Source organism: Oncorhynchus clarkii, chromosome 19 (assembly GCF_045791955.1).
Source record: "Oncorhynchus clarkii lewisi isolate Uvic-CL-2024 chromosome 19, UVic_Ocla_1.0, whole genome shotgun sequence".
Taxonomy (NCBI): Eukaryota; Metazoa; Chordata; class Actinopteri; order Salmoniformes; family Salmonidae; genus Oncorhynchus; species Oncorhynchus clarkii.
In genome coordinates, this window is record NC_092165.1 from 53,358,365 (window position 1) to 53,616,440 (window position 258,076).

General features: G+C 41.9%; 6 protein-coding genes across 12 annotated transcripts in view; 2 read left to right on the forward strand and 4 right to left on the reverse strand.

The window, feature by feature from the left end:
• LOC139374329 (collectin-11-like) overlaps window positions 1-3,939 on the reverse strand; it is a 5,232-nt gene extending 1,293 nt beyond the window's left edge. Inside the window, exons 1-7 of one of the 3 annotated variants that reach the window (XM_071115362.1) lie at window positions 3,767-3,939; window positions 3,134-3,288; window positions 1,746-1,817; window positions 920-991; window positions 770-823; window positions 579-674; window positions 1-354 (exon numbers count right to left, since the gene is read on the reverse strand). The exon at window positions 1-354 is cut by the window's left edge and continues 1,293 nt beyond it. In XM_071115362.1, coding sequence (XP_070971463.1) covers window positions 1-354; window positions 579-674; window positions 770-823; window positions 920-991; window positions 1,746-1,817; window positions 3,134-3,263 — 778 coding nt within the window. In that variant the 5' untranslated portion in view covers window positions 3,264-3,288; window positions 3,767-3,939. Of the gene's footprint in view, window positions 373-578; window positions 675-769; window positions 824-919; window positions 992-1,745; window positions 1,818-3,133; window positions 3,289-3,766 lie in introns of all 3 variants that reach the window. The other 2 variants (XM_071115361.1, XM_071115363.1) reach the window with 2 other exon arrangements.
• Window positions 3,940-11,564: 7,625 nt separating this feature from the next.
• Window positions 11,565-118,102, forward strand: LOC139375370 (unconventional myosin-VI-like). 3 transcript variants are annotated; one of them, XM_071117091.1, is made up of 33 exons: window positions 11,617-11,725; window positions 32,624-32,771; window positions 44,760-44,829; window positions 45,794-45,867; window positions 46,195-46,324; window positions 46,487-46,592; window positions 53,391-53,446; window positions 53,536-53,633; window positions 55,433-55,597; window positions 57,101-57,181; window positions 62,580-62,760; window positions 65,965-66,109; window positions 74,641-74,798; window positions 75,060-75,151; window positions 76,252-76,324; window positions 80,157-80,284; window positions 81,254-81,349; window positions 81,634-81,804; window positions 85,942-85,980; window positions 86,085-86,178; window positions 86,335-86,465; window positions 86,578-86,655; window positions 86,752-86,881; window positions 88,065-88,155; window positions 88,489-88,639; window positions 93,691-93,899; window positions 94,166-94,244; window positions 100,786-100,946; window positions 101,217-101,261; window positions 107,552-107,652; window positions 110,193-110,324; window positions 115,027-115,245; window positions 115,521-115,931. In XM_071117091.1, the coding sequence occupies exons 2-33, from the start codon at window positions 32,655-32,657 to the stop codon at window positions 115,718-115,720; spliced, it is 3,801 nt and encodes a 1,266-aa protein (XP_070973192.1). In that variant the 5' UTR covers window positions 11,617-11,725; window positions 32,624-32,654; the 3' UTR covers window positions 115,721-115,931. The 3 variants fall into 3 exon arrangements, with proteins under 3 accessions (XP_070973193.1, XP_070973194.1, XP_070973192.1); XM_071117092.1 differs by lacking the exon at window positions 101,217-101,261 and having other exon boundaries at window positions 11,565-11,725; window positions 115,521-116,261; XM_071117093.1 differs by lacking the exon at window positions 101,217-101,261 and having other exon boundaries at window positions 11,583-11,725; window positions 32,629-32,771; window positions 115,521-118,102.
• A 236-nt stretch (window positions 118,103-118,338) lies between these two features.
• LOC139374523 (interphotoreceptor matrix proteoglycan 1-like) lies at window positions 118,339-149,522 on the reverse strand. Its single transcript, XM_071115521.1, has 19 exons — window positions 148,954-149,522; window positions 145,800-146,021; window positions 141,496-141,662; window positions 141,337-141,371; window positions 140,481-140,521; window positions 140,347-140,396; window positions 140,071-140,229; window positions 138,872-138,945; window positions 138,421-138,623; window positions 136,881-138,344; window positions 136,211-136,755; window positions 135,779-135,865; window positions 124,800-125,019; window positions 124,096-124,306; window positions 123,613-123,798; window positions 123,308-123,497; window positions 120,570-120,653; window positions 119,590-119,658; window positions 118,339-119,479 (listed from the first exon to the last, which is right to left on the reverse strand). Exons 1-19 carry the CDS (start codon window positions 149,018-149,020, stop codon window positions 119,378-119,380), a joined length of 4,176 nt encoding a protein of 1,391 aa, XP_070971622.1. The 5' UTR covers window positions 149,021-149,522; the 3' UTR covers window positions 118,339-119,377.
• Window positions 149,523-177,563: 28,041 nt separating this feature from the next.
• LOC139374330 (5-hydroxytryptamine receptor 1D-like) lies at window positions 177,564-178,858 on the reverse strand. Its single transcript, XM_071115364.1, has one exon. The coding sequence runs from the start codon at window positions 178,856-178,858 to the stop codon at window positions 177,704-177,706; it is 1,155 nt and encodes a 384-aa protein (XP_070971465.1). The 3' UTR covers window positions 177,564-177,703.
• A 29,323-nt stretch (window positions 178,859-208,181) lies between these two features.
• LOC139374331 (5'-nucleotidase-like) lies at window positions 208,182-225,538 on the forward strand. Of its 2 annotated transcripts, none has more exons than XM_071115366.1 (9): window positions 208,182-208,504; window positions 208,829-209,051; window positions 209,191-209,379; window positions 210,614-210,811; window positions 211,401-211,555; window positions 211,714-211,822; window positions 212,064-212,213; window positions 212,484-212,684; window positions 225,387-225,538. In XM_071115366.1, exons 1-9 carry the CDS (start codon window positions 208,220-208,222, stop codon window positions 225,398-225,400), a joined length of 1,524 nt encoding a protein of 507 aa, XP_070971467.1. In that variant the 5' UTR covers window positions 208,182-208,219; the 3' UTR covers window positions 225,401-225,538. The 2 variants fall into 2 exon arrangements, with proteins under 2 accessions (XP_070971467.1, XP_070971466.1); XM_071115365.1 differs by lacking the exon at window positions 225,387-225,538 and adding an exon at window positions 218,543-218,946.
• Window positions 225,539-235,455: 9,917 nt separating this feature from the next.
• LOC139375372 (heterogeneous nuclear ribonucleoprotein Q-like) lies at window positions 235,456-243,640 on the reverse strand. Of its 2 annotated transcripts, XM_071117094.1 has the most exons (12): window positions 243,510-243,640; window positions 241,877-242,036; window positions 241,022-241,140; window positions 240,492-240,599; window positions 240,252-240,365; window positions 239,833-240,009; window positions 239,596-239,731; window positions 238,594-238,799; window positions 238,235-238,384; window positions 238,013-238,134; window positions 237,488-237,825; window positions 235,456-236,776 (listed from the first exon to the last, which is right to left on the reverse strand). In XM_071117094.1, the coding sequence occupies exons 2-12, from the start codon at window positions 242,022-242,024 to the stop codon at window positions 236,751-236,753; spliced, it is 1,644 nt and encodes a 547-aa protein (XP_070973195.1). In that variant the 5' UTR covers window positions 242,025-242,036; window positions 243,510-243,640; the 3' UTR covers window positions 235,456-236,750. The 2 variants fall into 2 exon arrangements, with proteins under 2 accessions (XP_070973195.1, XP_070973196.1); XM_071117095.1 differs by lacking the exon at window positions 241,877-242,036 and having other exon boundaries at window positions 235,465-236,776; window positions 243,510-243,610.
• Between the last annotated feature and the right edge of the window lie 14,436 nt (window positions 243,641-258,076).

Sequence of the window (258,076 nt, forward strand, 5' to 3'; positions counted from 1 at the left end):
TGGTGGGATGGCAGGCCACATCTGTCCAGTCCCCCGCCGCCATCATCTCAGCACAGTCCTCGTCCCTGTAGGCATTGTTGGGTTCTCCTTCCCTCCACTTGCTGAAGGTGCTCATGGGGGAGCGATCCACGTAGGTGAAATGGCCCTCACGGTCTATGTCATTGATTCCAATGTACACCCGGCTCAGGCCCGCCTCAGTGATGTACCCAGCGATGGCCGCGTTGGCCCCCTCGTCCTTGGGCATGGCCAAGTGTCCACCCCTTCCCTGACAATAGACCTCTGCATCGGTGTAGCGTTTCTCCTCCTTGACCAGTAGATAGACCTTACTGTCAGTCTCTTTGATGCCGGCGACAGCTGCAGGGGAGGGCAGTGCTGAAAAATGAGCACTTGTATTTCTATAATCACACTGACATATATACCCAGCATTCATATTGTGGAATGGAAGCAAACAAAGCGAAATGGGCATAGATAAGAGTGATACTGAAAGGAAACTGATGTCTTTACCTCTGCGTTACTCTTTGGAAATTCCTAATTCAACATTCATATTTTACTATAAACCAGACATCCTAAAAGCGTACCAGTTTTGATGAACTTCATCTCATTGGATAACTGGGCCACTAGGATGTCCATCTCACCAATCATCTTCCTCAGGGGTGTGCATTCACATGGAGCACCTGATGAGACAAAAGGAATGCATATTTTCCATACTCTTGGTGGACTTATTGTTAACTAGACCTGTAATGTTTCCCCAAACAAATACATGTAGTACCTGGATCACCATTCAGGCCCATTGGCCCAGGATCCCCCATATCTCCTTTTAAACCTGAGTGTGGAAACATTGTCAAAGTACATGGGAAATATGGTAATGCATCCCAAAACACTGTTGTAAATGCATGTTCTTCTGTTTTTTTATTCCTACCTTTGATTCCACAGGGGCCCATTTTCCCATAACGTCCTATAATACCCTTATGTCCTTTAACTCCAGTATGTCCTGCAGGGAAACATGTGTTACTGTAACTAGGTTTTTGTGACTGATTTCAGAATCAAATGAATAACTGGGTTAAATAACAAAGCCTCCATGTGAGAATTTAATCTGTCTTCAAGTCAGATTGAAGACAGATTAAGTTGATTCATCATCAACAGCTACAGTCAGCACCTGTCAGTGATTCAGGGGATTCTGGGTAACATTTCTCACACAACCTCTGACCTAAAGTAAACATTTTGTTGCTCTGGACTGCCAAGCAGCGAAGTAATCAGATCACAACATCCTGTAGGATAAATTCTTGTCAGTGCATACTGTGATCTTTACCCTAGTTTATAGACAATAACTGTCCAATTAAATAAACTCTAGAATCATGTTCTTAAGGGAAATGGGATTATTTTAAACCATTCTGAACTAAATCTGTATGGTTTCGTCTCTTGTAAAATACATTTGTCCACAAATGTAATGAGGCACCACAATGAGAAGCCAAAGGGTTATCCAAATACCTTTTTCAAAGATCAATCAGAAGGGGTGTTTAAACAGATTTTCATGACAACCAAATTCTCAAACTGCCCTCAGCATTCTCTGAAACTGAAAAAAATGACCACTCATATATTTAAAATCAATATATTTCCCAAGTTTCCCAAGCCTCCATAGATGAGTCATCAACATGTTGTGATATTGTGAGGGATGAAGCATAGCACCTGTACAGAGAGAATACTGCACATTGTATTTGTTTCTATTTTCAATGATGGATGCTTACCCATCTCCCCTAGTGGACCCAATCTTCCTGGTCTCCCAGGTGCCCCTTTCTCTCCCTTTTCTCCTGGCTCTCCTGTCAAATGGAGAGAAAGCTTCACGGATTAAAAAAAGCTTAATGAATCAACAACCTCACAACTCTGGAATAAGTGTATAGAGTACCACAGTCTGAGTCCTAATACCCATAAAACCAAGCGGTCAAACAGGGAAATGGTTCTAATCGTTTTTCCACCATTCATTTTTCCCACAGGGGATTTAAGAAACATTTAAATTAGGGCTGTGTTTCGTGCATGCTTACCCTGGTGTGATGTTTTGATAACCGTGTAAATCTCTCTAGGACAAGGTGACTTATCAATATATTCTCCTATACTTACACCCCAAAAATTAAATGCTAATTAGCTGCTAATGTGGCTATCATAAAGAACTATAAATGCCATGTCGAATCGAGGCAAAGGTAAGAATCTCTGGATTGACTATCTAATGTTAGCTAAACATAATAATTAATAAATTGGCTACATTTCTATAAATGGACAATTCTGTGAACTATCTTGTGCAAGTTTGAAATTGACACAATACCTGTTAGCAAAGGTGTCAGCTAGAGATGATGTGCCGGGATTTGTAGTTTTGATGCATACTTTGATGCTAAAAAGTATTTTTGAATCAGTGTAAATAGAGCTGAATATATTGATAAAAGTCACCTTGTTTGAGAGAGATTTACACGGATATCAAAACATCACACCGGGGTAAGCCTACACAAAACACAGCCCTTATTTTAAGCTTTTCAACAAAAAAAACTACACTGTATGGGGAAATGTAACTTTGGAAAAACAATTGGAACCATTTCCCTGTTTGACCTCTAGGTTTTATGGGTATTATGACACCTCTACTGTGGGGCTCTACTGTGTCTACAAAACATTAGGAACTGGATCCCTTATTGATGTCACCTGTTAAATCCACTCCAATCAGTGTAGATGAAGGAGAGGAGACAGGTTAAAGAAGGATTTTTAAGCGTTGAGACAATTAAGACATGGATTGTGCATGTGTGCCATTCAGAGGGTGAATGGGCAAGACCACATTTTTTATTAAGTGCCTTTGAATGGGGTATGGTAGTAGGTGACAGGGGCACTGGTTTGAATGTGTCAAGAACTGCAATGCTGCTGGGGTTTTCACGCCTAACAATTTCCTGGGTGTATCAAGAATGGTCTACCAACTAAAACATCCAGCCAAGTTGAAACAACTGTGGAAAGCATCGAAGTCAGCATTCCTGTGAAACGCTTTCGACGTCTTGTAGAGTCCATGCCGAACGAATTGAGGCTGTTCTGAGGGCAAAAGGGGGGTGCAACTCAATATAAGGAAGGTGTTCTTAATGTTTTGTACACTCAGTGTATATGCCTTTGAGTCCTGGGACGAGGATCTGGACGGAGCAGGGTTCGTCTGACATGTGCTGTCCATGAGTTGACTCCATCAGGGTCAGCCCCAGCAGAGTGATAAGAACACAAGGCATCAGCTCCTCTGCTCTCATCCTGCAACATGGACGGGTTGATGGACTGAAAGACATTTAATTAGATATTCACTGACTGGCAAACACACACACAAAGAGACACCAGGAGAGCCGAGGTAAGACTGATTGGCAGACAATTGAGAAAATACAATGTTCGCACCGTGGTACAATTATTGCACATATGAGCAATGATTCTTCAGGCCTATTTGATCGTTTGCTTTCATACAGTACATCACAACAACTGATTTTAGACCTCAAATCAACTATCACATCACTCAGTACAAAACAATGTGATTGACAACTTTTCCTGACCTATGACCAAATGTTCTCCAAGGCTTAAATTCCCTTACAGTGCCTTGGGACATTCTAGATGAAACAAGAAAGTGTTGTGACAGATCGCATACATACAAACAACATTCCCCCCACCCCACAAATTGTTTTTTTTACCAAGCTTGCTTTGTCATGGCATACACAGCAAATAATGTGGGTTTGGAGTCACATCAATAATTCTACATTGAACCTACCTTTTGTGTTGTTTTCCAGATTCCAAAGCAGCAAGTAGCTTTAGTTTGAAGATTTTCCCAAATTGTCCCCGTGAGTTTTAAGAGGCTTGCACACTGGTGGTCTTTTCAAAGGATTTCATTTTTCCTCCTCAGGACCATAGAATGTGTGTGAAAGGCCTTCCATAAACAGTTTCACAGATAAAGCCAGGGGCAGCTGGGGTCTCAGAGATAATTGGATGGGAAAGTGTGGGGGTCACTGACATCATCCACATCTGGGGTGTATTCATTAGTACGATTCCGTTGCAAAATGTTTGGTCTGTAGCAAAACGTTTTGCAACGGAAATTGTTTACGTACTCTTGGAACCAAACGGAAGCAGGCAGAGCAAACGCAACAAACGGGGAGCGACCAATATGAATTTGTCCACTAGAAAATATTGTCTTCATTTCAAAACGCGGCTTCTGAAGCATAGAATCAACGTCGAACGTTTGAGTTCATTTTACATGGCCCGGTGCTCCTGATGAGAGGAGTTGGTCGTTATCGACCATGTTATTGGTTCATAAATGGACTCTCTACCCACGGACCGGTGGTCACAGGTGTTCGTGCGAATCATTTTGGTCATAATCAGCATTGCAGATATGTTCTGGGATGAAAAAAGGCTAGTCAAGTTAGCGAGCAAGTTAATCCAATAAAAAAAATGTATTGGTTATTGTTTGTGTGTGAAAGTACGTAGTGTGGTGGCTGTAATGGATTTGGATATCCTCAATTTAAGATATGTTTTAATGTCCAACAGTTTCTGTAGTGCTGACTGACACCACTTTGTGCAAATAGACCGTTGACAATAGGAAATGTCAATTCCCTGCATATTGAGTCTGATGACAAGATGCCATGGTATGTGTTTCTTGCTTTCTCGTTAACAATCTCATGTCAATATGTTTATTTATTTATTTTTTTATTTTTTTTTGGGGGGGGGGTGTCATCGACAGTGGTGATTACTTCTTGGTTAGCCAGGTACTCTCTCCAGGAGTGGTTGTCCAAAGCAGAATCTTCCAACATGGATTTGCCTCTGCTGTAGTTTCTCAGAATAATGCCTAATGATGAAATATTCCCTTATTTAAAACATAATTATCGGTTTCAAACACTTGCCAATCTCAAATCTGTAATGTATTATAGGAATGACTGTGTGCTACATCTTCAAATGGAGAAATAGCCCAAGGGAGAAAAAAAATATCTCCTAGAAAATGCAGGTTAATTGCTACTTCACTGCCATTTCAGAAAAGCCTACTGTAGAGAAAATCTTATCCTTGACATAATGTTTATTGTTTTGACGTAGGTGTGCCTATGTGTAACAGTATAACTTTAAACGGTCCCCTCGCCCATACCCGGGCGCGAACCAGGGACCCTCTGCACACATCAACAACAGTCACCATCGAAGCATCGTTACCCATCGCTCCACAAAAGCCACAGCCCTTGCAGAGCAAGGGGAACTACTACTTCAAGGTCTCAGAGCAAGTGACGTCACCGATTGAAACGCTATTTAGCGCGCACCGCTAACTAAACTAGCCGTTTCACATCCGTTACATATGCCTTCCCAGGTCCACCAATGGCTGTGCCCCTGCCCAGTCATTTGAAATCCATAGATTAGGGCCTAGTACATGTATTTCAATTGACTGATTTCCTTGTATGAACTGTAACTCAGTAAAATCATTGCATTGTAAATATAGTTTGATTTAGCCACATCAGTGTCTGGTGAAGTTGGGAAGGATGGTAAGCATTTTGTCCTACAGTTGACTTATGTTTTAGATGATTGCAATGAATCTGAAAGGGAAAATTATATAGTTCCAGTTCCATTTCCAGCATAATTATATATATATATTGTTTGTTTGTTTAATATCTAAATAAATCAAGTAGTTCACTTGGCCTTTACTAGTCCTGTATAAACAGACCAATATAGCCTTCTGTAGCGCATCCCCCAAAAAACTATAGCGGCGCAATACATCTGTTTATTGCAGAAATTGTGCATAGTATACGTTGTATTGTAATGCTGGTGCAGTAAAATAATCTAGTCAAGTTTAATGAATTACAGTGTCAACTAATCCAAGTGTAAGCTGTGAAACAATGTAAATAGAGAAGACTACAATGTGGTCAGCGGCAGATCAAAATAGCAGCACAAAGTCTCTGGGTGTAAAGAGGAGTTGGCCATGGTGTTGTCATTCAAGGTCCTTTATTTACCCTGTTCATAATGAGCACAGGAAGGTTGCATTTTGGCTTCTGCTCAGATGGATGAAGCCAAGGGGGAACACATGCAGCACACAGACTCCACGGCTACAGACCTACCACAGATCTGATTTGCAGTGGTGTAGTGCTATTTTTATTTCTTTTTTAGATGAGGGGGTGCAAACTGTATGTAAATTATATCATAATTTCCTCAAAGTTTGTGCCGACAGATGTAGCCTGTCATTGCAGGGCTCTCCAAACCTGTTCCTGTAGGGTGTAACTCCAACCCCAGTTGTAACTAACCCCATTAATTTTATCAACAAGCTAATTATTAGAATCATGTGTGCTAGATTAGGGTTGCAATGATGGTAGCAGGATTGTAGATCTCCTGGAGCAGGTTTCCAGATCCCTGTAATATAAAATGAATCTTCCAATTGCAACGCCTGCCTATGCCCACACATATTTTTTTTAATATACTCAAACACCAAGTTAGGCATACAGTGGGGCAAAAAAGTATTTAGTCAGCCACCAATTGTGCAAGTTCTCCCACTTAAAAATATGAGAGGCCTGTAATTTTCATCATAGGTACACTTCAACTATGACAGACAAAATGAGAAAAAAAAATCCAGAAAATCACATTGTAGGATTTTTTATGAATTTATTTGGAAATTATGGTGGAAAATAAGTATTTGGTCACCTACAAACAAGCAAGATTTCTGGCTCTCACAGACCTGTAACTTCTTCTTTAAGAGGCTCCTCTGTCCTCCACTCGTTTCCTGTATTAATGGCACCTGTTTGAACTTGTTATCAGTATAAAAGACACCTGTCCACAACCTCAAACAGTCACACTCCAAACTCCACTATGGCCAAGACCAAAGAGCTGTCAAAGGACACCAGAAAAAAAATTGTAGACCTGCACCAGGCTAGGAAGCCTGAATCTGCAATAGTTAAGCAGCTTGGTTTGAAGAAATCAACTGTGGGAGCAATTATTAGGAAATGGAAGACATACAAGACCACTGATAATCTCCCTCGATCTGGGGCCTCACGCAAGATCTCACCCCGTGGGGTCAAAATGATCCCAGAACAACACGGGGGACCTAGTGAATGACCTGCAGAGAGCTGGGACCAAAGTAAGAAAGCCTACCATCAGTAACACACTACGCCGCCAGGGACAGAAATCCTGCAGTGCCAGACGTGTCCCCCTGCTTAAGCCAGTACATGTCCAGGGCTGTCTGAAGTTTGCTAGAGAGCATTTGGATGATCCAGAAGAAGATTGGGAGAATGTCATATGGTCAGATGAAACCAAAATATAACTTTTTGGTAAAAACTCAACTCGTCGTGTTTGGAGGACAAAGAACGCTGAGTTGCATCCAAAGAACACCATACCTACTGTGAAGCATGGCGGTGGAAACATCATGCTTTGGGGCTGTTTTTCTGCAAAGGGACCAGGACGACTGATAAAGGTAAATAACTGGTAAAGGAAATAATGAATGGGGCCATGTATCGTGAGATTTTGAGTGAAAACCTCTTTCCATCAGCAAGGGCATTGAAGATGAAACGTGGCTGGGTCTTTCAGCATGACAATGATCCCAAACACACCACCCGGGCAACGGAGTGGCTTCGTAAGAAGCATTTCAAGGTCCTGGAGTGGCCTAGCCAGTCTCCAGATCTCAACCCCATAGAAAATCTTTGGAGGGAGTTGAAAGTCCGTGTTGCCCAGCAACAACCCCATAACATCACTGTTCTAGAGGAGATCTGCATGGAGGAATGGGCCAAAATACCAGCAACAGTGTGTGAAAACCTTGTGAAGACTTACAGAAAACATTTGACCTCTGTCATTGCCAACAAAGGGTATATAACAAAGTATTGAGATAGACTTTTGTTATTGACCAAATACTTATTTTCCACCATAATTTGCAAATAAATTCATAAAAAATCCTACAATGTGATTTTCTGGTTTTCTCTTCTCATTTTGTCTGTCATAGTTGAAGTGTACCTATGATGAAAATTACAGGCCTCTCTCATCTTTTTAAGTGGGAGAACTTGCACAATTGGTGACTGACTAAATACTTGTTTGCCCCACGGTACCTATAGGCCATCATCAAAGTCAATCATGAAGTATAATTATTAACATTTTACCTGTGAAACTGCATCAGTATGCCAATCATTTGATTGGGAATATCCTATGCATTTTATTGGGAATAGCCTATGCATTTGATTGGGAATAGCCTATGCATTTCAGTGGGAATAGCCTATGCATTGCGATCATCTTGAATTACTGTTTAGTGAGCGAAGTAGAGCAGATGGTGTTAACAAACTATTAGCCTTTTTTGTATTTTGTTTAAATCAAAGCATATATCCTGCCTAGTGTGTGTGTGTGTGATCTGTTCACACGTCTTTGTGCTTGTCTCCCATCTCCCCTCATTTATCCCCTGTGTATTTACACCTTTGTTCTCTGTCTGTTGTCAGTTCGTTTTGATCGTCAAGCATACCAACGGTTTTCCCTTTGCGCTTGTCTGTTTTCTAGTTCCTGTTTTGACCTCTGCCTGCCCTCAGACTGCCTGCCGTTCTGTACCTTTTGGACTCTGATCTGGATTACTGACCTCTGCCTGCCCTTGACCTGTTGTTTTGCCGGCCCCTGTTCTAGTAATACACGTTTGTTACTTCGACACTGTCTGCATCTGGGTCTTACAACAGGCCTACATGCCCTCTGTCCAGCCTCTCTAAAATCCCTGAGTGGTTGCCTTCCTCTCCATCAACTGAGTTAGGAAGGACACTTGTATCTTTGTAGTGACTGGGTGTATTGATACACCATGCTCAAAGGGATATTCAATATCTACTTTTTTATTTAAAAAAAATATATATATATTAAACCCATCTGCCAATATGTGCCCTTTTTTGCAAGTCATTGGAAAACCTCCCTGGTCTTCATTGTTGAGTCTGTGCTTGAAATTCACTGCTTGACTGGGGGATCTTACAGCTAATTTTATATGTGGGGTACAGAGCTGAGGTAGTAATTTAAAAAAATCATGTTAAACACTATTATTGCACACAGAGTGAGTCCATGCAACTTATCTGACTTGTTAAGCACATTTTTACTACTGAACCTTTTTATGCTTGCCATAACAAAGGGGTTGAATACTTACTGACTCAAGACATTTCAGATTTTCATTTTTTATTAATTTGTGAACATTCCACTTTGACATTATAGGGTATTGAGTGTAAATCAGTGATACAAAATCAACATGTTATCAATTTTTTATTCTGGCTGTAACACAACAAAATGTGGAAAATGTCAAGGGGTGTGAATACTTACTGAAGGCACTGTAGCACCTTTAGTTCCTGTGTCTCACTGGATTTCAGTTTATTTTTTTATTTCACCTTTTATTTAACCAGGTAGGCCAGTTGAGAACAAGTTCTCATTTACAACTGTGACCTGGCCAAGATAAAGCAAAGCAGTGCGACAAAAACTACAGAGTTACACATAAACAATCGTACAGTCAATAACACAAAAGAAAAGAAAAATGGAAAAATCTATGTCCAATGTGTGCAAATGTAGGGAGGTAGGCAATACATAGGCCATAGAGGCTTAAGTAATTATTACAATTCAGCATTAATACTGGAGTGATAGATGTGCAGATGATGAATGTGCAAGTAGAGATACTGGGGTGCAAGAGGGTAAGTAATAATATGGGGATGAGGTAGTCGGGTGTGCTATTTACAGATGGCTGTACCTGTACACAGCCAAATCTGTTCTTGTATATATGCCAACCTTTTAAAATGTATTTTAAAAGATTTTTATTGATTTTTTGGGGGGCTGCACTTGTGACTGTTTATTGGTTGATAGGATGGTGATATGATTCTTCCATTATTGTCGCATCACAGTAAAATCACTTAAAAGAAGAATTTCAGTGCAGATGGAGCTTGTTCTAGAAATGGCTCCGGTTGATTCTTACTGTCCTGTTCAAAAATATGTCGTTGACATATGAGTCTGAATTATAACATGTTTTGTACCTTTTTCGAACGTCTCTTCAGAGGGAACCTTTTTAGCTTTAATTCTTCTAGCACTTGAATTATTTGTGAGGGACACTTTGTTGGATTGCCAATCTGTTGAGCAAGAAGCCTAGCATCTGGAGTGAATTAATAATGAATGTTAACTTCAGATGAAATGTCCTAAAAACACTTAAAGATCAGTGAGCATTATTAAAGTGAAAAATAAAGTGAATGTTTAAGGACCAAGTTTTGTTTAGTGGTCCTTTTATGAAGCAGATGGGCAACAACCCGTTTCCTATGCAAAAAAACGACTTTTGGTACGTTGAGTTCAAACCACTTTAGGAGGGATATTAATTTAACTGCAGTTTCATCATGTGCTCTGTCTAGTCCCTTGGTCACGCCCATCTCTGGCTGGGGGATTCCCCAGTCTAGCCTGGCTTGCATGACAGTCTGTGGGCTCAACCGAGCCAATGGGAGCTCAGCCTCAGATGTACTGCTCTATTAATCTGATTAAATTGTTCCTCTGGCACAGCCTCCATGTAACAGCTCAGCTCTCCAGTTATGTCACAGTCCCTCCCTGAAAGACGATGCTTCCTTTTCCTTCTATTCTCAGCCTCATTTTGACCTTTTATTTCACCTTTATTTAACCAGGTAGGCCAGTTGAGAACAGGTTCTCATTTACAACTGCGACCTGGCCAAGATAAAGCAAAGCAGCGCGACAACAACACAGAATTATACATGGGATAAACAAACGTACAGTCAATAATACAACAGAAGATTTGTGTGCAAATGAAGTAAGGAGTTAAGGCCACTCTTCCTTGGGTCGTTGTCAATAAGATGTTCTCACTGACCTCAATCAATTGGACAGAGGTTCATTCCTCCAATGGTTTACCCTTGTGGTCAATTACCCAGAAAATGTGACTTGCAGAAAATATAGGCCTAAACAACTGTTTGGCCAGCATTGTGCTGTATTAGGTGTGCAGTTGTCTTTTATGTGTGAACTGGACACTGAGGACAGGACTATAGCATGAGCAAAGAAAGTAAACATGTAAATGTTGCATGTCATGTTTACACGCGTTCTACCTATGGGAAATGTGATACAATGGGTATCAGATGTCCAAATTAGATTTACAAACCCAGTGTTGACTTTCAATGGGGGATAGGATGTCTTCATAAAGTTTTAAATGACTAGCCTCAAATATTTATGGGTCTGAAGTTCGCATGTTTCAATAAAGGTGTGTAACCATTGATGTTGTATGCCAATTTGCTGCAGTCTCATCTGCCCTCAGTGCTTTAGTTCCATCCTCATCTGGTGAAAAGGGGAAGCATAAAATCATTTAAAAGCAATCCTATATAAACATTAAACAATGATATGCATTACTTTTATTGTTATCAAGTGTAAATAAATATTCAATATAGATAATCATAAATCTGCATTCGTATTCAAATACTATCAAGTCATGTTACAACTAATATAACTTACCTTTTTAATGCTACAGGTATGATGAGCAGAATGACGATGGTTGTTACTGTACATGGCTGCACCTGCACTTGGAAAGTTCGTTCCCAGTGACGTCATCTCTGCCTCCCAGCTGGTCTGAAGTCTGCTCCGCTCTGGGGAGGCTGCCTGCTGCTGTGCTTAAGTGCTGGACGGAGTACCAAGAGAAAAAGCTCGGATATTGTCTCAAGGATATTCTGTATGCGGGAAATTGAACCCGTTTTCGTTGAGCCACATCAAGAACACAGACGTAACATTTGAGAGATACATTGTTGTAAGTCCCTCACTTTTTAGATATCTTGCAAACCATTTAGCTAACTAGTATGCTGCACTTGTTAGCTCGTGGCTAGCTGGGAGGAGGGCTAGCTATATGTTATGATGGAGCGAACACAGTTAGCTAACAGTGAGAGATCGCTAGCTACAGCAACTATTAGTCGAACTAGTGATACAATATGCATTCATTTGTATTTTGCTTTGCATAGGCTAAAACAAATTACAGTTGGTCTAGTGACATGTCGGTAACGTTTGTTCATGATGTCACCGCGACAACTTTCATTCTATTGTCGGCCGAGATCACACTTTGTCGGTGCTCCAAATTCCATACAGTAGGATAATTTATGGAAAATGTCTTTCAGCGCTCTCCAATCCTGTTCCTGGAGACGTAGGTTTTCGCTCCAACCTTAATCTAGCGCACCCGATTATAATAATTAGCTGGATGATAAATTGAAACAGGTTAGTTACGACTGGGGTTGGAGCGAAAACATCCAGGAGGGTTGCTCTCCAGGAACAGGGATGGAGATCCCTGGTCTATTTACTGACAGAAATAAGCAACGTTTGGTATGGTGTGTGTACTGGCTATCCCTAGGCAAACAGATTTTTAAGAGAAATAGGTGGGCAGAATTAATTAATGAATTAGAAAGGGTGTGTTTTGCCCTACTGTCGGGGCAAAACTCCCCCTTCTATGGGGCAAAGTGCATTTTATTTAGAAATGTGAGTAATTGACTCCTAAAAGCTAAAGTGTAGGTATCTTATTTTAAATAAATTAAATATCGGAACCAAATGACACTGCACATCTCACTGAATATTCTCGCTATGATGAGGTTTTGATGTATGACCCTTTTTTGCCCCACTGGAGGGGGGATGTTTTCCCCAAACATACTCACATGAAATTGTACTACTTTATTAAAAGCAGATTACAATTTTTTTCCTCTAAGTGGATATTTTTATTTTATTTTAACACAAATAAACCCATTTAAAAGTGGATTTAGTAAATGTTAACCCTGCAAGCCAGGCAACTAAAAGTAACTTTCTAAGCAATGTTTTGGGTCGATGCCAGCTAACTGGCTAGCCAGTTCAAATAATGGCGAGTATAGCTGACAATGTCATAATTTTAGATACTTTTTATTCATTATTACAGGAAAATAAACCCACAACTAATCAAATGTTATTGGTCACATACACATTTAGCAGATGTTATTGTGGGTGTAGCAAAATGGTTATGCTCCTAGCTCCAGCAGTGCAGTAGTATTTAACAATTCACAACAATACACATATCTAAAAGTAAAGGAATGTAATTAAGAAATATAAATATTAAGACAAGCAATGTACAATATAATACTGCTTTACTCATCTCATATGTATAAACTATGTAAACATTATTAAAGTGGCCAGTGATTCCATGTCTATACAGTGCCTTTGGAAAGTATTCAGACCCCTTGACTTTTTCCACATTTTGTTACTTTACAACCTTACTTTAAAATTGATTAAATAGTTCCCCCCCTCTTCAATCTTCTCACACTACCCCATAATGACAAAGCGAAACAGGTTTTTAGATTTTTTTTTGCAAATGGATTAAAAATAAAGAACATAACTTATTTACATAAGTATTCAGACCCTTTGCTATGAGACTCGAAATTGAGCTCAGGTGCATCTCGTTTCCATTGATCATCCTTTAGATGTTTCTACAACTTGATTGGAGTCCACCTGTGGTAAATTCAATTGATTGGACATCATTTGGAAAGGCACACAGCCATCTATATAAGATCCCACAGTTGACAGTGCATGTCAGAGCATAAACATTCAAAAAAGGCCATCATCTCTGCGCACTCCACCAATCAGGCCTTTATGATAGTGGCTAGACGGAAGCCTCTCCTCACTGAAAGGCAAAGGACAGCCTGCTTGGAGTTTGCCAAAAGGCATCTAAAGACTCTCAGACCATGAGAAACAAGATTCTCTGTTCTGGTGAAACCAAGATTGAATTATTTGGCCTGAATGCCAAGCATCACGTCTGGAGGAAACCTGGTACCATCCCTATGTTGAAGCAAGTCTCAATGTCCTTGAGTGGCCCAGCCAGTGCCCGGACTTGAACCCGATCGAACATCTCTGGAGAGACCTGAAAATGGCTGTGTAGCAACTCTTCCCATTCAACCTGAAAGAGCTTGAGAGGAGAATGGGAGAAACTTCCCAAATACACGTGTGCCAATCTTGTAATGTCATACCCAAGAAGACTCTGGACTGTAACCGCTGCCAAAGGTGTTTCAACAAAGTACTGAATAAAGGGTCTGAATACTTATTTAAATGTCATTTTTCAGTTGTATTTTTTGTATTGATAAGGAAAGAAAACAGTTTAATACATTTTATATTAAAGCTGTAACAAAATGTGGAAAAAGTCAAGGGGTCAGAATACTTTCCGAAGGCACTGTATATAGGGCAGCAGCCTCTAAGTTGCAGGGATGAGTAACCAGGTGGGAGCCGGCTAGTGATGGCCATTTAACAGTCTGATGGCCTTGAGATAGAAGATGATTTTCAGTCTCTCTGTCCCAGCTTTGATGCACCTGTACTGACCTCGCCTTCTGGATGATAGTGGGGTGGTTGATGTCCTTGATCTATTTTGCCTTCCTGGGACATTGGGTGCCGTAGGTGTCCTGTAGGGCAGGCATTGTGCCCCTGGTGATGCGTTTGGCAGACCGCACCACCCTCTGGAGAGTCCTGCGGTTGTGGGAGGTGCAGTTGCCGTACCAGGCGGTGATACTTCCCGACAGGATGCTCTCAATTATGCATCTGTAAAAGTTTGAGGGTCTTTAGGGGCCAAGCCACATTTCTTCAGCCTCCTGAGGTTGAAGAGGCGCTGTTGTGCCGCCTTCACCACACTTTCTGTGTGGGTGGACCATTTCGTATGGTCAGTGATGTGTACGCCAAGGAACTTGAAGGTTTCCACCTTCTCCACTGCGCTCACGTTGATGTGGACAAGGGTGTGCTCCCTCTGCTGTTTCCTGAAGTCTACGATCAGATCTTTCATTTTGTTGACGTTAAGGGAGATGTTATTTTCCTGGCACCATTCACCACCTTCCTGTAGGCTGTCTCGTCATTTTTGGTAATCAGGCCTACTACTGTTGTGTCATCTGCAAACTTGATGATTGATTTGGAGGTGTACGTGGCCACACAATCATGGTGAAAAGGGAGTACATGAGGGGTCTGAGGATCAAAGGAGAGGTGATGTTTCCTACCTTCACCACCTGGGGGTGGCCCATCAGGAAGTCCAAGACCCAGTTGCATAGGTCAGGGTTCAGACCCAGGGTCCCGTGCTTAATGTTGAGCGTGGAGGGTACTATGGTGTTGAAGGTTGAGCTGTAGTCAATGAATGCAGTGAGCTGGCATCATTTGTTGGGGCGGTGAGAAAATTTGTGGGTCTAGGGTGTCCGGTAAGGTTCAGGTAATTTGATCCTTAACTAGCCTCTCAAGGCACTTCATGATCCCATAAGTGAGTGCTACGGGGTGAAAGTCATTTAGTTCCGTTACCTTTGCTTTCTTGGGTACAGGAACAATGGTGGACATATTGAAGCATGTGGGGACCGCAGACTGGGATAGGGAGAGATTGAATATGTCCATAAACACTCCAGCCAGCTGGTCTGCACATGCGCTGAGCCGGCAGCCTTGCCAGGGTTAATACGTTGAAATGTCTTACGTTGGCCACGGAGAACAAGAGCCCACAGTCCTTGGGATTGGGCTGCGTCGGGGGCACTGTTTTTCTCAAAGTGGGCAAAGGAGGTGTTTAACTTGTCTGGGAGCAAGAAGTCGTTGTTTGCGACATGTCTGGTTTTTCCTTTGTAGTCCGTGATTGTCTGTAGACCCTGCCACATACGTCTTGTCTGAGCCGATGAATTGCGACTCCACTTTGTCTCTGTACAGACGTTTTTGCCATTTTTGATTGCCTTACGGAGGGAATAACTACACTGTTTGTATTCAACCATATCCCCAGTCACTTTGTCATTGTTAAATGTGGTGTGCGCCACAGTTTTCTGTGAATGCTGCAATCTATCCATGGTTTCTGGTTTGGGTAGGTTTTAATTAGAGGTCGACCGATTATGATTTTTCCACACCGATACCGATTATTGGAGGACCAAATAAAGCCGATACCGATTAATCCGCCGTTTAAAAAAAAATATATATATATTTTTTTAATGTATTTGTAATAATGACAATTACAACAATACTGAATAAACACTTATTTTAACTTTTTAACATCAATTAAATCAATTTAGCCTCAAGTAAATATACATGTTACATTTGGTTTAAATAATGCAAAAACAAAGTGTTGGAGAAGAAAGTAAAAGTGCAATATGTGTTATGTAAGAAAGCTAACGTTTCAGTTCCTTGCTCAGAACATGAGAACATATGAAAGCTGGTGGTTCCTTTTAACATGAGTCTTCAATATTCCCAGGTAAGAAGTTTTAGGTTGTAGTTATTATAGGAATTATAGGACTATTTCCCTCTACACCATTTGTATTTAATTAACCGTTGACTATTGGATGTTCTTATAGTCACTTTAGTATTGCCAGTGTAACAGTATAGCTTCCGTCCCTCTCCTCACTCCTCCCTGGGCTCGAACCAGCAACACAATGACAGCCACCACATCGAAGCAGTGTTACCCAAGCAAAGCAAGGGAAACAACCACGCCAAGGCTCAGATCGAGTAGCGCGCGCTAACTAGCCAGCCATTTCACTTCGGTTACACCAGCCTCATCTCGGGAGTTGATAGGCTTGAAGTCATAAACAGCGCAATGCTTGACGCACAATGAAGAGCTGCTGGCAAAACGCACGAGAGTGCTGTTTGAATGAATGTTTACAAGCCTGCTTCTGCCTACCACCGCTCAGTCAGATACTTCGATACTTGTATGCTCAGTCAGATTATATGCAACGCAGGACACACTAGATAATGTCTAGTAATATCATTAACCATGTGTAGTTAACTAGTGATTATGATTGATTGTTTTTTTATAAGATCCGTTTAATGCTAGCTAGCAACTTACGCAAATGCAGTAAGCCAAGGTAACAGGCAGTCTCCTTGTGGAGTGCAACGAGAGAGAGGCAGGTCGTTATTGTGTTGGACTAGTTAACTGTAAGGTTGCAAGATTGGATCTCCCGAGCTGACAAGGTGAAAATCTGTCGTTCTGCCCCTGAACGAGGCAGTTAACCCACCGTTTCTAGGCCGTCATTGAAAATAAGAATGTGTTCTTAACTGACCAGTTCGACAATAAACTGATTTGTTCCATAAAGTCCATCATTTATCATATAGCCACTTGTTGTTAGCGTGTTCAGCCCAGTAATCCATCTTCATGAGGCGCGAGCACTACGTCCAGACAAAAACTCAAAGTTCCATTACAGGTCATGGAAACAAGTCAAACGATATATGGAATCAATCTTTAGGATGTTTTTAACATAAATCATCAAGGTTCCAACCGGAGAATTCCATTGTCTGTAGAAAAGCACTGGAACGAGAGCTAACTCTGTCGGGACTGCGCGTCACGAGCCTGAGACACTATGCCAGACCCATGCCAGACCCATGACTCATTCAGCTCCCATTCCCCCCTCCTTTATAGCAGAAACCTGGAAGCCATAGGAAGTGCAACTTGACCCCATAGACACTGTGTATTCGGTAGGCCAAGCTTTGAAAAACTACAAACCTCAGATTTCCCACTTCCTGGTTGGATTTTTCTCAGGTTTTCACCTGCCACATACATGAGTTATGTTATACTCACAGACCTCATTCAAACAGTTTTATAAACTTCAGTGTTTTCTATCCAATACTAATAATAATATGCATATATTAGCATCTGGGACTGAGTAAGAGGCATTTCACTCTGGGCACGCTATTCATCCAAAAGTGAAAATGCTGACCCCTATCCCAAACAGGATATCCCAGGTCGCGTGATCAAAACAATCTTGAAGCATGGATTCCAATTGGTCAAACCAGCGTTGAATAGACCTTAGCACGGGTACTTCCTGTTTGAGTTTAGGAAGGGAGGAGCAAAATGGGGTCGTGGTCTGATTTGCCAAAGGCGGGGCGTGGGAGGGCTTTGTTGGCGTCTCGAAAGGGGACGTAGCAGTGATCCAGTGTTTTTTCAGAGCGATTACTACAGTCAATGTGTTGATAGAACTTCAATAGCGTTTTCCTCAAATTTGCTCTGTTAAAATCCTCAGCTGCAATAAATGTGGCCTCATGATATGTGGTTTCCAGTTTGCATCATTATTTACAAGGTAATGATGGTGAGTTTACAGAAAATAACTAATGTTATGAGTGTGTCGGAATAAAAGTAGGTAATTCTATCTGAACATTTTTGAACTCCTGCACCGTCTCATCACAGATGGATTTGGTCTTGTTGCTGTAGCAGCCCAGTAACCACGGCAGATATGGATTTTTTGGGGGGCCTCTAACAATTTATTTGGGTGGGGGGGGGGGGGGGGTCAAGGAGGCTGATGGACGATATTCAATATCATTGAATTAGAACATTTTGACATTTCCCCAGAAACCCATGAATGCATTAATGCACACATTTTAAAATCAAACAATAAATTTGGGTAAAAACTAAGTAATCTAACTACATAACATAATGGTAATACTTTTATTTGAGTGGTAAATCTCTTGAGAAACTGGGTACATTTTAAGATGGCATAGTCGTCTGTGGTGCTACAGATTTGGGACCTATTTTAAAAATCCAATACAATTTTATTGGTCACATACACATGGTTATTGCGAGTGTAGGGCAATGCTTGTGCTTCTAGTTCCGACATTGCAGAAATACTTAACATTTAATCAAAAAATTCCACAAGAACTACCCAATACACACATCGAAGTAAAGTAATGGAATAAGAATATATACATATGAAAATACTATGTAAAATGTTTTTATCAATATTTGCATAGAAGCATCACTCCCAGCATGTCATGACTGTGTGGAAGGACATCAAATAGGCACTGCTGTTAGTTTGAGAATATAAAATTATCATCGTCATGATTTCTGATCACGGATGCTTCTGAAACTATATTTTTCGTCCTTTTCCGTGATCGAGTGTATATATACTGGACAAAAATATAAAATGCAATAATTTGTTAGATATTACTGTTTGAGTTCATATAAGGAAATCCGTCAACTTAATTGCATTAAGCCCTAATCTATGGATTTTACATTACTGGGCAGGGCTGCATCTACTGGGGAGCCAGGCCCAGCCAATCCAGAAATATTTTTTTCCCACTAAAGGGTTATATTGCAGACCGAAATACTCCTCAGCACCACCCACCTCAGACGATCCTGCAGGTGAAGAAGCCGGATGTGGAGGTCCTGGGCTGGCGTGGTTACACGTGGTCTGCAGTTGTGAGGCCGTTTGGACGTACTGCCAAATTCTCTTAAATGATATTTGAGGCAGCTTATGGTAGAGAAATAAACGTTACATTCTCTGGCGACAGCCCTGTAGTCAGTATGCCATTTGCATGCTCCCTCAACTTGAGACATCTGTGCCATTGTGTAGTGTGACCAAGCTGCACATTTTAAAGTGCCCTTTTATTGTCCCCAGCATAAGGTGCACCTTTGTAATGTTAATGATTTTTAACCGCTTCTTCATATGCCACACCCGAGGTGGATGGATTATCTTGTCAAAGGAGAAATGCTTACTAATAGGATGTGCACAAACTTTGAGAAAAATACGACTTTTGTGCTATAGAATATTTGTATTTATTTTTTGACCTCATGAAACATGGGACACTTCATGTTGCGTTTTTTTAATATTTTTGTCCAGTGTATATTTTTCAGCTGCCAGGACACATCTAAACAATTCAGCTGCCAGGAAGACTCGATTGGCTTATTCAACTATCTGTCAAGAACTGGGTGCTTTGTAACTCGCTGTAACTTGCTTACTGCTATGATTGGATAGAGTGAGGCCGTAACTCTGTTCCTTTTCAGTTCTCCTCACATCACTCATATCACTTTCTGAAGCTACTATGAGAACTAGCTCAAAGGCAATGCACATTTATAGCTTAGTAGAAAATGTCATATCTGACAAGGAGAGTAAGTGCAGAGCAATATTTGCCCGACTTTATAGCGGCTCGGGTTATTGGTCATTCTCTAGTTGCGACAGTCGCAGAGACGTTAAGTTATTTCATGTCTGTGCAACAAGGAAACTGACAGTTGCAGAGACTGTCTAAAGACATTTCAACGGAGTAAAAATGAAATGTTTTGACTAGCGATACTTGTCGTATTCTAATTGTCTACAGACATGTCGTTAGACCAAGTATAAAGCGACCTAACGTCTCTCACAATGCTATAGCTTGCTTTCTAACTACAGACGCTAGCTGTATAGCTAATGCCTGCCATTTGTATAGCTAGGTTATTATTGGGCTGTTTAGTGATAGTTCAGGGCTAAAGGTAACGTTATCTAGCTCGAGCCTGCCTGCTGTTATTTGGTAAATATAGCTAGTATTGGATTGATAAATGCTCAAAAATTTGACTAAATATCCATCTGTATAATGTCAACGTGATTAAAGCTGTCAGGCAAGAATTATGCATGTGTACACATTAAATGTATTAGACATAATAAAGTTAGCTAGTTTCAGCCAATAGCTGTTGAACAAAGCTAGGAAGTAGGTTGAACTAAATGTGCATGCCATGATGCTTCACTTACCATAAAATAAGCATCACAAAAAGATTGAAGTGGCATAATTCTGGCTTGTTATCAACAACAGTCTGTGTCTAGAACCATCAAAATATTTACACTTGGAGACCTATGTCCTCATGCACCAGGCCAGCATTTACCAAACTCGGTTCTGGGGACCGCAAGGGGGTGCAGGTTTTGGTTTTTGCCCTAGCACTACACCTCTGACTCAAATAATGACCTCATCAAGCTTTGTTGTGAATCAGCTGTGTAGTGCTAGGGCCAAAACCAAAACGTCCACCCCTTGTGGTCCCCAAGACCGAGTTTGGGAAACGCTGCGCTAGGCTAATTCATTATGTGCTTAATGAATGCTCTCTGTTCTGTACAATAACAGATTTTGCTAGTATGCCCCGCAAAGAAAAAAAACGAGTTCTCTGACGAGCCGTGTATGGGTTCCTTTAGGTTGTAATGCTTGCTTGGCCACTGACACACCCGGCACCACTGTACTCCTCCCTACATCCGGTCAGACTGCAGCAGAGCAGATATCCCAATGTATTTTCCATATCCTCTCTTCTATAGAGGGAACAGGAAGCTAGAAGCAGGCAGGAGGTATGTGTGTTCCAGGAAACACACCTTAACCTTTGAACCCTGGTCTCCTCCATGATCTCTCCTCAGACTGTTTTTTTTATTTTCAAGGGCTGACTGCTGACCACACGTTATTACACTTCAACAGTCTTCACAAATATCTCACTTCCGTTGGGGCTTAGGAGCCATAAGAGGATTACATGTTCGAGTCGAAGCTAACCACATGGGACCTGTATTAAGTGGCTGGTTTGTTGTGCTGATTAATTTGATAAGCAGTGTCTGTTACTTTGGTGTAACAGACACTATCAATATGGCATAAGCAAAGAACACAAAATTATGCACTGATTATATAGATGTTATAATGTTATAGCGTAGCATCTCTGAATTTAAACATTGTGCCCATTTTTTTAAGTAATAATAATTATGATTCATACAAAATGCTCCTCTACTGTACTGTTTGATGTTGAAGTCTGCTTGTGGCTAAAAAATGTGACCAATAACATTTGATTTCAGTTTTGTCAATCTTTAAAGAGCACAAAGTATGTAGCTTATTTCAGGTGTGGCATATCATACCTCACTAGGGAAGGGGGCACTATTTTCACTTCCGGACAAAAAGCGTTCCCAAAGTAAACTGCATGCTACTCAGGCCCAGAAGCTAGGATATGCATATAATTGGTTGATTTGGATAGAAAACACTCTAAAGTTTCCAAACTGTTAAAATAATGTCTGAGTATAACAAAACTGATTTGGCAGGTGAAAACCTGAGAGAAATCCATCCAGGAAGTGGGATTTTTTTATGTTTTTAGTTTTCTATTGAATGCCATTACAGTATCCTTTCACTTAGGACTCAAATTACACTTCCTATGGCTTCCATTAGATGTCAACAGTCTTTAGAAATTGTTTCAGGCATGTATTCTGAAAAATTAGGGAGTAAGACCACTCTGAATGAGTGGACCCTACAGTGTCCCAGAGCTTTTTCATGACTGAGAGCACACCTTTCTCGTTTACCTTTTATATTGACAACGTTATTGTCCGCTTGAAATATTATCGACTATTTAGGCTAAAAACAACCTGAGGATTGATTTATAAACATCTTTTGAAATGTTTCTATGAACTTTACGGATACTATTTGGATTTTTCGTCTGCCTGTTGTGACTGCGTTTGAGCCTGTGGATTACTGAACAAAACTGAGGTTTTTGGATATAAACAGGGACTTTATCGAACAAAACAAACATTTACTGGGTAAATGGGAGTCTTGTGAGTGCAACCATATGAAGATCATCAAAGGTAAGGGATCATCAAAGGTAAGTGATTCATTTTATCTCTATTTCTGACTTGTGTAACTCCTCTACTTGGCTGGTAATTGTTTGTTATGATTTGTCTACTGGGCGCTGTTCTCAGATAATCGCGTGGTATGCTTTCGCCGTAAAGCCTTTTTTAAATCTGACACCGTAGTTGGATTAACAAGAAGTTCGTCTTTGAACCGATGTATAACACTTGTATGTTTTTTATGAATTTTTATTATGAGTATTTCTGTTTTTGAATTTGGAGCTCTGCATTTTCACTGGATGTTGGCCAGGTGGATGCTAGCGTCATTTTGGGGAATATTCAGAGGTGGAAACTTTCTGTGGGAATTAACGGAAATATATGCAAATTAATATAATTTAAATGTAGATGTTTTTTTGCATTGGATATTTTACCATATCATATAGAGACAGAAACATAAAGCTTTTACATTATCATAAGTAGACATAATTGCAAATTATTAAATCCTTTCAATGGAAATAATTAAAGTTCAATTTGTAACTAAATAGTTTTTTGAAAATGAGTTGACTCTTCACTTGAAGAATGATTTCACTGAACAACAAAAGGGAATATTGAATGATCCCCAATGAGCCATCGCATCTTCCAAAAACGTTTTCAACATACATCTGTAAAATGATGGTCTAGAAAATAAAGCTTTGGTTGTCTTCCTCTCAGGCTTCCATGTCTTCTCCCTGGACCTCTTCAATGTCCACCTCTTGAACATCAGACTCTGAGGCCTCATCTTCACTGTCACTTCCCAACCCTGTTGAGGATGTCTCGTTGTTAAAAAAAACAAATACAATTCCATGTACAGGTAAATAGTTAAGCAGTTAAACAACTCATTTTGTAAAATACATGTTTTAAAATTAAACATGTATGGAAACAGGCGAATTAACACTCCTCAGTTAGGCTCAAGCAAGCTAAAACCCACATCGTAGCAAAAACTAACTAGCATAAATTGTTAGCAAGTTAGAAATGATTTAAACACACTTTGCTGTAGGCTACTATTTACTAGTTAACAAAAACTATGTATGTCATATAAAATATATTCACCCCACCCAGTATTGTAATCAAAACTTACCAGAAAGCATGTAGTCCTTGGCTCAGACTGTATAGTAGTGTGGGCTCAATAGCATCTCATTAGTGTGCAATATCTTGAGAATCAGCTGTAAATGTGATGGAAGAATGCACTGTGCATGCAGAGGGTTGCAATTCCATTGAATTGGGGATAGTTTAACCAAAATATGCCATAAGACCTAGAATTGCTTTATGTATCTCACAAAAAAGGTTAACTGCTATAAGCTAGCTTTTTTGACGAATTTTAAGCAAAATTCTCCAAATTCCAGTACTTAACTTCCCATGGAAAATGTACAGAACAATTCCGGAGTTTACTGGAAAGTTTCCAACCCGTTGCACAGGTGCACCTTGTGCTTGGGACAGTAAAAGGCCACTCTAAAATGTGCAGTTTTGTCACACAACACAATGCCACAGATGTCTCATGTTTTGACGGAGCGTGCAATTGGCATGCTGACTGCAGGTTTCCCCATTGTCGTGCCATTCATCTGCCGCCATCACCTCATGTTTCAGCATGATAACGCACGGCCCCATGTCGCAAGGATCTGTACACATATTGAAGAGCCATTGAGGTGGAGTGGGACAACATTCCACAGGCCACAATCAACAACCCGATGAGCTCTATGCGAAGGAGATGCGCTGCATGAGGCAAATGGTGGTCACACAGCATTATGACAATATCTTTAATTAAATCATTCAAAACCTTTTATTGATGCAATTGCAGACAGAAGTTGACAATCAGGAACATAGCACCCATGTTCTGCAAAATAGAAAAGGTCTCAAGTTGCTTTTATTAAACCTGAAATCCAACCTGTGACTGCCTACGTCATTACCTTTTACTCATGAGACCAACACCATGCCTACACATCTATATAAACCAGGCTTTTAGTGTTATCTAAAAGCTTAGCAGTAATTGTCCAAGTTGATTTATAGTGGAATGTCTGACTAGTCTTATCTCCTACACTCCCCTGCAGAGTTTTGTCTCAGTCACACTTTTCTCAGAGTGGTCTCTTTTTATAAGAGGCAGAGAGAGAGAACTAGAAAACAACTGTGTAACATTATTAAAACCTCATAATGTTGTTGTAACATTGTTAATCTATAGTCTAGGACCCTACAAATGTAAGGAGGAAGGGGTCTTATAACCCCTCCCCTTCTATTACTACAACATCAATTATTCTAATGCATCAATCATTTGGTACAGCCCCAATCATGACCCCTAGGGGAACTCCTGACATAAGTAATTGGTTTGAAATCCTCTTTGGCCGTTCGCTGACAGCAGCAACAGCAGCGAATGGCTTTTTCCTAACTTAAAATATCCATGTGAGAGAAGTTGATGAGTAAACGAGCCGGTTATCTCAGCACTTTGATTGCACCTCAATCCCACAAACTAATTGGATAGCAGAGCCATGGGTCAGTTCTGTATGTATACCCTATGCCATAGGATTAGGCCTACCACTTAAAGGCTTGCAAAGTGTACAGTAAAGCTATCAGCACTATCACATGTGTTGGTTGTGCTTGTTGATGTTTTGCATGGAGTATGAATGTGGAGGGCCTTAGCATGTTCATTTTTGCACAAACATTTTATTGGCCTATTTTTTTTACCTTGTCAGCTCGGGGATTTGATCTGGCAACCTTTCAGTTACTAGTCCAACGCTCTAATCTCTAGGCTACCTGCCGCCCCGGTATACAGTGCAGTCAGAAAGTGTTAATAACCCTTCCATTTTTCCACGTTTGTTATGTTACAGCCTTATTTGAAAACATTTATAAAATGTATTTTTTCCCCCTCATCAATGACAAAACAAAAACAGGTTTTTAGAAATACCTTATTTAGATAAGTATTCAGACCCTTAGCTATGAGACTGGAAATTGAGCTAATGAGCTAATGATCAATGTTTCCATTGATCATCCTTGATGTTTCTACAACTTGATTGAATATACCACAGGTGGACTCCAATCAATTGGACATGATTTGGAAAGGCACATTCTCATCATGTGAAATCCATAGAATAGGGCCTAATGAATTTATTACAATTTACTGATGTCCTTATATGAAGTGTAACTCAGTAAAATCTTAGAATTTCTTGCATGTTGCGTTTTTATATTTTTATTTGGCATATTACGCCACATCTGACAGCCCGCTTGGAGTTTGCCAAAAGGTACCTAAAGGACTGACCATGAGGAACAAGATTCTCTGGTCTGATCAATGCAAAATTGAACTCTTTCCCCTGACTGCCAAGCATCAAGCTTGTAGCGTCATACCCAAGAAGACTCGAGGTTATAATCGCTGCCAAAATGAGCTTCAGCAAAGTACTTAGTAAAGGGTCTGAATACTTACATAAATGTGACATTTCAGAAATTGCAAAAAAAAACTGAAACAGTTTTTGCTTTGTCATTATAGGGTATTGTGTGTAGATTGATGAGGAAAAATAATAATAATACATTTTAGAATAAGGCTGTAAAATAAAATGTGGAAAAAGTCAAAATGGTCTGAATACTTTCCGAATGCCCTTCATGGTTCTATTATGTAAGAACAATGGTGCAACTTTAATACAAATAGCGCATTTGTTATAAAATAACATTTTCTCCCGCTTTGGATAGCGGTCCCTGTCCACATCAGTGCACTGTTGAATTTTGTCGCCTTTTTCTTGTTGCTATGTGCGTAATGGCAAAGTTAACCAGCATTTTGGTGTTGATAACAATGCGGTGGAGCCGAGGAGCCGAAAACACAGCCCTTGCCTAAGAAAAGTGAGGAGCGAGGAAACCCCAACTTAAATAGGTCTGTAATCAACAGCCTAACTTAAATGTGCCTCACTTTATAAATCATCCATGTATATCTACAGAAATAAGACCTGCTTCGGTTGCATGTTTGCGTGTTTGTTTAAAAGCCTACTGATAGCATGTGCTCCAAAGCCTCATGTTGGATAAAGCATTTTCACAAATGCGTCTATTTTTAATCTTTGCTATGCTGTAATAAAGGCTTTACACACACTATTACTTATAATTTATTTAGTGTTTACATTATTACAAATGGTCAGAAAAATATTGTAATCTAACAGTACCTGCATCACACAATACGTACTCACAATATGTACGCAGCAATTATCAATGGAAATCAAATTTATCAACCCATGGAGGTCTGGATTTGGAGTCACACTCAAAATTAAAGTGGAAAACCACACTACAGGCTGATCCAACTTTGATGTAATGTCCTTAAAACAAGTCAAAATGAGGCTCAGCAGTGTGTGTGGCCTCCACGTGCCTGTATGACCTCCCTACAACGCCTGGGCATGCTCCTGATGAGGTGGTGGATGGTCTCCTGAGGGATCTCCTCCCAGACCTGGACTAAAGCATCCACCAATTCCTGGACAGTCTGTGGTGCAACGTGGCATTGGTGGATGGAGCGAGACATGATGTCCCAGATGTGCTCAATTGGATTCAGGTCTGGGGAAGCACATGGAGGGCTGTGCGGCCCCCCAAAGAAATGCCACCCCACACCATGACTGACCCACCGCCAAACTGGTCATGCTGGAGGATGTTGCAGGCAACAGAACGTTCTCCACGGCGTCTCCAGACTCTGTCACGTCTGTCACAATGTGCTCAGTGTGAACCTGCTTTCATCTGTGAAGAGCACAAGGCGCCAGTGGCGAATATGCCAATCTTGGTATTCTCTGGTATTCTCTGGCAAATGCCAAACGTCCTGCACGGTGTTGGGCTGTAAGCACAACCCCCACCTGTGGACGTCGGGCCCTCATACCACCCTCATGGAGTCTGTTTCTGACCGTTTGAGCAGAAACATGCACATTTGTGGCCTGCTCGAGGTCATTTTGCAGGGCTCTGGCAGTGCTCCTCCTGCTCCTCCTTGCATAAAGGCGGAGGTAGCGGTCCTGCTGCTGGGTTGTTGCCCTCCTCCTCAACGTCTCCTGATGTACTGGCCTGTCTCCTGGTAGCGCCTCCATGCTCTGTACACTACGCTGACAGACACAGCAAACCTTCTTGCCACAGCTCGCATTGATGTGTCACCCTGGATGAGCTGCACTACCTGAGCCACTTGTGTGGGTTGTAGACTCCGTCTCATGCTACCACTAGAGTGAAAGCACCGCCAGCATTCAAAAGTGACCAAAACATCAGCCAGGAAGGAACTGAGAAGTGGTCTGTGGTCACCACCTGCAGAACCACTCCTTTATTGGGGGTGTCTTGCTAATTGCCTATAATTTCCACCTGTTGTCTATTCCATTTGCACAACAGCATGTGAAATGTATTGTCAATCAGTGTTGCTTCCTAAGTGGACAGTTTGATTTCAAGTGTGATTGACTTGGAGTTACATTGTGTTAAAAATAAAGTGTTCCCTTTATTTTTTTGAGCAGAAATCATCTGTGGGAGCAATCATTAGGAAATGGAAGACATACAAGACCACTGATAATCTCCCTCGATCTGGGTCTCCACGCAAGATCTCACCCCGTGGGGTCAAAATGATCACAAGAACGGTGAGCAAAAATCCCAGAACCACACGAGGGGACCTAGTGAATGACCTGCTGAGAGCTGGGACCAAAGTAACAAAGCCTACCATCAGTAACACACTACGCCGCCAGGGACTCAAATCCTGCAGTGCCAGACGTGTCCCCCTGTTTAAGCCAGTACATGTCCAGGCCCGTCTGAAGTTTGCTAGAGAGCATTTGGATGATCCAGAAGAAGATTGGGAGAATGTCATATGGTCAGATGAAACCAAAATATAACTTTTTGGTAAAAACTCAACTCGTCGTGTTTGGAGGACAAAGAATGCTGAGTTGCATCCAAAGAACACCATACCTACTGTGAAGCATGGGGGCGGAAACATCATGCTTTGGGGCTGTTTTTCTGCAAAGGGACCAGGACGACTGATCCGTGTAAAGGAAAGAATGAATGGGGCCATGTATCGTGAGATTTTGAGTGAAAACCTCTTTCCATCAGCAAGGGCATTGAAGATGAAACGTGGCTGGGTCTTTCAGCATGACAATGATCCCAAACACACCGCCCGGGCAACGAAGGAGTGGCTTCGTAAGAAGCATTTCAAGGTCCTGGAGTGGCCTAGCCAGTCTCCAGATCTCAACCCCATAGAAAATCTGTGGAGGGAGATTTTCTATGGAAGTCCGTGTTGCCCAGCAACAGCCCCAAAACATCACTGCTCTAGAGGAGATCTGCATGGAGGAATGGGCCAAAATACCAGCAACAGTGTGTGAAAACCTTGTGAAGACTTAGAGAAAACGGTTGACCTCTGTCATTGCCAACAAAGGGTATATAACAAAGTATTGAGATAGACTTTTGTTATTGACCAAATACATATTTTCCAACATAATTTGCAAATAAATTTGTTAAAAATCCTACAATGTGATTTTCAGGATTTTTTTTCTTCTCATTTTTTCTGTCATAGTTGAAGTGTACCTATGATGAAAATTACAGGCCTCTCTCATCTTTTTAAGTGGGAGAACTTGCACAATAAGTATCTGACAAAATATTTTTTTGCCCCACTGTGTGTGTATATATATATATATGTGTAGAACAAAAGTCGTTGGTTCTTTCGATTTAATTGATTGGTTAAAACTTTTAAACGTTTTTTTTTCCATATATAGACTCACCCTGTGTCTTTTAAGAAAATCAAATATATTGTCTGATGCTGTTTGATGAAATAAGACACAAATTACTCAAGAGGGAGCAAGAGATCATGATAACCAGAAGTGTCAAACCTGACCCAACCATCCTCCTGCTAGCTTTCGCAGATTCTGCCATTACTCTCCTGAAGTTGCCGGTAATAGGCTACATGAGGAGTGGGCAACCTTTCTCATGTGGAATGCTAACTTATCTTCCCATTTCTACCGATCTGCGTGCCAGTTATGGTTTTCATATGCACATTTTCATGGAACAGTTTAATTTTTAATAACGTCTTCGTATCTCAATCATTGACATGTGGTTAATCAAAATTCTATCCGAATCTAAATTAAAATGATACTTTTAAGGTTTAACTTCTATTGCCATTGCCGACTATGTAAAAATAATCTACATAAAGCCAACAAATATCCTATCACATTGTTGCAGACAGGCCATGTGTAGCCAAACTTGAAACATTGTATCAACTTGGGTCCGGCCCAAAGCTAGCACTAGTGAACTTGCATTGTATAAAATATTCTTGGTCCTCAAAGTTTCCAGCACCAGTGAGTTTGGGACAGACACAGCTGTAGGCTATTTTGCGCAAGGGATGAGAGCTCATCAGGTAGGCCTATTTTATGATGCTTCCACTGGATCAGAGCGTTACATTTTTCCCTTATATGCTGAGTGGTTATTGAAAGGGAGAGAGCTGGAAAGATTTTTCAAATACATTGAGGAAAGTTTGTCCTCCTCAATGGATGTTTGCGGTTTTGTTTGCTTGCGGTTTGAGGTGAAGAAAACAACATTATTTTGAGAAGCTCCACAGGTCATTCATTAGTGGTTAAGCCAATCAGAAATACTATCAGATCCCCAAATGGGCACATTTATATGCCTACATTTGCACGCAGGCCAGGTATCCTATAGGCCTACTTCTATGCGTAATCAGGTGTGCCTCCTAACTCATAATTGACAGTAGCGCTCCAAACAAAAGAAAATGACTACACTTACAAAACTCGTAAATGGAATGAAATTAACCAAAACTTGTTTCTCAGAAGTGTAGCATAGGTTGTGTGCTCTGCAAACAACGTGTCCACTCTGACAATGACAGCGGTAAAATACTGGAATAATAATATATTGAATGATGGATTAACAGAAATTACCAAAAAACATTGTAGATTAGAAATGTATAGGAATTCAAGCTAAATGTAGGCTAGTTCTGATGATACATGTAATGGCGAATTGATAGACTAATAATCAAGGCAAACAATTCACACAATGAAGTTATGAAACAATGAATGCGCACAAATTGGCGGGAGAGAGCGCATTCCGGAGGGAGACGTGCATTTTAGCCACACTCCATTTCTTGGACTGTGCCATCCACATGGCCTCCGCAATGGATTAGACAGGGTCCTCAATTGATTAATTCACTGAGCGTGAATCAGACAGGTGTCTCGTGTGCCTTAAAATAAACAAATATACATAGTACCAGTCAAAAGTTTGGACACCTACTCATTCAAGGGCTTTTCTTTATTTGTACTATTTTCTACATTGTAGAATAATAGTGAAGACATCTAAACTATGAAATCACACATATGGAATCATGTAGTAGACAAAAAAGGGTTAAACGAATCAAAATATATTTTATATTTGAGGTTCTTCAAAGTAGCCACCCTTTGCCTTGACAGCTTTGCACACTCCTGGCATTCTCTCAACCATCTTCATGATGTAGTCACTTGGAATGTATTTCAATTAACAGGTGTGCCTTGTTAAAAGTTAATTTGTGGCATTTCTTTTACTTAATGTGTTTTGAGCCAATCAGTTGTGTTGTGAGAAGGTAGGGGTGGTATACAGAAGATAGCCCGATTTAGTAAAACACCAAGTCCATATTATGGCAAGAACAGCTCAAATAAGCAACGAGAAACGACAGTCCATCATTACTTTAAGACATGAAGGTCAGTCAATCCGGAAAATGTCAAGATCTTTGAAAGTTTCTTCAAGTGCAGTCTCAAAAACCATCATGATGAAACTGGCTCTCATGAGGAGCGTCACAGGAAAGGAAGACCCAGCGTTACCTCTGCTGCAGAGAATAAGTTAATTAGAGTTACCAGCCTCAGAAATTGCAGCCCAAATAAATGCTTCAGAGTTCAAGTAACAGACACATCTCATCAACTGTTCAGAGGAGACTACATGAATCAGGCCTTTATGGTCGAATTGCTGCAAGGAAACCACTACTAAAGGACACCAATAAGAAGAAGAGACTTGCTTGGGTCAAGAACCACGAGCAATGGATATTAGATTGGAGGAAATCTGTCTGACGATTCCATCCACTGTGTCTTTGTAAGACGCAGAGCAGGTAAATGGATGATCTCCGCATGGGTGGTTCCCACCATGAAGCATGGAGGCGGAGGTGTGATCGCGTGGGGGTGTTTTGCTGGTGATATTGTCAAGAATTTATTTAGAATTCAAAGCACACTTAACCAGCATGGCTACAACAGCATTCTGCAGCGATACGCAATCCCATGTGGGGTGTGCTTAGTGGGACTATCATTTGTTTTTCAACAGGACAATGACCCAACACACCTCCAGGCTGTGTAAGGGCTATTTCACAAAGAAGGAGAGTGATGGAGTGCTGCATCAGATGACCTGGCCTCCACAATCACCCGACCTCAACCCAATTGAGACGGTGTGGGATGTGTTGGACCGCAGAGTGAAGGAAAAGCAGCCAACAAGTGCTCCGCATATGTGGAACTCCTTCAAGATTATTGAAAAATCATTCCAGGTGAAGCTGGTTGAGAGAATGGCAACAGTGTGCAAAGCTTTTATCAAGGCAAAGGGTGGCTACTTTGAAGAACCACTTTTTTTGGTTACTACATGATTTCATGTGTTATTTCATAGTTTTGATGTCTTCACTATTATTCTACAATGAAGAAAATAGTAAAAGTAAAGAAAAAGCCTTGAATGAATAGGAGTCCAAACTTTTGACTGGTACTTGTTATATCGAAGGCTATGTGTTGTATAACATAATTTTGGATTTTTTTGGTCTTAGGTACATAACATTTATTTTAATGTTAGGGCTCATAAAATGTATTTTATTGTAAGGCTAATTTTGCATCAGTATTTAATTTCAAAACTCTAATCAAATCTAGACATTTATATGCTTTAGAATGAGACTTCCATTTTTTGCAGGAAATACCGGATTAACAAGGAGAGAAGAAATGTAGTGTTGGGATGGAACATATTTAAAACACCAGGAAAATATTCAACCCTAGTCCTGTCCTCTCCCATTGGCAAATCCTCATTTTGGAGAGATGTGTAGGTCCTGTCCTTTCCCAATGGAAAATCCCAATTTACAGGATCAGTCATTCATGAAGGGAATAACAAGATAATGGAAAGCAATGCACACACTAGGGTTGCACATACTCACATGGTTGGATGAATTTTGTCATTCATACAATTGTGTTTATAGGCTTCTTGTTTATCTGGAGGAAGTATGGAACATAGCATATTTATTCGATCAGGGATGTACAGAAGGTAGACCTGTCTATAGATGAATAACTTTGTAATACTTTATTAAACTTGTCCTAACCCACAATGGAAAACTCAGTATTTTGTTGTTGGCATACATGTTATAAGGCTTCTATTTCCTGACTCTTCTCTTCATGTAGTGCAGAGCCCACCAGGTAGCTGTGGTTAGCCATGGAGGATGGTAAGCCAGTGTGGGCGCCCCACCCCACCGATGGGTTCCAGCTGGGCATGATTGTGGATATCGGAGCTGACACCCTCGCCATCGAACCACTCAACCAGAAGGGCAAGGTCAGTCAGATTCGGCACAGTTTAGAACACGTGTCAATCCCATTCCATGGACGGCAGAGTGCCTGCTTTTTTCCCCCTCTCTCCTCCCTTGTATTTGATTGATCATTAAAGGTCATTAATTAGTTAGGAACTCGTCTAGGTCATAGTTGGACTCCAATTTAAAGGAAATATCAAAAAGCGACACTCGACTCTGCCCTCCATAGAATGAGTGTCTGTTTTATGTTTTGTATTATAACTTACTCATCACACAACCTTCATGTTGCTCTCTCTCCCCACACACGTTCCAGAGCTATCATTGGGTCAGTAGCTGAATAACATAATATATATTGTAATGCTAACCTCTGAACATTTGGTGCCAGTGTGGGTTAGATTATTGGCTGGCACACTGCAGCCATGAAGGTTCCCCTTTCAGAAAGACTTGAATCAAGACAAAAGATTTAAGTGCCTTTGAACGGGGTATGGTAGTAGGTGACAGGCGCACCAGTTTGAGTGTGTCAAGAGCTGCAACACTGCTGGGTTTTTCATGCTCAACAGTTTCCTGTGTGTTTCAAGAATGGTCAACCACCCACAGGACATCCAGACGACTTGACACAACTGTGGGAAGCATTTCGCGGACAGTGTTTAATTTAAATCAGGACTGGGCTAATCCTACTTAAATTAATTCAGATAAAAAAAAATGGCTTTCTGAGACATTGCTTAACTTCAGATTAATTAGTTCTAGGCTAGAGAGTCCCAGACTAAGGTAAATAGGGACTAACCAGTTAATCTTTTTGAAGCCTGATTAGATTAATGATGTGCACTTGGTGCTGACCTGAGGATGTTTAAAAAAAAAAACAGGAATGGGATGCTAATGCATAAGCATTGTGTGGAATTGGAGCAAGTCACCTAAACCAAACAATGGACAGAGGTAAAAGAAAACATTCAAAGAATTTCAGTGACTTTGAAAAAAGCCTGTTGAAGCAAGTTCTCAAACCACCCAACTATGGAGAACAAACCGCATGATTCATCAACCCCCCCCCAAAAAATCTATAATAATCCCTGGACTACCATTTGTAATTAATTTCAACTCAAATGAAAAAGTAAACAACAGGACACTAGAACAACTGCAGGTGAGATACTCTATTTTTTTGTTGGCCCACTTTTCAAATCAAATCACATTTTATTAGTCACATGCGCCGAATACGACCGGTGTAGACCTTACAGTGAAATGCTTACTTACCAACAATGCAGTTTAAAATAATACAGATAAGAATAAGAAATAAAAGTAACAAGTAGTTTTAAAGAGCCGCAGTAAAATAACAATATCGAGACTATATACAGGGGGGTATCGGTACAGATTCAATGTGGAGACAATATGCAGGGGGGTATCGATACAGATTCAATGTGGAGACTATATACAGGGGGGTATCGGTACAGATTCAATGTGGAGACTATATACAGGGGGGTATCGGTACAGATTCAATGTGGAGACTATATACAGGGGGGTATCGGTACAGATTCAATGTGGAGACAATATGCAGGGGGGTATCGATACAGATTCAATGTGGAGACTATATACAGGGGGGTATCGGTACAGATTCAATGTGGAGACTATATACAGGGGGGTATCGGTACAGATTCAATGTGGAGACTATATACAGGGGGGTATCGGTACAGATTCAATGTGGAGACTATACAGGGAGGGTATCGATACAGATTCAATGTGGAGACTATATACAGGGGGGGTATCGATACAGATTCAATGTGGAGACAATATACAGGGAGGGTATCGATACAGATTCAATGTGGAGACTATATACAGGGGGGTATCGGTACAGATTCAATGTGGAGACTATATACAGGGGGGTATCGGTACAGATTCAATGTGGAGACTATATACAGGGAGGGTATCGATACAGATTCAATGTGGAGACTATATACAGGGGGGTATCGGTACAGATTCAATGTGGAGACTATATACAGGGGGGGTATCGATACAGATTCAATGTGGAGACTATATACAGGGGGGTATCGGTACAGATTCAATGTGGAGACTATATACAGGGAGGGTATCGATACAGATTCAATGTGGAGACTATATACAGGGGGGTATCGGTACAGATTCAATGTGGAGACAATATACAGCGGGGTATCGGTACAGATTCAATGTGGAGACTATATACAGGGGGGTATCGGTACAGATTCAATGTGGAGACTATATACAGGGAGGGTATCGATACAGATTCAATGTGGAGACTATATACAGGGGGGTATCGGTACAGATTCAATGTGGAGACTATATACAGGGGGGTATCGGTACAGATTCAATGTGGAGACTATACAGGGAGGGTATCGATACAGATTCAATGTGGAGACTATATACAGGGGGGTATCGGTACAGATTCAATGTGGAGACTATATACAGGGGGGGTATCGATACAGATTCAATGTGGAGACAATATACAGGGGGGGTATCGATACAGATTCAATGTGGAGACAATATACAGGGAGGGTATCGGTACAGATTCAATGTGGAGACTATATACAGGGGGGTATCGGTACAGATTCAATGTGGAGACTATATACAGGGAGGGTATCGATACAGATTCAATGTGGAGACTATATACAGGGGGGTATCGGTACAGATTCAATGTGGAGACTATATACAGGGGGGGTATCGATACAGATTCAATGTGGAGACAATATACAGGGAGGGTATCGATACAGATTCAATGTGGAGACTATATACAGGGGGGGTATCGATACAGATTCAATGTGGAGACTATATACAGGGGGGGTATCGATACAGATTCAATGTGGAGACTATATACAGGGGGGTATCGGTACAGATTCAATGTGGAGACAATATGCAGGGGGGTATCGATACAGATTCAATGTGGAGACTATATACAGGGGGGTATCGGTACAGATTCAATGTGGAGACTATATACAGGGGGGGTATCGATACAGATTCAATGTGGAGACTATATACAGGGGGGGTATCGATACAGATTCAATGTGGAGACTATATACAGGGGGGTATCGGTACAGATTCAATGTGGAGACAATATGCAGGGGGGTATCGATACAGATTCAATGTGGAGACTATATACAGGGGGGTATCGGTACAGATTCAATGTGGAGACTATATACAGGGGGGTATCGGTACAGATTCAATGTGGAGACTATATACAGGGGGGTATCGGTACAGATTCAATGTGGAGACTATATACAGGGAGGGTATCGATACAGATTCAATGTGGAGACTATATACAGGGGGGTATCGGTACAGATTCAATGTGGAGACTATATACAGGGGGGGTATCGATACAGATTCAATGTGGAGACAATATACAGGGAGGGTATCGATACAGATTCAATGTGGAGACTATATACAGGGGGGTATCGGTACAGATTCAATGTGGAGACTATATACAGGGGGGGTATCGATACAGATTCAATGTGGAGACTATATACAGGGGGGGTATCGATACAGATTCAATGTGGAGACTATATACAGGGGGGTATCGGTACAGATTCAATGTGGAGACAATATGCAGGGGGGTATCGATACAGATTCAATGTGGAGACTATATACAGGGGGGTATCGGTACAGATTCAATGTGGAGACTATATACAGGGGGGTATCGGTACAGATTCAATGTGGAGACTATATACAGGGAGGGTATCGATACAGATTCAATGTGGAGACTATATACAGGGGGGTATCGGTACAGATTCAATGTGGAGACAATATACAGGGAGGGTATCGATACAGATTCAATGTGGAGACTATATACAGGGGGGTATCGGTACAGATTCAATGTGGAGACAATATACAGGAAGGGTATCGATACAGATTCAATGTGGAGACTATATACAAGGGGGTATCGGTACAGATTCAATGTGGAGACAATATACAGGGGGGTATCGGTACAGATTCAATGTGGAGACAATATACAGGGGGGTATCGGTACAGATTCAATGTTGAGACAATATGCAGGGGGGTATCGATACAGATTCAATGTGGAGACTATATCCAGGGGGGTATCGGTACAGATTCAATGTGGAGACTATATACAGGGGGGTATCGGTACAGATTCAATGTGGAGACTATATACAGGGGGGTATCGGTACAGATTCAATGTGGAGACTATATACAGGGAGGGTATCGATACAGATTCAATGTGGAGACTATATACAGGGGGGTATCGGTACAGATTCAATGTGGAGACTATATACAGGGGGGGTATCGATACAGATTCAATGTGGAGACAATATACAGGGAGGGTATCGATACAGATTCAATGTGGAGACTATATACAGGGGGGTATCGGTACAGATTCAATGTGGAGACAATATACAGGAAGGGTATCGATACAGATTCAATGTGGAGACTATATACAAGGGGGTATCGGTACAGATTCAATGTGGAGACAATATACAGGGGGGTATCGGTACAGATTCAATGTGGAGACAATATACAGGGGGGTATCGGTACAGATTCAATGTTGAGACAATATACACTGGGTATCGGTACAGATTCAATGTGGAGACAATATACAGGGGGGTATCGGTACAGATTCAATGTGGAGACAATATACAGGGGGGTATCGGTACAGATTCAATGTGGAGACAATATACAGGGGGGTATCGGTACAGATTAAATGTGGAGACTATATACAGGGGGGTATCGGTACAGATTCAATGTGGAGTCTATATACAGGGGGGTATCGGTACAGATTCATTGTGCGGCGGCACCGCTTAGTTGAGGTAATATGTACATGTAGGTGTAGGAGTTATTAAAGTGACTATGCATAGATGATAACAACAGAGATTGGCAGTGGTGTAAAGGGGTGGGGGGGGATGCAAATAGTCTGGGTAGCCATTTGATTAGATGTTCAGGAGTCTTATGGCTTGGGGTAGAAACTGTTTAGTAGCCTCTTGGACCTAGACTTGGCTCTCCGGTACCGCTTCCTGTGTGGTAGCAGAGAGAACAGTCGATGACTAGGGTGGCTGGATTCTGACAATTTTTAGGACCTTCCTTTGACACCGCCTGGTGTAGAGGTCCTGGATGGCAGGAAGCTTGGCCCCAGTGATGTACTGGGCCGTTCGCACTACCCTCTGTAGTGTCTTGCGGTCGGAGGCCGAGCAGTTGTCATACCAGGCAGTGATGCAACCAGTCAGGATGCTCTTGATGGTGCAGCTGTAGAACTTTTTGAGGATCTGAGGACCCATGTCAAATCTTCAGTCCCCTGAGGGGGAATAGGTTTTTGTCGTGCCCTCTTCACGACTGTCTTGGTGTGCTTGGACAATGTTAGTTTGTTGGTGATGTGGACACCAAGGAACTTGAAGCTCTCAACCTGCTCCACTACAGCCCCGTCGATGAGAATGGGGGTGTGCTCGGTCCTCTTTTACAAATCAGTCACTTTGAAATGTTAGTTTTCTTGTGTAACACAACACAGTGGGGCCTAAATGTATTCGTGTGACAGAAATATAACACAAACAATATCATACGTAATTACTAGTATTATTCCTATATTGTCTTTTTAATTTCTTGTGGAAAAACATACAAATTTACTTAAAGAAGACAAATGCTGTTGCTCGTAGGGAGTGTTTCAAGACTGGTGGCTGTCCCACAGTAAGACCAGAGACAGATGAGCTGGGGTACTTGTTGACCGGGATCATTGATAGCCAGCAACCCCTGGAAGGTATCCCCGATGATGTTCAGATGGGGGACACATTCATTCAACATGTGCCATCTCAGGACTGCAGGGAATATGTAATGTTGTCAGTCATCTCTTGCATTCCCATAATAAAAAGTATCTTATGAACTCAACTCTTGAAGAAATAATGTTCTCTAATGCAGCCATGTAATCATTTTCTAGAGATAGATCACCATAGCTTTGTCTTAAACAGCCAACTTTCCGGGACATAGACATGTCTTATATGGGCAGAAAGCTTAAATTCTTGTTATTCTAACTGCAGTGTCCAATTAACAGTAGCTATTACAGTGACACAATAGCATGCTATTATTTGAGGAGAGTGCACAACAACAACACACTTCTGGTTTTATACGTTCACCTCTGAAGGTAAATAATGTACTTACATTCAGTGATCTTGCTCTGATTTGTCATCCTGAGGGTCCCAGAGATAAAATGTAGTACAGGTTTGTTTGATAAACATTTATTTTATGTGCAAAGGTAGGAACTGTTTGAACCAGTTTGAACCCCTGCTGTCTCTGGCTCCACACTCACCCCTCCGGCCATCTAGATGTGTGAAAGTTAATATATAAGCTAATGATTACATTCCTGGGAGTGTGTAAATGTACATTTTTTATTACCAAAGCATTTTTGTATGGTCTCTATTTTTGGACTTGAACATGTATCAATTGCCCAATTTGGCACATTTAGGCCAATTCCTGGCAGACTTCATACAAAATATTGTGCAGTAATGTAATTCTTTACTGGATCAGTCTGAAACTAATCTAAATTACACCTACAGTATAGTCCTCTCTGAATGTATGGCCTTTCTCTTGCATTTCAAAGATGGAACAATAAAAATAAACATGTTTTTTTGTTCTTATTATCTTTTACCAGATCTAATGTGTTATTCATCTACATTAATTTCACATTTCCACAAACTTAACTTCCACAAGCTTGATCTATCTTTGTTGTGAGAAGTGCAGCATAGCAAAAGCATCTCTGCAGGTTTGTCCATTGCTGTCATTGTCTGCCTCAACCATGGGAACATCTGGGTCATCCTCTTCAATGCGAGGATCTGGTCATCCATGCTGTTTGAGGTAATTGTCAAGCACTGCTGTTGCAATTATGACAATACAGCAGCATCTTGGTTGAAAGAGCAATGTGTTTCTGAGACTCTGGAAATGACTCTACTATAAATTTTTTGCAGATAGGAGCATGGTTGTACTGTTTTTGCTCATGTCCTATTGCATAAAGATGGGGGGGTAAACATGAAGTTGGTCTGTGCATACCCCTAGTCACCAAGTATGATTCCGCTATTGTCCTCCTTCAAGCTGAGCATTCAAAGAGGAGTTTTGGAAATCCTAAAGTCACGAGTTGCACTCGTCCAACGTGCAATAGTGTTGGAGAACTACAAATGTATTTTATCCTAAACAATTCTGTAGTTTGCTCATGTCTATAACTGCCCTTCTGTCTGGCCTTGGTGGTGCTTTTTGATCTTCATTGAAATAGTCCAGGTAATCCATTCTCCTCCATTGCCAAGGTCAACCTGACGGCCAACATCCATTAATCTGAAGTTAAGCCTGCCTCTGGCCAGGTTTAATTTAAGCCTTCACTTAGATCTAGATTAACTCTAATTGTCCTTCTGGAAATCAGACTTTTTAAATCTAGACTAGGGCAAGTCTGAGACTATTTTAAACCATGTCTGAGAAATGCAATTTCAGATAATCCAGTTTAAAATTTGAATTTCGTCAAGGATCCTGCTTAATCTGTGTCCGCAAAACAGCCCCTCAGTGTATATCTCCATGTTTTCTCTAAATAAGCTTTGTTTGTTTCTTTACTGATTTCAATGAACTGTTGTCTATTGTCCTTGTCTGCCATTGAACTATGATAAAGTCATTGTTGGGTGATTTTAATATACATGTTGACAAAGAGACTGACACCAAAGCCCATGAATGTATGAATCTTTTGAGCTCTTTGGACTTTATCCAACATGTTACTAAGCCCACCCATAACTGGCCATACTGGACCTGGTTATTACCATGGGGCTTTAGACATTCTCTATTGTTGATGTTGCTTTATCTGATCACCGCTCTGTATTTTTTTTTTTACAACCATGTTGCCCATAGCACAGGGTAGAACTGAAAGCATTAACACTATCTTACCTCTGAAGTTGCTACAGATTTTGAGTGCATCAACTAGAGGTCGACCGATTTATGATTTTGGAGGACCAAAAAAAGCCGATACCGATTAATCGGGACGATTTAAAAAATACATATATGTATTTGTAATAATGACAATTACAACACTCTGCGTGCAATGAACGCAAGAGAAGTGACACATTTTCACCTGGTTAATTTTGCCTGCTAACCTGGATTTCTTTTAGCTAAATATGCAGGTTTAAAAATATATACTTCTGTGTATTGATTTTAGGAAAGGCATTGATGTTTATGGTTAGGTACACGTTGGAGCAACGACAGTCCTTTTTCGCGAATGCGCACCGCATCGATTATATGCAACGCAGGACACGCTAGATAACTCATAACACATGGTTGATGATATTACTAGTTTAACTAGTGATTATGTTTGATTGTTTTTTATAAGATACATTTAATGCTAGCCAGCAACTTACCTTGGCTTCTTACTGCATTCGCGTTACAGGCAGGCTACTCGTGAGGCAGGTGGTTAGAGCGTTGGACTAGTTAACTGTAAGGTTGCAAGATTGAATCCCCGAGCTGACAAGGTAAAAATCTGTCCCCTGAACAAGGCAGTTAACCCACTGTACCTAGGCCGTCATTGAAAATAAGAATGTGTTCTTAACTTCTTATGGTATAGGGGACGGTTGCGTCCCACTTGGGCAAAAAACAGGGAAAATGCTACTTCTCTGATAGAGTTCAGTGTGTCAAATCGGAGGGCCTGTTGTCCGGACCTCTGGCAGTCTTTATGGTGGTGCCACAGGGTTCAATTCTCGGGCCGGCTCTCTTCTCTGTATACATCAAGGATGTCGCTCTTGCTGTTGGTGATTCTCTGATCCACCTTTACACAGACGACACCATTCTGTATACTTCTGGCCCTTCTTTGGACACTGTGTTAACTAACCTCCAGACGAGCTTCAACTGCTCTCAGCCTCCAACTGCTCTTACATGCAAGTATGTCACGCCCTGGCCATAGAGAGGCTTTTATTCTCTATTTTGGTTAGGCCAGGGTGTGACTAGGGTGGGCATTCTAGTTTCTTTATTTCTATGTTTTCTATTTTTTTTTTTTTGAGTGTGGTTCCCAATCAGAGGCAGCTGTTTATCGTTGTCTCTGATTGGGGATCACATATAAGTTGTCATTCTCCTTTTGGTGTTTGTGGGATCTTGTTTTTTGTTAGCTCTGTGAAGCCTGCAGAACGTGACGTTCGTTATTCTTTTTAAAGAATCATGAACACTTACCACGCTGCACCTTGGTCTCCTTCCAAAGATAAACGTTACAAAGTAAAACTAAATGCATGCGCTTCAACCGATCGCTGCCCGCACCAGCCCGCCTGTCCAGCATCACTACTCCACTACTTGTGGACAAACTCCACTACTCCACTACTTGTGGACAAATACCTAGGCCGCCTTTCCTTCCAGTTCTCTGCTGCCAATGACTGGAACGAACTGCAAAAATCACTGAAGCTGGAGACTCATATCTCCCTCACTAGCTTTAAGCACCAGCTGTCAGAGCAGCTCACAGATCACTGCACCTGTACATAGCCCATCTGTAAATAGCCCATCCAACTACCTCATCCCCATACTGCATTTATTTATTTATCTTGCTCCTTTGCACCCCAGTATCTCTACTTGCACATTCATCTTCTGCACATCTACCATTCCAGTGTTTAATTCCAATATTGTAATTACTTCACCACCATGGCCTATTTATTGACTTACCTCCCTTATCTCACCTCATTTGCACACACTGTGTATAGACTTTTTCTTCTGTATTATTGACTGTATGTTTGTTTATTCCATGTGTAACTCTGTATGTGTCAAACTGCTTTGCTTTATCTTGGCCAGGTCGCAGTTGTAAATGAGAACTTGTTCTCAACTAGCCTACCTGGTTAAATAAAGGTGAAATAAAATAAATATTGGTCAACTACCAAACATACAGAATGATGCAGCATGGGTACTGACCAAGACCAGACAGAGCACGCATTACATTGGTTTTAAGGTCTCTGCATTGACTTGACTGCCTGTGAGTTTTTAACTTAATTTCAAGATACTTCTATTGGTTTTTAAATCAATCACTGATTGTGCACCCCAATATATGTCAGACATGCTTTTAAGTTGTGGACCCAGTAGGTCCCTCAGGTCCTCTGGCACAGGCCTTTTAACTATATCGCCCAGCCCTAACCTGAATTACAGAGATGTATAAACCGATAATATGTCAAACGTAAGCAATATGAGAGCATGTAAAACAGCCCTGCGTTGTACCAGTGTCACTAACATAGGCAATCAATAAGTCATGTGAGCAGCAGCAGCAGGTGTGGTGATTGTGTTACTGGGAGGGAAAGATCATTAGAGGAAAAGGAGCCACCTGTTGCACTACACCTTAGGTCACTCCCCAGTGCATTGCTTTCACTGAATGAGCCTGATATTCACAACAACAAAAGCCTGTATGGTGTATAGCAAGCTAACAGCAGAGTAGTTAGTTAACTCTTAGTGCCCTCCCTGGTTACAGTTATCCTTAACCTGTTACAGGCTAAGCCCTGTCTGTGGGAGGGGGGGTTCTACTAAGCTATATGGAATTTTTTTAAGGTCATACCAAGACCCCTTGAAATGTGTGTGTATGTGTATATATATCTCTATAGATATATATACTATCTATTTAATAAATGTTGATTTGGCCTTACTGCTATTAGCCCATCCAAACGCATTGAATAACAGATTCACTACATGGAACAACAGGTTAAAAAATAATCTAAAGGAAGTTTGTTCTGAACTGTATGGCTTGTATCTGAGAGATATCAGGAATGTATTCATTTTGTACATGTTAAATACATTTTTGACACTAAACAGTCTCCATAATATGTATACTTCCATAAAAAATGTTCAGCTGGTACTAGGGGACCTTCAGACGAGTCTTTTGAGGCCTGTGGGCGTCCTAGAGAAAAATAACTGATATGTTCGTGAGAGTCTCACCTTTCCACAGAGGAATTAGTGTGTAGCCCAAACTGTTTGGATGCTACAGACAGAAGTTGGCAGATCGGCTGTACCGACTTCAGATGAGCCCCAGAGATGTTTGTGGGGGTCGTAGAGCAAATCGTGTTTGTGAGAGTCTCACCCTTCCATAAAGGGGTTATAATACCTTGTAGGCCAAACCGTTTGAACGCTACAGACAATTTTGTGAGAATACTGCTTTTGGGGATGTCTCATTGTCTGACAAACACCGCTCTATTTCTGTCACCTTCCACCACAGATATCTCCAGTTTAACTGACAGATTTGTAAGGAATGTTTTTTTTCCCGTTTTTTTTCCCAGCTATATATATATATTTTTTTTACCAGAAACCGCTATGAGCTGGTTAACAGCAAAACAGGCCCTGGACCAGTCACTAAGGGATACAGGGGCTCATTGAGTGTAAAGCCACAGCTCATTAAAGCCACAGCTCTGCCCAGCATAATTCTCTGTCAGAGCAGTATCCTGGCTATGTCTTGTTAGCGGGAAGTTTTGTACCCATTTTTGTTTGGGCTGGCAGCTAGGTGCTGTGGCTCAAAAAGCTAAAGCTTATTTTCACGTACATGCTGTTTGTGCCAGTGGGACACACACACACACACTCGTAGCACTACATAAAATGTACTGGGCAGGAGGGTGTGTTTAGGCCTGTCACGATGTGTGTAGGGTGTTGTAAATAATGTTCTGTTCTCACAGTAACAGTACAGAGCCGTATCTAAACTCATAGCACTGGCCAGACACACACACACAGCTCATATCCTGTTTCCCTCCCACCAAATTATTTATCAGCCTGCCATGTCCCTCCCATTGTTTCTCTCACAAGCAACTTGTTCCTTTCAATGTTTTGCCATTACCTCAGACTGTATAGTAGCCTACTGCGAGAATATCAGAGACTTAATTGATGAACTTGACAACAAACACTCAAACGTTGATTTTTGTTACTATGTTAATGCATTGCTAATGACCAGGTTGAAGTAGAACATTTTCAGTAGGCCCTTATGAGACATGAAATGGACTGGCTATTCAAATACACGACAATTGGTGCAAGACTTCTCATGAGAATGTTTAGATGTTAATGTTAGTATAACAGAAGTGCTTTTGATGTTGCAGACCTTTCTGGCTCCTATGAACCAAGTGTTCCCTGCTGAGGAAGACGTCAACAAACATATGGAGGACAACTGTAAGTTCATAGTCACAATTTACACGGAACCCAAACCGGCTGCACGCGTGCGCCATTGTGCTCCATCGTGCTCCATCGTGCATACATTTATTTTGTCCCCCCAAACCAAACGTGATCACGACACGCAGGTGAAAATATCAAAACAAACTCTGAACCAATTACATTAATTGGGGGACAGGTCGAAAAGCATTAAACATTTATGGTAATTTAGCTAGCTAGCTTTCACTTGCTAGCTAATTTGTCCTATTTAGCTAGTTTGCTGTTGCTAGCTTATTTGTCCTGGGATATAAACTTTGAGTTGTTATTTTACCTGAAATGCACAAGGTCCTGTACGCCGCCAATTAATCCACACAAAACGGTCAACCGAATCATTTCTAGTCATCTTTCCTTCTCCTAGGCGTTTTCTTCTCTTGACTTTATATTGCGATTGGCAAGTTTCATAAATTAGGTGCATTATCGCCACTGACCCCGTTCATTTTTCAGTCACCCACATGGGTATAACCAATGAGGAGATGGCACGTGGGTACCTGCTTCTATAAACAATGAGAAGATGGGAGAAGCAGGACTTGCAACGCAATCTGTGTCACAAATAGAAGTGACTTCTATTTTAGCCCTTGGCAACGCAGACGCTCGTTGGCGCACGTGAGCAGTGTGGGTGCAATAATTGAATAATATATATTTCAAAATGTATTTTGTACTCAGCCTGTTAGCCTAGTGGTTAAGGCCATTGGGTCGGTAACTCAAAGGTTGCTGGTTCAAATCCCTGAGCCGACTAGGTGAAAAATGTATCAAGGGCACATTGCTCCTGTAATTGCTCCTGTAAGTTGCTTTGGATAAGCGCGTCAGCTAAATTACTAAAATGTAAACAACTTTCCTTTATCCTCAAGTTGATATGGACTTAAGGTTTGTGTATGTAACTTTTTAAAGGATGCTTCCTCACGAGAGACTTTTGTTTTTCTTTCAGGTTCTCTTATGTACCTGAATGAAGGCACGCTCTTAAACAACGTCCGAGTGCGGTATAGTAAAGACAAGATCTATGTAAGACATTCCAAATCAATGGTACATTAATCCTAGGCCTTGAAGATGAACCTCTCTCTTCCTGTAAAAGAGACATCTGGTGGTCATAGGCCTAGTTTCTCATCAAGTTGTGAAAATGTCGGTGGTTCTCAACTAGAGGAACTAAGACCCCTGGGATACTTGGCCTATCCACAAGGGGTACTTGAGAAGACTCATGAGACCATAGATTGGTAAAATTCATGAGGGTGTACTGCAGGAAAAGCAACATGTACTTGGTGGTACAGTAACTGAAAAAGGTGAAGAACCACTGCTCTATCTAATGTGATTATTTTTTTTGTAACAACACAGACATACGTCGCCAACATCTTGATTGCTGTGAACCCTTACTATGACATCCCCAAACTGTACGTTCCAGAGACCATCAAGTCTTATCGTGGCCGTTCCCTGGGCACTCTACCACCTCACGTCTACGCAATCGGTGAGCGCACATATCTATTATTACAACAATGGCTGCTATACTGCCTGGTTTCTGGACATAAATATAGTCTGTTTAAAGCAATGGCTATATTTGAGTTACATTTCAATTAAGGCTAGGTGTTGTCAAAGCATCATATCCGTTACATGATTGATGATTTTTCAGCGGACAAGGCCTACCGGGACATGAGAGTCCTGAAGATGAGCCAGTCTATCGTAGTGTCTGGAGAATCTGGGGCCGGGAAGACAGAAAACACTAAGTTTGTCCTCAGGTTTGGGCTAAAGGACCACTATGATTGTGTTAGTTATTACAGAAAACCATACTAATCTTAAAGGTAGACTCAACAAGATTACATTGCATGCACAAAGTAAACACTGGGGAAATTTCCACAACAACTTAGAACGCTTAAGCTCAAGGCTAAACTTCCGCCAATGTTTTGGTCATGTATAGGGCTGTGACGGTCATGAAACTTTGTCAGCTGGTAACTGTCATGCAAATGACTGCCGGGCTCACGGTAATTGACCGCTAATTAACATAAACATGTTAAGCATCTCCAGGCCTCCACTCATACAAGCAGCAGATGCGTGCCTTTGGAACATCTACATTTAAAAATAGACTAATAAATCAATTTAACACACACTTTCACAATATATCCAATATCTAGTTCATTTAGCAGACAAGATATGCTTATAAATCCATTAACTTGTTCATCAGCTGACAATATATCCTTAAATCTATTATGTAGTTCATTTAGCAGACAAGATATGCTTATAAATCCTGTGTCATTTATTTTATATTATGATTTTGTAGTAAGAAGAATATAACTTACTTACTGACTTTATTGTCCCCATGGGGAAATTTTGTTGCAGTGTCATGTACACATTTAAAGTGGCGTTTAACCAGTTGCGGCGAGCAAACCCGGATCCGGGATCCTATTTATAGACCTAAGCTCATTACCATAACGCAACGTTAACTATTCATGAAAATCGCAAATGAAATGAAATAAATATGCTAGCTCTCAAGCTTAGCCTTTTGTTAACAACACTGTCATCTCAGATTTTCAAAATATGCTTTTCAACCATAGCAAAACAGGCATTTGTGTAAGAGTATTGATACCTAGCGTAGCATTTAGCGTAGCATTCAGCATGCAACATTTTCACAAAAACAAGAAAAGCCTTCAAATAAAATAATTTACCTTTGAAGAACTTCAGATGTTTTCAATGAGGACACTCTCAGTTAGATAGCAAATGTTCAGTTTTTCCAAAAAGATTCTTTGTGTATTAGAAATCGCTCCGTTTTGTAAATCACGTTTGGCTACCAAAAAAACCTGTATCCAGGAGTGTATTTATCCCTGCAAGCTCATTAGCATAACGCAACGTTAACTATTCATGAAAATCGCAAATGAAATGAAATAAATATGCTAGCTCTCAAGCTTAGCCTTTTGTTAACAACACTGTCATCTCAGATTTTCAAAATATGCTTCTCAACCATAGGAAAACAATCATTTGTGTAACAGTAGCTAGCGTAGCATTTAGCATTAGCGTTAGCAATTAGCAGGCAACATTTTCACAAAAACCAGAAAAGCATTCAAATAAAATAATTTACCTTTGAAGAACTTCAGATGTTTTCAATGAGGAGACTATGTTAGATTGCAAATGTTCAGTTTTTCCTGAAAGATTATTTGTTTAGGAGAAATCGCTCCGTTTGGTGCGTCACGTTTGGCTACCAAAAAAAAACGAAAATCCAGTCATCAATTTGCCAAACTTTTTTCCAAATTAACTCCATAATATCGACTGAAACATGGCAAACGTTGTTTAGAACCAATCCTCAAGGTGTTTTTCACATATCTCTTCGATGATATCTCCTTCGTGGAAGTGTGCTTTCTGTTCTGAATCCCAGGAGAAAATGACCGCAACTGGAGATTACGCACCAATTTAGACAAAGGACACCGGGCGTACCCCTGGAAAATGTAGTCTCTTATGGCCAATCTTCCAATGATATGCCTACAAATACGTCACAATGCTGCAGACATCTTGAAGAAACGACAGAAAGCGCAGGCTCGTTCCTGCTGCATTCACAGCATATAAGCAGACATTTGAAAACAGAGCTTCAGAGATTCTGCTCATTTCCTGTTTGAAGTTTCATCTTGGTTTCGCCTGTAGAATGAGTTCTGTGGCACTCACAGATAATATCTTTGCAGTTTTGGAAACGTTAGACTGTCAATTATATGCATAGTCGAGCATCTTTTCGTGACAAAATATTGCGCTTAAAACGGGCACGTTTTTTTATCCAATAATGAAATAGCGCCCCTATAGACTCAACAGGTTAAATACAAAACAAGATTGACAATACAACTTTCGTAACAGTTACGTACCAAAAAATAATAATAAGAAGAAATAAAATATTTAAAAAAAGAAAAGACTAGCCTGCTGGCCTTACAGGGTCAATGGGAACATTCGCCCGAGCTATTTAGGAGGGATATCACGCCTGGCAGAAACTATTGTCTCGTTCTGTTTTTCCTGCTGAGGGGTGCCCTATACCTGCGCCCAGAGGGGAGTAATTGAAAGTCCAGGTACAGCGGATGGCTTGGGTCTAAAATTATTTTGTGAGCCTTACGGAGGGCCCTGACCTTAAAGATCTCATCCAGGCCTGTCTGTTTGACTCCAAGTACCTTGCTTGCTGTGGTAATAATCCTTCTCAGCATGTTTTTCTGGCTGACAGTGGCATTGCCAAACCAACAAACAATACAAAAAGTTACAAATAATTGATCTTAGCTGAATGAAATAGAATGGATATTTTTCCTATTCCCCAGCGAGTGAAGTGGCTATTTGAAATAGGTCCTATATGCTAGATTGGGTTATTTGGAAACGTTAGTTGTGAATTATACAAACCTTGGGCTGCATGAATCAACTATATTTATGATTTGAAAAAGTTGCAAAAAAGCTTGTGCTTTGTTCCTGGCCTCAGGCTTAATACGCTGTTCTCTCAAATTTCTCAATTTAATCTTATATTAGTAAAGGCATGAAATTTGATTTAGAATGTCCCATTATCAAATTGGCAGAAACAGTGGCAGGGGGAAAAATACATGTCGTCCATATGCACTTGAATAGTGAATGGAGGCTGCGCCTTCCCGGTTCCTTTTTCAATCATGCCGTGTATGCTACTCTGGTTTTACAGTGGAGCAATGTGCTTAATTTTAGTAGCTAAGAAATGCATATAGTAGCAGTAGAAAGCTCCTCTTTTTAGTGGCAACCATCAAAATTCTACTTTCACAAGTGATTGCATATAGAAATGTCTGGGGTTATAAGAACCCTTATTTCACTCTACGCATCAACCATTGTTTGAGGAGCAGCCAGCCTCTCACTGTGCGACAGGTGATATTCTGCCCAAACTCTGCATGCCATGGGCTCTCCAAACCTGTTCCTGAAGCTACCCAGTGCTTAATTTGGGAAACCAAGTAAAATCTATTTGGGAACATCGATAGTAACATGTTTTCACAACAAAACAAATGTCATTAAACTGTTGACAGTCCCTCACTGCACGCTGGAGAAAGGAATGAAGGAGATGGAAATACGCACAGTGGTGAGACATTCTGTAGCTAAATGTAATGTCAGGCTATTAATTATGGAAATTCCTTATTACTAGACTATCCAAAATCAAATACAAATTCACTGTAATTGTAGGCTAACTAGCCTACTCTGTAAGCCGCCCTGAACAATCAATGTACCAACAGCATCGCATAGGCCTATGTTCTCCCAGACTAATGGATAGAAAGTTTCGAGCTTAGCATACGGTAACCAGTCCTTCCAGTATGCATAATATTACAGTCCATACTCAAATGCGATTACTTGAGTTTGTTTTGTGCTACAATACATTCGGAAAGTATTCAGATCCCTCGTCTTTTTCCACATTTTGTTACGTTACAGCCTTATTCTAAAATATATTCAATTATATTTTTTTCCATCATCAATCTACACACAATACCCAATAATGACAAAGGAAAAAACGTTTTTTAGAAATGTTTGCAAATAAAAAACAGAAGACCCTTAGACTCAAAATTAAACTCAAAATTAGACTCAAAATTAAGCTCAAGTGCATCCTGTTTCCATTGATCATCCTTGAGATGTTTCGACAACTTGATTGGAGTCCACCTGTGGTAAATTCAATTGATTGGAGATGTTTTGAAAAGGGGCATACCTGTCTATATAAAGTCCCACAGTTGACAGTACATGTCAGAGCAAAAACAAAGCCACGAGGTTGAAGGAATTGTCCGTGGAGCTCCGAGACAGTATTGTGTCGAGGCACATATCTGGGGAAGGGTACCAAAGCTTTTCTGCAGCATTGAAGATCCCCAAGAACCCAGTGGCCTCCATCATCCTAGAGCTGGCCACCCGGCCAAACTGAGCAATCGGGGGAGAAGGGCCTTGGACAGGGAGGTGACCAAGAACACACAATGGTCACTGTCAGAGCTCCAGAGTTCCTCTATGGACCATCGCTGCAGCTGTCTACCATTCAGGCCTTTATGGTCATATGCCTCAGTAAAAGGCACATGACAGTCCGGTTGGAGTTTTCCAAAAGGCACCTAAAGGATTCTCAGACCATGAGAAACAAGATTATGTGGTCTGATGAAACCAAGATTGAACTATTTGGCCTTAATGCCAAGTGTCACGCCTGAAGGACACTTCACCATCACTACGGTGAAGCATGGTGGTGGCAGCATCATGCCGTGTGGATGTTTTTCAGAGTCAGGGACTGGGAGGCTAGTCAGGATCGAGGGAAAGATGAACAGAGCAAAGTACAGCGATGTCCTTGATGAAAACCTGACCCAGAGCTCTCAGGACCTCCGACTAGGGAGAAGATTCACCTTCCAACAGGACAATGACCCTAAGCACACAGCCAATACAAGACAGGAGTGGCTTCGGGGCAATTATCTGAATGTCCTTGAGTGGCCCAGCTGGTGCCCGGACTTGAACCCGATCAAACATCTCTGAAGAGACCTGAAAATAGCCGTGCAGCGATGCTCTCCAACCAACCTGACAGAGCTGGAGAGGATCTGCAGAGAAGACTGAGAGATAAAACCCAAATACAGGTGTGCCAAGAAGACTCCATGTTGTAATCGCTGCCAAAGGTGTTTCAACAAAGTACTGAGTAAAGGGTCCAAATACTTTTGTATTTTGAATACATTTGCAAACATTTCTAAAAACTTTTGTAATTTGTGTGTAGATTAATGGGGGGGGAGACTATCAATTTTTTGGGAATAAGGCAACAAAATGTGGTAAAAGTCAATGTCTGATTTTTTTTGTTTGTTTATCTCTTATTTTACCAAGTAAGTTGACTGAGAACACGTTCTCATTTGCAGCAACGACCTGGGGAATAGTTACAGGGGAGAGGAGGGGGATGAACGAGCCAATTGTAAACTGGGGATTATTAGGTGACCGTGATGGTTTGAGGGCCAGATTGGGAATTTAGCCAGGACACTGGGGTTAACTCTTACGGTAAGTGCCATGGGATCTTTAATGACCTCAGAGAGTCAGGACACCCGTTTAACGTCCCATCCGAAAGACCGCACCCTACACAGGGCAGTGTCCCCAATCACTGCCCTGGGGCATTGGGATATTTTTTTAGACCAGAGGAAAGTGTGCCTCCTAATGACCCTCCAACACCACTTCCAGCAGCATCTGGTATCTCATCCAGGAACTGACCAGAACCAACCCTGCTTAGCTTCAGAAGCAAGCCAGCAGTGGTGTGCAGGGTGGTATGCTGCTGGCAATACTTGTATAGGCCCTGTATAGGCTCGACCAAATGTACTGAAGACATCTTAAATATGTTTTTCTACATTGCGTAATATGTGGTAGTCTATTAGGCTATGTATTGTATAAAGGCACAATCATTATTTTAATTCAGGCTTTTCTTTCGGGCTTGGGCTATAGGCGTATGCATAAGCTCTAATATGGGTCTGGGTGTTCTACATGCGGCAACTTAAATGTTTTGAATTAATAATCACCTTTGAGAAAGCTGTCTATTTTGTTGTTTGGAATTGAAATAAGATCCACAACAACCATTTTTTCCACTGTTCTAATTCTCAGAGTAAATCACTCAACGGACATTATGAAAGCTTAACCAAGTTTAATTTTTCCCAGAGGGTCAGTACAGCTGCATTCAGACAAGCACTGATATTTAACCGTTCCTCATAGGCTGAGTCCCCTCCTACCCGTCTGTACAAACATTGTTCTTTACTGCTAGGCAGGACACTAGTATACTTTTTATTTTTCCCATAAGGTGACCTGACCTCAACCCCCCTCCATCTTAATCCATGGCTTCCCTGCACTCAACACATTCCAAGCTTAGTTCCACACACTATATACCTTTCTCCTATAACCGTTAACTTCTGGTGTAGACCCTCTAAACCTCAGCACTCCATCAGTGACATGAATAAGTATATTTCATATTCTCCGAACCCAACACCCCTCAGTTTCAACCTGTTTCACTTTTTCCTTCAAGTTGATCCATCACAGGTCAAACAATATAGCAGTGAATTTCAAAAGATTATAACTGTTTTGATAATTGTTTGATGTGATTTTCAATTATATTTGCATTGATGTCAGAGTGATTTAGAGACAATGGCGCACTGAATACCGACCTGGTGGTTGTTAGCGAGTTGGGTAATACCAACGTATCAGAGCCATTCATGTAGCCTACAGCGCACATAGGAGTAGATTACCGGGACTCAACGGTCAGGTGAAATTTGACTGCAGTCATGAATCGTGACATCCGGTGTGGGGGTAATATGGTCACCGTAACAGCCCTAGTCCTGTAGCTACCACTTTGAAACTGCATGAAGAACACATACACATAATACATTGTGTAACTGTGTGAGTGAAGCGTTACAGTTCTTTGCCATGTCATCTAGTTGATTCTACCTTTAACCAAACTTAGCATGTTGTGTATAATGACATTGGTTGTCAATGAGTAAGCCATGTTTTCTGTAGTATACCTCATGTCCAAACATTAACTTCATATACTGTAGCATTGTTGTTAATCTTCATATCTTCTGACATTCATCCCATAGATATTTAACAACGTCATACGGCACTGGGCAAGATATTGATGAGAGAATTGTTGAAGGTAGGATTTAACATATAACTTCCTAATCATACTTTCTCTTCTAAAGTTGAAGAGATCCCAAATACTTATTTTGTGCTTGTGAATTTCAGCAAACCCCCTGCTAGAGGCATTTGGAAACGCCAAGACAGTCCGGAATAACAACAGCAGTCGTTTTGGAAAATTTGTGGAAATCCACTTCAATGAAAAGGTTAGCCATCATTTTCTGTGGAAAAACATTTTTTCGTCATAAGGAATTTCAGTATTTTCAATGTACAGTGCCTTGCGAAAGTATTCGGCCCCCTTGAACTTTGCGACCTTTTGCCACATTTCAGGCTTCAAACATAAAGATATAAAACTGTATTTTTTTGTGAAGAATCAACAACAAGTGGGACACAATCATGAAGTGGAACGACATTTATTGGATATTTCAAACTTTTTTAACAATTCAAAAACTGAAAAATTGGGCGTGCAAAATTATTCAGCCCCTTTACTTTCAGTGCAGCAAACTCTCTCCAGAAGTTCAGTGAGGATCTCTGAATGATCCAATGTTGACCTAAATGACTAATGATGATAAATACAATCCACCTGTGTGTAATCAAGTCTCTGTATAAATGCACCTGCACTGTGATAGTCTCAGAGGTCCGTTAAAAGCGCAGAGAGCATCATGAAGAACAAGGAACACACCAGGCAGGTCCGAGATACTGTTGTGAAGAAGTTTAAAGCCGGATTTGGATACAAAAAGATTTCCCAAGATTTAAACATCCCAAGGAGCACTGTGCACGCGATAATATTGAAATGGAAGGAGTATCAGACCACTGCAAATCTACCAAGACCTGGCCGTTCCTCTAAACTTTCAGCTCATACAAGGAGAAGACTGATCAGAGATGCAGCCAAGAGGCCCATGATCACTCTGGATGAACTGCAGAGATCTACAGCTGAGGTGGGAGACTCTGTCCATAGGACAACAATCAGTCGTATATTGCACAAATCTGGCCTTTATGGAAGAGTGGCAAGAAGAAAGCCATTTCTTAAAGATATCCATAAAAAGTGTTGTTTAAAGTTTGCCACAAGCCACCTGGGAGACACACCAAACATGTGGAAGAAGGTGCTCTGGTCAGATGAAACCAAAATTGAACTTTTTGGCAACAATGCAAAACGTTATGTTTGGCGTAAAAGCAACACAGCTCATCACCATGAACACACCATCCCCACTGTCAAACATGGTGGTGGCAGCATCATGGTTTGGGCCTGCTTTTCTTCAGCAGGGACAGGGAAGATGGTTAAAATTGATGGGAAGATGGATGGAGCCAAATACAGGACCATTCTGGAAGAAAACCTGATGGAGTCTGCAAAAGACCTGAGACTGGGACGGAGATTTGTCTTCCAACAAGACAATGATCCAAAACATAAAGCAAAATCTACAATGGAATGGTTCAAAAATAAACATATCCAGGTGTTAGAATGGCCTAGTCAAAGTCCAGACCAGAATCCAATCGAGAATCTGTGGAAAGAACTGAAAACTGCTGTTCACAAATGCTCTCCATCCAACCTCACTGAGCTCGAGCTGTTTTGCAAGGAGGAATGGGAAAAAATTTCAGTCTCTCGATGTGCAAAACTGATAGAGACATACCCCAAGCGACTTACAGCTGTAATCGCAGCGAAAGGTGGCGCTACAAAGTATTAACTTAAGGGGGCTGAATAATTTTGCACGCCCAATTTTTCAGTTTTTGATTTGTTAAAAAAGTTTGAAATATCCAATAAATGTCGTTCCACTTCATGATTGTGTCCCACTTGTTGTTGATTCTTCACAAAAAAATACAGTTTTATATGTTTATGTTTGAAGCCTGAAATGTTGCAAAAGGTCGCAAAGTTCAAGGAGGCCGAATACTTTCGCAAGGCACTGTATGTAATGCATTGCAGTGTGTTGGCCAATTTAATTGTTGCTTCATCGGCCTACATTTTGTGTGTGTGTGTGTGTGTGTGTGTGTGTGTGTGTGTGTGTAACAGAATAATGTGGTAGGTGGCTTCGTGTCCCACTACCTGCTGGAAAAGTCAAGGATCTGCATGCAGAGTAAAGAGGAGAGGAACTACCACATCTTCTACAGGCTGTGTGCCGGAGCCTCTGAAGACATCAGACAGAAGCTGCACCTTGACTCCCCTGACAGCTTCAGGGTCAGACACACACACACACACACCACACACACACACACAGAGAGAGAACACGACCGGTGTATCACTGAAGAGTGTAACCAGAGAGTGTCAAGTCTTTGCATACCAAGTTGAGAGAATGGATGGATGAGTCCTTTTGAAAGAATGCTGCAAATAGACCTGTTCCACATGCCTCACTGAGTTCTTTGAGAGAGGGAGGTCATCTGTTCCTCTCCCTGCCTAATGGTCGCCTGTTCCTCTCCCTGCCTAATGAAGCGACACAAATCCCGCTGCCAAATTCTTCCACCGTGAAGCAAATTGTGTCAATGGAAAAACTCCATTGAATCGTCAATCGAAAATGGTGGACATTTTCCAGTGTTTTTTTTTCTTTTTTAGTTGTACATTTTCCACTAAAAAGTATGAGTTGGCACACACCCAGAGACAATTATTTAGTGTAGAGGTGCTGACTAATGGCAAATTAACTGTATGCTATAAAAATAACTAGTTGCACACTATATTACAAGCTCACAGTAATTTATTGGGTAAACCACCAAAGTTTTGGCATCACTGTGTCTTCATTTTTCCTCTTGACATAATCTTACTGCCAAATAGTGTAAAAGTAGTCCTAGACAACAGAGGCTTTCCACCATGTTCTCAACTGCCCCAAATACAGGCCTATGTCTGGTTAGTAGTGTTACGCTATTCTCTACATGACCACGAGATGTCATGTGTGCTATATCCAACAAACTAAAGTCTGTTACTTGTTTGAAAGTGGAGAGAGTCTGCACCTACTTAGTATTTGTTAGGCATTTCTCTGTTCCAGCTGAGCCCCCAGTGAAACTAAGCGTATGTTTGTGAATATGGGATTTGTGATGTAATAGAACTGTGATTGGTGTTCTAGAACTAACACACTAAAGGTGTTAGGGGATTACCTCAATTATTTGGTTAATTTCACCTGCGCTCTAAACAACGCTATAACAATGCTTCAACAACTATAGTTGTTGTTTTGGGTATTTTTCACAGTACGATTATATCAAGTCTCCACGGAGACAGTCACATCAACAGAGGCAATTCATTCCAAAGCTATTAAAACCAAGCCAACCGTGAAGCCACTTTTACATAATAGATAGTTCATTGAACATGACAAAAAGCAATGCCACTGTTTTTGAATTTATTGTTACTCTACAAAATTAATTAATTACTAAATTAAACAAATAATTTATTAGCATCAATACTGGAGTTGAGAGAGCAGAGATACTGGCTGAGGATAGGTATACACGACCAGACTTGCTATGAAAAAGCACTATTATCCCTAATGCTACCTCATTCACTTGGCACATAAGCCACTTTTACTCTCTTGTTCCAAGTCGTCGTCAGTCTCATTCAAGTCATATGTTCTGCCGACGTCTATATCTCTCAATTTTATAAACATATCCCACATAGTTTGGCTTATATGGTTTGTCTATCTACACTTATGTTATTTATTGAATGCTAATTGTTTGTGTGTGTTCTCCTTTGTCTTCGTAGTATTTGAATCGAGGATGCACAAGATACTTTGCCAGCAAGGACACAGACAAACAGATCATGCAGAATCGCAAGAGTCCTGAGGTACTGTACCTTTCAGCCTATTCTGTTTTACCTCTCTGACCAGTCAGGGCCTTCACAGCTGGTAGTGCTTGATTTATTCCAAATCATCTTGGCCACAAATGGCTTTGAATTGAATGTGAATATGAACTTTAAGGACTGAGTAGTCATTTATTTAGTCGTATAAATATATAGACTTTTTGGGCCAGGTTTTCATGCAAAACTGTATCAAGGTTTGTCTTCAGAAATCAACATCTTGCGTTCCAAACGTTATTGTACTGTACGTTCACTGAACATTGATATGAGAGAAAGCTCTTAAGTAAATTATTGCACGTATGGAAATTGGGCAAAAAAAATCCAAATCAAATGAGAATTTGTTGTTTCAGAATTAGTTGAGGTCTGTGTTTTTTGATTACATTATGTCAGATGTGAAAATAATTCTAATTTTGCCCATGCAGGAAATGTGATTAATTGTGTTGTTAACTCTCATAAGAATAACGCACCATTTTTGTCCCTCGGGTGTGTTACCAATACATTAATTTCACTGTGTAAAGTAGGAACATGTATCATTGTTTGCTTATTAAACATTTATTGTGCACAAAAAAGGAAAAGAAATAGAAACATTGGCACAGGTGAAAGTCTGGCCAATCTCTTGTAGGCTATGTGTGAATGTTATATGTTATATTCCTATGTAGACCTGTTTGAGTTGGTCTATGTTTTTACCATTTTGACAATTAACCAAGTGTACCTTTTCACAGCTTCTACTCAGTGTGTTGAGAGAGCAATGATCTCATGACACTTGGCGTGTTACTAATCAAGGTTGTTGTGCGTCTCTTTGCCCTGCCTCGGGTCAATGTAATGCAGGATAATAAGGTGATGACGCTTTCTGTAGGAGACGCTCCGTGTATTATTCACGATGTGAACCCTGAGGAGAGACTCAGCTTCACATGCATGGGATTGTAGTGCAAGCAGGACCTTATGCAGAGCATGTTTCTTTATCAATGTGCATGGATGGGGTTTTGCCATTTTTTTCTTTGTTGTCTAGTTTCTATCTGGCTCAGAATGTCACAGTGTGGTGTATTGTCAGTCTAAATAGATATTGTTACAGATACATACTTATGACTGGTCAGTGGAAATGTTTTAATATTTAAGCCAATTTCCTGCGATTCTACACATTTCTCCATGGAGCTGAGAGAAATTGTTTCAGTTTTATAGCTAATGTCGTGCCATTCTAAGTGTTCTTTGCTCAAACATTATAACAAAATCAATACTATATATACATTTATTTTTTTACATGTTCAATTCTCCCCGACTGTCTCGCTTTTATTTTGGTGATTGCTAGTTCTGAAAGATTATATTATTTAAAAAATATATATATATATATATATATAGTTCCATTGTCTTTTCTACATAGTTTATCTGGTTTTAGTCTTGGTTTACACTGAAAGTGTTTTTCCATCCCAGATATATATTTTTGGTGACTATTTGGGATTTCAATAGTAGAAAAATCCCTGCTGTAGTAGTATTGAACAACGTAACACTGTGACATTCGCTTTGGTGTGCCTCTGTTTCTGCTTCCTCCAGCCCTCCTTCAAACCAGAAATCACAAATCCACTGTACTTTTCTATACCTCTGCTTATATCTGTCAGTGGTGGATTTCTCATTTCTGATACTGGGATAGTGAGAGCGAGCATTTGATATGTCCGTGTGAAACAGGTAACGCAGAGATGCGGTCTTAAGGGCAGATATTCAGAAGGCGGCCGAAAGTTCTGGTGCAAAGGTGTCCATATTTATTCACAGTGTTCAATAGTGCTAGCGGCAATGAATATTTACAAAACAGGTAGACAATAGACTTACTTCTCAAAACAAAATAACAAACTCCATGCGGCAGGTGGCCTAGTGGTTAGAGCGTTGGACTAGTAACCGAAAGGTTGCAAGATCGAATCCCCGAGCTGACAAGGTAAAGCTGACAAGGTAAAAATCTGTCGTTCTGCCCCTGAACAAGTCCGTCATTGTAAATAAGAATTTGTTCTTAACTGACTTACCTAGTTAAATAAAGGTTAAATAAATATATAATAAAAGCTTAAAACAGGCTTACCCTGTAGCTTCCATAGCTCTTACAAGTTGTGGGTGTACCTGGCTCAAGGAGCCTAACCACTTGAATTCTAAAACATAACTTAATTACTCTCCAAAACAAGCCCAAGGTACACTTCCTGGAACATACCAATATGTAGGGCAATAGAACACCAACACCTGGCTAATACAAATGTACCTGGCATCCTCGTAATTACCTCTTTACAAACATTCTGTCTAAAACAAACGTGACCACTTCCATGTACACACACGCGCATCTACAGTGTGCGTAGACCCAACCCAAATGACACAGACGGGACACACGGCACTCCGACACAACGTGGGAAGTATGAACAAAGGAAAACATTAACAGAATGAATTAAACAGAGTTTCTAGCTCGTGGGTGTTAACGATGATTCTCTGCACAGAAACAGCGCTTCACTCGGCTATAGACCGGTAAATTACCGCATTGATGTGTGCAACAGATTATATGAAACTACTTTTTCCATACAAGCATTTTCCTTCCGAACTGGGCATAAACTACACTGAGGGACAAAACATTAGGAACACCTGTAAGTTTCCATGACAGACTGAACAGTGAAGGCTATGATCCAAGTGAAGGCTATGATCCAAGTGAAGGCTATGATCCAAGTGAAGGCTATGATCCAAGTGAAGGCTATGAACCAAGTGAAGGCTATGAACCAAGTGAAGGCTATGAACCAAGTGAAGGCTATGAACCAAGTGAAGGCTATGAACCAAGTGAAGGCTATGAACCAAGTGAAGGCTATGATCCAAGTGAAGGCTATGATCCAAGTGAAGGCTATGATCCAAGTGAAGGCTATGATCCAAGTGAAGGCTATGATCCAAGTGAAGGCTATGATCCAAGTGAAGGCTATGAACCAAGTGAAGGCTATGAACCAAGTGAAGGCTATGAACCAAGTGAAGGCTATGATCCAAGTGAAGGCTATGATCCAAGTGCAGGCTATGATCCAAGTGAAGGCTATGATCCAAGTGAAGGCTATGAACCAAGTGAAGGCTATGAACCAAGTGAAGGCTATGATCCAAGTGAAGGCTATGATCCAAGTGAAGGCTATGAACCAAGTGAAGGCTATGAACCAAGTGAAGGCTATGATCCAAGTGAAGGCTATGATCCAAGTGAAGGCTAGGAACCAAGTGAAGTCTATGATCCCTTTTTGATGTCTCTTATTAAATCCACTTCAATCAGTGTAGATGAAAGGGAGGCGACAGGTTAAAGGATTTTTAAGCCTTCAGACAATCTAGACATGGATTGTGTTTGTGTGCCATTCAGAGGTTGAATGGGCAAGACAAAACATTTAAGTGCCTTTTAACGGGTTATGGTAGTAGGTGACAAGACGCACCGGTTTAAGTGTGTCAATAACTGCAACGCTGCTGGGTTTTTCACGCTGAACCATTTCTCGTATTAAGAATGTTCCACCACCCAAAGGACATCCAGCTAACTTGAAACAAAGCATTGGAGTTGACATGGTTCAGCATCCCTGTGGAACGCTTTTGTCACCTTGTAGAGTCCATACCTGGTGAATTGAAGCTGTTCTGAGAGCAAAAGGGGATGTAACTCAATATTAGCATGGTGTTCCTAATGTTTTGTACATTCAGTGTATATTTAAGTGTTAATGCCCGAGAAACCGGTGTTTGGAGGATATATTGGCATAAGTGTTGTTATGCCTGAGACGTTCTTATCACTTGCTTGCTAGCTAGCCAACTACAGCTAACTTACAGCCAAGTCAAAAAGTGCAGCCAGAATAAAAGTAGCTGCATTTGTTTAAGCTGTTTTCTAGTGATGTTTTTTTGGATTCATCCATAACAATGAGCTAATGAGGCTCGATTTCACCTGGCATAGATATTGTGCTTTACTTGTCAGGACATTGTTGCTCAGAGGAGAGGAGCCAACAACACAGCTAACACAATCACTTCAAACTGAAGCTGGAAAGACTGCAAACTAGCTGCACTTCGTTTCATCTTTTTTCAATTGACATTTCTTTGTATAGATCCATAAAAATTATGCCAGATGATTAATGATTTCGACCGGCTGAGAAACGCTGCCTGCCTGTCTGTCTGTGTGTGTCTCGTCCAGACTCCCCACACGTTCATTACTATGAGACAGCTGGAGATCGAATTTGGATATTGAAACAATGTTGCAAATGCCGGAGAGACAGACAGCAAGGTTTATACAAATCTCTGGTGTTGAAAACTAAATGTTAGTCTAAAAGAAATGTGAGAATGTGTAGATGCTTTTTATAGTGGAGATGTTCATACCGTGCCTGGCTGTGCTTATTGCACGATCAGATGGAACAGAGTAAATAGGCATTTTTAACGTCATAGATTTAGCCGGTGGTAACTTGTGGAATAGACACCGGCTGGAATGCGGTTTTAACCAATCAGCATTCAAGATTAGACCCACCCATTCTTTAAACTGTAGCTTACTGCTAACAAAGGACTGTATACTGCTAACAAAGAACTGTAAATGTAGCTTACTGCTAACAAAGAACTGTAAACTAGCTTAATGCTAACAAAGGACTGTATACTGCTAACAAAGAACTGTAACTGTAGCTTACTGCTAACAAAGAACTGTAAACTAGCTTAATGCTAACAAAGGACTGTAAACTGTAGCTTACTGCTCACAAATAACTGTAAACTGTAGCTTACTGCTAACAAAGAACTGTAAACTAGCTTAATGCTAACAAAGGACTGTAGACTGTAGCTTACTGCTAACAAAGGACTGTAAACTGTAGCTTAATGCTAACAAAGGACTGTAAACTGTAGCTTACTGCTAACAAAGGACTGTAAACTGTAGCTTACTGCTAACAAAGGACTGTAAACTGTAGCTTACTGCTAACAAAGGACTGTAAACTGTAGCTTAATGCTAACAAAGGAGCTAAATAATATTAATAGTCATGTGCAGAATAATGCTTCTAGAAAGAAAAGGCAAAATGCATAAGAGAAATAGAATGAGCTATTTTAATGTAATGACAGATTACACAATGTGCGCGTTCGTGAAGAGTGGGCATAAATCCACTTCGTCCCAGGAAGTGAAGCCTACTGTATCACTGCAGACTTGTTCATACAGTAGGATAGTTTGCTGTGTGTGTGATGGCTCTCACACGACTAATGACAGCCTACAAGGGACCAGGAGTTTTCCCATAGTCAGGCCACATGATGCTGGAAAGACTCCTGACCTAAACTAGTACAGGGCCTGTATTCACAAATAGTGCTGATCTAGGATCAGGTCCCTAGCACACCTACTCTAAGACTCTTTGTGAATACGGGCCCAGGTGCAGTATCCTGACTCTCCAGTCTCACCTTCTTCCAGCATGTGAAGCTGGGTGCCCTGAAGGACCTTCTGCTGGACGACCAGGGAGACTTCAACAGGATGTGCGGGGCCATGAAGAAGATTGGCCTGGACGACACGGAGAAGCTGGACCTGTTCAGGGTGGTGGCCGGTGTGCTGCACCTGGGCAACGTCGACTTTGAGGAGACTGGGAGCACATCGGGTAAATCAAGTTACCTACACAACCTCTCTCTTAAGGAGTTTTCACACATAGCTCAGAGGTATAGTTTGATTCAGTTTGGTTATTTATTACATCATCTTTTTTTTTTTTTAAATGGTTCGGTTGGTTTCACATTGCCAAATGTCAAATAAACTAAAACACCTAAACAAAATCATGTGTCCATGCTAGTAATTTGTTTATTGGCCAAAAATACATCTATGAAAAAGTTAAATCCATCTATGACTGTCAAGAAGAATCACTTGTGTGTCCCGAACATCGTATTACTTTTGCTTTGGTCTTCCAACAACATGCGATGTGAATAGGTTATATTCAGCAGCCTATATCCCTGCTCATAAATGTGCTGCTATACTCAGAATGTTTCAGCCATATCAAGATATGATGCTGCGTGCATTTCATCAAACAACCAATAATAGTGCATGACTCTGTTTTTTTCCCTTGTGTTTTTTTACGAAACTCATTCTCACCTGCAACGAACCCCGGTACGAGTTGAATGAAACTGAGACCACCCTTTTGAGCAAACCATGGTGCGTTGTTTACTGCGCTCCCGAGCGTGGATAGTGTGTTCACACCAGCCCAAACAAACTGAAATAAGGGGGGAATTTAGTAAACCGCTCCAAACCAGTTTGGTGTGAAAGCCCCATTAGTGTAGCTCTCTCGTCTCCTCTAGTCTCGTCTCCTCTAGTCTCCTCTCCTTCCTCTAGTCTTGTCTCCTCTCGTCTCGTCTCGTCTATTAGAATGTCCCCGTAGATATACATACAGGCGCAGAGTTCTCCCACGCCACCTTGCACGACCTCTCCTCTACACGACTCTCTTCTCGTCTCTTCTCCTCTACACTACTCTTGTCTCCTCTCCTCTTCCCTCCTTTCCTCTCCTCTTCCCTCCTTTCCTCTCCTCTAGTCTCTCCTCTCATCTAGTCTCTCCTCTCATCTAGTCTCTCCTCTCATCTAGTCTCTCCTCTCATCTAGTCTCTCCTCTCCTCTTGTCTCTCCTCTAGTCTCTCCTCTCCTCTAGTTTCTAGACTGGTCTCCTCTAGTCTCGTCTCCTCTAGTCTCTACTACTCTAGTCTCAACTGTTCTCGTCTACACTACTCTAGTCTCCTCTCTTCTTGTCTACACTACTCTAGTCTCTTCTACTCTAGACTCCTCTCATCTCTCCTCTGGTCTCTTCTCTCCTCTAGTCACGTCTAATCTAGTCTATTCTACTCTCTTCTATTCTAATCTCCTCTCCTTTCGTCTACACTACTCTCGTCCCTTCTCGTCTACTCTCCTCTTATCTCGTCGACACTACTCTCCTCTTGTCTCCTACTCTCCTTTCATCTCATCTCATCGCCACTACTCTCCTCTCGTCTACTCTCCTCTCCTCTACTGTTGACCCACCCTATTCCGTACAAATTTGCGCAACCGCGGCATTCAAATGAGGCTGCAATGAAAACTAATGGGACTGTAGTGACTAAGTTTCTATTCAAGCGTTGATTGACATGGTAATGGCTCGAATAGTATTGGAGAATTGTTGAAAAAACGGACCCCTCTGACGCTGTACGTTACATTGTGACGTGTCATGACGTAACGTACAGCACGCATAATGCAACTAATTCTGTGTCATACAGCCTCTCCACCAGGTGTAGCGCTTCTCTCGCAGATTAACAACAAAACAAGACAGGGACAGGAACAGGGTAAGGCGGGGTTACCTAGTGAATTGTACAACTGAATGGATTCATTTTTTGCATCATCACTGCAAGCCATCATGACTCTTAAGAGCCGCGACAGCCGCTGTTTACTTCTGAAGATAACTTTAGCGCCGCCCAAAATCCCGATTCAAGTTCGACACAAACCTTCAAATAGATATGTAATGACACATTATATAAACTCTTTATAGTGTTATAAATTAGACATTTTAGAGGTGATACGTTGGACAGATCGGGTGAAAAAAGCTGTTTCCCCACACGGCTAATCTCCCCTTTTCATTATCACGCAGTAGGTTTTGCTACCCAACCCGCCATTTTTAAAAACCTGACCGAGCTCATTGCCTTCTTCAATCATGCAGAGATGGGCAGCATGAAGGTCTCCTCATTGATTTTGCTGGAAAGGGGAGAAATTGTGCTTTACAATGGTATTCATATTACAGTTGACCTGGAAGTATTTTTGGGGCGCTAAAATAAGGTCAATTGTACATTACAGCGCGATGTACAAAAGTGCGTTAGCTAGCTATAGTCTCCTCTCCTCTAGTTTCCTCTCCTCTAGTCCCCCCTCCTTTTCTTTCCTCCCCTCTACTCTAGTCTCCCTGACTCTAGTCTCCTCTCGCCTCGTCTCCAATAGTCTCCTCGACTCTCCTCTAGTTTCCTCGTCTCTCGTACCCTCTCCTCTAGTCTCCTCTACACTAGTCTCCTCACCTCTTCTTTCTTCTCCTCTAGTCTCTTCTCCTCTTCTCTCCTGTAGTCTCCTCTATTCTCCTGTAGTCTCCTCGGCTCTACTCTAGTCCCCTCTACTCTAGTCGCCTCTAGTGTCCTCTTCTTTCCTCTCGTCTACACTACTCTCCTATTGTCTCCTCTCCTCTACTCCCCACCCCTTGCTGACACATTCTTCTCTGTCGGGTCTCACTGTCCCACTTTGGAAGTAGACCCATTGAAAAGAACATGCTCAACTGAAACCACTCTCCTATAATGTAACTGACCCAGAAGTGCTGAAATGCATCTGACAGATAGGAAAAGTCATGATTCAAGCTGAAGATGGATGATGTAATAGAGTACTGCCTGGAGAGCAGATATTACCTGGAACATCGCACGGTGCTCTCGCTCCTCTGAAATGGATACATCTGCCCATTTCCCTCCATCACACCCTCTTCCTGTCTTTGCAGGACATTATCTAGGCCGACCTCACTGCCTGCAATGAAGCCATTACGTCTGCAGAATGTGTGGCGTGTGTTCACCGTGAGATGCTGTATTCAAGCAATAGGCAGCAGAAAGAAAGAAGTAGAATCCATCCAAAATCCAATTGAAGTGGCATGATGGAAGTTGCCCGGTTCTTTGTGTGCGCGCCAATCATGTGTGTGTGTGTGTGTGTGTGTGTGTGTGTGTGTGTGTGTGTGTGTGTGTGTGTGTGTGTGTGTGTGTGTGTGTGTGTGTGTGTGTGTGTGTGTGTGTGTGTGTGTGTGGTGCGTTTGCGTGTCTACTTGTGTGTGTGTTTCCAGGCGGCTGCATCCTGATGAACCAGTCCAGTCCGACACTAGCCTACTGTGCTGACCTGCTGGGTTTGGACCAGGAAGACCTGAGAGTCAGCCTCACCACCAGGGTCATGCTCACAACAGCAGGGGGCACCAAAGGAACAGTTATCAAGTAAGAATACCTCTAAATTAGATGAGTATATTTTATTGGTTTCTCGCAGTCATAGACTGAATTGTACACCAATTTACAATCATAGACTATAAAATAGTAAAATCCTAATTGATTGTAAATCTACTACTGCTGCACTTAACATCCTGCCCTTATCTACTAGTTTAGGCCAGGGTCAACGTTGTGGTGTGGTGAAGAAGATTAGCGCTGAATTCCAATTTCATACCCTTCTCCCCCACGGGTACACTTTTCACTCCCCTCAAGGGTTTCAAAGTGTCGAGGGCATGGGCCAGAGGGAGTTTCAACTGTTTCAGAATTCAGTGCAGGGCTCTGGTATGTGGAGCTGAGAAAAGATGAAAGATTACACTTTTTGTTGGCCAGCCATGAAAATACCGTATTCCCAGACAGTGACTGTGTGGCGTAATGCTCTGTCTTGATGCTACGTATGTTGACGTCTCCCCATTACGATGGACCCAGTCAGTAGACAGGCTAAAGATGGGCTAATCGTATAGGCTACATCTATACTGTTTACAGTAATAGTCCTGTTGGCTCTTAAACCCATTTGGGCCATGCTTAGCCGCCCTTATTTATATAGATGGATTGCGTAAGAGGGGAAGGCTTAACTAAGACTGGTACATTGTGGATCTAGTCTTGAGTATGCCATAAAGCTGTTTATGTGACGTAACCCATACACACAATTCAACTCTCCATTCAAGTTCATGTGGAAGGAGCACTCAATCATTTCAATATCCTTACTCAATATTAATTTCTGGCCATTCACAAATTACTATTTGTTTGTATTTGTATACACTCAGGGCTCAACGAACAAATTGAAAATCTAAGCCCTGGCGGTAGCGTTATAGGTAAGGGGGGGGTTTAAAATATTTTTTCTAATTTCACAACCAGAATGATGGGCGCAGTAACTGACGCGAAAGGCTGTCTTTTGATGAATAAACAAGTTGAAGGTGTGTTGGGGCTTGACCCCTCACTGGCCAATTAGAACGTGCTCCATGGCTAAATACAATACATTCAGAAAGTATTCAGACCCCATGGCTTTTTCCACATTGTGTTACTTTAAAGCCTTATTCTAAAACGTATTAAGTAAAACATTATCCTCATCAATCTACACACAATAAGCCATAATGACAAAGCGAAAACAGGTTAAGAGAAATGTTTGCAAATTCATTAAACATAAACAAAAAAAATACCGTATTTACGTATCTAAGTATTACGACCCTTTGCTATGAGACTCAAAATTGAGCTCAGGTGCATCCTGTTTCCTTTGCTCAGCCTTGAGATGTTTCTACAACTTGATTGGAGTCCACCTGTGGTCAATTCAATTGATTTGGACATGATTTGGAAAGGCACACACCTGTCTGTATAAGGTCCCACAGTTGACAGTGCATGTCAGAGCAAAAACCAAGCCATGAGGTCGAAGGAATTGTCCATAGAGCTCTGAGGCAGGATTGTGTCGACGGTCCAAGAACACAGTGGCTTCCATCATTCTTAAATGGAAGAAGTTTGTAACCACCAAGACCCTTCATAGAGCTGGCCATCCGTCCAATCTGAGCAATCAGGGGAGATGAGCCTTGGTATGCGAGGGGACCAAGAACCCGATGGTCACTCTGACAGAGAGCTCCAGAGTTCATCTGTGGAAATGGGAGAACTTTCCAGAAGGACAATTTTATTTTGTATTTATTTTATTTAACCTTTATTTAGCTAGGCAAATCAGTTAACCTCTAGCGACGAGCAATCCCGTATCCGGGAGCGTTATCATAGCCTCAAGTGCATTACCATAACGCAACGTTTCCTATTCATGAAAATCGCAAATGAAATTAAATAAATATATTCAAACACAAGCTTAGCCTTTTGTTAACAACACTGTCATCTCAGATTTTCAAAATATGTGTTACAGCCAATGCTAGGCAAGCATTTGTGTAAGTTTAGCATGGCATAATGCTATGCTAGGCTGTGCTGGCAGCAGGCAACATTTTCACAAAAATAAGAAAAGCAACCAAATTAAATAATTTACCTTTGAAGAACTTCAGATGCTTTCACTCAGGAGACTCCCAAGTTAGATAGCAAATGTTCCTTTTTTCCAAAAATAATATTTTTGTAGGCGAAAAACGTCACTTTTGTTCATCCTGCTTGGCTGAGAAATCGACAGAAAAATACTTAAACTACAATGCATTAGCATAACGCAACTTTTTCTATTCATGAAAATCGCAAATGAAATTAAATAAATATATTGAAACACAAGCTTAGCCTTTTGTTAACAACACTGTCATCTCAGATTTTCAAAATATGCTTTTCAACCAAAGCTACACAAGCAACATTTTCACAAAAACAAGAAAAGCATTCAAATAAAATCATTTACCTTTGAAAAATTTCAGATGATTTCAATGACGAGACTCTCAGTTAGATAGTAAATGTTCATTTTTTCCAAAAATATTATTTGTGTTGGCGAAATAGCTCCGTTTTGTTCATCACGTTTGGCTAAGAAAAAGACCGGAAAATGCAGTCACTACAACGCCAAACTTTTTTCCAAATTAGCTCCATAATATCGACAGAAACATGGCAAACGTTGTTTAGAATCAATCCTCAAGGTGTTTTTCACATATCTATTCGATAATATATCAGTCATGACAGTTGGTTTCTCATCAGAAGCGAACGGAAAAATACTGCAGCTGGAGATTACGCAATAATTCCATTGGAGGACACCAAGCGACCACCTGGTAGATGTAGTCTCTTATGGTCAATCTTCCAATGATATGCCTACAAATACGTCACAATGCTGTCGACACCTTGGGGAAGCGACAGAAAGCCTAAGCTCATTCGTGGCCCATTCACAGCCATATAAGGAGTCATTGGCATGAGTTGGTTTCAAAAAATGCGGCACTTCCTGATTGGATTTTTATCTGGGTTTCTCCTGTAACATCAGTTCTGTGGCACTCACAGACAATATCTTTGCAGTTTTGGAAACGTCAGAGTGTTTTCTTTCCAAAGCTGTCAATTATATGCATAGTCGAGCATCTTTTCGTGACAAAATATCTTGTTTAAAACGGGAACGTTTTTCATCCAAAAATTAAAATAGCGCCCCCTATATCCAAGAAGTTAAGAACAAATTCTTATTTACAATGACGGCCTACGAAATGGCAAAGGCCTCCTGCGGGGACGGGGGCTGTGATTTAAAAATAAAACAATTTAATAAAAATAGGACAAAACACACATCACGACGAGAAACAGCACAGCACAACACTACAAAGAGACCTAAGACAACGACATAGCATGGCAGCAACACATGAAAACACAGCATGGGAGCAACACAACATGACAACAACATGGTAGCAAGACATGGTGGCAGCACAAAACATGGTACAAACATTATTGGGTACAGACAACAGCACAAGGGGCAAGAAGGTAGAGACAACAATACATCATGCAAAGCAGTCACAACTGTCAGTGAGTGTCCATGACTGAGTCTTTGAATGAAGAGATTGAGATAAAACTGTCCAGTTTGAGTGATTGTTGCAGTTCGTTCCAGTCGATAGCTGCAGCAAACTGAAAAGACGAGCGACCCAGGGATGTGTGTGCTTTGGGGACCTTTAACCGAATGTGACTGGCAGAATGGATGTTGAATGTGGAGGATGAGGGCTACAGTAGATATCTCAGATAGGGGAGAGTGAAGCCTAAGAGGGTTTTTATAAGTAAGCATCGGCCAGTGGGTCTTGCGACGGGTTTACGGGGATGACCAGTTTACCGAGGAGTATAGAGTGCAGTGCTGTGTCCTATAAGGAGCATTGGTGGCAAATCTGATGTCCGAATGGTAAAGAACATCTAGCCACTCGAGAGCAACTTTACCTGCCGATCTATAAATTACATCTCCGTAATCTAGCATTGGTAGGATGGTCATCTGAATCCGCGTTAGTTTTGCAGCTGGGGTGAAAGAGGAGCAATTACGATAGAGGAAACCAAGTCTAGATGTAACTTTAGCCTGCAGCTTTGATATGTGCTGAGAGAAGGACAGTCTACCATCTAGCCATACTCCCAAGTACTTTTTTGAGGTGACAACCTCAAGCTTTAAACCCTCAGAGGTAGTAATCACACCTGTGGGAAGAGGGGCATTCTTCTTACCAAACCACATGACCTTTGTTTTGGAGGTGTTCAGAACAAGGTTAAGGATAGAGAAAGCTTGTTGGACACTAAGAAAGCTTTGTTGTAGAGCATTTAACACAAAATCCGGAGAGGGGCCAGCTGAGTATAAGACTGTATCATCTGCATATAAATGGATGGGAGAGCTTCCTACTCCCTGAGCTATGTTGTTGATGTAAATTGAGAAGAGCATGGGGCCTAGGTTTGAGCCTTTGGGTACTCCCTTGGTGACAGGCAGTGGCTGAGACAGCAGATGTTCTGACTTTATACACTGCACTCTTTGAGAGAGGTAGTTAGCAAACCAGGCCAAAGACCCCTCAGAGATACCAATACTCCTTAACCGGCCCACAAGAATGGAATGGTCTACCGTATCAAAAGCTTTGACCAAGTCAACAAAAATAGCAGCACGACATTGCTTATAATCAAAGGCAATGATGACATTGAGGACTGTTAAGGTTGCAGTGACACATCATAACCTGAGCAGAAACCAGATAGAATACTATAGACATGAAGAAAGCCAGTCAGTTGATTATTGACAAGTTTTTCCAACACTTTTTATAAACAGTGTAAAAATAGAAATAGGCCTAGAACAGTTAGGATCAGCTTGATCTCCCCCTTTAAATAAAGGACACACATGGCTGCCTTCCAAGCAATGGGAACCTCCCCAGAAAGGAGAGACAGGCTTGGTGATGATAGGGGCAGCAGCCTTAAATAAGAAAGGGTCTAAACCATCTGACCCAGATGTTTTTTGGGTGGGTCAAGTTTAAGGAGCTCCTTTAGCACCTCGGACACAGTAACTGCCTGCAGGGAGAAACTTTGTAGCGGGGCAGGGGAAAAAGAGGGAGGAGCATCGCGGCTAGTCGCATTAGAAGGGCTGGGAGATGAAGACATTTTGGATGGGCAAGGAGGCATGGCTGAGTCAAATAGGAATCCTGACTTAATGAAGTTGTGATTTAAAAAGCTCAGCCATGTATTTATTGTCAGAAACAACCACATCAACATTAAGGGACATGGGCAGCTGTGAGGAGGAGGGTTTATTCTCCAGGTCTTTAACCGTTTTCCAGAACTTCTTGGAGTTAGACCCACAGAGAGAGAACTGCTCCTTAAAGTAACTAACTTTGGCCTTCTGGATATAGCCTGAGTGCACTTATTTATAATTTGCCTGAACGAGAGCCAATCAGTCTAAGTATGCGTGTGCCGAGCCTTTCGCCAAATGCAATTCTTGAGGCTGAGTAACTCTGCAAGATCACGGTCGACCCAGGGGCTGAACCTGTTTTTAATTCTAATTTTCTTTATGGGGGTGTGTCACTGAAAATATCAAAAAAGAAGGTCCAAGCGTCTTCAACAGAGGGGATCAAGCTGATTCTATACCATTTTACAGAGGCCAGTTCATGAAGGAATGCTTGCTCATTAAAGTTTTTTAGCAAGCGTCTACTGTATGACAAATCAGGACAGGTCGTTTCACTGAACAGCCATTATGAACACAGGCTGTAAAACAGTGATCACTAATTTCATTACAGAAAACACCAGACTGATACCTATCAGGATCATTTGTGAGGATAACATTGAGGAGAGTAGCATTTTCTTGGTGTGTGGAGTCATACCTTGTGGGATTGGAAATAATCTGATAAAGATTTAGGGAGTCTCATTGCTTTAGGACTTGGTCCTAAACCATTTCTGCAGCACTCCACCAATCAGGCCTTTATGGTAGAGTGGCGAAACCACTCCTCAGTAAAAGGCACACGACAGCCCACTTGGAGTTTGCTAAAAGGCACATAAAGACTCTCAGACCATGAGAAACAAGATTATCTGGTCTGATGAAACCAAGATTAAACTCTTTGGCCTGAATGCCAAGCGTCACATCTTGAGGAAACCTGGCACCATCCCTACTGTGAAGCATGGTGGTGGCAGCATCATGCTGTGAGGATGTTTTTCAGCGGCAGGTACTGGGAAACTAGTAAGGATCGAGGGAAAGATGAACGGATCAGAGTACAGAGAGATCCTTGATGAAAGCCTGCTCCAGAGGGCTCAGGACTTCAGATTGGGGCGAAGGTTCACCTTCCGACAGGGCAACAACCCTAAGCACACAACCAAGAGAACGCAGGAGTGGCTTTGGGAAACAAGTCTCTCAATGTCCTTGAGTGGCCCAGCCAAAGGCTGGACTTGAACCGGATCTAACATGTCTGGAGAGAACTGAAAATAGCTTTGCAGTGATGCTCCCCCATCCAAAGTGACTGAGCTTGAGAGGATCTGCATAGAAGAATGGGAGAAACTCCCCAAATACAGGTGTGCCAGGCTTTTAGCGTCATGCCCAATAAGACTCGATGCTGTAATCGCTGCAAAAAAGGTGATCCAACAAAGTACTGAGTAAAAGGTCTGAAGACTTACGTAAATGTGATATTTCCGGGGGGGTTTTAACATAAATTTGCAGCATAAAAAAACTACTTTTGCTTTGCCATTATGGGGTATTGTGTGTAGATTGATGAGGGGAAAATTATTTATTCAAGTTTAGAGTAAGGCTGTAACATAACGAAATGTGGAAAAGGTCAAGAGGTCTGAACTTTCCGACTGCACTGTACAGTCTGGTTACTTCAAGTTGTGTATTTACTGTATTTTATGTATTGCGTTGTCATCGTCTCAAATTCGAATGTTAGTTCGTTACAGCCTATTTTGTTAAATAGCCTACAGAAACAAAATAAAATATGTAGGCCTATCCCATATTTGCTAAATATGCTGAATATGTTATAATTACTTTTGAACAGTAATTGCATGGCTTCAATATGGAAATATAGTGTTAAAATGGCATGCACACTGATATATAGGCCTACTGTAAAATGTGTTATGTCTGAGCTATGGACAGGCCAAACATTTTCAATAAGCAACATTTCATTCACTATTGATAAGACCTAAAACGACAGTGAATAATTCTAATAAAACAAAAAAACTTGTTTTAAATAGGCTGTCTAAATACAGTTACAGGCACCATAATTACTCCTTGTACGCATATAATATTAGGCGTAGACTATGTAGGATTTTACACACATTCAAACTTTTTTTATAGGAGCTGGAAAAAGAGCCAATATATAGAGACGGGGAACGTCTACTCATCGTTACTGCTTCCAGATAGACAGGTAAATTGACGAAGCTGGCGTAAGGGCTGGAAAAATGACAGTTTTTACACAATGAAATTGCAAACTAACGTGCATTTGACATTTGTGCCTCCTTAACGCCAGCCGAGAATAGAGTCTACAGTGTTCCTAGACAGATATTTCAAAGCAGAGGTCCTAGGAGGAAGCAGCCCAGTGGTGCTGTATTGATACCATCCAAGAGTAACAGGCCTGGATTAATATTTCAACAGGCCCAGATGCAGCCTGGCCCCAGTCTTTTCTCACCATGAATAATGCAGCTGTATCTGAGGGGGGAGGGGAGGGAGCCTGGTGCCTTGAAAGCAGGTGGATTTTAAATGTTTTATTTCAACTTCATTTAACTAGGCAAGTCAGTTAAGAACAAATTCTTTACAATGACGCCCTACTGGGAAACAGTGGGTTTACTGCCTTGTTCAGGGGCAGAACAACAGATTTTTACCTTGTCAGCTCTGGGATTCGATCCTTTCGTTTACTGGCCCAACGCTTTAACCACTAGGCTACCTGCCACCCCGGAAAGGGGGCTGGGCCATGTCATTTGGGCCCCAGACACTTCGCTTTTTCCTGGGGAGGTTGAGAATCGGGGGGAGGGGGGGTGTGAGTGGAGTGGCTGGTGTCTTTGGATCTGAAATGGAGTGGCTAAGGTCTATTTGGAGAACCATTTTAAGGAGGCTGATCGTGAATATATTATAGATGAGAATATGTTGAGGACTGGGGTGGGAAGTAAGCAGAAATGGTATCTGGGCCTGACTTCAACAGGTCAAAGGTTTGCTCTGAACCTGCTGCTAAAGCTCGAAGCCTGTTCAGGAGAGAAAAAACAGCAGGATACATTTTGAATAGTTCTCCAGTCCACCTTGTTAGATACCAGCCACGAGACTGGGTGCAGGATGGGGAGCACTACACCATAGCTGAACTTGTTCAGTTCAGAAGAACAATTCAACCACTTTGAATAATTGAAGCCAAGTGGTGTTGTAGAGTGCTATGGTAATGAGAGTGAGCCAAGGTTCAGGGAGTACTGTCACTTCTAATAGTGTCTCTTTTGACCTCCAGACCTCCTTGTCTTAGAAAATAACACACTTATACCATCCTGTAAATACTAATTCAGAAACAACTCCAACTTTCTTTGCACATTAACCTGGTGTGAGAAATGGCTGCATTGATTAAAACTGTGTATTTCTACTAAGAAGTAGCCTTGTCACAGTTTTGGCTTCTCAGTGCCCCGCTGTCTTTTCCCCCCAGGGTGCCTCTGAAGGTGGAACAGGCAAACAATGCCCGGGACGCCCTGGCCAAGGCCGTGTACAGCTGCCTCTTCGATCACGTGGTCAGGAGGGTCAACCAGTGCTTCCCCTTCAACACCTCCTCCAACTTCATTGGGGTGCTGGACATCGCTGGCTTTGGTAAGTATGTCGTTCTAGAGCAGTGAGTTTCTCTGTTTTTTCCCTCTGTCTGTCTTTTCTGTCTATCTAGCCATCTGACCATTCATTTATCTGGTAGGCTTTTGTTTCCTGCATGGCCTCACATAAACTATTATCTTTCTAAAAACTTTACTACCTGACTTAATTGGATATATACAGTACCAGTAACTGCCTGAAGAAGAGCATTCTTCATTCCAACACTGGACGTGGCAGATCATTTACACTTTCATGTTCCCCCCCCAGAGTATTTTGAGCACAACAGCTTTGAGCAGTTCTGCATCAACTACTGCAATGAGAAGCTGCAGCAGTTCTTCAATGAGCGCATACTTAAAGAGGTGAGTGATTGATGGAGACTTGTGGGGGGCGCGGAGGTGGGTTGCTAGGGTTCTTTAAGCTCTGGACTCCCACTGAAGACCCAGGAGGATGTCGGTCGACAAGCTAAAGATGCGTGACACACACAACACACAGACACACACAGCCTGTGTGATCTCTCCACAGACACACACAGCCTGTGCGATCTCTCCACAGACACACACAGCCTGTGCGATCTCTCCACAGACACACACAGCCTGTGCGATCTCTCCACAGACACACACAGCCTGTGTGATCTCTCCACAGACACACACAGCCTGTGCGATCTCTCCACAGACACACACAGCCTGTGCGATCTCTCCACAGACACACACAGCCTGTGCGATCTCTCCACAGACACACACAGCCTGTGCAATCTCTCCACAGACACACACAGCCTGTGTGATATCTCCACAGACACACACAGCCTGTGCGATCTCTCCACAGACACACAGCCTGTGCGATCTCTCCACAGACACACAGCCTGTGCGGTCTCTCCACAGACACACACAGCCTGTGCGGTCTCTCCACAGACACACACAGCCTGTGCGATCTCTCCACAGACACACACAGCCTGTGCGATCTCTCCACAGACACACACAGCCTGTGCGGCCTCTCCATAGAAGAGTTACTACACGTTACATTCATTATAATGGTAATGTTTCTGTCTGTGGAGATGAGTGTTTCTCTTTTCTACTGGGGACTCCTGTTTTATTCATTGATTTGCAAAGGTCTCCAATTAACAATTGATAATTTTAAGGAATTTTCACAACGTTTGAACTAGATAAACAGAGATTTGTGTCCGTTGGCCTGAAATAATCCAGATATATAAAGAAATAAAAAGCAATTTTCAGTACTTGATTCAGTAAGTCATGAGTGTTGCTAGATCTACACTAAATCTAATTTTATTTGTCACATGCGCCGAATACAACCGGTGTAGAACTTACAGTGAAATGTTTACTTACAAGCCCTTAACCAACAATACACTCTCCCTATTAGGAGGATGAAAAAAGATCTGAGCCAGCATCAGTGGTTAGGAGAAACATCTTCCTACTTAAGTGTTGGCTTGCCACTCTTTCTGCAGGAGCAAGAGCTGTATCAGAAGGAGGGACTGGGAGTCAGTGAAGTTCATTATGTCGACAACCAGGACTGTATAGGTGGGTGCCACTGCCAAACCATTTTCACCTTACTCCATAGAGAAATGTTTTTGTTTCCAAGCAGACGTCACGTTTGAGTGATGCGCACTCATTCTTGCGTCAAAAAACCCTGTAGCAGAATAGCAATATGCAGATGTCGGGATGGGACCTTGACAAACTTAAGTGAGTGATGACCATGAAACGCAAGACGGATGACTATAGCTATGATCAGCAGGTATATTATTCTTCTGGTTTTATATAGCTCTATTTGGGATATTTTACCTTGCCTTGCTGGCTTGGTATTTGTATTTATTATTATTGATCCCTATTATCTGTTGCCACGGTAGCAGCTACTCTTCCTGCGGTCCAGCAGAATTACGACCGTTATATATTTCACAAGATTTAATTTTGGATCACATTTCAGAACAGATTTTCATGACATTTCATGACAGATTTAATTTCAGACTACATTTCACAACACATTGAGGTAGTTTGCTAGGTATTCCATCCTCCGAAGACATCTGCAATGTTGTAGACGATAAACATCTGATTACGTGTTTGTTAACTAGAACTGCATTTGAAGTTGTTGTATTGACTCCGTAAACACGCCCCTTTCTGGGTCAGAACTGCGCTCACGACTTCTCATGACACAGCTGGCAGGAAAATGGGTCTATGTATTATTACACAGATCTTGTTGTGCATTTCTTCTGCAGTAAACTGTGAAGCCCATTGAGATGTCTATGCTATATTTCATTCTATGTTGGAGCTCTTACATAACCCCAAAATATTTATAATATTGCACTTACAGTATATCTACATAGATTCCAGGATTTTTCCCAGAACCTGGTTCTCACACAATCTATCTAAACTCATCAGGGTGGGAAGTCTAACTCCCCAAGAGCAGCTTCTAAATTATTTGGCTGTTTTAATATATGAGACAGTACACTGACAGCACGTCTCTAGGTGATGCATACTGTACATGTACTGTAAGCTTCAGGGTCAAACATAATGTAAGGACTGGCTTTAGAAGGAAAGAGATGGGATCTGTTTCTGGACTGGCTATAGAACGAAAGAGATGGGATCTGTTTCTGGACTGGTTATAGAAGGAAAGAGATGGGATCTGTTTCTGGACTGGCTTTAGAAGGAAAGAGATGGGATCTGTTTCTGGACTGGCTATAGAACGAAAGAGATGGGATCTGTTTCTGGACTGGCTATAGAACGAAAGAGATGGGATCTGTTTCTGGACTGGTTATAGAAGGAAAGAGATGGGATCTGTTTCTGGACTGGCTATAGAGGGAAAGATATATGGGATCTGTTTCTGGACATGTTATAGAAGGAAATATATATGGGATCTGTTTCTGGACTGGTTATAGAAGGAAAGAGATATGATCTGTTTCTGGACTGGCTATAGAAGGAAGGATATATGGGATCTGTTTCTGGACTGGCTATAGAAGGAAAGAGATGGGATCTGGGTCTGGCTAGGGGTGGCCTCTAAGAACCAAACAGAAGGAGAGGCAAGGAGAATTGTGAGTGTGCACGTTGTAGAGATTGGAGTGGAAATCTTCAGCAGCAGGAGGAAATATAGAAATATGATTGACTTGAATCCCTGTATGTTTAACATGCTGGCCAAACCGCCCGCGCATGTTGATTTTTTTGTACCCCCACACCAGACACGATAAGGACACGTATGTTGAAATATTAGAACAAACTCGGAACCAAATATATTAATTTGGGGACAGGTCGAAAGCATTAAACATTTATGGCAATTTAGCTAGCTAGCTTGCTGTTGCTAGATAATTTGTCCTGGGATGTAAACATTGGGTTGTTATTTTACCTGAAATGCCCAGGGTCCTCTACTCCGACAATTAATCCACAGATAAAACGGTAAACCAACTCGTCATCTCTCCTCCTTCAGGCTTCTTTTTCTTCTTTGGACTTTATATGGCGGTTGGCAACAAACTTTACGGTGCATTACTACAACCAACTGGAGTGTGGACGTCAGTTCATCTTTCACGTGGGTAATATGCTCCTAAAAACCAATGCGGAGATGGGAGAGGCCGGACTTGCAGAGCGTTGAGCGTCACAAATAGAAGCAAGTTCTGTTTTAGCGCCTGGCCACGCAGACGCTCGCGAGCAGTGTGGGGGCAATGGCTGAATAACATGTATGTCTACATTTATTTTGCAACGCACGCGGCGTGTCCAGTCTGGTCAGCATGTAATGTTGAAGGCTCATACAAGACATGATGAGATACAGAGAGACTGCCAGAGGTGCAGGCTGACAGAGAAGTAGCCCTCCACAGAGCACTCGCACTTTCCAGAAACTGAGATTGGCTAAAACAGTTTGTGATCTCATTCCCTAATGCTGTGGGCTTAAAAATATAACTTATCCGGTGCTAGTGACTTGAGAGCACCACAACATGTGGCTCCTCATTAAACCAGGAAGAATCCATAGCTGAGGACTCTGAATGGAACCGGTCCGTGTAATGAGTGACTGTCAGTGTTCTTTGAACCCCCTGAATTGGGGAGAGAGACTGAGAGACTCAGCCAAGCTGCCTGTGTTTTCACAACCCCACCTCCAGTGAATGGGATAAAACATCCCATTTGGTGGCAAGGTGAACCATTTTAGATTTGTATATCAAACAGAGTTATGATTATTCAGCTGCCAGGTTAACTGGCAGCCATGAATAACGTTTATATGACTTGCAAATGACCTGCTTGGATGTCCATTTAAATATATCATCAATCTCCCTGCAATTTATGCACAGGTGCCTAATAATGCAAATGTATTGGTGTGCCTCTGTCAGATCCTATTCCAAACATCATGAACTGAATTAATAATTCACTGGGACGTATTATGATGAACATCTGGATAAACAAGGCATTGTGCCTCCAATTTCAACACCCGACGCCTCAGGCCACACCGCACAGTGAAACCAGACATCTCAGACCACACCGCACAGTGAAACCAGACATCTCAGACCACACCGCACAGTGAAACCAGACATCTCAGACCACATCGCACAGTGAAACCAGACATCTCAGGCCACACCGCACAGTGAAACCAGACATCTCAGGCCACACCGCACAGTGAAACCAGACATCTCAGACCACACCGCACAGTGAAACCAGACATCTCAGACCACATCGCACAGTGAAACCAGACATCTCAGACCACATCGCACAGTGAAACCAGACATCTCAGACCACACCGCACAGTGAAACCAGACATCTCAGACCACACCGCACAGTCACCGCACAGTGAAACCAGACATCTCAGACCACACCGCACAGTGAAACCAGACATCTCAGGCCACACCGCACAGTGAAACCAGACATCTCAGGCCACACCGCACAGTGAAACCAGACATCTCAGGCCACACCGCACAGTGAAACCAGACATCTCAGGCCACACTGCACAGAGAAACCAGACGGCTCAGGCCACACCACACAGTCGAACCAGACGGCTAAGGCCACACCGCACAGTGAAACCAGACATCTCAGACCACACCGCACAGTGAAACCAGATGGCTCAGACCACACCACACAATGAAAGACAGACACAAAAGTTGTCCATGTTCCTGGGGAAAGGGAACATTGATTCACCGACCGCTCCTCTCTGGAATAGGATAGAATATAACTTTATTGTCCACACCGTGTGGACATTTTGCATATGGCTTCACACAGGGACATTGACAAACTTTTAAAAACGCTGATGGCATTACAACATTAGGAGCGCAGGACTTTTTACATTTAATTTCCCTCTTTAGGATCAATAAAGAACTTTATTTTTTGGACTTGAACTGAACATGCTGCTGACTGCATCCGTAATAATGCGTCTTATTTATTCCCATAGACCTGGTGGAAGCCAAGCTGGTGGGCATCCTGGACATTCTGGATGAAGAGAACCGCCTACCACTGCCCAGCGACCAGCACTTTGCAGAGGCCATCCACAGCAAGCACAAAGACCACTTCAGACTGACGGTGAGAGCTTTGGGTAGAAGTTGCCTGCAGGCACGTATCTGGGATCAGTTTACCCATCCTGGATCCTAACTTGAATCGTTTATATTGAAAAATGCTAAACTGACCTTGGTTCAGCTTTTAGTCAACTGATACTGCCTTGTCTAACCAGATCTTCATGCCTAGGGGTCAGAATGGTATTATAATAGACGTTCTGCTACTTTTTCTACGTGAAACACGAGAACTATTGTGAACCAGCAGGCCCATTCCCTTAGGGAACTTTTGTTCCTTTTTCTATACATTTTTAACAGGTGTAAAAATCCTGTTTGAAATGCTGCATTGGTATCAATTCAGACCAAAGGATTAGACTGGGTCGGCTGCAGATGTTTTTAGGTGATATTAATCATCCCTTTCATATTGAAAATAATATTCTCTCAGTTGTTTATGGTTGTATAATATTAATCATAATGCCATACCATCAGAGCTAGGTGAGTATCCTTTTATAAATAGTATCCACGCACAATGTAAAATCATACTGTTAGCGCTGGTCATGCAAATTGATGAGGGTCTTATAGACATGTACACACACACCTACACCCACATACACACACACCTACACACACATTCACACCAACACGTACACATGCACACACACACACGTACACATGCACACACACACACGTACACACAACGCACGTACACACACAAACCCACCAACACACATACACACACATACATACACACACACCAACACACATACACGCCAAGACTAACCCACATACACACTTACACACATTCACACACACACCAACACAAATTCACACACACACACACTGACTCGCACACACCGATGTGCACACCGACGCCCGCACACACTGACGCGCACACACACACCGACATAGAGACACACACCGACACAGCAACACATATATACACACACCAACACATTATGTAAAGAGGGTATAATATATTATGTTGCTGCTGTCTCTTCAGGTTCCTAGGAAGTCCAAGCTGGCTGTCCACAGGAATGTCAGAGATGATGAAGGATTCATCGTCAGACACTTTGCCGGAGCAGTGTGCTACGAGACGGTAACCGCCACGCACGTCGATGGTTACATGTGGATTTGCTCTTGGATGACTGGTTCATAACACTACGTCAACCTGTACTCCGTTATATCTCAAACGTGGTGTAACCATTAAAAGAAAAGAAAGAAAAACAAGTTTTATAAATGTTTTCATTACAATATACAGCTGCTGCTGGTAATAGTCTTCTCAGCTTGTTAGCAGTAGCGCACATGGCAAAGTCTGTTAATGAAATGTTTTGTGTATGCGTGGGTATTTGTGTGTGTGTGTGTGTGTGTGTGTGTATGCAGACCCAGTTTGTAGAGAAGAATAATGATGCTCTCCATATGTCCTTGGAGAGCCTGGTGTGTGAGTCCAAGGATAAGTTTGTGAGGGAGCTTTTTGAGAACTCCAACAACAGCAAGGACTCCAAACAAAAGGCTGGCAAACTCAGCTTTATCAGTGTGGGCAACAAATTCAAGGTGAGGAAAGAGACTGTAGCAGCATTTGGTTCTGAGATGTCACTTTGATTTTAAAATTAATTCTTCTAGTTCAAGTTAATTTGTGTAAGTGTTTTTTCGGGTCGTCCAAGTCCAAACAGTGAAAATACATTTTCAGGATGGAAAAACTTTCAGTGTATTTTTTAAGAATATAATATTTGAGAACTAAAATCACCAAAATAAAAGACAGTGAGGGAGAATTGAAAATTAATAAAAACAATGAATTTATCAGTATAGGTTTTATGTTTGAGCAAAAGAACACCGCATTAGCCAGAATAATTGAATCGCAGGAAATGTGCTTTAAAACTGCAACATTTTCTCTCAGCAGCATGGCAAAAGTTGTAGAACTGCAGGAAATGTGCTTTTAAACTGCAAGCATTTCTCTCAGCTCCAAGGAGAAATTGTAGATTTGCAGGAAATTTGCCAAGATGGGGGGCCTCTAAAGTTGTTTCAAATTCTGACGGGCCCTTCCGGGCCCCAAGTCCCTTTTTGATCCAGAATAAGACCCTGGTGTTTAGTTTGTAGTCTAATCATTTTCCCTATTGCTTATTTCAGATGTTTTCTGACACAATGTTAGAGAAAACTGTGTACAATTTCCTACTTTGACCTTTGAACTTCTAACCCCTTTCCTCTCCCTGCCGTTCTCCTTGCCACTCTTCTTCCATCCCTCCTTTCCTGTAGGCCTCTTCCAGTCTCCCACCTCTTTTCCTGAGAAATCCTTCCTTTGTGGAAAAAGTTGGATAAAGTCAGCTAGAGAAAGGGTATGAAAAAGTCAGAAAGCAACACAGGGCTAGAAGTAAGTCACGAAGAAGCATAGCATCAGCCAGGGACAGATGGTAACTTGTCTCAAATCAAATTTTATTTGTCACATACACACGGTTAGCAGATGTTAATGCGAGTGTAGAGAAATGCTTGTGCTTCTAGTTCCGACAATGCAGTAATAACCAACGAGTAATCTAACCTAACAATTTCACAACAACTACCTTATACACAACTACCTTATACAAGTGTAAAGGAATGAAGAATATCTACATAAAGATATACAGTGGGGCAAAACAGTATTTAGTCAGCCACCAATTGTGCAAGTTCTCCTACTTAAAAAGATGAGAGAGGCCTGTAATTTTAATCATAGGTACACTTCAACTATGACAGACAAAATGAGAAAAGAAAATCCAGAAAATCACATTGTAGGATTTTTAATTAATGTATTTGCAAATTATGGCCGTACCGGCTTGGTGACAAGCCGAATTTCTTCAGCCTCCTGACCAAGCTGTCTGTGTGGGTGGACCAATTCAGTTTGTCCGTGATGTGTACGCCGAGGAACTTAAAACTTACTACCCTCTCCACTACTGTCCCATCGATGTGGATAGGGGGGTGCTCCCTCTGCTGTTTCCTGAAGTCTACGATCATCTCCTTTGTTTTGTTGACGTTGAGTGTGAGGTTATTTTCCTGGCACCACACCCAGAGGGCCCTCACCTCCTCCCTGTAGGTCTCTCCTTGTTGTTGGTAATCAAGCCTACCACTGTAGTGTCGTCTGCAAACTTGATGATTGAGTTGGAGGCGTGTATGGCCACGCAGTCGTGGGTGAACAGGGAGTACAGGAGAGGGCTCAGAACGCACCCTTGTGGGGCCCCAGTGTTGAGGATCAGCGGTGTGAAAATGTTGTTGCCTACCCTCACCACCTGGGGGCGTCCCGTCAGGAAGTCCAGTACCCAGTTGCACAGGGCGGGGTCAAGACCCAGGGTCTCGAGCTTGATGACGAGTTTGGAGGGTACTATGGTGTTAAATGCTGAGCTGTAGTCGATGAACAGCATTCTCACATAGGTATTCCTCTTGTCCAGATGTGTTAGGGCAGTGTGCAGTGTGGTTGCGATTGCGTCGTCTGGACCAATTTTGGCAGTAAGCAAATTGGAGTGGGTCTAGGGTGTCAGGTAGGGTGGAGGTGATATGGTCCTTGGCTAGTCTCGCAAAGCACTTCATGATGACGGGAAGTGAGTGCTACGGGGCAGTAGTCGTTTAGCTCAGTTACCTTAGCTTCCTTGGGAACAGGAACAATGGTGGCCCTCTTGAAGCATGTGGGAACAGCAGACTGGGATAAGGATTCATTGAATATGTCCGTAAACACACCAGCCAGCTGGTCTGCGCATGCTCTGACGACGCGGCTGGGCATCCCCGTCTGGGCCTGCAGCCTTGCGAGGGTTAACATGTTTAAATCTTTTACTCACGTCGACTGCAGTGAAGGAGAGCCCGCAGGTTTTGGTAGCAGGCCATGTCAGTGGCACTGTATTGTCCTCAAAGCGAGCATAGAAGTTGTTTTGTCTGTCTGGGAGCAAGACATCCTGGTCTGCGACGGGGCTGGTTTTCTTTTTGTAATCCGTGATTGACTGTAGACCCTGCCACATACTCTACTTTGTCTCTATACTGACGCTTAGCTTGTTTGATTGCCTTGCGGAGGGAATAGCTACACTGTTTCAGTCATGTTTCTGGTAACCTTGCGCTGGTTAAAAGCAGTGGTTCGCGCTTTCAGTTTCGCGTGAATGCTGCCATTAGTCCACGGTTTCAGGTTTGGGAATGTTTTAATAGTTGCTGTGGGTACGACATCCCCGATGCAGTTGCTAATAAACTCGTTCACCGAATCAGCATATTCGTCAATGTTGGTGTTGGACGCAATGCGGAACATAACCCAATCCACGTGATCGAAGCAATCTTGAAGCGTGGAATCAGATTGGTCGGACCAGCATTGAACAGACCTGAGTGCGGGAGCTTCCTGTTTTAGTCTGTCTATAGGCAGGGAGCAACAAAATGGAGTCGTGGTCAGCTTTTCCGAAAGGAAGGCGGGGGGGGGGGGGGGCCTTATATGCGTCGCGGAAGTTAGAATAACAATGATCCAGGGTTTTACCAGCCCTGGTAGCACAATCGATATGCTGATAGAATCTAGGGACTCTTGTTTTCAGATTAGCCTTGTTAAAATCTCCAGCTACATTGAATGCAGCCTCAGGATATGTGGTTTCCAGTTTACGTAGAGTCAAATAAAGTTTGTTCATGGCCATCGATGTGTCTGCTTGGGGGGGAATATATGCGGCTGTGATTTTTATCGAAGAGAATTCTCTTGGTAGATAATGCGTTCCGATCCATTGTCCCGGGTGGTGAGCAAAACACAGGATCCGCTTCGGGAAAGTCGTATTCCTGGTCGTAATGATGGTGAGTTGACGTTGCTCTTATATCCAGTAGTTCCTCCCGACTGTATGTAATAAAACCTAAGATTACCTGGGGTACCTATGTTAGAAATAACACGTAAACAAAACAAAATACTGCATAGTTTCCTAGGAACGCGAAGCGAGGCGGCCATCTCTGTCATTGTTGATTGTTTCGATAACCCAATACTGCATCAGTAGATGCGCACACACAGCACCCATTGCTGTTTTCCTATCATACTCCTCCACCACCTGTCTTCCTGTATGGTCTGTTTGTGTGTGGGGATTCTTGAGTTGACGCTTTTATTAATAATTCATCACATAAGACATGAAAAAATTACCTGAGTGTACCATTGTAGAGAAAAAAGCAAGACGGATCTATTCAGTTTGATTACAAACAGATATGCTTTTATTAATAAAACATCAAATAACATTAGAAAAGTTAGGCAATGTGAGGCAATCTATTCCAATGCAATGCTGTGAGGAAGGTAACATAGGTAAGTTATATTTTTTTATTTGAATATGTTTTAAAATATTAATCTCTACTATCACCAGTGAAATATTGCCAAGTTGGGTCTTACATACAGTCATTATCTTGTGTTGCATAAAAGTATCTACATAGCACAGTTTCAGTAAATGTTTTATATCATTTGTGAAAACATTCAATTTAGTTGAAGTGGCTTCTGCAGAATCCTCCTGAGTCATGCATGGATCTTTTTTGTCTTTCTGTGTGCTGTTATCCCTCACCTGTCTTACTTTCTATTGGGTATGTCAGCATTATAACTAATGTTCTTTTCAGTTTTAAATGTGCAACGTCAAATATATTACCAATTTGTTTGTAAGTGCTCCTAAGGACCTTGTTGTGCAGTGTGGTGGGACTCAGACTAAGTATTAAACAAGCTTATTTTTCTGCCTGCCTTCACAGACCCAGTTGAATGTACTTCTGGAGAAGCTTCGAGGCACTGTGAGTATCTGTGTCGCCATATCTGATGTCCTCTCTCTCACACTGGTAGTCATCAACTGAACTCAGATTGCATCTGATAGATATGTTTTACCTGTCTTTCAAAGGGTTCCAGCTTCATTCGCTGTGTGAAACCCAACTTGAAGATGGTGAGCCACCAGTTTGAAGGAGCCCAGATTCTGTCTCAGCTGCAGTGTTCAGGTATTGGCTAGAAGAGGAAGATCATACTCGCAGAACTATTATTAACATATTCACGGGGAAAAAAAGTTTAAAATGCAGTTGTTCATTATCCGTTATAAAGATTACTACGGATACACACACGTACACAAACACCATTCTCTCCCCTTTCCTCACCAGGCATGGTGTCAGTGCTGGACTTGATGCAGGGAGGCTTCCCCTCCCGAGCTCCCTTCCATGAGCTCTACAACATGTACAAACAGTACATGCCTGACAAGCTCACACGACTGGACCCCAGGCTCTTCTGCAAGGTGGGTGGCTCCCCCAAGATCAGCATTCCATTTCATATAAACCTTGTATTATTCAGATGTTTATACTTTTAGAAGACTTTGACTTGGGGTTTTTGTTCTTGTTCCTCTGCAGGCTTTGTTCAAAGCGCTGGGGCTGAATGAGAATGACTACAAGTTTGGTTTGACCAGAGTGTTCTTCCGCCCTGGGAAGGTAAGCACTGCTTTCAGCTCTCTTTTTAATGTGCATGAATGTCATACGGGCCAAATGACCTAGAGTAATTCTCTTGATGTCCTGCTTCGTGATCAGTTTGCGGAGTTTGACCAGATCATGAAGTCGGACCCAGACCACCTGGCAGAGCTGGTGAAGAAGGTCAACCAGTGGCTGGTCGTCAGCCGTTGGAAGAAGGTCCAGTGGTGCTCCCTTTCTGTCATCAAATGTACGTCAACACCCCTGACTCATACTCGCACTGAGCTGGACAATGTACTGTCGAACAATAGCACTCCTCCTAGTTAACAATAATAATGGATTTAGTTGTTAGGGACCGATACAATGAAAAGATTGACACGTTGCACCCTCATGCTTTAGGTTGAGCTAATTTGCAGCGTTATGTGTTAGGTTGCGCTAATTTGTAGCATCATGCTTTAGGTTGAGCTAATTTGCAGCGTCATGTTTTAGGTTGAGCTAATTTGCAGCGTCAGTCCCTACATGGGCTTTAAAATGGTGGAAAAGACCGAACTAACTTCTCAAACAAAACAGCCAATATAATGAAAAGAGTTCAAATGATTTCTGCTGAGTCAGGATTTGTTAAACTTTTCATAACTTTACATAATTTTGCCTCTACTTCTTCACAGGGCAAGAGGTTGAGAAATAGTTTTCCCCCCTCCATTTAGTCGAACTCTGATTACCACACTCCGGCAGCTGTATTCCACTACCATAGTTCTTATGTTTCACATTTCTATTGCTCGAGGCAATCTTTCACACTAAAAGCAGTTCCTTGGACCATTACCCTCCGTGCCAAGTTATATTGATTTTCTCTCCCATTTAACAAAGTGCAGCATCGGCAGTGCTTATTAGGGTAAAGTATCAAATCAATGATATCACGTTGTAAGTAATAACTGTAGACTGCCTCGGTCCATCAGTTACCTGCTTTTTTCACCGTCAGGATATCCCGTATCTGAGGATATATGCATTGTGATGGCTGGCTGCTCTTCCATTTTATTTCCCCTCCCCCAAAACAATCTAACTTAATATCCCTATTAAGAGTTGTGTGTGGCTTTATCTCTGTGTGAATTGGCCCAATATCAAGTCAAATCAAAATGTATTGGTCACATACACATGGTTAGCAGATGTTAATGTGAGTGTAGCAAAATGCTTGTGCTTCTAGTTCCGACAATGCAGTAATAACTAACAAGTAATCTAACATTCACAACTACCATATACACCCAAATGTAAAGGGATGAATGAATATGTACATATAAATATATGGATGAGTGATGGCCATGCGGCATAGGCAAGATGCAGTAGATGGTATAGAACAGTATATACATATGAGATGAGTAATGTAGGATATGTTGACAATACTACGTTGACTAGATATGACAATTTATCCCCCCCCCCAGTGAAGGAGAAGATGAAGTATCGTGCCTCTGCCCTTATTAAGATTCAGAAGACCGTCCGCATGTGGCTCTGTAAGAAGAAACATAAGCCACGGTGGGTGTACACACACACACACACACACACACACACACACACACACACACACACACACATTATCTTTGTTTAAAAGTGCTTCACACTCTGTGCCTTTTGATGGCTTCTCCACATTCTGCAGTTAGAAGTTCAAATCAATCTGGAGAGCTCAGCCGTGACTCGTCACCGTATTGCATTTGGAAAATATATATTGCTTTGGTGAATGCATCCATCCGGGTGATGGCTTTTTGAATTGTTTTGTTATCATGGTATTCTGACTGTATGTACGTGTGTATGTGCACGTGCGAGCGTGCTCACACTAACGTGTGTGCGCGTGGGCTCATACGGCCACAGCGTCGACGGCATGGTGAAGGTGCGTAACCTGAAGATGCGTATGGAACGCTTCAACGAGGTGGTGGGTGCTCTGAAGGAGGGCAAGCAGGAGATGGCCCAGCAGGTCCAGGAGCTGGGGGCCTCCATCGACACCTTCATGGCCAATATCAAGGTGAGGAGGGCTCTCCTAGGCACAGATCTTTGATCAGCTTCCCCTGCCCCATTCCTAATCAAATCATTTCTGACTAACAATTAAACACATTACTGTGATTTAGTTTACAATTAAAATGGTCAAAAATAATAAAAAATAGCTTGTTAGCAAAATTCTAGGACTGTCTGGGAGTTGTCTGAGTGGGGATAACTGAAAACTAGCTGTTATTGGCAGAGAGGCTTTTCTTCTTGGTTTGTAACTAATTTACTGCCTGGTAAGACCAAAACAGGCTGAAATGTCAGACCGTCTTTTCAAACAACTCTTATACTGAAAGGGCATTAGCATAATTTTCACAATTTCACAGTATTATTTCAACCTCAGTGTGTGTAAATACATATAAAGCACAGGAAAATCATGTTTTTGGACTGTACTAGGACTTTAGCCATTAGTGGGGGAAATATAAAATGGACCCAGCGTCTATGGCAGAACAATTTTTTCTTGAGTGGATTGTCAGGGAGCCGGAACATAATTACTAATAATTTGTATACTGCAAATTGACCACAAGAAGCCCAAAGAGATATTTGCCTAACACATAATTTCAAACCTTGCTTAATTTGTATACACATATCACTCTATTATGCGTGGGAATACTTTGCAACAGATTTCCAAAATTAAAATAACTTGGAGCTGGTTTGCTTGTGTTTTTACAAACTTTTATGTCGAACAATAAAAATTGAAATTGCTCAGAAAACTTGGGGGTCAAATAATTCATCCTACACCAAGGAGGCCAGGGTGACTCCGGGTGCATTCATAAATTCGCTCTCGGAATAACTGATGAATTTACGAACGCTCAACACCCCGTTGAATATGACCGGTGTCAGTAAACCTTGGCAAAAAAAAACATAATTAAATTGTTGCCAGCAGCACAGTTACAGTCACCAACGCTCTGGATAACATGAGAACAGCCTAACCAGCTCTGCTAGGGTAAGAAAAATATCCAGAGTGAGTTCTCTCATTTATGTCTGGAAGTAGCTATCAAGCTATCTAACTTTAGCCAGTTCGCTTGGGTGCTTGATTGCCGTTGTTAGGTCAGAACGCTCGGATCAACCCTACTCTTTGGCCAGATCGTCCAGTGTGGCTCTGAACACTCCGAGAGCGAAACGCTCTGAATTTACGAACGGACAATCTGACAACGCTCTGAATTTACGAGAGTGAATTTACGAACACACCCTAATATGTCTTAACTTTCTAATCTAATCCCACTGATTTTATCACATCTCTCTCTAATCTCATTTCATCTCCCTGTCATCTTGTCAGGGAGCCATTTCCTGGGGTTGTTTTGATCCGTAATCCTTTAATATGGCTAAATATGGCAATGGTTCTCCCCTCTATTCTTCTGCTATAAACATCAGTCGGTATATGGTAAGGGATTTGTATTTATTATGGATCCCCATTAGCAGCTACTCTTCCTGGGGTCCGACAAAACTAAGGCAGTTATACAATTTTAAAAACATTACAATGCATTCATAACCGATTTCACATCACTCTAAGTGTGTGCCCTCAGGCCCCTACTCCACTAACACATATCTCCAGCACAAAATCCATGTGTACGTGTGTGTGTGTGTGTGTGTAGTGCTTATGTTATCGTGTGTGTGTGTGTTTTGTGTTGCTTTACAGTCCCTGCTGTTTCATTTCTCATTTGAGTTGCCAAACTTTACATCATTTTGGGTGTATTTCTTCAGGGAAAGAGGTTGAGAAATACTGTGTTTTTCCTGTCCATTTAATCGAACACTCCCCTCTCTCCCTCTGCTAGAAACATCAGTCTCCACTCGGGAGACTAGATGACTGGCATCCGAGCAGAACATTTTCCACATGAGCAAATGTTTCTAGTCTCCTCTTTTTGTCTCCCTCGCTCCCTAGTTCAGTCACCTCTGTGCATCTGCCCGACCCTGCGCTCCTCTGTTAGCCCATTGGCATCTGCTCTGTGTTCACCAGCTAATGATGCTATTCCTAGCCCTTTATGACGCACCTTGTGTAGCATCGCTAAGGGCCTAGCGTAGCATCGCTAAGGGCCTAGCGTAGCATCGCTAGCTGAATTATACAATAGTCATAAACAATAGCTGTCAGTCAGCTTGTCATTTCCCCCTGTGGTGTCTGTCTGAACCACGTCAGGGAAATCAATCCACCCTATACCCCCCACTGATAGACAGGGTGTGACACCGAGGTGACCAGGGTAGCAGGTGGCGGTGGGGCTCTGAGTCGATGTCTCTCTGGTTAGCTTATTGAATAGATCTGGAGGGTATCACAACCCTAAACAGACAAGGGGATTTCTGCCAGGCCCACTGCGGAGGGCTGCCCCTCTCACTTCCTGGAATCGGACAGTTTTAATTACACCACTTGTATAGGAAACAAGGATTAAATGAGAAAAAGTTTAATTAAATGAGATTCTGGGATATTGGGAATTGGATGTTACTTTTGGCATATTCCCCATACACTGAAAAGACTATCTCAAATGCCTGTGTTAGTCGGTGCGCTCAGCAGTGTTAATGGGGACGGTAGTAGCACATATTGGGAATCATAACCAATGATTAACAGCCTTATTCTAAAATGTATTATATAGTTTTTTTCCCCTCATCAATCTACACGCAATACCTGATAATGACAAGGCAAAAACAGTTTTTTAGACATGTAAAAAAAAAAAACATATCACATTTACATAAGTATTCAGACCCTTTACTCAGTACTTTGTTAAAAACTTCTTATGGCTGGGGGACATTATTGAGTAGCTTGGATGAATAAGGTGCCCAGAGTAAACTGCCTGCTCCTCAGTCCCAGTTGCAAATATATGCTTATTATTTGGATATTTGGATAGAAAACACTCTGAAGTTTCTAAAACTGTTTGAAACATGTCTGTGAGTATAACAGAACTCATATGGCAGGCAAAAACCTGAGAAAAAATCCAACCAGGAAGTGGGAAAGCTGAGGTTGGTCGATTTTCAACTCAGCCCCTATTGAAGTTACAGTGGGATATTGGTCATGTTGCCCTTCCTAAGGCTTCCACTAGATTTCAACCGTCTTTAGAAATGTGTTTGATGTTTCTACTATGAAGGGGGGCTGAATGAGAGGGGAATGAGTCAGGTCTGGCAGCAGTCACGCGCTGGTCACGCGCATTTCACATGAGAGGTATCTCCCGTTCCTTTGCTTTTCTGAAGACAAAGGAATTCTCCGGATGGAATATTATTGAAGATTTATGTTAAAAACATCCTAAAGATTGATTCCATACATCGTTTGACAAGTTTCTATGGACTGTAACGGAACCTTTTGACATTTCGTCTGCAACTAGTGAACGCGCTTTGAGTTTTGATTTGTTTACCAAACGCGCTAACAAAAGTAGCTATTTGGACATAAATGATGGACATTATCAAACAAATCAAACATTTATTGTGGAACTGGGATTCCTGGGAGTGCATTCTGATTAAGTTATTTCTGACTTCTGTTGACTCCAACATGGCGTATATTTGTATTTGTTCTCTGAGCGCCGTTCTCAGATTATTGCATGGTTTGCTTTTTCCGTAAAGCTTTTTTGAAATCTGACACAGCGGTTGCATTAAGGAGAAGTGTATCTAAAGTTCCATGCATAACACTTGTATTTTCATCAACACTTATAATGAGTATTTCTGTAAATTGATGTGGCTCTCTGCAAAATCACCGGATGTTTTTGGAACTACTGAACATAATGCGCCAATGTATACTGAGATTTTTTGATATAAATATGAACTTTAGCAAACAAAACATTCATGTATTGTGTAACATGAAGTCCTATGAGTGTCATCTGATGAAGATCATCAAAGGTTAGTGATTAATATTATCTCTATTTCTGATTTTTGTGACTCCTCTCTTTGGCTGGAAAAATGGCTGTGTTTTTCTGTGGCTTGGCTCTGACCTAACATAATCGTTTGTGGTGTTTTCACTGTAAAGCCTATTTGAAATCGGACACTGTGGTGGGATTAACAACAAGATTACCTTTAAAATGGTATAAGATACTTGTATGTTTGAGGAATGTTAATTATGAGATTTCTGTTGTTTTGAATTTGGCGCCCTGCACTTTCACTGGCTGTTGTCGCATCGATCCCGTTAACGGGATTTCAGGCCTAAGAAGTTTTAAAGCACATTTGGCAGTGATTACAGCCTTACAGTCTTCTTGGGTATGACGCTATAAGCTTGGCACGTGTGTTTGGGGAGTTTCTCCCATTTATTCTCTGCAGATTCTCTCAAGATTTGTCCGGTTGGATGGGGAGCATCACTGCATAGCTATTTTCAGGACTCTCCAGAAATGTTAGATCGGGTACAAGTCCGGGCTCTGGCTGGGCCACTCAAGGACATTCAGAGACTTGTCCCAAAGCCACTCCAGCGTTGTCTTGGCTGTTTGCTTAGGGGACCTTTAATGCTGCGGAAATGTTTTGGTACCCTTCCCCAGATCTGTGCCTTGACACAATTCTGCCCCGGACCTCTACGGACAATTCCTTCGACCTCGTGGCCTGGTTTTTGCTCAGATATGCACTGTCAACTGTGGGACCTTATATAGACAAGTGTGTGCCTTTTTCAAATCATGTCCAATCAATTGAATTTACCATGGGTGGACTCCAGTCAAGTTGTAGAAACATCTCAATGATGATCAATGGAAACATGATGCACCTGAGCTCAATTTTGAGTGTCATAGCAAAGGGTCTGAATACTTATGTAAATAAAGTACTTCTGTTTTATTTTTAATACATTTGCAAACATTTCGAGGAAACCTGTTTTCACTTTGTCATTGAGGGGTATGGTGTGTAGATTGATGAGGAATTTTTTTTATTTAATCCATTTGAGAATAAGGCTGTAACGTAACAAAATGTGGAATAAGTAAACTGGTCTGAATACTTTCAAAATGCACTGTATATGTTTATAATACTGACCATGACATACTGTATGACAGACAGGTCCAAATAATTCTGGTTTTAGCCTATTGTTTTTGGGGGGAATAGGCCTAGGACACCACTCCTATGACCTTTGACCTATGCCCCCTCCTTTAGGCCACAGTGATGACCAGGAAGGAGATTGACCAGGAGTACCAGGGGCTGGTGAAGAGCTTGGAGCAGCTGCTCTCCTCCATGCAGAAGAAGAAGCAGGAGGAAGACGAGATGGAGAGGCTGCGGCGCATCGAAGAGGAGATGGAAAGAGAGAGGAAGAGGAGGGAGGAGGACGACCAGCAACGGCAGCAGGAGGAGAACGACAGAAAGAAGTAAGGGGAGGCCGGAACATAAAAGCAGCCCTTCATATTTTGGTTGGTGCCATTGGCATGATGACCTCTCAATTTTAAAGAAACCCCCAACAGGATATGTCCAGAGTTGATGCTCAGAGACTGAGCTTATACGTGGTTCATGGTTTGATCATGTTATTGAGAACATTGATCAGGCAGAGGCATGTCCATCTGTGATCTAAAGTAACATGGCGCTTTGCCATATACGAGCATTAACCACCTCTGTCGTCCCTGCCCCCTCTCATTAGGAAATCAGAGATGGAGCATAAGAGGAAGCAGGAGGAGGAGGAGAGGAAGAGGAGGGAGGAAGAAAAGAAGATTATGCAGGTTTGTGACCCCAATGAAGTGACCTTTTTGTGGAAAAGGAGAGCTTTGTTACCCTTCTCCTCCTACAAGACACTCCAACACTGCCCACTTCATCACATATTGACCCTTTTGCCTGATAGTAGCCTGTAGTCTCTTGCTATGGAGCAGCCTGTCGTCTCTTACTATGGAGCAGCCTGTCGTCTCTTACTATGGAGCAGCCTGTCGTCTCTTACTATGGAGCAGCCTGTCGTCTCTTACTATGGAGCAGCCTGTCGTCTCTTACTATGGAGCAGCCTGTCGTCTCTTACTATGGAGCAGCCTGTCGTCTCTTACTATGGAGCAGCATGTAGTCTCTTGCTATGGAGCAGCCTGTCGTCCCTTACTATGGAGCAGCCTATCGTCTCTTACTATGGAGCAGCCTTTAGTCTCTTACTATGGAGCAGCATGTAGTCTCTTACTATGGAGCAGCATGTAGTCTCTTACTATGGAGCAGCATGTAGTCTCTTGCTATGGAGCAGCATGTAGTCTCTTGCTATGGAGTAGTCTCTTAATATGGAGTAGTCTATGGAGTAGTCTCTTGCTATGGAGTAGTCAATTACTATGGAGCAGCCTGTAGTCTCTTACTATGGAGCAGCCTGTCGTCTCTTACTATGGAGCAGCCTGCAGTCTCTTACTATGGAGCAGCCTGTAGTCTCTTACTATGGAGCAGCATGTAGTCTCTTGCTATGGAGTAGTCTCTTACTATGGAACAGCCTGTCGTCTATTGCTATGGAGCAGCCTGTAGTCTCTTGCTATGGAGTCGTCTCTTACTATGGAGCAGCCTGTAGTCTCTTGCTATGGAGTAGTCTCTTACTATGGAACAGCCTGTAGTCTCTTACTATGGAGCTATGGAGTAGTCTCTTGCTATGGAGTAGTCTCTTGCTATGTAGTAGTCTCTTGCTATGGAGTAGTCTCTTACTATGGAACAGCCTGTAGTCTCTTGCTATGGAGTAGTCTCTTGCTATGGACTAGTCTCTTGCTATGGAGTAGTCTCTTGCTATGGAGTAGTCTCTTACTATGGAACAGCCTGTAGTCTCTTACTATGGAGTAGTCTCTTATCATAGAGCAGCCTGTAGTCTCTTACTATGGAGTAGTCTCTTATCATGGAGCAAGCAGCTGTAGTCTCTTACTATGGAGCAGTCTCTTACCATGGAGCAGCCTGTAGTCTCTTACTATGGAGTAGTCTCTTATCATGGAGCAAGCAGCCTGTAGTCTCTTACCATGGAGCAGCCTGTAGTCTCTTACTATGGAGCAGTCTCTTACTATGGAGCAGCAATGGATTGATTTCTTCCCAGTCGTGTTTGTTGTACTGATATCTCTACAAATGTAATCTGTATATATGTAAGTATATTATTTTCTTCCAACCTAATGCATCCCATTTAGCAGACGCTTTTATCCAAAGCGACTTAGTCATGAGAATCGAACCCACAACCCTGGCTTTGCAAGCACCATGATTTACCAACTGAGCTACACTACTGTTCCTGCTGAGTGAAAGTCATTTGCTCCCCGGTCTCACAGGGAGACCGCCAGGGTCTTGGTATTCGTCAGATTCCCCAGTGGGTCATCGCTGGCTGATGATGGATCACTCCTGCTGACTTTCTCCTTCCCAGACCTACCCTGCTCCCTCTAGACTGAGTCCTCTGCTTTCCTTCTTCCCTGTATTCCCCCTCCTGTCCTCTCCTGTCCTGTATTCCCCCTCCTGTCCTCTTCTACCCTGTATTCCCCCTCATGTCCTCTCCTGCCCTGTATTCCCCCTACTATCCTCTCCTACCCTGTATTCCCCCTCCTGTCCTCTCCTGCCCTGTATTCCCCCTCCTGTCCTCTCCTGCCCTGTATTCCCCCTCCTGTCCTCTCCTGCCCTGTATTCCCCCTCCTGTCCTCTCCTACCCTGTATTCCCCCTCCTGTCCTCTCCTGCCCTGTATTCCCCCTCCTGTCCTCTCCTGCCCTGTATTCCCCCTCCTGTCCTCTCCTACCCTGTATTCCCCCTCCTATCCTCTCCTACCCTGTATTCCCCCTCCTATCCTCTCCTACTCTGTATTCCCCCCTTATCCTCTCCTACCCTGTATTCCCCCTCCTGTCCTCTCCTACCCTGTATTCCCCCTCCTGTCCTCTCCTACCCTGTATTCCCCTTTTCTTCTGTCTTCTATTGCCATATGCTGTTCCCTCTTTCTCTCCTCCTCTACCCTCTATTCCCAGCCTCGGGACCCCTTTTCCCCCTCCTTTTTTCCCTTTTCCTCTCATTCTTCTTCTGTTCTCAACTCTCCATCTCCATCAATCCTCTTCCTTCCTCATTTATCACATTTTTCCACAAGTACATACAGTAGCCGGCCACCCCTGGGCCGGGGGTTCGGTATTTTTTGCAGAATGGGGTGTATTTTGTTGGCCTCTGGTACATTCTAATGGCTTGACTCCATCTGAAATACACAGTGAAATGATTGAATACTTTATCAAGTTTACCTCATAGATTGGAAACAATAGTTGTGATATTGTGTAGAAAGACATTACTTTAATATTTATATTACTGAATATGTTTGAATTCAGTGTACTTTTAGATGTTTTGGATCTTGTCTAGGCCTATTGTTAGGTTATATTACTTGTTAGATATTACGGTTAAATGTTAAAAATGTTTAATGTTCTCTTACTTAGAAAAATTGTCCTGATCAAATCAAATCAAATGTATTTGTCACATACACATGGTTAGCAGATGTTAATGCGAGTGTAGAGAAATGCTTGTGCTTCTAGTTCTGACCATTGAGATTAAAATCTTTACAGTTTTACTGTAAGATATGTATTGCCACCGATGTTTGTTCTCTAAATGATGTGTTTTATTAATACCCTTTTAAGGATCGTACCCCCCTTTTATCCAATTTTTGCAAAAAATTACATACCCAAATCTAACTGCCTGTAGCTCAGGACCTGAAGCAAGGATATGCATATTCTTGACACCATTTGAAAGGAAACACTTTGAAGTTTGTGGGAATGTGAAATTGATGTAGGAGAATTTAACACATTAGATCTGGTAAAAGATGATACAAAGAAAAAAACATGCATTTATTTTTTTGAACTATCTTTGAAACGCAACAGAAATGCCATCATGTATTTTTCCAGCCCAGGCACAATTTAGATTTTGGCACCTAGATGGCAGCAGAGTATGTACAAAGTTTTAGATGGATTCAATGAACCATTGCATTTCTGTACAAAATGTTGTATCAAACAATAGCATGGTATTCTTTCATTGTAATAGCTACTGTAAATTGGACAGTGCAGTTAGATTAACAAGAATTTAGACATCTGATATGGGCAGAAAGCTTATGTCCTGGGAATTGTTTTTGTTGCTTACAACCGTCCCGTGGGGGGGGGAACACCAATCCCGTGTTAAAACATTGTGTTTCCCTCTCAACCACTCAATTTGATTTTCTAAGTTAACAACAATTCTTTACCACATCAGGAGACCACTTTTGACATCTGGGGAAAAAATGTATTTTTGGTGGACACAAAGGAACAGAGGATGGCTGGGCAATGGGCCGAAGGGGGGCTAGGACCCCCATCCGGAAGTTAGAGAATGCGTTTTTCAAAAACCTGAAACAACTTTTCCAGAGCCATAATCATTATGCTGTATTTTCCTTTTTTTAAATAAACTAAATGTGCTTCTATGCATCTCTGTAAAATCTGGGTAAAAGATTGAAAGGAATGTGAGTGTTATTAACTGCTTTTCTAAAGTCTACCAACCTTGCCAGCAGGCATACCAACTACAGTGGGGCAAAAAAAGTATTTAGTCAGCCACCAATTGTGCAAGTTCTCCAACTTAAAAAGATGAGAGAGGCCTGTAATTTTCGTCATAGGTACACTTCAACTATGACAGACAGAATTTTTAAAAATCCTGAAAATCACATTGTAGGATTTTTAATGAATTTATTTGCAAATTATGGTGGAAAATAAGTATTTGGTCAACAAATTCTTGTTTACAATGACAGCCAAACCCGGACGATGCTTGGCCAATTGTGCGCCGCCCTATGGGACTCACAATCACGGCCAGTTGGGATACAGCCTGGATTCGAACCAGGGTGTCTAGTGACGCCTCTAGCATTGAGATGCAGTGCCTTAGACCGCTGGAGCCCCTCAACCCACCAGCCCCCCCTTTTTCACTGCCCTCCTATTCTTTCCCTTTTTACCCCCCTTTGCGTCTTCCTCTACCCTCCTATTATCGCCTTGGTGATTCTCTCCTGGAGGTCACCACCACTACACGGTCTCTAATCTACCAGCGGTAAAGGCCCAGGCCTGATAAAAGCTCCCAGCTCAACCTACCTCAAAGGTTTCCTCTGCAACTTCTCTAGAACAGCAAAAATCTGTTTCTCCCTCTCCAGCTTTCTTTGCTGCCTACCTAGACAGCCCTCCGATAAACACCCCTCCAATTAATAGCGCGCCTTTAAACAGCCCTCCGATAAACAGCCCTCCGATAAACAGCCCTCCGATAAACAGCCCTCCAATAAACAGCCCTCCGATAAACAGCCCTTCGATAAACAGCCCTCCAATAAACAGCCCTCCGATTAATAGCGCGCCTTTAAACAGCCCTCCGATAAACAGCCCTCCGATTAATAGCGCGCCTTTAAACAGCCCTCCGATAAACAGCCCTCCGATAAACAGCCCTCCGATAAACAGCCCTCCATTAAACAGCCCTCCATTAAACAGCCCTCCGATAAACAGCCCTCCAATAAACAGCCCTCCGATAAACAGCCCTCCGATAAACAGCCCTCCGATAAACAGCCCTCCGATTAATAGCGCGCCATTAAACAGCCCGCTGATAAACAGCCCTCCAACTTCTTCATAATGTCTTAAGAGTTCCCACTCACCTTTAGTCTCTGATTTAAGTTGTTTTTGCGGTTGTCTGCTGGGTGCCCCTCAGTCTGCTGGGTGCCTTTGTCTGCTGGGTGCCTTTGTCTGCTGGGTGCCCCTCTGTCTGCTGGGTGCCCCTCTGTCTGCTGGGTGCCCCTCTGTCTGCTGGGTGCCCCTCTGTCTGCTGGGTACCCTTCTGTCTGCTAGGTGCCCTTCTGTCTGCTGGGTGCCCTTCTGTCTGCTGGGTGCCCTTCTGTCTGCTGGGTGCCCTTCTGTCTGCTGGGTGCCCTTCTGTCTGCTGGGTGCCCTTCTGTCTGCTGGGTGCCCCTCTGTCTGCTGGGTGCCCCTCTGTCTGATGGGTGCCCCTCTGTCTGCTGGGTGCTCTCCTGTCTGCTGGGTGCCCTCCTGTCTGCTGGGTACCCCTCTGTCTGCTGGGTGCCTTTGTCCGCTGGGTGCCCCTCTGTCTGCCTTTGTCTGCTGGGTGCCCTTCTGTCTGCTGGGTGCCCCTCTGTCTGCTGGGTGCCCCTCTGTCTGCTGGGTGCCCCTCTGTCTGCTGGGTGCCCCTCTGTCTGCTGGGTGCCCTTCTGTCTGCTGGGTGCCCCTCTGTCTGCCTTTGTCTGCTGGGTGCCCTTCTGTCTGCTGGGTGCCCCTCTGTCTGCTGGGTGCCCCTCTGTCTGCTGGGTGCCCCTCTGTCTGCTGGGTGCCCCTCTGTCTGCTGGGTGCCCTTCTGTCTGCTGGGTGCCCTTCTGTCTGCTGGGTGCCCTTCTGTCTGCTGGGTGCCCTTCTGTCTGCTGGGTGCCCTTCTGTCTGCTGGGTGCCCCTCTGTCTGCTGGGTACCCCTCTGTCTGCTGGGTGCCCTTCTGTCTGCTAGGTGCCCTTCTGTCTGCTGGGTGCCCCTCTGTCTGCTGGGTGCCTTTGTCTGCTGGGTGCCCCTCTGTCTGCTGGGTGCCCCTCTGTCTGCTGGGTGCCCCTCTGTCTGCTGGGTGCCCCTCTGTCTGCTGGGTGCCCCTCTGTCTGCTGGGTGCCCTTCTGTCTGTTGGGTGCCCTTCTGTCTGTTGGGTGCCCTTCTGTCTGCTGGGTGCCCTTCTGTCTGCTGGGTGCCCTTCTGTCTGCTGGGTTTCCCTCTGTCTGCTCGGTGCCCTTCTGGGTGCATTTCTGCGTCGTCTAGATGTGAAATCACAGGGAGAGACTTATAGCAGCTGCTACAACCAGGATAATATATCTAATCAGGCCTTACCACACAGCAGGCCATGTTATTGCCTAAGTTGTCCTCCTGTCACTCAGGGCTAATCGAGGCTCCATCGCTCCCCAGGACAGAGACTAATGGGGTAGATGTGGCCCGGCACAGCCCCTCAGCCCCTGGCCCTGCTCTAATGTTTGGCTACAGAGGTCTCTGGATTTCTCCCCTGAAATGTGTGAGAAGAACAACATCCGAGTTGTTTATTGGCTGTGTTTGAAGATTAAAAGTGGCGTGTTCGGGTAAATCACTATGAAAATGTGAATCTATGGCATTTAATAAATACTTCCTAACTTTTTAAATTTCAACTTTTTGAAAGTCGAGGCCTAGTGATAATGATAGTCTATTCTTTGCTCTAGTGATGCTTCACATCAATAGCGGCTCATGATGATGCGATGGGGATGTTGAGAATTATGATGCAGTGACGATGATGAACGTGTGTTTGTGTTCAGGCGGAGATGGACATCCAGATAGCGCTGGAGCGGGAGGAGGACGTCCAGCGATCGGCCTTGTTGGAGCAGGAGAGGAGAGACAGAGAGCTGGCCATGAGGATCGCCCAGAGCGAAGCCGAACTCATCAACGACGAGGCCCAGATGGACCCCAGTCTGCGCAGGTACACATGCAGATATACACACTTATCTGTCCATCTATATGTTAGTATGATTATATTGTCACGTGTCAATACTCAAGCCCTAGATTAGGTTTTCACAGGGCCCAACCAAGGTTGTTGTTTAACCCAGAAATGTTTTAATAGGAGCTGAAAGGATTCAACACGTCAAATAAAAATAGCTGTTGTATTTCTTAGGTCCATAAGGAGACTACACCTGTCCACTGCAGGCATGTGTAACCTCTTTTCTCCTCCTCTTGTTCTCCCCTTTCCCAGCAATGGGTCTTTCTCAGGTCTCTATCCAAACACAGTGAGAGCCATGTAAGACATTAGCCAATAGCTTATCCTCCTTCTTCCAGTAACCTAACACAACCCATTAGTCCTTCATCTCAACCTCATCTAATCTTTCATCAACCTAGATCCAGGATTATACCAGCCCATGCAAAGCCATCATAAACAATACGCTAATTATCTAATTCTTCACATTGGATAGAACCAAATAACACTGCGTTCCAGTCATGATTCAATCCGCCATTGTGTTCCCCGCCCAGGGCATGAATCAACAGGGGATAAGCACGTCTGATAATTAGCCTGTGGAAACATATGACCATGACCACTGCGTGCCAAATCTTAACAGGAATGTATAATAGGGCTGATGGTTTTTCTGTTGCCCCAGTCTAATCATACAGTATCCTCTGTTTGCAGTGCTGATGGACATCAACATCTTCAGGCATTCACAATGTATATTCTATGGCTTTTGTCATACATTGTATTTGTTCTTATTGACATGGAAATCCATTTTATTTTCCATTCCTATTGTATCACACCATGCTCATTCCCCTCTGTAAACTAATCAACTACACAGTTGAGATGTACTGTAGAACTAACTCCTAACCACCGTTGGTGACAGGACTTAATAACTAGTTAGTTAGTACTCAGTCTTAACACTCTTGTAGTGATATCAGTAGCACCTACCGTCATAGAGATGATAGGTTTAGTCATGGTTAGTTACAGTTGGAACAGAGGAGTATTGTATTTGTGTTTCCTGAACACCTGGCCTGTTCACCCATCAAGTGACTTCTTCACAACTGGTCACTGAGAGATACAGTTAAGCATATTCCACCGCTCACAGGTGTCAACACTCCACAAGTGTCACAACAGTGTGAGACTGTCACAACACGCGCTGACATCACGTATCAGATGGCTGCACAGACAGCTCTTAGTGGAAGCCTCCCTGGTCTCCGTGACTAATGGGGAATACTATTATACTACGGATACAGGTAACTGCCAAAATAAGTGAAACACCAACATAGTGTATTTTAATAGGGCGAACAGCTTCAATGTGCCTTGTTATACAAGTGTCTAGAACTCTTTTGGAGGGATGCGACACCAAGATGTATTGTGTGCTTTGTTGATGTTGGTGGAAAACGCTGTCTCAGGCGCCAGTCCAGAATCTTCCATAAGTGTCAAATCTGGTGTTTGAGACACACACACACACACACACACACACGCTTTAAACCCCTAGGCTCCTTTAAAGACCCCTCTTTCAAAGTCACTGAGATCTCTTCTTCTAGCCATGGTAGCCAAAATAATGGGCAACTGGGCATTTTTATACAACACCCTAAGCATGATGGGATGTTCATTGCTTAATTAACTCAGGAACCACACGTCTGTTGAAGCACCTGCTTGCAATAGGTCGTTATCAATAAAACGTCACCATTTTGCATGGAATAATAAAAAAAATATATCTGACTATGCTCTTTAAAAGAGGTGATGAAAATAAAACCAAATATTTATAAGATTAAACTCCTATGAAAATCATTGTTTTGTTCGTTATAAAATAGTTAAAAATCCTAGTGAGCAATAGGAAATGAAGACATTTTTGCCAAGGGTGTTATCTTGTTAAATGTATTGAATCTTGAAATCAGATTGTGTGTGTCTATTTTAGGATAAAATCAGATTTTGTGTCCGCTGTGGTTTGACAACAGCTATAGCACTATGAAAACAACTAACTTCCTTAAAGGCATGACATCCATCAGAGTTGCTCGTCTCATCTTCAGTAGTCATTCTTTTGTAAGCCCTTGTTACAGTAGCTCTTAATCCCTCCAACGTTGGCCAACACCCCTCAGAGTCTCTATCTCACCATCAATCCCTGTTACACCAGGAGCACTTTGGGGGGGTGACATGTCAATTATCCAGCACTCAGCCCCACGAGCTGCCACCACCACACACTCCACTGTCTCTCCCTGTCATCTTTCTGTCGCTCTATTATCTGCCCAGGCTGGCCCTCCTCCCAGGAGGTTAGCTTATTGTCAGCTATTGGATTAGCACCAGAACACCCAAGGATCCCTCTACAGCAGCCCAAAGCCTTGGCCCATAGACGCCCTTACAGACCCTTACAGACCTGGAGGGCCACCCGTAAATAGGGGCCAAGTCCTGCCTGCCGGGTTATTGAATTAGAGGTCTCAGCAGAGCGCTGCAGGAGGGTAGGGAAAGGCTGCAGACGGTTTAAGTAAGCCCAGGAACATACTGATTCAGGGTGGGTGGGTGGGTGGGTGGTAGGGCTGACTCCAATTTGTCGACTGGTCAATTGTTTGGTCGATAGACTGTTGGTCGACTAATTCAAAGGTTTTTCTTTATTTTACCATTTTCTACATTGTCAATTAATAGTGAAGACATCAAAACTATGAAGTAACACATATGGAAAAGTGTTAAACAAATCAAAATATATTTTATATTTGAGATTCTTCAAATAGCCACCCTTTGCCTTGATGACAGCTTTGCACATTCTTGGAATTCTCTCAACCAGCTTCATGAGGTAGTCACCTGGAATTCATTTCAATTAACAGGTGTGCCGCCTTAAAATTGTATTTTTGGAATGTCTTTCCTTAATGCGTTTGAGCTAATCAGTTGTGTTGTGACAAGGTAAGGGTGGCATACTGATCATAGGCCTATTTGGTAAAAGACCAAGTCCATATTATGACAAGAGCAGCTCAAATAGGCAAAGAGAAATGACGGTCCATCATTACTTTAAGACATGAAGGTCAGTCAATCCAGAAAATGTAAAGAACTTTGAAAGTTTATTCAAGTGCAGTCGCAAAAACCATTAAGTGCTATATTGAAACTGCCTCTCATGAGGACTGTCACAGGAATGGAAGACACAGAGTTACCTCTGCTGCAGAGGATGAGTTCATTAGTTACCAGCCTCAAATTGCAGCCCAAATAAATGCTTTACAGAGTTCAAGTAACAGACACATCTCAACATCAGCTGTTCAGAGGAGACTGTGTGAATCAGGCCTTCATGGACGAATTTCTGCAAAGATACCTCCTCTAAAGGACACCAATAAGAAGAAGAGACTTGCTTGGGCCAAGAAACACAAGCAATGGACATTAGACTGGTGGAAATTTGTCCTTTTGTCTGGAGTCCAAATTGGAGATTTTTGGTTCCAACCGCCATGTCTTAGTGAGACGCGCTGTGGGTGAACGGATGATCTCCGCATGTGTATTTCCCACCGTAAAGCATGGAGGAGGAGGTGTTATGGTGTGGGGGTGCTTTGATGGTGACACCGTCAGTGATTTATTTAGAATTCAAGGCACACTTATCCAGCATGGCTACCACAGCATTCTGCAGTGATATGCCATCCCATCTGGTTTGGGCTTATTGGGACTATCATTGGTTTTTCAACAGGATAATGACCCAACACACCTCCAGGCTGTGTAAGGGTTATTTTACCAAGAAAGGAGAGTGATGGAGTGCTGCATCAGATGACCTGGCCTCCACAATCCCCCGACCTCAACCAAATTGAGGTGGTTTGGGATGGGCCGGACCGCGGAGTGAAGGAAAAGCAGCCAACAGGTGCTTAGCATATGTGGGAACTCCTTCTAGACTTTTGGAAAAGCATTCCTGGTGAAGCTGGTTGAGAGAATGGCAAGAGTGTGCAAAGCTGTCAAGAACAAAGAGTGCCTATTTGAAGAATCTCAAATATAAAACATATTTTGATTTAACACCTATTTGGTTACTTTTTGATCCCAATTGTGTTTATTCATAGTTTTGATGTCTTCACTATTACTCCACAATGTAGACAATAGTACAAAAAATGTAGAAAACCCTTGAATGAGTAGGTGTCTCCAAACTTTTGACTGGTACTATGTATAAAACAAATATATCATTTTTTTGGACACACGAGACACCTGTCTTATTCGCACCCATCTCTGTGAACTAATCCGTTGTGGAGGCCGAGACTAATCCGTTGTGGAGGCCGAGACTAATCCGTTGTGGAGGCCGAGACTAATCCGTTGTGGAGGCCGAGACTAATCCGTTGTGGAGGCCGAGACTAATCCGTTGTGGAGGCCGAGACTAATCCGTTGTGGAGGCCGGGACTAATCCGTTGTGGAGGCCGGGACTAATCCGTTGTGGAGGCCGGGACTAATCCGTTGTGGAGGCCGGGACTAATCCGTTGTGGAGGCCAGGACTAATCCGTTGTGGAGGCCCGAGACTAATCCGTTGTGGAGGCCCGAGACTAATCCGTTGTGGAGGCCCGAGACTAATCCGTTGTGGAGGCCCGAGACTAATCCGTTGTGGAGGCCCGAGACTAATCCGTTGTGGAGGCCCGACACTAATCCGTTGTGGAGGCCAGGACTAATCCGTTGTGGAGGCCCGAGTATAATCCGTTGTGGAGGCCCGACACTAATCCGTTGTGGAGGCCAGGACTAATCCGTTGTGGAGGCCCGACACTAATCCGTTGTGGAGGCCCGACACTAATCCGTTGTGGAGGCCAGGACTAATCCGTTGTGGAGGCCAGGACTAATCCGTTGTGGAGGCCCGACACTAATCCGTTGTGGAGGCCAGGACTAATCCGTTGTGGAGGCCCGACACTAATCCGTTGTGGAGGCCCGACACTAATCCGTTGTGGAGGCCCGACACTAATCCGTTGTGGAGGCCCGACACTAATCCGTTGTGGAGGCCCGACACTAATCCGTTGTGGAGGCCCGACACTAATCCGTTGTGGAGGCCCGACACTAATCCGTTGTGGAGGCCCGACACTAATCCGTTGTGGAGGCCCGACACTAATCCGTTGTGGAGGCCGACACTAATCCGTTGTGGAGGCCACGGGAATGGCACATTCAAAGAAGCGGAGTGTGGCTGAGATGTACAATTTTCATCTCTCCAGAATGCGCGCGCTCACGCAAATTTGTGCACATTAATTTTTTCATAACTTCATTGTGTGAATAGTTAGTGTCTTATCAATTCTCCATTACGTATATCACCAGTAGTACATTTACCATTAATTCCTATAATTTCTGTTCTACAATGTTCTACAATGTTTGTTTGTTTACGGTTATTTCTGTTAAGGCATTCAATGTATTATTATTCCAGTCTTTTACTGTTCTCACTGTCGATGTGGACACATTGTGTGTAGAGTGCACAACCTATGCTACACTTTTGAGAAACATTTTGGTTTATTATTTTGTTTTGAGCACTCCTGTCAATTTTGAGTAAGGACACGCACCTGACTACGCATAGAATTAGGCCTACAGGGTACCTGGCCCACTTGCAAATGTAGGCATATAAATCTTTCCAGCTCTCTGATCCAGTGGAAATGTCATAAAATAGGCCTACCTAATTACTTTTTATCCCTTGCGCAAATAGCCTACAGCTGTCTTTGTCCCGAGCTCACTGGCCCAGAATATTTTATAATGTTGCAAGTTTGCTAGCTCTGGCTTCTGGAGGGACCCAAGTTAATGGATACAATGTTTCAAGTTTGTTGCAATGTAGCCAATGTGATTTATAGAATATTTATTTTTATCAGGATATTTTTTCCCTGCAGGCTACAATGTTTTTATTTGTTGACTTTATAGGCTATTTTTACGTAGTTGGAAATGGCAATAGAAGTTACTTTTTAGGTTTGTATAATTTTAATTTAGATTTTGATAGAATTTTGATAAACCACATGACAATGATTTTGAGATACGAAGACGTTATTATAAATTAAACTGTTCCACAAAAATGTGCATATGAAAACCCTAACTGGCATGCGGATCGGTAGAAATGGGAAGATAAATTGGAATTCCTCATGAAAGGTTGCCGATTCCTCGTGTAGCGTATTACCAGCAACTTCAGGAGAGAAACAGTAGAACCTGCGAAAGCCAGTAGGAGCGGGAGGATGGTCAGGTTATCTTGATTTCTGGCTCCCTCTTGAGTTATTTGTCTTATTTTGTCAAACAATGAGCTCAGTGCATTTATAGTTGATTTTAGTAAAACACATATGGAAAGATACATATTTTAACATTTTCACCAGACTTTCTCTTTTTTTTAGTAGGGGACAGCCCTAGTTTCCTGGGTGGGGACTAGGGAGTAGGTTAATGGGTGAAATGGGCATATACATGCAGTCCGGCTACCCTCAGACAGATTTCCCCCTTTTTTCCCCAACTTAGCACTTGATAACTTCTCTGATTGTTACCAGTAGTTTAGTGTCTGAACATGACCACAGCACTATGGTGCGCCAATCCGAGCTGGGATTCCCAGACGTCCCACTCCTTGGACCTGTCAGATGTTCAATTACAATTAAATTGAGTTCCTCTCTTCTCTCCCTTGCTTGCCGAGACTGCAGGGGTTCCCAGGTGCAGGCACTCAAAGCCGGTGGCGTGAAGAAGTACGACCTGAGCAAGTGGAAATACGCCGAGCTGCGGGACGTCATCAACACCTCGTGCGGTAAGACTTTCCCCCCAACCCCTCTCACCACTACCAGCCCTGAAGGGCTACTAACAGCATGGGGCCCCATCCATTCACTATGCTACTCTGAAAAAGCCCTGGGAGAAACAGGCAAGGTGTTGAGCTCTCGGGAGATTCTTGATCCTGCTCTGTGCACCTCCATTAATCACGCCATCATTAATTCAGCCCCGTTGTTAATAATTGAACATCTGGCCGTGTTTTCAGTAATGTAACCTCTCCAAAAGTGTGGTATGTTGCTTTTTCTTTTCGCCCCGCTCTTGAGTTTCCTGACTTGGTGTGATTTCTCCTATAGTTTTCAGGGACAGCCAAAGGGTAATTTCGAGGAGATTGCAGCCGGGCGAAACTGTCGACCAGGGCCGACGGGAGAGTGTACGCACAGCTGCTACGTTAATAAGGATGCAGTCCGGTGGCAGATGATTACCATTATGGTGGATTACAGTGTTTTGCTCTCTTTAGCAGCTTCAGTAGTAAAACATGGAGGAGAGTCCTACCGTCTGTCTGAATCCACATGTAAACAGATGAATAGGCCAGCTGGCAGTTAGGGAGCGCTCCGGACCAACAGTTCTGCTAATAGCCCGATTAATTTAGTTCACAGCCCTGAAGTTCCCTATATGAGTGGATGGGAAACTGGCTAATTGTCTAATGCATTAATTGTGATGGAAATTAAATCTGGAGGGTTGTAACGATTTTGTTACGTTCTCCACGGCCCTTTTGAGTTATTTACACCCATCCTGTTGCAGCTTTCTCTCACCAATTTGAACGTTTGTCGTTTCCTGACCGGTGCAGATTAAAACTTGAGTATTACCTTGAATATTATTTACATGTGTACCTAGTGATGGGCACCGATATGGAAAATCTGTGTCGATATCATTTGCATTTTCCCATATCGATATATCTGTTTTATAAAAAACATTGCAACGACTGTATGTGAGTGTAGACTTACCTGTTCACTGTCCATTGGGCCAGTTGTGAATGTTCAAACTATATCGATATAACCAACATTTTATTGGTAAAGGAGGTAAAGAAAATACTCCACATTTGATTCACAGAAATTATACTGAACAAAAATATAATCGCTTCATGCAACAATTTCAAAGACTTATAGTTCATATAAGGAAATTAGTCCATTTAAATAAATACATTAGGCCCAATCTATTCATTTCACATGACTGGGAATGCAGATATGCTTATGTTGGTCACAGATACCGTAAAAAAAAAAATAGGGCCGTGGATCAGAAAACCAGTCAGTATCTGGTGTGACCACCATTTGCCTCATGTAGCGAGACACATCTCCTTCACATAGAGTTGATCACGCTGTTGATTGTGTCCTGTGGAATGTTGTCCCACTCCTCTTCAATGTATATGTGAAGTTCCTGGATAATGGCAGGAACTGGAACACGCTGTCATATGGGTCGATCCAGAGCATCCCAAACAGGCTTAATGCGGGACATGTCTGTTGAGTATGCAGGCCAACTGGGACCTTGCGACATGGGGCTGTGCATTATCATGCTGAAACATGAGGTGATGGCGGCAGATGAAGGGCATGGCGGCAGATGAAGAGCATCACAATGGGCATCAGGATCTTGTTACGGTATCTCTGTGCATTCAAATTGCCATCGATAAAATGCAACACCGTACACACTGTCGACACCGTACACACTGTCTGCCATCTGCCCGGTACAGTTGAAACCGAGATTAATCCTTGAAGAGCACACTTCTCCAGCATGCCAGTGAAGGTGAGCATTTGCCCACTGACGCCAAACTACAGTCAGGTCAAGACCCTGGTGAGGTGACGAGCATGCAGATGAGCTTCCGTGAGACAGTTTCTGACAGTTTTGTGCATAAATTCTTCGGTTGTGCCAACCAACAGTTTCATCAGCTGTCCGGGTAGCTGGTCTCAGACGATCCCACAGGTGAAGAAGCCGGATGTGGCTGTCCTGGGCTGGCATGGTTATACATGGTCTGAGGTTGAGGCCTGTTGGAGGTATTGCCAAATTCTCTAAAATGATGTTCGAGGTGGCTTATGGTAGAGAAATTAACATTTGATTCTTGAGAAACAGCTCTGGTGGATATTCCTGCGGTCAGCATGCCAATTATACATTCTCCAACTTGAGACCTCTGTGACATTGTATAGACACAGGTGCACCTGTGTAATAATGATCATGTTGTTTAATCAGCTTCTTGATATGCCAAACCTGTCAGGTGGATGGATTAGCTTGGTAAAGGAGAAATGCTCACTAACAGGGATGTAAACAAATGTGTGCACAACATTTTGGAGAAATAATATTTTGGGCATATGGAAAATGTATGGGATCTTTTATTTCTGCTCATGAAACATGGGACCAACACTTTACATGTTGCGTCTATATTTTTTTTCAGTATATATTTTATTGGTAAAAGTGGTCTAGAAAATAGTCCATATTTGTTTTACGGAAATTACATTAATGGAGGCATAAAAGAGAAGGGCCTACTCCTATAACCTTAAGCATGTTTAATTTACTGTTGTCATCCCTGTGTAGATATTGAGCTGCTGGCGGCATGCAGGGAGGAGTTCCATCGCCGTCTCAAGGTCTATCACGCCTGGAAATCCAAGAACAAGAAACGTGACACAGCTGCTGAGCAGAGGGCCCCCAAATCTATCACTGACTACGGTGAGTGAGATTCCCTGTTCTGGGATGCTACTACTGTAGACTGCGCTCCTCAACCCAGGATTGTGTTCAGACATCAACACGTTCTGGCTTAACCCCGCTATCACAATTTGTGTCCATTAAGGACTCCAGTTTTCTACAGTAGCATCCTTTTTGATCAGTTTCTTTCATCTGTTTTTTATTTCTTTCTGCACGATATTCCCGAAACTTCGCTACTTTTTCAATACTAGAACATATGTAAAACAATACTTTTGTTAAATGTGTTTCACAGATCAAGTTTGTCTATCAGAGCAGCCAATGTCCCCCTTATAGGTCAAAAGCACCGTGCCTGCTCCACTTAGCCTGGACTGGGAGTCTAGGCCGCATCATGTTAGCTCCTCACTCATGCTCCACTTAGCCTGCGCTGGGAGTCTGCATCATGTTAGCTCCTCACTCATGCTCCACTTAGCCTGCGCTGGGAGTCTGCATCATGTTAGCTCCTCCCTCATGCTCCACTTAGCCTGCGCTGGGTGTCTGCATCATGTTAGCTCCTCCCTCATGCTCCACTTAGCCTGCGCTAGGAGTCTGCATCATGTTAGCTCCTCCCTCATGCTCCACTTAGCCTGCGCTGGGAGTCTGCATCATGTTAGCTACTCCCTCATGCTCCACTTAGCCTGCGCTGGGAGTCTGCATCATGTTAGCTCCTCACTCATGCTCCACTTAGCCTGCGCTGGGTGTCTGCGTCATGTTAGCTCCTCACTCATGCTCCACGTAGCCTGCGCTAGGAGTCTGCATCATGTTAGCTCCTCACTCATGCTCCCCTTAGCCTACGCTGGGTGTCTGCATCATGTTAGCTCTTCACTCATGCTCCACGTAGCCTGCGCTAGGAGTCTGCATCATGTTAGCTCCTCCCTCATGCTCCACTTAGCCTGCGCTAGGAGTCTGCATCATGTTAGCTCCTCCCTCATGCTCCACTTAGCCTGCGCTAGGAGTCTACATCATGTTAGCTCCTCCCTCATGCTCCACTTAGCCTGCGCTAGGAGTCTGCATCATGTTAGCTCCTCACTCATGCTCCACTTAGCCTGCGCTAGGAGTCTGCATCATGTTAGCTCCTCCCTCATGCTCCACTTAGCCTGCGCTAGGAGTCTGCATCATGTTAGCTCCTCCCTCATGCTGCACAGAAGTTAACACACTTGAATAATGCAACACAGCATGTAGAACTGTTGAAACTATTGGCAAAACAATGTCCTTACCAGCTAGAACACGTTACAATGCAAGAAGATACCGTTAGCTTCCGGCTTTGTAGGATAACTTCCCTTACTAGAACATCAGTACTTTGTTTGTGATGATATGCAAACCATAACGCAAAATATGCTGATTTCAAAGCTGATTGCCACCAAAACTTTATTTATTCACTTCATCAGTCTCTTTCTTCCAAAGATTATCTATTGAACCAACTGTGTGTGTGAATAGGGCTCTGACGGGCCGGCCCTCTCAATGACGTTCTTACTGGTTAAAGAGACAGGGCACACTTTTCTAAAAGAAGATATTTCTATGCAAATGTTGATCAGTACAACACAAGTCCCAAATGGAAGGGAAACAGATTGTCATCTGAAGCCCCATGAAATCAGCCAAAACAAGCTCAGTAACTCAATGCATGCACAGGCTACTATTGAATATGCATTCACCTGTATTGTGAATAGGCCTTGATTTACCCAATTTATCAATAGAGATCTACCATTCAAATAAATGATTACTGTTATGTAGTTTGGTAAAAAACAAAGTAAAGTGTATGATTTACATAGCCATGTATGCATTAATTAATCAACAGTCTCTAAAACATTTTGATATAACCTTTTTCAAATGAAATGATATTGAATCGAAAAGATGCCCAGCAATTGTAGGGGGAGAAGAGTTATCTGTCTGGATCAAGTGTCATTCTATCACTTTGGTTAATATGCCTTCTTTTTTTTTGCTGTGGTATCAGTATGGTATCGAGTATTGTGATATTTAAACATAATCATATCAAAGTCAAAATTCTGGTATCATGACAACACTACTTGACTTTTAAAATGGGAAATAGTCATTTGCGTTCCTGTCATATTAACATGGAATAGAAGCAAGAAAAAGCACATTTTATAAATAGCCCACATGTTCTTTTCAGACATTCACTTAGTATTCTAAAAAGCCCGGCTCCAAAACCTACTGTAGCTCCCGTCCAATAAGACTCAGCTGCCACAACGCCTCATCGGGTTTAGTGGTGCACTACCATGACCACTCGCTCCAACCAGCCAAGCATGATGTATTCACCTCAGACCCGGAAACCAGCCAGGCATGATGCGTTCACCTCGGACCCGGAAACCAGCCAGGCATGATGGGTTCACCTCGAACCCGGAAACCAGCCAGGCTTGAAGGGTTCACCTCGGACCCGGAAACCAGCCAGGCATGAAGTATTCACCTCGGACCCGGAAACCAGCCAGGCATGAAGTATTCACCTCGAACCCGGAAACCAGCCAGGCATGATGTGTTCACCTCGGACCCGGAAACCAGCCAGGCATGTTGTGTTCACCTCGGACCCGGAAACCAGCCAGGCATGTTGTGTTCACCTCGGACCCGGAAAACAGCCAGGCATGATGCATTCAACACCCTCCAAACTCATCATTAAGCTTGAGACCCTGGGTATCGACCCCAGGTCTCGACCCCGCCCTGTGCAACTGGGTTCTGGACTTCCTGATTGGCCGCCCCCAGGTGCTGAAGGTAGGAAACAACATCTCCACTCCGCTAATACTCAACACTGGGGCCCCCTCCTGTACTCCCTGTTCACCCACGACTGCATGGCCATGCACGCCTCCAACTGAATCATCAAGTTTGCATACGACACTACAGTGGTAGGTTTGATTACCAACAACGACGAGACGGCCTACAGGGAGGATGTGAGGGCCCTCGGAGTGTGGTGTCAGGAAAATAACCTCACACTCAATGTTAGCAAAACAAAAGAGATGATCGTGGACTTCAGGAAATAGCAGAGGGAGCAGCCCCCTATCTATCTACATTGACAGGACAATAGTGGAAAGGGTGGAGAGTTTTAAGTTCCTCGTCCACCCACACAGACAACGTGGTGAAGAAGGCGCAGCAGCACCTCTTCAACCTCAGGAGGCAGAAAAAATGTGGCTTGTCACCGAAAATCCTCACTAACTTTTACAGGTACACAATTGAGAGCATCCTGTCGGGCTGTATCACCACCTGGTACGGCAACTGCACCGCCCACAACCGCAGGGCTTTCCAGAGGGTGGTGCGGTCTGCACAACGCATCACCGGGGCAAACTACATGCCCTCCAAGACACCGACAGCACCCAATGTCACAGGAAGGCAAAAAAGATCATCAACGACAATAACCACCCGAGCCACTGCTTGTTCACCCCGCTTCCATCCAGATGGCGAGGTCAGTATAGGTGCATCAGAGCTGGGACAGAGAGAGAAGATGTTTTTCAATCTCAAGGCCATCAGATTGTTAAACAGCCACCACTAGCACAGAGAGGCGGCTGCCTACCTACAGACTTGATATCATTGGCCACTTTAATAAATGGAACACTAGTCACTTTAATGATGTCACTTTAATAATGTTTACATATCCTGCATTACTCATCTCATATGTATATACTGTATACTTCACTATCTGTTCTTTACTGTCTATTACATCTTAACTGCTCTGTCACTGCTCATCCATATATTTTATACTTATATATTCTCCTCCCATTCCTTTACTAGATTGTGTGTATTAGGTTTTGTTGTGGAATTTTTTAGATATTAGGTTTTGTTGTGGAATTTGCTAGATATTAGGTTTTGTTGTGGCATTTTTAGATATTACCTGTTATATACTGCTGCACTGTCAGATCTAGAAGCGTAAGCATTTCGCTGCAATCGCAATAACATCTGCTAACCATGAGTATGTGACCAATACATTTTTATTTTATTTGAAAACAGCCAAGCATGATGCATTCATCTCGGGCTCGGAAACCAGCTAAGCATGATGCATTCACCTCGTACCCCAAAAAACACTTTTAAAGTGAATGTATTCTTTACGCACATGAAAGCTACAGTCTCCTTTGTTTGCCCTTCATTTCTTTTTCATCCCAGGAACAGACAGATTTAGTTGCTTTCCCTGTATTTGCATATGTCTCTATTGATGTGAAAGCTTTCTCGAAGGTCCCATTTACTTTGCCTTTGGTTTGGCTTCAGGAAGCAAGTTCTTGAAAGTCTGCCTTGTAAGCAGCTTACCTGGCTTCCCCCCATGGCATGCGTTTGTGTATTTTATCTCATCTTTGATGTCTCATATTTTCAGTTTCATGTTTTTGCTTACTTCCACCACCCAAAGATTCACCCCTTCAACTCAGTCATGGTCTTAACTTCAGAGAGGAAATTGCTTCAAACATTAATGGACTCTTCTCTGTATAAAATTTTACATTTTAGTCATTCAGCAGACGCTCTTATCCAGAGCGACTTACAGTAGTGAGTGCATACATTTTCATACTCTTTTTCCATACTCGTCCCCCGTGGGAATCAAACCCACAACCCTGGCGTTGCAAGTGCCATGCTCTACCAACTGAGTCACACGGGACCAACACAGGATTGCTCCTCTTGCGAAACAAAAACACACGTAATTCCAAATGTAATCACATAATATCATATCTGGCAGTATAATGACGTCAAACCCGCCACATTACAGCCCAACAGAATCCGGCCCCAGCCGTGGCCACCCAGCAGCAGGAGATGGCCATGAACCGCCAGCAGCGATACTTCCGCATTCCCTTCATCCGGCCCGCTGACCAGTACAAGGACCCCCAGAACAAGAAGAAGGGCTGGTGGTATTCCCACTTTGACGGGCCCTGGATCGCCAGGCAGTTGGAACTGCACCCAGACAAGCAGACCATCCTGCTGGTGGCAGGTGGGTCCCTCCAGCTGGATCAGCTTTGATATCTTCTGGATATGTACATTGATGTGTTTGAAACTCTAAGCGCAGTATGTATTAGTGCATGTTTTAGTTATTACATTTAGTTGGTCAGTAATTATGAGTGTGTCAAGTAGATGGTTTTGTGCGTGTGTCCTGAAAATATCCCTATTCAATCATATATATTCTCTGTGTATGCATTCTCCCTACCCTATTAAATCCTGTTTTGACTGTCAGTGTCTCTCTATCTCTCTCCCTCCCTCCATCCTCAGGGAAAGACGACATGGAGATGTGTGAGCTAAGCCTGGAAGAGACTGGGCTGACCCGGAAGAGAGGGGCTGAGATCCTGCCTCGGCAGTTTGAGGAGATCTGGGAACGCTGCGACGGGATCACATACCTGCGAAACGCCATCGAAAGCAAGCAGGCCAGGCCCACGTATGCCACAGCCATGCTACAGAACCTCCTCCAGTGAACCAGAGGGACCACCCATGTCCATAGGCTCAGTAGGAAGGCAATAAATAAAGGGAAAAGAGCAGAAGCACCCTCTATCATAGCAGCCTTTCAGGCTAATGCAGGGTCTCCCAAACAAAGGGGTACATGTTTTGGTTTTTGCCCAAGCACTACACAGCTGATTCGAATAATCAACTGTGTAATGTTAGGGCTAAAACCAAAGCGTGCACAGATAGCCCAGCGTTTCCCAAACTCGGTCAACGCTTAGTTATCTCACTGAGAGCATTTCAAAGTTTTACTTAGTTCTTTGTTGTGTTTTTTAAAAGTAGATTTCTGTCATTTTTGTGGGTTTTGTTTATTTTGCTGTGTGAAAATAAAGACCAATATACATCCCGTCTTCATGCAATGGCTACGTTTAAATGAAATCTTTACTTCGAGGCCTTAAAACTATTTGATATTATTGAGACACGTTTCAAAGCTGCACTTGTTTCATTGCTAAATGAAAACGAAGCACTGTTAAAACTGTAATATTTGATTGAATAAATGTTACAAGTATTTGGCTTTATGGGCTCTGGGAATAACTGATTGTGTCGACATGTTATGTTGTATAATTAGGATTTCGGGTTTACCTTTTCAGCATAAAGCAGGTTATAAGTAGTGTTATCGTCCAAATAGAACAGATTATTTGTTGCTGCAGTGATGCTGGGACATGTTACATTTAGTTACTACACTTTCTTTGTATTTTTTATACTGTATCTACAATAACATCTTAATTTTAGCTAATACTGAATTATGCATGTCATTGTTAACCCACAACTCTCATAGATTAAGTGGAGCACAAACCACTTTGGGGTGCTGTGAAAATATACACTTTCCGAATATCTTCTATTTTATTTATTTTTTTGTCACAGTTGGAGAAACAGGAAAAAGTATCTGCACACATCCAGTCAGATGCAAATGTAATTTAATTATAGCTGAGCTTTCCCGGCAGCCAACCTTCATCAGAACATATCTCCACAAACAATAGTGGGACAGAGAAGGCCACACAGTGGTAGAGTCTACCTATTATCTATGAATATGTCATGGGGAAAGAAACCTCAAGCACTATAGGCCATGGTGACACAATATATTCTCATCTAAGAACTTCTCATTGAGGCCCAGTGTAGTCAAAAACATTATTTGCCTGTGTTTTATACATATTTCGAAGATACAATATGAGGTTGGAATAATACTGTGAAAATTCTGATAATGTGTAAGAGATGTTTGAAAAGACCGTCTGAAATTTTAGCCTGTTTTGATGGGATGTACATGTGGCCTTCAATGGTGAATTAGTTAATAGACCAGTAAGAAAGAGTTCCAAACCTCTCTGCCAGCAAATTGTCAGTTTTCTCCTTCCTACTTAGACCACTTCCAGACAGTCCTAGCTAAATTCTTGCTTAAAAATTGCTCTTTGCTAAGAAGCTATTTTTTTGTTCCTTTTTGACCATTTTAATTGAAAACAATTACAATAAGGTACTAATTGTTACCCAGAAATGATTTTAATAGTGAGACAAAAACCGCTGCTTTCAATCATTGGATTTGTAGGCATTTGTAAATGTATTTTCATAGAGGGAACTCCCACGCGCTTTCTGTTCACCACTAATATAAAATGCAATTGTCAAACTATTTTAATAGATGGGTTGGTTTAGCAACAAAACTGATACATGCACAGCCAATGGGGCGAAACAGACGGTGTTGGCTTAAATTGTTGACAACATGTAAGCTATATTTCATCTCCAATGTTTATTGAAAACATAAATGTGCACAATGACCACTCTCTCAAATACATTGTTAGTTGTTGTTTAGCTAGCTAGCGAATTCTAGCCATGTTATTATTGACATAAAATCAATCAAAACACCTCAAAACAAGACATGGTCTCAAGAACGAGATGAAACGAGCCACTTACAATTTCACACATGGCAGTTTGTCATTCTTGCTAGCAATCTGGCCGTCCAGAATCACAATAAACACTGCTGACGACTGCCCCATGGAAACGCGCGTACATCTTTTTCCTGATGATGTCAGCTAGCTGCTAACCCATCTATAACCATGTTGAAAGTTTGTAACGTTTGTAAGTGTGATTGTGTTATTTTGTCCTTTAGGTTTGATATCTAGATTATTTGACTCCATTTGCTGGTATTTGACTTATAAGTCCGTCATCTCATTGTGGACCAGCAGTTATAATTTATTAACAATTTAATAATGAGAGTGATATCCTTGTTTATTTTCTGTATAGTGAAATAATGTTGACATTACACGTTCCTCAGTGTAATCTTTGTAGCTATTTTTCCATTTCAGATTTAACTTCTATTGTATGCTGATTGTTGCACTGCAATATAGGAAATACATGTAGTGTACCTTTTATCATTGTGTATTCTGTAATTAATAGCAAGACTACTTCTATTTGTACTTCCTAAATGGCTGATGACTGTTTGTTTGATCCAAGTGAAGAGCAGTAAAGAGCCAAAGACTTTGAATGGATATTCTAATAATCATCATAAAATAACAATCCTTTGACAATGTTGATGGAAAATTCATTGAAATACATTTTGATTGTGAGCAATTTAATGAAATAACCAATTGACCCCCACAAATTAAGATATTGTAGGAAAATACTTTATTTTTCAATATTAAATGTAAAAGGGTGGGGGGGAAAGCCACCAAGTGTGTTTTTGATCTTGTACTCAAAACACACGTGATTGGTGGAAATGTGTCGTACAGCAGTATACTGTAGTACTGACTTTCTCCACACCGATGTATAGCTACATTTTGCATCTACACAACACTATGCTAAAATAATACACAGGAGTATTGCTTTAAACAACATGAATGAAGTTAAAAGCGTTAACATTTACATTCATTTTATTTTTTGGGACACTGAACAAAGGTTAGAATAACATTAAAGCAATATCTTATCTAAGGTCATAATACCACCATGTGTATCAATTTGTAAATAAATACCTCAATGTGAGGAAAGAAAAACACCCTTTGTCAAGGATATACAGTATCTGAAAAACATTCCTAGCCTTCAATATACACTGAATATACAAAACATTACGAACATCTGCTCTCTCCATGACCTAGACTGACCAGGTGAATCCAGGTGAACACTATGATTCCAAATGGATGGCAATTGTTAAATCCACTTCAATCAGTGTAGATGAAGGGGAGGAGACGGGTTAAATAAGGATTTTCAAGCCTTGAGACAAATTGTGAATGTGTGTGTGCCATTCAGAGGGTGAATGGGCAAGACAAAATATTTAAGTGCCTTTGAACAGGGTATGGTAGTAGGTTTCAGGCGAGCCAGTTTGTGTCAAGAACTTCAACGCTGCTGGGTTTTTCATGTTCATTAGTTTCCTGTGTGTATCAAGAATGGTCCACAACCTAAAGGACATTCAGTCAACTTGAGACAACTGTGGGAAGCATTGGAGTCAACATGGGCCAGCATCCCTATGGATTGCCTTCGACACCTTGAAGAGTCCATGCCCCGACGAATTGAGGCTGTTCTGATGGCAAAAAGGGGTGGGTGCAACTCAATGTTAGGAAAATACTCTGTGTATAAATAGATGGGTACACCTTAACACAACCTTCTAGTCCAGCATGTAATATCCACACGCCGTCTGCAATATGCATCCAATCCTAGGTACACTTCTCCATGTATGCAGTAATTCCAGTAACATCCAATCCTAGGTACACTTCTCCATGTAATGTATGCAGTAATTCCAGTAATTGATGAGTCCACTGCCATGACGTGAATTTCCAAGAGACAAGATATATTTTGAGTATACCGCTCAAGTTCAAAGCAACCAAGAATCTTGGTGCCAAGAAATTAGCCATCAAAGAACAGTTACCTCAAAGCATTCGTTTTCTGATGCCCTTGACAGGCAACAGGTTCGGTACTCATTTGGTGGTCGCCACGTCTGAAAAGTGGAAAAAAGGGTATATCAAATGTTATTTTATGTCAGAAATTGCACGTAACATTTGTAATCATATTGACACATGAAATATACCCTAAACAGTAGTAAGTTATATAAATATAACGCAATTAAAATAGTTAAACAGTACATACTTACCGGTATGTCATTATTGACACCCACTTTAAAAAAGATTCATAAGTGCTAAATGTTGTGAAATTATCCCTTAATGACTTTCAAGCTGCTGATTATAGCGTCCAGATTAATTACATATTATTTAACTATATTACAAACAATACATGTTATGAATGTTTATAGGTTATCTTGCACACACTCATTTGAATAATTTAATTTTAGCATGCAGTGATATTGCAATTATCATTTTTATTCCTATTAATAAGTAATTATGCTCATGTTAGATTGACAATGTCACTGCCAGTGATTTACTTTGACATTTTCTAAATCATTTTCTAAATCATAATCATGCTCAACAGCATTAGAAACTATGGTTTGGTTAAGTAGTAAATCAGAATCAACCTTATCAACTGATGTCTTACCTTCTAATGCTTTGAAATGCTTTTCCTAGAAAGTATTTAATACAATATATAAGCATATTGGACAACTGAGGTCTACGCAGGGTTGGGTAGTAACTGATTACATGGAATGTGATTACAAAAAAACAGTCGATGAAATCAGTTGTGTTACCAGAAAAAAATATTGTAATCAGATTAGATCATTTTGAAAAATGATATGATTGCTTCTTGGATTACATTTTACGTTAATGGTTACAATTTTGGACAAGGTAGCAAGTAACTGCAATGGATTACATTTAGAATTTAACCTACCCAACCCTGCGTCTACCCTTAGACAATATGACACATTCAAACTGAGCCCAAGATCAGAATTTTCGCCCCTACCTCGTTGTGTGGTATACAGTGATGGAAATCTACCATTTCAGAGACTAGCTTGTCGGGTCTGGTTGTGTAGAGCTGTCTGGGGATCTGGGGAAAAGTATCAGATAAACACAGCTTTACACTGTTCATGGGTCACAAGGAACACACTAGAAGTGTATTAAAGGGGTATGCAGGCATGCGTTTGGCACTAAATATAATTTCAAGGGAAAAAATCATTGAGGGTGAAGGTTGGGTAATATTAGTGCTCCAGAGAAGATCATGAGTTTGACTGGACATCTACAAGGTTCTATTACTCATTCACCAGCATGATTTGACATGGAGTATCCTGTTGACAGTCATCTACTGTAATAGTCTTCAAATGTCTGACCTCAAATTAACCAAGGATCTTTTGAGGTATATTGATCACGACTCACCACAATGAATCTCTACAGAAAATCACTTTAATACAATACACTGCTCAAAAAAATAAAGGGAACACTAAAATAACACATCCTAGATCTGAATGAATGAAATATTCTTATTAAATACTTTTTTCTTTACATAGTTGAATGTGCTGACAACAAAATCACACACAACTTATCAATGGAAATCAAATTTATCAACCCATGGAGGTCTGGATTTGGAGTCGCACTCAAAATTAAAGTGGAAAACCACACTACAGGCTGATCCAACTTTGATGTAATGTCCTTAAAACAAGTCAAAATGAGGCTCAGTAGTGTGTGTGGCCTCCACGTGCCTGTTTGACCTCCCTTCAATGCCTGGGCATGCTCCTGATGAGGTGGCGGATGGTCTCCTGAGGGATCTCCTCCCAGACCTGGACTAAAGCATCTGCCAACTCCTGGACAGTCTGTGGTGCAACGTGGCGTTGGTGGATGGAGCGAGACATGATGTCCCAGATGTGCTCATTTGGATTCAGGTCTGGGGAACGGGCGGGCCAGTCCATAGCATCAATGCCTTCCTCTTGCAGGAACTGCTGACACACTCCAGCCACATGAGGTCTAGCATGGTCTTGCATTAGGAGGAACCCAGGGCCAACCGCATCAGCATATGGTCTCACAAGGGGTCTGAGGATCTCATCTCGGTACCTAATGGCAGTCAGGCTACCTCTGGCGAGCCCCCCAAAGAAATGCCACCCCACACCATGATTGACCCACCGCCAAACCGGTTATGCTGGAGGATGTTGCAGGCAGCAGAACGTTCTCCACGGTGTCTCCAGACTCTGTCACATGTGCTCAGTGTGAACCTGCTTTCATCTGTGAAGAGCACAGGGCACCAGTGGCGAATTTGCCAATCTTGGTGTTCTCTGGCAAATGCCAAACGTCCTGCACGGTGTTGGGCTGTAAGCAAAACCCCCACCTGTGGACGTCGGGCCCTCATACCACCCTCATGGAGTCTGTTTCTGACCATTTGAGCAGACACATGCACAGTTGTGGCCTGCTGGAGGTCATTTTGCAGGGCTCTGGCAGTGCTCCTCCTGCTCCTCCTTGCACAAAGGCGGAGGTAGCGGTCCTGCTGCTGGGTTGTTGCCCTCCTACGGCCTCCTCTCCTGATGTACTGGCCTGTCTCCTGGTAGCGCCTCCATGCTCTGGACACTACACTGACAGACACAGCAAACCTTCTTGCCACAGCTCGCATTGATGTGCCTTCCTGGATGAGCTGCACTACCTGAGCCACTTGTGTGGGTTGTAGACGCCGTCTCATGCTACCACTAGAGTGAAAGCACCGCCAGCATTCAAAAGTGACCAAAACATCAGCCAGGAAGCATAGGAACTGAGAACTTGTCTGTGGTCGCCACCTGCAGAACCACTCCTTTATTGGGGGTGTCTTGCTAATTGCCTATAATTTCCACCTGTTGTCTTTTCCATTTGCACAACAGCATTTGAAATCTATTGTCAATCAATGTTGCTTCCTAAGTGGACAGTTTGATTTCACAGAAGTGTGATTGACTTGGAGTTACATTGTGTTGTTTAAGTGTTCCCTTTATTTTTTTGAGCAGTGTATATATTATCTGGTCAATTATGTGCAGGGGAATTTAAATGCATACACATAGATTTTAGGAATTGATAAACAGTCAGACATTTTAATCTCTACATTATCATTGAGGGTTCATCCAATTGCATGGATACTGAATAATGATGATACTATAGAATGGGTTTAGGGTATGAAAGTATACCTCACTGTACTATGGAGTAGAAACGCGTTCCTTCAGAATTTGCTGAAGGAACTAACCAACGAAAATAATGAGCGCAGAAGAGCTGATCATTTGAAGTAAAAGCAAGGAGAGCTTCTTTGGCGATTCAAAAATAAAGATTTAATGAAGAAAAGTACTGTGATTTACCTGTGGTGCATTTTCAAAAAAGAACAGAACAGATAATATTAGAAATACTCAGAACGCACCATGTTTCAGTCGACTGGTCTTCCTCAGGCAATGCATTGTCCTCTCTGAGTGTTTTAAGCCTTTGTTATGTGATCTGTTCTGGAAGTTTTTATGATGTACCACAGAACCTATGTGAGTACATTACTTCATTAAAGCTTTACTTTTAATCACAAAGAAGCTGTAATTGTTCTTGTTTAGTCAGCCCTGTTCTTACTATAGCCAGGATAGAAGGTTGTTTCTTGTGAATCGAAATGATTATTTGTCATAAGCGGAATTAGTAAACATTAGGTGATGTTTGCATACGGTTTGGATTAGTGGTATTAGTTTGTTTAGAATATGGGGCCAATTGAGCTATACAGATTACCTCAATACTTAGATGTATATTTTCAATAGCGCGAAAAGCTTCTTGCTCTGATGTTTGAGAAGAACCAGCACCACTACTTGAGGGTGCTGGTGTACTTATGCTGGATACTTGAGTCAAGATGCCATCGTCATTTTCAAAAACAGGGTTCACTCTCAATGTGTTCTCAAAGGCATAGGGAGCAATTGTATGCCTATAACACAAAGGAGATAACAAGATCTTAACAACCAAGCTATAAAACAACAACTAGCTATTGTAGCAAAACTCTAAAACAATTAAAAAGGTTATAAAAAAAAAGGCCTGCTTACACCAAAGTCACAGTCTTTCGGTTTCCGAAACATTTCTTGTTTATGAATACCAAGATGCCTATGATGGCACAAACCAAGGTGAGGCTTCCCACCAGGCAGGCTATGAAAATGGCTGGATCTACAGGCAGTGACACCAGCTCATTGCAGCGCACTCCGTGATAGTGCCAGTATTTCCCTACAGGACATCTAAAATGTTTGAGAGAAAACAGGATTAGTGTCAACCCCATTGGCTACAGTTCCTTCTACTACAGTAAAAAAAAAAAAAAAATTTAAAAGTATATCTCAATATGTCAAAAATGCCTTTCAGATTCAACAAAGCCCTAGGGCACGTGCTGGAGCATTGTTGAATCCGAAGAGCTCTTGAAGAATTTAATAGATCTTTTTTTGTGCAAGACAACATCAAGAAGAGCTATGTTGCTAGTGTTTCAGTTGGTGGAAAGTGAGGACCGTAGCTTTCTGTTTGGCCGGTTAGCTCGTGGCTACCTGCAGGTGGCTCCATGACCCTGGATGATGTCACAAAGGCCCCCGTTGAAGCAGTATTCTTCCTCCAAGTTACAAATGCTCTGGCAGGGCAGACCGTCCGTAGTGCTGTAGCCAGGGTCACACAAACACTCAGCCTCCTGGGTCCAACTGTTTACCACACATTGGGAGAACTCATTGCAGGCCAAGAACTTGCAGGGATCTGCTTGGTCAGCTGAAATGATTAAGAGGATAATTCATTAGCATTAATGAAATGCTGTTCACCTCTCTCTCTCCCCGATTTGTTCCTTCATTGTCCTCGCATGCATAGGACAAATGGTACTATGTTATCCGAGATCGTTGGGTTGTCCATACCCCACATTGAAGTTGAAATGAAACGGTTAGGGTTTAGGGTAGGGACGTCCCAAGGATCCCGGATAGCACTGACCAAGGAGAAACGTTGATTGATGTGAATAAAGGTGTCTGTTTTAAATAAGGTGCAGGTAATGAGGTTTTTGCCAGGGAAGTGCTTGTGAGACTAGAGAGTAATGATTTTTGACATCATCTGCAGAGGACAACGCAGTTATGCTGCTGTGGCATAACTTTGGCCTTTCCAGATTGAGCATTCTAGAAGTATAATTAATCCTCCGGGCCCCCATCATTTAGATAGGAGCTGTTTCTGTCTATGACAGTGAGAACATTCTGAGGCCAATATAGAGATTGCTTACCAGGTTCTATGTCCAGGTAGCGACTGTCAATCTCAATGTCTAGTCGTTTGGATGCAGCGTTGCAGAAGTCTTCTAGCACACAGTGAACAGCCTGTGTCAGGTTATGTGGCACATCTTTTTCTACTTTCATCTTGCTGTTCACCACAACACTACCATTCCTGAAGTTGAGGATTTCCAATTGCTTAAATCCTGTCAAATTAGATTGCAGATATGGGAGAAGCTGGAAAAGAGGGGAGATTAACTAAATTAATGGGTATATTGCACACATTTGATGCTTCAGCACTTCCCTTTCATTCACATGTGGGATTCCACTCTCACGGTAATTTGACTAGTAATTCTGTTGACATTCAAAACTATCTGATTTGATTCGCTTTTAGCTTTAAGGAGGAAATGGTATTGGTTGGCATGGTAGTCCTCAAGACATCATTATGGCAAACACCATTTAAATTAGAAAACTATGTAATGGCCATTGTTATGGTAATTTGGGACAGAGTACGCCAATTTGGCATACAGTATTTTACATGAAAGTCATCATACAGTATTTTACATGAAAGTCATCTTAAAAGCATCACCAATGCCATCCCCATGAAGGACTAGTGAATTAATATGGGTATAAGAATTCAAATTAAGAGGTTTGAATTCAAATTAATGTTTTGTGAAAAAGTTCCCATATTTCTCTCTCTTCTCACTATGAGTTTGGAGTCATTTAAACAGAAGTGCAAATTTTTTTACTGCTTAAATGTATGCATACATAATCTCATTCATCACAATAAAACCGTGCAAATTACAGGCTTGAAATTATCAACATTACTAAATGTAGCACAAAACCATGCATTAGTTAGTATCCCTTCTGTAAGAAGTTAGTTAGTTTCAAGTTAAAAGAGAAAAGGTTAAAATGTAAGAAACCGATAAGGCCAGGCCATTGAGACCTGTACGACGACAAATCTGTCAACAAAAATCTGTCCATGAAACAAATACAAAAACCAACAATACAACCGTTTTCAAATCCACCAGAACAATCTTCAAATCTGTCAAATTCTTTATTCTAGCCATATCTATGGCATCTCTCCATTTACCGAGACCATTGAAAGTTTCTGATTGGCAATTATAAAAATGACCTTGACTGCCAGCAAGAATAATAGACTGAGCATCACTATTATAGCTGCTCGCTCGTCTTCAATAGTAAGGTACCTGCATTTAGACAAGCGAGAACTACAGGAAAACCAAATACTGTGAGAAGGAAACATGATGGTGCTTTAACGCAGCTGTTCAATGCCTGTATACCAAGAGTTAAGAGGCATTATAGAGCTGTATCTGATTGGGTTACTTCACTTATCACCAGGGCCAGGTCACTATGGCTGAGTCTACACAGGCAGCCCAATTCTGATCTTTTTTATCTCAATAATTTGTCTTTTGACTCTGAAAAAGATCTGATGTGAAAAGATATGATGTGATTGGTCAAAAGACCAATTAGTGTGAAAAAAATATCAGAATTGGGCTGCCTGTCTAAACACAGCCTATGGGCCTCATACAACCTCATTCACCTCGCAGAGCACCATGCTCCATACTGTAGTAAGGCCCCCAGCAAACGTGCTGCTAGCAGGGGTATTGCTTAGGTACATCCATGTGCCTCAGCATTTCAAATCCAACAAGTTCGCAATCCTCACTGTGCTGTAGTCTTAACGCCCTGCTTTGCACAAACTAGGTGCGTATAGCAATAACCTTTCAATGTTCATTTGAGTAAATAACAGAATACTTTTTACAGTACATTATGTCATCAAAATACAGTTTTTCTTAATATTGAGTTCATTAAATTGTGTACACAAACCTCCAGGATGCATGACAAACTCGCTTAAACTTGTCTAGATGTTACACGTGTATCTACTGGTTCTTTTTTGGATGTCCTGGTGAAACCACCCTACCGTATTCTCAATTATTGAAAATGTTTTGCAGTTAACATTTTCTAATCAAACAAATGGGTAGTATTTTTTTATGAAGTTACTTAAACCTCCATTTCCAATGTTATTGGTTGCTACACAAACCAGTAGAGACAGGAGTAAAATAAGTAGTATGACAACTGGGGCTCTAGGATACATCACAAATGGGGTACGACGTTTAACAGAAATTGATTTTTCGTTTAAATGGGCCTGAACTGGAACTACCTAATGAAATTAGTCAGAACTTGCCATAACTGGCATTTACATTGACTGACCAAGTGTTGCTTTCTATTGAAATAATTCAAACATTTGTTGGCCTTTGTCTTGCTAGCCCATTTAAAGGACAGTTAAGCTATTATGAAAACATGCAGTAGTAACTATACTTACAAAAACTATTGTGAATACTTACCAATTCAAACTTCTGACCACATTCGTTTTTGGCAGAAAACATTATTTTGCAGAATAATTGGACACACTGGTTAATGTTGGTTTGGGCAACCACTTAAGATTGGAGATGGAGTATGGATGTTTTTATTAGATATGTAGCTGATTAAAATTACAAGACGTCTGGTTAACTTTATTGGATGCAGCTGTGTAACTCTACCTTTTTATCAAATTATAAAATAACTTAAAAGTGAATTAACTGACTTGCCTAGTTAAATTGAATTAAATATTCAAAAAGTAATGCAGCAGAAGTTCACGATTTTCTAATAGATAAATCCAGGAATTGTCATGCATTTTGTCCTGCACCGCAACATTGCAATGCATTAAATGCATAGTAGAAAGTGATTCTGACACAAGTTTGTTCTATAGTATTCCAAACTTTTGTGCTGTGAATTTCGCTACACCCGCAATAACATCTGCTAATCATGTGTATATGACCAATACAATTTGATTTGGTTTGATTTGAATTAGTATGAGCTGACAGGCTTATGTTTTTATGTATTTTATCTCACAATTTCAAGTAAATCTTACATAACCAACATGTTCCATTTCAAGACTGCACCAGTCGATTTCTGCCCTCCAGTACTCTCGCTTCCGTTCTACTCTGCAGTGTCTGGATCCCTGTTAGTAAGAGCAGGCAATCCAATTTGTATTGATATCCATCCCATGTTAAAGCCTGGGGACGTTACATAACACAAAGTTAAGGCACTTCTGTGGAATTCAAGAACATTTCCCACTACCAAACTCAAGCTAAGCCTTAAAACCAGATATAGACGTCGGATGTAGGGCAAGTTGGACGAGATTCATAACATTAGCTGCAATTGCAATTGGTATGAATGCAGATCTCTAAAATAAAGCAGTGTTTATCTTTGTTGGGCTTAAGTGATTATGGTTTGTTCTTGAGGAGGCAGGGCTGTCCAAAATAGCAATGGTAATGCTGAACGTAAACAATGTGATGACGTACCAATTCCTTACGACCTATTTGTATTGGGAGGAAAGCTTGTTCTCTCTTGTGCTCTTGAACCAATTGTATCACCCATGCTATTAGCTGTAATCCTGCCTATATCCTGTAAAGACGTACCTGAAATCTCATACTGTACATGTACAGTTGAAGTCGGAAGTTTACATACACTTAGGTTGGAGTCATTAAAACTCGTTTTTCAACCACTCCACAAATGACTTGTTAACAAACTATAGTTTTGGCAGGTCGGTTAGGACATCTACTTTGTGCATGACACAAGTCATTTTTCCAACAATTGTTTACAGACAGACTATTTAACTTATAATTCACTGTATCACAATTCCAGTGGGTCAGACGTTTACATACACTAAGTTGACTGTGCCTTTAAACAGCTTGGAAAATTCCAGAAAATTATGGCTTTAGAAGCTTCTGATAGGCTATTTTATATAATTTGAGTCAATTGGAGGTGTACTTGTGGATGCATTTCAAGGCCTACCTTCAAACTCAGTGCCTCTATGCTTGACAACATGGGAAAATCAAAAGAAACCAGCCTCAGAACAAGTCTGGTTAATCCTTGGGAGCAATTTCCAAATGCCTGAAGGTACCATGTTCATCTGTATAAACAATAGTACGCAAGTATAAACCACCATGGGACCACGCAGCCGTCAAACCGCTCAGGAAGGAGACACTTTCTGTCTCCAAGAGATGAATGTACTTTGGTGTGAAAAGACCTTGTGAAGATGCTGGAGGAAACAGGTACTAAAGTATCTATATCCACAGTAAAACGAGTCCTATATCGATATAACCTGAAAGGCAGCTCAGCAAGGAAGAAGACACTGCTCCAAAACCGCCATAAAAAAGCCAGACTACGGTTTGCAACTGCACATGGGGACAAAGATCGTACTTTTTGTAGAAATGTCTCTGGTTTGATTAAACAAAAATAGAACTGTTTGGCCAAAATGACCATCGTTATGTTTGGAGGAAAAAGGGGGATGCTTGCAAGCCGAAGAACACCATCCCAGCTGTGAAGCACAGGGGGTGGCAGCATCATGTTGTGGGGGTGCTTGGCTGCAGGAGGGACTGGTGCACTTCACAAAATAGATGTTATCATGAGGCAGGAAAATTATGTGGATATATTGAAGCAACATTTCAAGACATCAGTCAGGAAGTTAAAGCTTGGTCGCAAATGGGTCTTCCAAATGGACAATGACCCCAAGCATACTTCCAAAGTTGTGGCAAAATGGCTTAAGGGCAACAAAGTCAAGGTATTGGAGTGTCCATCACAAAGCCCTGACCTTAATCCTATAGAAAATGTGTGGGCAGAACTGAAAAAGCGTATGCGAGCAAGGAGGCCAACAAACCTGACTCAGTTACACCAGCTCTGTCAGGAGGAATGGGCCAAAATTCACCCAACTTATTGTGGAAAGCTTGTGGAAGTCTACCCGAAACGTTTGACCCAATTTAAATAATTTAAAGGCAATGCTACCAAATACTAATTGAGTGTATGTAAACTTCTGACCCACTTGGAATGTGATGAAAGAAATAGAAGCTGATCTAAATCATTTTCTCTACTATTATTCCGACATGTCACATTCTTAAAGTAAAGTGGTGATCCTGACTGACCTAAGACAAATAATTTTTACTAGGAATAAATGTCAGAAATAGTTAAAAACTGAGTTTCATGTATTTGGCTAAGGTGTATGTAAACTTCTGACTTCAACTGTATATTCGTGCACACAAAAACACAATTGACTTATGTTGAACTAGGCTGATTGAGACCACTAAAAAGTACTCTTGTAAAATGTGTGTGGTGCCTGTGCTAACCAGCATTACCTAAAGGCTCTTACTCAGTGATAAACCCCCTGAAGGTAACATTGTCTATAGTAGTCTATTGGGTTCTATGATTCAGACCAACCCGGGGCTGTCCACACACAATTAGCAATGAGGGAGTTTAGCGAGTCTCACCCCACAACTGTACAAAAAACTGAGACTTTCCTGCTTTAGCAATATCAACAACTTATTCAGTTTATCCACTTCTACAGTCCTACTCACACACGCGGACACATAAGTAGCCAACATATGAAAATAATATTTTAATGTGGCTTGTGTTTTTTTAATAACTACCCAAAATTACCAAACATTCCTTTACCACAATGCCTCTTTCAAATGTATGTAGCAAGCTAAAGCAAGCATGCACACTAGTCAGAATTTAATACAAACATTGTGATGCATATTGAGAACAAAAGGCTACAGAGCACAAGATCAAAATGATTCCAAGCACATTTCTAAGCTGATCCACAATAGTTGGATGTTCCTAAAAAAAAAAACAATGGATGTAAATAATTGTCTCACTGTGGTTTTTAAAGACTTAAACCTGGATATTGATAACAACATCTTATCTCTCATCTTCTTGTGTAAGTGATAAGAGAGCACACACTGCTGCCCATATGGACATAATGCCACCCATATGGACATAATGCCACCCATATGGACATACTACTACCCATATGGACATACTGCTACCCATACGGACATACTGCTACCCGTATGGACATAATGCCACCCATATGGACATACTGCTACCCGTATGGACATACTGCTACCCGTATGGACATAATGCCACCCATATGGACATACTGCTACCCGTATGGACATACTGCTACCCGTATGGACATAATGCCACCCATATGGACATACTGCTGCCCGTATGGACATACTGCTACCCATATGGACATACTGCTACCCATATGGACATACTGCTACCCGTATGGACATAATGCCACCCATATGGACATACTTCTACCCGTATGGACATAATGCCACCCGTATGGACATACTGCTGCCCGTATGGACATACTGCTACCCGTATGGACATACTGCTGCCCGTATGGACATACTGCTGACCATATGGACATACTGCTGCCCGTATGGACATACTGCTACCCATATGGACATACTGCTACCCATATGGACATACTGCTACCCGTATGGACATACTGCTGCCCGTATGGACATACTGCTGCCCGTATGGACATACTGCTACCCGTATGGACATACTGCTGCCCGTATGGACATACTGCTGACCATATGGACATACTGCTGACCATATGGACATACTGCTACCCATATGGACATACTGCTGCCCGTATGGACATACTGCTACCCGTATGGACATACTGCTACCCGTATGGACATACTGCTGACCATATGGACATACTGCTGACCATATGGACATACTGCTACCCATATGGACATACTGCTACCCATATGGACATACTGCTACCCGTATGGACATACTGCTACCCGTATGGACATACTGCTACCCATATGGACATACTGCTACCCATATGGACATACTGCTGCCCGTATGGACATACTGCTACCCATATGGACATACTGCTACTCATATGGACATACTGCTACCCATAGGGACATACTGCTGCCCATATGGACATACTGCTACCCATATGGGCATACTGCTACCCATATGGACATACTGCTACCCATATGGACATACTGCTACCCATATGGACATACTGCTACCCATATGGACATACTGCTGCCCGTATGGACATACTGCTACCCATATGGACATACTGCTACCCATATGGACATACTGCTGCCCATATGGACATACTGCTACCCATATGGACATATAGGGCAATCGGAAAGTATTCAGACCTCTTGACTTTTTCCACGTTTTGTTATGTTACAGCCTTATTCTAAAATGTATAAAATAATGTTTTTTTCCTCATCAGTCTACACACAATACTCCATAATGACAAAGCCAAAACAGGTTTTTAGAAATGTTTGCAAATGTTTTACAAATAAAGGACAGAAATAGCTTATTTACATAAGTATTCAGACCCTTTGCTATGAGACTCGAAATTGTGATCAGGTCCTGTTTCCATTGATCATCCTTGAGATGTTTCTACAATGGATTGGAATCCACCTGTGGTAAATTAAATTGATTGGACATGATTTGGAAAGACGCACACCTGTCTATATAAGGTCGAACAGTTGACATTGCATGTCAGAACAAAAAACAATCCATGAGGTCGAAGGAATTGTCCGTAGAGCTCCGAGACAGGATTATGTAAAGGCACAGATCTAGGGAAGTGTACTAAAAACGTCTGCAGTGGGCCTCCCAGGTGGCACAGTGGCACCACCAGAGACTCTGGGTTCGCGCCCAGGCTCTGTCGTAAATGGCCGCGACCGGAAGGTCCGTGGGGCAACGCACAATTGGCATAGCGTCGTCTGGGTTAGGGAGGGCTTGGCCGGTAGGGATGTTCTTGTCTCATCACGCACCAGCGACTCCTGTGGCGGGCCGGGTGCAGTGCGCGCCAGCCAAGGTTGCCAGGTGCACGGTGTTTCCTCCGACACATTGGTGCGGCTGGCTTCCGGGTTGGATGCGCGCTGTGTTAAGAAGCAGTGCTTCTTGGTTGGGTTGTGTATTGGAGGACGCATGACTTTCAACCTTCGTCTCTCCCGAGCCCGTACGGTGAGATGAGACAAGATAGTAGCTACTAACAATTGGATACCACGAAATTGGGGAGAAGAAGGGGGTAAAAATTCAACAACAACAAAAATGTCTGCAGCTTTGAAGGTTCCCAAGAACACAGTGGCCTCCATCATTCTTAAATTGAATAAGTTTGGAACCACCAACACTCTTCCTAGAACTCTAGAGCTCTGTCAGAGTGACCATCGGGTTCTTGGTCACCTCCCTGACCAAGGCCCTTCTCCCCCAGTTTGGCAGGTTAACCTTCTCCCCAGTCGGAGGCCCTGTGTGCTCTAGAAACGGGTGGCCAAACTGAGCAATTGGGGGAGAAGGGCCTTGGTCAGGGAGGTGACCAAGAACCCGATGGTCACTCTGACAGAGCTCTAGACTGTGGCCAAACTGAGCAATTGGGGGAGAAGGGCCTTGGTCGGGGGGAGGTGACCAAGAACCTGATGGTCACTCTGATGGTCACTCTGACAGAGCTCTAGAGTTTCTCTGTGGAGATGGGAGAAACTTCCAGAAGGACAACCATCTCTGCAGCATTCTACCAATCAGGCCTTTATGATAGAGTGGCCAGACGGAAGCCACGCCTCAGTAAAAGACACATGACAGCCTGCTTGGAGTTTACCAAAATGCATCTAAAGGACTCTCAGACAATGAGAAACAAGATTAAACTATTTGGCCAGAATGCTGCTAGGAAACCCAGCACCATCCCAATGGTGAACCATGGTTGTGGCAGCATCATGCTGTGGGGATGTTTTTGGGGGATGTTTTTCAGCAGCAGGGACTGGGAGACTAGTCAGTATCGAGGGAAAGATGAACAGAGCAAAGTACAGAGAGATCCTTGATGAAAATCTGTTTCTAGAGCGCACAGGGCCTCCAAATGGGGAGAAGGTTACCCTTCCAACAAGACAACGACCTTAAGCAAACAGCCAAGACAACGCAGGAGTGGCTTCTGGACAAATCTCTGAATGTCCTTGAATGGCCCAGCCAGAGTGCGGACTTGAACCCAATCAAACATCTCTGAAGAGACTTGAAAATAACCTGACAGAACTTGAGAGGATCTTCAGAAAATAATGGGAGAAACTCCCCAAATACAGGTGTGCCAAGCTTGCAACGTCATACCCAAGAAGACTTGAGGCTGTTATCGCTGCCAAAGGTGCTTCAATAAAGTACTGAGTAAAGGGTCTGAATACTTATGTAAATGTAATATTTAAAAAAAATATATACATTTGCAAAAATTTCTAAAAACTGTTTTTGCTTTGTCATTATGTGGTATTGTGTGTAGATTGATGAGTGATTTTTTAAATGCATTTTAGAATAAGGCTGTAACGTAACAACATTTGTAAAAAAGTCAAGGGGTCTGAAAACTTTACAAATGCACTGTATAACTATACACCATTTCATACCTGAAACAGCCATTCTTAGCTTTCTTTACCTTATTAAACTTTGGCAAATCTTGGTGGACAGACTTTCAAATTCTATACACATCCGTAGACATGGTTCATTATGAACAAACCTCATTGCCATTAGCTAGCTCTTATCACCATATGAGACCCAGATAAACCAAAACTTGAGCCGAATGCACAGAATTAAGGCAAATGTCACTGTCTTAGACAAAACCAACAACATAGAACAAAAAAAATGTTTAACGACTCAGACGAACAGACATGAAAGAAATCGTTATATCTTTACATTGATTACTAAAAGTACATTTCAGAAACTGCAGGTACAGTACCAGTCAAAAGTTTGGACACACCTACTCATTCAAGGGTTTTTCTTTATTTTTACTATTTTCTACATTGTAGAATAATAGTGAAGACATGTGTACTGGGTCATTGTCCTGTTGAAAAACAAATGATAGTCCCAGAAAGCGCAAACCAGATGGGATGGCGTATCGCTGCAGAATGCTGTGGTAGCCATGCTGGTTAAGTGTGCCTTGAATTCTTAATAGATTACAGACAGTGTCACTAGCAAATCACCATCCTCCTCCATGCTTTATGGTGGGAACCACACATGCGTAGATCATCCGTTCACCTACTCTGCGGCTCACAAAGACACGGCGGTTGTAACCAAAAATCTCAAATTTGGATTTCCACAGGTCTAACGTCCATTGCTTGGGTTTCTTGGCTATAGCAAGTCTCTTCTTATTATTGGTGTCCTTGAGTAGTGGTTTCTTTGCAGCAACTCGACCATAAAGCCCTGATTCACGCACTCCTCTGAACAGTTGCTGTTTTGATGTGTCTGTTACTTGAACTCTGTGAAGCATTTATTTGGTCTGCAATATGAGGTGCAGTTAACTCTAATGTAATTCTGGGTCTTCTTTTCCTGTGGCTGTCCTCATGATAGCTAGTTTCATCATAGCTGATAGCTAGTTTCATCATAGCTGATAGCTAGTTTCATCATAGCGCTTGATGTTTTTTCAACTGCACTTCAAGAAACGTTCAAAGTTCTTGACATTTTCCACATTGACTGACCTTCATGTCATTATGATGGTCTGTCGTTTCTCTTAACTTATTTGAGCTGTTCTTGCCGTAATATGGACTTGGTCTTTTACCAACTAAGGCTATCTTCTGTATACCACCCCTACCTTGTCACAACACAACTGATTGTCTCAAACGCATTAAGAAGGAAAGACATTCCACAAATTAATATTTAACAAGACCCACCTGTTTACTGAAATGCATTCCAGGTGACTACCTCATGAAGCTGGTTGAGAAAATGCCAAGACTTTGCATAGTTGTCATCAAGGCAAAGGGTCGCTATATATAGATTTGTTTAACGCTTGTTTGGTTACTACATGATTCCATAAGTGTTATTTTATAGTTTTGATGTCTTCACTGTTATTCTACAATGTAGAAAATAATACAAATAAAGAAAAACCCTTGAATGAGTTAGTGTTTCTAAACTTTTAACTGGTACTGTATGTATCATTTAGCCAAACACCATTGACAAATGAGTCAGTGGTTGTAGAGATGTTACTTTTTGTCAAGTGCTACTCGCAGGCAAATGTTAGTCAATGAAAGCAAATTCTAAGATAGATTCTAATACATGTTTGAGATATGTACAGAACATTTAGAAAAGAAATAGGCCATGCTCTCTCTGAGACATGAAAGAAATAGTTCCAATATGGAAATACCGGTATGGAAGCTAACGTCCTCTGTCTCCCAGTCCCAGATTTACTGGCTCCAGGATTTGGCGAGTCTCTGGGCTCAGAGAACTGGTTCTAAGTAAAACAAAATGTAGCCAGTTTTTTATATGAACAGGTCTTCTGATGAACTTTGAGATCTCTACCCCAATGTAATTGGCTGTTAACATATAGCACCAGGATGGATTAATTCATTCATTAATTAATGTAATCAGGCTTACATCATCACTTGTCTAGTTTCAAAAATAGCCCCTACTCACTTGGGGCTACTTAAATGTTCACTTCACTTCAAACATCCAACCATTGCTTAATTCACAATTAGCTTATCAAACAGTTTGAAACAAGAGCTTGCAGCTAAAAATACAGGTATGACAACAAGGCATGCAGAGAGATAATATCGAGCACAAATATGTGTTTACCTACCAGCTGAAGAAAGGTATTCTCCAATGACCTGTACTCAGGAGAGCTTTTGTTGAACAGGTCCTCTGAAAACATCATGTTAGTGACTCGCAAACTAAAGAACACCACCATTTCTTTGGCTTTTCCAGTACTGGCCATTAAAGGAGTGTTCATGTGTGTGAGTGCTGGGGGTGCGGTGGACTCAAATGGGCCTTCTAATCCACTGCCAAACTCGTCCAGCGTATTGGCGGCTTCTGTACCGTCCTCTACCTTTTCTACATCCTCCTGCATGTCCGAGTCATTAGAGATATCCACGTCTCTCTCAATTGGTTCCTCTTCTTGGAGAGTGTCCCATCCTTCTGAAGGTCCAGGGGGAATATTTGCTGAGGGGACTTCCTCAGGCTCTGCTTGGATGACATCATCCTCAGATAAAGGCATGTTTGGTGATTGTGTAGCAGTGGTGAATGTTTTGATGGATGCAGGTTCTACGTGTAGAGATGCTGTAGTGGTGATCATTTGATTGTCTCCGTCTGGTTGCTTCTCTAAAGCCGCCTCAGTAGTTGTGGGTCCTTTTTAAATAAAATAAAAAATATCAGAAAATGACATACAAATCCATTTCAATCAAAAAGATTGAAATTGAAATCAAAAAATTCTTCCATAAATTTTGCCACTTGGTTTATAAGCAGAACATTACCTTCATCTTCCTTAGATTCAACAGTTGGGAGGGTCTCCTCAGCATCTTCCTCAGGGGGGAAGAGAGTAATCATTTTGGTGGTAGGCTGTTCTGTAACAGCCGTTCTTGTAACTGGTGGCCAAACCCAAAGGTAGTCCTCTGTCGCATCCACAGTCTTCTCTATATCAATCGTCTGCTCTGTAGCATCCACTAGAGGCTGCTCTACCTCAATCGTCTTCTCTGTAGAATCCACTGCAGGCTCCTCTACATCAAGCGTCCTCTCTGTAGCCTCCACCTCAGACGTCTCTTCTGTAACATCCACTGCAGGCTCCTCTACATCAAGAGTCCCCTCTGTAGCCTTTACCTCAATCGTCTCCTCTGTAATATCCAGCGGCTCCTCTACTGCAATCGTCTCCTCTGTAACATCCACAGCAGGCTCCTCTACCTCAATTCTCTCCTCTGTAACATCCACTGGAGGCTCCTCTACTTTAAACGTCTCCTCTGTAACATCCACTGCAGTCTCCTCTACATCAAGCGTCCTCTCTGTAGCCTCTACCTCAATAGTCTCCTCCGTAACATCCACTGCAGGCTCCTCTACCTCAGTCGTCTCCTCTGTAACATCCACTGCAGGCTCCTCTACCTCAGTCGTCTCCTCTGTAACATCCACTGCAGGCTCCTCTACCTCAGTCGTCTCCTCTGTAACATCCACTGCAGGCTCCTCTACCTCAGTCGTCTCCCCTGTAACATCCACTGCAGGCTCCTCTACCTCAATCGTCTCCTCTGTAACATCCACTGCAGGCTCCTCTACGTCAAGCGTCCTCTCTGTAGCCTCTACCTCAGTCGTCTCCTCTGTAACATCCACTGCAGGCTCCTCTACCTCAGTCGTCTCCTCTGTAACATCCACTGCAGGCTCCTCTACCTCAATCGTCTCCTCTGTAACATCCACTGCAGGCTCCTCTACCTCAGTTGTCTCCCCTGTAACATCCACTGCAGGCTCCTCTACGTCAAGCATCCTCTCTGTAGCCTCTACCTCAGTCGTCTCCTCTGTAACATCCACTGCAGGCTCCTCTACCTCAGTCGTCTCCTCTGTAACATCCACTGCAGGCTCCTCTATATCAAGCATCTCCTCTGTAGCCTCTACCTCAAGCATCTCATCTGTAGCCTCTGCCTCAAGCATCTCATCTGTAGCCGCCACTGGAGGCAACTCTACTTCTTCTGAGGGAGGACTCTCACTAAGTTCCTCTTGGGGAGAATTGGGAGTTACTTCAATGGCAGGGGAGGCAGTGGTAGCCTCAGTGAGGAGAACAGTAACTGAGTCACCTAAAGGCACAACAGTGAGTTCCTCGGGTGTGTCTGTAAAATCTTTAAGAAATTCCTCTCCGACAGCAACAGTTGGTAAGAAACCTTCAGTGTGCCCAACAACCTCCTCTAGCAAGGTCTCCAAGGTAGTCGCTTCCAACTCATTGCGTAGAGAAACAGTGGGATCTGAAGGGAAAATATAAAAGTTACAGTTTCTTCAAAGATTATATCCCAGTTGACCTGAGCTTTAAATGAAGCTTACCAGGTTCAAAACGGAGTGTTTGTATGTCCACAGGCAGGGATGTCTCTTCGCTCAAGGCCTTGGAGACCAGATCCTTCAGTCTGTGCCCGTTTGTGTAAATAACTGTCCCTGTGCCTGGTTCTAGAGTGGTTTTAGATTCTGTGTCATGGTCTTCTCCATTCGTCTCAAACACCACAGCATAGCGGACTGACACATCATCAGATCTGTCAACAAAGCAGAGCTTATATTAGGGAAATAGTATGTATTTCTGACAGCTTTTATTATCTAAGCATTTTAGCAAATATAGCAAATGCCAAAGTTTGAGGGACCTCTGACTAATGTTTTATTATTCCTTTGCTAATGAGACAGCATTACTCTGCGCAGAGAGTGTGTATGTCTAATGGAGCCTGTTCAATGGAATGAAAGATTTGGCTGACTTGTTAGTACTTTCACAGTTCCTTGAACAACCTACCTAAATTCAACCAACCGAAATCCCAAAACACGAAGATCTTTATACCCAGGAAGTTTGTCAAAAACGTGAACCATCTGTGGAGAAAATACATGTTATGGTTATGTTTAGGTAACACATCTTTCTTCGATTCATGCAGCATTCTCTCTGGGGCAATAATCATTGTAAGCAAAATAACATCACACGAATGGAAAAGATATAGCCAATACAGAAAAATAACTTTCATTATATTATGGCTCTCTCACTGTAGGATCATCTATGTGCCGTCAACAGACTTGCATTTTCTTTAGGAATCATTCATGAGCTTTACTTACACACTTTATCTTTCTGGAGTTACAAATCCAACTCAGTCTTTTGATGTTGCCCAATACACTGCTTGATTTACCCTTATCGTAAGCTTCTTAAAAAGCACAAGCTCATTTGCTCACAAGCTCATTTTGGACTCCCGAGTGGTGCAGTGGTCTAAGACACTCAGTGCTAGAGGCGTCACTACTGACCCTGGTTTTGTTCCAGGCTGTATCAAAATCGGCCATGATTGGGAGTCCCATAGGTCGGTGGAAATTTGCCCAGCGTCTGGGTTAGAGTTTGGCTGGGGTAGGCCGTCATTGTAAATAAGAATTTGTTCTTAACTGACTCGCCTAGTTAACTAAAGGTTCATATTAGAAATTCTAGACTAGGAAAAGGCATAAATAGTCATTCACAATTGTTGTATGCCTGCAAAATACATTTGCAATCCTTTCGATGCTGTTTTTGCTGAAGGAGCTTGTGATTATCTCAAATCACTGCTCACGTTTTCCTCTGTGCCTATGAAAATCAATATGCAATGAGGCTTCTTAAGGATTGTCCCACACAAGGCATACCTAATTATGTGGTCAACAATCAGTTCTTCAATAAAAAAGTATTACCTTAAGAATGTGATTTAAAAAATAAGAAAATAATACTTTAGAGTCAAATTCTTACATGTGTGAATGTCTTAGTAATTTATCACACCAGGTTTCAAACCTGAGTCATCTGGGGGACTCAATACCCATTAGCCCATTGAGTTAAAGCCTAGGCATTGGCTCTGGGAGCTAAAATGAGTCAACAGGCCACAGTCAAGTTTAGTCATTGTGTAGTTCACTAAACCCATCTCTGCAATAAAGGCTCATTTACTTGTTCATACTTAAGACTTTTCAAGAACATTTCCTCCCTGTTCGCCTCACCGTATCGTGGAGATTGCGTGTGATGTCATGGTACTGGGGAGCTGCAGGGTCTCTCAGAAGAAGTTCACTGTAGCCAGGGTCAGCTATGGTGACACTGAACTCCACTATCTGCTCCTCAATAACCGCCTCATCTGGTACAATGTTTGGAATCTCTGTTATCTGTGGAAAACAAAAGCAGCAATGTAATTTTCAACGGCCATCATTGAAACCATCAGCTTTCATTGAAGACTATAAAGCCAAGGCAAGGTAGCTCTCAGAAAATATGATTTAACTTACGTCCCCTGCTTCATTCGGAATGCTAAACAGTTCTGATGGAGTTTTCGAGCCTACAAAGAAAGCATTGTGCATTAATTCCAGAATGTTGTATTATTACATTTAACACACTGTATGGATGAATGTGGAGTACTTACATTTCTCAATCTCAGTTCCTCCAGCTGTTGGTACTTCACCGCTGGAAATCAAGAATAGATGTTTTACAACATTTACAATCAAACTGAAATGTACAAAAGGTCAAGAGGGGGTTTCTTGCTCTCTAGGCCTTGGTCCAGAATCCTACCATGATAATCCTGTCACCCAAGTTGTTTGGGCTGAGATGCACAGAGAAGGTGGGTCAGGTCAGAGTTGTATGTCAACTCAGGCCACCAGATGTACAGGCTCCAGGCAGTTTAGAGAGCTGAGGAGGGTTATTTGAGTTTACCTGTTTTTGCCTTCTACCAATTAAATCAAATCAAATTGTATTTGTCACTTGCACCAAATGCAACAAGTATAGATAGACCTTACCGTGAAATGCTTGCTTACAAACCCTAAACCAACCATGTTGAGTTTTGTTTTTAAGTAAAAAAATATTTGAAAAATAAATAAATAAAATAAAACCATATAAATAAAAATAACACAATAAAATAACAATAATTATCCTGAGTTTTTTTGGTCATGATTACTTTTTACTACTATAATTTAAACCTTTCTGAACAAATGTTTAGATAAGATTGTCTAGTCTCTGGAGATTGCTAGCATTTTAGAACTTTGTAGTGAAATCTAAAATAACAATGGGGTATGAAACATTGATTTTAAATTTTTTTAACATCTATTTTGTTTTCAAACACCATATTAAATTAGAATACAATTGATAAAAAAAAGGTAGTCAGTTGAAAATTCATGCCGGAAGGGTGTTGAGCATTAGTTTGAATTAAACATTGTAAGGCCTACTTTTTGTGATATCTCTAAATAACATCTAACCTTTCTCCAACCTTTTCTCTACCTACCTACCTTTCTTTCTGGATCTTCTCCTGTTCAGCAACTCTCTAAAAAACAAACCGACACCCACATTTTAAATATAGAATAACATATCCCCATCACAGTTATTATCCCTCAATGTTACTCTTGTTACTATGATGCATGAGAATGCATGAAGGTTTTAGTACTCACTCTGGCCACCATGTCAATGTGTTCCTGGGTACTACTGAAGTTCCTGGCCACCTCATCCAGACAGAGAGAGCCATGCTGGCAGGCGTAGGTCCAGTGTTTGTACTCCTCGGAGGTAGGAACCCTGTCCAAGAAGATACGGAAGGCCTCCCATATCGCTTCCTGACAAACTAAAAGCATAGTCAAACATATCAGAACAGCTGAATAAAGACCTGTATGAGAACAATTCTTATCATATAGACCAAATGGCAAGTCAATATTTCGCATCTCATTATCGTATACGTGTATACATTATCGTAGACGAGACTCAACAATGGAATCATTATGGCCTAGGTTTGGACAAACTATTTTGTCACATACCGTTAATATGATTGAACAGCTTTGAATATAATGTATCAGTTACATGTTACTTCCCAATGTGGGAATGAAATGTACTCGTCCCTAATGGTCTGGAATGTTTGAAACGTGAATCACAAAAAGCCCTAAAGCTTTTGTTGTATTTATTTATGTTATGAGGAGCAACAACCACTTGAATGATCAAATATGTTTATGCCTTCAAGACATTCTCTTGCATTTTCATTTCATAAAGTGAAGTTATTATTTCCATGAGATGTTCACTGTTTGAATGCCCTCACCTCAATGTCACTCCATCCCTGAATTTAGCCAGTCACTCAACAGAATCTATGCATAAAATCTGCAAATGCATGACTTTCCGAGGGCTTATGAGAGGATTTAAGTGAACATCTTCAGTACCAGTCAAAAGTTTGGAAACACCAACTCATTCAAGGGTTTTTCTTTGTTTTTACTATTTTCTACATAGTAGAATAGTAGTGAAGACATTAAAACTACGAAATAACACACATGGAATCATGTAGTAACTAAAAAAGGGTTAAACAAATCAAAATATATTTTACATTTTAGATTCTTCAAAGCAGCCACCCTTTGCCTTGATGACAGCTTTGCGCACTCTTGGCATTCTCTCAACCAGCTTTATGAGGAATGCTTTTCCAACAGTCTTAAAGAGTTCCCGCATATGCTGAGTACTTGTTGAAAGTGTTCAAGTGTGCCTTGAATTCTAAATTCTAAATAAATCACTGACAGTATCATCAGCAAAGCACCACCACACCACCACACCTTTCTCCTCCATGCTTCACGGTGGAAACCACACATGGGGAGATCATCAGTTCATTGTGTCTCACAAAGACACGGCGGTTGGAACCAAATATCTCAAATTTGGACTCATCAGACCAAAGGACAGATTTTCACCGATCTAATGTTCATTGCTCGTGTTTCTTGGCTCAAGCAAGTCTCTTCTTGTTATTGGTGTCCTTTAGTAGTGGTTTCTTTGCAGCAATTCGACCATGAAGGCCTGATTCACAGTCTCCTCTGAAAAGTTTATGTTGAGATGTGTCTGTAACTTGAACTCTGTGAAGAACTTTTTTGGGCTGTAATCTGAGGTGCAGTTAACTCAATAAACTTATCCTCTGAAACAGAGGTAACTCATTGTCTTCCTTTCCTGCATCTGTTTATGCACACTAGGTAAAACCTGGGCGGACAGCCCCTGTATTTTGGTTAGCAAGCCAGGTGGTGCTAAAGGTTAGGTTAGAAGTGGGAAGGAAGGCAGGTAGGAGAGGGGATTCCTTAACTTTTACTTTCTTTGCTTTGGTTCCATCCAGCCCCTTTTCCCCACATCACTGTGTGTTAGGAATAATACATTCCCTGTAAACTGTATTTTTCTGTGCCTTGGCCGTCCTTCCCCGCACCTATGACCACATACAGTGGGGCAAAAAAGTATTTAGTCAGCAACCAATTGTGCACGTTCTCCCACTTAAAAAGATGAGAGAGGCCTGTAATTTTCATCATAGGTACACTTCAACTATGACAGACAAAATGAGAAAAAAAATCACATTGTCGGATTTTTTATGAATTTATTTGCAAATTATGGTGGAAAATAACTATTTGGTCACCTACAAACAAGCAAGATTTCTGACTCTCACAGACCTGTAACTTCTTCTTTAAGAGGCTCCTCTGTCCTCCACTCGTTACCTGTATTAATGGCACCTGTTTGAACTTGTTATCAGTATAAAAGACACCTGTCCACAACCTCAAACAGTCACACTCCAAACTCCACTATGGCCAAGACCAAAGAGCTGTCAAAGGACACCAGAAACAAAATTGTAGACCTGCACCAGGCTGGGAAGCCTGAATCTGCAATAGGTAAGCAGCTTGGTTAGAAATCAACTGTGGGAGCAATTATTAGGAAATGGAAGACATACAAGACCACTGATAATCTCCCTCAATCTGGGGCTCCACGCAAGATCTCACCCCGTGGGGTCAAAATGATCACAAGAACGGTGAGCAAAAATCCCAGAACCACAAAGGGGGACCTAGTGAAGGACCTGCAGAGAGCTGGGACCAAAGTAATAAAGCCTACCATCAGTAACACACTACGCCACCAGGGACTCAAATCCTGCAGTGCCAGACGTGTCCCCCTGCTTAAGCCAGTACATGTCCAGGCCCGTCTGAAGTTTGCTAGAGAGCATTTGTATGATCCAGAAGAAGATTGGGAGAATGTCATATGGTCAGATGAAACCAAAATATAACTTTTTGGTAAAAACTCAACTCGTCGTGTTTGGAGGACAAAGAATGCTGAGTTGCATCCAAAGAACACCATACCTACTGTGAAGCATGGGGGTGGAAACATCATGCTTTGGGGCTGTTTTTCTGCAAAGGGACCAGGACGACTTATCCGTGTAAAGGAAAGAATGAATGGGGCCACGTATCGTGAGATTTTGAGTGAAAACCTCCTTCCATCAGCAAGGGCATTGAAGATGAAACGTGGCTGGGTCTTTCAGCATGACAATGATCCCAAACACACCGCCCGGGCAACGAAGAAGTGGCTTCACAAGAAGCATTTCAAGGTCCTGGAGTGGCCTAGCCAGTCTCCAGATCTCAACCTCATAGAAAATCTTTGGAGCGAGCTGAAAGTACATGTTGCCCAGCAACAGCACCAAAACATCACTGCTCTAGAGGAGATCTGCATGGAGGAATGGGCCAAAATACCAGCAACAGTGTGTGAAAACCTTGTGAAGACTTACAGAAAACGTTTGACCTCTGTCATTGCCAACAAAGGGTATATAACAAAGTATTGAGATTAACTTTTGTTATTGACCAAATACTTATTTTCCACCATAATTTGCAAATAAATTCATAAAAAATCCTACTTTGGCCAATGTAATCCCTCTTTGGCCAATGTAATTTTCTGGGTTTTTTTTCTCATTTTGTCTGTCATAGTTGATGTGTACCTATGATGAAAATTACAGGCCTCTCTCATCTTTTTAAGTGGGAGAACTTGCACAATTGGTGGCTGACTAAATACTGACTGTGTTTCGGGTCGTTGTCATACTGGAAGACCCAGCCATGACACATCTTCAATGCTCTTACTGAGGGAAGGATGTTGTTGGCTAAGATCTCGTGATACATGGCCCCATCCATCCTCCCCTCAATACGGTGCAGTCGTCCTGTCCCCTTTGCAGAAAAGCATCCCCAAATAATGATGTTTCCACCTCCATGCTTCACGGTTGGGATGGTGTTCTTGGGGTTGTACTCATCCTTCTTCTTACTCCAAACACAGCGAGTGCAAATTAATTACTTAAAAATCATACAATGTGATTTTCTGGATATTTGTTTTAGATTCCGTCTCTCACAGTTGAAGTGTCCCTATGATACAATTTACAAACCTCTACATGCTTTGTAAGTAGGAAAACCTGCAAAATTGGCAGTGTGTCAAATACTTGTTCTCCCCACCGTATGTGATGTTTTCCTGTTCCCATTAGATCCACACCCTTAAACTTAGCAAAAAAAAAGCTCGCTCCACTTTGTTTTTATCCGCTATTGAACGCAGTTTATCCCGTCTTAAATTTGATCGATTATTTAAAAATTGAATTTAAAATTGAATTAAATTAAATTTTATCGAAAGTTGTTTGAAATGTTTGGACGAAGATTACAGGTAACTTATTAGATATTTTGTAGTCATGTTGCGTGAGTTGGAACCGGTGTTTTTCTGGATCAAACTCGCCAAATAAATTGACATTTTGGAGATATAACGACGGAATTAATGTTAGGTTTGCTGAAAATCAATGCAGTTGACAGTGAGAGGACTTTTCTTTTTTTTGCTGAGTTTATATGCCATTTAGCAGACACTTTTATCCAAAGTGACAGTACTGGGAGTGCATACATTTTTTGCGCATGTGGCCCCAGCAGGATTTGAACCCACAACCTTTGCGCCGCTAGCACCATGCCCTTACCTCTAAGTTTGTAGTAGGCCCGATGGTTGGAGATGACCTCCTTCATCTTCTCTTGAGGACATATTTTCACCCCTGTGGTGAAGAACGTCGACCTCTTCGTCCGGTGCCTGTCCAGGTCCTTTATCATTTTGACATTGGGGGTGTGTTTTACTGGTCTTAGACTCTCTAGGAAGTGTTTGTATTTGACATCTCGGATTCCAAACAAGTCTTGGACCTGTAGGTCTGCAAAAGACACATTAGAAATGGTTATCTTTAGCATCCCTCTTTGGCCAAATATGCCTAAATATAGTGTAGCCTAGCGGTTAGAGTGTTGTGCCGATAACCGAAAGGTCGCTGGATCGAATACCTAAGCCGAGAAGCTGAAAAATCTGTCTGTGCCCTTGAGCAAGGCACTTAACCCTAATTTTCTCGAGGGGTGCCGTACTACTATGGCTTACCCTGTAAAACAACACATTTCACTGCACGTAGCCGTGTATGTAACAATACAACTTTTTGTTGTTGTTTGCTATGTTTGTCTGGTCAAATATAAGTAAAAAAACAAAAACATTATGTATGCTGGTTTCTTTCCCAAACAGTATCTCAGGTCTAACCTGAACTGACTCAGAGTATTTAAAATGGTAGCTACTAAAAATACTTTACTGTACCTAATGGCTACTGAACAGTGTTTTAAGTGGACAACTGTCCCTATCTGTCACTGGATATAAATAGACACTAAAGTGGCAAGGTGAAGTATCTGAGGATACTAAGTCTAATTTTGGAAGCACAATGGAACTAGTTCATGTTGCGTTACAGAGCATCTTCAAAGGGAGTCAAGAGCAAGTGTTTTATTGAAAGTCATCAATGCTCAGCATTTGTTTTGAATGACATCATATCCTTGTACAGTGACTCAACACAAAGCTATAGCTCAGTGGTCCTTTGTGAATGACATAGTTTGACAATAACAGGTTAGACCACCTTAACTGTAACAATTATGACTGACCAATGTTATTTCAGAGTCCTTCAGATCGTTGCCGTATTAGACATATCCCCAATTGCTGAAATGCTATATATGACCTAGCTGGCTTTACTGTATTCAGGAAACACAAGATCTCCACTTCCCCCGTTTCACAGTCTCGTCCGTCGCAGCAGGTAGTGCCAATGTGTTATGAAAGAAAATTAGGCCAGCGAATACAGTCACTCCATTCAAAGAGAGGCTTTGTTAAAGGGAAAGTGCAGTAAATAATGGATTTTCCTGTGTTTTATATAAATGTTTTAATGAGGTTGGAATAATAGTGTATGAACTGTTTGAAAAGACCGCCAAAAACGTCAGCTAGTTTTGCAGGCATGGGGTTTTGGCATGCCTGGCGACATCACCAGGCGGTATAAGTTAATAGACCAATAACAAATAGTTTCAAACTTCTCTGCCAGTAATAGCTTGTTTTCAGATTACATATTCCTCCCATTTGGCTCATCTAATCTGGTCCCTCATTCAGACCACTCTCAGACAGTCCTAGCTAAATTCTTGCTTGAGAAATTGCTTTTTGCTAAGAAGCATTTTTGTTAATTTTTTGGTACTTAATTGTGTCCCAGAATGATTTGATTTTGAGATAAAAACGGTTGCATTTGACCTTTAAAGACATTAAGTCCCATGCGCAATGAGTTCCTAACAGAGGCTAGGGGCTTCATCTGACCTGCCTGCCATGTCTCGGGATTAGGCAGTAGAGGCCACAAAGAAATCAGTGTAAACGATATAAACACTTATACTTTGACCTCAGAGAGGTGGCCAAAATGTGCCTTGTTTGAGAGATTACCATGTATAAGCTCAGTAGAAGAGTTGTTCGGTAGACAGACACTGCTAATCCACTGCAATGGCAAGGCTGTTTGAAATGGTAATTCCCAAAACTAGCTTGTTTAGTCACAACATTATAGTTTGTGTCTCTCACTGTCCAGTATCCGGATATCCAGTTCCCATTGTCACAGAAACATTGGGTTAATTGAAGTGTGATATCATACACATACCAACCGTAATAAGGATCCATGTTTATTTTGATCAAAGGTGCCGCCGGTCCCAATTTGGCCCGTTACAGAGAGATTTATGCCAAGAATGTGATCCATTGTTTGTCTCAAGGTGGGACAATGCCCAATGCCAATGACATGGTGAACCCCACCACAACCACCCCACCCCCCCACCACCACCACCACAACCACCCAAACACTCAACCCCAACTGGACACTAATAAACTTCAACGTTCAAATGCTAGGTTCAGAATGGGCACCATTAGCCGCAAAACCCAGACTTATTGTCTAATTAGGGAACATTTTGAAAAACAAATAAGACACAATGTGAAATGTGCTCAGTGAGGAATGAGTATTCTGAAATGCACATAGGCTAGCATGAGAGCTTGCAGGGGAAATGTCCCCTAATGCGGAGCACCACAGTGAGGGCCTCACAGAACAGAGCTACAAGGCAGAAAAGATTAGTGTCCAGAGCCACTGAGAACAGAATGCCTTTGTTTCTTTTGGGATAATGAACGGACCAAAGACAATCCAGCCAAAATCTGGACCCAACAGAAGTCGGCTAATAGAAAAGTTTTGTAGAATTTTAGTTAATGTGTTCATAGGGATCAACTAGCTCAATGTAGCCAACAGTGACTTGTATAATATGACCTAACAGTTTTCCCTCCAGGTTTACTACATTTTATAGGAATGTATATTCAAATCAATGCAAAAAAACCACATGGATTCTGGTTTGACAGGTAGGATGAACTGATGCTGTATTTGCTGGCTAAAGCAGCTGTAAATGCCGTTGCCCTTGATTGAGTGTAGGTCGAAGTCAAGTGGCTCACACTGCTCTCTGTGGAAGTCCTCCTACTCAATGCAGCACGAAGGTCAACAACTTTATCAAAATACACTTTGCTTTCAAGTTGGTTCCATTCAGTTCTGCAGTATGAATAAACTTTTAATGAGAGATTTGCAAATAGTCCATTTGTCAAAATTGCCATACCTTCACAATGGTTCTGCCTTCTGATCTGACCCATCAAGAATGTACTGTATTCAAGCATGCACACTATATCTCCATCATTGTGAAAGAACACAACTGTATTTTCACTTCAATTACACTGTGAGACAGGAAACCAAACAACAAGCCAGACAGGTCCCTGGAGTGAGAGCTTACCTTTGATTCGAGGGGCTGCAAGGGTAAAGAGAAATAGGGTGAGGAACAGTCCCGTTCTCAAATGCATGATGGAATAGTTTACGTCCTTTCAAAGCCAAAAAGTTTTCATTTGGAAACAAAAAGAAAGTCTCTGAAAACCTTTATCTCGAGTCCATGACGAAAAATGTATTGTCACTGTTGACAAAGTCTCTAGGCTCTAGAGCCAAAAGAGGGGTTGTTCACTATTGTCTTGGCTCCAGTTAGGTTTTAGCAGATGGAGTTAGAATCCTGGAGTTAGAATCCTGGTTTGATCATTGAGTCAGTCAATGATCCCTGCAGACCTGGACGAAGGACTGAAAAAGGTGCCAAGGTGAGGGGGCTTGGAAAGGAACTCCAAGTTACTCCACTGTCGTTATAAGTGTGACAATGGTGACGAGATTCAAAAAGCAAGCTCCATTTCGGAAATAATCTGTCTACCTTCTTCTCGCTCAGCGTAATCCCTCCCTGGCCACGTAGTGGTGGCCTAGCCTCATCCTGTTAGGGCCCTTATGGAGCCTCATCTGTCAGTCAGTCAGCAGGGCCCATCGACTTACGGCCCTATAGTGGCCAGTCAGTGTCCCTGTCACCCTGATCCTCAGTCTGTCAGCTCCCAGACCAGGCTAGATTTTCTGTGCCGTTCACACAATGCTCACTCTGTTCAGGCTAGCTCAGACCAGATCCTCCTCGATGTGCCAAATTTACAGGCTGCCAAGCAAGGCTGCTGAGCTGTAGGATATTTTTTTTTTTAAGGAACTCAGTCTGGCTTTAAACGAACTCTTGAAAGTGGTAATACTAGAATGCACAAGATGCAATTTCGAAATTGGGTAGTGCATCATCAGTTCCTCTTGTCATGTTAGTCATTGCATACCTTTTAAAATTACAAATCAACTAGCCCATGTCAGCTATTTTTTATTTAGGTTATTTATCCCATAGATTTTGTTGTACTTTTTTAGTCACTCAAATATCACGAGTACACGTTAGACATGGCAAAATGTATAGAATTGCAAGAACATTTGCCCTTGACAAAATGTGTAGAATTGCAGGAAATAGGCTTTAAACCTGCTAAATTCTCTCCACCAACAAGACTGGTGTGAACAGTTTCTGTCATGAACAGTGCTTGTGTCCATAGAAATGAACGTGACGCGTGCACACAGGAAGGGGGGGGGGGGGGGGATGTTCCCCAATGATGGAAGGGGGCCCCGTGTGAAAAAGTTTGCGAACCCCTGGTCTACTGGATATCCAACTCCCAGACTGACACAATGTGCTTTATCCCTGCTCTGGGTAGGTGGCAGAGCTGCTCTGTTATTGTTGCTTCCTCCTCCCTCCTGTTAATGGGCTGGTGTGGACCTGAGCCCTGAACTGTACTGTGGTGGTTTCCACTCAGCTCCCCAAGCCGACAAGAGGATTACCAGCCCTAGCCTGTTATAAAAATGTTACTGCCGTAAATAAGCCTCTTCTGGACAAATCCATCCAGGGGAACACTGAACTTTGACCGTGAGGCACATTCGACTATTTGTGTTGCTTTTTAACTGTCAATAAGCCAATATTATATTAACCAATATTACAGCTACAAGACATTCTATAGAAGCTTCACATAATATGATTTACTTTTTTGTCAGGATATGCTTTGGATATGCTTTGGGAAATTGCTAAATGCAATTTCACAGATCTTACACATGTACAGTGGGGCAAAAAAGTATTTAGTCAGCCACAAATTGTGCAAGTTCTCCCACTTAAAAAGATGAGAGAGGCCTGTAATTTTCATCATAGGTAGACTTCAACTATGACAGACAAAATTAGAAAAAAAATCCAGAAAATAACATTGTAGGATTTTTAATGAATTTATTTGCAAATTATGGTGGAAAATAAGTATTTGGTCACCTACAAACAAGCAAGATTTCTGGCTCTCACAGACCTGTAACTTCTTCTTTAAGAGGCTCCTCTGTCCTCCACTCGTTACCTTTAGTAATGGCACCTGTTTGAAATTGTTATCAGTATAAAAGACACCTGTCCACAACCTCAAACAGTCACACTCCAAACTCCACTATGGCCAAGACCAAAGAGCTGTCAAAGGACACCAGAAACAAAATTGTAGACCTGCACCAGGCTGGGAAGACTGAATCCGCAATAGGTAAGCAGCTTGGTTTGAAGAAATCAACTGTTGGAGCAATTATTAGGAAATGGTAGACATACAAGACCACTGATAATCTCCCTCGATCTGGGGCTCCACACGGGATCTCACCCCGTGGGGTCAAAATGATCACAAGAACGGCGAGCAAAAATCCCAGAACCACACGGGGGGACCTAGTGAATGAGCTGCAGAGAGCTGGGACCAAAGTAACAAAGCCTACCATTAGTAACACACTAGGCCGCCAGGGACTCAAATCCTGCAGTGCCAGACGTGTCCCCCTGCTTAAGCCAGTACATGTCCAGGCAAGTCTGAAGTTTGCTAGAGAGCATTTGGATGATCCAGTGGAAGATTGGGAGAATGTCATATGGTCAGATGAAACCGAAATATAACTTTTTGGTAAAAACTCAACTCGTCGTGTTTGGAGGATAAAAGAATGCTGAGTTGCATCCAAAGAACACCATACCTACTGTGAAACATCATGCTTTGGGGCTGTTTTTCTGCAAACGGGCCAGGACGACTGATCCTTGTAAAGAATGAATGGGGCCATGTATCGTGAGATTTTGAGTGAAAACCTCCTTCCATCAGCAAGGGCATTGAAGATGAAACGTGGCTTGGTCTTTCAGATTTTCTGGATAATTTTTTCTCATTTTGTCTGTCATAGTTGAAGTGTACCTATGATGAAAATTACAGGCCTCTCTCATCTTTTTAAGTGGGAGAACTTGCACAATTGGTGGCTGACTGAATTATTTTTTGCCCCACTGTATTTACCATTAACAATTAATTGTACGTGCTTTATTACATTTTTAATTTTTTTAAAGTTGTCATTAGCAGATGCTCTTATCCAGAGCGACTTACAGGAGCAGTTAGGGTTAAGTGCACATGACAGATTTTTCACCCAGTGAATACATATCTTGCAACCATCCAAAATACCATAGCATGTCAAGTTTAGTATAGTACATTGGCTTTAGTCTGAAATTAACTCTAAGTAAAAAGTAAAGAGATTAAAAATTGCTTTGGTAGAACGCATGCTGAGTGTACTGGCGATCACCCTTACTGCCTGTGGGGTAAGCAGGCTCTAGCAGGTATCACCTAGTTAAAGTGATCATCCATGTTTGTGTGACCGTGGGATGAGAAAGCTCCAGGGGAGGCTCACTGTCCATCACAGAGGGTGAGTGATCAGCTACATTCAGCACAGCATTCACCCATTCACCAACTGGATTCACCCATTCACACACTGGATTCATCCATTCATACACTGGATTCACTCTTTCACCTCACAGGATTCACCCATTCATACACTGAATTCACACACTGGATTCACCCATTCACCTCACTGGATTCACCCATTCACCTCACTGGATTCACCCACTCATACACTGGATTCACCCATTCACCTCACTAGATTCACACACTGGATTCACCCATTCACACACTGGATTCACACACTGGATTCACCCATTCCCCTCATTGGATTCACCCTTTCACCTCACAGGATTCACCCATTCATACACTGGATTCACCCATTCCCCTCTCCTTTGGTTACGTTTTGAGATAGAGATGAGGTTCATACAGTAGTTAAGAGACTGTTTAAGGTTAGCTTTAGTATTAAGATGAAGGTTGTTGGGTTAGGGTCAAGGTTTGTTTGTGCCTAACCTAAAACCCTACACGGAGAAATGGACATGTTGAAATATGTAGGAAGACATGAAATGTCATAATGCCCATGAAAACAGAAGAGTTCATCCTCTTTCAGCTCTATACCAGGAACAGTAATAATTATGTTGTACAATAGAGACAAAACAGACACAAAACACCTGGTTGACTGAGCTGTAATGTTGAGCACTTTGAGATGTTACACTGTAGAGCAATGAATCCTTCCATGTCCTTCTTGTCCTCCTAACGGGACAATGACTTAAATCATTGCCCAATTAGAGGGGTCTGCTTTATTTACGGCAGAGAGGAAGCATTACTCTGACCAGCTGCCAGAGGTGATTACTTTACCAGACTTGAGGCCATTTTGTGAGGCTGCTGCCACTATAAGAAAGGAATGACTGAGCACACTGCATATTAACCGCGTGTGTACGCGTGCACACGCATTTTCTGTGCAGAGAAACAGAGTTGATCATAGGAACGTGACTATACAGTGAAATCAAAGAAAGGGAACGCTCTCTCATACTGATGCTCTGAAGCTGTTTCTTTCCCAATAAAGACCCTCTACTGCACTGCAAAAAAAATACATGATCTAAGGTAAGGATCTGTAAGGATCAGCTAAACATTAGCAGCTAAACATGGGAATGGATCCCAGGGAGAGATACTGTACCGTACCATACCAACATGGCTGGCATTAGTACTTTATCTTGTTTGTTGAAGTTAAGCCTATTTCTCTACCATGAACCTTCTGGATAAGATGAGCTCTGCACTACCTCTTTGCTGGTTGTTAGTGCAGGTAGATGCGGCCGCTAGACTCCTCTGAGGTCTAATATTAGAGAGATGGACAGCGGCTTCTGTCGTAACTTTCCATTTTAAGACAATCCTCTCAGCTCCAATTAACAGGCTGCTCCAGTGAGGCCTGGCCACTCTGCTGAACCAGCACTAGTGAAAGCCGTAATGCGTCTTCTCATGCCACAGCCCAGCTCATCACCTAGTTCGGCCAGACATTGGATGTTCTCACCAGTAATCTTTGATGCTGCTCGTAGTAGTTTCGCTCAATGTCTCATATATCAAATAAGGCAGCTGTTCAGCCACCATTGACACCATACAATTTAACGGTTTGTTGACGTCCTGGGAACTTACCGACATTCCTTGAAATCCTTGTGGTAGAACACCTTTCAAGTATTTTCTGAAAAGAAGTATTTCAAAATAAGCCATGCAAGTGCTTTTTAAAACAATCCTTTGAAAAGAAGGTTTTAAAGTGCTTTGATGTAATGGGGCTGTTTTGCTTCCATTGGTCCTGGGGCCCTTGTTAAGGTAAACGGCATCATGAACTTCACCCATTACCAGGACATTTTAGCCAAAAACTGGATGCCTTTGCCAGGGGACTGAAACTTGGCCGCAAGTGTATCTTCCAGCAAGACTACAACCCCAAGCACACATCAAAATTTACCACAAAATCAACATTTTTCCACCCCATTCTCCAGATCTGAAACCCATTTAAAACTGAAAACAGTGGTTTGAATTGAAGAGGGCAGATTAATTATATCAAGGATCTGTAAGGATTCTGTTTGGAGGAGCGGTCTAACATTTTAGATTAAGGCTCTGTGCCATTACCCTCGCAAGGTAAGGTATTGAAAGGTATTGAAAACAGTGGAGTCAATAATTTTTACCCCTTCTTTTTGTGATTTGTTTTCATTACTTGTGAGCTCTGCACTACCTCTTTGCTGGTTGTTAGTGCAGGTAGATGCGGCCGCTAGACTCCTCTGAGGTCTAATATTAGAGAGATGGACAGCGGCTTCTGTCGTAACTTTCCATTTTAAGACAATCCTCTCAGCTCCAATTAACAGGCTGCTCCAGTGAGGCCTGGCCACTCTGCTGAACCAAAGTATATTTATCTGAGAAATTGTATGCATATAAAATAATATAATTTCCCAATTTTTGAGCATACAGTATAACTCAGTATTTGAATTATTTATTTTATACAGTCATTTTTGCTCATCTTTATCAACGGTGTCAATAATTTTAGACCCCATAACACATTGACCTAATACATAATACATTGACGTAAATTAGTACATAGACACAATATAGGCTTCTATGAGTACTTTTTGAAATGAAGCCTTTCAAGTAGTTTTTGAAAAGAAGCCTTTCAAGTAGTTTTTTGAAAATAAGTCTTTCAAGTGATTTTTGAAAAGAAGCCTTTCAAGTACTTTTTGTGTTCTATATATTTTAGGACTTATAATGTATGGAGTGTTTTGCTTGGCAGACAAGGGTATTGATTGACAGTAGATAAGTCTGTCTCCTTAGAGCTTTTACATAGCATGATTTTTTTGAAGACATTTCAATATGTCTATCATGGTGAGAAATTATTATTTTTATGTTAATGGGTACAATAATCTAGGCCTACTTGCTACTGCCCCTTATTCCACATTCTGCAGTCATTACAGTGAATCATTCCACTACTCATTGCACTGGAGCCATTGATGATGGTCAGCGCTAAGGTGTGCCCAGTGGCCACCAGAGGGCATAGTGTCAGTGTACGCTACAGTCTTTATAGTGGTCAGTGTGTACAGTAAACCTAGAGTTGTAGTCGTTAATGGTGAACTAAGTTCCCTAGTTGCCTATACACCAGATATGGAGGATAAACAAATAACTCACAGAAATAAACCTTTTACAGTTTCTGATCCCTTACTTTTGAAATTGTGAAAAACCCATGACCCATACTGTATATGAATATTATTCTCTGAGTGTAACGACTGCTTGTGTAAAGCTTCATTGTTTCACGCTGCAGGTTCAAAAGACAATGATTCCCCCCAATTGACCCACTGACTGCTTCCGACTCAGTCGATGAAACCTTTGAAGTTGATAAAGTCTTTGATCACATCAACACTAATAAAACATGAGAATTCACCATTAAGATCTTAATTAGGCACCCCAAAAAATCAGACTCTAGCCACCCAAGTCATGGACTGTTTTCTCTGCTACCGCACGGCAAGCAGTACCCAGAGCGCCAAGTCTAGGCACATAAGGCTTCTTAACAGTTTCTACCCCCCAAGCCATAAGATTGCTGAACAATGAAGGAAATGTCTACCCGGGCTATTTGCATTGAAAGGCCACTATAGTGTCCTAAATGTTCATAACTGTGACCTTAATTGCCTGCAGTCTTTAAGCTGTTAGTGTCTTAACGACCGTTCCACAGGTGCATGTTCATTAATTGTTTGTGGTTCACTGAACAAGCATGGGAAACAGTGTTTAAACCCTTACAATGAATAGCTATGAAGTTATTTGGATTTTTATGAATTATCTTTGAAAGACAGGGTCCTGAAAAAGGAACGTTTCTTTTTTTGATGAGTTTATACAGTACCAGTCAAAAGTTTGGACACACCTACTCATTCAAGAGTAGTTTATTTTTACAATATTCTACATTCTAGAATAATAGTGACCACATCAACACTATGAAATAACACATATGGAATCATGTAGTAACCAAAAAAGTGTTAAACAAATCAAAATATATTTTAGATTTGAGATTCTTCAAATAGCCACCCTTTGCCTTGATGACAGCTTTGCACACTCTTTTTCTCAACCAGCTTCATGAGGTAGTCACCTGGAATACATTTTAGAAGATAGCCCTATTTGATACAAGACCAAGTCCATATTATGGCAAGAACAGCTCAAATGAGCAAATAGGTACTACAGTCCATCAATACTTTAAGACATGAAGGTCAGTCAATCCAGATTATGTCAAGAACTTTGAAAGTTTCTTCAAGTGCAGTCGCAAAAACCATTAAGTGCTATATTGAAACTGGCTCTCATGAGGACTGTCACAGGAATGGAAGACACAGAGTTACCTCTGCTGCAGAGGATAAGTTCATTAGAGTTACCAGCCTCAGAAATTGTAGCCCAAATAAATGCTTCACAGAGTTCAAGTAACAGACACATCTCAACATCAACTGTTCAGAGGAGACTGTGTGAATCAGGCCTTCATGGTCGAATTGCTGTAAAGAAACCACCACTGAAGGACACCAATAATAATAAGAAACACGAGCAATGGATATTAGACTGGTGGAAATGTGTCCTTTGGTCTGGAGTCCAAATTGGAGATTTTTGGTTCCAACCGTCGTGTCTTTGTGAATGGATGATTTCTGCATGTGTATTTCCAACTGTAAAGCATGGAGGAGGAGGCGTTATCGTGTGTGGGTGCTTTGCTGGTGACACTGTCAGTGATTTATTTAGAATTCAAGGCACACATAACCAGCATGGCTACCACAGCATTCTGCAGGAATACGCCATCCCATCTGGTTTGGACTTAGTGGGACTGTCATTTGTTTTCCAACAGAACAATGACCCAACACAACGCCAGGCTGTGTAAGGGCTATTTTACCAAGAAGGAGAGTGATGGAGTGCTGCATCAGATGACCTGGCCTCCACAATCCCCCGATCTCAACCAAATGAGGATGGTTTGGGATGAGTCGGACCGCAGAGTGAAGAAAAAGCAGCCAACAAGTGCTCAGCATATGTGGGAACTCCTTCAAGACTGTTGGAAAAGCATTCCATGTGAAGCTGGTTGAGAGAAAGCCAAGAGTGTGCAAAGCTGTCATCAAGGCAAAGGGTGGCTACTTTGAAGAATCTCAAATATTAAATATATTTAGCTTTGTTTAACACTTTTCTGGTTACTACATGATTCCATACGTGTTATTTCATAGTTTTGAAGTCTTCACTGTTATTCTACAATGTAGGAAAGAGGTAAAAATAAAGAATACCCTTTGAATGAGTATGGCATTAAAAATGTCACATATCAGTATGCAAACAATGTAAAAAACAATATATGTGTTTGAGTAAATAAAGCCTTACACAAACATGGTCTCTTTTTTGTTTTCTTAAGTAAGGCAGTTCCAAAATGCAGGTGTTTCAGCCTGCTGTCAATGAAGCATGATTTGTGCCACATTCAAAACAACTATTAACTTGGTGGACCACCTCGCCACCTTCCTGTTCAAGTGAGCCGAACACAACAATGTGAGTCCAAAAATGTATGCTTCATAAATTATGTCATATGCCAGTGAGATATGTATACTGTAGCTAAGAAAGTAATACTAAGTGTATGTTGTGTAGTAAGATATTTACCCCTCTTAATTTTGCCTACTGTTCTGACTGTTCTACTGTAGCCTATCACCTGTTTTAGAGAAATGTAACCATTGAATATTGTAAGAGCTTTCATTGTCTGCTTATATGCCCCCTTTATTTACCTATGGTTCTGACTTGGTGTACAGGGAGAGCACTGCAAGAATGTCCCATGTTCTGAATTCTGTTGCTTATCAAATAGCTATATTGACTAACGTTACGTCCGTCCTAGCTCGCTCATTGTCTTAATCGAAATTACAGATTGCCTCTTATCCGCTTGTCGTCCCCTTATGCCAAAGTTTGTTCATCTCAATTGTCATTAGAAACCACATTTGTTTAAGCACGTCAGCTTAATCAGCTATGTTTTTTTAAAGGCAGTAAATGAGGCTGAATGAACTGTTTCGCTGCCAGACAAGGCTCCGCTGATAGCCAGGTGTATCTGTGGAAAGATGTCGGCACTCTATGTACTAATTTACGTCAATGTATTATGTATCACGTCAATGTATTATGGGGTCCAAAATGATTGACACCCTTGATAAAGATGAGCAAAAATGACTGTATAAAATTAATAATTCAAATAGTGAGTTATATTGTATGCTCAAAGAAATTGGGAAATTATATTATTTTATACGAATACAATTCCTCAGAGAAAAATATTTTGTTTAACAAGAAATGAAAACAAATTTCCAAAATGACTGACTCCACTGTTTTCAATACCTTTCAATAGCTTACCTTGCGAGGGTAATGGCACTGAGCCTTAATCTAAAATGTTGGAGAACACATTGGGAAGGATCTTAGACCACTCCTCCATACAGAATCCTTCCAGATCCTTGATATCATTCAATTGCGCTTATGGACTGCCCTCTTCAATTCAAACCACTGTTTTCAGTTTTCATTGGGTTTCAGATTGGGCAAAATGTTCATTTTGTGATAACTGTTGATGTGTGCTAGAGGTTATTGTCTTGCCGGAAGATCCACTTTGAGGCCAAGTTTCAGTCTCCTGGCAGAGGCATCCAGGTTTTTGGCAAAAAATGTCCTGGTACTGGGTGAAGTTGACCTTAACAAGGGCACCAGGACCAGTGGAAGCAAAATTGCCCCATAACATCAAAGATCCGGCACCTTATTTTGCAGAAAGTATGGGGTTCTTTTCTGCTTATGCGTTCTCATTTCAACTCCAAACCCACCACTGGTGTAAGTGGCCAAAGAGGTCTATTTTCATGTCATCCAACAAATGTAAATGCCTGGAGTTCGCTAAACAGCATTGGCACTTGGGTTGGAACCGGTGCTTTGATCAGATTACATAAAAAAGGTGTAAATAACTTCAAGCCCCACTTGTATCTGCGTCAATAAGGTAACCTTGAGATGCAGCAGTTTCAATGAGCCATGTTGTGCTTTGTCAAGACTGTAGTCTGAAGTCTCAAAACTCAGGGTCCCAGATGGAACACTTCTGGTTTACCCAGGGGAGAAGCCATTAACCTTGATTAATACACTAATCATCCATATGCCCTGAAAATGTTCAGTATGAAAATTGTAAGCAATGGAAATTGCTTTGGATAAGGGCAGCTGCTCTGTAAATGAGTAATAGAATGTGTGTCACAGAGTTCTAGTTGACGCTGTAACATGTCCATCCACGTCGTCCCTATCTGGGCTGGCTGCATACACCTCCACTGAATGCTGATGTCCAGGGTTGTTCGGTGGAAATGTAGGCTACTAAGGCCCGGCCACTGTCTATGGCACTGAGAGAGAAGGACTTTGTGGGTGAATCAGGAAACAAACATTTCCTGCAGCTGTCAGATCTTAAACTGACCCATTTCATTACAGGAGGAAAATAATCCTGCAGCAGGAGTTTTTGAAAATCTAAATAAATATTTTGAATCGCTGCCAGGGGGCAGATGGAAGCGGTGTTTGCTTACAACGCAGAATGGTACCTACATTGTACCTTTACTGCAGGTCCATCAGTTGAAGTAGCCTTAGACTTAGCGCAGGCTACAGCGCGTCTCGTGTGAATTCTTATGTGGGTTATAATAAATTGACATATTTGTAGGGGGGTAGATGTATTTTTTTGTCAGGGAAAATCCATATATTTTTGGCGATCAATTGTTTTATTATTAGTTCAAGGCAAGCAATAGATATAATAAATTATTGGTGGCCTCAGTGCCTGTGGGGTCCAAACACGTACTGTATGCCAGAGTCGACATGGGTTCGAATCCGGCCCACTGCCCTTTGTCTCCGCCTCCCGCTGTCTTCCCCGTCTTTCCAACACTGTTTTATCTCTTCAATGAAAGCAAAAAAAATAAGAAAATATTTACGAAAATCATTGGCAAATAACAGTTAGATTGTGAGCGCACATCCAACATAAAACATGATTAGTAATAATACAAGGTAATAGAGGCTAAATTGATTCATGCACAGACCTACAGATGTAGGCTCTTAATTTGATCACACACTTTAGGCTTCTAAGTTATTAATTTACACTTTGAAATTTCAGACTTGATTGCCCGTACGAAAAATGTATCAACCCCTACTAATGTACATTAATTATAATCCACATAATAATTTATATTTCCTGTTGCTGCAGGATTATTTTCCTGCTGTAGCAAATTGGCTCATTTACGATCCCATGTCTGTAACAAGCAACAGTAGATGGCATGCTAACTGATTCCACGAATGAAAGAAGGAGACGACACCTGCGAGGGTAAAAAAACACACGCCCTGTTAAGAACTCTTTTTATTTTTTAAAATATTTTTTATATATATTGACTTTCAAAGAAATAGAAAATAGACTCTATATGCTGTGCTTCAGGTCAGAGATTTCGAGGTGGAAATTATAAATTTCAAAGGACTTTAAGTCGCAAATTCTTTGCAATTTTGCCCTTTCACATTTGATTCAAGCACTGAATGAGTGGAGGAGTTCATACATCAGAAAGTAAAAAAATGTCTTAATTTATATAGTCAATTGCATTTATTTCAATGTAAAATGAATAGTGTGATACTTTACACATCAAATAAAAGTGTCTCAGCTCAACCAAATAGTCTTTGGATAGGCTCAATTGCATAAACATCTTGACAGCTTTATGAAATTAAATATTAAAGCCTCACAGCAAGGACAACTTCAACTGCTGGCATCAAACTGAAAGTACAGTAGGCCTATGTTACTTTTGCCATCGCATAACAGTTTAGCAATGGAAATCTCACGTATTGTAAGGGCCATCCTCACCAAAGACCATAACTACAGAGCATTCGGAAAGTACTCAGACCCCTTCTCCACATTTTGTTACATTACAGACTAATTCTAAAATTGCTTAAATAAATAAAAATCCTCATCAATCTACACATTATACCCCATAACGTATAAAAAAAACTCTAACAGAAATACCTTGTTTACATACAGTACCAAACAAAAGTTTGGACACACCTACTCATTCAAGGGTTTTTCTTTATTTTTACTATTTTATACATTGTAGACTATTCGTGAAGACATCAAACTATGAAATAACATATATGGAATCATGTGGTAATCAAAAAAGGGTTAAACAAATAAAAATATATTTTGCCTTGATTTGTAATCACCTGGAATAATTTTCCAACAGTCTTGAAGTAGTTCCCACATATGCTGAGCAAATGTTGGCTGCTTTTCCTTCACTCTGCAATCCAACTCATCCCAAACCATCTCAATTGTGTTGAGGTCGGGTGATTGTGGAGGCAAGGTCATCTGATGCAACCCTCCATCACTCTCCTTCTTGGTCAAATAGCCGTTACACAGCCTGGCGTTGTGTTGGGTCATTGTCCTGTTGAAAAATGAATGATTGTCCCAATAAGCGCAAACCAGATGGGATGGCGTATCGCTGCAGAATGTTGTGGTAGCCATGCTGGTTAAGTGTGCCTTGGATTCTAAATAAATCACAGACAGTGTCACCAGCAAAGCACCCTCACATCTCCTCCTCCATGCTTCATGGTGGGAACTACACATGCGGAGATCATCCGTTCACCTACTCTGCTTCTCACAAAGACACAGCGGTTGGAACCAAAAATCTCAAATTTGGACTCATCAGACCAAAGGACAGATTTCCACCAATAATGTCCATTGCTTGTGTTTCTTAGCCCAAGCAAGACTCTTCTTCTTATTGGTGTCTTTTAGTAGTTGTTTCTTTGCAGCAATTTGACCATGAAGGCCTGATTCACGCAGTCTCCTCTGAACAGTTTATGTTGAGATGTGTCTGTTACTTGAACTCTGTGAATCATATATTTGGGCTGAAATTTCAGTGGCCGGTAACTCTAATGAACGTATCCTCTGCAGCAGAGGTAACTCTGGGTCTTCCTTTTCTGTGGTGACCAGTTTCACAGTAGTGCTTGATGGTTTTTGCGACTGCACTTGAAGAAACTTTCAAAGTTCTTGACATTTTCTGGATTGAAGGTCCCCAAGAACACAGTGTTCTCCAACATTCTTAAATGGAAGAAGTTTTGAACTAACAAGAATGAGCAATCGGGGAGAAGGGCCTTGGTCAGGGAGGTGAACAAGAACCCGATGGTCATTCTGACAGAGCTCCAGAGTTCCTCTGTGGAGATGGGAGAAACTTCCAGAAGGACAACCATCTCTGCAGCACTCCACCAATCAAGGATTTTTGGTAGAGTGGCCAGACGGAAGCCACTCCTCAGTAAAAGCCACATAACAGCCCACTTGGAATCTCAGACCATGAGAAATAAGATTCTCTGGTCCCAATGAAACCAAGATTGAACTATTTTGCCTGAATGTCAAGTGTCACGTCTGGAGGAAACCTGGCACCATCCCTACGTTGATGCATGGTGCGGCAGGTAGCCTAGTGGTTAGAGCGTTGGGCCAGTAACTATAAGCGTTGGGCCAGTAACTATTATTTACAATGACGGCCTACCCCGGCCAAACCCTAACCCAGACAACGCTGGGCCAACTGTGTGCCGCCCTATGGGACTCCCAATCACAGCCGGTTGTGATACAGCCTGGAATCAAACCAGGGTCTGTAGTGATGCCTCTAGCACTGAGATGCAGTGCCTTTGACCACTGCACCACCGCTGCACCACTTGGGAGAATGGGAGAAACTCCCAAATACAGGTGTGCCAAGCTTGTAGTGTCACACCCAAGAAGAATCAAGGCTGTAATCGCTGCCAAAGGTGCTTCAACAATGTACTGAGCGAAGGGTCTGAACACTTATATTTCAGTTATTGTTTTTTTTATATATTTGAAAAAAATCTTAAAAACAGTTTTTGCTTTGTCATTATGAGGTATTGTGTTTAGATTTATGAGGGGAAAAAACGATTTAATCAATTTTAGAATAGGGCTATAATGTAACAAAATGTGGAAAAAGTCAAGGGGTCGGAATACTTTCCGAATGCACTGTAAATTGACAGATTATCCACAGCCTAACTATAAAACATGGCATAGCATCCACACTGGAGGAAAGTTTATAGTTCTAGAGGAGGCCTACATCTGTCAATCAACTGATGTCCCAAATGAGCTCATTAGCTCAGCCAGGGAAACGCAAACAGTAGCCTATAATCGGTTTTCACACCTTTAATTATGTGACAATGGTTAGGCTGTATTTAAAATGTTTTGGAATATATTCAAATAACAAGTGGCCTATTGCAACCATTGATGGCACTAGATTATTGCCAGCTGATGTCTCGTTAAACCATCAATATGTTCTAAATTCACACGCACAGCTGATCTCAATTGCAGCCATTATTGGTCACCTCATTACCTCATTACCGCCTTCTGGTTGCAATTATCATCAGATCAACTTAGTCCTTTTTGAACAGACTAAGGACGATTTATCTATTTGAATAAAAGTATTTCCTGGCTTACCACAGCAAATCTACTGTGGCAATTTACCCGACACTTTGTATGAATAGAAACAAATGATGATGTAGCCTAATGTTATTATTTTATTTGTTTTCCTATTTATGTTATCCATCAAATTCAACTGTATTTAAAATACAAGTGTCTGGTATGGTCATTTATCAAGATCGGGGGTAAAATATACCTGGACTGTCCATATTTGAAATGTGTAACAAAGTCAAGTCTATCGGGGGGGGGTTGAGTTATTTTTGCCAGAAGGGTGACCTGGTAGACCTACATGTGTGTGCTGAAGGCAGCGGTCCTAACCACTAGACCAATGCAGACTACAATTGAACAACATTTTGAGAGTTGATTCATAACCTTAGGTTCACTAGAAACCTTAAGATGTCCTCTTTTTCAATAACATATACTGTAGATCTCAAAAATCATGGGCTGAGTCACTCTTTTTCATGCTCCATTGCAGTCCATTCCATAGGCTACCTCACTTTTCTCAATTTCATCTGGTCTTCACATCTGATTCACATCTGATTTTATAGGCCTTTGTGTGCAGTTAGTTTTGATAGGCTATAGTTCCATATATATCCATATCCTGTATATTAATTTTTTTTAATTTTTATTTCAACTTTATTTAACCCGTTCTCATTTACAACTGCGACCAAAGCAAGTACGACAAAAACAGCAACACATAGTTTATACATTAACAAACGTACAGTCAATAACACAATAGAAAAATCTATGTACTGTGTGTGCAAATTTAGAAGAGAAGGGAGGTAAGGCAATAAATGGGCCATAGAGGCGAAATAATTACAATTTAGCATTAACACTGGAGTGATAGATGTGCAGATGATGATGTGCAAGTAGAGATACTGGGGTGCAAAAGAGCAAGAGGGTAAGTAATAATATGGAGATGAGGTAGTTGGGTGTGCTATTTACAGATTGGCTGTGTACAGGCTGTGTACAGGTACAGTGATCGGTAAGGGTAGCAGGGTAGCCTAGTGGTTAGAACGTTGGACTACTAACCGCAAGGTTGCAAGTTCAAACCCTGAAGCTGACAAGGTACAAATCTGTTGTTCTGCCCCTGAACAGGCAGTTAACCCACTGTTCCTAGGCTGTCATTGAAAATAAGAATTTGTTCTTAACTAGCCTAGTTAAATAAAGGTGAAAATAAATTAAATCTGCTCTGACAGCTGAAGTTAGAGAGGGAGATATAAGGCTTCAGTTATCTTTGCAATTCGTTCCAGTCATTAGCAGCAGAGAACTGTAAGGAAAGGCAGAAAGTGTTGGCTTTGGGGTACGCGGGTGGGTGTTGCTATGGTGACCAGTGAGCTGAGATAAGGCGGGGCTTTACCAAGCAAAGACTTATTGATGACCTGGAGCCAGTGGGTTTGGTGACGAATATGTAGTGAGGGCCAGCCAACCAAAGCATACAAGTAGCAGTGGTGGGTAGTATATGGTGCTTTGGTGACAAAACGGATGGCACTGTGATAGACTACATCCAATTTGCTGAGTAGAGTGTTGGAGGCTATTTTGTAAATGACATCGCCGAAGTCAAGGATCGGTAGGATAGTCAGTTTTACGAGGGTTTTACGAGGTGTAGCCTACTGTACGGCTGCATTTCTGGTAGACTTGACACTTGTATGTCTAGTAGAGACCTATATCTATCTTGTGTTATTAAGGTTGTTGATGTGTGTGGATGAATTTGAGATACCTTTATGTACATTTGAATGTTGCAGTAATAGGATCTATATGTCTACATTAGCAGTAGGAAATATATTCATATTTTGTCTGGTGCTTTAGCGATTGAGCGATCTAAATAGGGAGGATGATTTTGATAGCTGGCACTGGTCTGAATGTCTCGACTGCCCCTGCATGGAGAGAAAGAGAACTGCAGGTTTTCAGTAAACTTATTTCATTCGTGATTTTGTGATTCGTAGGAAAATTTGATGTGATCAAATTAAGATTCCGGCATCTGTATGTGAACATTAGCAGCTATTACTTGTCGGACATGTTGCTTTGGTTTGGAAACAAAAAGAGTCTCTTTTGCAGTAATGGGTCTAGCCTACTTCCTGAAAAAGACTACAAATTATTGGTGTTGATTGGCTGTCATAATGCCGACGCTCTCGTCTGCGTCCTTGTCCATGATATAAAGAGTTCACTCAAAAACTCATTCTGATTTTTTAATTGGAATGAGGCAGAAGACAATTATTTTTAGAGTGTTAAAACCCATGAGAAAAATAAAGTTATGTTTGTCTCAATAACAGTTATGCGGGGAGTCTCAGAAATTGTATATACCATCACAATTACACAGAAATTATGCTTCGCAATTTTACCATACTTTAATCTGCACATATTGGACTGAATCATATCTAATTGGCAGTGAGAATTGCACATTAAATATCTCTATGAGTATATGGCTAGTAAAGGATAGACAAGTTAGTGTGTGAAAAAGTCATGGCTGTGTTCAAGTTTGATATTCAGTGATGATGTAATCAGCCTACCTTTACACATCCTCTCAATCTACCCTCAACTCATTTACTATAGACATGCCAGTCTTTTCACAGGTTCTTATTTTTATGTAGTCTTCAAAGAAGGCTTTTTGGATCAGTGTGAAGCAAAGAAAACATATTTTGTTTTAAACAGAGCAGCTCTACGAAATCAGAACACCAGAACCCCTGCAGAGAGAGAAAAGTACATCTAAATAATGTATTATCTCGAAGATGGGGCAAAAACACAGTCTTCAACCTGACTTCCAAAACAGTATATCTCTGATGTCTCCTCATGTTTGGTGTGCTAAAGAATGCAAACATAAACACTAAGTGCATTATCAACACTAAGTGCATTATAAACACTAAGTACATTATAAACACTAAGTACATTATAAACACCACGTGCATTCATGTTACATAATATGACCCCAAAATTAGGTTAACCTTCATGCTGAAAAATTGCATCAATATCCCAAATAAGATTAAGTGGTTTAAAGAGAGGGAATGCAAAATGACAATAATTCTCCATAATAAGGCCAATCAAAACAGTGGGAGAGAGATTGAGCCCATTATACTGTACCTCTAAAGAGGTAGATGAATGGGTCTGACCAAGATAACATGATAATAGCTCTCATGGTAATTTTGGTGGCAGACTGTGTATAAAGAAATAGTCTAGCCTCCTAGTCTATCTGCCCCTGGTGATGGAGATATTAAACAGATGAAATCAACTCTGTCTGTAGAATAAATATTATTCAGAACTGTTACAACTGTTAGCTCACAAGAAATGTTGTCCTCATTGAGAAGTTGAGGTATTTTATTTATTTGTGATCACCAGTTATCGGAAATGGAGTCTTGGTTTGCAATTATTGTCAGAGTGATGTGAACAACAACAAATGTTGCAAGCTATTTATTGTTGTATTTGATACGGTTGTAAAGAAGTAGCAAGGTACACAGTACCGCAAAGCCTTCAGCATCGTGAAAGGGCAACATTTCATTATATAAATACCCCTACCGGTATTTATATCCAAACATATTTGTTGATAATAAAATCCAAGAGATTAATACGATTAATCTTAAATGTGGCCCAACTCTTTGCCCGTGGCAGTTCTTTGCTGCTGTGGTGAGCTCAGGTAAAAGGCTGTTTCAGTGCTGGGAGATGGGAGTGTGATTGATGCTGGCTAGCCCAGGAAATAAAAAGCTTTTTATATTCAAACATCTTGGTTTGTTGCCAGTGAAATCCAAGAGATTAATAGGACATCTCTACACTAAATGTGGCCAAACTCATGCCCATGGCTGTTCCTTTAACTTTCCACCCTGGCTGGTAAGCAGAGGTACTCTAAAAGGTAGAGAAGTACCATATTTCTGAGATGGGTGAATGTGGCACTGGTAACCCAGCAAAAATAGAGGCCATTTATCATGTTCCCCACAGGCAGGACTAATTTACCCAGCAGGCAGGGGGGGGGCAGATGCCAGACAGCTGACAGCCCATCAGGGCCATGGTTTTGGTTCTCTCCCAGAAGACAGAGATGCTCCGAGGCACTGAGGCTCGACGGCTTCAGACCAGCTTCAACCCACAGGGGAGCAGTACATAGCCTGAGAGAGGCATAAGGAGCATAGCTAACTGCTCTACTGTGTATCAGTACAGTATGGCTGTTGGCTACATGGCTGCATCAGTATAGACAACACTCTTAGCCATGCTCTTATGTGATGCTTTCATTCTCATTTAGCCTTCCTTCATCTCTCACAAGGTGCTTTTGAAGTTACATGTATTGTATTCAATGGGGTTCACTCTAGGTAGGAGAGGTGTTCAGGGTTGCTTGAGAGACATTCAGGGACCTGTTAGCTAGCTCCCTGAAGCATGACCTTGAATGGGGGACAGTTGACGGAAATGGCATAATTTCTTAACCCTGAACTGAGCTAGCTAGTGGAAGAAATCTGGACAATTGCCACTTAAAATTGTGAGTGTAGTTCGCGTTTTTTGGGTGGGTGAACCCCGAGGACGGCATATGTCCTCGGGACCTTTTTAAGCATCCGAAAACGACATTTGTTTCTAGTGACCAGCCTGGATTGCATGCCCGCGTGTGTGTGTGTGTGTGTGTGTGTGTGTGTGTGTGTGTGTGTGTGTGTGTGTGTGTGTGTGTGTGTGTGTGTGTGCGTGAGCGTGTGTGTGTGTGTGTGGGGGGGGGGGGGGCATATTAAGGGCTTGTCTGATGGAATGGGGACAGGAGAGTGGCAGCGTGACAGCAGAGAGTTGTAGCTTATCAAGCCATCGTACACTCAGCACACATCAGATGAAATACACTTTTTCATCATGCTCAAATTGTGTCCAACGACTGCAATAATTTCTGCTATTTATCTAAACTGTAATGTCTTGACAATAACAGATACTTCATTTTGTGTCAAGTCAGTCGTGAACAAATTTTTGGAGGAACTCCGGCTGATTGGTGAAGACTAGGCTAGACTTTTGATTAAGTGTCACAAAGCATAACTGCACACGTCCATTATTGAAGCTGGAGTTGCAAGGAATCAGTTTACGACTGAACATTTATTAAAAAACCGACAAGTTCAATTTCTTGCTGTTACTGACTTGCCTTGAACTCATTAATCAACACAGCGTAGCCTTCATCTCCAATGAAATATGTTAGTGCACTTATCTTCACATAAAGTATGAACATTTTGTTAGCTATGTTAGCTTGAATGAATGCAAGCAGCACTTGAGCGCTACATTCAAGGAAAGTTATAACCCAAACGGGATTCCTTTTAAATGTTTTGATGTTTCAACAAAACACCAATTTATCCAAATACCAGTTGGAAGATATCAAACAGAGTGTAACCTTGTTTATTGAACAGATCCCCATCTGCATCTTAAAAGGGTACAATTACTTTTTGTCTGTCGATAATTATTCTCTAATAGCTTCCGTGACATTTGTGCTAATATCACAATGAGATCATTCCTGGTTTAATACATTTCTTGGGGTTGATATTAAAAGGTTAATGGAAAATATGTGAATCGTCAGCGATGTGGAGAAAACGCTCATTTAAATTCCTCAATGCTCTTATTGATCCAAAATGTCATCATGGTCCAAGATTTGTTTGTCGTCTCTGGGGTGTTTTCATTCTAATGCAGTGCAGGATGATATTCAAATGTTATAAAGATGTTGCAAGGTACATACAATCGTCAGCTAACAGAGAATTATCCTTAATCACCTCGTTCAATGTCATATTGGGCTTTGTAAATGTTTACTCATTCAACGTGGCATCTATCGTACAATCATTTCTGCTTTTACAGCCATTATTTCCTTTCCTACAACAGTATCTTTCAATCCTGAGGACCTACAGAGACTTTGTTGTAGCCCAGGACTAACACGCCTGATTAACTAATCATCTAGCCCTTGATTAGTTGAATGAAGTTTGTTAGTTCCAGGTTAAAACAGAAGCATCCCTTTTGGTCCTGAAGATCATAATTCAAAGAACTCTGTCCTGAACCACCAAACTTGAAAAAAAAGAAGTATTTAACCTTTATTTAACTAGGCAAGTCAGTTTAGAACAAATTCTTATTTACAGTGACGGCCTGCCCCGGATGATGCTGGGCCAGTTGTGCGCCGCCCTATGGGACTCCCAATCACAGCCAATGCAGCCTGGATTTGAACCAGGGACTGCAGTGACGCCTCTTTACTGCAAAAACAATATCCATTCACAGTGCGTCTCACATACCATGCCATAGGAGTATGATACTGCATGTGCACTGTTTCAGAAAGGTGATCATTATTGCCTCAGAGAGAATTGTTCTGTTCTGTCAAAGAAATGTTCAGTCTGGGGCAGGGGGGAAGCTGTGAAGGGCATCCCAGGACAGAGGCTGCATTCTAGGCTAAAAACAAGCCCAAGGCAGGGGGAATGTGGGGACAAGGCTGGACCGGTGCTGTGTGAACCAGGGCTGAAAGAGATTGAACGTGAAAGGGCACTCACCATGGGGGACAGCTGCAGTGCAAATTCCAGCACAGGGGCCACCGCTCCACTGACTGGGTCATATCCCAGGATTAGAGTGAGACATTCACACCAGAGAGCGTAGGCTATACATGATATTTGCCAGTTGCCATTTTTGTCCCTGGACAGCAGTTGTAAAATAAACTGTAGAATATGATGTTTGAGGAGAAAAGTCTGCTTCACTTATTGAATGTGAACATTGAGAGGTTTGGGATATTTTGGGGCGCAACCATTCCTAATTCTCTGGCTATAATACTGTAAAATATAATAATAATTGTAAACAAGGTTATTCAAATTTCAAAAGATAATTTAAGCTTTCTTAACACATACGCAGTAAAAGATGCCAACTGAGCACATAGATATTAAGTCAAAGGATAAGAGTGATCCTATGTAGGTGTCACGTTGGCATGAAGAGATTAAGGAGACAGACGCAGGAATGTGTAATAAGGGGTTTTATTAAGCCCCATATTACGGTGTGCCGTGTAAGGGCAGGGGGACGAAGACCAAACAAACACATACACAAAACACAGGGTTGAAACCCAAACAAAAGATCGAGGAGTACCTCGAATAAATACACACGTGCACAATGATTAACACACGGGACGAGACCCGTAATCATCTGCACAATCCACAAGGGAACGAAATCCCAAAACACACAGCACAGGTACTCACACGCACCAACGGACATTGTAACAATAATCGACAGGACAATGGTAAACCAAGGGCACACTTATACAATGACTAATTACTGGGAATAGGGGACAGGTGTAGGGTCAGTTGCCGTTGCCGAAGTTGCTGCGGTGTTGGATGGAGCAGTTGCAGTGGCGTCGGACGGATCGGTTGTGGCGGCATCGGATGAGCCAGTTGCAGTGGCGTCGGACGGATCGGTTGTGGCGGCATCGGATGAGCCAGTTGCAGCTGCTGAAGTTGCGTCGTCAGATGGACCCATTGTGGCGACATCGGATGGCCCAGTTGCAGCTGCTGAAGTTGCGTCGTCAGATGGACCCATTGTGGCGACATCGGATGGCCCAGTTGCAGCTGCTGAAGTTGCGTCGTCAGATGGACCCATTGTGGCGACATCGGACGGCCCAGTTGCAGCTGCCGAAGTTGCGGCAGCGCCGGACGGACCAGTAGCAGCGTCGTCGGACGGGCCATTCCCACTGTCTCCCATAATGGTCAATTATTCATTTTAAGTTCTAGATAGCAATTTTTTTTGAAGAGTGTATTCAAAACAATAAGAACTCCTTCCTAATATTGAGTTGCACCCACACCCCAATTTTGCCCTCAGAACAGCCTCAATTCGTCGGGGCATGGACTCCACAAAGTGTTGAAAGTGTTCCACAGGGATGCTGGTCCATATTGACTCCAATGCTTCCCACAGTTGTGTCAAGTTGGCTGGTTGTCTTTTGGATGGTGGACCATTCTTGATACACACGGAAAACTGTTGAGCGTGAAAAACCCAGCAACGGTGCAGTTCTTGAGACAACCGGTGCGCTTGGCACCTACTGCCATACCCCATTCAAAGGAACTTAAATCTTTTGTCTTGCCCATTTACCCTCTGAATGGCACACATTCACAATCCATGTCTCAACGCTTAAAAATCCTTCTTTAACCTGTCCCCTCAACCTCATCTACACTGATTGAAGTGGATTTAACAAGTGACATCAATATTTTTAGCCCTGCAAGTCAGTTAAGAACAAATTCTCATTCTCAAGTCAGTTAAGAACAAAATGACAGCCTAGGGATAGTGGGTTAGCTGCCTTCTTCAGGGGCAGAACAACATTTTTACCTTGTCAGCTCAGGGATTCGATCTTGCAACCTTTTGGCTACTAGTCCAACACTCTCACCACTCTACCTGCCACCCCAATAAGGGATCATAGTTTTCACCTGGATTCACCTGGTCAGTCTATGTCATGGAAAATGCAGGTTATTCTTAATGTTTTGTACTCTCAGTAGATATCACCGTCAAGAGCCAGGGTCATTTTCCATCTAATTGCTGTTGATTAAATGGTTATGCTATGCTCTAAACGATATATAAAGTTAATCTAAAATGTAAAAGAAATGGTGAGCTATAAGATAAACAAATGGTGAAATGCACCCGATCGTTCTCAGCCATATCGTTTACATCTTGGACCATAATGTTTTATTTATTGTGTTTTCCAAGCCCAACAAAGCGCCTCCGAGTAGGGTTATGAGGTGTGGCTCTACCATGAGGCACGTAGACAACACTAATGAATGCGAAAGAAAGCCTGAAATCACACCAGCAGTCCATTTGTCACTATTTGGTTGCGAAAGAAACCAAATTTGGGTTTTTAGTGTGGTATCTGGTTTCTCCTGGATAGAAAATGGAAAGAAATAAGCCCATGATTGGAGTCTCAGCAGCTATTGACGCTGTGTAGTAGATGTGCTTTTCTCTTGCAAGATGATAGCTATTGACTACTCTTGTGATTTATGTGACTTAATGGTGGTCCCAAACAAGTCACAAATAGCTATTTTGATGTCCTATGAATCATTCCACAGAGCATTATGTCTAGAACATTGTTTTGTTTCTGTGACTTTCATGTGATGTCATTTCTTTTGTCGTTCTCTGTCATTGCCATTTGGAGATTACGTGTATCATTTGTCCACATTATAAAACCAGTATTCCCTGCTTTAAAGGGGAAATCTGTGATCGCTACATCTATTTTTGGACTTAAATTAATGATATATACCCACTGGTTCTTGAAGAATATAACTTATAAATGCCCAATCATTCCAAAATATCAGTTTGCTTTATTATATTGTTTGTAAACAAAGTGATTGTAAACAAACACTTTATTGTCTTACAACATGGTTGAAAATGTATTTGTTATTTCATGGATGGTCAGTCCTTGCATCCATAGCTCTGTCTATAATTTTGAGAGTGGTTACAATTTCTCCTGCCCCTATCCCTTAGCTATTTACCATATCAGTGCCGGGGGCGTTCGCTTGGTTATTGTTTGAACAGCAGATTGCCCCTTTAATGTCATGGGTAAATTATTTACTAGTTTTAGTCAAAGTCAATGGTTATTAGAGCCAGAAGTTAATTTTTGACAACAATAGCTTTGCAAGGCAACAGTAGCTTTGCAAGGCCATTGTGGGGTGATGAATGCCTAGGCCTCAGAGGACAAAGAGGGTGTAACAATTAACTGTTAATAAAGCTGCATACAAGATAAGAATATTTTATGGCTTCATTTCACCCCTCGTCCTTATTGATCATTCCACCGTAACCTCTATGCACATGACTAGTTTTCTATTGAAGCACTGAACCAGAACACTGAGCTATAGAACATAAATTATAACATGCTGTAAGGTATTAGCATTGGCTGTCAATAACAATGTGATGTACTATGTTACTTTAAAAAACTAAGTATAACATGTCTTTAAACCTTCCATCTTACTTAACAACAAGGCTAGTGCATCAGAGCTTTACCCTACGCTATCTAGGTCAACTATCATCCCTACTCAGTTTCTGAGCTTTGTGACAAACATGTTCCCCTTAAGATATCATTTGGTTGAATTAATGTTCATTCCGAATATATTCCTAGGGTGTAAAATGGGCATGATTTTCCATACACAAAGGCGCTGGTTTTGCATTCCTCCCCAACCCTAACCAATCTTAACCAATCCCATGTATTACCTAATCACATTTGTTTCTGCTCTTGTTAAGTCAGAGCTTTCTGCAGTGATTCGGGAGATTGAGTTGAAACACGAATGGAGACGACAGCCGAAGAGAGTCCATGTGTTTGTCCCTCTGTCTTGAAAAACCTTGGCCTCAGGCCTTGTAAGTCCTCCTATTCATGTCACATCCTTGGCAATACAAACATGCTCCTGGTTGTACTGCCCAGAGACCTATCTATTTGAACAGCTGTGACCCACTCCTGTTGATGTCATTGCCAGCCCAGCAGAAAAATGTATTCTGATTTCCAATTTCTGAAGGGCACACTACATTTTGCATGGCACATCATTATAATGTTAGCCCACAGTTAGCCCAACCCACCTTATTGTATTGGCAGGCAACCACATGCCCATTTATTCAACCTGAAATCATTACAACTTCACCCACATAATGTAGATCCATATGAACTTCTCATTGACAACGTAAACCCTATGGGAAAACATTTGCATTGAGCCATAGGGGGAAATATTTGCATTCAGTGCTTATCCTCCCAGGACACGTTCATCGGTCATGCGTGATGAGCCTGGTGAAAATCCATGAGTGCGCTGCTGTGCTGCTCTGCTCTGGTGCTCTGCTGTGCTGCTCCGCTCTGCTGCTCCGCTCTGGAGCTCCGCTCTGCTGCGCTGCTCTGCTGTGTGTTTGGCTATTGGTGCATGACAGAGGAGACACAAGTGGAGCACATCCACTGACAATGGTGCTGCTCTGCACTGTAGAAAATCAAGTGTAAGAGGTCAGAGGTCAAGGGATGGCAAGGCGTGGCGGGTGATAGCGGCGTTTGTGTGTTTGCATGACTGTGATCACCACATCAAATGGTGCACTCAGATGGTGGATTCTAAACTGTAATAACACCATATGATACTTCAAATGTGTAGATTCCTTTCTCTAATAAATGTTTCTCTCATGGAACAGTATTTAATTGCAGAAGCTTTTATTTTACAGCATTTCATAATGCAAAAAAAAATGATTTCCAAATATGTATGGCAAGCCTTAGGCCTTATTGTAGAACACAATGTTTCACAAATCAATGCCAAGAGGTTTGATTAATTGTCTGTATCTTGATATGGTTCTCTTATGTAATTCAAGACAGTAAATTATTTTGTAGCTGATGCTAGCCAGAACAAACAGAGACATGTGTACACTTAAATGTATCAACATACAGTTCAAATACACCAACACAGACAGACATACACTGTTAAACACTACATGTTTGTTCAGTAAAATTGAATGTGTTCATCAGCTGTCATGTCTATTGGGTAAATATCACCCACAATAAAAACCAGTCTGGGTCTGTGTTTGACATTCAGGTTATATGAATCCTGGCTTTCTTCCTTGAAACCCTAATAAAAGATTTCCTCACCCAGTCAAGCAATTAACTTTGTGACTATCCCAGGGATTCAGCTTTGACAGGCTCATTTAAACGTTCTAAAGAACATAGGTCGCCATGTAACTCAAGACTTGTTCATGAGCCAAGGTTGAGCATCAGTTGATCCATAACAGGTATTCCCAAACTGTACCCCCAGGGGTACGCGTAATGCCGTCGGGGTTACGCCATGGGTGAGTTTTTTTTATCGCCTGAATAGCCTCGTTTCACTGCCTAAAATAAAATTAAGCCATCTTGTGTTCAGCAAACTAACAGCACTATGTCAAATACAGGTAGCCGAGTCAAATAATTAACATCCAATCACATTAACAGTTACTCCCTCGCAGCAATTCCACTAACGGTCCGTATGTAGCCAAACATAGCTGCTGCTCATGTTGGTATCTGTACTGATGGCGCAAAAGCCATGACAGGGAGACATAGTAGAGTGGTAACACACATGCAAACAGTTGCTCCCGACACCACTTGGGTACACTGCAGCATCCACCGAGAGTCTCTTGCTGCCTGACAGCTTGAAATACATTTTGGACACTACAGTGAAAAAGGTTCACTTTGTTCAAGCAAGGCCCCTGAACTCTCGTGTATGTTCTGCACTATGCAATGACATGGACAGATGCCATGTAACGTTTTTACAACACTGGTTATCAAGGGACAAAATATTGACAAAGTTTTTTTTTAATTTAGAGAGAGCTTAAAGTTTTCTTTACTGACCATAATTTTCACTTGATGATAGCGAGTTTCTCACACGACTGGCCTATCTGGGTGATGTTTTTTCTCGCCTGAATGATCTGAATCTAGAATTATAGGGACTCTCCGAAACTATTTTGAATATGCGGGACAAAATTGAGGCTATGATTAAGAAGTTGGAGCTCTTCTCTGTCTGCATTAGCAAGGACAACACACCGTTCTTTCCAGCATTGTATAATGTTTTGTGTGCAAATTAACTCAAGTTTACGGACAATGTCAAATGTGATATAGCGAAGCACCTGAGTGAGTTGGGTGCGCAATTACGCAGGTACTTTCCCAAAACGGATGACACAAACAACTGGATTCTTTATCCCTTTCATGCCCTGCCTCCAGTCCATTTACCGATATCTGAACAAGAGAGCCTCATCAAAATTGCAACAAGCGGTTCTGTGAAAATTGAATTTAATCAGAAGCCACTGCCAGATTTCTGGTTTAGTCTGTGCTCAGATTATCTTGCCTTGGCAAATCGCGCTGTTAAGACACTGATGCCCTTTGCAACCACGTACCTATGTGATAGTGGATTCTCGGCCCTCACTAGCATGTACACTAAATACAGGCACAGACTGTGTGTGGGAAATTATTTAAGACTGAGACTCTCTCCAATACAACCCAACATTGCAGAGTTATGTGCATAATTTCAAGCACACCATTCTCATTAACCTGTGGTGAGTTATTCACAATTTTCGATTAATAAATTAGGTTTTATATGTAAGATGGTTAAATAAAGAGCTAAATGATTGATTATTATTATATTATTATTTGTGGCCTGGTCCAATAAGAGCTCTTCATCACTTCCCACTATCGCGTTGTGTGTCTTTGGCAGGCTTACAATTATGGCAAAAAAAACTACATTTGAGAGTGAGCTGACGCTAGTGCTAGAGGGGGTATGTGTTCGGGAACCACTGATCTTTAACATGCTAATAGTGAACCAATAGTCAACCAATACAGTTTGATCGTATCATAATCCTTTCCATCACTTATCCTGATAGAATAAATACAGTAACATCCCTTATTTCCATGTGATAGTTTTACAAAGAAAACGAAATTATAATTCGGCCTATGTACACACATGTGTATGCAAAACAAAAACAAAAAAACACAATCTCATAGCTAGCCAATGTACAGAAATAATGCTTTTATCCCAGTCTGGTTTGGAGAGCTCTACGGCCTACTAATGGTGCAGCGGATATGAAATGCATTAGGGTCAGTCACCCTGGGAATAACGCGCAATGCGCCGCGCGCCAACATATTCCCCAAATTGGAGCCCTTGCAAAACACAAACAACAAATCTGAATTTTCCAACTGTGATTTTGTTCAGTTGTGTTCACAATTTATTATAATCGTATCAAGTATAGCTGTTTTACATATTAAACCTGCATTTGAGGATTGCGCAACGTTGGCGAGTTCGTAAAAATGTAGGTCCCCAAAAGGTCATCATTATGCAAAAGCTTATCGCAAGCTTTAAACCCAACAATGCATGTATCAATAACAATGTACTACCTAAAATAACATAAGGTAGAACAAAAACACCCCAGAAATAGAAATAAGAAATAAGAAGAGCCCGAGAAGTAAGTGAGCTATATACAGGGTCAGTTCCAGTACCATATTTACAATGTGCAGAGATACTGGTATGATAAAGGTGTTCAATATTTTTTTTGTATTCTATAGAACAATAATGCAAACAAAATAGGGCACAGAAGACATCTTTTCAGGATCTGCAACATCTGAAGCACAAGAGTTTATGGAAAGCTTTTTTAAAGTCATCATTGGACATGGTATATATAATTGGATTGATTAACGAGTTGAGATAACCAAGCCAATTGAAAAAGTCAAACAACTCGGGGTAAAAACAAGTTTCACAGGTGGCCACCACCAGGGTGTAAATGAAAAAGGGTAACCAGCATATAATGTATGCGCCTAAAATTATTCCCAATGTTTTGGTCGCTTTCCTTTCCCTAGCGGCTGAGATTCTTTTTTTCTCCAAAAGTGCGTCAGACACGGTTACTTTCACTTGGTTCTCACTTGCCGAGGAACCCGTGTCACCGGAGTGGGTATCATGTCTTCCACACTGCAAAGGTGATGTCGATGCCACAGATCCAGGGGAGTTCGTGACCAGGCGCGCTGAAGTAAGTCTCTTCCCTACCTTTTTGGGTGACTGTTTCAAAATGATCTTACGCGCTTCCACATATATTCTTCCATAAAGCACGATAAGCAGCAAAGTGGGGATGTAGAATGCTCCAAACGTGGAGTAAATAGTGTAGAAAATGTGGTCCGTGTTGACATTACATTCAGTCAACTCCTCTGCCTTCACCTGGCGCCAGAAAAGCGGAGGTAGAGAGATGCAGATTGCGATGACCCAGGCAGTCGCGATCATCCCCGCCGCGCGCGCTGGCGTGCGCTTTTTGGAATACTCAACGGCGTCTGTTATTGCCCAGTATCGATCCAAAGCGATTACGCATAAGTGAAGGATAGAAGCAGTGCAACATGTTATATCTGAGGATAACCAAATGTCACATATAACTTGTCCCAATGTCCAGGTGTGACTCACCGTGTACAATACGCATATTGGCATCACCAAAATGGACACCAAGAGGTCGGTGACAGCTAGAGACGCTATAAGAAAGTTTGCTGGAGTGTGCAGTTTTTTCGACTGATAAATCGTTGCAATGACAAATGCGTTGGATAAAGTAGTGGCGAGTGTGAAAACGAAGAGAATCACTGCCAAACTGGTTTGATAAGCTAGACTCTCTTCATTTTCCTTCAGCTCTGAAGATTTTGTCACATAGGTATCGTTGGTGAAATTCATTATTAGTCCATATAATGCAGGAGTTGGCTCGAGGTGACCTGTGGTGTTTTTCTCCATCACTGATTTATCACTTGAAACAGTGTGGTCAGTTCTTATATCGCCAAGTCTCCAAATTTTTCTTAATTCATTTCAATCCATCTAGTAAAATATTTTGGGAGAGGAAAGTATTTCTGTCCGTTTCTTCTTCATTTTCATTCATTGCAGAAACGACCCAATTATAATGTTGGATGTAAAATTGTTGATTTTAAAGTAAATATCCAGCATGTTATCTGGAAATATATAGCAACATCTGTTCTCAATTAACAGTTTAGCTATCTAAACAAAACAAATGGTATATAGAAAGTTGATATCAAAATATATATTGATACCAATGAAAGAACAATGACTTGCAGACATCTGTCAAATGTTGCAACTGCTAGCTTCCCATTTGCATTGTAATCCTTCCCGCCTGGAATTGTCTTGCAGGCTGCATCAGTCCTTCTCTAGTTGAATGGTGATGAGACCTCCACCCTTGGTTTTATACAGCTGATGCTGCTGCCTGCCTCTGACAGGCGTGACAGTAAACATGCAGCTTTGATCACAATGGTTCTACTGGAGAGGAGAGCACATCTCCACTGGGTCATAGTGCTCTGTTTTCTGCCTGTCAATATGAGTCATGGATTCCTTTTATGTCATCAATATCCATGTTACAAGACATATATTGGACCTGAACAAAACATAAATATAGGCTATTAGAGATCAAAACATTTCAACATATAGTAGACCCATCACTTCCTGTGTCTGTCAAATCGTTGGCAACTCATGGTCTAAGTAAAATACATTGTCAGAGTTATTGTAGACCTACTGTGTATTGCATTTAGACAATACATCAATCATTAATTTAAATTTAATTTCCAACATGTATATTAGGCTACATTGGTGCTTGAGCTATCTTCCATGCTTGTGGTAATATATTATGGATTGGCAGACTGCAGAGCCATTTTTTATATAAAAATGATTAATGTTCTCCAATGAAAGAGGAGAAGATTCCTCCACTAATGTGCACTGTAAAAAGTAATTAGTTCCGCTTACTAAATTTTTATGTCAACACTTTGCCTAAAACATTTGAGTAACCCAACTGTCGATACTTACAGTAATAAAGTGACATCATCATATGGTTATATTTTTAAGTTGTAAATACTTGTGTTTTGTGTTTTATTAACTTTTGACAACACTAAATTGCATTATATATTCTGAACTATAACGATTGAAGTTACTTGAACACTACATATTTGTTGTAGTGAATGTAACATTTATGGTCCTTAAATTATTAACCTTCATTACACATTTCATGAAGTGTAAATAGTTTTGATTTTTAATTTTCAGTGGTGGGGTTTTAATGTTTGTTTTATGTTTTTGACGTTTTGTAATTTTAACCCACCCAGCAGGCATTGTTGAACCCAGTTCTCATTCCTCTAGCAGTAACTGGAGGTAGATCTGTGAGTACTACAGGATGCTGCATTAGCCTCTGTCATTAAGTGTGGTGCACATGACCTTGTTGATGGTGGCAATGGCTTGTCTGATTATTGAATGTCAAATTTCACCGACGGTTTTGATATCCATTCATCATAATCAATTACACCTCATAGCACAACAAACGGCTTAGTACTATTTTAGAAATATACTTTGCTTTCTTCAAACGCGCATAGAACATTGTGTAAAAGTATCATAAAGTGTACAGATGTTGAATTACCCACAATCCTCTAAAAACAGTGTCACATGGCACTATTGAGTATTTATAACTTACAAAAACTGAGTACTTCTATATCAGCACAACACAGATAAAGGAACTGTTTTTTACTCAAATGTCAATGTGTCTGACTACTACTTTATTATTTTAAGTAAAGACGTAATACAATAGAATCATGTAAGAACAACTTATTTAAAAAATGTTAGATTGACTTAAAAATATTAAGTAATCATAACTTGTAAAAACTCAATAACTTTAGATTAGCAGAACACAAATACATAGTTATACTGACTCAATAAACTGATATTTGTTAACAGTACTCAAAAACATTAAGTGATAAGAAATATTATTGACATCTGTTAGTACCACTTTTATGATTAGAGTTCTACTGACAGTTGGAGATGTTTGAGTAACCACTACTCAATTTCTTTAATGAGTTAGACAGCTACTTTTTACAGTGTGTAAAAGTGTAGTCATTTACTTGGCAGGGAGTGTTCAGGTGTGACAGTATTCCCAGTGCAGGCAAGTGTGAAGGTGAAGTTTATCTCATCCATCGTATCCTGTGCACCAGAGTGTGCAGATTTTACTTTAAGCTTGTCTTGGTTGGATCCTATTGGAGCTTTTGCAGCTGGAGTCAGGCAAAATGGAGAGGGAATAAAATAATAAAATACAAATATATATATATCGCAAAACATAATTATTTTAATGGTCTTTCCAGTGTCTGTCAGGACAGAAACTAGATAAAAAATATTGTTTGGCAAATGATACACATGCTGGTCATTTGCATATGTGCTGTACCTACTTAAGGACAGGTTGAGACCATCACTGACCAGCATTGATGATACTACACTGAACAAAAATATAAACACAAACATCAACAATTTCAAAGAATTTACTGAGTTACAGCTCATTTAAGGAAATCAGTCAATTGAAATAAATTCATTAGGCCATAATCTATGGATTTCACATGACTGGGAATACAGATATGTATGCAGGCACAGATACAGTTTAAAAATGCCTGTCCATACCATAACCCCACCGCCACCATGGAGCACTCTGTTCACAACATTGACATCAGAGAGCTGTTCACCCACACAACGCCATACATGCTGTCTGCCATCTACCCAGGAAAGTTGAAACCGGGATTCATAAAAAGTTCTACAGCTGCACCATCGAGAGCATCCTGACTGGTTGCATCACCCCCTAGTATGCCAACTGCTCAGCATCTGACCGTAAGGCGCTACAGCGGCCCAGTACATCACTAGGGCCAAGCTTCCTGCCATCCAGGACCTATATAATAGGCAGTGTCAGAGGTAGGCCAAAAAATGGTCAAAGACTCCAGTCACCCAAGTCATAGACTGTTCTCTCTACTACTGCACAGCAAGCGGTACCGGAGCACCAAGTCTAGGACCAAAAGGCTCCTTAACAGCTTCTACCCCCAATCCATAAGAGTGCTGAAAATTTAATCGAATGGCCACATGGACTATTTACATTGACTGGGCTGGGGGTGAGAGAGAGAGATCCTGAGCTGGGGGTGAGAGAGGGACAACCTGAGCTGGGGGTGAGAGAGGGACAACCTGAGCTGGGGGTGAGAGAGGGACTGGGAGTAGCTGCACTTGTTGTCAGATTGAAATTGTTGTTTTGATTGCTCACCATTGCACACTTTCCTTACTTTGATATATGAATGCTTTTCTGAGTGTTTTGGTCAGTTTCTCCATAATTCTAAATGTTAAGTGTAATAACAGCGATCAAGTTGGTAATAATAAACATGCCCCAGGGATCGCTGTGCCCTTTTAGAACTGATAAAATAGATCCATATTACAGTTTAGTTCTATTTGCTTAATCATTTGTGGAGACATAAAACACCATGTCAGGCAAAAAGAAAGGTCCTGGAAGCAAACTATCCAGCATTAACCTTCTTTTGACATTTTGATATTACATTTCTTCCAATACGACACGGAACTTTGAGCCTGCAACAAATATTTATAGTGCCTGTAATATATTTTTGATAGGGGGCATATCCAATTGACTGAGGCATAACTAATGGACTTTTCTTCTAAGTATATATCTCCATAAATGACAGCTATCAGCTTTTAAATGATGTTTTAGGATGGATATTATTGACATATGGTATTTATTGAGATACATTATTGATATTTTTCACACGCCACTGCCTGTCAGTGCTGCAGATGAGGATCTTAAGATCAATTCCATCCAGCACATTTAGGACCCATGAATATGAATTATATAAATCAGTCATGCAACTGGAGAGATGAAGGACAGACTGTCCTTCATCACTGTAGATGTAGGCTCAATAGGCAGCAAGTAGCAATATTGTGTAGCAGACTTGGGTTCAAATAGTATGAGTTTTACTTCAAATTCTTTTCCTAAACTTGATTGAGCTCGTTTGATGCAATGGAACCAATGGAATAGTCCCAGAAGTGCAAACCTGTTACCACAACCACCTGGCACTCCAGGCAGGCTCAATCAAACGCTTAAAGTCAAACTTTGTTAATTGACATTTGTCGATTGAAGGCCAACTTTGAAGGATACTGGGTAGCCTCAACTGACAAAAGGATGGATTGATCTGCTCTTTCAAGCAGTGCTTATTTAACAAGACCAATTTCTGTGTTCTCAGCTGTCTGTCAAGTGGGAAATCATTTTTCTGTTTCTTAACTTTTTGTTCAATGGTTCAGAGCTCATTTCGATTTCCTTTAGTCCAATCGCCTGTTCAAACTCTGGTTTGACATCTAACAAAACCAGATTTTATCGTGGCAAACTATCCAATGGGAACCTTTTGGGGGTTTGTTCCTGGAAGACAAAGTGGTATCAAATAAATCATAGTTTGTCCGGCTTAGTTGTCACATTTCAATGAGGCACTTCAATGGGTTATCGATTCATAAGTGTGTATACGCTGGCTCAGTGCGGAGAACTTAACGTTATATTCTTCACACTTGTTTGACTGTCTGCGGTGAGTCTTAACTGTCAATACAATGTAATAAACAGGGGTATTTGGATTATTGCCGACTCAGCGATGAGGTCATAGACTCCGATATCCAATCTTTCACAATTTTGTCTAAAACGATCACTCTATACATATTGTCATGAGGACCTCTGCCCTTTTCATCAATATAATCTGGTTGTGACAATTAAATGCTGCTTCCAGGCAATGTCAAGGTCAACTGACTGTAAATGGGAGCTAGATGCGATTGAATTAATTAAGCAGCCTAATATTTATATGGTAGCACACTGTAGAAGAAGCACTGACACCATTTCAAAGTGACATTATCAAAAGAGGTGCCTCTTTGAGTGGGAAAGCATAGACTTGCCGGTATTGTAGCCCCCTGGGAGACATGGCTATCCTGTAAAACATATTTCAACTCTCTTGATTGATTATGCTTGTTAGAGTTTCCCTGATTGAGGTTATGTCAGTAGCGTTTTTAGAAGAGGTTATGGCTTCAGGGAACTCGTGTGTGAGGTTCCGAGTGTATCATTCTCTCTATGAAGCTACTGTAGTACTTTACACTGTAGTACTTTACACTGTAGTTTGAACAAATTGGTTGCTGCCAGGATCAAATTGTAAATGTTATACCACATAAAATATGTTCATCTGTGACCAGATTGTGACTAATTCATGGAATCCATCCATAAAATAGATACATGATGTAAATCGATGTGATACATAACATATGCTTGCAATGTTTCCACCCCATGAAACTCCTACCATTTCTTATCATGCTTTCAATCCTTCATCACATCAAATGCAAAACCCAGGGGTCCAGCCAGCGTCTGCACCTTGGACATGACAGAGCGCCCCTACAGACAAACGTCAATTGGATGTTGAGAGAGGGAACTTGTCTCGTCCTCATGGTCAAGGTGAGATGAGTCTGTCATTGCTTTGCCCTCTGGGTAGACTACGGGCACAACTGTTCCTCGGGTATCTCTTCCTACTCTGTGACTGAAAAGGTTGATGCGATCAATATTCTCCATAAGCATCTGAAAGATGAGATTTTAACCATTCATCCCCACACCCGTGACAGACATGTTTCAATCTAAGGAGACTGGTGGGAGGATTTGCTTTCAGGAGAGAAAAGTGTTGTTGTTTTTCTAAAAGGGGAGAATGCAGTAGATGTAATTTGTACTTCTGAGTAACTACCATGTTGTTCCAATGTAGGTCATTGCACAGTACGTTTCAATGACAAATTCTGTTTGTAAATGGCACCAATGAAGGTGATTTGGTTTGCTTGAAAACATCAAAGAAAGATAGGTTCCTTGTGTGACATTTTTTCATCTGAAGTAGGAATACGGTGATATTTTACATCACCTAGTGATGTATTCATGAGTGAAAGACTGGCTTTTAAAATGTAATCATTGATTTTGTTTTAAAAAACTCATTACCGAAGCTAATTTCCAAGACAATATGTGACGTACCCTGAGGGAAATGTTGCATTCATCGCTCTTGTTCTATTGCCTCTCTTTTATCCAATGTAAAAGTGTGGCTCTGTGTCTGACCTCTAATCATAGAGAATGGAAGAATGTGGCTCTGTGTCTGACCTCTAATCATAGAAAATACAATGGAGAATATGGATAATTTCTTCAATAGTGCTCTGATTCATGGTGCGTTTTGATAATTGGGGGAAAAATAAGTGCTTTTTTGACATGATTTACATCGAGAGAGAAAAAAAAAGTGAGGGATAAATGCGGTGTTAACTACAAACATTACTTTAATGGTATAATTATATCTGAGGAAATATAAATGTCTTATTAATGGGTAAAAACATAGTTGCAACTGAAGCCGACCAAATATGACAATACAATGACAGAGAAATGAACAAATTCTTCTAGTGTCTTTGAACAATGTTGATTTAGTTTCAAGAGTAAACCAAGAGAAACATATCTGAGAATGACTTTTCTTTATCATCTGACCGCCCTGCCAGCCTGGACCACGTAGTCTATATCCAGAATTGCACCCTGATCCAGTTGCCAGCAGGGTTCCACTGTGCACCCAGGCGAGGCTCAGTGTATAAGCCTCTTTGTGTGCTGCATAGTGATTGTGCCCTCAAACCATGAGACATCTTTGGCATTGTGTTGCGTGTCCCCAGCACAAGGTCCACCTGTGTTTGGATCATGCTGTTTAGTCAGCTTCTTGATATGCCACACCTGTCCTGTGGATGGATTATCTTTGCAAAGGAGAAATGCTCACTAACAGCGATGTAAACAAATTTGTGCATTTGAGAGAAAGAAGCTTTTTGTACGTATGGAAAATGTATGAGATTTTTTTTCAGCTCATGAAACATGGGGCCAACACTTTCCATGTTGCGTTTATACTTTTTACTTTTGTTCAGTATATTTTCATTATAAAAAAAATATTATTGAAAAAATTGCATACATCAATGCTCAAATTCAAAAAATAACAATGGCAACAGTAGCAGCTTGGCCCACTGCATTTGATCTAGCAGTTGAAGGATGATATCACCTCTGCATTACCTGACACCTTAGACCCACTGCAATTTGCATATCGCCCCACTAGATCTACGGATGACGCAATCGCCATTGCACTGCACACTGCCCTATCCCATCTTGACAAGAGAATGTAAGAATGCTCTTAATTGACTACAGCTTAGCCTTTAACACCATAGTACCCTTCAAGCTCATCATTAAGCTCAGGGCCCTGGGTCTGAACCAAGCCCTGTGCGACTGGGTCCTGGAATTCCTGACAGGCCACCCCCAGGTGGTAAAGGTAGGCAACAACACCTCCACTATGCTGCTCCTCATCACAGGGACCCTACATGGGTGTGTGCTCAGCCCCATCCTGTACTCCCTGTCCACCCATGACTGCGTGGCCACGCACGTCTCCAACTCAATCATCAAGTTTGCAGATGACACAACAGTTGTAGGCCTGATTACCAACAACGACAAGAAAGAGTACAGGGACGAGGTGAGGGCCCTGGCGGAGTGGTGCCAGGAAAATAGCCTCTCCCTCAATGTCAACAAAACAAAGGAGCTGATAGTGGACTTAAGGAGACAGCAGAGGGAGCTATCCAAGTCGACGGAGCTGCAGTGGACAAGGTGTAAGACGTACATATCACTGACAATCTTCAATGTCCACCCACCACAGTGTGGTGAAGAAGGCACAACAGCGCCCCTTCAACTTCAGGAGGCTGAAGAAATTTGTATTGGCCCCTAAGTCCCTCACAGACTTTTACAGATGCACAATTGAGAGCGTCCTGTCGGGCTTCCCCGCCTGGCATGGCAACTGCACCATCCGCAACCACAGGGCTCTCCAGAGGGTGGTGCGGTCTGCCCAATATTTACTTCACAAAAAAAGTCAATTAGTTATGCCTCAGTCGATTGGATATGCCCCCTATCAAAAATATATTACAGGCACTATAAATATTTGTTGCAGGCCCAACTTTCCATATCATATTGGAATAAATTTAATATCAAAATGTCAATAGAAGGGTAATGCTGGATTGTTTGATTCCAGAACTTTTTTAAAAACTAAACTGTAATATGGATCTATTTTATCAGTTCTAAAAGGGCACAGCGATCCCTGGGGCATGTTTATTATTACCAACCTGATCGCTGTTATTACACTTAACATTTTGAATTATGGAGAAACTGACCAAAACACTCAGAAAAGCATTCATATATCAAATGAAGGAAAGTGTGCAATGGTGAGCAATCAAAACAGCAATTTCAATCTGACAACAAGTGCAGCTACTCCCAGTCCCTCTCTCACCCCCAGCTCAGGTTGTCCCTCTCTCATCCCAGGCCCAGGTTGTCTCTCTCTCACCCCCAGCTCAGGTTGTCTCTCTCTCACCCCAGGCCCAGGTTGTCTCTCTCTCACCCCCAGCTCAGGTTGTCTCTCTCTCACCCCCAGCTCAGGTTGTCTCTCTCTCACTCCCAGCTCAGGTTGTCCCTCTCTCACCCCCAGCTCAGGTTGTCTCTCTCTCACCCCAGGCCCAGGTTGTCTCTCTCTCACCCCCAGCTCAGGTTGTCTCTCTCTCACCCCCAGCTCAGGTTGTCCCTCTCTCACCCCCAGCTCAGGTTGTCCCTCTCTCACCCCCAGCCCAGGTTGTCTCTCTCTCACCCCCAGCTCAGGTTGTCCCTCTCTCACCCTCAGCTCAGGTTGTCTCTCTCTCACTCCCAGCTCAGGTTGTCTCTCTCTCACCCCAGGCCCAGGTTGTCTCTCTCTCACCCCAGGCCCAGGTTGTCTCTCTCTCACCCCAGGCCCAGGTTGTCTCTCTCTCACCCCCAGCCCAGTTTGTCTCTCTCTCACTCCCAGCTCAGGTTGTCTCTCTCTCACCCCAGGCCCAGGTTGTCTCTCTCTCACCCCAGGCCCAGGTTGTCTCTCTCTCACCCCAGGCCCAGGTTGTCTCTCTCTCACCCCAGGCTCAGGTTGTCTCTCTCTCATCCCAGGCTCAGGTTGTCTCTCTCTCACCCCCAGCTCAGGTTGTCTCTCTCTCATCCCAGGCTCAGGTTGTCTCTCTCTCACCCCCAGCCCAGGTTGTCTCTCTCTCACCCCAGGCCCAGGTTGTCTCTCTCTCACTCCCAGCTCAGGTTGTCTCTCTCTCACCCCAGGCCCAGGTTGTCTCTCTCTCACTCCCAGCTCAGGTTGTCTCTCTCTCACCCCAGGCCCAGGTTGTCTCTCTCTCACCCCAGGCCCAGGTTGTCTCTCTCTCACCCCAGGCCCAGTTTGTCTCTCTCTCACTCCCAGCTCAGGTTGTCTCTCTCTCACCCCAGGCCCAGGTTGTCTCTCTCTCACCCCAGGCCCAGGTTGTCTCTCTCTCACCCCAGGCCCAGGTTGTCCCTCTCTCACTCCCAGCTCAGGTTGTCTCTCTCTCACCCCAGGCCCAGGTTGTCTCTCTCTCACCCCAGGCCCAGTTTGTCTCTCTCTCACCCCCAGCCCAGTTTGTCTCTCTCTCACCCCCAGCCCAGTTTGTCTCTCTCTCTCTCCCAGCCCAGATTGTGCCACAATATCTAAAGGGATATTTGTACTTTGAGCATAGGCAGAAGTCTAACTAATGAAAAGTACACTTTCATTTACAAAGGATCAAAGGATTTTCACATGCATCTTGAGGGCTTACCAACTGGGCACATATGTCAGTTCAATGTCTATTTTTTATCCTCAGCAATCTACACGCAATACCCCATAATAACAAAGCAAAAACAGTTTTTTTTAATGCAAATTCTTAATAATAGGGAAATACCTTATTTAAATAAGTATTGAGAGCCTTTGCTATGAGACTCTAAATTGAGCTCAGGTGCATCCTGTTTCCATTGATCATCCTTTTGATGTTTCTACAACTTGATTGGAGTCCACCTGTGGTAAATTCTATTGATTGGACATGATTTAGAAAGGCACACACCTTTCTATATACAACCCGCAGTTGACAGTGCATGTCAGAGCAAAAACCAAGCCATGAGGTCAAATGACTTGTCCGTCGAGCTCCGAGACAGGATTGTGTCGAGGCACAGATCTGGGGAAGGGTACCAAAACATTTATGTGGCATTGAAGGTCCCCAAGAAAACAATGGCCTCCATCATTCTTAAATGGATGAAGTTTGGAACCACCAAGACTCTTCCTAGAGCTGGCCGCCTGGCCAAACTGAGCAATCGGGGGAGAAGGGTCTTGGTCAGGGAAGTGACTAAGAACCCGATGGTCACTTTGACAGAGCTCTGGAGTTCCTCTGTGGAGATGAGAGAACCTTCGAGAAGGACAACCATCTCTGCAGCACTCCACCAATCAGGCCTTTCTGGTTGAGTGGCCAGATGGAAATCACTCCTCAGTAAAAGGCACATGACATTGGGGTGAAGGTTCACCTTCCAATGGGACAACAACCCTAAACGCACAGCCAAGACAATGCAGGAGTGGCTTCCGGGCAAGTCTTTGATTGTCCTTGAGTGGCCCAGCCAGAGCCCGGACTTGAACCCAATCTAACATCTCTGGAGAGACCTGAAAATAGCTGTGCAGTGATGGTCCCCATCCAACCTGACTGAGCTTGAGAGGATCTGAAGAGAAGAATGGGAGAAACTTCCCAAATACAAGTGTGCCAAGCTTCAGCATCATCAGTCTTCCACAGCATTCTGCAGCGATATGCCTTTCCATCTGGTTTGCGCTTAGTCTATTTGACCAATAAGGAGAGTGATGGAATGCTGCATCAGATGACCTGGCCTCCACAATCACCCAACCTCAACCCAATTGAGATGATTTGGGATGAGTTGGACCGCAGAGTGAAGGAAAAGCAGCCAACAAGTGCTCAGCATATGTGGGAACTCCTTCAAGACTGTTGGAAAAGCATTCCAGGTGAAGCTGGTTGAGAGAATGCCAAGAGTGTACAAACCTGTCATCAAGGCAAAGTGTGGCTATTTGAAGAATCTAAAATCTAAAATCTATTTTGATTTGTTTAACACTTTTTTGGTTACTACATGATTCCATATGTGTTATTTCTTAGTTTTAATGTCTTCACTATTATTCTACAATGTAGAAAATAGTAAAAAATTAAGAAAAACCCTTGAATGAGTAGGTGTGTCCAAACTTTTGACTGGTACTGTAGAAACTCAGCGAAAATAGAAATGTCCTTTTTCAGGACCCTGTCTTTCAAAGATAATTTGTAAAAATCCAAATAACTTCATAGATATGTATTGTAAAGGGTTTAAACACTGTTTCCCATGCTTGTTCAATGAACCATAAACAATTAATGAACATGCACCTGTGGAACAGTCGTTAAGACACTAACAGCTTAAAGACGGTAGGCAATTAAGGTCACAGTTATGAAAACATAGGCCACTAAAGAGGCCTTTCTATTGACTGAAAATGCCAAAAGAAAGATGCCCAGGGTCCCCTGCTCATCTGCGTGAACATGCCTTAGGCATGCTGCAAGGAGGCATGCTGCAAGGAGTCATGAGGACTGCAGTTGTGGCCAGGGCAATGCATTGCAATGTCCATACTGTGAGACGCCCAATACAGCGCTACAGGGAGACAGGACGAACAACTGATCGCCCTCGCAGTGGCAGACCACGTGTAACAACACCTGCACAGGATCGGTACATCCGAACGTTACACCTGCAGGACAGGTACAGGATGGCAACAACAACTGCCCGAGTTACACCAGGAACGCACAATCCCTCCATTAGTGCTCAGACTGTCCGCAATAGGCTGAGAGAGGCTGGACTGAGGGCTTGACCTGTTGTAAGGCAGGTCCTCACCAAACATCACCGGCAACAACATCGCCTATGGGCACAAACCCACCGTCGCTGGACCAGACAGGACTGGCAAAAAGTGCTCTTCACTGACGAGACGCGGTTTTGTCTCAGGGGTGATGGTCGGTTTCCAGGGGTGAAAGTCGGATTTGCGCTTATCGACGAAAGAATGAGTGTTACACCGAGGCCTGTACTCTGGAGTGGGATTGATTTGTAGGTGGAGGGTCCGTCATGGTCTGGGGCGGTGTGTCACAGCATCATTGTGTATTGTTAGACATTACTGTACTGTTGAAGTTAGGAACACAAGCATTTCTCTACACCCACAATAACATCTGCTGAATATTTGTATGCGACCAATAAAATGTGATTTGATATGAAAATAACAGAACATATTTAACAGCATCACAAACAAAAGCTACTGAGGGAAGTTTTTTTCTGCCTTGTCCTTGGGCAGAATGACAGATTTGTACCTTGTCAGCTCCTTTCGGTCACTAGTCCAACACTCTAACCACTGGCTACCTGCCACCCAAACATATACCCAAGTTGGAGACCTGGTTTTCTTTGCAGAGCATACTGCTGCTTGGCACTTTGGCCATGTCAGAAAGAGAGGAATCACTAATGGTCGACAGATCTTGGTATTTGATGAACAGGAGCCTGATAATGGACTCTTCACCATTAACACCTACAACAACCGCACCATAATGATTCAAGGAACAGAAGCTGCACTTATCCTCTATATACAGTACATGAGTTTACATCACTGAAAGAGTTAGCAGACACAGAGGACAGACCTGAAGGCTAATCAGTTCATTCCAAAAGTCATCATACATAACCAAGCCACCCTAGCAGACATGGAGAGTGTCAACCTGGCCCAGCTGTCCCAGGCCTTTGGAAGTATCTCCCTACTGGAGGTAGAGGTGAATGAGCTTGGTGGTGAGGTGACAGTTCTGAGGCAGGATAAGGAGGAGTTGAGAGAGAAACTGGAAGCGGTCGAGAGAATCATGAGGAGAGAGGTAGATGACATCAGGGAGGAGCTACAAAGGGAGTTGTCAGCAGTCATATAATTGCTAGAACACCGAGACACTACCAACCACACTCTAAGAAAACTGGAGTCTACCACAACCCTCACTACCACACCCTCATATCCCCTCATTGGCAGTACCACTTCTTATCACAGTGAACCTCAGGAACTCACACAGACTCAGCACAAGAGGTCAGTAACCAGACCCAGTACAACTCCTCCCACACCAGCACATTCCACTCATCAGATAGGGCTGACCAGACCACCCCAAGATCCTCACATCCCAGCCCCAGAGCACTAGCGCCAGCAGAGCCATGCTGGGACCCTCAGGAGACAGGAAGTGCACTTACAATATGTTAATCAGTAAAGAGTCTAATTAGATACATTTCTAGAGTAATGTTAGAGGTGTCAAAGAAGAGTTGCAGTTGTACTCTATCAATTGAGGTTTATTTTTTGCCCGGACAAAAATTTCAAACAAACATTAATTAAAAACCTCTTAAGGATCGAACACTTTTTTTCCCATGTTTGCCTAAAACTACATACCCAAATCTAACCACCTGTGGCTCAGGACCTGAAGCAAGGGTATGCATATGCTTGATTCCACTTGAAAGGAAACACTTTGAAGTTTGTGGAAATTGGAAATTAATGTAGAAGAATATAACATATTAGATCTGGTAAAAGGTAATACAAACAAAAAAACATGCGTTTTCTATTTTTTTTAAATTGTCTTTGAAATACAAGAGAAAGGCCAGAATATAATATTGCAGTTCATGCTTATTTTAGATTTTGGCCACTAGACAGCAGCAGTGTGTGTGTGCAAAGTTTCAGATTGATCCAGTGAAGCATTGCAATACTGGACAATATTTTGTATCAAGTCTGCCCAAATGTGCCGAATTGGTCAATTGACACATTTTGAAGTACATAACTATAGAGAACATACAAAAATGATATTGTAATACAACATTGAAGTTTACACACTGCCAGGAATGTCATACATGATGGATAATTAGCTTATACACTAACTTTCACACATCTAGTGGGTGTGTAGCCAGAGACAGCAGGGGTTCAAACTGTAGAACCCAGTTCCTGCATTTGAATATAAACATTTATTTTATCAAACAAAACTATGCTACATTTTATCTCTGGGACCCTCAGGACGACAAATCAGAGAAAGATTACTGAATGAATGTACATTATTTACCTTCAGAGGTGAATGTATCAAACCAGTTGCCGTGATAAACGTATTTTTCTGTTGTGCACTCTCATTAAACAATAGCATGGTATTTTCTCACTGTAATAGCTACTGTAAATTGGACAGTGCAGTTAGATTAACAAGAATGTAAACTTTCTGCCCATATAAGACATGTCTATGTCCTGGAAAGTTTGCTGTTACTTACAACGTCCTGCTAATCACATTAGCGCATGTTGGCTCAACCGTCCCGGTATAGGGACACCGATCCCGTACAGATATCAGCCATTTCTGAGATTCACTTAGACAGCACCTTTGATAATACAGCAGTAGGAATACAAGGATATAACATAAATAGAAAATACAGGAATGTGTTGCTGAATATATTCAGAGCAGTGGAGGCTCTTCAGAGGAGGAGGGGAGGACCATCCTCCTCAGTGAATTTCATAATAATACAAATAGTGAAGCATAAAAAAAGTTATATTTTTTAGATAAAACTGTACTAAATATATAGCGCCATGGTGTAGCCGGAGGACAGCTAGTTTCCAACCTAGGAGGTTCATGGTTCTCACCCCCTTCCGTAGACTTAAACAGTAACTATGACAACTTCCGGACGTCCTCCAACCTATCAGAGCTCTTGCAGCATGAACTGACATGTTGTCCACTCAATCAAAGGATCAGAGAATTAATCTAATACTGAAAGTATAAGCTGCAGCTAGCTAGCACTGCAGTGCATAAAATATGGTGAGTAGTTGACTCAAAGAGAGAGAAAGACAATAGTTGAACAGTTTTGAACAAATGCATTTATTTAAAACCACTTAGTGTGGGGATCCCGCTAGCGGGATCAAATTGAACAACATCCAGTGAAATCGGAGCGCGCCAAATTCAAAATACAAAATCGTAATATTAAACGTTAATGAAAATACAAGTGTCATACATGATTCTTTAGCTTAGAGTCTTGGTAATCGAACTGCGTTGTCAAATTTCAAAAACGCTTTACGGCGAAAGCATAGCATTCGATTGTCTGAGGACAGCGCCTCACATTGGCATATTTTCCAAACCAGCTCAGGCGTCTCGAAATAACAAATAGTGATAAAATAATTCACTTACTTTTGAAGATCTTCCTCTGTTTGCAATCCCAAGGGTCCCAGCTACACAATGAATGGTTGTTTAATTGCCGCCATAGAATTCAATTATCCAGTCCTTCAACATGCATACAAAGAATTCAAAAAAGTTACCAGCAAAGTTCGTCCAATCGAGTGACACAATGTTTTTTATTAATCCTCAGGTTGTCTAATATCTAAAGAAATTATCATATTTCAGACGGAGATTACTATGTTCAATAGCAAAGGAAAAGAACAAAGAGCACGCCCACATTCACGCCCGTAAAAAGACTACTTTTGCCCTGGCACTCAACTTGGAAAGACTACAAGTATTTTTCCTTTAAAAAAAAAAGCAAGCCTAAAACCTTGTATAAAGACTGTTGACATCTACTGGAAGCCATAGGAACTGCAATCTGGAAGGCAGAAATTAGATCTTTCAATAGCATTGCATTGGAAGTCATTCAGAGCTCCAAAAAAATCATTCCGGATCAATTTTCCTCGGGATTTTGCCTGCTATATCAGTTTGGTTATGCGCACAGACATGATTTTAACAGTTTTAGAAACTTCAGAGTGTTTTCTATCCAATTATACCAATTATATGCAAATCCTAGCTTCTGGGCCTGGGTAACAGGCAGTTTACATTGGACACGTCAGACAGGCGGAAATTCAGGAAACTAGCCTTACTCGCAGAGAGGTTAAAAATGAAGGCAAAGCAAGAGAGAGAGAGAGAGATAGCGAAAGTTTGTTGTATTTTTATTTCACTTTCACTTAGCTATCAAATGCAGCTAGCTAGTTTAGTCTACTAAACACCAGGCTCAAACAGAGAGGGGTGCTACATTAGCTAGCTGTATATAGCTATCCAACATTGGAACTCTTCCAAGTGAAGGTAAGCTTTTGGCTTTAGTAATTTATTGCCATCGGGGCCCGCCGGTGTAACTGCTAAACTGCTTGCTGACTGTATACTGTGCTGTGTGATTGTAGTTGGTTTACTAACGCGTTAGTTCTTGTAGCTATGTTGACTATTACATTAGCTTAACCTTTTTGGGTATAGGGGGCAGCATTTTCACTTTTGGATGATTATAGAGTGAAGAGTGAACTGCCTCCTACTCTGCCCCAGATGCTAATATATGCATATTATTATTAGTATTGGATAGAAAACACTCTGAAGTTTCTTAAAACTGTTTGAATGATGTCTGTGAGTATAACAGAACTCATATGGCAGGCGAAAACCTGAGAAAAATCCAACCAGGAAGTGGGACATCAGAGGTTTGTAGTTTTTCAAAGCTTGGCCTACCAAGTACACATTGAGATATGGATGAGGTTGCACTTCCTAGAGCTTCCACTAGATGTCAACCGTCTTTTGAAACTTGAATGGGGATTCTACTATAAAGTAGGGGCTCATGAGACTTCTTTGAGTCAGTGGTCTGGCAGAGCGCCTTGGTCTCATGACGCGCGCTCCCGACAGAGTTACCTCTCGTTCCAGTGCCTTTCTGAAGACAAAGAAATTCTCCGGTTGGAACGTTATTGATGTTTTATGTTAAAAACATCCTAACGATTGATTCCATACATTGTTTGACATGTTTCTAAAGGACTGTAACGTAACTTTTCGAGTTTTTGTCTGCATGAAATGCTCGTGCCTCATGAAGATGGATTGCTAGGCTGAACACGCTAACAACAAGTGGCTATTTGGACATAAATGATGGAACTTTATGGAACAAATCAGTCATTTATTGTCGAACTGGGATTCCTGGGAGTGCCTTCTGATGAAGATCATCAAATGTAAGTGAATATTTATGGTGTTGTTTCTAACTTTGTTGATTCCAAAATGGTGGCTATTCCTCTGGCTGTTTTGGGTTCTGAGAGCCGTTCTCAGATTATGCTTTTTCTGTAAAGTCTGACACAGCGGTTGCATTAAGGAGGAGTCCATCTTTAATTCTGTGAATAACACTAGTATCTTTTATCAATGTTTATTAGTAGTATTTCTGCAAAATCACCGGATGTTTTGGAATCAAAACATTACTGCACGTAAGGCGCCAATGTAAACTGAGATTTTTGGATATAAATATGCACATTATCGAATAAAACATACATGTATTGTGTAACATGAAGATCATCAAATGTTATTGATTAATTTTATCTATAATTCTGCTTTTTGTGACTCCTATCTTTGGCTGGAAAAAAGGATGTGTGTTTTTTCGACTTGGCGGTGATGTGATCTAACATAATAATATGTTGTGCTTTAGCTGTAAAGCATTTTTTAAATCGGACACAATGGGTAGATTAACAAGATGTTTATCTTTCCTTTACCCAAACTGTTTGAACTTCTAATTTTAAAAATTAACCTCTCCAGAAATAAGTCTCTCACTGTTGCCGCCTGCTATCGACCCCCCTCCGCTCCCAGCTGTGCCCTGGACACCATTTGTGAATTGATTTCCCCACATCTAGCTTCAGAGTACGTTCTGTTAGGTGACCTAAACTGGGATATGCTTAACACCCCGGCAGTCCTATAATCTAAAATAGATGCCCTCAATCTCACACAAATTATAAATGAACCTACCAGGTGCAACCCTAAATCCGGAAATATGGGCACCCTCATAGATATCATCCTGACCAACTTGCCCTCTAAATACACCTCTGCTGTTTTCAACCAGGATCTCAGCGATCACTGCCTCATCGCCTGCGTCTGTTATGGGTCCGCTGTCAAACGACCACCCTTCATCACTGTCAAACGCTCCCTAAAACACTTCTGCAAGCAGGCCTTTCTAATCAACCTGGCCCGGGTATCCTGGAAGGATATTGACCTCATCCCGTCAGTAGAGGATGCCTGGTTGTTCTTTAAAAGTGCTTTCCTCACCATCTTAAATAAGCATGCCCCTTTCAAAAAACGTTGAACTAAAAACAGATATAGCCCTTGGTTCACTCCAGACTCCAGATATAGCCCTTGGTTCACTGCCCATGACCAGCACAAAAATATCCTGTGGCGTACTGCACTAGCATCGAATAGTCCCAGCGATATGCAACTTTTCAGGGAAGTCAGGAACCAATATACACAGTCAGTTGGGAAAGCAAAGGCTAGCTTTTACAAACAGAAATTTGCATCATGCAGCACTAATTCCAAAAAGTTTTGGGACACTGTGAAGTCTATGGAGAATAAGAGCACCTCCTCCCAGCTGCCCACTGCACTGAGGCTAGGAAATACTGTCACCACCGATAAATCCACGATAATCGAGAATTTAAATAAGATATTCTCAACGGCTGGCTTTCCACCTGGCTACCCCAACCCAGACACGCAGCAACTGGCCCAAGCCCCCCCCCCCCCCCCCCCCCCGCTTATCCTTCACCCAAATCCAGAGAGCTGATGCTCTGAAAGACCTGCAAAATCTGGATGCCTACAAATAAGCTGGGCTAGACAATCTGGACCCTCTCTTCCAAAAATTATCCGCCGCCATTTTTGCAACCCATATTACGAGTCTGTTCAACCTCTCTTTCGCATCGTCTGAGATTCCTAAAGATTGGAAAGTGGCCGCAGTCATCCCCCTCTTCAAAGGGGGAGACACTCTAGACCCAAACTGTTACAAACCTATATCCATCCTGCCCTGCCTTTCTAAAGTCTTCGAAAGCCAAGTTAACAAATAGATCACCGACCATTTCGATTCCCACCGTACCTTCTCCGCTATGCAATCCGGTTTTTGAGCTGGTCATGGGTGCACCTCAGCCACGCTCAAGGTCCTAAACGATATCATAACAGCCATAGATAAGAGACAGTACTGTGCAGCCGTCTTCATCGACCCTGCCAAGGCTTTCGACTCTGTCAATCACCATATTCTTATCGGCAGTCTCAACAGCCTTGGTTTCTCTAATGACTGCCTCACATGGTTCACTAACTACTTCTCAGATAGACTTCCGTGTGTCAAATCGGAGGGCCTGTTGTCCGGACCTCTGGCAGTCTCTATGGGGGTGCCACAGGGTTCAATTCTCGGGCCGACTCTTTCCTCTGTATATATCAATGATGTCTCTCTTGTGTGGGTGAATCTTTGATGCTCTATGCAGACGACACCATTCTGTATACATCTGGCCCTTTGGACACTGTGTTAACAAACCTCCAAACGAGCTGCAATGCCATTACAACACTCCTTCTGTGGCCTCCAACTGCTCTTAAATCCTAGTAAAACGAAATGCATGCTCTTCAATCGATCACTGCCCCCACCCGCCTAGCATCATTACTCTGGACGGTTCTGACTTAGAATATGTGGACAACTATAAATAACTAGGTGTCTGGCTAGACTGTAAACTCTCCTTCCAGACTCATATTAAGCATCTCCAATCCAAAATTAAATCTAGAATCGGCTTCCTATTTCGCAACAAAGCCTCCTTCACTCATGCTGCCAAACATACACTCGTAAAACCGATCCTTGACTTCTGCAATGTCATTTACAAAATAGCCTCCAACACTCTACTCAGCAAATTGGATGCAGTCTTTCACAGTGCCATCCGTTTTGTCACCAAAGCCCCATACACTTCCCACCACTGCGACCTGTATGCTCTCGTTGGCTTGTCCTCGCTAGATATTCGTCACCAAACCTACTGGCTCCAGGTCATCTATACATTTTAGCTAGGTAAAGCTTATCTCAGCTCACTGGTCAACATAGCAGCATGCGCTCCAGCAGGTATATTTTACTGGTCATCCCCAAAGCCAACTCCTTCTTTGGCCGCCTTTCCTTCCAGTTCTCTGCTGCCAATGACTGGAACGAATTGCAAAAATCACTGAAGTTGGGGACATATATCTCCCTCACTAACTTTAAGCATCAGCTGTCGGAGCAGCTTACAGATCGCTGCAGCTGTACACAGCCCAACTGTAAATAGCCCATCCAACTACCTACCTCATCCCCATATTTGTTATGGTTTTTCTGCTCTTTTGCACACCAGTATTTCTAGTTCAACATCCTCATCTGCACATATATCACTCCAGTGTTAATTGATAAATTGTAATTACTTTGCCACTATGGCCTATTTATTGCTTTGCCTCCTTACTTCATTTGCACACACTGTATACAGATTGTGTTATTGACTGTACGTTTGTTTATCCCATGTGTAACTCTGTGTTGTTGTTTTTGTCGCACTGCTTTGCTTTATCTTGGCCAGGTCGCAGTTGTTCTCAACTGGCCTGCCTGGTTAAATAAAGGTGAAGTAAAATCAAATCAAAAAGCCTTTTGTGTGTGTTTACCTCAGTTGGAAAGTAGGCCTTAGGGAGAGTGACCCACTTCAGCTGCTGCACTGAACAGAGTAGAATCACCATGATTTCAGCTATCTGGGCTCACTAAATACATCAGAGCACAGCAGAGGCAGAGCCATAGCATCCAATCTCAGGCAGGCCATAGAGTCTTTTAATTTTAAGCTGGCAATAAGGTATCCAACATCAAACTCGTGATATCAGTCCCCATAAAAACAGTGTAAGTGGACTAATGATTATTATTATTTTTATTGGGGGTATTTCATATTTATGGGCATTGTCTGGATTGCTGTATATATTTGCATAATATCATTGAAAATATATTACTTTCATTTTGTCACTCACATCTCCAGGCAGGGTTTTTATATTTGGGATTACTTTTTTTGTTTTGTTACTGGGTCACGCAATTACTGGTTCACACCGAATAAGGAAAAACACAAATTCAGACCCCTGGATGTGTGGATATGAGACACCCCTTGGAATACTTGTTGTGGGGAATGGTTTATTCCAACCCCAGGTCATGATGTGAAACACGGAAGATTGACAAACCTGATATGGGCCAGTAATGCCTGGCGTCAGGCTAAATGGCTAACACAATAAACAGGATGCACACAGTTCAGGAAGTCAGTGAGAAAGTGGGCTCTATAGCTGACTAGAACTCCTTATGATACTCTGATTCACCTATGCAGTGTTGACCATGATACCCTGAATGGGCTAAACAGGAAAGACTGCATGTAATTTCAAGTTCGAACAATCATCTGCTCGTCAAATACTGAACTTGAAGGCATGCAGTATCCAAAAACATTGCAGAGAGGATCAAATGTAGGCCACACACTGAGCTTCAGATCCATGTGACTATGATTGAAGTCTCAGTTGTAGGATGACATATGGTGCTGGTTATTCCAGTCAGATCCTTCTCCAAAGCCTCCTGTTAAAATTGTGACAGGAGGGAGAAGGGGACTATTTTCAACTGGTCCCTTTTGAAGTTTCCCAAAACTAATGAAATGATTGGGGAGTTGAAGCTGCCCAGTTTGTCTGCTGTGTCGTCTTATGCAGATCTACATGGTAGGCTAGTACGGTGGCCCTGAGGAGCAAAGTAACTTCTAAGATTTCAAGAGTTCTACATGCCAGTGTCTGAAGTTCATTTGCACAGCATACAGAGGAAAAGGAAAGAGGACTCCTATTACAGAAGCTCTCCAGGGTAGATGACTCATAATGCCTTACCCAGAATGCATCGGGGGACCATTTACTAAGTGCACTTTCGTGAGCAGTGTTTTACATCCTGGAATGGACGGTGTCACAGGAAATGAGATGATGATTGATGATTGGCTGGTATTTATGCAGGGAGGTCATGATGATAATGGATCGTTGAAGAGTCCATTTAGGAGGTGAATGAATGGCGGGTAACTTCCTCGCCACAAAATATCAATGTACCTCCCTCACTCCATCAGTACTCATTAAGTGTAGGAAGTGGAACTGTTCCACACTTTGTTGAGGATAAAGCGCATGATGATGTATCAAGACAAGGGGGTTTACTCTGTTTGGATAATGTGATGATGCCCTAGAGCAGGGGTATCAAACGTATTCCATGGAGGGGCTAGTGACTACTGGTTTTCGGTTATTCCTTTAAATGAAGACCTAGACAACCAGGTGAGCGGAGTTCCAAACTAATCAATGATCTTAATTCATTAATCAAGTACAAGGGAGGAGCGAAAACCCACAGACATTCTGGCCCTACCTGGAATGAGTTTGACACGTGTATCATAGAGCGTTTACCATTGTGGATGTTGTAGGTATTGTTGTTCTCTAAGGATCCTTCTGGTTCACCAACATTAATTTCAATTCTCACGCTCCTTTCATCTTTACAACATTATGATCATGGGCATGGGTGGCCATTTTGAAAGTTCTGCACCAGTGGTTCAACCTCACTTTTCGAGATTACACAAAAGTAGATCAATCTAAAAAACAATATTGTACTCTCTTTGGGGATTTTTCTAATGCTGAGATAACACACAAAGACATCAATGGATGGAATATCAAGCAGAATCACCCAGGAGGACTCATTTCAGTCTTTTGTAGGTAGCGATCCCGTGTAATGTCATACTATCTGGGGTGACACTTTATTCACCAGCTCACGGAGATAAAAGCTGTTGGTTTTTTAAAGGGTTTGTGTGTGTGTGTGTGTGTGTGCGCGCGTGTGTGTGTGTGTGTGTGTGTGTGTGTGTGTGTGTGTGTGTGTGTGTGTGTGTGTGTGTGTGTGTGTGTGTGTGTGTGTGTGTGTGTGTGTGTGTGTGTGTGTGTGTGTGTGTGTTTGTGTGTGTGTGTGTGTGTGTGATGGTGGTGGTGGTTTGACGGGTGCTGGTGTATGTGGTGATGGTGGAGGTGGTGGTGGTGGTGGTAGTGATGGTGGTGGTGGTGGAGACGGTGATGGTAGTGGTGTAGGAGATGGTGGTGATGGTGGTGGTGGAGATGGTGGTGGTGGAGGTGATGGTGGAGGTGGAGGTGGTGGAGGTAAGGAAGGTGGAGGTAGTGGTGGAGGTGATGGTGGTGGAGTTGGAGACGGTGGTGGTGGAGTTGGCGGTGGTGGACCACAATTTTATTACGTTTGCAATCGCAACAAATAGTCTGTTCAGACCCCAACCAAGAATCATCAAAAGTCATGCCTTAAATTCTCAGATAACCCAAAGATTCTTGATGCCCTTCCAGACTCCCTCTGCCTACCCAAGGACATCAGAGGACAAAAATCTGTTAACCACCTAACTGAGGAACTCAATTTAACCTTGCTAAAAACATTTGTCATAAGAAACTAGCTCCCTGGAATACAGAAAATACCCGAGCTCTGAAGCAAGCTTAAAGAAAATTGGAACAGAAATGGCGCCACACCAAACTGGAAGTCTTCTGACTAGCTTGGAAAGACAGTACCGTGCAGTATCAAGGAGCCCTCACTGCTGCTCAATCATCCTATTTTTCCAACATAATTGAGGAAAATAAGAACAATCCAAAATGTATTTTTGATACTGTTGTAAAGCTAACTTAAAAGCAGCATTCCCCAAGAGAGGATGGCTTTCACTTCAGCAGTAATAAATTCATGAACTTCTTTGAGAAAAAGATCATGATCATTAGAAAGCAAGTTACAGACTCCTCTTTAAATCTGCGTATTCCTCCAAAGCTCAGTTGTCCTGAGTCTGCACAACTCTGCCAGGACCTAGGATCAAGGGAGACACTCAAGTGTTTTCGTACTATATCTCTTGACACAATGATGAAAATAATCATGGCTTCTAAACCTTCAAGCTGCATACTAGATCCTATTCCAACTAAACCACTGAAAGAGCTGCTTCCTGTGCTTGGCCCTCCTATGTTGAACATAATAAACAGCTCTCTATCCACCGGATGTGTACCAAACTCACTAAAAGTGGCAGTAATAAAGCCTCTCTTGAAAAAGCCAAACCTTGACCCGGAAAATATAAAAAACTATCGGCCTATATCGAATCACCCATTCCTCTCTCAAATTTTAGAGAAAGCTGTTGTGCAGCAACTCACTGCCTTCCCGAAGACAAATAATGCATACGAAATGCTTCAGTCTGGTTTTAGACCCCATCATAGCAGTGAGACTGCACTTGTGAAGGTGGTAAATGACCTTTTAATGGCGTCTGACCGAGGCTCTACATCTGTCCTCGTGCTCCTAGACCTTAGTGCTGCTTTTGATACCATCGATCACCACATTCTTTTGGAGAGATTGGAAACCCAAAATGCTCTACACAGACAAGTTCTGGCCTGGTTTAGATCATATCTGTCGGAAAGATATTAGTTTGTCTCTGTGGATGGTTTGTCTTCTGACAAATCAGCTGTAAATTTCAGTGTTCCTCAATGTTCCGTTTTTGCATTGTCTGCTGTCTGGGGTTTTAGGCTGGGTTTCTGTACAGCACTTTGAGATATCAGCTGGTATCATCTAAGAAGGGCTATATAAATACATTTGATTTTAAATTTGATTTTGGAGGTGGTGCTGGTGGTGATGGCGGTGGAGATGGTGATGGTGGAGGTGATGTTGGAGGTGATGTTTCGCTGTCTCTATCTGTTTCTATGCCTTTGTATGCTAGTCTGTCTCTCTTTCCATTTCTCAGTTTCTCATTTCTCTATTCCTCTCTCCCTGTCTTTTCTAGCTCCCTTTTGCCCTTAACTAAGATATATGCCAACTCACCATGAAAGGAGTTTTTAATGTGATGCCATTATCTGTCTTTTTGAAGCACACATTCCCATATTTGATCTGACTTACAGAGAGGTCATGATTTCCTTTCTAATCAAACTAAGATACTCACTGTGATCATGTAGAGACCACATATTCTGTCCACTCAGGAGAGGTTATGTTGAGGGTAATATCAAATACATTATAGTCAGTGGGATGTTAACATATACTACTCTGACCCATATAGAGTGAACCTTTAAAGTTGCAATATATAACTTTTTGGGCGACCCGACAAAATTCACATAAAAAATCCCATGGAAAGCAAGTCTAGGAAGCGGTAGATCTGTTCTATGTGCGCTATTTCTATGCTTCATGTTTTTAGGTTGAGTTTTTGTGTCTTTTGCTTTCGGTTTTGTTCACCAGCTTCAAACAGTTGAAAATACAATATTTTTAGTTATGGAAACAATATTTCACAGCGGTCTAGATGCTACAATCATTCTCTACACTATACTTTCTTGTTTTGACACATAAACTGAAATTAGGCAAACTATTAGAATTTTTGCAACCAGGAAATGGCAGATCAATTTTTGCATAGTGCATCTTTAAGTGTATTTTAAAGGGACATTAAAAGTTGGCATACCAATATACCAACTTACCAATAGCAAAAAAAAAATTATGGAACCTATTTTCACGCCATTTGTTTTGTAGATGGTGCCAATCCTTCCCATTTAGTCAGATTTTCTTATCAAATCAGCAAGGAGTTCTGTTTGTGTATGAAAGGCTGTGAAGAATTTGTAGTCAATCATATTAATAAATTGTGTCTCATCATTAGAGATCTGTAGCTCCTCCCATATTCTAATTCCTCCTTCTATAGTTCCAACCATCCTGTTTTCCCTATTAAGTAGTATTCTTGATTTAGCCAAAGACATTATGCGTCCATCAGAAATGCATGTTTCCTCTCCAGTCGTTACCACAAGCCTGTCCTACCCAATTAAAGTGCCACCAATCTCTTGTGGTGGATACCCAGACTGCTCTCAGGGCAGGTCTGCTGGTTTTGACTAGCAGAAGTGACTTTTCTTGGCAGGTTAGGAGAACTTACACAGCAGGTTAGGAGAACTTATGCAGCAGGTTTAACGTAGCAGGTTAGGAGAATTAGGTTAAGGTTACGAAAAGGGTTAGGGTTAGCTAAAATGCTAAAATTGTTGTCACGAGGGACTGGGTGTGTGATGTAAGAATCAGGCGCAGAGAGCAGAGAGTTCCAAAGGGAAAAGTACACTTTAATATGGCACCAAAATACAATGCCCAAAGCAGGGCGCGATAAATACTGACCAACCCAAAACACAGATTACACGGTCCGGAGCACCAACACACCCAACGACAACAACAACAACAACAACAACAAAATCAAACCCGCACAAAACAAGGGCGTGTTTACTAGCCTTAAATAAGGAAGCACATCAGGTAAACACAATTAGACACAGGTGCAACTATAAGACAAAACAAACAGAAAGGGGAAAGGGGATCGGTGGCAGCTAGTAGGCCAGTGACGACGAGCACCGAGCACCGCCCGAACAGGCAGGGGAGCCAACTTCGAGGGAAGTCGTGACAATTGTCCCCAACACGACTCAAACATATCTAGCTACAACCAGGCCTGCCCTGAGAACAGTCTTGGTTTTATTTCGGACATGTAGGCTAGGAATTGTATAGTACAATGTTCTCCAGTGCCTTGTTATATTCCCTGTAATTATATAGCTAGGTAACTTCTGTATAGTTTATGTGGGTATCTTATTGTGAATTGTTTCAGGCAGTTGCGTGAGGATGATGGTGCTATGTTGTAGAGCGGTGAGGCGGCTAACCAGCACCTGGGCGCGAACACATAAAGTAAAGCCTAAGAATTTACAGACCACCAAGTTCTTCATTACAGTTTGACAGTTATGGCTTTGGTGTAGTTTTCCCACTTTGGGACTGTGCACACCTTTGTAAGGCAATAATACGTTTTGTTAAGCACTACAAACAAAAAAGTAAAGGAAGTCATTTTATTGAAATCCCAGTGATCTCATCATAGAGAAGTTCTCTGTTTATCTCTGTCAGCTCCTCTGTTGTATTGCAGTGGAACCTTTGAGTGTTTGAAGTGTTACGTGTCACCACCTGCCGTGCAGTCTTCACATCACATTTCCGCTTCACTTCTAACAAGCCACGGCATCTATAAAGTGATGACAGATGTCATATGCAGTATATTTTTGACTCTGATGATAAGGATGTGACTGTTTAAATGCATTCCAACTTTATAAGCAATGGCATCAGTTTGGATGGTCAAGTTTAAGTGTTTAAGTATCTATCAGTTGTGATCACAAGGAAAGCCTTAAAAATGTTGCTGATGGGACCATTTGAAGACTGCTATGAAGGACTTGATGAATAAACTGGCAGTGTGCCATCATTCCTTTGGGATCCCCACCTAACCCCAGAGACTAAATGTAAAAAGTATGTCCCTTATCTCTCAGGATGTGAACTCTGGAGATGCCAAGATTGCATCCAGTTCATTTTGTGGTGAGCTATGAAAGCGGCACAGACTTTGATATGACTTTAAAAAGTCTTCAAACGTTCATGTTGCACCCATCACATTTGTTTGAAACCTACCAGTGAGATATTCCTATTAATTTGTCATTTATTTTGGTCTAATTAATTATATTATCTTTTGCTCTTCTTGAAAGCTATTTTTCTACCTTTTGTTTTATGCATTGATCTTGCCACCCCTTGATAAACTTGCAATAGCTTAATGTTGATGTTTTTTACTCTTTAATCAAATGTTCATTTAACTAATTCATCGTAAATGTGCAGGTTTCCCATTGAAGTATCACAGCGTTGTTGTGACAGATCACACACAAGGGATATAAATCAAAGGCAAAAAAAATATTTTGCTGCATACAACATGATAGCCAGAAATCCTCCAAAATATAGTCCATAACGAGAGCCTCCCTAAAGAGATTAAAGGGAACTGAAAATTGCATGGTGATTGATGACGTGAATCAGGATTTCACTGAAAACATATTTGAAAGGGAGTTGTACTTCATGAAAGGCTTCGGTGGGCTTCAATTTACCTTCAATATTCACTAGAGGGTACTGTTACATAGTGTTTTTAGTCGGGGAGGTAAATTGAGCCTAGCAGGTTCAATCAAGCAAGGGTAGAATAGAGGTATCTATCTGGTCTGAAGTTCATGTGGTCTATCACTTTTACAGCCTCACAAATAGAATAACACATCACCTTTGTAGTACTTTCCTACAACAATTGACAGCAACCCTATTTTCAGAACACCTCCAAGAGTTCCAGGACACCCCCAAGAGTTTCATGACACCTCCAAGAGTCCATGTATTTTGGACCTTGCTACTGGGCAGCATTTCTCATAATGCTAATGTCTAGCCTGTGACACTGATATGCTGGATCATAGCATACACTGCCATTCAAAAGTTTGCGGTCATTTAGAAATGTCCTTGTTTTTGAAAGAAAAGCACATTTTTTGTCCATTAAAATAACATAAAATTGATCAGAAATACAGTGTAGTCAATGTTAATGTTGTAAATGACTATTGTAGCTGGAAACGGCTGATTTTTTTATGGAATATCTACATAGGCGTACAGAGGCCCATTATCAGCAACCATCACTCTTGTTCCAATGGCACGCTGTGTTAGCTAATCCAAGTTTATCATTTTAAAAGGCTAATTGATCATTAGGAAACTTGTGCAATTATGTTAGCACAGCTGAAAACTGTTGTTCTGATTAAAGAAGCAATAAAACTGGCCTTCTTTAGAATAGTTGAGTATCTGGAGCATCAGCATTTGTGGGTTCGATTACAGGCTCAAAATGACCAGAAACAAAGATCTTTCTTCTGAAACTTGTCAGTCTATTCTTGTTCTGAAAAATGAAGGCTATTCCATGCGAGAAATTGCCAAGAAACTGAAGATCTCGTACAACGCTGTGTACTACTCCCTTCACAGAACAGGCTGTAACCAGAATAGAAAGAGGAGTGGGAGGCCCCGGTGCTCAACTGAGCAAGAGGACACGTACATTAGAGTGTCTAGTTTGAGAAACAGACTCTTCACAAGTCCTCAACTGGCAGCTTCATTAATAGTACCCGCAAAACACCAGTCTCAACGTCAACAGTGAAGAGGCGACTTCGGGATGCTGGCCTTCTAGACAACGTTGCAAAGGAAAAGCCATATCTCAGACTGGCCAATAAAAATAAAAGATTAAGATGGACAAAATAACACAGACACTGGACAGAGGAACTCTGCCTAGAAGGCCAGCATCCCGGAGTCACCTCTTCACTGTTGATGTTGAGACTGGTGTAATGTACATTTTACTTGACACTGAAAACAGAATGCATTGAAGATTTTGCCAATGAAACTGAACAAATGTTTGCATATATTTAGCCATATAAATCCAGCGTAGCCACATGGTATTACTGTGTGGAAAACATGAATAGGTATTCATGTGGCCTTAGCTCCTCAACTAAACCTACTATTGTTCTTTGTGGAGAAAATTATAGGGACAGACGACCACGGCAACAACATCTGAGGAGCCAAGTATTTAAACATGTGTTAACACTTAACTACCCATGTACACGCCTACTAAATTAGTTTAATTTGGAACTGGAGTCTAGGCACAGAGCCTATTGCACAGTACACGCTTTGACGTGAGTGAAATGGATGTGTGGAGGACTCTGCCTCTGTGCATACGTTTGGCTTTGCTCTTTTTCTTCATGCATTTTGAAAGTGTGTCAACTTTCGAGCTTACATTGCTACACACCAACGATGCTCACGCTCGGATTGAGGAGAATAGTAGAGAGTCGGGTAAATGTAGCCCAGGTAGTCCTTGTTTTGGCGGAGTGGCCAGGAGGTTCACAAAAATAGCAGACATCCGGAGCAAAGAACGGAATGTGTTATTGCTGGATGCTGGCGATCAGTTTCAGGGTACTGTCTGGTTCAACTACTACAAAGGGGAGGAAGCTGCGTATTTCATGAACAAGCTTGGATATGATGCGATGGTAAGCCATTTCCATCAACCTTGATGAAATTGTGAATTAGGTATAGTACATTTTATCACACTTTATCTTTCTCAGTATCTCTCACACACACGCACAAGTACATACATACATACACACACACACACACACACACACACACACACACACACACACACACACACACACACACACACACACACACACACACACACACACACACACACACACACACACACACACACACACACAGAGAGAGAGAGAGAGAGACAAAGAGCATGATCTGATATAATAATTCACATAATCATGTAGTGAGACATGTAACATTTATCTTTCCCTGGCTTTCAGGCATTTGGAAACCATGAGTTTGACAATGGAGTGGAGGGCCTGCTCCGCCCTTTTCTGCAGAAGGTGAACTTCACTGTTCTCAGTGCCAACATCAAGGCAGATGCAACACTCGCCCCAACTATCAATAGTTACTATCAACCCTACACAACATTCACGATGGGCTCTGAAATAGTGGCTGTGGTAGGTTACACCTCAGTGGAAACTCCAGTCTTATCCTTACCAGGTAAAATAGAGGGTTTGGTTGATGGATCATTTGATGGGTTGCTCGCTTAATCACTAGCTTATTCGAGGAATTTCAGGTCAAGTCACTCAGTTGTGTGACTCACCTTAATAATTAAACTTTTCTATTGTGTACACTCCAGGTCCACACCTGATCTTTGAGGATGAGATCAAAGCCTTGCAGGTCCAGGTGGATAAACTGATCACTCTTGGTTACAATAAGATCATCGCCCTTGGTCACTCTGGATTTGACGTGGATATAGACATCGCCAAGCGAGTGAAAGGCGTGGACCTGGTCATCGGCGGACACACCAACACTTTCCTCTACACCGGTGCCCAATTATTCAGATGTTACATTGTCATAGCTCTGTGATTACAGCTCTAGATCATAAAAGAAAGTTGAACTATGTGGATGTGTAAACAGGGTCAATGTCCACTATGTCAGCTTTCACAAGTATCCTCTTGGGTTTTATCATTTCAGTCACATTTTGGGAGTTTCTTGTTCAGCAAGGAAATACACTACCGTTCAAAAGTTTGGGGTCACTTAGTCCTTGTTTTTATAAGAAAAGCACATTTGTTGTCCATTAAAATAACATCAAATTGATCAGAAATATAGTGTATTTATTGTTAATGTTGTAAATGACTATTGTAGCTGGAAACGGCTGACTTTCTATGGAATATCTACATAGGCATACCGAGGCCCACGATCAGCAACCACCATTCCTGTGTTCCAACCGGCTGTAACCAGAATAGAAAGAGGAATGGGAGGACCCAACTGCACAACTGAGCAAGAGGACAAGTACATTAGAGTGTCTATTTTAAGAAACAGACGCCTCACAAGTCCTCAACTGGCAGCTTCATTAAATAGTACCCGCAAAACACCAGTCTCAACGTCAACAGTGAAGAAGCGACTCTGGGATGCTGGTCTTCCAGACAGAGTTGCAAAGAAAAAGCCATATCTCAGACTGGTCAATAAAAATAAAAGATAGGCAAAATAACACAGACACTGGACAGAGGAACTCTGCCTAGAAGGCCAGCATCCCGGAGTCGCCTCTTCACTGTTGATGTTGAGACTGGACAGAGGAACTCTGCCTAGATGGCCAGCATCCCGGAGTCGCCTCTTCACTGTTGATGTTGAGACTGTTGTTTAAAATAATAAACTTGGATTAGCTAACACAACGTGCTGTTGGAACACAGGAGTGATGGTTGCTGTTAATGGGCCTCTGTACGCCTACGTAGATATTCCACTAAAAATCAGCCGTTTCCAGCTACAATAGTCATTTACAACATTAACCATGTCTACACTGTATTTCTGATCAATTTGATGTTATTTTAATGGACAAAAAAAATGCTTTTCTTTCAAAAACAAGGACATTTCTAAGTGACCCCAAACTTTTGAATGGCAGTGTATGTTACAAACCAAATTGAGATATTGGCATAATTTGAATGAAGCACACACTGTTAAGTGTCAATGTAGCCTGTCAATGTTAAGACACAATGATAAAGTTCAAATGTGAAATAGTCAAGTGGGAGGAAGATAGATAACAGGCCTGTTTGTCATTGTAGGGAGTGTCCCATCTTCAGAGGTGCCGACGGGTCCCTACCCCTTCACGGTGAGGTCTGAGGACGGGAGAGATGTCCCTGTGGTACAGGCTTTTGCCTTTGGGAAGTACCTGGGATACCTCAAGTTGGTCTTCGATAAATCTGGGAACGTGCTGAAGGCGAATGGAAACCCCATCCTGCTGGACAGCAGCATAGCCCAGGGTAAACTACTGGAAGAGTTGTGACTGACTATCTGGATCTGACTGATAACAATAGACATCAATATGCACTAGCCAACACAGTGGTTGTTTTGGCGGTGTCTGAGGTGGAACTGCGTGATAGCTGTCAAACCAGAAGAAGATCATTGTGTTAACTTATCGCGGACACTGCTATTGGATGCAACAAAACCACATGCGACTTTATATCAGAGAAATCCTATGCAGCCGCATTACAAGTTCGAACACTCAAATGCGTGATGTACTATTGTCTACACATCGATTTGACATATTTATATCATCGCTTGAGACTACACCTTCTATTGAGGTTTTGAACTTTTAACACAGTAGAGATAATAGGGAGTATTCTTTTTTTTACACTCCCTTCCTATCAGCTCATACCGCAGTTACGCAGTTAGTTATCTCCAACACTGCCAAAACATCCACTATGCGGATGTCGGACAACGCAGGTTAACGCTCGATCTGATTGAATCGAGGCCTAACTGCAGTCATTGCTTTCCTCTTTCTTTTGTTGAACATTCATTCAAAGCCATGTTTTTACACTAAACAACATGACTCCTGTCTCTGTCTCTCAGATCCAGGTATCCTTGCTGATGTTGACGAGTGGAAGAAGAACTTGGCCCAGTACTCGTCTCAGTACGTGGGGAAAACCCTGGTGTATCTCAATGGAACCTTCAATGAGTGCCGGTTCCGAGAGTGCAACCTGGGGAACCTCATCTGTGACGCAATGGTGAGTATGTGGCAGACGCTTTCACCATGCGGAATATCATTCTCAGCCCAGGTGGAAGTATGTCAGTGTTCTGTCCATTACAGGTGGACTTGCCCCAGATTGAGGGCTTTCCCCTATACTGAAGTGTGTGACCATTGTGTTTCCACTGGCTCTTCTAGATTCATCACAATATCAAGTATGCAGATGAGATCCAGTGGAATCACGTCAGTTTATGCATCCTGAACAGTGGAGGCATAAGGACAGGAATAGATGAAAGTCACAAAAATGGTGTGTCATAACTCATAATGGGTTCATAAAGTGTTTTGAAAGTTCTGCCAACTAATTTAAGATTACTAACTAAACAGTCATTTTAAAATGGAAAAATTAGCCACTTTACAGTGATGCCATTCATGACTTCAGAAATGAAGGTCCTCACTTCTACAGTGTGAGGCTGTCCTAATAAACTTCTACAGAGTAAGGCTGTCCATATTATGGACACCATACATTTATTCTACATTGCTTTCTCAAGGCACCATCACCATGGAGGAAGTTATATCAGTCTTACCATTTGGGGGCACTTTTGATCTGGTGCAGTTGAAGGGATCAACCTTGAAAAAGGCATTTGAAAACTCTGTCCGAAGATACGGAAGCAGCAGAGGAGAATTTCTTCAAGTTTCAGGTACCAGTCAATAAGTGATTATTTTGGGCACTGTGGTTTAAAAATATAATTGGAGGATATACTGTACATTATAGTTCTATTTTACATTCCTTTGAATGAAACAGCACTTCTGTAATACACTCACTGTGATCTTTATAGATTTGACTTAATTCCTTCCTGTACTTTTTGTATACAGTGTATTGACCAACAGGTTGTATTTTTGGATCCCACTGCTGCCACCAAATGTAAAGATTGATACTGAATCCCTTTCTGGCTGCTTCAACTTCCCAGGAATCCATGTGGAATACGACCTGTCACGGTCGGTGGGGGACCGTGTGACGTCCTTGAGCCTCCGCTGCTCTCAGTGCCGTGTGCCCAGATACGAATCTCTGGACCCAGACAGGCTGTACAAGCTGGTCCTACCATCCTACATCGCAGACGGAGGAGATGGTTTTACCATGATTAAGGAGGAGAAACTGAAACATGACACTGGTGAGTCCATTGGGCAGGGTGCGATGGTTTGAAGGTGCAAAGACACAGAACTTTCACAATGAAATGACCGTCTCTCATGGAGGATAGGGAATTATAAAACTGTTTGTTTGGATCCTAGATGCTGACTGGACAAGCAGCGTTCCAAACCATGCTGTATTGGTGGACACAGGCCCACTATGGCCACTAACAGTTCCATCTGAAAATTATCACTGCGCCTCATAAGAATATCATGTTCATGTGGCTGTCGAAGCATCTCTTGTATTTATCTCAACTCGCACATTATTTCCCTTTGCTTCCAGACTAGCATTTATTTTGGTACAGCAGTACCAGTACCAGATCAATGTGGAGCTATATACAGGTATTACCAGTACCAGATCAATGTGGAGCTATATACAGGTATTACCAGTACCAGATCAATGTGGAGCTATATACAGGGAGTACCAGTACCAGATCAATGTGGTGCTATATACAGGGAGTACCAGTACCAGATCAATGTGGTGCTATATACAGGTATTACCAGTACCAGATCAATGTGGAGCTATATACAGGTATTACCAGTACCAGATCAATGTGGTGCTATATACAGGTATTACCAGTACCAGATCAATGTGGAGCTATATGCAGGGAGTACCAGTACCAGATCAATGTGGTGCTATATACAGGTATTACCAGTACCAGATCAATGTGGAGCTATATACAGGTATTACCAGTACCAGATCAATGTGGTGCTATATACAGGTATTACCAGTACCAGATCAATGTGGAGCTATATACAGGGAGTACCAGTACCAGATCAATGTGGTGCTATATACAGGTATTACCAGTACCAGATCAATGTGGAGCTATATACAGGTATTACCAGTACCAGATCAATGTGGAGCTATATACAGGTATTACCAGTACCAGATCAATGTGGAGCTATATACAGGTATTACCAGTACCAGATCAATGTGGAGCTATATACAGGTATTACCAGTACCAGATCAATGTGGAGCTATATACAGGTATTACCAGTACCAGATCAATGTGGAGCTATATACAGGTATTACCAGTACCAGATCAATGTGGAGATATATACAGGTATTACCAGTACCAGATCAATGTGGAGCTATATACAGGTATTACCAGTACCAGATCAATGTGGAGCTATATACAGGTATTACCAGTACCAGATCAATGTGGAGCTATATACAGGTATTACCAGTACCAGATCAATGTGGAGATATATACAGGTATTACCAGTACCAGATCAATGTGGAGCTATATACAGGTATTACCAGTACCAGATCAATGTGGAGCTATATACAGGTATTACCAGTACCAGATCAATGTGGAGCTATATACAGGGAGTACCAGTACCAGATCAATGTGGAGCTATATACAGGTATTACCAGTACCAGATCAATGTGGAGCTATATACAGGTATTACCAGTACCAGATCAATGTGGAGCTATATACAGGTATTACCAGTACCAGATCAATGTGGAGATATATACAGGTATTACCAGTACCAGATCAATGTGGAGCTATATACAGGTATTACCAGTACCAGATCAATGTGGAGCTATATACAGGTATTACCAGTACCAGATCAATGTGGAGCTATATACAGGGAGTACCAGTACCAGATCAATGTGGAGCTATATACAGGTATTACCAGTACCAGATCAATGTGGTGCTATATACAGGTATTACCAGCACCAGATCAATGTGGAGCTATATACAGGGAGTACCAGTACCAGATCAATGTGGAGCTATATACAGGTATTACCAGTACCAGATCAATGTGGAGCTATATACAGGTATTACCAGTACCAGATCAATGTGGAGCTATATACAGGGAGTACCAGTACCAGATCAATGTGGAGCTATATACAGGTATTACCAGTACCAGATCAATGTGGAGCTATATACAGGTATTACCAGTACCAGATCAATATGGAGCTATATACAGGTATTACCAGTACCAGATCAATATGGAGCTATATACAGGTATTACCAGTACCAGATCAAAGTGGAGCTATATCCAGGTATTACCAGTACCAGATCAATGTGGTGCTATATACAGGTATTACCAGTACCAGATCAATGTGGAGCAAAATACAGGTATTACCAGTACCAGATCAATGTGGAGATATATACAGGTATTACCAGTACCAGATCAATGTGGAGCTATATACAGGTATTACCAGTACCAGATCAATATGGAGCAAAATACAGGTATTACCAGTACCAGATCAATGTGGAGCTATATACAGGTATTACCAGTACCAGATCAATGTGGATCTATAATATAGTCTAGTGAGTGTTTATATGGTGTGTATAAAGTCTAGTGAATGTGTGTATATGGTGTGTATATATAGCTACCGTTTTATAGTTACCGTTTTCCAAACTGTAGCAGAGTGAACAGTCTATGGCTTGGGTGGCTGGAGTCTTTGGCAATTTTCAGGCCTTCCTCTGACACGGCCTGATATAGAGGTCCAGGATGTAGGGGGGCTCGGCCCCAGTGATGTACTGGGCTGTCCGCACCACCCTCTGTAGCGCTTTGCGATCAACGGCGGTGCAATTGCCATACCAAGCGGTGATGCAGCCAGTCAAGGTGCTCTTGATGGTAAAGCTGTAGAACGTTTTGAGAATCTATGGGCCCATGCCAAATCTTTTCAGTCTCCTGGGGGGGAAGAGGCACTGCCGTGCTCTCTTCACAACTGTGCGGGTGTGTGTGGACCATGTTAAGTCCTTAGTGATGTGGATGCCAAGGAACTTAAAGCTTTCGACCCGCTCGACAATAGCCCCATCGATGTGGATTGGTTAGGATACGTTCTTATATTCACTGTGAGGATGACATCATCAATGAGGACATCGTCAATGATGAAGCCTGTGGCTGTTGTGCTAAACTCCTCAATTTAATTACGTAGCAACATGCCCAAAAGAACTAACAACCAGATTTTTGTCTGGACTATATCTTCTTGTGGGAACCTAACAACGCCATTTACCTGTGACTGTATTCATGGCGCAGCACTTCCTGGTGTGCCTTATTGCTTAAATTATGTGACCTCTAATCATTACAATTCACCTCACTGAATATACCCGAGAAACAAAATTGTACAAAGTTAATTTGGAAAGTATTCAGACCCCTTGACTTCTTCCACATTTGCTATGTTACAGCCTTACTCTAAAATGGATTCAATCATTGTTTTCTCATTAATCTACACATAATACCCCATAATGACAAAGCAAAAAAAGGTTTTAGAAAATGTTGCAAAAAACTCTAATAGAAATACCTTATTTACATAGTATTCAGACTGTTTGCTGTGAGACTTGAAATTGAGCTCAGATGCATCCTGTTTCCATTGATCATCCTTGAGATGTTTCTACAACTTGATTGGAGTCCACCTGTGGTAAATACGATTGATTGGACATGATTTAGAAAGGCACACACCTGTCTATATAAGGTCCCACAGTTGACAGTGCATGTCAGAGCAAAAACCAAGCCATGAGGTCAAATGACTTGTCCGTCGAGCTCCGAGACAGGATTGTGTCGAGGCACAGATCTGGGGAAGGGTACCAAAACATTTCTGTGGCATTGAAGGTCCCCAAGAACCAAGTAGCCTCCATCATTCTTAAATGGAAGAAGTTTGGAACCACCAAGACTCTTCCTAGAGCTGGCCGCCTGGCCAAACTGAGCAATCGGGGGAGAAGGGCCTTGGCCAAGGAGGTGACCAAGAACCTGATGGTCACTCTGACAGAGCTACAGAGTCCCTCTGTGGAGATGGGAGAACCTTCCAGAAGGACAACCATCTCTGCAGCATTCCACCAATCAGGCCTTTATGGTAGAGTGGCCAGACGGAAGCCACTCCTCAGTAAAAGGCACATGACAGACTGCTTGTAGTTTGCCAAAAGGCACCTAAAGGACTCTCAGGCCTTGAGTAACAAAATTATCTGGTCTGATGAAAACAAGATTGAACTCTTTGGCCTGAATGCCAAGCGTCACATCTGGAGGAAACCTGGCACCATACTTACGGTGAAGCATGGTGGTGGCAACATCATGCTGTGGGGATGTTTTTCAGCAGCAGGGACTGGGAAACTAGTCAGGATCGAGGGACAGATTAAACGGAGCAGAGTACAGCGAGATCCTTGATGAAAACCTGCTCCAGTGTGCTCAGGACCTCAGACTGGGGCAAAGGTTCAGCTTCCAACAGGACAACGACCTTTAGAACACAGCCAAGACAACGCAGGATCAGCTTTGGGACAAGTCTCTGAATGTCCTTGAGTGGCCCAGCCAGAGCTCGGACTTGAACCCAATCAAACATTTCTGGAGAGACCTGAAAATAGCTGTGCAGCGACACTCCCCATCCAATCTGACAGAGCTTGAGAGGATCTACAGAGAATAATGGGAGAAACTCCCCAAATACAGGTGTGCCAAGCTTGTAGCTCATACCCAAGAATAATCAAGGCTGTAATCGCTGCCAAAGGTGCTTCAAAAAGGTACTGAGTAAAGGGTCTGAATACTTATGTAAATCTGATATTTCAGTTTTTCTTTTTTAGAAATGTGCAAAAATTCCTAAAAATCTGTTTTTGCTTTGTCATTATGGGGTATTGTGTGTAGATTGATGAGGGGGTAAAGACAAGTTAATCCATTTTAGAAAAAGGCTGTATCGTAACAAAATGTGGAAAAAGTCAAGGGGTCTGAATACTTGCCAAATGCACTGTATGTACTGAAGCCCTGTTGGTAGTGAAATTGAATGAAAAATAGGAATAAATAACCCCTGTGCCTCATTATAAATTATAAATAGGCTCATAACGTAACTTTTCTGGAGGACAAATATCCAAATGAAAAGTCTCAAATGAGAAATCAATGTTCTCTGTTTTCTGAAAATACCTTTGAGTTGTAGTAACCTCAATTTAATGGGCCGTTGGACGTGGCTGGCTCATCTGGTGAGCATCTGTGTCAAGGTTATGACAAAACCATGGTGTCATCCTCCTCGATTTGACTAGCAACATCCCTATGAGCAAAAGATGTTGATTTAGTTGAAAATACATATTATCAGCATCTTGTGCTCACTGGGATACAGCTAACTAAGTCGTTTTCCTGATGACCAACAAGCAACCTTTAAAGTTACATTCAGTGTTACATTAGAATTGGTTGCCATTCAGTGTTACGTTAGAATTAGTTATCATTCAGTGTTATATTAGAAAATTTTCACATACAGGGTCTGGTGTATGTCCGAGTAACAACAGGTGTTACCATGAATTAGCATTGTGTGAACTCTGGGCCTGTTAAACACTTCAGAAATGTTTCCCAGACCCAAAGTAAATCTTTTACAGAAGCATATTACTGTACGTACAATCTAAACAACCTTTCTTTAAACATTTTTCGTACATGTAAAAATACTCTATTTGTCCTCTAAAAGCTAAAACACTGCACAGATGAAGGCATTGACTGCTGCTGTAACACTGTATATGACATTACATTACAGAGAAGATTAAATAAAAGGCCTTCAACTTCCAGAAAATATCTGTGAAAAAAGAATCCTAGTTATATGAACTCGTAAGCACCCATTATTACTTCATGAGTACAGGCTTAAAATACTTGTTGACTGTGCTTATGGGGGCGTATTGCATGTCATACAGGCTTAAAAAATATGCCATTACAATGCAGTAAACATATTCACAGAGGGTTCAAATGATCTTGTTAACCAACATGGTTTTAACTAATATTGGTTGTGGCAACCTTGATGCCTTACCTCAAGCCATACAGTGAGTGAATACCATAGTACATGTAAAAAAAAATAAAGAATCTATAGCCCTGCTATAGCAACAGAGGATTAAACTCATATTTTCTATACTATCGCCTATAGGTGATCTGGACATCTCGGTTTTTGCCAACTACATCAAGGAGATGAAGAGGGTGTACCCAACAGTGGAGGGCCGCATCAAGTTCAGAAACTCATCCGTGGCGGCTGGGGCCAACTGTCTGACTTTGTTACTGCTAGGCCTGATGTGGGCCCTGTCCACAAGTTTATGAGAGATTATTTCCAGAAGATCACAATATGGCAGGTTTCTGTGGTGATGTGTCACATATTTCAATTTTTCTAAAATGGCTGCTGTTTATGAGAAAGAGTATTATACTATTTCAAGAAATAATGTATTTATATTTGCATTACTACAGTATATAGTAATGCAGGGTAGCCTAGTGGGGGCGGCAGGGTAGCCTAGTGGTTAGAGCGTTGGACTAGTAACTGAAAGGTTGCAAGTTCAAACCCCCGAGCTGACAAGGTACAAATCTGTCATTCTGCTCCTGAACAGGCAGTTAACCCACTAACCCACTAGGCCATCATTGAAAATAACAATTTGTTCTTAACTGACTTGCCTAGTTAAATAAAGGTAAAATAAATATGCAGGTACATACAGGCAAGTGACACGAAAACTGCCAATGACTTTGTTTTGTCACTTTTATAGAGTCATGTATATTTGTATTTTATTGTTGTTCTAATTTAGCCGTATTGATTGACATATTTGTGAAAGTTAATGAAAGCAAAATATTTTAGGTTAAAACCTTTTGATACTCTCAGACCTCTCAAAGATTTAGTAGATGAAGAGCTGGTGCATGTCAGATGTGTATTTTGCATGCAGGATATGCAGCAGAGTGCCTTCAGAAAGTATTCATACCCCTTGACTTCTTCCACATTTTGTTGCGTTCCAGCCTGAATTTAAAATGAATTAAATAGATTAAGTCAATTGGTATGAATACTTTCTGAATGCACTGTACAGTAAGTCTGACTGTCCTGTGTGTTCGGGGGAGGTGTTGTGTTTCCACTGAAGTGATGACAGTTCCGATGAAGGAATCTAAAGAATTCTCACCATTTAGCTCTAAGGCAAGCCAAATAATATCATGGAAAAACCCATGGCATTAAAACATCACTATTTCCAAGTCTTTCCGGAAAGGCAGGACTGCAAGCTGCCAATGACAGCGGCAGAGTGCAGACTAAAATGAGTCATGGCTCTGAACATGCGCATGTTTACTTCATGATAATTATAGGCCTATAAGGGCACAAGGCGAGACCCAAATGCAGACACAGGAGGCAGATGGTAAAGCTCCGATATTTATTATAACAAAGGGAGTAGGCAAAGGCAGGTCGGGGACAGGCGAGAGTTCATAACCCAGGTCAGAGTCCAAACAGTACCAGGCGATAGGCAGTCTCAATGCCAGGCCAGGCAGAGGTCAGAAACCAGATCGAGTCCAAAACAGCACAAGGGGATAGGAAGGCTGTTGGTCAGAACAAGCAGAGTGGTCAGGCAGGCGGGTTCGGAGTCAGTACAGGCAAGGGTCGAAACCAGGAGGACTAGAAACAAACAAAGACTGGGAAAAATAGAAGCTTGGAAAACCGCTGGTTGACTTGGCAAACAAGAGGAACTGGCACAGAGAGACAGGAAACACAGGGATATATACATCGGGGGTAATAAGCGACACCTGGAGGGGGTGGAGACAATCACAAGGACATGTGAACCAGATCAGGGTGTGACAAGGCCAGACAAGAAACGATATGGGGAGGTTTACAAAAGCAGCGACCAAGTTTGATTAATGAGTCTTCAGACGTTTTTCTTTTATTATCACAATCATGTTTAGTCACATCCCCTTTTCAGTATTATTGTTTTATGAATCAGTAAAAATGATCACAAGTGCAGCGGTATGAGTGGTTTGAGTGCTGTATATACAGTTTATTCCAACAACATGCAGCAGATGAAGCAGAGACTAAAGCCAGACAATCCTCTTGCCACGTCCATGGAGCCATGTTAGAAGCAGTCTCCTGCTGTCCCTGCTGCTGGTTGTAAAAAAAAACACATCAAATCCACATGTACAATGTATGTATTAACACTGAAGGCTGTAAAGCCCAAACATCTGTGTATGCTGATGCAGTGAAAATAATTAAAAACATTGAATAATGAAGTATACTTTATGTGACATATTTTTGAGTGTGGACCCATTACACATTTTTGTTTGTATTAACAATGATGGAATGATTATAGGATGAATGTCCTGCTTTATCAGTCAGTAGAGCCATACATCAGCATTTCAATAAAGTGAATTAAACATTGAAAAGTATTGTCTGGAAAAGTTGTGTGAATCAAATGACATGTTCCAACACAGCTACTAGAGTCTCCTAGCAGACATGCAGGTGCCTCACTTTCAATAAGTTACATTGAAATAATCATAACATAACTCATCAATGTACCTTGTTCAGTTCAGGAAACAGTTCTAAAAGAACCAGGTCCAGTCAACTGAGGAAAATAGACGCAAATGAATACAAACTCTGACACATCCTAATCTGGTCTTTTCATCACTGAACTGAAATGTGTTTACTTCTGTTTAAATCATACAGTACAGTCAAACAGCCCTTAAAAGCTGTTGATGAATTGTGGTAAATTATGTTGTGCAGTGTACTGCACTGAATACCCTGGGTGCCATACTTACTAGGGGTGTATAATATTTGTGCATCTAACTTTTCACATACTGTACATAAAGTAGACCCCTTCCACAGTAATCATCTTCATGAAGTAGTTCTGGTTGTGTTTCTTCTCTGCTCTCTCCGATCTGTTGGCATTGTTCTTGAACAGGTCATTGAAGAGCTAGGGACTTCAAAACAAACATCACTTTAAAATGCAGTGGAGAAGATTACAACATGAAATAAAACTTCCAGCAATGGCAATGTATTTCTAGGATCGTTTCTCATTTGGCTGGGTGATCAAATGTCTCTCCTAACTAAAAACACTTGTCAGCTGAGGTAGGCAGTTCTCTGCTGCCAATGACTGGAACGAATAGCAAAAATCACTGAAGCTGGAGACTCATATCTCCCTCACTAACTTTAAGCATCAGCTGTCAGAGAAGCTCACAGATCACTGCACATAGCGCATCTGTAAATAGCCCATCCAACTACCTCATCCCCATATTGTTATTGTTATTTATTTATTTTGCTCCTTTGCACCCCAGAATCTCTACTTGCACATTAATCTTCTGCACATCTATCACTCCAGTGTTTAATTGCAATTACTTCGCCACTACGACCTATTTATTGCCTTACCTCCATAATCTTACCTCATTTGCACACACTGTATATATATTTTTTTCCTATTGTGTTATTGACTGTATGTTTGTTCATTCCATGTGTAACTCTGTGTTGTTGTTTGTGTCGCACTGCTTTGCTTTATCTTGGCCAGGTCGCAGTTGTAAATGAGAACTTGTTCTCAACTGGCCTACCTGGTTAAATAAAGGTGAAATAAAAATAAATAAAAAAAGGCGTGTGGGAGTCTGTGTGCCAGACACAGGTCGGAAAAGTATTAGTTTCCCTTTCAAATATGTCGTGTGCATTTGATTTAACTTCCCCAGTTTAATGGAACCAATGGAAAAGTGCAAAGTCCAACCTAAAAAAAACAGAAAGTAAACAAATACTATTTAGATCCAGGTGTGGTGTGTGTGACCACCTTCCTGTCATTCTCTGACATGGGACTGAGGATGGTCAGCTCTGGCAGGCTGGGTTTGGGGCTTGGGTAATTCACAAAGGACTGGCGGAATGGCTCCAAATACTGGCCTTTCTGAGATGGAAAAAACACAGAGGAGATTCCTTACACGTTACCGGCCAGTTTATTAGGTTCACCCATCTAGTACCGGGTCGGACCCCCCTTTGCCTCCAGAACAGCCTGAATTCTTTGGAGCATTCTACAAGATGTCGGAAACGTTCCACAGGGATGTTGGTCCATGCTGACATCACGCAGTTGCTGCAGATTGGACAATGTTACATTCATGCTGCAAAAAGCCCATTCCATTTCATCCCAAAAATGCTCTATTGGGTTGAGGTCTGGGGACTGCGCAGGCCGCTCAAACTGAACTCACTGTCATGTTAGACAACAAAAAATTCCGCTCCTCAATTGTCCAGTGTTGGTCGTCTGCTGCAATAGCCCATCTGACAAAGATTGATGAGTTGTGCGTTCCAAGATGCTGTTCTGCGCCGTTATTTATCTGTTTGTGGCCCAACTGTTAGCTTGCACAATTCTTGCCATTCTCCTTCGACCTCTCTCATCAACTAGCTGTTTTCGGGCACAGGACTGCCGTTGACTGGATGTTTTTGTTTGTCGCACCATTTTCGGTAAACCCTAGACCCTGTCAAGCGTGTTTGTAGGAGCCATCCATTTTTGTGAACGGGGTGGTGGAGCTCATGAACTGAGAAAGTTTGATCTAAAACAGTTACATTTGTTATGTTACACTGGAGACATTGGATCCCTGCTCTTCCTATTTATTTAAACTGGCGTACAACATAGCTGACATGAGTTATAGGTGGATTCCACAGGCATGTTGGGCTTACATTCTTAAAGGACTTTCCCGGAATTTACAGGAGGCTGCTGATGGGAGGACGGCTCATAATAATGGCTGGAATGGAATCGAACGCATGGAAGCCATGTGTTTGATAACATTCCATTTCTTCCGTTCCAGCCATTACTATGAGCCCGTCCTCCCCAATTAAGGTGCCACCGGCCCGCCTGTGCCGGGAATTATTTTACCATGATGCCCCCACAGCATTCTTTCCCCACCAAAGTCGAAAAAGCATGATGTACTTCTTTTATCAGTTGTCTAGGCACTGAGTTTATGGTCAAAGGAGTTCAACAGGAGAGCAGGTTGTGAGAGACGTTATTAACATAGAACCGCACAAGATCGCACAAACAGATCTGGGACCAGGCTACTTGGCCAGTGTTGCATACCTAGATTGACATCAGGCAGCATCTTGTCCACGAACTGAGTCCAGAATGTGAGGAGATGGGAAGTCTGCCAGCAGCTGACTGTTGCTCAGCTCTGGGTCCTGGAGCAGTTTCTGGAAGATAGCCAACAATATTCACTTTGTTTACAGATTCATAGAGGGCTGACAGAATTGCACTTTGTTATTAATTTAGAACAATGGAACTTGAGAGACTGGAAACAGTGCAGGGTAAACCACAGTAAGCCTATATTTGGGGTTCAGTGGTAGATTTTGACCACACCAGCCCTGGGATTTGAGCCATCGACCCTTTGGTTACTAATCCATCTCTCTAACCTCTACACTTACTGCAGCCACTACACAAGCTGGTATATATTCATATGGTGACAGACCACAAAGCTATTTCTGAAGCATGATCTCTTTTGTTTTACTGGTGCAGTGTGAAGTTTCCCCTAGAAGCTGATCAGCTGATCATTTTCCTCACTAATGGTTAAGGTTATGGTTGGGGAGCAGAAGTTGATCCTAGATCTGTACCTAAGGGACACTTCACCCCAGAGCTTGTTTACTCCATAATGACTACCTGGATGTACTCCTGGAACTTATTGGTACCAGAACACATTAAAAAACAATGTTATAATAAACCATTGCTTGCTTTGAATTCACAAAGGATCTCAGAGTAGGAGTGCTGATCTAGGATCAGGTTCCCACTCTCTAGTTAATCTCAATCATTACAATCTGATCCTATATCAGCATGCCTACTCCAACACTATTGTGAATACAGGCACAGGCTTGTGTGGAACGGCACAGAACTGCAGCAAGGTTAAAGGGGAAACACATTGCAAAGGACCACTGTGATTGAGTGACATATACAGGAAGTACTGTAATAAACTAGTACAGGATCTAAAATAGGATATGTATTCACTGACAACAGCTCTAGTAGGGGTAAAATACAGCTAGAATGGGAAATATATAGCGCATCAGCTACGGAAGACTCTGGGAGAAGAATAATAAGAGCAATATACTGAGGTTCAAGTCTGCTGAGCAATGCTGTGGGAATTATGAGGATGAAATAGTCAGAGGGCAGTGGTCTCTGCCAGTGAATCACACATTTGATCACACAACATTACATATTTTCTTAGCAGATACCCTTAAATGATAATCCTGCTTGAAATTAATAACAGCAAAACAAGTAACTTTGAAAACTTTGTAAGTTCACTAATGATCTTGAAAGGAGTTAGTCTCAGAGCTCCTTTGAATGGATATTTCTGAATATTTTCCCCATTCACCTTTGTACAAAGAAAGAAACAAATCATGGTATTGAATAAGCAAATGTATAGGCCAGTAAATCAACATACGTTGTACAGAACAGATCTTGATTCACAAAATGTACTGTGTGCCTTCCTAACTAATCCTGGATCCCCACTGCCACCCAGGAGCCACACACTGTACAACCTACCATGTCGTCCTCTGCCTCCACCAGGGCGTAGGAGGGCAACATGGCTCCCTCCATGGTGGTGGGCTAGAACAGGCTGCACGTTTTAGTTTTTGCCGTAGCACTACACAACTGATTCAAATAACCAACTCCTCATCAAGCTTTGATTATTTGAATTAGCTGTGTGGTGCTAGGGTGTGTGTCCTGACCTCGTCGTTGTGGCAGAACATGGGGGTGAAGACGTTGTCCAGCAGGAACAGGAAGTGCTCGTAGGCCTCGTACAGGCAGCGTACGGTCTTCAGCTTCACCACCTGCCCGCTTGGCCCTGTTCAGGGGTATCTTCGGATGGGGCCACAGTGTCTCCCGACCCCTCCTGTCTCAGCCTCCAGCATTTATGCTGCAGTAGTTTGTGTCGGGGGGCTAGGGTCAGTCTGTTATATCTGTAGTATTTCTCCTGTCTTATCCGGTGTCCTGTGTGAATTTAAGTTTGCTCTCTAATTCTCTCTCTCCTTTTCTCTCTTGGAGGACCTGAGCCCTAAGACCATGCCTCAGGAATACCTGGCCTGATGACTCCTTGCTGTCCCCAGTCCACCTTGCTGTGCTGCTCCAGTTTCAACTGTTCTGCCTGTGGCTATGGAACCCTGACCTGTTCACTGGACGTGTTACCTGTCCAAGACCTGCTGTTTTCAACTCTCTAGAGACAGCGGGAGCTGTAGAGATACTCTGAATGATCAGCTATGAAAAGCCAACTGACATTTACTCCTGAGGTGCTGACCTGTTGCACCCTCGACAACCACTGTGATTATTATTTTTTGACCCTGCTGGTCATCTATGAACATTTGAACATCTTGGCCATGTTCTGTTATAATCTCCACCTGGCACAGCCAGAAGAGGACTGGCCACCCCTCATAGCCTGGTTCCTCTCTAGGTTTCTTCCTAGGTTCTGGCCTTTCTAGGGAGTTTTTCCTAGCCACTGTGCTTCTACACCTGCATTGCTTGCTGTTTGGTGTTTTAGGCTGGGTTTCTGTACAGCACTTTGTGACATCAGCTGATGTAACAAGGGCTTTATAAATACATTTGATTGATTGATTGACCACTGCGACATGAGGACCTCAGCAACTGGAGAGAGAAACGCATATCAGCATGACTTAACAAACCTGCCATTTGTAAAAATGAATATTCTGCTTAGAAAACTGTTCATATGGGGCTCCCGGGTGGTACAGCGGCCTAAGGCACTGCATCTGTGCTAGAGGTGGCACTACAGACCATGGTTCGATTCCAGACTGTATCACAACCAGCCGGGATTGGGAGTCCCATAGGGTAGCGCACAATTGGCCCAGCGTCGTCCGGGTTAAGGTATGGCCAGGGTAGGCCGTCATTGTAAATAAGAAATTGTTCTTAACTGACTTGCCTAGTGAAATAAAGATTCAATACAATAAATAAAAAATAAACAGGAAGGGATTACCTGTACTTCAAAACCCCTTATTTTTTTGCCGTTGCATAACAGTTTAAAATAACATGACCCCAGGCCTTACCAGCAGCAGACAGGCTGTTCTAGCAGACTTGTTGCACCATGTAAACCCTTCAACTTCGCAGACATGTCCTCTCAGTGCCACTTGACACCAATTGACATTTTCATAAGTGTCACTTGGTGATAAGTAAGTCACCACAGACAGAGGAAGACAAGAGTGGTGAATGAGAGGGAGGAACTACAACCAGTGCTATAGCTAATTAAGGAATGTGTATACAGTGTGAAATAAATACATCTTTAATTCGCCTATTAGAGGGCTAGGTGAACTCAGTACCTTATTTCCTGTGTAATGAAGGGCAGAAGGGAGGGGAATCAAGACTTGGACCTGGTCCAGAAACAACCCTTCCCCCTTCGGTAAACAACCCCTTCCCCTTTGGTGATTGCAGATTTTAAGCCTTCAATTTTGACTGGAGAGTTTCTGCCATATTGCTTTCACTTATCCATTTCCTTCAGATTTCTAAACACCGAAGGAATAGAGGCTAGGGGGGTTGTTTCTGGGCCAGGTCATAGAGATACAATAGACTGAAAACTATCTGGGATATAGGTGAATGGCCAAAGCCTTACCCACCGTGAGGCAGAACTGGAGCACGTGCACTGCACCCTCCAGCGTGAGGAAGTTCATGAAGCAGAAGAGCAGGTCCTGCTGCTCCCTGATCTTCAGCTGTAGCTTCAGCACTTGAGAGACTTGCTTGGCAATGTAAACATGTTTCCCATGACAATAAATCCCTTTCAATTCAAATGAATTGAAAGAGGGTTATCAGACCTAGGAGGAAAATAGTTGTAGGGAAGGGCAGTATTTGGGAGAAGAGGAAGGAGGGAGGGGTTACTAAGCTACTTACAGAGGGCTTCTTGTTGCAAACGTCACAGTAGTTGTGCAGTAAGGGAACCAAGGTTGAGCTAGGCTCTATGGCGGCCTTGGGAGGAAAGTTGTCTATGAATATGAGAAGCAAATGGTTCATGGAGTCCTAAAATGGGAATGAGAATTGATTTATAATGGCCCATTTTGGCTTGTTTAAGTCCTGGGAGAGACAGCAAATCAAGCCTGAAAACAACCTTTTTCTATGTGAATCAGAATATAAATCATCTCTGATGTGTCAATGAAACATTTTACAGGTTAAATATTATTAAGGTAAAAAAATCTGATCACTAGAATAGTTTAAAGCCTGTTTTATCTTTTGAGTTCGGCGTACAAGCACAGCAGCAACAAAATGCAGAGTCACTCAGCTCATCCTCAAACACCTCATCATCTGTAATATCCCTTCACTGGTGAAAACAACCAGGTCATATGTCTATGCATACAAATATTTAATGCAACATGAAGCACTACTTTAGAGGAATACAGTAACACACCTGAGGTGCGTTCAACAAGGTAAATAGTTAGCTGACATATTCCATTTGTTTTGTGTTAGCCGCTAACAGTCTGAAGGGCATAGAAGATAGTGTGCGGCGAACAATGGTGTGTTCATAAATTCACTCTGGGTTGTCAGAAAAAGCTCAGAGTGTGCTCTGGGCGTTTGTAAATTCACTGCGTTGTCAGATTGTCCTCAGAGGTTTTGGCTCTCGGAGTGTTCCGAACGTGCTCTGGAACCTCTAGCCGAGGAGTAGGGTTGATCTTCTGACCTCACAACGGCAGTCAAGCACCCAATATAACCGGCTAAAGTTAGCTAGCTTGCTAGCTACTTTCAGACAAATGAGAGAACACCCCACTCTGGCCATTTTTCTCACCCTAGCAGAGCTGGTTAGGCTGTTTATGTTATCTACTGCGTTGGTGACTGTAACTGTGCTGTTGGAAACAATTGAATTTCTGTTTTTTGCCAGAAGTTTATTGACACTGGTCATATTCAACAGGTGTTGCGCGCGTTCGTAAATTCAGTTATTTTGTACTCTTGCACACAGATGAGAGTCCTCTGAAATCGGAATAGATAGCTAAAGGGAATTTACAAACACACCCTAAGTGTCTGGTTTGGGCCTAAACTTGGACTGTTCATTCAAATCATTCAACTGAAATTGATACTCTGGCAACATGTGATCATCTGTACCAGGGATTCACAACTTTTTGAAGAATCAGTTCCAGAACCTTGAAACACAGCAAAAAAAGATCACATCTTATAACAACACAACCACTTAAGAATGCACAAAATAAGGAGATATTTTCAATGTCCCATACCTCTACCTAAAGAGAGGCATCAACTTGAGGGAACTTTCATGTCCAGCCATGGTTGATAGTTCTCTAGAAGTAAGGTTGGTCTGTCGATAGATAAATATTAAGATAAATAATGCCAATTAACTGATAAATATTGATAAAACCATTAGTCCAACCTTTTGTCACATATAGCCAAATTAATAAAAGTGCTCAAGTGGAACCCTTTCAATTCCATGATGTGCGCCAGTATACTATTTGGCCATTGGGAGGCAGTAAAACATAAGACTGATGGTACTTCATTTATTTATTACTGTATTGCGAGAATCTATTAAAATGAACCGTAAACTCAGAGGCCTTCTCAGAGACTTAACAGTAGGAACAGTACATTCTTCATTCTCAAACTCACAGAAATACAATATGACCTAATAGACATTCAGTCACACACATCTTTTGTAGCAGCGGACTTAGAGTGGGGCAAAAAAGTATTTAGTCAGCCACCAATTGTGCAAGTTCTCCCACTTAAAAAGATGAGAGAGGCCTGTAAATATTCATCATCGGTACACTTCAACTATGACAGACAAAATGAGAAAAAAAATCCAGAAAATCACATTGTAGGATTTTTAATGAATTTATTTGCAAATTATGGTGGAAAATAAGTATTTGGTCACCTACAAACAAGCAAGATTTCTGGCTCTCACAGACCTGTAACTTCTTCTTTAAGAGGCTCCTCTGTCCTCCACTCGTTAGCTGTATTAATGGCAAGTGTTTGAACTTGTTATCAGTATAAAAGACACCTGTCCACAACCTCAAACAGTCACACTCCAAACTCCACTATGGCCAAGACCAAAGAGCTGTCAAAGGACACCAGAAACAAAATTGTAGACCTGCACCAGGCTGGGAAGACTGAATCTGCAATAGGTAAGCAGCTTGATTTGAAGAAATCAACTGTGGTAGCAATTATTAGGAAATGGAAGACATACAAGACCACTGATAATCTTCCTCAATCTGGGGCTCCACGCAAGATCTCACCCCGTGGGGTCAAAATGATCACAAGAATGGTGAGCAAAAATCCCAGAACCACACGGGTGGACCTAGTGAATGACCTGCAGAGAGCTGGGACCAAAGTAACAAAGCCTACCATCAGTAACACACTATGCCGCCAGGGACTCAAATCCTGCAGTGCCAGACGTGTCCCCCTGCTTAAGCCAGTACATGTCCAGGCCCGTCTGAAGTTCGCTAGAGAGCATTTGGATGATCCAGAAGAAGATTGGGAGAATGTCATACGGTCAGATGAAACCAAAATATAACTTTTTGGTTAAAACTCAACTCGTCGTGTTTGGAGGACAAAGAATGCTGAGTTGCATCCATAGAACACCATACCTACTGTGAAGCATGGGGGTGGAAACATCATGCTTTGGGGCTATTTTTCTGCAAAGGGACCAGGACGACTGATCTGTGTAAAGGACAGAACGAATGGGGCCATATATCGTGAGATTTTGAGTGAAAACCTCCTTCCATCAGCAAGGGCATTGAAGATGAAACGTGGCTGGGTCTTTCAGCATGACAATGATCCCAAACACACAGCCCGGGCAACGAAGGAGTGGCTTCGTAAGAAGCATTTCAAGGTCCTGGAGTGGCCTAGCCAGTCTCCAGATCTCAACCCGATAGAAAATCTTTGGAGGGAGTTGAAAGTCTGTGTTGCCCAGCAACAGCCCCAAAACATCACTGCTCTAGAGGAGATCTGCATGGAGAAATGGGCCAAAATATACCAGCAACAGTGTGTGAAAACCTTGTGAAGACTTACAGAAAATGTTTGACCTCTGTCATTGCCAACAAAGGGTATATAACAAAGTATTGAGATGTCAGAATAATAGTAAAGAGAATAATTTAATTCAGATTTAATTTTATCACATCCCCAGTGGGTCAGAAGTTTACATACACTCAATTAGTATTTGGTAGCATTGCCTTTAAATTGTTTAACTTGGGTCAAACGTTTCGGGTAGCCTTCCACAAGCTTCCCACAATAAGTTGGGTGAATTTTGATCCATTCCTCCTGACAGAGCTGGTGTAACTGAGTCAAGTTTGTAGACATCCTTGCTCGCACATGCTTTTTCAGTTCTGCCAAAAACATTTTCTATGGGATTGAGGTCAAGGCTTTGTGATGCCCACTCCAATACCTTGACTTTGTTGTCCTTAAGCCATTTTGCCACAACTTTGGAAGTATGCTTGGGGTCATTGTCCATTTGTAAGACCCATTTGCGACCAAGATTTAACTTCCGGAATGATGTCTTGAGATGTTGCTTCAATATATCCACATAATTTTTCTCCCTCATGATGCCATCTATTTTATGAAATGCACCAGCCCTTCCTGCACCAATGCACCTCCACAACATGATGCTGCCACCCCCGGGCTTCCCGGTTGGGATGGTGTTCTCACGGCTTGCAAGCCTCCCCCTTTTCCTCCAAACATAACGATGGTCATTATGGCTAAACAGTTCTATTTTTGTTTCATCAGACCAGAGGACATTTATCCAAAAAGTACAATATTTGTCCCCATGTGCAATTGCAAACCGTAGTCTGGATTTTTTTATGGTGGTTTTGGAGCAGTGGCTTCTTCCTTGCTGAGCGGCCTTTCAGGTTATGTCGATAAAGGACTCGTTTTACTGTGGATATAGATACCTTTGTACCTGTTTCCTCCAGCATCTTCACAAGGTCCTTTGCTGTTGTTCTGGGATTGATTTTCACATTTTGCACCAAAGTACGTTCATCTCTAGGAGACATAACACGTCTCTATCCTGAGCGGTATGACGGCTGCGTGGTCCCATGGTGTTTTTACTTGCGTACAATTGTTTGTACAGATGAACGTGGTACCTTCAGGCTTTGGTTTAGGTAGTACCTTCAGGCATTTGAAATTGTAGACCTTGTGGAGGTCAACTATTTTTTTCCTGAGGTCTTGGTTGATTTCTTTTGATTTTCCCAGGATGTCAAGCAAAGAGGCACTGAGTTTGAAGGTAGGCCTTGAAATACATCCACAGGTACACCTCCAATTGACATCAAATTATATAAATTAGCCTATCAGAATCTTCTAAAGCCATGACATAATTTTCTGGAATTTTCCAAGCTGTTTGAAGGAGCAGTCAACTTTGTGTATGTAAACTTCTGACTCACTGGAATTGTGATATAGTGAATTATAAGTGAAATAATCTGTCTGTAAACAATTGTTGGAAAAATTACTTGTGTCATGCACAAAGTGGATGTCCTAACCAACTTACCAGAACTATAGTTTGTTTACAAGAAATGTGTGGAGTGGTTGAAAAATGAGTTTTAATGACTCCAACCTAAGTGTATGTAAACTTCCGACTTCAACTGTAATACGAATTGTAATTTATAACATATGATACAAAATGGTTGATAGACATCCACAAATTATTACATACCATACAAAACATAACATATCATACTAAATGGAGTGTCTCGGATTTACATACAGAATAAAAAATAAATGCTCTGAGACCAGGTTGCAGCCCAAGGCTAAGCAGGAAAAAGGTGCAAATTGATAATTTGTTGTCTATACTCACCACAATCAAAGCTGCAGGATGAGTCAAGCTAGTTGATGGAGGAATACCTACTTATCAGGATAGCCAAATGTCAACTTCCCCTCAGGGAAACACTATTTTCACGCCATTTTTCGTAGCAGGTTAGGAGAACTTATGCAGCAGGTTAGGAGAATTAACGTAGCAGGTTAGGACACTAAGTTTAAGGTTATGGAAAGAGTTCGCAAAAATACTCTCCTAACCTGCGACGAAAAGCGCAGCCATGGGTGGGTCTGAGAGGTCATAGGCGCACCCACTGGGTAGCCAGGCCCAGTCAATCAGAATGAGTTTTTCCCCACAAAAGGGCTTTATTACTGACATAAATAGTTCTGTTTCATCATCTGTCCGGGTGGTTGGTCTCAGACAATCCCACAGGTGAAGAAGCTGGATGTGGAGGTCCTGGGCTGATATGGTCTGCGGTTGTGAGGCCTGTTGGACGTATCACCAAATTCTCTAAAACAACATTGCTTATGGTAGAGAAATTAACAAATTCTCTGGCAACAAATCTAGTGGACATTCTTGCAGTCAGCATGCCAATTACATGCTCCCTTCAAAACTTTAGACATCTGTGGCATTGTGTTGTGTAAAAAAACTGCACATTTTAGAATGGCATTTTATTGTTCCCAGCACAAGGTACACCTGTGTAATGATTATGCTGTTTAATCAGATTCTTGATATTCCACACCTGTCAGGTGGATGGTTTATTTTAGCAAAGAAGAATTGCCTACGAGTAGGGATGGAAACAAATGTGTGCAGAACATTTTAGAGAAATAAGCTTTTTGTGCATATGGAACATTTCTGAGATCGTTTATTTCAGCACATGAAACATGGGACCAACACTTTACATGTTGTGTTTATATTTTTGTTCAGTATACAATTACGTAGATATTACAAAGAGGAAAAAATGCTCAATCTCCAGATGAGTACGAGGTGGGAGTTTAAGTACTATTCTTACAAGCTGTTTGGCTGTTAGCTTATTCTTTAGATGTTTGGGGCTGCTGTTGAACCATGATGTGCAGGCATAATCAAAGTGACACTGGACTAGTGCAGAAGATTTTAATTTACCAGACATTTAAGAAATTTGACAGACATCCATATGCATTCAGAGTCAACCTGGCACAGCCAGCACCATGATTGTCACTAACTGGATCGTAGTCCGTAACAAAAAGGGAGACAACGCAGAGATCAAGGAATAGAAAGCAAAAGGACAAAACAAAATAAACAGTGGTCAGTCACGTGACTCTTCTAAGGCGGTGTCACAGTTGTCTATTCGTTACATCGGAGCGGGGCACAGATAACGGGATCACAGGAAAAATACTGACAGATTTCTTTGTAACATCGTTAGCCGGTGCAGCGACTAGGTCGCCACCGCTCATGGAACGCTTCACTGCGCACGCAGAGAACACCTCTGGGAAAATGCGCGCGCTCATCCATTCAAAAGACCGCTAAACGGAAACCACTAGCGGTGGAGACAATAGGCCAAACACGCTCACCGGCCAAATTATTCCCCGAATCAGTCTCAGCAGAGAAGGGTAACACAGACTAACACAAACGACTCAGAGGCACCTGTGTCCCTCAGGATCGTCACGAAAGGTAAACGATCTGGGTCAATTGGGACTTTCACTGCTGGCGAAACGGAGTGATAGGAGTGAACAGATGTGGGACCGGCGCTGCTAATGCTGTAGGCTTGGTTTAACTTTAGCGCAAGTACTGAATTTACCCTTAGCCCTGAGAACAGGACATTCATTTTTTCCAATGACCTGAACAATGACAGGAGTGACACTTGACTTATTAAGTAAGCTTTACCACAGGAGCCAGGCTCAACCCTCTGCCCGTAAACCAGAGGGTCTCAGTGGGCCAGGCCAAAATCTCTGAACGTCCCCACTCCCTCCAAATACGGGGCTCTGCAAAGCCACTTGTGTGTCAAAACATACTCATCCGCCAAAACCGAAGCTTCGGAGAAATGTTTCGATCTTTAATGTACGTGGCTATACGATCGGGGATTGTGTCCTTAAATAGCTCTAGCATAATCAGATCACACAGCCCCTGGAAAGTCGTAACCGCAGAGGCGGAACCCCACATTTAAACTGAGGATAACTCTTGCGCAAACTCAACATGTCTGTTTATCAGCCTTTTTTATAGTTCTAAATCGTTGACGTAAGCCTCAGGAACCAATTCATAAATCTGTAACAGCCATTTTAACCTTATCATAGCTGACACTGTCAGAGATCAAGGAATAACAAAAATATTTGTATTAACTAAAGTAAACTATATACAATTAACAATGGTGAGTGGTTGCATGCATGGACAGTGCCAAAAACAAACAAACCACAAAATTCCACAAACAAATATACGTCTGCATGGAATCTCCTCAAATGGGGGAAAGGTGTATTTATCCCCGGGACACGCCCGGGCCCAAGTGTGTCCGATTTCGCTGACGACCCTCCCGGCTCCGCCCACCGACATCCTATGTCAAGTCTGAGACTTCCTCACCTCAAGTTCAACTGTCAGTCAGTTGGAGAGCCAGAGCGCACTGCCTTCCTATCATAGGCCTGCAGTAACTAAAGTTTAATAATAGCCACACCATACCAAACCTTCACAAATGTTTCTAAAATGTATTATGGTAATATCAAAAGTCAAGCTATTGTTTATAGGGAAAGTATGTGCAGAAGAGGGAATTTAAACCAGAGAAGAAAAAAAAAAACACTACCCTCCCCTGTGCCGCCCCCGAAAAAGACAACCTTCCCCAAAACAAAAAAAATAAAAACTCACCCCTATTTTGGAACACCCATGTCCCTTCATTACATTTCGAGCTGTCCCTTAGCGGAAGACTTGCTTGTGTCAACAATGGCTTCCCCATTCATTCAAGTTCTTTGTATTTATGAATATTAATCATACACCCAACATGTGTTTTCGTCATCAAAATAACGGGAGTCGGTCTTCGCCATGCTTGTCACCTCCGGTTCATTATGGGATCACGCAACATTGTTGAGCGTTATTTTTTTATAGCCTATATGTAAACATCACCTTCTATCATAACGATACACAATATTCTAAAAGCAAAGCATATATTAATCTCTACAACGCTCATTTCATGTTGCAGCAGGCTGACGACAAAACCGATGTGTCACTGCCAAGTACTGATCAACGTAATGATTCAATTGAAATCACAGGACAGTACACACGTGCCTCTGGTTGAAGAATCCCTGCGTGAGAAAGTAGTGCTTACTGTGCTGTGTGAATCAGAAAGGATATGTTGCAATTCTATGCTATAATCAGTGCATAACTGAGATGGTTCAACAGAAAGTCATACAGAGAGTAAGACACAGATAGAAATCAAAAACTTTATTACAAAAATAAGTTACACTCACCTCCATTTTACAGTATAAAACAATTTATTTGCAGGAATGCAAAAAACGTTGTTGGCCACCAACAATGGTTTAAAACTGCTAACATCTTTTCAAAAGGTGGTTGTAATGATTTTATTGAGGGAGTTAACTGTGTACAAAACCGGATGAATAGTTCGGTATCCTTTTTCGCTATACATGGAATACAAATCATAGCTGCAGTATCCCTTTGACCACAATGACAACGATCCCCCACCCCCCTGAAACAGCTACAGGCACACAGGCATTTCATTTCAATCAAGTGGCTTAACTAAATAGTAGCTGGCTTAGAGTTAGAGGGGGACTGTTCAAGATTTCACATGATTGGGACATTTCTTTTAAACTAAATGGGGGGGGGGGGGTGTAACTGACTGAACATAATTATGTTCTATTCTTTTTAAATTTATTTTTTATCCATTGGAGTGGCAAAGGGACACTGCAGGGCTTTTTCAAAGACAGTTGATGCCTTCGTTGATGTTCAAGCCTTTACAAAAGTAACATTTTCCAAACTATACAACCAGTAACTACAATAATCTGAATAAGCAAGGCAGCTAATTCAGTTGAAAATAGGATAAAAGCAGGGCTTGTTCAGGCTCATCATATGCAATTATTTTGCACGGCCAGTTTGACTGTTTGCAGTGTCAGAACTGCAACAAAATTACTATATTACATTAAGTACTTTCGGGTTGTTCTGCTGCTCTTGTGCATATTTTGTAGGAAACAAGCCCTGCTTTCATCAATATAGTTTCCCTATTTACAGTACAGGCAGGGTAGTTTAATCCTCTGTACTGAGGTAGTTAACCAACCCTTTAAAAGACAAGTTCTGAAAATAACCACTTTCCTGGAATGCCTGACTTATCCATGCCTGGTGGTCACACCCAAAACCTGCAGATGTTCTCTTCAAACATCCAAATCAAACGATTAAGATTAACATGGATATTCCGACAATAAAAATTCCGATTAGCACAAAAATATACAATAGCATCAAGCTCCTTTGAGCCACTTCAAACTAAAACTTAAAAAGTGCAAATTCTTCAATAATTATCTAAAATGGCATTGGGGGGGGGGGGGGTGGTGTGTGTGTATCTAAATAATCTGGTGATTGTTTAGGTGGCAGTTTGGGGGAGATGCTTCTGTAAGGCTGGAATATTGGACCATTTCACTGACTTATCCATCCGTATCCGTTGCCGCTTCTGGTGTAACCCAACACAGTAGGTCAGTCTTCATAGTGACAGGTCAGGATCGGCCTCGAGCCCTTTTCCCTGTTGGCCAAGCAACAGAGACAGAATATAAACATCACTAATGACATTCAATCATTTAACATGATATAAAACTAGTTCAGGGTAATCCTAATATGCGGATTTAAATCTACATATGCTAATCTAAATATGCAGAGGAACCAGACCTTTCAGAGTTGTTGCTCTGAAAGGTGACACCAGTCAAAGCAGTTGTCTTCAAATGTTGAGAATAAGCATACTTGCCCATCAATGGACACAAATCTGAGGACGTCTTCTAGTCATGTATATAATAACCTAAAATGTCCAATGTGTCCAATCAGATCTTAGCGGTAAACTATCAGCGTAACCAGAGTTACTCCAGGATAGAATATAAGTATTTCATCATTTGGACATAAAACTAAAGACATTTGCATACATAACATTTTCCCAATTTAATGTGAGGGACATCTAGCCCAGCTTTCAAAAGTAGAAATAAAATGGGTCCATCTGTATGACTGATTCCTTACTTTCTAGGCTTATTATATACACACACCTTGGGTCAATTTATGCCAAATAAGGAAGACAAATGCAGGTAGAAAATTATATTTGTATAAAAAGGTAATTCAAGTTAAGGGGAAAAAAGTCCTGTCCAAATAGTATGTTTGCATTTAACATATAGCTGATGGCAAAGATTTGCTTTGACTATTAACACAGCTAGTCCCCATTTACCCAGTGCCCCTTTGGTCCCATGCACACCTCTGCTTGATCCAGGGCCACTTCCTCCTCGCTGGGAGAAACCCCCTAGTCTGCCCCTGTGCGTGACGGCTCCACGGCCCCGGGAGGATAGGGCACCACCACCACGGGCTCCGCCTCGGGATCGTCCTCGGCCGGGAGATTGGAAGTCCTCATAGCCATAGTAGGGGTCTTCATAGCCGCCCCGGTAGTTGTGGTAGTCGTAGCCATAGTAATCGTAGTAATCGTCATAGCCGTAGTAGTCAGGGGGGTAGGAATAGCCACCACGGCCGCCGCCTCGTCCTCTGCCTCTTGTGGGAGGTGGCATCTGGGGTGGGCCGTAGAAATAGTAATCGTCATACCTGTGAAGAATGGGTAGGCGAGAGGATATGCACTTGTTTAGTAACCATACAGGACACGAGAATTTTATGTTTTTCATGTTTTAAACTTCTCTGTTCAGTCACTCAAGAGAACTCAATGATGAAAGGCCGCCCAACAATGTAACTATAATGAAGGTCTCGAATAACTGCAAATCAATGGTTTGCTTACATTTGTGTTTTAGCCGCTTGCCTCTGGGCTTTGCGTTCTTTCCTCTTCTGATCAGGTGGTTTGGCGAAGACTATTTCAATGTGCTCTCCCTCCAGGTCTTTCCCATTCAGGTCGGCCAAGGCCTGTCAAGATGCAAGTTTAATAACTATTCAAAAAAGTGCCATTTTTTACCACAATTCCTTGATACTCTCGTTAGAGAAATATAAAGACTCCAGCCTGTACCTTGACTGCTCCGTCTCTCTCCTCAAAGTGGATAAAGGCATAGTCTTTCAGCTTCTTCACCCGCTCCAACTTGCCAAACTGACTGAAGGCCTTTTCAAGTATTTCCTCCGTTACAGTACTCGCAAGGTTCCGAACAAACAGCACTTTCACCTGGGAGGGGAAAAGTAGTGGTGGGTTATCAATCCTGCAAATCCGTTTCTGGCTCTCAGACACGGGTGGTTACCTCTATTCTTACTCCTTGGTCAACAGCCTCCAACACAAATCAGTGTTCTTCTACAAGTTTATGGATAGGCAGAACAAAGATCAAAACACAATTTATTCACAAGCAAAATGAGCCATGTAATCTTTGCTCCCCATACCTTGGCCATGACTTCAGGATCAGGGTCTTCTATGGGGTCGGCCCACTCCACAGTCACCACATTCCCCCACACCTTGACCTTGCCACTCATCAGCCTGCGGCGGGCCTGAGCTGCAGTTTTGTGGTCTTCGTATTCCAAGAAGCAAAAGCCTCTGTTCTTTTTCTTGTCATCTGGCTGATGGTACAGTATGACATCGTTAAGACCCTCTGTTGAAAGAGGGGCAGAAGGGGAAAGGCATAAAGGGTATCCTAGCTGAACAGTGACCAGTGCACCAGACAGCTCGCTCTAGCTCCTCCATATGCAATGCCAAGTCAAAAAATTGAACTCTGAGTACCTTACTGAAAAGCATACAACAGTTGGCACCAGAAGAGAATATTTCACATTCAAGACTTTATGCAATCAAAGAATGTTCCCTTCAGTTTACTCAAAACATTTAGTGTCTCCTTTATTTGACACAGCTGTTCTCTTTGGACATTGGTCTCGAGAGACTGTTGATTTGTGCCCAGTTAAGTGTCCGGTCAGATCTTAGCGGTAAACTATCAGCGTAAACAGATTTACTCCAGGGTAGAATATATGCATTTCATCATTTGGACACAGAACCACCACATTGGGAATTAACTATTACATTACAAAATATAGCCCTCACATAACTCTTAACTCAGACTAAACGCAATCTAACACACTAGTGCAGGCCTGCCAATCCTTGTCCTGGAGGGCCCAAGCACTGTTTTTCATCCTCTTCTAATCAGGGACAGATTCAGACTTGGGACACTAGGTGAGTGCAATTAACTGCCAGGTGAAACAAAAAACAGGTGTTTTGGCCTCCAGGACCAGGATTGGGCAGCCCTGCTCTAGTGCTTGATCATGATATGTGCATTCAGTAATAGTAAGGCAAAGTCTACAGACAGTTGTCAAAGTTACTGCTAAGCCAAGGAAACGATCACTTTTGCCAAGACAACATGACTGGCCTTTCAAAATGTCCAGAGGATCATTCAACCTTACCTGTGACTTTAGCAAACTCTTCCACAATCTGATCTTTTGTTTTACTCTTGGGGATGGAACCAACGAACAGTCTATTATTGGCCACAGAGATGCACACGCCAATATGTTTGCCGGGTCGAATTTCATTGTTGTTACACTGTGGGGAGAGAATAAGAGAGTTCATGACATGGTTGGGTGGGCTTAAATTCTCCATTCCTACTGTTCTCAGGAGAGAAGTTTACCACAAGTGTTTCATACCAGCTTGACAGCCTCCTGTGCCGCCTCTTTAGTGCAGAAAGTGACAAAGGCGTAACCTCTGTTGAGGCCACTGAGTGGATCCATCATCAGACGCAGGTCCCAAATGGGCCCAGCTTTCTCAAACAGAGGTACCAGCTCATCCTCAAATAGATCTCTGGGGATCTTGCCAACAAAAATCTGAGATGATAGCAAAATGGAGGTTATCTTGGTGTGAAAGAAACATTGTTAAAATAAATCTCCAAAATACAGAATGAATGTGTCCAGTCAGATCTTAGCGGTAAACCATCAATGCAACTGAAGTCACTCCAGGAAAAAGTACATGATTTCATCATTTGGACACAGAATGCAGAAACATCATCCGCACTGAGGAAAACTATTACACACTAATCAAACACTATTTAAATATTGTAGAGACATACCTCGGTACCGATCGTGGGCTGTGTCCCTGAGTGATCCGACTCCGGGGGAGGGCCTCCATACTTCCGCTGACCCGTTGTCACGTCAAGTGTGTAGCCAGTTCTCTCCAGCAGGGCCTGTTCATTTAAATAACATAATTCAGGTCAAACACCCTCCAGAGAACAACTGCACATCATAAAATAATGATACCTTTATAAAATCTCTACGATTGCTTATTTCAAGAATATTTGTTAAAACCATACTTTGATTTTGGCCTCATCTGGTCCTTTGCTGGAGTCTGAGACTTTGGTCCCCTGTTTCTCCCTCTGTCTGTATGTCTTCATAACTCCACAAAGAAAGGCACTTTTGTTCTGTTGAGTAAAAAAATGCAACAAATTTAACAAAAATAAAAAAAATAATCAATACATATACTTTATAGCAGTGTTTCCCAACCCTGGTCCTCAAGTACCCACAACAGTACATATTTTCATTGTAGCCTGGACAAACACACCTAATTTAGCTCATTCAGGGCTTGATGATTAGTTGAATCAGGTGTGCTACTTCAGGGTTACAATAAAAATGTGTACTGTTGGGGGTACTCAAGGACCAGGGTTGGGAAACACTGCTTTAGATGGTGAAATTTCATTTAAAGACATACAGTGCAGTCTAATCATTTACATTTGAGTCATTTAGTAGACGCTCTTAACCAGAGCGACACAGTAGTGAGCATACATTTTCATACTAATCATGCAGCTGACCCAACTTCTACTACGCCGTCCCCCTCCAAACATACCTGGACATGTGAGAGGTCGCTGTCCTTGAACTGCAACAGAACTTGCAGAGCACCTTCTTCGTTGAACTCTTTCAGAGCCTCGATCGCTCTATCATCTAAGTCACTGTGAGATACTAAACCTGAGGAGACACCAGAAAACATCCATTACTATCAGGAACAGAACTACGGGATTTCTTCTCAAAACGGATCTAGCCGCAATGCATGTTTGGAGGTATCAAAGTTCTTATTTTTGTGTCTATAACTGCGTTGGGGATCTCTGAAATGTTGAATAATGCATTCATACTTCAGATAACATTGTCAGATTTTTTTGGGGACAAAGTGCATTGAGTAACAGCACCTTCAACCCTTGCAGAACTAATCACAACAGATGTGATGTAACAGTCCTCTGCACTGTGCGTTCCTAATGAGCGTGTCCACATTCTGCTCTTGGAAGACCCATCACCTGTCCCAGCCACCGACAGCTGCTGCCATTGTTCCTGCATGCGCCCATCTGGCTGAATTCTCTGCCTGAGACTGTACAGAGAGACCTCCGCCGAACTGTGGCCTAACTCGCCGCTCATCTGTGCTGATACACTTGAATTCTTAAACACAACACTGGCCGTGTCGCCAGTGGTCTCTGCCCAGATGTACCTCTAAGACAACGGAAATGTAGACATGACATTTATTTCACACCGATATTGGTGGTGTCCAAATTCTCTTTTTTCATAACACTGCAGTACCCATTTTGGTAGGAAACCACAAAAAGTTGCTTGAGGATCCCAATTCCCACATTCAAAATGTAATACATGACAGCACATGCAATAGCAAAAATTTTAATTATGTATACAAATATGCTGGGTATTCAGTGTGCCTTACCTGCTATGTAAATTTCATCTAGTTTTTCAGCAACTTTCTGTGGTAAACCAGCTTCTAATAAAGTCTGGAAGTGTTCAGAATGGGTAACTGCAGCAGTGGTATCCATTGGTTCTTCTGGACCATTTCCATTAATATGTTCTGTGGCCATGTCTCCAGAAATCTGTGCAAATGCAATGAGCCAAATTAATGCTGGGTCAAGTGCAAGGCTGTTGAGAGCTTTTGGGGGATGTCACGTTCAACAGGCACACATGGGTCCATGTGGTCCCTTACAGTGGAATCAGGTCACATTTTAATTACAATATTTGATTTTGCATGTCTATCAAATTTGATAATGCTGACACTTATGAATACCAATGATGTTTTTAAAGTTTAACTGCATACGTTAATTTCATTTCCATTTGTGAGGACAGTTAGCTAGGCTACATGGTAAAATGTGTGTACACGCAATTACATATTTCCCGCCTTTGACTAGGTTTGAAGAACACATTTGCACAACACGCTAACTAAAATTTACAAGGGCTTGGCCTGATTGCTAAATTATAAATTAGTCTACTGATTGCTGACTTCAGCACTAACTAACGTTATAGTTGATACACGTGTTCCTTCGGCAGTGTAACTACCACCAGTTTCCGGTAGCTAGCAAGCCGGTCAACAAGCATGTGTACAGGAGTATACTACGTGGTCGACTAACTATTAACAATGGTTATAACAAATGTTTGATACGTTGTCTCAAGACACTGACGCTGTATTAACTAGTAAGCAAACTTAGGGAGCATAAATGTAAGTCAAATTGAACTCCCGTTATTTCAGTTCATGCCAAGTCTTCATTGCAGCCAATATCTAACTAATCCATTTAGCTGGGATGCTAAGTAGTTATCTATATCAACCAAAAACGCATAGTTAGCATTGTGGCCTAACGTTAGCCAACGTCAACTAGCTAGCTGCGTTATCCAAATACTGTATATATCCCAACAACTTAACGTTAGCTAGCTAACCAACGTTAGCTAAATAATAGCATGCGGTACTAACTAGCTAATGATAGTCCTCACGCTGTCAAGTCGCAATAACAAACCTTACTAGCTAAGCATGCCAGTTTGGTACGTTGGCGGGATGAAATGAAATGTTTTATTAGCCAACATTGGTTAGCTGAAGAACTAGCTCGCGAGTTGCAATAAAACTATGGCAGAAGGCAATCCAATTGAAGTTTGCACGCTCACGCGTTGCTGATAGCTCCTTGGCAGGCTGGGTTAGCCACGGGCTGGGCTAGCCCGTGACAATGAACATGTGTCATTCCTGATCTGTCAGAATTAGCTCACTTGGCTAAATTAGCCATCTAGCAACATTAAAAACATGATAGCTCATATGTAACTTGCTGGTTGACATAATTTGGCTCGAATGTCATAGGTTGATGTTACCAGCATCTTTGGTTTAACAGAGGCCTTCTTGTAGTATGCTAGCTAGCTTCGTGGTTTGTCAACGTGCCGCCACATAGGGAGAGTCCATTTTCAAAAAGCCGGTCTGTAGAACCCGTCCCAACCACCAGTTTCCACATTGTTTGAAACACCACAAGCTCACAGACTTTAGCTATACATTGTACTATGATCACGTGACCAGTTAGTAGTATTCATCATACCTGCCGATGGATCACCAACTTGTATGGTGTTGATTGTTTCGGAAGGAAAATGTGAGAATTAAAAGAGGAAAAAGTGTAAAAACTCCCGGCACTGGTCCGGCTCCACTCATTCACTCTTGAGGATGTAAAATGGCTGCCACGTTCACGCGGTTTCTACTAGTTACCACAGCCACAAAGTAAAACAATATTTTAAAATCGCTTTCGTAAACATTAATTAAAACAAAAAACGGATTTTGGGGTTTAATTTAAGGTTAGGGTTAGACATCCGGTTAGCACTGTGGTTAGGTTTAGGTTCAAAATAACATGTTAAGAAGATTAATTATAGAACAAGGCGGGGTTTATGACTTTGTGGCAGTGGTAACTAGCGAAGACCCGTTCACGCCGCGAGTTTTTTCTCATCGATGGGGTTTCTTAGACACCCATGCACGGGCTTGCCTAGTAGAGTGGCAGATGATCAAGGTTTTGTATGGAAGGCCATTCCCGCCACGATTTTTTAAAACGTCGATAGCTACTGTCTAAACATTGACATACTAACTAAAAATGTCGAGATAGCTTCTTAATTTGTAGCATTATGTGGCGATTTCCATCTATCCATGCTGCAGAGATCAACACAGCAGGGCTGCCAGCAGACGAGCTGGCATATGCCCCAACACTTTGGATTCAGTTTAATACAAAATATTGAAAAGCGTTGATTAAAGGGACAAACGACTATTGAGACTGATTTGTCACATTATTTGCCAACTCGTGCACAATTAATCTGTGATTCAGTTCATTAGCCTACTGAGAACAATCAAAGCTGCAGGTAGGCAAGAAAAGCCTTTTCGCTCCGATTGCCTCTGCCCACTGTAAACAAAGCGGTAACATCAAATCAAATTTATTTATATAGCCCTTTGTACATCAGCTGATATCTCAAAGTGCTGTACAGAAACCCAGCCTAAAACCCCAAACAACGCAGGTGTAGAAGCACGGTGGCTAGGAAAAACTCCCTAGAAAGCAAAAAACCTAGGAAGAAACCTAGAGAGGAACCAGGCTATGTGGGGTGGCCAGTCATCTTCTGGCTGTGCCGGGTGGAGATTATAACAGAACATGGCCAAGATGTTCATAAATGACCAGCATGGTCAAATAATAATAATCACAGGCAGAACAGTTGAAACTGGAGCAGCAGCACAGCCAGGTGGAATGGGGACAGCAAGGAGTCATCATGTCAGGTAGTCCTGAGGCATGGTCCTAGGGCTCAGGTCCTCCGAGAGAGAGAGAGAGAAAGAAAGAGAGAATTAGAGAGAGCATACTTAAATTCACACAGGACACCGGATAGGACAGGAGAAGTACTCCAGATATAACAAACAGATAAACTGACCCTAGCCCCCCCGCACTAACTACTGCAGCATGGATTTATAGCCCAAACACGTATTTACAGCCTAAAATCGGCCCATTTATTTGTGTTAATAGAAAATGTGAATGTGATCCAATTTGGTTTTGTATTAAAATGTATCAATCCGGGGCCTAGTGTTTAGAGCATTGGGCCAGTAACCGAAAGGTTGCTGGATCGAATCCCAGAGCTGACGATGTAAAAATCTGTCTTTCTGCCCCTGAACAAGGCAGTTAACCCACTGTTCCCCGATAGGCCGTCATTGTAAATAAGAATTTTTCTTAACTGACTTACCTAGTTAAATAAAAGGTTCAATTTAAAAAAATAAAAAATTGATTGAAATTAAATAGACAAAATAGTGATGACATACTGTGTGAGCAACTTACAGCAACAAAGGCCTACAGGACTCTAACCTGCATAAAGCAAACTCCGCCATGTTAGTTCTATTTTCCAATCAGTTGTTGCCAAAAATGTTTTAAACAATATGACCTGGTCAGAAATAATCTGGTCCCATCATAGCCCATTAAAACTGTTTTACAGCTGATTTATTACTATATCATACCCTCCAACTAGGGTCCAGAGTTTTATCTGGTTAGGTTAGCCCAGTGGTTTTCAAATCTCTTCTAGGGACTTTCACAATTTTGTGTTAGATGTTCACCTGATTCACCTAATCAAGGGTTAGCTGACAAGTTGAATCAGGTGTGCTAGTTCTGGAATAGATCAAATACATGAACTGGCTGAGGATGCCCGAGGAGAGGTTTGAGAACCACTGGGTTAGCCTAGCAGATCAGGAAAAACTCTGGGCCCCAGGACCCCCCTGTCTGCACAACACATATTGCAGGAACTATAAAATGTGAGATGATGTATCCTGACTGTTTATTGAAATAACCCCCCCCCCCCACCATATATTGGACCTGTGGTGCCACCTCTGAAATCACATAATGTTACAAATGAAGAAACATATCCTATAAGTATGCTCTACCACCCTCAAATTCAACTCTGGACCTTGAAACCAGTTGTACCCCACTAATTAGGGACTGATTTAGACCTGGGGCAACAGGTGGGTGCAATTCATTATCAGGTAAAACAGAAAACCAGCAGGCTCCGGCCCTGGTAGGGTAAGAGGTGAATACCCCTGCTTTACTCTCTCGAAAATTTCAACTTAGTATCTCAACATTTTGAGATAGTATCCCGAAATGTTGACTCGCGTATCTTAAAATTTCTACTTAGTATCTTGAAATGATGAGATTGTATTGACCTAAAAAAATGACATTTAAAAAAATGTGCTGGGAATGGGATTCCATAGTTCTGTCTAAAAGGGATGCAGCTTTTGTCAAAATTGACTTTTCGTAGCAGGTTTAGGAGAACTTACACAGCAGGTTAGGAGAATTAGCGTAGCAGATTTGGTTAGGAAAAGGGTTAGGGTTAGCTAAAAGCCCCCAAAAATCTATTTACGATGTCAATTTGACAAAATCTGTACCCCAAATCAAATCCAAATAAAATGTTATTTGTCACATGGTGTAGACAAAAAGTGTAATGCTTACTTACAATTCATTTTCCAACAATGCAGAGTTAAAGATAAATATAGAAAAAAGTTTAAATAGTGAGACTAGGAATAAATACACAGTGAATAACAAATAACAATAATGAGTAAAAATAACATGGCTACCGAGTCGATGTACAGGGGTACGAGGTAATTGAGGTACCTATGTATGTGTAGATATGTGTAAAGTGACCAGGCAACAGGATAGATAATACACAGTAGCAGCAGCATATATAGTGAGTGTGAAAGTGTGTGTGTGTGTGTCATCTAGACATGACCGATTATCAACAGTAAATTTACCAATCCCATTACTGAAATGCATGAATTTAAGTGGAATTAACCTCAATCCTTTTCATTATATTTTAAAAACGAGTTGGCTGTGTTTGATACTATTAGAATATGCTATTTTCAACTAAATTACAATTTTATAGACATCATAGTAACTAGTATGTGTCAGTCAGGTCAGATCCTATTGAATTTCACTCAATATCTTTTTGAAGAATAATCAGACACACTAATTCCTGCAAACCTCTGAGGTGTAGAGGCCGATATTATTGTCTCAGTCTAACTGTCCTGGTAATGCAGGGTTGTATTCACTAGTGCAAAACTTTAAATGTTTCGCAACAGAAAATAAAAACAATTGATTCTTATTGGACAAGTTCAGGTAGATACCTCCTGGTTCCAGTTTGTTTTCATCTGTTTGGTGCCTAATGAATTACGATTCTACTTCTAGGGAGGAGTTGAAATCATCCTTGGTTGACAGGAGAGAGAACCGTAGTTAAACACCCTTGACAATCCCCTTTTCCACCAAAGCAGGTCACCCTCTTCATTGGCTTGTTCTCACAAACATCCGATGTAAACAAAGAAGTTCAACCAAACAAGCGATCAGGCAAACAATGTTCATTCCAGAGACCGCCACTCTTATCACGAAATCCTGTATAGTTTGACTGTTTAATTCGATTTGTTGATAAATAGCTGTGATAGTCGTTGGCCCTAAAAAAGTTGGAAACAAAAGTTGCTATTCTTCTGACAACAGTCAATCAAGACAACTTGTGGTTTGGTTTTTTAAAGATTGTGCTGCTAAACCGGCAATTGTGAGCACACTTATGCTTTTAAATCCTCTTACTGAGACCTTTTCTCAGTAGGCTAATGGCTGGCTGTATCACATTTGTATCATAGCCCCTATATACTGTCATGATCACATGACATCCTCCACCACAAGATGATCACAAACCATGAGAAGTTGACTTGAATGCCCAGAGAGTTACATATTTTGCCAGAGCCATTTGAGCATGCCCTTTGCTTATTCAAGGTGTGGAGCCTGAGCAAAGGGCATGACCAATGTCATTGTGCAGGGCCCTTGTCATTTATGAGCTCTAGGCTCACCATAAGACGGGACCCTAAGAATGATGGGTTTGTAACTAATTAATTCACTTGGCAGACGGAAGCCGGACATGCTGCATTAATTAAGCAAGCCATCTTTGTAAAATATGCTATTCTTTCTGCATATGTCACCCATGGATGACTCATAATCAATTTGCGTAGCTTGAAGGGGTGGTTGGAAGAAGTTTCTGAACTTCCTAAATATTCACATATGGCCACTGTATGTCTCCACATCTCAGTGGTAAATTTATAGGCAGGAAAAGCTGACCTTGATCGTGACCTGACTCTACAACACACGTATCTACTCAATCTCCCATTTAAGGGTCTGATTTCCACTGTCCCTCGGGAATAGGGATCCTTGCACGAATGGAGCTAAACAAATGTTTGTACTTTAGTTATGTTTTATACTCTAGTTATTACAAAGCATTGGTACCTATGACCTAGTCAGTTGTGTAGAGAAAGTGAGAGATTAACTATTTTAAACTATTGTATGATAAGTAGATTTGATTAATATGTTTCCCTTCAAAAATCATGATATTCTGTGTTATTAACTAGCTAGATCATTACTCTCCGTAACTTACAGTTTAGGCTGTGCATTTGTCATTTAAATGAAGATTTGGAAGAAGGGCTCTAGCTAGTTCTTTTGGTTTCTTTTCAAGTGCCCTTCAATCTTTTACATTACATTCAAAAACATAGTAGCCTGAAAGTCAAAGAGCTCAGCTCTATTACATTGAATGAATGTGTTAGCTCTGATCAGTGGTGGAAAAAGTGCCCAAACGTCATACTTGAGTAAAGGTAAATATACCTTAATAGACAATGACTCAAGTAAAAGTGAAAGTCACCCAGTAAAATACTAGTTGAGTAAAAGTCTAAAAGTATTTGGTTTTAAATATACTTCAGTATAAATGTAATTGCAAAAATATACTTAAGAATCAAAAGTTAAAAGTATAAATAATTTGAAATGGCTTATATTTAGCCAACGAGACAGCACAATTTCTTTAAAAAAATGTATTTACAGATTACCAGGGCCACACTCCAACACTCAGACATAATTAACAAACTAAACATTTGTGTTTAGTGAGTCCGCCAGATAAGAGGCAGTAGGGGAAGACCAGGGATATTCTCTTGATAAGTGTGTTAATTGGACCATTTTCCTGTTTTAATGTCAAGGTAATCCACAGAAATTGTATCCATGTGCATATTACTCAAAAAGCTGTCTCCTGCAGAGAGGAACTATGATGTTGGCGATCGGGAGCTCCTGGCAGTGAAGTTGGCATTAGACTGGAGACACTGGCTGGAGGGCACCCAGGACCCATTTCCCATCCTCAATGACCATCGGAACTGGAGTATATACGGACAGCAAGGCGAAGGAACCCGCGCCAAGTCAGGTGGGCCCTTTTCTTCACCAGATTCGATTTCACACTGACATATCACCCAGGTTAAAAAAAACAACATCAAAGCCGATGCCCTGTCCCGTCTCTACGATTCGGGAGAGGTTCCTGTCTTGAGTGCACCCATAATCCCGCCCTCTCGAGTCTTAGCCCCCGTGCTCTGGGATGTAGATATGGACATTCGCCAGGCCCTGGAGAGGGAATCCACCCCTGCCACTTGTCCTCCTGAGCGCACCTATGTTCCCACAGGGATAAGGGATCGGCCATTGACCTGGGCGCACACAGCTGTCATCGCTGGACATCTAGGTATTACCCGCACCATTCAGTCCATCTCTGGAAAGTACCGGTGGCCCACCTTGGTGCAGGCCATCACTTGATATGTCAACTCCTGTTCTGTTCTCCCAATCCCCCCGGAACGCTCCAGCAGGGAAACTCCTTCCCCTTCCTGTGCCTCAGCATCCCTGGTCTCATCTGTCCATTGACTTTGTCACTGATCTCCCCTCTTCTGATGGTTTTACCACCAGTTTGGTAATAGTGGACAGATTCTCTAAATACTTTTGTTTCATCCTTCTCATCTCTCTACCGCTCTCCAGGTCGCCGAGGCACTGTTCCAGCAGGTCTTCCGGCACTATGGCCTTCCCGAGGATAATGTCTCTGATCGTGGCCCCCAATTCACAATACGTGTATGGAAGGCTTTCATGGAAAAGCTGAGGGTCATGGTCAGCCTCACTTCCGGGCACCGGCCCCAGTTTAACGGGCAAGTGGAGAGGATGAACCAGGAACTGGGGAGGTTCCTGAGGAACCACTGCCAGGACCAGCAGGGGGACTGGGCCCGATTCCTTCCTTGGGCTGAATACGCCCAGAATTCATTGCAACACTCCTCCACCGGGGCTGACTCCTGTGAAGTGTGTTCTGGGTTATCAGCCAGCCCTGGCTCCGTGGACTCCGAGCCAAACCGAAGCTCCTGCGGTGGATGATTGGTTCAGGAGCACAGAAGAGGTATGGAACGATACCCACGTGAGACTCCAGCGCGCCGTCCGCCATCAGAAAGAGCAGGCGGATTCCCACTGCAGTGAGGATCCCGTGTTTCATCCTGGTGATTGTGTCTGGCTCTCCACCAGGAACCTCCCTCTCTTCTACTGCCCTGTAAGAAGCCGAGTCCCTGGTTTGTGGGGCAGTTCAAAGTCCTCAGGAGGGTCAGCGAGGTAATTTACAGATTACAACTCCCTACTAACAACCAGATCTTTCATGTTTCCCTCCTCAGGCCGGTGTTTGCTCATCCCCGACGACACCCCCGCACCTCCCTTGGACATCAAGGGGGGCCCCACCTATGCCATCAGATCACTCCTGGACTCGCAACGTCGTGGGGGTCGGCTCCAGTACCTGGTGGAATGACATTCTAGATCCCAACATCAGCCGAGATTTCCACCTTTGTCGTCCGGACCGGCCCGCTCCTCGCTCTCGGGCCCGTCCTCCTGGCCGGTGTCGTCCTGCACCTGGAGCCGCTTGTCGGTCCTGGCAAGCCATCTTTACACACACCTGGCAACCGTCATCAGTCACACCTGGTCTTCATTACTCCCTTGTTTACCTACCCTTTATATTGCACTCTTTTGGTATCAATCATCACCTAGTATTGTTTGTTTCTATGTCAGATGCAATAGGCCAATATTGAGAAGTTAAAAGCCTGGCTGATAAAACATCATTGAGTCATGAGTTAATTTGGCCAGGGAAGGGGAACCCATTTGGAACATATTTGGAATAGAAATTGACCAACCAGCTGAATTTTTTAAAATGTCTGGAGCAAAATAATAATCACATGCAATTATGGGGAGAGTGCATCTAGGATTTTGCATAATGACAACATAGCCAGGGGTGGACTGGCCATCTGGCATTTCGGGCAAATGCTAGATGGGCTAGTCCATTTTAAGCCTAGTGGGCCTGTCTAACTTGGGTTTTTGAGCAAAAGTATAATGGTGTTCTCAAGGAAATAAATGGGTTGTGTAGGGGCCTCAAGGAATTTTCTGTCCCAGTTTACCCCTAAACATAGCCCGTTGCATGTGCTTTGTACCAGATACAAGGCAGTTGTATGAATCACCAACCCCAAGCTGTCTGCTGCCTTCTGAGGCTCTGTGGGGGTATTTACTTTACAGATCTGTGAGACTGGGAACATGGCAAAGCAGAATTTATCTAAGGTTAAAGAACCCTGTGTCAGAGGTGTGTACAGGAGGCGAAGTCAGATGCAGGAGAGCAGAGTGTAATAAACAGGCGCACTTTAATTCCGGTCCAAAAATGACAGCACATAAGAAGAATAACGTGCCGAAAACACGGAACATAGCAAAAGTATAGCGCCTGACAAAATGCACATAACAATAAACAATTACACACAAATACATTGTGGAGAACAGAGGACTAAATACATGCAGTAATTATCGAATGAAAACCAGGTGTGTAATAGAACAAGACAAAACAAATGGATATATGAGAAATGGAGCGGCGATGGCTAGAAAGCTGGTGACGTTGATCGCCGAACGCCGCCCGAACAAGGAGAGGTGCCGACTTCGGTGGAAGTCGTGACACCCTGGTCCATGGTCAATGATGCAAAGAACACCTCTTAAAAGAAGAGCTCTAACAGCGATCAAAGACATCAGGGTTTAGTTCCAGCAACTCCAAAAACTCTGCCTACTGCTGGGCATATTAAGGGATGACAGAGCCTGTCCTGCTTCACACTGGCAGTACCTCACTGATCAAAGAAAGTCTTTGGAAGTCTGGGAGCCAGAGGCAGTGCTGTTGTCTCCATGTCAGGACCAATGGCCAGTCCCGGGGGGGGCACTTGTGTAATCACAGGTGACCTTAGAATTTCTTCCTAGGTGACCTTCGAATGAAGCTCCTGGTACTTTGATGTAATGGCCAACTGCCATCCACTATTAAATGGCACCTGGCTTTACAGGTACGAACACAACTCAAACTAGATTTCATCAGGAACAGGCCGTTCCTGGCAAGGGAAGCATATTCTCTTCTTTATCTAAAGAGGCTCTCCATGTGCTGGCAGAATGATAGGCCTCTTCATAACTCTATACTGTGTCTCCTCCACCAGTACTCAGATTTACTGGATAACATTTGGGATGTAGGGAACCATGTATTCAACAGAACGAAGCCAAACCAGATTCATTCATCTAGCATTACTTTCACACCTCTGATGATGTCCCTGTGAGTTGGGCTGTCTTTGTAACCTTCTCCAAGCACAACATTAGCAAGCAACAAAGTTGAAGCATACCTTGTTTAGGAGATGAAAGCCTTTTTAAGATACAAGATTCGTGGTCGTGCTAATGTCCACATCACAGTTATAGGATATAGAGAATTTGTTCTCCATGACTTTGGCAAAAATACCAATAATCCATACTTGTAATTACTAATTTCATTCAGACCCAATGAGGTGAAACATAAGTAGACACTATCATTGAGCTTAGTGAAAGCTGTGATGTAGAGGACAAAAGCTTCCCTTAATTGAATTAATCACAACTCTACTTATCGTCTGAAAGGACGTGTATGGAATTTGAGGCAAAGGCTGTTGAAACAGTTTGATGTACGAGATTTCGCATTTGAGTCTTCTACTCTCTGGCTGGAGGTGATGTAAAATTTAGAGAGGTTAGCTATTTTCCCCTTACACTGACAGCCTCAATCAAGCATGGACAAGTACATGGACACGCTATGCAGCCAAAGCCTTGGAGACCTACAGATGTAGGATCTTAATTTGATTACTATTTTGTTTGAGAATTTCCCTGTAGTGCAGGAAATGGAGACTAGTAGTGTATTTGAGCTTTAAAACCTTTTCTAAAAAGTTTGTCATTTCCACTTTGAAATTTCAAACTTGATTTGCCCTAACGAAAAATGTATCAACCCCTACAAAAATGTTTGTTAATTATAATCCACATAATCATTCAAACTTCCTGTTGCTGCAGGATTATTTTCCTACTGTCACAAAATATCTCAAATTAAGATCCTACATATGAAGCCAATGAATGAGGCCTTGGGAGAAGATCTTCGGGAGGGGCAGGAGCAACCACAACATGATGTTGCAGAGAGACAGGGTTTTGTAATGTTCATCATCACAATTAGCCTCATAGTAGGTGTTTATGACATGAAAGCAGACATCTTTGAAAGTTCTCTATTTAGTCCGTTTGTTGATACTATTTATTTTCATTGAGAGGTTTATAGAACTGGGTCATTCTACAAATAGAGTGCCTTTTTGGTAGCCTAGTGTAAAAAATCTATATCATAATACCGTATGCCTCTCAGCTGCGGTAGGATCGATGTTCTTCATTTTAGGTTCAAAAGAAGCTCGTCGTCCTCTCACATGGTACTGGCAACTTTACATTCCACTGTGTTTTGTATAATTTTTGTTGTTGTTGTTGTTTTTGTGTTTTGGAATGTCCGGTATCCCTGGGATACCATGCTGTCACAAAGTAAGTGATGTAAAACACATCTGTAGAATGAGTTCCTTACACCCATAATGCTCATTGACTGGACCTTCCAAGTAACCTTAGGAATTATGCATCACAATCAGTGGAGGCTGATGAGGGGAGGACGGCTCACAATAATGGCTGGAACAGAGCAAATGGATTAGCACATGGAAACCATGTGTTTGTTGTATTTTATACCATTCCACCTATTCTACTCTATTCTACCCCCCCCCCCCCCCCTTTCCTCTCTCTACCCTACTGATGTGACATTTGAAAATCCCTTGGTTAACATAGAGATTCTGGGAACATCAGAAAGTGGGGGGAAATGAACCATATTTTTGTAATCCGACCAGTTGAACATATGCTTGGGTACTTAATGAATATGATGTCAGTTCGGTTGTCATCTGAGACATTCTCATCAATGATAGGGTGACATAAACTCTACAGTGGAAAGTGTACACATTATAGTTATCGGATTCACATGGAATTGTTGTTCAATTTAAATGTTAGAATATACAATTATTGGTGAAAAGATTAAATGTAATTTTAGCTTCCAAATGAGAGATTTGGGTTTTCAAAAGGTTAGGGCTCTGCTCAATCAGTGGCCCGCCCCTGTGAACAGACCTGGGTTATAAAATTATGAAAACACACCCTTCTCCCTCCACTATATAAAGCCTTGACGAAAATGTAACCTCCCATTCCGGGTACATTAGGATGACGATCCGATGTCAGAATGGTTCAGATAATAACTACAGAACGAAGCTAACCTCAGCGTGAGCTTTGGTTGCGAATGGTATGAACTTTGAACTCTTATTAACTACAGAAGTGATACCTGCTAGCCGTTGAGTTAGCAACAACAGCTAAAAACGTGGGTTAGGAAAGGACAGACAGACTATCCCGTCTACCACCCAACGACGACACTACAACGTTTCCCATTCACCTCCAGAGACACTCTTCAAAGGACGAAGGACTGTTGGGCAACACGGCCATCCATCTACCACCAACCTTAAAATGAATCACCTTAAAATCAATCACTAATAACATAACATAAATAAGAATCTTCAGAAATTACTTTGTCAAAGCAACAAAATAACTAGGACTTTACAATGATGGTGAAAACATGGAGAAATGTTAGGGTTAAGTGGGTTAAAATCTTCCTGGAAGACACATGGCATGCACAGAAGGAAATGTCAAAATGCTGAATTGTGGCATTTTAGAAGTCTTTATTCATATTACAATCTGATTTACTGAATTGTCCATGTCTATATTAAAGGGAACTTAATTTAATATAACATGCTTTTAAAATTCAATATTTGTGCACAATTTCTACAAACAATATCAAAGGGACACTAAAGGCACTCATTTCGTGGAATGATCCATAAATAAGATTGATTAATGCGACAGACACTTAATGGTCCAATCAAAATGGACAATGTTCAAAAAGGCCCCACATTTAACTACTGTATCCTCCTGACCACCAATGAGACAAGAGAAAAAGATGTTCAATAGATTGCATCATGTAAGGGGATGGATGTAATTATTTATCATCCTAGAGCATCTGATCGAAAACAAAGTAAAGGGTTTCAGACCCAGTGCTTATCTATGAAACACAAAAATGTATTTATTTTCGACCATATCAACATGTTAACTATTGCATTCTCTGTGACCTGACCACACACAACTCTCTCAGTGTTCATAAAAACCACAACTCTGGTCCTGTCCGTGGAAGTAAACTGGCATTCATCTGGCAAGGGAAAGTAACTACATGTAGAGGAATGATTGGGCATGCAATACAAAAATGGCACCCTATCATGTTAGAGTGATGAATCACTAATCTCACTTGCCCTCTGGCTGTTCGTGCTAATCATGTTTCGAGTTTCAATGTCACATGCACAAGTACAATGAAATGCCTTTCTTGCAAGCTCTAACCCCAACAATGACAGAATGTTAAAACATTGTTTTCAATAACAATGTAATACTAAAGATAACAAGGCAGAACAAAAACACACAAGATATAAAAATAAGAAGAACACGATAAAGTAAGTAAGCATACTATATACAGGGTCAGTCAGTTTCAGTACCATATTTACAATGTTCAGGAATACTGGAGTGATAAAGATAGATACACTATATATACAAAAGTATGTGGACACCCCTTCAAATGAGTGGATTCGCCTATTTCAGCCACACCCGTTGCTGACAGGTGTATAAAATCGAGCAATGACATTCTAGACAATTCTTTGCTTCCAACTTTGTGGCAACCGTTTTAGTGAAGGCCCTTTCCTGTTTTAACATGGCAATGCCACCGTGCACAAAGCGAGGTCCATACAGAAATGGTTTGTCAAGATCGGTGTGGAAGAACTTGACTGGCCTGCACAGAGCCAGTCAAGAACGCAGACTGCAAGCCAGGCCTAATCGCCCAACATCAGTGCCAGACCTCACTAATGCTCATGGCTGAATGGAAGCAGGTCCGCCCACCAATGTTCCAACATCTAGTGGACGCTGTTATAGCAGCAAAGGGGGGATCAACTCCATATTAATACCCATGATTTTAGAATGAGATGTTCGACAAGTAGGTGTCCACATACATTTGGTCATGAAGTGTATGTCACTTTATATTTTATGATGACTTTTTTGGGTGGCGGTACCCCCTAAACCCCCTGGGCTCTGTACAGGGCATAAAACAACCACTCAGAGTTTAACAGGTTAAGAAGAGATGCTGGACTGTTCTGGAGTGGCCGTCGAAGAGTCTAGGTCTGAATCACATCCATAACCTATGGCGAGATCTAAAAAAAAGCATTTGGGGTAGGGAACCCCTCAAATATTGAAGAGCAGTTTGTGGCTGAAAAGTGGGTCAAATTGTCAGTAGAAAGATGCAGCAAGCTCATTGGTGGCTATTTGTCTGCAGTTCCCTTGGCTAAAGGCTGTGCAACCAAGTACTAGCTCTGGGGTGCCAATAATTTCGTCCATGCAATTTGTCTTAAAAATGTAAACTCTGTTTAGCACATTTTTTATTGGTGAAATTTTGAAAAATCCAATAACAAGGTGTGGTGCACAATTTTTTTATTTTTAAATTTGAACTTATTTTAGAAGAAATGGAGAAACTCTATTCATCAAATATCCTCAGAAAACCCACATTGCAAAGAATCCCACACAAGTAGGCTACTCATCCAGCGACAATTTATATCTCATTAGTGGTCGCCATATTCATTTAAACCGTAGGATGCAGTTGCACACTATTGACTGAAGAGGTTGAATCTCTTTACTACTGCTGGGAAATAGCCAATGTGTGTTTTCATCCGAATTAGCCTGTGGGGAGTCTTTGTATGGTCATTTATAGTAATTCCATGCATGTGCGTGCACTGCGCATAGGAACACATAGGTTACTGTATTATGCATATACTTGTATGGCATGGCGGGAAAGTTCCGTCTGTCCCCAATTCGCAAACGTGCCCGTGTCTTACTAACCTCCCACGCCATGGAGGAATGTCACCTTTAATTCTCCAGGAGAGAGAAAGCCTACTGTCACTCCAATCGATAAATTGCCTCCCTTATTGGGCAGCAATTGGACAGTGCCAAACTCCCGCGCCGTGCGCACTCGTGCATTCCTCTGAAGTGATGGAGGTCCATCTGACCTGTCCTTAAGACGATATTGCTGACTTCAGACACATTTGAGAGTTCCATCACAAAAAAAACATTTATTTGGATACTTTCAAAAGGATGAGACTAAATGTGTTGTGATGGATAAACGATGATTGAACCATTCAGAAGGTATGTGCCCACATTTTTAGCCTGATATATGTTGGTTGCCCTTTCATTATTTTTGGTAGCATACCATAGGCTATAACCTATTTTTTATGTGTTTTTTTTTAAGGATAGTTTCATTTTATCATACCGAGGCTATGATAGGCTATCATATTATCAAATAACATGTTGGTCATTAATAGGGACCAGCTTCCATTTTAATACTTTTGTTTTGCTTCTTCATCTAATCTTTGAATGCATTATGGCATTGCAAGAGGAACATTGTAACTAATAACCTCTACAAAATTAGCTTCTTGAGTTTAATGAGAGATATCAGGACACCAGGTACAGGTGCTGCAGCTGCTGCAAAGTCTATATTTGAAAAACTTGGGGTGCATGCCCCAAACGTAAACTTTAAGACTATAACAAGTCAAAACAACTGTATGTTCAATATGTGCAAATGAAAAATAGTTGAGTAAAGGTCAAATAACACCCAGCACAAAGATTTCATATTTATCAATGGGAGTGAGTGAGCAATGGAATAATGGAATGGAACAAGGCAATGGCCTTGTATGACTGATCCCTTTAGCACAGGAATGGCTGAGTCACAAGCCAGTCACTTATGGACACAATGCTCCACAGAGTATGTGGCACAGTATTACCATTATTGTTATCCC

Bases quoted from the DNA above. Each gene is read 5' to 3' on its own strand.
- LOC139374330 (XM_071115364.1), bottom strand. From the start codon at position 178,858: ATGGAGAAAAACACCACAGGTCACCTCGAGCCAACTCCTGCATTATAT.
- LOC139375370 (XM_071117091.1), top strand. From the start codon at position 32,655: ATGGAGGATGGTAAGCCAGTGTGGGCGCCCCACCCCACCGATGGGTTC. The intron at 86,656-86,751 runs GTAAGCACTGCT...CTTCGTGATCAG, and splicing joins TGTTCTTCCGCCCTGGGAAG to TTTGCGGAGTTTGACCAGAT. The intron at 86,882-88,064 runs GTACGTCAACAC...CCCCCCCCCCAG, and splicing joins CTCCCTTTCTGTCATCAAAT to TGAAGGAGAAGATGAAGTAT.
- LOC139374523 (XM_071115521.1), bottom strand. From the start codon at position 149,020: ATGCATTTGAGAACGGGACTGTTCCTCACCCTATTTCTCTTTACCCTT. The intron at 140,522-141,336 runs GTAGGTAGGTAG...CTTGATTTCCAG, and splicing joins GAGAAGATCCAGAAAGAAAG to CGGTGAAGTACCAACAGCTG. The intron at 124,307-124,799 runs GTAAGCAATCTC...TAATCATTTCAG, and splicing joins CTACCTGGACATAGAACCTG to CTGACCAAGCAGATCCCTGC.
- LOC139374331 (XM_071115365.1), top strand. From the start codon at position 208,220: ATGCATTTTGAAAGTGTGTCAACTTTCGAGCTTACATTGCTACACACC. The intron at 209,380-210,613 runs GTGCCCAATTAT...TTGTCATTGTAG, and splicing joins CAACACTTTCCTCTACACCG to GGAGTGTCCCATCTTCAGAG. The intron at 212,685-218,542 runs GTGAGTCCATTG...TATCGCCTATAG, and splicing joins GAAACTGAAACATGACACTG to GTGATCTGGACATCTCGGTT.
- LOC139375372 (XM_071117094.1), bottom strand. From the start codon at position 242,024: ATGGCCACAGAACATATTAATGGAAATGGTCCAGAAGAACCAATGGAT. The intron at 238,135-238,234 runs GTACAGGCTGGA...GCATCTTGACAG, and splicing joins AGAGAGACGGAGCAGTCAAG to GCCTTGGCCGACCTGAATGG. The intron at 236,777-237,487 runs GTGTGCATGGGA...CTTGGCCAACAG, and splicing joins TGGCCCTGGATCAAGCAGAG to GGAAAAGGGCTCGAGGCCGA.